General features: G+C 40.2%; 1 protein-coding gene and 1 pseudogene across 3 annotated transcripts; one reads left to right on the top strand and one right to left on the bottom strand.

The window, feature by feature from the left end:
- Positions 1 to 93,709: 93,709 nt before the first annotated feature.
- Positions 93,710 to 100,724, bottom strand: LOC149138704 (calreticulin pseudogene; annotated as a pseudogene).
- A 1,840-nt stretch (positions 100,725 to 102,564) lies between these two features.
- Positions 102,565 to 255,945, top strand: LOC149138703 (uncharacterized). 3 transcript variants are annotated; one of them, XM_089448266.1, is made up of 6 exons: positions 102,565 to 103,174; positions 118,564 to 118,666; positions 118,995 to 119,167; positions 197,348 to 197,375; positions 197,596 to 197,704; positions 255,636 to 255,945. In XM_089448266.1, the coding sequence occupies exons 1-6, from the start codon at positions 103,019 to 103,021 to the stop codon at positions 255,721 to 255,723; spliced, it is 657 nt and encodes a 218-aa protein (XP_089304392.1). In that variant the 5' UTR covers positions 102,565 to 103,018; the 3' UTR covers positions 255,724 to 255,945. The 3 variants fall into 3 exon arrangements, with proteins under 3 accessions (XP_089304392.1, XP_089304391.1, XP_089304393.1); XM_089448265.1 differs by having other exon boundaries at positions 118,992 to 119,167; XM_089448267.1 differs by lacking the exon at positions 255,636 to 255,945 and adding an exon at positions 197,973 to 198,623 and having other exon boundaries at positions 118,992 to 119,167.
- The last annotated feature ends 32,413 nt before the right edge of the window (positions 255,946 to 288,358 follow it).

Genomic DNA, 288,358 nt, shown 5'->3' with positions numbered 1-288,358 from the left:
TCACTCTAAAAAAGTTACTTGTAGTCATTTCTAGAGCATTCTAGAAGCTTGTTTGACGTGTATGGAGCGCCTCCAGATGGTTCATGTATCCCTATGAAAGAGGAACTTATCCCATCAAGAGGGGAGCTATCCCATCCAAAAAGGGGCTTATCCCATTGATGGTGGACCTGAATAACTTCCTCTAGAGCACTATAAATACAGGCATTGGGCCAGAGGGAGGGGAGGTTGAAAGCTGAACATTCCTAAGGGTAGATGCTGCTGGAATTAGGACTTCCTTGTAGAAGCTTGTGAGGAGAGATTACCATCTTTGCTTGTTTCATTTGGAAGTGGGTGAGCTGATCAGAGTAAAGGAGAACTCTTGTGGACCCTGGGAAGGACCTGCACAACACCAAGGCTCAGGTTGTAATGGTTCCTTTTGTTACCTTTTAATGCAAATGAACTTATTTTTCTCAACAGATTGTTATTCATGGTTTGTTTAATATACTCCTTGGTCTATATGATAGATATGTATTGTTTTATGAGTTTATCAGGTGCTATTTAATCTTTTGGCTTGCTAGTGAATGCAGGTTTCGAAGAGAAGGAGGAGCTCATCCCGATCGGCGAGGCTGGACTACTACAAAGCATTGGACTAGAGGTATGTTAAAGATCCCCTGATTACTTGTATTTGCAATGCATGTTTAGAGAAAAGTAGCTTTATTTGTCTTGTTTGTCACTAGAAAGCTTTTGCTTCTAGGGAGGTCGGTTGTGTCCGCACTAATGACTCTTTCCGCATGACAAAAGGCATCTCTTCCCTCCACGATGGTTTACCTGTTCTTTGGCATACATCACAAGCCTTGAAATGTGCTTTTGAATCCTGATGAAGGGTCAGCCATCTCAACCCTATGCGAAGAATCTTCTGCATGGTCGCTCTCCCTGCGTAATTTCCCCCCACAGCACCACCATGCATGTCCGTGAGGATATGGCTGATATGGGTCTTGGGGGAAGGCCCTCAAGATCTAAAAGATTGAAATGGATCTTGGGGGGAGGCCCCCAAGATTTGAAAATTTGAAATTGCCAGAAGAAAAAGAGGAGAATGCCCAATAAACAAAACCACAAAGAAATTTTTTTATTAAAATGGATAATAATTGTAAGGACTACATTGTGGTGGACAATATGTCCTTTTACAAAATTCCACTTGTTACTTATAGTATTTTTCAGTTACAATACCATGGGTGGATGTCACAATACCATGGGTTAATTCCATGGGTGAATGAATACCATGGGTGGATGTCACAATACCATGGGTCAATTCCATGGGAAAATGAATACCATGGGTGGATGTCACAATACCATGGGAAAATACCATGGGTGAATGAATACCATGGGTGAATGTCACTTAAAATACCATGAGTGTATGCCACTTACAATACCATGGGTAAATTCCATGGGTGGATGAATAACATGGGTGGATGAATACCATGGGTTGATGCCATTTTCCATTCGGATCATTCCTCCCTCCTTAAGAAGCAATGGTCCCCATTACGTGAAGTTCCCTCCTGTGAAGCATTTGTTGAATATGAAGAGCCACTGAAGAGAAGGGTTTTATGTGGTTAATCCATAACCATGATGAACGAAGATCCGAAGATAAAGATACCCTGTAATGCTTGTGACCAACTGTGACACTGATAGTGTGTGGCCTAGCAAATGGACTTCGATGAAGTGTGGATTTGTGGATGACCCATAACCATGATGAACGAAGATCTTAGGATAGAGATACCCTGTAATGCTTGTGACCAACTGTGATATTGACAGTGTGCGGCCTAGAAAATGGACTTTGATGAAGTGTGGGTTTGTGTATGACCCATAACCATGAAAAACGAAGATCCGAGGATAGAGATACCCTGTAATGCTTGTGACCAGCTGTGATACTAACAATGTGCGGCCTAGCAAATGGACTTCGATGACAAGGATTTTGTGCAGTTGACCCATAACCATGATGTTGGTTGTTGATGAAGTAGCAGGTGCCTACATGGCCTGGGGTGAGAGGGTACATCTCCAAGTAACCCAAGCCGAATGCTGCTATGCTAAAACTGATGAATGTGAAGCAAGTGCCTACTAAAGTGGGGTGGGAGGGCATGTCTCCAACGGGAACCCGCTCTGAATGTTGCTCCAGAATTAAAATGGACATAACTTGGTCAATATAACTCAGAATATTTATTATAACCTGTTTTTGGAAGTAGAAGGACCATTTTTCATCTTCCCATGTGTTGGAAATCCTTATCTGGACACCCTAGAATCTCTGATTCGCGCTGCAATTTTTCCGCCGTCACAAAAGTTCTGAAAAAATAGTTGATTTTAAATGAGCAATATCTCCCACATCCGAACTCCGATTCGACCCATTTTTTTTTTAATTGGGTGATTTTTCAAGAGGAGCTCTACAATCCGTTTTTTGAAATTCTGCACAAAATTTCAAAAAATGATAGGAGAGACTTCGTCCACCAGTTGTCGTCAAAAAAAAAATTCTACAACATAATTGATTTTAAATCAACGATATCTCCCTCATCTAGACTCCGATTTGGCCGATTTTTTTTTTTGAATTTTGGTATTTTTTTGCAAGGAATCCAGATATGTTATTTGTTTTTGTAAATATTGTATGAAATGTTTCAAATCTGATCTACAAACTCACCGCCCAAAAAAAAAAATCCTGCAAAAAAATGGAAAAAGAAAAATTCTTCCTGCTTGGCCCAAGAAAGTGCTATGTGGAGGTCGCAGCGCGTGCCTGAAGTTTGTTGAATATTGCTGAAAAAATTTGAAACTGAAATATGCATGAAACCCTCATTCCCATGGAATCATAACCTGCTCTGATACCATTGATCTGGATCTTGGGGGAAGGCCCTCAAGATCTAAAAGATTGAAATGGATCTTGGGGGGAGGCCCCCAAGATCTGAAAATTTGAAATTTCCAGAAGAAAAAGAGGAGAATTCCCAATAAACAAAACCACAAAGAAACTTTTTTATTAAAACAAATAATAATTGTAAGGACTACATTGTGGTGGACAATATGTCATTTTACAAAATTCCACTTGTTACTTATAGTATTTTTCAGTTACAATACCACGGGTCAATTCTGTGGATGAATGAATACCATGGGTGGATGTCACAATACCACGGGTCAATCCCATGGGTGAATGAATACCATGGGTGGATGTCACAATACCATGGGTCAATTCCATGGGTGAATGAATACCATGGGTGGATGTCACAATACCATGGGTCAATTCCATGAGCGAACGAATACCATGGGTGGATGTCACAATACCATGGGAAAATACCATGGGTGAATGAATACCATGGGTGGATGTCACTTACAATACCATGGGTGGATAAATACCATGAGTGGATGCCACTTACAATACCATGGGTAAATTTATGGGTGGATGAATACCATGGCTTGATGCCATTTTCCATTCAGATCAATGGCTTCTTTCAAATTCAGGTACATACCTTCAAAGTATCTCATCATTTCCCATCTTATATAGGTGCCCCACAATGACAGAGAAATTTGTCGCGCGCACCACTAGTTCCTTCTTCTTCTGGACATAGTACTCTTTCGGCACAGTTCCAGTTGTAAGAAAGTGGATTATATCTTCAAAATGTCCATCTGCTATGCACACAGCAAAGAGCTGTGCGTTAGGTAATCCTTCCTCCAGACTAGTAGGTTCCTCTCCTGTCTCAATGCACGACAGGTGATCCTGTCTTGCGTTCAATCATCCAGGTTTCACAAAACATCAAAATCATATTCTTGGAACAATAAAATCCATCTGCATATGCGCCCCCCCAACACAGGCTTATTAACCAAGTATTTCAGCACAGAATGATATGTATACATTTTGAATTGTCCCCCTAGCAAGTAGTGTCAATATTTCTGGAGTACATACACCATAGCCAATCCCTCGTGTTCAGTGGTTGAATAGTTCCTTGCTGCTTTAGACAATCTATGACTTGCGAACGCGACAAGTTGGTCCAAGCCCTCGCCACCATCTTGTGTTAGTACCACTCCCAGCACTATACACAATGCATCAACATGGACATGAAACTCCTTGTCACAGTTCGGGAAGACCAGGATCGGCACAGTGACCATCTTTTCTTTCAATACATCTATGCTTTTCTTACAGTTACATTCCAATAGAATGTGACATCTTTTTTCAACAACTTTTCCATCGGTGCAGTGATCAAGGCATAGCTTTTGATGAACTTCCTGTAGTACCCCATATGTCCCAAGGTAGCGCATAGCTGTTTTACACTTCACGACGCTTCCAAATTCAAAATCACCACGATCTTCACGGGATCTACCATCAGTCCCTATCTGCAAACCACATGTCCCAACAGGTTCCCAAAAGGAACAAGGAACGTACACTTCTTGAGGTTAAGCGCGATTTAGTATCTTCAGCAGGTATCCAACATCAAGCGTAAGCTCGCTACATGGTGCTTAACCAACCCAAATATAGTCCAATCATCAAAATAAACATCCAAGAACTTGTGAATATATTCCTTAAATGCTGCAACAACCACGCACAAAAATATGGTTGGTGCGTTCTTCAACCCAAATGGCATGATAGTGTATTGAAAGCAGCCCCACTCAGTCGCGAAGGTTGTCTTGCTCCTATCTTCCGGTGCAATTTTGATCTAGTGGTACCCTGAGAACCCATTAGTGAAAGAATATGCTTCCTGCCCACCGACATTGTCCAACACCTCATCTATGAACAGAGTTGGGAATGGATCATGAACACAAGCGTCATTCAATTTTTTAAGATCCACGCATATTCTTATCTCGTCCTTCTACTTCTTTTCCTACACCACCATTGGACTTACCCAATCGGATTCTTCCACCGGCTCAATGATTCCTTCTGCGAGCATTTTGTCTAGTTCTATGCGGACCTTCTCCTTGTATTTTGGATTTAAGCAGTAAGGCCTATGCTTAACTGGCTTCACGTCGGGTTTTAATGTGATCTTCATCATTCCTAAATCTTTGATGATTCCCTTTAAATCCATAAACTTGGTCGGGAATAAGTCCTGGTACTCACAGAGTAACTCAGCGACCTTATCCACCATTGCGTCGTCCCAGTAGTCGCCGAGCGTTGCAAACTTAGGTTCGGCCTCCGTACCAATGTTCACCCTCTTTGTTTTTACCGGTGCAGTGATGTCAGGGTTCTCAATCTGTGGTCCTTGAACCTCACAATGGCCTTCTGTTTCTGGAATGTTAATTTTCCATGGATCTTTGTCTTCTTCTTCAGTGCTTACATTATAACATTCCAGCACGCAGCTCAGCTGAGTAGCCCATTCAGGCTGAATTGATTCTACCGGCTCCTGTGGTATCCTAAAGATAGTTTCCTTTACCTCTTGTAGCACTTCATCAACGTTGTCCCACCATCTATCCTCAAAACTAAAGGTCATCATGAACCCCTCGCGCAGGATATCCCATTCACTTGTCCCATGGCAAAGCTCCGTCTCTGTATAACAATTCATGGGTATAACATATAGGGTATGACAGAACAGGTGCACCCACTTAGGTTGTGGCTTTTCTCCAAAAACCTTCGTCCACTTGGCCAGGTGTGCACGCAGATCATCTTGTCCATCATACATGTATGCTAGTCGCATCTTAGGCTTCCCAAACCATGTGCGCATCATTCTCCTGCATTCACGCCAGTCCTCAAAGCTCCCTCTGTGCACACCCCACCACCTCACGGGTGTAATGCGTAGTACCCAATTCAAGGCTTGGAAACATTGATTTTCCAGCACCTCCCTCTCAAACTTATCTAGGAAAGTATCTACCTCACTTAATCCATCATAAGTATGGAGATCTCTCACTTATGTTGTTACACAGTGCAGTGACCTTGTCATCATGTTACAATTAATTGTGGTTACCCTGTGTAATCGATTCTACCATCATTCTATCTCTTCATCCGAATCTGAAGTGCAGGAGCTTTTGTGCTCCCATGATATTCATCCATCCATGGTGGGATTTACCCAGTCTTGCTCTCGCACTGTTATCTTGTAGATGCAGTCCAAATCGTAGTCGCTTTCATAGTCGTGCACCAGCTCGGTGTAGCGCGATCCCTCATCAGGGTCTAAGGGTATAACTACACACAGAGACTTCTTCTCAAAAACCATCTTGCGCTTCTTCATATTAATCACCTCTTTCATGTCAGTGGCCCAATCAATTCCTAAGAGCGCGGGGAATGGATTGTTTTCATCAACAATCTCTATCTCCTCAAAGTCTGCTAGCGCGCTCACTCCCTCAATATCCACAGTGATTTCCTGCAATCGCCCCAGGGGTATTATCTTCTGTTGGTTTGCCATTCGCAATTGAATAGGAGACCACTATAGTGCAGGCCTCTCCATGCGCTCCCATGTTTGCTTCGGTAGAATGTTCGCGTCCGATCCTAAGTCTAGAATTACTTGGTCCATCTCATATTCTCCAATCTGCGTGGTTAGCCTCATTTCTCTCCCTGTCCTTATCTTATGCTTTCCAATCTTTTGGACTACACACGGTTCTCCTAACACGGTCCCAACGCATCTATTAATGAGTTCCTGCAATCCTTTTACGGCCTTATTGTCGCACAGTGTCTTCATGCATGTTTCCAGGAACGTCATAAGCATAGATGGGTCCATTTCCAGCTTCATTCTATCTTTTCTTTCTGAAGTGGAGACATCAACGAAGCTCTTCGGAGCTTCCATGAAGGTTTCCTTAGCACATTCCAATTCAAACTCTGATTCTTTCGTCGGCTCCTTACGAACCCAAGTACTATCTTCGGGTTGTTTGCCTTTATCATTCCCATTGTGATTCCACTTCGGAGCACAATGTTCACATTTGGATCTTTCTCACGCAGCTCAAACATCATCATCTGCAGGTTCTAAGTCAAGGGAGGTGGTAGCGCTCCCTTGTCGTGTATCCTAGTTATTAGCGTAGGACAATCCTCCATCTCATGATCAAACAAGGTACAGTATAGACATGATGGGCGCGTTGGATTCATACAATCGCGAGCATAATGTCCTGGCCCTCTGTAATTGTAGCATGTCAGTTGTCTGCGACCTCTTCTAGGTCCCCCTCCACCTCGGCCTCATCTGCGCCCCTGAAATATGGTTCGCGCCACTCCTGCATTCTGGTCTAGGGGCCGTGTTTCGGCTAAACTCTATAGGTGGGAGTTCTATCCATCATCAGCTCATAGCTTCTACAAGTGCGCTCATCGTGTCCAACCAATCTACAAAAATTACAGAACAATTGTTGCGAATTCTGCATGTACTTTTGGAACAAATGGCAGTTGTCCGTAGCATGCTTTCCTCCAATTTGAAAAATCACGCACCACAAAGTAGGTGTCGTGCTAGGTCCTGCTTGCGCTTCCAGCCTTAACGGCAAGGTCCTGCTAGGTCCTGCTAGGTCCTCCTCCCGCAAGGTAATTCGCGAACACCGGGCAATGGTCCTTGTCATGATCCTAACCCTTACATTTAATGCACCATACCTCTTCACGCACTTCTGGTCGAGCTGTCCTATCCTATTTTAGACTCTGTATTTCAAGGCATAAGTTTTTCAATTGCGCGTGGATCTGCTAAACTCTCAAGTTAGGATCCCATATTGGGGTCTCATGTAGCCTCATCGCGATCTCCAAGGCCTTTGCCTAAGTCATCAACCTTTGTTGCGATAGCACGTTCCTCAAATGCAACGTTAGCGATGCTACAAACCATTCGCAGTGTTGTCCATCCGTCAAAGTCATATTGGCTTAGTGAATTGTGCACTTCAGCCTCTGGTCTAACTCCCAAGGAGTCTTGCTTGGTAGCATTATGATCTCTTTGAACCCAATGATCGACTGTGCTTCTGACTTCAACCTGCTAAATTCCATATTTAGCGCAATTTGGATATCCACGATCCCCGCATTCAGATTGTTATTAGAATGCTTAATATACCAGGTCACCTACAGGGCGATAACCAGTGTCGCTTTCTTTATATTGTTATCTGTAACTCCCTGTGCTTCCCATATGGCTATTATCATGAACCAAAACTAGTCTGGATCTTCATTTCCTACTCCCTTGAACACAGGAAACTTTATCGCGCTTGCCATGTTGAATCGCGGCGGTGGCGGAGGTGGTACAGGTGAAGATGGAGGTGAAGTTGGTGGTGGTGTGGGTGGGGGTGGTATGCGCAGAATCCTTTGCCTTATCAAATGGATCACACTTCGCGGAGAGACCTTCGCGAGCTCTTCCTCGTCCCCTCGTGGAGGTGAAATCAAAGGGCTATTCTCTAGTCCCTTACTTCCTTCATTTTTGTAGGTTTTTCCACTTCGCGTAGCTCCGAACATCAAGGTAATTGCATAACCCTCTTTTCACACAATAGCATTTTAATCCAAGTATTCAGAGACTTTACGTACTTACCTCATGGTCCTTTGAGGAAGCGTCGCTCTGCCTCGCTATAGCTTACTAGAGTATCTACCACGAACTCAATAATGAATCCTCCTATAATCTGATCGAGCTAGTGATCAACAATGCGCGCGATATTATCTTCCGATGCTTCCAAACTACACACCAACTCTAGGGTCCACACAATAGGACCGTCAAGCTTCCACCTCCCTTGGCTATCTACTAGCTTCGTGATCCACTCGTACATCTCAGTAGGGAAAGATGAGAAGAAGATTTTGTGGATATATGTGTACAGGTAGTAGTCTAACCACTCTTCCTTTGATAGCCGCGGATTCCTATTCTCCTACACCACGAATTCATGAATTCTCCTATCCAACTAACCTTCAATTTCCTTCTTAGTTGGATTCTAATGATACAATATTAGACATCTCTATGCAAATTCTGGTCCCGACAACGGAACCATTTGTTGGCATGAGGGGGCCTGACGTAGGTTCAGAGTTAATTAGCCAAACAAATCCCTTTACTACTGGCCTTTTCGGCAACAGCCCGTGGAGTGCAAACTGAGGTCTCACCCGAAGCAGTATGGGGGATGCTTGAACCAAGTTTCTGCACCCTTGAGATGTCTAAGGGGTCAGTTTAGTCCAACTGTGAATAGCTTTGTGCACCGCCCTGACCTGTGAGGCCTTCGCGATCTATTATAATCGCCTTCGCGCAGCCCTAACTAGGGGTTGGGATGCTTTCACGCTACTAAGGCAGCGATCTGCGCTAATTCCCCAAGTTACACTGCAAATCTTACTTATCTTCTTATAACTGTTAGTTAACTTTGCGTAAACAGATACTTTGTCTTATATTCTCTTAGTCAACATAATCATATAAGTTCGCACATATAAACAGTAAAAATGCAATTCATACCCAATATACTCAATGCATAAAACAGGAAAAGATACACATAAATGATATGAAACTTCTCTTTATTACTTCTCCAAAGGTTACAGACTCGACTCACCCTGCGCACTCAGCTGCAGGGGTCCGCACACTCAGTTGTGGACTACTAGGCCTCTGCGCATTTAACTGCAGAGCCTTCTCCTACTCTACGACCCAAAGGCTCGACTCTACACTTAGGTAAGACTTAATTCTTCATCCTTCATTCATGTCTATCATTGGTTATTTACAACTTAGAGTCGCGCTCTATTTATACAATCCCATGGTCCATGGACCATGGGTAGATTTCTAAAGCTAACATTACATTACAAAAATGAGGGCGGACAACCCTATGACTCATTTACAAGTTCGTGCTCCGCGCCCACAAAACGCGGAGTATTTACATTGGATTTAGTCAAAATATGGGCTTTAAGCCCCAAAACTTCCCTTGGGAGATCCTGCACCCAACATCATTCAAGCACCCAATATCCTTATCATAGCAATCTACCTTAGTCCTGTGAATGTACAACAAATCCATACCCAACAACATATTGTATGATCCCAACAAAAGGGCATTTAAGTGTGTTGATGTAGACATATTGTTCATCTCAAAAGATGAACTCTTTTCTTAGTACCTATAACCAATTGCACTAACCAAGACTTTGCATGCACTTCTTTATTCAAACCACACTTATCCAGTAGGTCAGGACTAATGTAACTATATTTAGATCCAAGGTCAATCAAAATAGCAATAAATTGATCACAAAACTTACCTTCCATATAGATAATAGATGCCTGATGATCATCCTACCTATTATCCAAAGCTGCATAAATATGAGGAATACTTTTTCCAACATCCCTGACTATTTGTGCCTCCTAAGAACTGTAAATTTGTGGTATGCCACCCTGGTTTTGTGGACAATCTCTCATGTGATGATCCTTGCCACAAGTCCAACATTGTAAATGCTTCTTGGCATCACCCTTGTTCTACTCCTCGGACTGAAATCCCTGTCCTATGTCAACTGCATTGAACTTCTGTGCGGTGTTGCATTCTCCTTGTCATATTTATCTTGTGTTTGTACTCTCTTCTTAAACCACTTTCCTTTACTCTTCTCATTACCTTTCCAATATTGCGCTTCGATTGCTCAAAACAATGCTTCAATTTTCTAATGGCTTCCTCCAGCGATCTAGGCTCGTCAAAATCAATTTTGTCTTTGAATGATATTGGCAACCCACTGATGAATCTTTGAATCTTTGCTTTCTCCTCCTTAACATGAGGTACATATCTCAACAACTCCAAGAATCTACTAGTGCACTCCTCATCAGTCATAGATCCCATCTTCAACTCATAGAAATCCTTTGCCCCGTCATCATAGTACATTTATGATAGATACCTCTTCCTGAAAAGTCTCTCGAACTCTCTCCAAGTCAGCTCCTCTTCTCGAATGCCTATGACATTCCTTACACCTTCTCACCAAATGTCTCACTTTCTTTTAAGACTGAAAGTAGCTATCATGGATTTGATATTCTCTGAATAATCATGCAATCTGAAAAACTTATTCATCCCAAGCAACCAAGCTTCTGCATCTTATGACTTCTTAATTTCTCCATCAAATGAAGGAGGCTTTTCTTTATTGAAATCCTCTGGCAAGTATTTCTTCTCACTCATCCTATACATATGGTGATGGTGATGGTGAAGTTGTCTCTCTGAACTAGAACTAAAATGGAACCCACAGTCATTACCCCTCCAGTCAGGTGTATCCAAAAAACAACCATCTCTAATTGTGTCATCCCCGTCAAAACTATATCCTAATTGAGACCTACTGACATGTACCTCATTGGTCATTTCCTCCTATACATTCCTTATCCTAAGTGGTCCCTGTCTCTGCGAATTTAATATTGTTATACAACTAGCTCACAAAAAGATAAATCAACGACTTAAAAATTATCCTCTTCGAGGGGGGAACCTCCTTTACATTACATAAATTAAAAATTATTGTATGATACAAATGACAAGACCTCCTTTCTATATATAGGAGTCTAAGGGGTTACAATATAATCAAAGCCTATATAACAATAATAATGTAACAGAACAACAATAACAATAGTGGGCTTCTATGTGGCACAATAATAATAATATGGGGACTACATGGACACAACAATAACAATAAGGGGGCTACACTAACAATAACAATAAGGGGCTACACTAGTATTATAGGGACCTAACATGCCCCTCTCCTTCAAAAAAGTGGTGTCCTCAATGCTTGAGTAGTTATGGATGCTTATGTATAAAATTCTCATCCTCCCATGTGGAATCTTCAGTGGGTAAGTTCCTCCACTTGATAAGATACTCTGAAATTGATCGATTTCGTAGTTGTCGAGTTCTTGTTTCCCTGACTATTTCAGGTTCCAATATGGTTTTTCCTTCCTCGTTAAGTTTTGGAAATATTGTTTGGCTTGGGAGCTTGTCACCTATAACCTTCCTTAAGCATGAAACATGGAAAACTGGGTGCACTTGGGAAGATGCATGAAGCTCCAATTTGTATACCATAGTACCAATATTTTGCAACACCTTGTAAGGACCATAGTACTTCGGTGGTAATTTATTATCCTTCTTAGCTTTCTTGAGAGACCTCTGTTTGTATGGTTGTAGCCTTAAAAATACCCAGTCGCCTACATCAAAACTTCTTTTGCTGTGATGTTGATCTTCTTATTAGTTCATCAAATTTTGCACCAAAGTGAGGTTATCCTTTAAGAGTTGGAGAACTTGTTGTTGATGCTCAATGTCATTTTCCACTGCTTGAACCTTAGAATTTACTCTTAAATATGATTGGATGGATGGTGGATGATATCCATAGAGTGCCATAAATGGGTCATTTTTTCTGCAGTATGGAAGGAAGTGTTATACCACCATTCATCCAGAGGTAACCATTTGACCCATTATGTTTGTTTATAAGATACAAAGCAACGAAGATATCCTTACAAATATTTGTTCACTAGCTCAGTGTTCCCATCAGATTGAGGATGAGAAGATGAGTTGTGAGCTAATTGAGCACCCAGACAAGAAAATAATTTCGTCCAAAAATTCCATTGAAATTGGATCTTGGTTGCTTACAATAATCTTTGGGTTTCCATGTAGCTTTTTAATTGTTTCCATAAATGCAGTAGCAATTATATTGGCTTTAAATGGATGAGATAATGCACAAAAATGTGCATATTTGGTAATTCTAGCAATTACCACCATGGTGACACTCTTTCCTTTGGACTTGGTTAAACCTTTGATAAATTCCATTGAAACCTCCTCCCAATGTTGAATTGGAATGGTTAAAGGTTGTAATATACCCGGGGGCTTAACTGTCTCAACTTTACTTTATTGGCAAACCAAACATTCCGCCACAAACTTTTGAATATCATATTTAAGGTCCTCCCAAAAAAAATCCTTCTTGACCATGTGGTAAGTTTTTCAAAATCCTGAGTGCCCTCCTAAGAGAGAGGTGTGCAATTCCAAAATAATCTTTTATTTGACTTGGGAATTATTACAAAGATATAAGTGATCTTTGTACCCTAATGAATCATTTTTCCATCTAAATGTATCAAATATAGTGGGATCTTGCTGCAACTTTTGAATGAGATTCCACACTTCTTCGTCATTCTTCCATTCATCCCTTCCTTCAATTATCCAATCTGGTTGGATAATATAAATGGCACAAAGTAATACTTCCACATCCTCGTCCTTTCTTGATAATGCATCTGCAACAACATTTTTCTTCCCTTTTTTGTAGATGATTTCAAAGTCACAACCAAACATCTTTGTGACCCATTTTTGCTGCTCTTCTGAAGATAATCTTTGTAACTCCAAAAATTATTTAACACTATCATGATCTATTTTTACCTTGAAGTGTCTTCCCGTTCGGTAAGGTCACCATTGCTTCAGTGCATGTAGTATTGCCAACGTTTATTTCTCATAAATAGATTTGTGTAAATATTTTCATTTGATTGGACGACTTTCAAAAGAAATGGGTCTTCCTTCTTGCATTAAAATAACACCAATTCCATTTCCTGAGGCATCGCATTCCACCATAAAGTTTTTTGTGAAGTTTGGCGTAGCTAAGACCAGTGCTTGGCACATTGACTATTTAAGATGTTCAAAAGCCTTAGTTGCTTCCGGATTCCAAGAAAATGCATCTTTCTTCAGTAATGTCATTAGAGGTGTTGCTATTCTCCCATAATTCTTAACAAACTTACGATAATACCCTGTCAACCCGAGAAATCCTCGAATATGCTTTATGGTTGTGGGGATTTTCCATTCCTTAATGGATTTAATTTTGTTAGGGTCTACCTTAACACCCTCATGAGATACAATATGACCCAGATATTCCACTTCCTGTACTCCAAAGAAACATTTAGAGGTTTTTGCATATAATTGTTTATCCTCCAATAGTTTGAGCACCCTATCAACATGTTGAACATGATCCTTCCAAGACTTGTTTTAGATTAGTATGTCATCAAAAAATACTAACACAAATTTTCTAAGGGTTTGAAAATGGAATTCATCAAACTTTAAAATGTATAAGATACATTAGTAAGGCCAAAAGGCATTACCAAAAATTTATAATGACCCTCATGAGTTCTAAATCTTATTTTTGGAATGTCTTCAGTCTTAATTCTAATTTGATGATATCCTAAACGAAGATCCAACTTGGTAAAGTAAATTTCTCCATGTAATTCATCCAACAATTCATCAATACTAAGAATGGGAAATTTATCTTTAATAGTGAGCTTGTTGAGCTCCCTATAATTTGGACACATGCGCCATGATCCATCATTCTTATGCACCAATACTACTGGAGCAGAGAAAGAACTTTGACTAAGTTGAATTATATCGACCTCTAACATTTCTGCAACCATACATTTAATTTCACTCTTTTGGGCATAGGGATATCTGTAAGGCCTAATGTTTGGAGGAACACTTCCTGGAATAAAATTAATAGCATGATCATGATCATGAATAGGTGGGAGGCATTTAGGAGTCTCAAATACCTTGCAATGATTATACAAGACTTTTTGTAGATCTGGAGAAATACGTGATTTCGATGTTTGAATATCTAGTGAGAAGAATTGTGCAATCACACGCCATTGTTCTTTATTTATAAGCTTTGTCATGCCATTACAACTGATTATCTTTTATGGTTTCCCTGCGATACCCCTTAATTCAACGTCCTTTCCTTCCACAAAAAAAAAAATCGATAAAATTTCTTGAAAATTAAAATCTATTGTACCCAAAGATTGTAAGCATTAGACTCCTAGTACAACATCAACACCACCCATTGGAATGGAAAGCATTCGACTATTGAACACATATTCCCCCATGGTTAGCTTGATATTATGGCACTTTCCAGGGTGATTTATAGTTCCTCCATTTGCAACCATCACTTGACACTCTAGTGTTGGATATAGGAAGCAATTCAATTCCTTGGTTATCTTACAATGAATAAAATTATGCGTACTACCTGAATTAATTAGTATCATTACCTTTTTCTTCTTGATATGTCCTTCTATCTTGAGAGTTTGAGGAGTGGTAATTCTTGTCAATGCATTACAAGACATGGTCGGCTTCATTTCTTCTTTCTCTAGGGTTGGTTCTTGGTGTATATCCTCTTATTTTGACGTTTATTGATTTTTTTCTTCCTCCTCTTCACAATCTATGTAAAATAATTTCTTCTCGGTACAGTTATGACATTTAGTGTATTATCTATCACAACTATAACAAATCCTTTTTTTCTCCTTTTTCATCCAATTTTTGTGGTGTTAACCTTGTAGGTTGTGGAAGGTAAGGAGCAATAATGCTTCCATCTTTATAGTTGTGAGTGGTAGACTTCCTTGTTGCCATAATTTTGCTTTCAAATTTTCTTGCCAACCTGTATGCCTTCTCCAATGAATCAAGTTCCCAAACGTGAACCTCATGTCAGATGTTATCCTTTAAAGTCCCTATGAAGACATCAATCCTATGTTCCTCGGGAATATCATTTACCCTTATATTCACTTTTTGGAAGTTCTGAATGTGCTTCGCCATTGAACCCTTTTGTTTGAGATTTATCAATTGGATAAAGAAGGTGTTGCTCTTTGTATACTCATAATGTGCTATCATTTCCTCCATAAAAATTGAATAATGGCAAGTGGTTTACGAGAACAAATCCATCAATACCATACAAACTGATTGGGTTCTAAATATAAAGTTGCAATGCGTACCTTTTGTGTGTTGCACATTATGGAGATCAAAATATTGCTCCATCTGTAGTATCCATGTTACCGGATCCTTGCCATCAAACTTCCTCATATCGATCTTTGGAATATGGTGGGTCTTCAATCCAATGTTAGATTCTATGAAATCATGATTAACATTTCTTTTGTTCTCATCATAAGTTTCATCTAATATCTTTTCGCCATTAGGAAGCATTTCTTGTAGAAACTTTGTCAAACCTTCTTTCAAACCTTCCATGTCTGCTTTTAAACCATCCTTCAAACCTTCCACATCTACCTTTAAACCTTCCATGTCTTATTTTAAACCATTCTTCAAACCATCCATCTTAGCTTCCATTTCATTTTTGGTTACTCTTTGCAAGAGTGAAATTTGTTGCACTTGGTCTTGTAATTTTGATATATCATGTTGCATTAGAGATTTCTGGTTGCTTACTAGTTGTTTCCATTTTCTTGCTTTTAGTCATTTTGGAATCAAACAAGGATATGCATGCTTCAATATGCCCCTCAAATCACTTCAAACTGATATTTCAAACAAAACTTATGCAAATTTTAAATAAATACACACATTTTTCATGCTTTATAAGAGATCAGTATTGAATCTGTTGTATATATATAAATTCAAATCTCCAAGGTCTGAAACTTTGTCCTATGGTATCCCTCTAAGACTTATTTCCAATGTCGTAAGTCAAACCAAATTTGGATTCTTCAAGATAAATTTATATCCAATCTCCCACGATGACTTGATTATGGATTGGTTCAGTAGAGCTAAATTGTATGGAGTTCCATGTGTCACTGTTTTGACCTTCGGCCCTGAAAATGATACACAATATACTACAATTCGTTCACTTTCGATCACATTTTATGAAATTCAAATCCGATTCTCGTAGAGGAAGATATGACGATTTTCCCGAGGTCACCTATTTGAGACGAAATTCTGGAGCATGCAAAAAACCCTAACTTCTTTGGATCATATCTCTACAAATATAGAGAACCAAGATCTGAAATTTTTATACAAAATCATGAGGTTTTTGGATCCTTGTGGTAAAAAATTCAGCTTTTGAACCTTTGTAGAAAAAAATTTATAGTGTAAATTACACGATGACCTATTTGCAACAGCGAAACCCTAGAATCCAAAGCTCTAATACCAAATGTTATACAACCAGCTCACAAAAAGATAGATCAACGGCTTAAAAATTATCCTCTTCGAGGGGGAAACCTCATTTACATTACATAAATGAACAATTCTTATATGATGCAAATGACAATACCTCCTTTCTATATATAGAAGTCTAAGGGGTCACGATATAATCAAAGCCTACATAACAATAATAATGTAAGGGCACAACAATAACAATAGTGGGCTTCTATGGGGCACAGTAATAACAATATGGGGACTACATGGGCACAACAATAAGAATAAGGGGGCTACATTAACAATAACAATAAGGGGCTACACTTGTAGTATAGGGACCTAACAGCTACTCTGAAGGATGATTGTATTAACTTTTGCTTTCTTTTCTTTTGTCCTAGCAAGTATTTCCTGCAACTAAATGATCTTGTCATTATCTGACTTAAAACTCCTTATATCTACTTTCAAGCTTGTCAGTGTATTTGTTATGTCAAGGGAGTACTCATCACCATGTTGTTAATTTGATCTGTAGGGAGAATCACGTGAATTGTAGTCCATCATTTCGCTTGTCATCTTGATCTTCTACTTCATGCAAACATACCATGTCAGATAACCAAATATAAACATACTCAACATATCTTAGTGAAGTTCAAGGGACATTATCTCATATGCACAAATCAATCCATATTAGCACAACATATTTATATATAATAAAATCAACATGTTAATTATCTCAACAACAACATCATTAACTTCTACATGATAATACTACTGCAACAATGACTATCACAATGCATGCATAATGAACACATATACCAATAACATAAATGTATGACCAACACATTCTGCCCACCTAGTCCAATTGTTGAACTTGGGAGCTTTGATACCAATTTGTAACCACCCCTCCCACATTTACCCAATTTCACCAGCCTACCGAGATAAATATGAGAGGAAGAGTTATTGTGACCTGACCTGACCTCCTAGATCCACTTAAGGAAGTGGGGCTAACTACTAACAACAAACTCATAACTCAACACATCCTACATGGGCTACAGGTCGCTTAGAGGTTAAAGAACCACCCCAGGTGGCCAAACCCTAAGATATACTTATTTTTCTCAACTTTGGTCCCACAATCACACCCACAGCGAGGCATACATGTGGTTGGGAACCTCCAACCACATGAAAACCACTACATCCATCTGGTTGCAACCTAATTTCTCCAGTTCAGAGGTGAATATATATATATCTACATATTTGCCACCTTCACCTTTGGATATTTCATATGGGCAACAAGGAGGAGTGAGAGAAGGTCTTACAGGAGATGCTTTGAGGACTGAAAAATTTATAGAGAAGATCAAACAGATCCATTTATAGGTACAAGAAACACTACAAAATTCACAATAGAAGTATAAGGTTAGTCATGATCAACATAGAATCGAGAAATCGTTCAAGGTGGGAGACAAAGTGTGGCTACGATTGAACAAGGAGAGGTTGTAGGGGCCTGGTAAGAAAATCAAGGCTTTGAGGTATGGTCCCTTCGAGATACTGGAAAAGGTGGGTGATAATTCCTATCGACTTAGTTTACCACCATATATGTGCATTTACTCAGTTGTGAATGTAGATAATTTGAAACTCTATGAGCCTTCCATACTAGATCAGGAAGAGGAACATGTCCTACCTTCTATGGAGGATTTGGCACTAGATGCTCAGATAGAGTTGAAAGAATATATATTTTTGTAGAAGAGGTCTAGAACTACAAGAAAGGGGCAGTATGACCTTTGGAAGATTGGGTTGAAGGGACAACTTCCAGACAAAGCTAAATGGTACATCAGAGAGAAGGTGGAAGAAATTTTTCCTCACCTCATTCAGTAAAATCTTTTTGGGACCAAAATCCTCCCAAAATGGGGAGGTGTGATCAGGATTGGATCATTATATTGTTTTTCATCCATCTCAATGAATTTAGAGTGGAAAAAATGGAGGAATCAACTTATGGGACCGTTTTTATCGATGGGACCCAGTTTGGCAAAACGGGGTCCGAAACCTTCCGGGAACATTTTGAGGCATCAAACGATGTTTTTTGGGGGTAAACATTTTCCACTCTATTTTTAACCCATTACATGTTGTTCTACACACAAAAACCTTTCCAACAATGTAAGAAGTGTGTCAATCAGATTCCGTATGCAAAAGTTATGCCACTTCGAAGTTGAACTTCATGTTTTCACACCTATAATTTGGGAGGATGTCACGTCAGCCCCCATTATTCATGGAAATGGGGATAGCCATATGTTTTTGATGTAAAAGACTCTATAATAGTCTATATTGTAACTCTAGTTAAGATTTGATGTAGTCAAAATTGACCACTAGTAGGTTATCGGGTTGTATGATAACCGGGCCACTACCAGGAAGAGGCATTCCATTCTTTCGAGAGAAATTTGTTTCATAGTTGAGTAAAGATAGCCAAGAGAGGTAGGAGGTAGAGCACATAGAGAGGATATGTGCACTATAGCAACCCACAGGCCATAAACATTACTTCTTTGTACCTACATCCATATTTTCCAGACAGAGAAAGAGAGCGAAGCGGCCTCACCTTCCAGCTAGGTTTTCTACTGAAAGGGTTTCCCAGAGTATATTTTGTGTATTACGTGTGTGTGTGAGTTTATTTTTCCGTTCTCTATTTTTCTGCATGCATGCACTAATTACAGTTAAATCTATAGATCTTAAAGTTTAATAAAACTTTAATAGTGTAGAATCTCATAATTTTAATATAATATTATCAGATATGTTGTGACGAACTGTCTAGTGGAATATCCATGACAGTTTACAGATCAATTGCACTTTTTCCTCCATGAGGCCCACATCCTCCACCTTCTTGGATTTTGGGATTTTCACCCATATGTGAGTTCTGCCTCTTTCCCTTTCTAGCTCAAAGAAGAGTGGTATTGAAAATTTGGTGTGTATAATTCTCCCATCCTCAATGAATTTGTAGTAGGATCCAAGGTCAAGTTATGGATCAGGCTCCTAGAGTTCTTGGAGGTCTTCTTCTCTCCCTTTTTATGTGGTTACTCCTTCCTGTAGCATTTCCTATTGTTCCTGCAATATTTCTTTTTCTTCCTATAGCAGTTTTGTTCTGGTCCTATAACATCTCTATTTTGGTCCTGTAACACACAACCTGAATCCCGTAGCAACTAATCGTTGCATGCCAAGAGGTGGTGGGTCCACCTTTTGTTTTTATTATTTTTTATTATTTTTTCATTTTTTTTTCTCTTTTTCATTGCATGCAAAATAAACTCAAAGTTCTTTGAGTTAACTGAGTTGACCCCCAACTACTTTTTGAACTCCATGATGACACCCCACTTTCTTAATTATTTTTTCACTTTTGCCTCATTCGTCTCCCACATGTGTTGTTTTCCTTTGGAAAAAATTTAAGTGACTTGCTAGATAATACTGAGGCTTCCTACTATTAAGTTTGGCTATAAAAGACCTTTCCTTCTCACACTTTAATGTTTTCTCAAGCTAGAATAGGTTCAAAGGGCGAGGTTAGAGAGTTGAATACATGTACCTTACCATGAGTGTTTTTTTTTTGTGCAACATGTTGTTCTAGTTATGGAGGATGCCTTTGATGATCATGAAGCTGCATGTGATAATCTACTAGAGATCTTATTGCTGATAGTCTGGAGGTCTTCTAGTTTTTTTTTTTTTTGCTTCACATCCCTCGCTAAAATACTACTGCTAAGATGCTCATTATGTGAGTGATGTAGCTGATAATTGACTTGTTGATGGTTGTGTGAGGTTGTTGGAACATTGATGAAGTTGTTGGAATTCTCTCTGAGGTACAAAATGTCACTTTCATCAATTGTTTTTCATTAGATGGAATCTTTTTATTGTTGATTGAAGTTTTGTGATTCATGTGATAAAAATATAGGTGCCACCATGGATCAAAAGATATTGTTGGAGATGAAAAGTGATCCTATAACAGCTTTGCAAAGGTTTTTTAGCTGCCTAAAATTGAGGAAATGACTCTCCAATGTCTTCATGATGATCTATTCTTCATTCTAGTGCTCTCAATTGTGGTCTGGAAGTGTTACCGGGAAAAGTGTCTATTTAGAACTGCTCTATCCCACTAAGGTGTAACAGCTGCCTTAGAAACAAACAGAGAAAAACTACTTTTGTATTTCCTTTATGAACTATAGATAGAGAGGAAAAGAAAGAACCAACCTGTGTCTTGCGCTAATCCTTTGATCCAATCCCTCTCTTCTTCGACAGTCTCCAGCTACCTGCTCCCTTACTTGCCCAGCTTCACCAAGTACCTGTAAGATCACAGAAGAAGAACACTATACAAAGACATGGATCTATATTCATAAACAACTTAGGATCAGATTTAAGTTAACCATACAAATGTAACAAGCATCAATGATACAAAAGCATGGAGGAAAAACTCAAATAGTTTTTATTGATAAACAAGAAAAGATCCAGGAGGAGTTACAACCGATGGTTCCTGACCCAGCATCAACCTCCCAGCAAAGAAGCCCCTCTTCACCTCCAACAAAGCATAGATCACCCAATACTCTGATGTTTGTCTCAAAACCAACAGCAATTCCTTACAATATGCAAAATTCCAGCCTTTGGATCTCTGGGATGAGGGATCCATATATAGATATGTGTAAGGAGGATGAGTCAGCTTGTGATTTGATTAGTGTCCTCTCTCTGTCAGTTCTTGCTTCCACTTGGAGACTGAAGGCCTCTTACTCATCCTTGGTTGAATTCAGTGAGGCAAGTGTCACAGGAGAAGATTCTGGAAGCTTCCATTGTCTCTCCACCTCGCGGAATGACACTACCATTTGTCATTTCTCGCCCAACGCACCCTCACAGTGTATTTAGCTGCATTGCAACGCACCTAGCCAGTGTATTTAGGTGCAATGCAACGCACCTAGCCAGTGGAGCAGCTGAAATGATCCCGTTTTGACTTATTCTGAGCAGTTTCAGGTGGAGAACTTCTGGGAGAAGCTGTAATCTGTTGACCTTGTTCCTTTAGGGGTTAGAACAACACTTTTAGGGACTTAGGAGCCCTTGGTTTATGGACATTTCATGCTTGGAGTTGTAAGGCACAAAAATGTCTATAACAGGAAGGGGATGTGCAGACTGATACAGGACTGTGTGTCTTCATGTAGCAGTCACACAGACCCTGCTAAGGTCACAATTTCCTTCAGGTTCCACCTCTAAAATCTCTGATAATTCATGAGTAACCAATTGACAGTGGTCAAAGGTATTTTATGTGCTAGAAGAGATGGAAGAAGGGGTGAAAAGTGGGAATTTTCATGGAAAAAGATGAATTTTTGGATGGAGATGTGCCTAAATGGTGTGGAGGGTGGATGATGGAGGTGTGGTAGACTTTTTTTCTCATTCCCCTAGGGAAAACATAGTATATGACCCCTATCTATATGTCGATCACAATATTTTTGCAATTCTGGTCACCCCTGTAGCAATTTGGAACACTATTGTAGCATGATTGTTTTATCCATATCTCTCAAATGGTAGATTGGATTCACCTAAATAATTTTGAGCATGTTGCCATCATACTTATGCACCTCCCCATAAAAAATCTTGGTCAATGGATGCATGAATCTTAAGAAAAAATAAAAATGGTTGTAGGTGATGGAGCACAATTTCTCGAAAAGTGTGCAATGTAATTTTCTGAAATTCCTTGAAAATGTTACAATCATCCTTATACGTCTCCCCATGAAACAACTCATCAAAATGATGCATTGCTTTTGAGATATAGTCAAAACGATTTCTTTCTTGTGTATTTTGTCAGTCTTGTAGCATTTCAGGACAACGAGGAAAATTAATGGGAAAGGCTTGGGAATGATGGGTGGATGTTGGAAATGGATGAGGGTGACGGATTCACATGGAATTGATCCTAATGGAGCATTTGAGCAAAGGAGGAGAAATCTCAAGTTTGACTTTATTTTACTAGGTTTTTGATCAACTTTTTTCTTTCGGTGCTAACTTGTTCTTGTTGCTTGCAAAGGTTGGAGAGCACCTGCATTCATCAGAGAGAGATACATGGAACAAATAATTATTTTCTTTTTATCGTTTCCATTTTTTCTCTTCTCTTAGGCCTACTAGATTCCTCAATGAGGTTTTTAACTAGTAGGTTTGCTTAGGCATCTCAAAGGAGGTTTTCACCTAGGATATTTTCCTTTTTTTCTCTTTTTCCGAACCCACTAACTACCCCAAGGAGCTTTTCAATTAGTGAGCCAACCTCAGGCGCCTCAAAGGAGGTTTTCACCTAAGATTTTATTTTTTCTTATTTCCTGTTCCTCTTTTTCCTTCTTTCTTTTATTCATCTATCCTACCCAACTTGAAAAAAAAAAAATATATATATATATATATATATATATATATATATATCTTTCAATTATAGGAATAATTACAATGGAGCCATGTACATAACAAGATGAAAGATAAACTCATGTGTAGGCTCGAAACATATGCTTTGACATGTACGTGAATATTAGAGATCAACTGATTTGACTTTGATGATATCAATCACTGTTGAAAAAGAGAGTGATGCTCCATCTTACTGATTTTCTAAAACCAAACCTCAATATAACTTTGATGCCCTTGGTTCATTTGTTGATTTAGCTCATCCTATATGTCTTATTCTTCCATGAAATTCATATCTTCTTCTTTTTGTTGATTACTTTCTTGAACACATGGAGGATCTGATGGTGAACTTGGTAGAAATTTTTCAATATTTGATTTTTTTGTCTGTTCTCCATCAAGTGCTGGCCATTATTCTTTGGTCTCCGCATTTGAATATTCTTTTTTTAAATGTTGTCCTTTAATGGCATCAAGAGAATCTCTTTTTTTCAATACACTTCTTGATATAAGGTGAATACCATTCAGATCAAGAGTAGTTGTTTCAAAGTATTGTACCTCAACATTGTAAGTGGGTTGAGTTACTAGATTGGTCCGGTTTGGAAATGGTTGTATAGGTAGTTGAGTGGGAGTGGATATTTGAGATGGATGTGGTTGAGGTTGTGGTTGTGGTGGAGGTGGATGGTATGGATAGCATGGAGTTGGGTATGGAGGATATTGAGGAGAATATTGAGGATATTGTGGATTTCTCCCATAAGGTTCTTGCCAACCTTGTTTCCAAGATTGGTTTTGGGGTTGAGATGACCAAGGTTGCCAAGGAAATGGTGTGTTCCAGTTACTTTGAGATGGTTGTGCATATCCTTGAAATTATAAATTGGGCTCTTGCATCATACCAAGTTGAATAGGATGCCATGGTCTTCTTGGAGCTACATAACAAAGCTGCTTTGGTTATTGACTTTCTCTACTATCCTCCTGGAAAACTTCTTTCAACCATGGTAATGATGGGAAATATTTAGTAGCATTTGATTCTACATGGATAACATAAATATCAACATCTTCTTTTTTCTCATTTTTCATTCTTCGCATTTCTACTTGTTCACTTAAATTACTAAGAATTTATGTTTTAAAGTTATTAAGCAAATTTCCAATATCATCTTGACTTACTGATCTTGATGTTGATTTAATCACTCTTATCCTTCCTCTTAATATGCGCTTGCATGTTTCACAAATTTCTTCAAATGATAACTGGTATACATCACCTCTACTCATGATATCAAGGAGATCAATCCACTCACCTCTAATTGTTCTAAGTAAGAGGGTTTTTAGTGTGTCAAATCCTAAATGATGTAATTTTGACCTCTTAACATTACACATAAATCTCTCTATTAATTCCTCAAGGCTCTCATCTTATTTTTGAGTCATTCTAAAAATTTATTCTTCAAGATTATGATCTTTATGTTTTTATCGAAATAAATTTTGCATATCATTCCATGATCTTATTGAATTAGTCCCTAAACTCATGAACCACTTAAGAGATCTATCCTTCAATGTTGTTGGAAACAATCTGAAATTTTGGGTGTAAGTAACCATAAGATCTACAAAGTGTTTCAAATTCAAAGAGAAAGGTTTCTGGATCCTCTGACCTCATACCATGGAAATTGGGAAGGAAAGATGGGGGGATGTTCTTCATATGAACACCAATATCAATATCTTGAATGGGAAATCCAAAAGGATCTTCCTCATTGTCATCATCTCCATCCATTTCTCCTACCTTCTCTGCCACCTCTTCTTATTCTACCTGCAAAAGTGGATGGTGATGTGGTTTTTACTGCACCACGTGATCAAATGGGGGGGTTGGTGTTGGAGGAGTTTAATTATTTTTTAATAAGAATGCTAATGCAATGCAATTTTCTATTTTTGGAATGAAATTTTCCTGATGCAAATTTTTTTATGTTTTTGCATAAAGTAAAATAAATGAATCAACTAGGGAAGAAAACAATTCATACTTTGACACCTCCCTAGCAACAGTGCCAAAAAGTGATGAGCCTTAGTATTGCAACAATAATGTTGCAACTCCCAAGGCTACCAACTTAAAATATTAACCCATTGTTCGTACAAACTTAAGAGGTGTCGACACTATATGTGCAACATGCAATGTGTCCTTATTTCGTCGATATGATGCAATGAGGTGAATATCATGAAATTAAACACTAGCCTAATTACAAAATGTAAAAGTTGCATTTGAAAAGGAAACCTAGTATATTGAATGGAAATAATAGTGCTTGAAATAGAAACCCAAGAATAAGAATAAAGGATGTAAAATAATCTAACATGCATGAAGGAAAGAGAATGTAATCAATCACTGCATTCCATATAGGTTAGATCAATTGACAAATTTCATTAGATATTTCATGTGGCAATCAAGGAAATCATTATCATGTTATCCAATTCATAAATTTGTCCATTAACCCAAATTGTTGAGATGTGTTGCAGGGGTAAAAAGGAAAGTCCTAAGTGGTCTTTGGTCTTCCTAAATCATGGATTTAGAGCCTAGGGGTCATTATTCAAGCCTAAGAGACAAAAACCAAGCTTTTGGAGCAGATCTGGTCAAGTTTACATGTGCTACATGAGTGCTACATGAGTGGCATGATTGCTACAGGAGTGAGATAACTTGTCGAATTCCCAAGAAAATGAAATGAAAATGTATTGGGATATTTTTTTTAAAGTAGGATGTCCTAGGACTCCATTCCAAGTGTAATCACTCAAAAATACCCTTGTTAACATGTACTAAACGTAGCATAAAAGTACTACTTTAAAAACCAGAAATTCAAGAATTAGTGAGCTAGTTAACCTACCAAATTCCTAACCTAATCAAGTGAAAATGCTATGGGGTAAATTTTGTTATTAACTTGAATGTTTTTATGACCCAATACAAGTGGAATCAACTCAAATGAAGCTCATTAACACATTCTAAAAAATAGCAGAAAATTACTACTATTTTGCTACAAGGGACTTCCAGAAATTCTAGATTTGTGAACTAGTAAACCAATCCAAGTAGCTCAATGATGAATATGACTTTTCAAAGTTGTTCTAAGCATCATGCTTTTGACTCTGTAAATAACCTTCAAAACAACTCACTTCAATCATTTAACCAATATGACCTACAACAAAAGAAGCATGAATAATAAATGCATAAATAAGAGATGCAAGTGAAAAAAGCATTCAAAGGAAATAAATAAATTGTACAAGAGGGATCTGAGGCTCCTGGGATGGCCAAGCCCAAGGAAAATCAGAGTTCTATGAAGGAAACCAAGCTTTAGAAGCTAAAAATGGCACCAAACTTCATTATTTGAATCAATCCAAGTACATCCCTGCTAGAAATGAAAGTGGAGTTGCTAAATAACAAGTTTTCTCCACAAGAAGACTAAGAAATACATGCCCCTAGAGGAAAATTCGAATTGGTACTTATACAAAGTGATGAGGAAGCATTCTCCTTGAAAGGAGGCAACTTTCCCCTCCAAAATCCCTCAAAAAGTGGATATGGTTCCCAACACTAGGAATCCTCATTTAATGACAATGAACACAATCCTAGACTTTCTTAGTCAGTGGAGCTCTAGAATTTGTCAATAATTTCATGATATTTTTTCATTTATTATCCAATATTGGTCCATCATGTAGTAGGGAGCAAGTCCCTATATTATCTCATTCATAATTTACTCAATATTATGAAAAACTAAATAATATTAGGCAAATAATATGTGATTATCTCTAAAACTTCCTAAGAACATATTAAAGCCAAAAAAACATTATTAAGTGTAGAATGAGAGATTTAATATAGCCTTTATGTGCCTAGGAAAGGTTAAATGGGCCTTAATTTGTGTCTAATTTGGAGGCTCGTCACTAGCCCTAATATAGATTCAAATTATCTCCAGTACCAACTTCAAGAAGCTAAAATAATACAAGTCTTCAACAATGTGTATCTGTCTGCAGTAACCTTTGGAACTAATCTTTCAAAAAGGAGCCGAAAAGCCTTAAGATTTGCCTTAATCCAAAACAACGAAATCCTCATAAATTTTCAGATTATAGCCTAGAATGAAACCCTTAGATTGATCGACAAAGGAGGCTAAAATGTCTTCACTATGAACCCTTTCCCAAACCGTAAAAAAAAAAACAACAACAACAACAAATAACTTCATATTTGTCTTGACCTTCCTTAATATTAACTCGTGATTGCTTCATATTTGAAATTTCAGAGAAAGAAAATGTGGAATACACCATCTTTTGGAGGATTCATGTGCCAATTTATAGAGAATATGGGAGGCTTCTTAAGGGAAACCAACTTGATCTATTTATGGAGGGAAGACAACTTGGAGGGAGAATTAAATTTGAATTTCAAATTTTATTATAGGAACCAAAACCCCTCTAATGTTTAATCTTAACTTTGTAATTTATTTTCAAAGGCATCTTTCCTTTATTTTGACTTTGGCTAGAGTATGAAATTTACTTGTAACACCTCTTCAAAAACTTCCTTCTTATCTTTATGGAATGTGTCATAATAAATTGTTGCCACATCATGTATTTGTTGGGGATTTTAACCACAAGGTGGGGGAATTGAACTTCTGAGAGACATATCTTGCAAACTGTGAGGAACCACAAAGCATACCATATATAGTTGGAATCAGCATGACGAGGACAATCAACTAGTAATGATCACAAAGGTAGATTCATTGATATTCACTCTCTGAATCTTCAACAAGTGCCAAACTTTCTAGATTTTTCCAGGGAATCTCGACCATTGTAGCTTTAATTAATGCAATCCAGACAAATATTAAGAGTGTTCAAGAACTTACATTGACATCAATGACAACAACATTCAACAAACAATACATTAGGTCTGTCAGCCCAGAAAGGAGCCAAGGTTGGGAATCTTGTTCTCTTTTTGAAGGTGTGCACATTATAGGGTTTCCTGATTTCCCTTGTCCTATGGATAACTGAGACCCCAAAAAGTTGCTAAGATTAGTGAGGAGCCAAAGTTAAGAAACCTGAGTGAGTAATAACTAGGGTTTTGTTTTCTGAATGATAGCATTAAGATTTTGGGTTTGAATTGTTTGTAGAAGTATGGAAGTGTTAGGTCGAGAGAGATTTTACAGATTTCTGAGGTCTCATTCTGGCATATAATTTCATACGTCACAAAGCTTATGAAACCCCAAATTTACATATCAAATGTTGATGTATTAACCTACCATATATCACACCCAACAGTGCAAGGGGATGGAGTCCACCTAGTTGGCTACATGGATTCAAATTGAGTAGGCAATGCAGTGGGCTAGAAGAGCACTTCTAAATGTTGCTTCAGTTTGGGCTCGACAGTTATGTCATGGCTTAGCCAGAAACAATAGTTAGTGTCACTGAATTCTGCAAAGGGGAAATACATGACATCTAGTCAATCAAGTTGTGAGGCCATATGGATTCGCAAGTTGTTGGTGAGTTTGTCTGGACATTAGTTGGAGCCTACTATGATATATCATGATAATCATAGTTGCATCAAACTCTCAAATAATTTGTTGGTGAGTTTTCTTGGACAATAGTTGGAGCTTATTATGATATACTGCAATAATCAGAGTTGCATCTAACTCTTAAATAATCCAGTATTTCATGATATGTCCAAACATATTGACATTAGATATCATTTCATTTGAGATCATGTCAAAAGAGGAGCAATGAAGTTCATATACTTCCACTAATGAGGAAGTTGTGGATATTCTCACGAAGTACATTATGAAGGGAAATTTTGCATTTTTCAGGGGAAGATGGGAGTCATAAAGAACACTTCCTATCTAAGAGGGAGTGTTAGAAGTTATCTAGGAAAAAGTTTTCCACATAGGCTTGGAGCTAGCATGTGGGAAATTTTCCTAAAGTGACTTGGGGTTTAATTAAACTCTATGAGATATAAAGTTAATGAAAAGGTGCAATTTATTAATGTTAATGAGAGACTAAAACTCAATCATTGGATCAAGAGAGCCCAAGATTAAATCTTAACCCTTGATCTTGTAGGTTAGGTGGAAGGCCAAAGGACACCCTCTCTTGGATTTATAGTGGCATGAATCCTAAGAAAAAGCGCCATTCTAATTGTTGAGTGAGAGACTCATGAGAAGGGAGAATCATTGGGTCGAAGGAAGGAGGAAGAATTACTGAGTATCAGAGTCAAGTGGCACAATTTTAAGGATAGGAGTGCTGGTGCAAATCCCAAGGTTGTATGAGAATTAATTGCAGACCGCACAACTAATAATATGTCGTCCATAGAACAGCAAATGGGGCAAGGAAATCAAGGTAGAGAAGGGGCACAAATTTTTGAGGGATTGTTTTACATAAAACATTTGTTTGCATACATTTCAAGGCAGTTTTGGTGTTGATTTAGTGGTTGTACAATCCTTATAGGCTATACAATTTGTACATAAGAGGGCATGCACATCGAGGCATACCATATAACTGAATTGGGGGCTATTTTGTGGCTCAGAAATTGAGATAAGTCTGTAATTGATTTTTGGGTTAATTCTGTTGTTTAAATTTTATTGTTGAAGGATAAAAATATAATCCCCCCATCCCAAACTGGTTTTCCCTCCGGGATTTTTCTAAGGACTTTTGTCTAAAAAATTGTGACTAAAATTCCATGGTTCGCTGAGTTATTTGTTAATTTAAAAGTCATAAATTTTCATCTGCATTGATGTTCGTAAAAACCATAATTGAATTTGTTGCCTGAATGCAATTTTATGGTTGTATTTTTTATTGGAATTGCAACCTAAGTGTTGACAAATTGTTTGATGAAAGTTCTACATGAGAAATTTGAATTCTAGTGAATTTTCTAAGCGATTTTCTTACACATACTCATAATATTTTTTATTTTCTTCATCTTCTTCTTTATCATTATTATTTTCTAAAATTACATGTGGACATCTAAAAGCAAGATGACCTATTCTTCTACAATTATGATATAATAGTAGCTTACCATTGTGTATTTTCTAGATCTTATTTTCATGGATTGCACTTCTTCTGAATCTACTTCACCTTAAAATTCTTCCTCTAAGTTTGAATCCTCATTTTGATGATCAACAAAACTTGAGCATTCATGGCTTTCCCTTTGCTAGTTCCTCTTGAGATAGATTGAACTTATTCTAAATCCGATACATTGATGGACTAATCATAAGCTTTAAACTCTCATGTTTTATTTAAATCTTTGGAGGCTAGTTCCTTTTCAGCTGACTTTTCTTTCTTCATTTCATATGTAGTGTGAATGTCATCTCCCTCATAGATGATTTGTAACTTATCCAACATTTCTTTTGTTGTTTCATAATAAATCACCTTACCAAAATTTGATTTTGATAGGCCACTCAAGATGACACTCGTGACTTCAGTGTTATGTTTATCATCCTTCCTTCCATCTAGTAAAAATTTCTAAGCATCAAGACCAAAAGGCATCATATGTGCCCTTAGTCTTATCTTCTAAAAAGCATAATTTGATCCATCCAACAATGGAGCTCTATTTGTGTAAGAGCCATCCTGACTAGCCATGGTCCCTTTTAGATCTTCCTTCTAGTGGTTATATTTCTTTTAAAGGAACCTGCTATAATACCAATTGTTGGATTCACAATTATATTGGGGTGGGGGGTGAATCAATATAATGACAAATTTTACTTATTTAAACATATGAACATCATAAAACATCAATCTCATAAATGAACAAGTAACACAAGATATATGTGGAAACCCTTATGAGAGAATACCACAAAACTTCTTTATATGAAATATCTTGTAGGAACTAACCTACATGAGACACCAAACCCTGCTATAATTTTTTAGGAACCAAGCTACAAGAGATATCTATCCCCTTTGCTACTTTGTAGGCACCAACCTACAAGAGAGACCAATCCCCTTTACTACTTTGTACACACCAACTTACAAGAGACACCAATCCCCTCTGCAACTTTGTAGGCACTAACCTACATGATGCACCAACATTGTATACTTATTTTAAGGAACCAACCTATGGGATACACCAATCTCCTCTGCTTCTTTGTAGGTACCAACTACAGGAGACACCAATCCCCATTATTGCAAATATTCATAGGCGCCAACCTACTTCACTAAGTTTGCTTACTTCTTCACAATGTCTATTAGTTACTTCCTCTTTCACCAAGTCTTATTGATGCTTTTATATTCACTAGCTCTATTAGTTGCTTCTACATTCACCGAGTCTACCTGCTTCTTCTTCCTTCACCAAGTCTACTTCTCTCAAAACTTGTTGCTTTTGGCTTATTCTAAAGAACAACTTTGTAGAAGATGCCACATATTCCAATTTTTCAAATCTCATTCTTAAATTTCTACCACATGTACTTAGAGATATCTTCTTTGTCTCCTCCAAATTTCACAGCCTGAAACATATTAGAAAGAAAGTTATAGCAAAAATGCCAAGCTGACCTATTTGAAAAATATTTCGAGAGAATTTAGGAAGCCTAACTTCCTTAGACCATATCTTTGAAATTATAGTAAATCGAGATATTAAATTTGAACAATAGGGCATGAGGATCTTCTATGTGTATCGACCAAGTCTTACATTCCGAAACATCTTGGAAGAAAAGTTGTAGCAAAAATTCTAAGATGACTCATTCACCCCATAAATCACATTTTTGCTTCTGCCTTAAAACCCTAAGAATCACCCCACAAATCACGTTTTTTCTTCTGCCTTAAAACTCTGAGAATCACCCCATAAATTATTCCTCAGCTCCTCCTGCAACTTCAAATATCTTCATACTTGGATTATGTACAAATTAACTCATATTCCCTTTATTTATAGTGTTTGTATGTTCACGTATGGGGCTCACTTGTAAATTTGGTTGGATCGGCCTGCTTGTACTTTGGTTGGGTCATCCTAACGAAACATTTCATATCTCCTCATTCCTATGGAATTAGAGGGAGTTCCATATACCGTTAAAAAGGTAGCATAATAAGGCGTTTAACCATATATCATATGCTCCCATTTAACCTAGATAATTGGAGAAAAAAATCCTTCAAAGATAGGGTATCTGAATGGGGCATCAAAAGTCCAAAAACAATATTTCCATCAATCTTCATTTTCCAATCTTTATCTTGGAAATAAGTAGTCTCCCCTTGTGTTTGACATCAATGAGAACAATATTTCCAACAAAATGCAATTTGTATTTGTATACAAATTATTCTAAAGAAAAAAAAAATGGGCTAGGTCTGCTATGTGCCACACCCATTTGGTTTTTGTCTCACTTTGCAAAAGAATTATTACATTGGGTTTTTGGTTCTGCTATACACTTTTACCTTTTATATAACAACATTGCACAAGCTTCATAAAAATGTTGAATTAAAGAAAAATGGGTTATGCTTGGCTTCATTATAAAAGCAAAAAAGATATGTGATCAACAATATGTTCATATCATCACTTTCCATACATATATACATATGAAGATGTAAAAAGTAGGCTTGTATTCTTTGTTGTCTATATACAATATGAAGTCCATGTTACAAAAAAAAAAAGTAATGTGTTCTGAAAAGAAGAATTGTAATTGAAATTTTGTTATTTCTAGGTGTTGTCCTTCATACTTGTCATTTTTCATTTTTTTCCTATAAAGATAATTCTTGTTACTTGTTAAAGATGATTGAAGTACGCTATTTTGGAAATTGAAAACTATAAATCATTGGCATATTATTTTTAAAAGAAGGGTGTTTAAGTTAGAAATGTGAAAAGGTTCATATACATGGAAAGAAGAATTAATTCCATTTTGAGTATAAAAGAAAAGTGTATTTGAGTTTTCCCTACATCCAAAATTATTTCATTGTTATCTCTTCTTTTACATTCTTAGTCTTTTCTATGTTTTAACTTGGGCCTTGCTAAAACATATTTAATAGAGTTTTTTTGAAAGTATGTTTCTTACTACATATTGTATTTCATTTGAGAATATTTAACTAATTTAATGGTACTAATATAGATAAGTTTCTTTAGGAGAGGATTGGAAGGAGGCCTAATGTTATTTGTTGCAAAGGCAAGAACAAAAATATTGTTTTTCCATTCACTTTGATGCTAATTCAAATTACTTTAACTACTTAATTCAAATGTGACACTTAAACCTTGGTGGGCAACCAACCTTGCCTCAACCACTTGCCACTCCATGTGTGCCTTTGCAACCTCAACCAAGCATTATCGGTGTCTTTGAACAACAACCTTAGCCTATGAAATATGGTTGGGAAAATAATCTTGTTAGGCCACCCTCTATTTCCCTACTACCCCAAGAGATCTACCCTTTCCTTCTATTATTGCACTTATTTTTCCCATTCTCCTCCTAATATGACAAGAAACCTCTTCCCAAGACTCCCGGAGATAAAGGGAAGAAGTCATGAGAAGAGTGTTACACAGTAACTTGTCACTGTCCTCATCTCAGTCCCTCTGTTGTGTCAAGTGTCAAATAAACATGTTCATATCTTCCCACTCATGTAATAAGATTAAGCAAATGCTCTCTGATGCTGAAGATTGACCCTTTTTTACTAAGTTCCTGCATCGTCGCTAGTAAACCTCTAAAATCCACGACGGTTCTATGTCATGCACTGTATCATTGTGACGTCGTTGCTAGTCCCCAATTCATGACCCGCGACGATCCAGATTTGGCGAATTAGTTCAAATAGTTGGCCTTCTGGATGTTTCTGAAGTTGTTTGTTGGGTCAGTTTGGGTCACCTTTTCGCCTCTGGGACGGTGGTTCCGCTTCTTGTGCTTCTTGCCCTGAGGATAAGCTCCCTCTCCCTCATTTCATGGAGGCTCCTCCTCCTATAAAATCACTCACCATTGTTATCGTCTGCTAGTTCTTTTGGTTGTACAGTGTTGCTGCTGCTTTTGAGTTTGGTAGATAGTTGGTGTGAGTGTGACAAGTGTGGGATTGCTTTGTAGTTTGCAAGAAGGTGTGGAGTGCCCTTAACCTTATGTAAAGCTTGTGAATGAGAGAGAGAGATATATTGCTATTTGGGAGACCCATCTTTGAGAGTGAATGCTTGAAGAAACACACTGGTTGGACCCTCTGAGAAGGCTTGCGACGTCAAGACTTGGTTGTAAGCTTTAATCTTAATTTATTATTCATAAAATCAATGATGATTTCCTATGTCTTAATAGCTCATGACTTCTTGACTTTATGAGTAAATAGATCATTGTTGTTTCTCGGTTACATGCTCTGTTGTTTCTTTGTGGTGTTTCAGGTTGATTGCTCATTAAGGAGAAGGAAACGGAAGCTGGAGCAGCGCAACGGAACTTCATCAACCACCGGTTTGAGGTAGGCCTCCAACGATGACTATAAAACGGAATTAATTGTTGTCTTTTCTTTGTTGTGACTAGACCCACTCTAGGGGCTAGAGGGGTTGCCTCTGTTCGCAGAGGGAACACTTTCCTGCATCACAAGTTGGCGACTTCGCTGGGGAGTCCTTTGTAGTTTTCTTCTTTTGTTTGATCTTGTTTTGGTTTTGATTTGGTGTCTTTTGGATTTTGGGAATTAACTGTCAGTCTTTTGGGTTACCTGGGTTGATTTGGGAAATCCCTCTATTGTTTGAAGGATTGACTGGTTTTTGTTGGGAGTTTCTTGTTCTCTTGTCATTGTTTTTAAGATCGTCGCTGAAAATAGCTTAACAGTCGCGCCGACGTCGCCTTTACTCTTTTGTAGAGTCCTGTGTGTCGCTAAATCCCATCATACAGTCGCAACGACTCCTGAAATCGGCCCGTCGCGAAAGAGACGTGTACTTTCACGACGACGTCGCTATGTTTCTACAGCAAGTGGCTGATCGTCCCTAGTTGCTTGTGTAAAGCCCATGACGATTTCTATAGAATTGTTTTTTCAATTCTACCTCCTCAAATTAACTAGTCCTGTTGATCCCTTGCTTTCTTTCTCTTGCTCAATGGCTTGTTTTTGACTGATTATGGTTAAGGCACTCTTTCTTTGGCTTTATTGAAAGAATCTTGCATTTTTGGCTGTGTGACCTAGTTTGTTCTTTCAAATTCTTGAATTAATTGGCTTGGTTGCTGGTTTGCCTAAGGTTCATTTGAAACTTTCTTGTTTGTTTGTTTGAGCCTTCTCCATTGCTTGTTTCTGGTTGATTTTTAGTGACGATTATTGAACCAATCTTTGGTATTGATTTGATTTCTTTTCACTACCAAACATAGATCACAATTGTTTGGATCGACCAATTTTTTCATGCTTGCTTGTTTGTTTCTTTTGAATTTAAAACAATCAAAATCAAAAGTTTGCATTCATTTAGCATACGAAAGTGAAAGTACATTTGCATTACGAATTTTCATGTTTGAGAAATTGGAAAGCGAATTTTAAATATTTCATTAGTAGTATCGATGCATCGTGAGATTAGTGTATTGATGCATTGTGTTTCTTAGTGTTTGCATTCGCTTGTCTTGGTTTTCTTGGTTTGGGAATGATCTCTCTACCCTCCTGTAGGTAGGTGTTCATTGAAGTGAAAGATTTTTTACTCATTCTAGCTGCATCCTAGGTTTTTGATATACATATGGTAAGGCCTGGAAACTGAAACATAATTCAAGATCAACTCTAAGATGAACTGAATGAACTTCCTAGTCACTATTGTTTTCTCTCAAGGTTGGGTGATTCCTCCTTCTGTGACTCAATAGCAGTCTAGTACGGAATTGTGCTCCTAGTACCATTAAGTATATGTTGGGAGACCCCACTAGGTTATCATCCTATATCCCTAGGAAGTCGTGTATGCCGCCTTGCAAACCGTAACGCATCGAACACAACATTCGGGAAGATTGACTGTCGTACAGAAAGTCCTTGGTTTTCAAATGATCGCCAAGGTGTATATGCAGTTTTACGGAATGTTTGGTAAACCTTTTGCCTAGTTTCTCCAGAGCAGTCACTTTTGTTCCTTTTCAGACTCCTTAAAATAAAAGGTCCATTTGAGCACTTGTCCTTTCACGCTCATTAAACCTCGAAAGAGATAGAGTCACCTTTTCGTCCTTTTCTCGACTCTTGAAACATGAAAAGTTCAAGTTTTTTTCCTATGTCATAAAATTTATTGCCCACGAAATATTCCTGGTAACAATTAGAGTTCTTCATTACAGTTCAATTGTTTTTTTAGGCTCATTCCCATTGGCAACATTCCCTGAGTCTACCAGCCAAGGTCTTCCCCCAGATGGGAACCCTGGTCTGTTTCCTTCTTTTGAAAATGTCGGTGCTCCATATATGGCAACATTGTCCTTGCTCGGGTTAACCATCGGTCTGCCCGTTTGGTTGTTTTCGACCTCTGTGGTCCCGAGCGTCATGACTCTTGTTCCACCTTCTCCTTCGTTTGAATCACGATTCCAAGGTTGAGCCTGTGCCTTCTTCCCCTGTTTCTTCACCTTCATCTCCTCCTTCACCTGGTGAAAGTTTCACATCTAGTAATCAGGAGACTAAGAAGAAGAAGAAGAAGAAGCTGAAGAAGAAGAAGAAGTCCAATAAATGCGAGGCCACCTGTGCAGCTATTTTTTTGATTACCTCTCATGTCGTACCACCTTCTTTTCCTTTACGGAAGGTTAAGTTTCCTTGTAAATTGTGCAAGGGTGACCATCTTCTTCGTGATTTTCCTGGCATTCCTAGGATCTTAGAAGTATGGTCTCACAATCTGGCTCGTCCCTCGTCTTCCTCTGAAGCTCATGATGATGCTACCCTATCAACTGGCAGCGGTAAGAAGAAAGGGAAGATTCGATTCCCTGTAGACTATGTGAAGGCAACCATCCCCTTAACCTTTGTCCATTCATGGATAAAGCTTCCGCTGTTTTGGAAAGTCTTACGACTTCTTCGCCTCCACTTCTAGTTGGTTATCAGAGGCTCTCTTTAGACCCTCTCCACATTGACAAAGAGATTGACTTAGATTCTTCTCTTGTCCACCCTTCTCTTCCCGAACCTAGCTGTACTCAGCCTGTTCTGGACTAACCATTGGTTGGAGAGAGTGTCAAATTGGGTTCACCACCTGTTGATCACTCTGTTTCGGAAGAGCGTCATGCTCATGTTCTTCTCGTCTCGTCAGGTTCTCCAGAGTCCGAGAACGACCCTCCTATCCCTACTGATCAAGAGAGTCCTTCTTTTGTTCCTGTAGAACATGGGGGTAATCATATGATACCCCCACCAAGTAGCTCAGTCGTTTCCTTCGAATGGAGTCATTTTACTACATTCCTCCTTCCATCCTATGTGCCTTTCCAGATTACAATACATGCCTATGACAAGGTAGTACCTGGCACTGTCTTGGATGAGGGTGCGTCAGTTAGTCTTATGCATTCCACTACTTGGCAAGCTTTGGGCTCCCCATAGCTTGTGCCAATCACACAGAATCTGTTGGCATTTGACAGAGGAACTTGTCAACCTTTAGGGATCCTCCCAAAGCTTCCTGTTATTTTGGGGGGCAAAACCGTCTATATAGATGTCATGGTTGTCCAAGGTGCTTTAGATTTCAGTCTTCTCCTTGGCCGTGACTATGTTTATGCCATGGGGGCCTTTGTCTCTTCACTTTTCCACGTGGTTTGTTTTCCACATGATGTACAAATGGTTACCATAGATCAATTGTCGTTCTTTAGTCACCCGGTGCCTCCTGTACCACCATCATCTCCCATCGGTTCTTATCCACAAGCAGTGCCTTCCTTGCCACAGGTCAATTATGTGGCTACCCATTCCGTCTCCACCTCTGCTGATGGTTATGTGGATGGTCTTGTACATCATGTACTAGGGGCATTGGAACTTGATCTATCTTTGGTGCCTAATGACATGTGTTCCTCCAAGAGCGTGGTTCTTCCATCTAGTGAAGATCTCTTGGGCGTCATGTTTTCGTATGGCCCATGAACAAGAGTTTTGAGGAAAGTTCTTAATCTTGTGTCAACCTCGTTAAAAAATGAAGCAAGGAGTCCCGAGGATAGTTTGTCCCTATGTCAACCTCGTTAAAAAATGAAACAAGGGGTGTGGAGCATAGTTCCTTGTCTTATGTCAAGCTCGCTAACAAATGAAATAAGGGTTATGAGGATAGTTCGTTTACTGTGTCAACCTCATTAAAAAATGAAAAACCTCCCTTTCCAAATCGAGTCTTTGATTAAGATCTCGTAAAATCCAAGTCGAGTCTTTCCAAGATCTCGAAAGTGAACCTTCATTCCATCCACCTCGTTGAATGCAATGAAGCTTGGGGGGCATGTACCTCGATTTGTGTCATTATGCCTGGGGGCACGCGAACTCATAACAACCATAGTTTTTCGTTTCAAGCTTGTGTAAACATGAAACCGGATCCAAGCAGAGTTCTCCATGGTTCAAGCTTGTGTGAAAATGAACCCATACCTGATTTACATCTCGTGATTGTCATTTATCAGCTAAATTCTGCTAGATAAGCCTTGGTTGTTTCATTTCATCACCATCATCTCTTTGGCTGATCATATGCTTTCACTTGGTTGTTTTTCCTTTCCTAAGGAACCACAATGATGAGTGGTTTTATTAGCCAGCCTCTTGACCATTACATGTTTTGAGAAGTTCCACCATTGTCGGAACTAGTTGCTACCCTTTATACCACTCATTCATCTAAGACGAGTCACCTTTAAGCTCTTTTCTGACTCATAAAATATGAAAAGGTTGTTGAGTTTTTCCTTTTTGACTCGTTAAACAGAATTAAAAAGGCGGTCCGCTTTCAGCTCTTTTTCCGACCATATAAACACGAAAAGATTGTCGGGCTTTTGTCATTTCAAGTTCGATATTGGTTACGAAATGACGTGTCTTCAATCACTTTTTTACTTTTTCGGATCGAGGCCACTAATTACGAAAAGTACTCCTTGATCGTAATGGTCAAACGGTTCTCTCGAGAATTATTTTATACTTTTTCGGGCTCGAGAGACATAAATCTACAAAAAAGGACCCCCTAGAGTTTTCTTTTCTGTGTCTTTTTCAAACTCTCTAAACATGAAAAAGAGTCCGAAATTTACCTATGTTGGACTCGTTAAACCCTGACGACATCTGACTCGTCACCATGACGAGACTCGAGCTTCTACTCCCTAGGGCTCGTTAAACTATTACTAGGTTGGATTCGACCGAAGGTTGAACTTCTATTACAAGCATATGCTATCCCCTTCAAGCTTGTTTTCAAAAATAATTGGGGTACTCACCAGCAATGGTGGCGAGAAAATTTGGAAGTTGTCTTTGGTTACCTGTGGCAGCTAGTCACTCTTGAACATCGACACTTTTGCTTCTTGTCGGGTTGGGATGTCCATACATCATCATTTGGCCTTCCGGGGTTTTGGGTTGCCATTTAGCCTCATTCCACCTGATCTCTGTTGTCTCCATCAAGCCTCTGATCCCTTGGTACCTAAATGCTGCCACCCTCCGGAGTCGTGTCGCTGACATGTTCAAGAGTATAATCCTTCTGTAGTTCACATCCTTACCTCCTCCTCTGATACTTTGTTTCACCATCTCCCACTTGTTCCTTATCTCATGTCATTGATGGGGGGAACATTATGGCCCTCCTACGACGAATCGTCTCTTATCGACATCAGCTAATTATCCAGGAGACTGATCTAGAGATCCCCTTTGGTACCTTGGAGCTTGCATGCCTTAATGGAAAGTTCTTCGCGCCTGACGGTCGACTTTCATCATTGGTCGTCGATTGGGTGATTCCACGAGTGTTCGACTTCAGCTCATTCTTCACACTTCGTGGATTGTACTAGGTAGTACCTTGAGAGCCATTGGCATTATTGGTGGTTTCTCTCGCGCTTGTTAACGGTTTTCCTCATTGACCGGTAATCAAGCGACTTTCTATCATGCTCGACCTCAGCACATTTATTCGCATGCTAGAATTTGTACTATGATCGGTTGGGTTTCAAGACCTTGAACTAAGATTACATATGTTCGGGCTGCATGGATTTGTTCATGATCACATACATGACTCTTTGATGGATGGCTGTGCCCATACCTGAGTCTTTATGGATGGTTGCGCCCATGCCTAGACTATATGTATTTCACTATTAGAGATATCAGTTGTACTTGCGCCTGTAGGTTCTTCAAGGTGGTGTTCCAATTCAGACAGTTTCGTAAAGCATTTCACCCCTCCCACTCTATCGGGCTTCATGCTTTAGGGGGCATCTGTTACACAGTAACTTGTCACTGCCCTCATCTCAGTCCCTCTATTGTGTCATGTGTCAAATAAACATGTTCATATCTTCCCACTCATGTAAGAATATTAAGCAAATGCTCTTTGATGTTGAAGATTGACCCTTTTTTACTAAGTTCCTGCATCGTCGCTAGTAAACCCTTAAAATCCGTGACGGTTCTCTGTCATGCACTGTATCATTGCGACATCATCGCTAGTCCCCAGTTCATGACCCGCGACAATCCAGATTTGGCGAATTAGTTCAAATAGTCGGCCTTCTAGATGTTTCTGGAGCTAGTTGTTGGGTCAGTTTGGGTCGCCTTTCCGCCTCTGGGATGGTGGTTCCGCTTCTTGTGCTACTTGCCCTGAGGATAAGCTCCCTCTCCCTGGTTTCATGGAGGCTCCTCCTCCTATAAAATCACTCACCATTGCTATCATCTGCGAGTTCTTTTGGTTGTACAGTGCTACTACTGCTTTTGAGTTTGATAGATAGTTGGTGTGAGTGTGACAAGTGTGGGATTGCTTTGTAGTTTGCAAGAAGGTGTGGAGTGCCCTTAACCTTGTGTAAAGCTTGTGAATGATAGAGAGATATATATTGCTATTTAGGAGACCCATCTTTGAGAGTGAATTCTTGAAGAAACACACTTGTTGGACCCTCTGAGAAGGCTTGTGACATCAAGACTTGGTTTTAAGCTTTACTCTTGATTTATTATTAATACAGTCAATGATGATTTCCTATGTCTTGCATGTAATTTACTTGATAGCTCATGACTTCTTCACTTTATGAGTAAATAGATCATTGTTGTTTCTCGGTTACATGCTTTGTTGTTTCTTTGTGGTGTTTTAGGTTGATTTCTCATTAAGAAGAAGGAAACGGAAGCTGGAGCAGCGCAACGGAACTTCATCAACCACTGGTTTGAGGGAGGCCTCCAACGATGACTATTTAAGCGAATTAATTGTTGTTTTGTCTTTGCTGTGACTAGACCCACTCTAGGGCTAAAGGGGTTGCCTCTGTCCCCAGAGGGAACACTTCCTGCATCACCAAGAGATTCCAAGAATCAAAGTTTCTTAGTCAATTTCAATGCACTCTAAGTCATAGAACCTCTAATGGTCCCATTTTAATATAATTGTACCCTTTGCCTCCTATATATACTAAGGAGACCCAATTTTAGAACCATCAAATACTATCTTGTATAATGTATTCATTGTAAAAGGAGTCTCCCCCCTCAAAGAGGATTATAATTATTGGTTTATTATTATAAATAAGGTGCAAGGTTCATAACATTTGGTATTAGAGCTCATGATCCTAAGGTTTTGTTGCTTCAAAAAGGTCATTGTGTCATTTTTACTAGGTTTTAGATGGTGACACTTGGAGAATATTGATGATAAATATTAAGTAATATATGGTTCAAATTTCAAATCTTAGTTCACTATATTTTTCAGAGATATACTCCAAGGAAGTTAGGGTTCATGAATACTCCTAAAATCAATCTCAAATAGGTTAGTTCAATATTTTTTCTATAACATTTTTTCCTGGGAGGTTTCAGACTATGAAACTTGGATCATGTTGAGTTGGAATATTAATGAAAATTTCATTCAAATTTTAGATCTCTATTCACTATAATTTTGGATATATGCTCTAAAGAATTTTGGGTTCGTGAATGTTCTTGAAATCAATTTCAAACATGTCCATTTGGAATTTTTGCAATAACTTTTTTTGTGAGGTTTAAAATAGTGAAACTTGGACCAAATTAAGAAAAAATATTTGGGAACATCGAGCTCAAATTTTAGAATTTGGTTTGCTATACTTTTGGTTTTACACCCTGTGGAAGTTAGGGTATGTGAACATACCTGCAATAAATTTTAAACAAGTCAGCTTGGAATTTTTGATATATCTTCTTTTTTGGGAATTTTTAGTCTGTGAAATCTTCATGGATTTTAGGAGACATATAGAAGTACCTTAGGTACAAATTTCAAAATTATATTTGAATAATTTGACATGTGGCATGCTATACAAGTTTTCTCGTGGGAAGAGGCCAAAAATCAACAAGTTTTGGGAAAGTTAACATAATTTCACTTGGCACATCAAATTATATTCGCACATGTGGAATTGTAGAAAATACATGTCAAAGTATTACATGCTAAAGTTTTAGATCCAGAAGGACTCAAATCTTAGAGATATATCAAGTAAAACTTCAATCATTTAAATATTATTCAAATTAAGGTATGTGACTTACAAGTGACCTAACTTTTGATTAGAAGAGACCATTTTTTTCTTTTTTGGTGACTAAAAGTTGTGATAAAGAGGAGTACTATTATTATTTTCAAACAAGCCTCTAGTGAAAGCTACTATGCCAATTAAATCTATAGAAGGCTCATCCTTGACTAATGAAGAAAGTGAAGACTTAGAATTTAGGTTATCTCAACTAGAGATGAAAGTTAATGAAATGGATGATAGTATGTTGAAAAGGGTGGATTTTAAAAGAGAAATGGAAAAGAAGACGCATAAAAATAAGAAAATGATAGAAAGAAGATGAATGAAAATAAGTAAGAAATGAAAAAATCCATCAGGGAAGAAATAAATAATTACAAAACATTGTATTGAAATTACTCCCTAAAAGGGAAGTGGATATACAAGGAAATCATGAACATAAGGAGAATCAGAGTGTTGAGAATCAATATCATATGGGGAGTATGTTATCACAATTAGAGAGCAAAAATATTGAATCACATAACCATAATCATGAATTTTCAATCCAAGATCCACATCATTAAGAATTCAAGTCAGCATCAAGGAACTACTATAATCCAAGGATCTTGAATATGAGGAAGTTTGATGGTAAGGATCCTCTAACATGGATATTTTAGATAGAGCGGTACTTTGATCTACACCAAGAGGAATCCTTACAAAAGGTAAATATTGCATCCATGTTTTTAGAACAAGACCAACATGTATGGTATCAATGACTTTGTGAAAGGAAAAAGAATTTTGTTATTATCTTGGTCCATTTTTATAGAGGAATTGATAGCACATTATGGGGATATTAAGAGCAATACATTCTTTAGTCAATTGGTAAATATTCGACAAAAAGGTCAATTTAGAAAGCACATTCAACAATTCCAAAAGTGGAGTGTCAAGACTCAAAGTAAAGAATATTTCAGAGGACAATTTGTTAGACCTGTTTATGGGAACTTTAAGCGAAAACATCCAACATGAAGTGTCTCACTTTGAACCTAAACCTATAAAGCATTCTTTCAGTCTGGTAGGGAAAGTTGAAAGTAAAAGAATGACCACTAGAAAATTGGTTACTAACAACTATAGAGAAAATCATGGTCCCTCTCCTAAATCGACAGGGCTGACTCCTTGACAAATGGATGAAACAGGAGAAAAGGGACAACGTCTCAACTGTGACAACAAGTATAATAAGGGGCATACATGTAGTGAGAAGAGATTATTATACATAGAATATGAAGATCAAGATCAAGAAATGGAAACTTCATAAGATTTAGAGCTACAAGAGACTACTCCAACAATATCTTGTCATGGATGGGCTGACATCAATACTCCACAAACCATTAATATAGAATAATATATCTAAAAGAAAAAGGTAATTATATTGATTAATTTTGGCAATACCCATAGCTTCATAAAATACAAATTGACATTACTTCTTAATTTTTTTGTATATCAAATACCAAAATTTCAAGTAATGATTATAAATGGAGGTACCATAAATTGTTTGGGGAAGTGCCATGATATTAAGTTGAATATGGGGGAGTATTTGTGTGAAATTTTCGGCACTATGAAATTATTCAGTGGCTCAGACAATTTCGCTATGAAATTTTATTACAGCAACTCGAAATTATTTTTCTAATTGTTAATTAATTTAACAGTTTATCTGCTACGACAAATATCAAATAATTCACATTGCAACCTTCAGAAATAAAATTGCGGAAAATAATAACGCTAGAAACTAATAAATGTTATCACACACACATAAAAAAATTAACACAATTATTTTTGGAAAAAATGTCCATAGAAAAACCCAACTTGGGAAAATCGATGCAGCAACTGAGGACTTTTATTAGAATGCAGCATTGAAATTCTTAGTACAATATGGATGCCTGAAAAACGACAATCCACAGCAAGAAAATTTAACAGAAATTATCTAAGGGAATTTCCCTTCCTCCACAAGCAACCCTGACACAACTTATCCTCAGAAAACTCACCCTCCTAGACCCTATTCACAGGATTTTGCATAGTGCTTGCACATACCCTTTAACGTCTAGTCTAGAATTGCCTCTGATCAAGTCGTTTTGCTTGTCTCTACTGAGGAAAATGATTCTTCGACGTCCTGGAAGACTTTCCAAGCCTTTGGAAGCTGAATAGATTTTTCCCTCAACTAAAATCGAATTGCCTTCTGAAGCTGGTTGCCAGGTCCTCTGTGTTGCCTCACTAGGAATAACTCTGCCTCTTTCTACTGCCTCTCCAAATCTGGGAAACTTCCTCTGGATCATTGTCCATTCCTCTCTCTATCTCTACTTCCTTACTGAAGTTCGAACTCTTCCAACACTGCTCGCTCTCTAGAAAAACAAAATCTCCAAGGAAATCGAACTCTTTGTGGTTCTCACAAGTGTGTAAAGTGTGTTCTCCATCTACCCATCAAATTCTTCTTACAATATTTTGTTAGACCTCCAACGACCAAGATTAAAACTTAATCAAGGTACCATATTAATTCCCAGTCGATCTGTGTGAGTTTCTAGATGATTCTCACCTTATCTCAATTAACTCTAATTAATTAGCCACTTTTCCTAAGTTTAGACTTAGGACATAATTAAAAATATGTTAATAATCTAATTGAGACACTTCTAGGTGGAATTTCAAGAAATGGCTTTTAGGTTATAAAGAACTCTTATATTTTAGCCTCTCCATAAATTTTTGAGATTAGAACACAATCAATGCTATAGAAACTAACACTCCCTCTTAGTGAGGAAAGTGCTCTCTCTAGTACTTCACATTTCCATTTCTGTGTGTCACCCTTTCTCATCTTGATGATATATGACAAGAAACTCTGCTGGAAATAACTGGGCTACTCCCTCATTCACAATTTTTCTCCCTTATTCATAGTCCTTCTCCCTCAATCACAGTGTTGCTTCCTCAGTCACCACATTATTTCCTGAGTCATTGTGTTGTTCCCTTAGTCAATGTGTTATTCCCTCAATCACTATCCATCAACCACTATGCAACTCTAATATTTCATTTGTGATGCTACTGACACTGCTGTAATGTTGTCAACTCTGCATCTGCACTGCAACTCCCTCTAATTTGTTGTCGCTGCAACTAAGAAGCATCCTAAATACTGAATCAATTGTGTTCAGTATGATTCATTTGTCTCTCGAGTCCTCACTGCTACTAGCTACTGTGATCCACTGAATAATCTGCGTTGTTGCTTACTTTACACTATGCCACTTTGCACTGTTACTAACACTACATTGCGCTCCTCAACACCTGAATACTACTAGTCTGTAACTGTCACCCTTTAATTTGACTGCACAATTACACTAATCCATCATGCTACTGAATACGGTGGGATCCCATAGCAAGGTAATGATCCATGAGGACACCTCAATGGACCGAGCCCAATCTTTGCAGTTCTAGACTATAGATCCATGTCGTCCCACCTCACTCTTGGAGGTATGATTTCCATCATAGAAATTCTTCCTCCAACCTACAGGACAACTTGTTTATCTTAGTTGATGTTGCTTCCTGGTCTTGCTTCTCTTACTTCTCCTTCTTCCTGAGAGGATACTACGTACTATAGTGGCCAAGCTCACCATATATGAAGCACTTGACCTTTGACATGTCCTTCTTCTTCTTCTTTTTCTCCCCATGTCCCTAACTGAGACCTTTAGATGCTAGGGCCACATTCTCCTCTTCCTTATCACTCTTCACAATCTTGCTGCTACTGCCATTGATGGTGCTCTTTACTAGAGCTCACCTGAATTCCTCTTACTGCAAATCAGCCCACACCTTGTCCCAACCAGGAAAAGTGTCTCTACCCAATATTCTTTGGAAAAACACTTACCAGCCCTCTAAGACACTATTTAGTGCCAATCTTACAAGCCCTATGGGTTGGGGTGCCTCCCCAACAGCTGACAGATGATATAGGACCTCCTGAATCCGAGCATGGAAGGGATCTATGCCTCCACCCTTCTGCATCCTGACACTTCTCAGTTCCTCCTAGAGAAACACCTTCCATTGCTCGGAAGAACTCTGATATACCTGGGAAAGACCATCCCACATTTCCTTGGATGTGTTTTTGCCATATATATGTGAGACTATATGATCTTGGACTCCATCCAAGACCAATCGCTTTGCCTTCACCATTTCTCTTTTGTACTCCTTCAGTTGATCAAGGTCCTGGGGTACTACCACTACGTTCTCTGCATAGGTCTTTAAACCATGCTCGTGAAGAAGAAATGACATTATGGCCTTCCAAATGACATAGTTGGAGGCACCATCCAATCTATCTTGATCTCTAAGCCCAACTATAGCCATCTCTGAAACTGTTGAAAACTCCCTCTTTCCCTTTGCTTGGTTGTGGTTCAACTATTCACACTCCATTATGGAGCGAGGAAATCTACTCTCAGCTACTGCGAATCTGCAACTGGAAAATCGAACTTCTGAAACTCAAAGTCCCCTAAGATAAATTTCCCTCTATGTGTGTTATTTCTCTTCCACCCAATGTTGATTCTACTGTTGCAAAACCCTTTACGTCCCACCAAGGAATATGCACAGTGAAAATCTGAGTTGTTGCTACTTCCTCTTCCTGTTGGAATCACTAATTTGGGCAAATCAAATTTTCTACCACCCTACAACTGAAAATCAAATCCTTGCCCAATAATTCACATTGCCTGGCTAGGCATTGTGCAACCTCTGATAATTTTGGTCTGCTGCTCCCTCTGAGCAGTAAAACTCTCTTCTTCCACTTCTGAGCTTCCCAACTAATTAATCATGTTCTGATACCATGTGAAAAAATTGATGCTACAAAACCTGATTATAGCAATCATAAATTATTTTTCTAATTGTTAATGAATTTAAAAAATTATCTGCTACAACAAATATCAAATAATTCACATTGCAACATTCACAAATAAAACTACATAAAATAATAGTGTTCGAAACTAAGAAATGCTACAACACACAAAAAAAAATAAAAAAAATTAACACATTTATTTTTGGACAAATGTTCCCGAAAAAACCCAACTTGGTAAAAATGGTGCAACAACTCAGGGTTTTTATTATTATACAACAGTGAAATTCTGAGTACAATCTGGATGCCTAAAAATTGGAAATCTACAGCAAGAAAATTTAGCTGAAATTATCTAAAGGAATTTTCCTTCCTCCACAAGCAACCTCAACACAACTTTGCCTCAGAAAACTTGTCCTCCTAGACCCTCTGCATAGGCTTCTGCATAGTTCCTATGCATATCCTTTGACGTCTGGCCCGGAACAACCTCTAATCTAGTCATTCTATCTATCTCTACTGAGGAAAATGATTCTCCGACCTTCTGAAAGTCTTTCTAGGCCTCTAGAAGCTGAATCGATTTTTCCCCTAGCTAAAACCAAATTGTCTTTTGAAGCTGACTGTGCATTCCTCTACACTGCCTCACTAGGAATAACTTGAACTCTTATTGTTGCCTCTTCAGATCTAGAAAACTTCCTCCATATCACTATCCCTGCCCCTCTCTATCTCTGCTTCCTTATTGATGGTTGAACTCTTCCAGCATTGCTGGCTCTCTGGAAAAACGAACTCTCCAAGCAAATCAAACTCTTTGTGGTTCTCATAAGTGTGTCAAGTGCGTTCTCCATCTACCCATCAAATTCTTCCTATAATATTTTGTTGGACCTCCAATGAAAAAGATTAAAACTTAATCAAGGGCCCAGATTAATTCCGAGTCGATCTGTGTGAGTTTCTAGATTATGCTCACCTTATCTCACTTAATTATGATTAATTAGCCACTTTTCCTAAGTTTAGACTTAGGAAATAATTAAAAATATGTTAATAATATAATTGAGACACTTCTAGGTGGAATTTATAGAAATGATTTATGGGTTATGGAGAAATCCTATGTTTTAGCCTCTCCACAGAGTTTCGAGACTATAACACCTCTAATGCTACATAAACTAACAATTTGTTGGTTAAGTCCCATGGTTGCAATCCAAATGGGTGGTGTTGATGTTATATTAGGGGTTCAGTCGTTAAAATCATCGGGAATAGTGGCCCTTAATATTCATGATATTTTCATAATATTTTTCTCATAAGGAAGGAAAATTGAGCTTAGAGGTGTCCAATGGAAACCTAGTAAAGTGATAAGCTCTAATAGCATGACAAAATTGCTAAAAAAAGGGACACCAAGGTGTAATTGCACAATTGTGTTCATTGGATGTTCAAAAATCTATATTCTTTGCTCCAATGGATCCTCAATAAGTTATCAACAATAAATATAAGGTATTTGGAGAGATTTCTAAGGGTCTTCCACCTGTCCAAGATCATGACCATGCTATTCATTTACAACTTGGAAGTGTACCAGCTAACATTAGGCCTTACAAGTATCTACATGCACATAAGAGTGAGATTTAGCGTATGATTCAATAAATGTTAGAGGAAAACATCATTCAACCTAGCTAGAGTGTTTTCTCTTCACCAATGGTGATGATTATCAAAAAATATAATTCATAATGAATGTGTCTAGATTACAAACAACTCAACAAAATGACAAATCAAAGATAAGTTTCCTTTTCCTGTTAGTGATGAATTATTAGATGAATTACATGGAGTAATTTTATTTACTAAGTTGGATCTTTGTTTTGGATATCATCAAATCAGAATGAGGTAAGAAGATATTCCCCAAATAGCCTTTAGAACACATGAAGGTCATTATGAGTTTTTAGTTATGCCATTTGGACTTATAAATGCACCTTCAACATTTTGAAGCTTGTTGAATTTTATTTTAAAACCCTTCCTTGGAAAATTTGTGTTAGTGTTTTTTGATGACATACTAATCTACAACAAATATTCAGAAGAACATGTACAATATGTTGCCGGGGCCTTAACATTATTGGAATAAAAACAACTCTATGCAAAACCTTCCAAGTGTGCCTTTGGGCTTCAAGTAGTGGAATATTTGGGTCATATTGTATCACATGAGGGTGTCAACGTGGATCCTAACAAAATCAAAGCTGTAAGGGAATGGCGAATTCACAATATCTTGAAGAAACTCATAGGATTCTTAGGATTCTTAGGATTGATAGGATATATTGCAAGTTTGTTAAGTATTATGGTCAAATGGTAGCACATCGAGCAAAATTATTGAATAAGGAAACATTTTCTTGGACTAAAGAAGCAAGAAAATCTTTTGAATAAATTAAATAGGCTATGTGTACAACTCTTGTCTTGGTGACACCTAACTTCACAAAACATTCGTTGTGGAGTGTGATGCCTCAAACCATGGCATTGGTGCAGTTTTGATAAGAAGGAAGGCTCCTTGTTTTTTGAAAGTATCTAACTTAAAGGAAATAACTTACTCACATCCATCTATGAAAAAAAATGTTGGCTATACTACATGTAGTTAAGAAATAACGTCCATAACTAATACGAAGACACTTAAAAGTAAAAACATATAATGATAGTCTGAAGTACTTCTTGGAGCAATGACCATCTTCAAAAGAGCAAGAAAATTGGGTCATGTTGATGTTGGGTTATGGCTTTAAAATTAACTACAAAAAGGGAAATGAAATATTGTGGTGGTTGCGCTCTCAAAGAAAGAGGAAGACACAAATGGCTTATTATGCACTATTTCCATTTCATAATTTGATTGGGTGGAAGAAGCAAGGATAGAATGGGAGAAATATGAGAATAAATGCAAGGTCATTCAAAAACTACAAGAAGATCCCAATGCAGTAAACAAATTTATGTTGAAAAATTATTTGTTATGATATCAAGATCACTCATACTTATTTAAGAATTCTCACCTCAAATAGAAGGTCCTTTCTGAATTAAGTGCTTCTCGTTTAGGAGGACATTCATGGTTATTGAAGACAAACCATAAGATCAAGAAATATTTTTTTGGGGAAGGTATTGGAACAAATGTGCCAAATTTTGTGGTGAAATGTGTGTTATGATAACAAAATAAGGGAGAGACAATCAGGACCTCAGGGCTTCTTCAACCATTATCCATACCAAGCCAACATTAGGAAGAAGTTCCAATGTATTTTGTTACATGTTTACCCAAATATGAAGGAAAGAGTGTCATTATGGCAAGGGTAGATCGAATGAAAATTATGCCCAATTTCACTCTCTTCCTCATCCTTTTAGAGCAAGTATAGTGGAAAAAGCATTCAAGGAAACAATCCTAAAGTTACATGGAATACCAAAGATTATTGTAAGTTACAAAAGATCCAATTTTCACTCAAATTTTTTTGAACTGCATTAATTTCTTGTTTGGGTACTTAGTTGGCTCATAACTCATCTTATTATCTTTAATTTGATGGGAAAACTATGATTGTGAATAAATGTTTAGAATGATATCTACATTTCTTTGCATCTAGTAAATAATGACAAAGGGTCAAATGGTTTCCCTTGGTAGAATAGTGGTACAACATATCCTTCCATACCTCATAAAAAAATGTCACCATTTATAGTACTTTGTCAATACCCTCTTCCAATTATCACATCACCCTTGAAAGGGACTATAAAGGTTCAAGCAATAGAGGACTACATATAGCAACAACAATAGGTTCTCAAAATATTGAAGGACAACTTGGTTATGGCACAAAATAAGATGAAACAACAAGTATATTAACATCATAGTGAAAGGGAATTTGAAGTGGGGGATTGAGTATTTGTGAGACTGTAACGATATAAATATATGTCCCTCAAGCAACAAAAGAAGGACAATAAATTAGCACTGAAGTATTATGGCCCCTATAAGGTGTTGTAGAGGATTGAAAGTATGGCTTATAAATTGGATTTGCCTCCATCTAGTCTTTTCTTGCTTAAATAAGGATCAGTGACAATATTCGAGTCCAAACATTCTACCATAGATTAATGAAGCAGGGAAAATAATACTAGAACCATAAAGAATCATGGAAACAAGGACTAAGTAGTTGATAAATTGAGCAATTACTGAGTACCTCATCAAATGGAAGAACTCACTAGTGGAATAAGTGACACGGGAAGATGAATTGTTCATGCAGAAAAACCCACATATAGTAAAGTGTTGAAGACAACACTTATTTTAAGGCGAGGGGCATGTTGACCCCTATATAAGTCCCCTGTTAAGCCTAAAACTTGTTATTAAGCCCTAGATATTGAGTGATTTCATTTCTATTGTTATATTGTTATGTAAGCTAGAACCTTTCATGGTCCCATTTTATTATAATTGTACTCTCTCTATGTGTGTGTGTGTGTGTAGTATACCTAGTGGTGGATAATATGGGGTCCTTAAGGGTGTACCCAAAGGCGTACAGTGATGTAAAAGGGGACCACAATTAGTTAGTTTAGTTAAGGATGATGAATAAATGGGCCATAGCTAATAAATAAAGTGGTTAATCCATATTATGGAAGGGACCACTAGTAGTTAGGGTTTGTTAGGGTTTTGGATCTTAGAAGATTATATATAGTTAAAGATAGGAAGGGAAGAGATGTCAAGTATGTTTTTGCATTGACAAGCATATGGCTTGTGGAGTGTTCTCATTCCTTAAGGAGTGATTGTATGGTGTTACCCTGCCTCAAGGGATTTTATTAATAAGGAATGAAGCGTTTCTATATATTATTGGATTATTCTTGAATTTATATTATCAAGGGTTTCAATATATTAACAAGTTTACTACATGTGGTATCAGAGCTCTTTCCTCGTTAAGTGGGCAATTTTTTTTCTCTCTTTTGTAAGAATTTTTGAGAAAAAATAGTGGGTGGCGACTTTAAAGCCAAAGTTTGAAAATATTGGTGCAAAACTTTCAGAAGCAAATTGCAAATCTTAATTCCTCTTGGAAAAACACCCAAATTCAAAAAAATATTGTTTGAATCAGAGCCCAAACAAAAGATATCTCGTTGATTTAAAATCAACTATTTTTCAAAAAAAAAAAAAACTGATGGAAAGTCATGGGCAACAAATTTCATGTCAATTTCTGAAAATTTGGTGTGGTGTTTTCATAAAATAATTGAAAATTTGAATTCCTCTCAAGAAAATACCCAAATCAAAAATAAAAATTTTTGCCTAAACCAAAGTTCGAATGCAGGTAATCCACAGGTGATCTCGCTGATTTAAAACCAGCTACCTTTTCAAGAATTTTTTGTGACGATAGGAAAGTTGCAACACAATTCAAAGTTCATAGAGTGTCCAATTTGTGATTCTAGTCTCATGGGAAGATGCAAAGTGGTCATTCCATTTCCAAAAATAGGTTATAATAAGAATTCTAAGCTATATTGACTACATTGTGACCATTTCAATTTTTCCACCGCAAAGTAAGTGAATTTTTTTCAAAACCCTCATTCTATTTTAGGGGTTAATGAAATATGCTTTTTTACAAAAAATGATGATGGTCCTACTATTGAACAATACATAATAGCGCAAAAGTCACATTGCCCAACAAATTGGAGATTTTCAACATGGTTCTTTTTCCAAAAGGAGGTTGCCATATGGTGGAAATCACTTGACCGTAATATGATGATGGCACTTTCTGATGAATAATTCAAAAAATTCCTTTTGGAAAAATGGTCTCATGCTAGAAAGAAGGCTAATGAGAAACATAAAAGGTTATTTTCTATTGATATCTCCATATTATAGGTTCATGGATGTATTCAAAAGGAGAAGGTAATTGTTTCTATTAACCCTAGTGTTATAGACATTTTTGTGCCTTACAGCATTGAGCATGAAATGTCCATAATCTAAGGGATCCAAAGTCCCTAAACATGTTGTTCCTACCCCTAGAGGAACAAGGCTAACAAACCACAGCAATTCACAAAAGTTCTCCACCAGAAACTGCTCAAAAACAAGTCAATTCAGGATCATTTCAGTGGCTCCACTAGCTGTTTGCGCTGAATGTCAAAGCCAACACTGGCTACCTGCGCTGAATGTCAAAGGCAACACTGGCTACCTGTGCTGAGCGAGAGTGGACATGTGGCAAGTTCATTTCTCAAGGTGTCAGAACCCAGGAAGCTTCCAAAATGACACTTGCCTCAGGGAATTCGACCGGTGATGAGTAAGAGGTTCCAAATCTCCAAGTGGAAGCAAGAACCTCCAAGTGGAAGCAAGAACCTCCAAGTGGAATCAAGAACTGAAAAAGGGAGAGGACACTAGTCAGATCTCAAGCTGACTCATCCTCTCTCCAAACATCTATATATGGATCTCTCCTCCATGAGATCTGGAGGCTGGAATTTTGTTATTGCAAAGAATTGCTGTTGGTTTGAGATTGGAATCATTGGGTGCTTAATGCTTTGAAGGGGTGAAGATAGGAATTCCATTTGCTGGGAAGGAGATGCTGGATTGGAGCCCTCTGGGTTGTATCTCTTCCTGAACCTTGTTATTCATCAATAAAGCTATCTTGGTTTCTCCTATATACTGATGTATTTTTGATGTATGATTGCATTAGTATGTTTAGTTTATTTCTAATCCTGAACTAGTTATGAATATGAATCCATGTCTTGTGTAGTGTTCTCTTCTTGTGATCTTGCAGAAACCTCTTGAAGCTGGGCGAGTGAGAAGGCAAGTAGCTGGGAACTCTCCAAGAGAAGAGAAACCGGATCGAGGGACAAACGGAAGACACCGGTTAGTCCATCCATCTCTCTTCATTCTTAATTCATAAAGGAAGAATACTAGAATAGTTGTCTCTGTTTGTTGCTAAGGCACTGTCACACATTAGGTGGATAGGATCGTCCTGCATAGGCATTTTTCCCCACAACAAATTGGCGACTCCACTGGGGAGATTTATTTAGTCATTTTATTTGTGTTTCTATCATTGTTTGTTTCATAGACTCGACAGCAACAATCGAACTGCATCTATTATTCCCAGATGCAAAGTAGACAGTTGCTGCTTTGATCCAATCACTGGACTTGTCTATGATCTGAACAATGGACTCACAAATGATTTGATGATCCTTTGTGATAGAGCTTAGTACCCCCTCAAAGCATCCCTTTGATTTCACCTTGCTTGTTGCTTTTATTTGGCCTGAAACAGTAGATTAAATAGCAATCTGTGACCCAGAACCAGTGAGAAACGAGAGTTTCTCCTTCAACGCAGACCCAGTGAAGGGATTCTGCATTTCAACGCAGGTCCCGTGAAGGTTACCTGCGCTGAATGTCAAAACCCCTGTGTTGAGGTTGCGCTGAACCAGTTTGGCCTTGTGCAGCTGGGGTTCTCTGCTCTGTTTTGCCTTGTTTTGATCTCTGATTTTTGCAGCCTGTAACCAGCATAGGTACCAGTCTGATAACTCCTTTTCTTTGCTTAAATTCCGCCTCCTTTTGTACAAAAAGATTGTGAGTGTTTTTATGTGTTTGTGGCGTCATTTGCAGTTTTCCTTTGCATGAGTGAAATAATCATCCTGTAGCCCTTGATTCAGATCTGTTGATTGTGATCTTAGGAGAGAGTTCATTGGTTGTTTACAGTTGATTATACATTTGCTTTTGCTTATTGGTTTGAGTTTGTCTCTTTTAAGTGTTGAAACAAGTATTCATTTCGAAAATCGTTAAGTGTTGTAATCTCTTCTACCCTCTCTGATTTCGAAAAAGCAAACTTGTTTGTATTTGTCATTTAAAAGCAAATTCAAAGTTGTACAAAAAGCTTTCTTTGTAGGCATCAATACTAAGAAAGCGGAAAACAAACACCTGCATTGTGCATTTGCATCCTGATAGTTTGCATGTCTGATTTAGGAAAAGTGCATTAGAGTGTGCTGATTGCTCTTTGAGAAAAGATGGTGTCTTTCTTTTCCCTTAGTAGCTAGGATTTTCAAAGTTGAAAAGATATAAAGCTTGCTTATCATCTTTAGACTGCATTTAGGAATTGTATCATACATCTCGTGGTGAACCTTGAAAGGAAAACTTCTAAAAAGATCAACCTAAAATAAATTGAATGAACTTAACAACGCTTTGCAACATAACGCACAACATAGAGGTCTAGGCTAGAGACGTGTTCCGGCGTCGTAAAGCCTGGTGACTGTCGATCTCGTGGATGGTGGGTGATTCCTCCTGAGGGACGATAGCGCCAGTACGGATTGTGCTCCCACGTACCGTCGCGTATATATTGGGAGACCCCTATAGGCATAAAACCTTTATCCTTAGGAAGCCGTGTCGGCCGCCCTACTGATCGCAATGCACTGAACACAGCATTTAGGAAAATCGACCGCCCGTACCCTAAAAAGTATTCTGCGGTTTTGCGAAAAGTTTGGCACACCCTTTGCCTAGAACTCTAGAGCAGTTCCTTTTGGCCTTTTTCAGACTCTATAACAGAAAAAGTCCATGCGAGCATTTGTCACTTCGGGCTCGTTAAAACATCGAAGGAGACTAGAGTTATCTTTAGCTTTTTCTCGACTCTTTAAAATTGAAAAAGCAAGTTGTGTCTAAAGCGTCGTTAAAATTTATTTTAAACGGAACAATCACCCCTATTCCTGCGTTGATCTTTAGGTTGAGAAAATGGAGCACACCAACCAAGGAATTCCCCTTGGTGGAAATCCTAGTCCCTTCTCCTCTTGGGGAGATGTTGGTGCGCCCCATATGGCCACATTGTCGCTTCCAGGACTGACAATTGGCCTGCCGATCTGGCTCTTTTCAACCAATGTCGTTCAGAACACCACTGTTCCTGAACAGTCGAGTCAACAGTTAGACCAGACCAGAGTTGCCCACCAGCCTTCGACTTAATTCTTCCTCTCCTCCTTCCTCTTCGCTTGACGGAACTGGTAAAACAAAAAACCAAGTTCCTAAGGAGAAGAAGGAAAAGAAGAAGAAAGAGAAGAAGAAGAAAGAGCCAAAAGCGACTGGGGGCAAACAAGTGTCGTCTGAAAAAAATCCACACACAGCACTGACTAGGCCTAAATCGCCATGTGTCATATGCAAGGGAGACCACTTCCACAGAGATTGTCCCTGCATCCCTCGGATACTAAGGGACTGGTCTCCCCGTTTGCACAATTCGGTAGCGTCAACCTCTGATAGTCATGTTGACAGCTCACCGTCAACTAGTGAAAGTGAAGTCCCAGGACAGAGAGGGAAAGCTAGATTTCCCTGCAAACTGTGTGAAGGCGACCATGCCATCCACCGTTGTCCCTTCTTAGACGAGGCCAAAAGAGTTTTGGAAGATCGCCCGATTTTACGAGCGCAACTTCCTCCTGGATATCAAAAACTCCTGCCAAGTCCTTCACTAGTTGAGAACCCGGCTGGCCCGCTCAGGTGGTCAGCCGAACCACCTATCATTGAAGATGAACCGTCTGGATCCATGCCTGACGAAAGTCAAAAGGTTGAGACGATAGTTGACCCGGTTTTGCCTTTAGAGGCTCTATCTTTGAATGATACCATCACAGAGGAGAATAAAGACGACACCATCCAAATTCTCTTCATCAACACAGACTCCGACGAACAAGGGGGAAATTTGCCCATTCCTTTATCGCAGGAAGGAACTTCGTCAGAGTCGTACCTGACCGTCTATTCGGTCCCACCACCAAGCAACCTAGTTGTCTCGTTCGACTGGAACCAACTAGGCAGACCCCGTTTGCCAGCAAGCATACCATTCAGAATTATCGTTCAAATATACAGAATGGTAATGGCTGGCACTATCATTGATGAGGGGGCATCTGTGAGTATCCTTTCCTCTATTGCTTGGAAAGCGCTTGGTTCGCCAGCGCTTTTGCCTGAAATGAGAAATCTATCAGGCTTTGATAAAGGAACCAGTCGACCTTTAGGGATCCTCCCCGATGTGCCTATCACATTGAAAGGGAAGACCGTTCAAATGAACGTGATGGTCGTTCAAGGACCCTTGGATTATAACCTACTCCTTGGACGAGACTATATATATTGCATGGGGGCCCTCGTCTCCTCACTCTTTAGAGTAATGTGTTTTTCGCATGAAGGAAGAATGGTCAAGCTCGTGGACCAAATTTCATTTCCCGGATCACGCATCGCAAATAGTCATGTACCATCCCTAAATGGTCTATTCACGCGAGAAGTGTCTCAACCCACGGTCCGTCCTCCTGATGAGCGCGAGTAATCTGGGAGGATACGACTGGAACCCAGGGGGCATGCGTCCTGGTCTGCTCCGGCAGGAAAACTTTGGGTATAGAGTAGGTTTCCGCGGGAGAATATGACTAGTCTGTACCCCGTCCGTCTAGGAAGAGGGTTATTCTAGAATAAGATTCTTTTGTCAAAGTTATGTGAGTTGGCGGGCTGCGTCGCTCAGCTTTGTCTACTTCGGTAGACATTGCCGAGGAAGTGTTTTGTTTGAAAGATTAAGGAGACAATCTTTGGGTAACCTGAAAGAGGTAGGCCTCTCTCGGTGAAACGAATGTTTTGACGGAAATGAAGTAGAGGTAACCTTGAAACTCTGTTTTATACCTGGGGGCATGCCAACCTTTCGGAGTGCAAGCAAGGGGCGGCTATTTATTTTTTAAATTTTTAGGTCCTCCCTTTAAACCTGTAGGTCTAACCCTTTAAACTCGTAGGATTAGTCGTTTCTGAACTTGCATAACGAAAGGATCCGGGGCAAAGCTTCGTGAGATGAAGCTCCATAAAAAATAGAATCTCAATGAGACACTCTTATCACATGACTGGTATATTCGAGCAGTTTTAGCACACAGTTCATGCTCGTTAAAAAATAAACGCAAGATCCGAGCAGTTTTAACGCGGACTTCATGCTCGTTAAAAAATAAACATAAGCAATGAGCAAGTGTTTCCACCAGCGTTTAAGCTCATTTTAAAATAAAAAATGAACCTACCCGGTAAATAACCACTGTGAATGTAACCTTATCAGCCATTAAAGCCTTGGTCGTGTTTGCACCATCACCTCCACTTTTCATTTGGCCGATCGTTCACCTCCATATGATTGTTTACCCATTTTGAGGAACAGCTGCGAAGAGTGATTTCACCTAGCCATCCTTGTGACACTGCCGTGATTGGAAAATTCCAACCTGTACCTAGAATCAGCTGCTAACCCTGTTTATCACTCGTTCCTCAAAAGACGAGTCTGCTTTAAGCTCTTTTCAACTGACTCGTAAAATATGAAAAGATTGCCGAGTCCTTGGCCTTCCAGCTCGTTAAAGGGACAGGAAGTGCTATCCCTCCTCTAGATTTTAATCTTTTTGGACCTGAGGGATTATTGCACAAAAAGATCGAGCGCTTGTTTTATTCGGCTCGTTAAAACTATAGAAAACTCATCCCTTCTGTATTGTTTTATACTTTTTCGGACTTAAGGGATTAGATGACGAAAAAGGACTTTTGGAGTTAACTTTATGTATCTTTTCAGGCTCTCTAAAAATGAAAAGAACCGAGTTATCTTTGTCGTTAGACTCGTTAAAATCACTAAATAGCGACAAACTTGTCTTTAGACGAGAACGAGTTTCACTATCGCTAGGCTCGTTAAAACATAGCAATGGGCTTGCCCGAAGGGCAGGTTATAGAACAAGCATATGTTATCCTCCTCAAGCTTGACAAAAATAAAGAGGTACTGGTCAGCAATGACTGGGGAAAAATTGGGAGAAACTAAAGAAAACTTTGATGGTAACAAGTCGCTCTTGAACATGACACTTTTCCTCCGTACCACAATCGGGTTGGGTTGTTTCATTCACCGGTCACATCCATGGTCTCGCCATACCATCCATATTTGGGGTAATGCTACCGATCCATCGCATCAGTGTCGCCATATGTTCAAGAGAAGTCGTTCAGAAAAGTCAACCGTGTCCCATCCACTGCCATACATTATCCTTCATCCTTTCATGACCGCCACCCTGAATCATATGTCACAGATCGTTTTCACCTCCATCAAAATCATTAGCTCCGTTCCGTGTCACTGATGTGGGATTCATTAAGGCCCTCCTTTGACGGATCGCTTCTTGTCGACATCAACTCATTATCCAAGAACTTGATCTAGGAACAACCCCTTCAGTACTTTGAAACTTGCATGCCTCAATGGCAAGTTTCTCACTTCCGGCGACAGGTATACATCAATGGCCTTCGACCGAAAGATTTTGCGTGGTGTTCGACGCCAAGTCCTTTTTTCACACCACGTGAATTGTACTGCAGTACCTTGAGGGTCATTATCATTATCGGTGATTCCTCTCGCGCTTGTTAACGGTTTACATCATTGACCGGTAATCAAGCGATGTCTTTCCATGTTCGACTTCAGAACATTTCTCACATGGATCGACTTGTACTTAGAGTGAAGATCGAACGAGTTTGAAGACCTCGGATCTAGTTTCATCCATCCGGGCTGCGATATATATTCAGGAAAAATAAAGACATTGACATGTACATCATTGCAGCAGATAATCATCCTACTCAAAAGGATGATAATTTCATCAAAATTATCAGTCTACCATCAGACGATTGTCTGTTCTATGTACAGAAAAATGAATTTATAAAGCTGAGCATGGGAATGCCCGCCTCAGCTAGATCATGAAAGCAGTATGAAAAATAATGTATTGTATTGTATCTTATTACAGGTCTCCTCCCAGCATTGGATGAACTTCGGATCCCCCTGATAAAGCATTTCACCCGATAAACAACCTCATACTTTAGGGGGCAACTGTTATAGAAATTTTTGTGCCTTACAGCATTGAGCATGAAATGTCCATAATCTAAGGGATCCAAAGTCCCTAAACATGTTGTTCCTACCCCTAGAGGAACAAGGCTAACAAACCACAGCAATTCACAAAAGTTCTCCACCAGAAACTGCTCAAAAACAAGTCAATTCAAGATCATTTCAGTTGCTCCACTAGCTGTTTGCGCTGAATGTCCAAGCCAACACTGGCTACCTGCGCTGAATGTCAAAGGCAACACTGGCTACCTGCGCTGAGTGAGAGTGGACATGTGGCAAGTTCATTTCTCAAGGTATCAGAACCCAGGAAGCTTCCAAAATGACACTTGCCTCAGGGAATTCGACTGGTGATGAGTAAGAGGTTCCAAATCTCCAAGTGGAAGCAAGAACCTCCAAGTGGAATCAAGAACTGAGAGAGGGAGAGGACACTAGTCAGATCTCAAGCTGACTCATCCTCTCTCCAAACATCTATATATGGATCTCTCCTCCATGAGATCTGGAGGCTGGAATTTTGTTATTGCAAAGAATTGCTATTGGTTTGAGATTGGAATCATTGGGTGCTTAATGCTTTGAAGGGGGTGAAGATAGGAATTCCATTTGCTAGGAAGGAGATGTTGGATTGGAGCCCTCTGGGTTGTATCTCTTCCTGAACCTTGTTATTCATCAATAAAGCTATCTTGGTTTCTCCTATATACTGATGTATTTTTGATGTATGATTGCATTAGTATGTTTAGTTTATTTCTAATCTTGAACTAGTTATTAATATGAATCCATGTCTTGTGTAGTGTTCTCTTCTTGTGATCTTGCAGAAACCTCTTGAAGTTGGGCGAGCAAGAAGGCAAGTAGTTGGGAACTCTCCAAGAGAAGAGAAACTGGATCGAGGGACAAACGGAAGACACCGGTTAGTCCATCCATCTCTCTTCATTCTTAATTCATAAAGGAAGAATACTAGAATAACTGTCTCTGTTTGTTGCTAAGGCACTGTCACACCTTAGGTGGATAGGATCGTCCTGCATAGGCATTTTTCCCCACAACACCTAGTTGCAAGCATAATCTCATCAATATCAAATTGGCCAAAATATTGCAAGTTCCTCTGTAATGTATTGAAAAAATACAAGTTGATGGTACACATATTCAAATATTTAAGGACTTGAAGGTTATCATGGATAAATATGTGTTACATTCATACTTTTATGCTTTAGATATGGATGGGTAGGATGTTGTTTTGGGATATCCTTGGATGGACTCAGTTGGTACAATCAATGTTAATGTACAAAAGAAATTTCTGAAGCTATGGTACAAAAAGAAGAAAATTACCTTGCAGGATATTTCCATTAGTAAACAAGTAGAGACTGAGGAGGCACAAGTAGAAATATCTATAGGCACTGACACATCAGATGATGAGTCCTTGGTGGAAGCAATAATGGAAGACAAACTAACACCACGAAAGGCATCAGATACCACTCAGGTGCCAATAATTGAAGAATTGAATAAGGAAACACCATCAGTTAAGGCTTCAACATATGACCACCCACATCACCCAATCAAACTCCAATCAGCAAGGCAACAACCAAAAGGATGGCACTGAATTAGCGACAAGGATGGGGGAACCTGGAGGACACACAAAGAGGTATGGAATTCCATCCACAACACTTCAACACATGGAAACACAAGAACCAGCTTCCATCTCAAGCAAGTGAGGTAGCTGTTAGACTTAATGTTCACCTTTTCCTTGGATGGATGGATGCACATGCATGGTACCACTGGACTATTGTTTTGAGTAGATCTTATTATTTGTGTTCTTCTCATGTTTTAGGGATGAAACATGATTTAAGGGGGGTGGAATGTGGTATACCTAGGGGTGGATAATATGGGGTACCTAGGGTGTGTGATGAGCCCCAATTTTTGGTAACAAATTGGGCTCATTTGGCCTACTTACCTTGCTCAACCCTTCATCTTTTATCACTTATGCATTCATTTCTTGGTATATTCGTGTTATTTGTAGGAAGAAGGGCAGGCATTATATCTATGTGGCTAATACATGATGATTTCAGGTTTTTTGGCATTAAAGGGAGCAAAGACCACGTAAAAGGAGACAAGGAGACAGCAAAGGTGGCATTGCAGGTTTATAGGGAGGTTGTCTACAACCTTAAATGACCTCCCTCTTGATCTCCACCCTAACTCCGAGCTCCAACAGCTCTCCCCATCGAGCTTAAAGGCAGCCAACGGGTTCTACAGGAACAACAGTTTAACTTTCAGTTGGACAACCAAGCTCCACGTATTGAGGAAGCCAGCTTAATCCTCATCTTGTATAAATATTAAGGCCGTGGCCTTTGATAGGAGCTTTTTGAACTTTTGAACTACTGTTGCAATTTCTAAGCACGAGCTACAGCTCGGTTTTTGCTCTTTGTAAGCCAGTTTTGGCATGTCATTAGACTCATGATTATTCAATAAAGACAGGCAGCTTTTGATTCAATTCTGAGTTTTTAAGGGAGCTATAGCTCTCAGGTTAGGGCCCAACCTGAGAGCAATAGACCTCCTCTTCCTTGTATTGTTACTTGTCTTTCTTTTCAGCACTTTATTCCTCTGTTTTGACATGCATTTAGAAATTACAGTCTGCTGATTTGATTTATTTTATGTGATTGAGTAGGATTAGTTTACAGTTCAAGTGCTTTTAGTTGCTTAGATTAGAGTAAGAGGATCATCATTCATTAGAGCTCCAAGAAAAGGCTGACAGTGCACTCACTGCCATCTCTGTTTAGAGATTAGGGGTGTAGACCGTACCAGCCACCAAAAACGCAGTCATACACTCTCATTCAAGCTGCAACACAGTCATTTCAATTGTAGATCCATCCATGCATTCTGATCTTGAGCAGTATTTCCTCATTCCAACTCCATGCACGATTTTTCTCTGAAGTATACATTGATGTTCGTTGATTTAATAACACAGTTAGGATAAGTTGATGAATTCTCGGTTTTGTGCAGATTTGTTTCCTTTACACTGCGTTGCATCACTCTGTTATCTTCTTCTTCTTCTCAACCGCGTCTAAAGCCACCTACCCAACCTCTGTTCAGATCGTTTGCCTTCCAACACTTCTACTGTCCACGTAACTTCATCTTTTTGGACTTTTCATTGCTTCCACCCTTCCATTCACCAACCAACTGCAAGCACTCTTTCCCCATCTCATATCTCTGTCCCTGAGCCATCATAGGCTCCGTTTCCATCCTACCTATCCACCCATACAACTCCTCCACTCCTCCATCACCCAAAACTCCAACCACAGAACATCCTGTAGAAGTTAGCAGACTTCCTGTAGAAATCCCAAGCTTCCTGTAGGATCCCCTGCAGACATCCTGTAGAAACCTGTAACCTCGGTTGCCGAGCACCTGAACGTTGTGGACTTCTGTGGAATGATGTTTTGGATCCTCTGGAACCTCTCCTAGCCCTCCTAACCTTTCCCAAGCTTTCTTTCCCTTCGAACTACCCCTGCGCAGTCAAACCCTAATAAGAAACAAAATCATAATAACTCCAACCCACTTAAGCAAAAATACAAAAACAATGTTCTTTTCAGTAGAAGTAGCTTAAATTCATGCATCTCATATCACTAGAAGTAATGGCATCATTTCTAGAAGTTTGCACTCCCACCATTGCATCATAGAGATTAGACTAGTCAGATTAGGATTTACTAGGGTTTCCCTGTTTTGTTGGCTTTCAGTTCATTATTGCAAAGTAGGTCAATTTCCTTTGAGATAGCCTTCATCCATCATTTAGAAAGCTTCTTCTGAGAACATATAGAAGTTGGCTTGAGCCCTAGCGGACTTGTGCCAGCTGACCAAGTGACAGTTGCGACAAGAGCTAGTACTTGTGCATACAGCACCGTCGCTTCCAAGTTTGTTACGAACTACCGGGTTGATAAAATTAGAGATAGGAAGCTCCAGGAGTTGTAGCATTATTGCTACAATACTGGAGCCCACCATCTTTTTGGCGCCGTTGCCGGGGAAGCGTCAGAGTATTAGTAATTGTTGCTTTTCTTCTATTTTCTTACTCTTGCCTTCTGCTAAGTAGTTTATTTCATTTCCATTCTGCAAAAGTAGCATAGACATTTCCTGCTTTCATAGATTAGCATTTCCTGCTTTCATAGATTAGCATTTCAATTCTGCAATTTCATTTCTGCAAGCGTAGATTAGCATTTCATTTCTGCAAGCGTAGATTAGTGTTTCAATTCTGCAAGCGTAGACTAGCATTTCCATTCCTGCAATTTCATTTGAGCAAAGTAGATTAGTTCTTTCCTGCTTTCAGTTTAATTCTGCATCTTTATAGTTAGTTGTAGATCAATCTGTTTCAGTTTTGCAGGTACCACAGAAAAAACAAAAGCAATCAAAAAAAGTCTTTCCATTTCATGCCTCGTAGGAATCGAGATAAAACAGGCAAATTCTTACCCAACACCCCCACCACATCACTGAGTCACCCTTCTCTCTTCTTTGGTGACAGTGATCCAGAAGAACCTATAGGTGAACCTCCTGAGATATACGAAGATCCTATAGCAGAAGAAGAATTAGAGACCATCCCATCTGAAGCTATGGCTGACAATAGAAGAGAAGAAGAGAGAATAGAAGGTGCCTTCCCCATCCGAGAGACCAATGGAGAGATGAAAATGAAGAACATTAGCCCCTACGCTTTACCTCATTTCCATGGACTGACTACTGAAGATCCTGATACCTTCCTGTTTGAGTTTGTTGTCCTTTGTAGAACCTATGACTATACTGAAGATGAGCAGAAGCTGAAACTCTTCCCTTCAACTCTTAAGGATGCAGCATTGCGCTGGTTCATGGGCTTACCTAGGAATAGTATCACCACTTGGGCTCAGATGCAGCAAGCTTTCAATACCAAGTACAGGGATTACTGTAGGTCCAAGGAAACCAAGGGAGAAATCTTTCGGATGACCATGGGAAATGATGAGTCCTTAGAGGATTATGAGGAGAGGTTCCAACTTAGCTATAAGCGGGCCAGGTGCACACTTGACCCTGAATCCCTCAAGTTGGTCCTGCTCCGAGGAGTCCCTGAAGACCTCTTAGATACCCTTCACATGTTAGCTGGGGGGGACATTTACCAACTGCCTTATGAGGACATCAAGACTATGTTTAGAAACCACTCCAGGGTAGCTCAGAAACGAGGTAGAGGAAACCTCCTCTCAACTGGTGTCCCTTTCTCCAAACATGAGTTTGTGAATCAATTGGAAGATCTTAAGAGTAAGGTGAGACAGGCCATTGCCATGCAGCTAGACTCATTCAGGATCCAGCAGAAGAAGGAAGAAGCTGAGAGAGCCTTGGCTATCTTCTGTCCTAGATGTACCAGGAGACACCCTAAGAACGAATGTCCATTGCATTCGGTTGAAGTGTGTTTCGTTTGTGAGGAGGACCATCCCACAAACCAATGTCCAACCTTACCTGGATTTAAAGCCATGTACCAAGGGACAGAAGCTCCCACTGAACCTCTCTATTACCTCAACCAAAGGAGGCCACAAGGACCTAGAACTTACCAGCAGGGGATGCAAGAGGCACCTCAAGCTTATTACAGCCCCAACCAATCGACTCCTATGCCTTCCTGGGGTCCCCCTGCTCATCCTTCTTGGTCTATGCCTCCTCCATGGTCTTATCCACCTCAGTACCCTACTCAACCCACTACTCATTCTTATCACTCACATGCCCAGCCACAGCCTCAGTGGGAATGCACCTCAGTCGGGGTGGAGGCCCCAATACAACACTCCTCCTGCCATTTTGCCTCCACCACCAGTTCAACCTCAACCATTGCCTCCTGCTCCTCCAAGGCAACCTCAAATACCTGCTCAACCGAACCCGAACCCCAACAATAGACAGGCCCAGCAGGTATACACTGGGGAAACATCATGCCCTACTTATGCTGTGGAGATCCAGGAGATCAATCTTCGATCTGGCAAGACTCTTCCAGATCGCCAACCTCCTCCCCCAGAGGATGAGGAAGATAAACAGGAAAGTGAACCAAAGGCTATTCCACCCTTTCCTGAGAGACTAACAGCCACCACACAACCCAACCCAGAGGAGGATGAGCTTCTGGGTGAGCTCAAGCAGTTGTGTGTAAAAATACCACTTCTCCAAGCCATCAAGGATGTGCCAATATACAACAAACTGGTTAAGGAAAAGTGTTTCAAACACCCAGGCAGGCGAAAGAGAGATGCTTCAACCATCAATGTCTTAGGACAACTGTCTGACCTTATGTTAGGACAAGTCATCTGCCCAAAGTATCTAGATCCTGGGAGTCCTGTAGTAGATGTCCACATCAATGGCATCATCATACCTCACACTTTGATTGATTTGGGGGCTGCCATTAATGTGATGACCAGGGATACCATGCTCAAACTCAATCTTCAGGGTTCCTTGAGGAAGACCTCGACAGTTCTGCAACTTGCAGATCGCTCCACTGTGACTCCCGAAGGGATTGTGGAGGATGTCTTGGTCTCTGTCGACTCTTGGGAATACCCTGCAGATTTCTTGGTTCTGCAACCCAAGGCAAAGCTTACTGGATATCCTCTTATTTTGGGAAGGCCTTGGTTAGCCACTGCAGATGCTTACATAAGTTGTCGTGCAGGAAATATGACCATAAAAAATGGTCCTATGTCCAAGCAGCTAGTCCTATACCCTCCTGCCCAACCTTCCTTAGAGCATGACTTACCACTTTGGTTGGAGGAAGGAGAAGAGGATGAAGTATACTCAGCACCTTTGTGCACCCTAGATACCACCAGAAGAGACCCCCCAACCGAGGATGACTTGATTGAGACCTTGATCCAGAATCCACCTTCCAGTGCACTATCCTTAGAGAAATTGGTGGAGGATGCCCAAGCCAGCACCTTAGTGGATCTTTGTACGACCAACCCTGTCACTCCCAGAGTCAAGAATGTGGAGTTCGGCCCTGAGATAACGTTAAAGATCAGCTCCTCCCTATCTCCTTCCCAGGAAAAGGAGCTGTGTAGCCTGTTGGCCAGTCACCTAGATGCTTTTGCTTGGAGCTATAAGGAGATGAAAGGAGTCCATCCCTCGGTCTGTACCCATCACATATACATCAAAGAGGGTTGTAAACCGGTTAGGCAACCTCAGAGGAGAATGAATCCAGCCCTTAAGGACATTGTCAAGGAAGAATTGCAAAAACTGTTGGATGTCGGATTCATTTACCCCATCTCAGATAGTGAATGGGTGTCCCCTCTGGTATTGGTTCCCAAGAAGAATGGGAAGTGGAGAATCTGTGTGGACTACCGAGAACTGAACAAAGCTACCAAGAAAGACCATTTCCCTCTACCTTTCATAGATCAAGTGTTGGATGGACTGGCAGGAAAGAAGTTCTTCTCTTTCCTGGATGGGTTTAGCGGGTACAACCAGATCCAAATCAGCCCGGAAGACCAAGATAAGACCACCTTCACTTGTCCTTGGGGTACCTTTGCCTACCGAGTTCTTCCCTTTGGGCTATGCAATGCTCCTGCTACCTTCCAGAGAGCTGTCTTGAGCATCTTCTCGGAGCTGGTCCATGATGCAGTGGAAATCTATATGGATGACTTCACTCCTTATGGGGCCAACTTCCAGGAAGCATTGTCCAATCTGGGAAAAGTCCTAACCAAATGCATTGAGATGAACCTGTCCCTTAGTCCTGAAAAATGTGAATTCCTGATGACTGAAGGTACCGTGTTAGGCCATACCATTTCTTACCAAGGGTTACAGGTGGATCCTAACAAAATTGCTCTCATCAAGAAGGTTCCACCTCCTCAAAAGGTAAGGGATGTTCGGAGTTTCTTAGGATTAGCAGGGTATTACAGGAGATTCATTAAGGACTTTAGCAAGCTAGCCTCGCCATTGTTTGGCCTGTTGGCAAAAGATGTGGAGTTTAAGTGGACTGATGATTGTCAGAGGGCTTTGAATGAATTAAAGGACAAGTTGGTGTCAGCCCCAATCTTGAGAGGTCCAAACTGGGCCCTACCTTTCCACATCCACACTGATGCCTCGAACAAAGCCATAGGTGCAGCTTTAGGACAAGTCGAACAAAAACTTCCATATGCCATTTACTTTGTTAGTAAAAACTTGTCCAAAGCTAAGCTGAATTACACTGTAACTGAGAAAGAGTTTTTGGCTGTGGTCCATGCACTGAACAAGTTCCGACACTATATCACTGGCTATCAAACATTTGTACATACAGACCATGCTGCAATTAGATATTTAATGAATAAACCAGATGTGAATGCTCGTATTATTAGATGGTTACTTTTGTTGCAGCAGTTTGATTTGACCATTGTTGACAAACCAGGTAAAGAAAATGTTGTTGCTGACTTTTTATCTAGATTGGATTTGTCTGCAGATGAGGATGGAATAGTGGACGACCAGATGCCTGATGAACATCTGTTTGCTATCTCAGCACTCTCTCCTTGGTTTTCTGATATAGCAAACTACCTTGTTTCAACACAGTTCCCTCCGCACCTATCTTCAAGAGAGAAGAGCAGAATCATCAGAAAAAGTGCCTCATTTACTTGGATCGGGGGCAATCTGTTCAAGCTTGGCCCCGATCAGATCTTAAGGCGTTGTGTAAGGGAGGAGGAAGTCCTTGATATCCTCCTCACCTGTCATGATGGGCCTTGTGGAGGACATTTTGCAGCAAAGAGGACTGCCTTCAAGATCCTGCAGGCAGGCTACTATTGGCCCACACTTCATCAAGATGTCAGAAGATATATCAGCCAATGTGACCAATGCCAAAGAATGGGGAAACCGACTCAAAGGGATGAGATGCCTCTCCAACCTCAAGTGACTCTTGAGCCATTTGAGAAGTGGGGCATGGACTTTGTGGGTCCAATCAACCCTCCTTCGAGGCAAAGGTCTTACATCATTGTGTGTACTGACTACCTGACAAAGTGGGCAGAGACTAAAGCAATCAAAGCAGCAACAGAAGAAAAGGTGGCCGAGTTCTTAAGAGAAAACATCTTCTACAAGTTTGGCTACCCAAGAGAGCTGGTCACCGATCAAGGGAGCCAGTTCACATCCAACCTGGTTGAAGACTTACTAGCTCATCACAAGATCAAGCATAGGACTTCCACCCCCTATCACCCTCAAGCAAATGGGCAGGTGGAAGTCACCAATAGAGCATTAGAGGGGATCTTGACTAAGGTGGTGAGCAGCAGCAGAAAGGACTGGGCAGATCGCCTGGTTGAGGCCACATGGGCTTACAACACCACCTGGAAGACCACCACCGGCTTCACACCTTATGAGCTGGTCTATGGGAAGAAAGCTTTGCTGTCCATTGAGTTTGAATACAACACTTTGAGGATGGCAGCTCAGCTGGATCTAGATCTCAGCCATGCACAACAAGAAAGGTTATTGCAGCTGAATGGACTGGATGAGCACCGAATGCAGGCCCTCCTTCACTCAGAAGTGGTTCAACTTCAGAGAAAGGTGTGGCATGACCAACATCTCCATGACAAGCAATTCCAGCCGGGAGATTGGGCTTTGTTGTATGACTCTAGATACAAAGATTTCAAGGGAAAGCTGAGAACCAGATGGCTAGGACCATATGCAGTGGAAAAATGTCATGACAATGGATCTGTTCTTATTCGGACCATTGATGAGGAAGCCATCCCCATGCTTGTCAATGGGCATCGATTGAAGATCTACAGGAAGCCTCTCTCAAGACAAGAGTTCATCAAAGTTATGGAGAAATCAGTATTGGTCATAGAGAAGGGTTCTGCCTCTCCTTTGGGCATACCCTGAAAGATCTAAAAAAAAAATAATAATAATAATAAAGATCCTTGGGTGAAAACCTCTCTGAGGCGCCCAAGGCAGGTGGTAGGGGTGAAAACCTCATTGAGGCGCCCCTATTGTCTTTCAAAAAAAAAAAAAGAGATTGGAAAAAGATCCTTGAGTGAAAACCTCTTTGAGGCGCTCAGGGCAGATGGCAAGGGTGAAAACCTCATTGAGGCGCCCGTATTATCTTTTAAAAAAAAAAAAAAAAAAAAAAAAAAAAAAGAAAAAAAAAAAAGAAAAAAAGGAAAAAAAAAACAAGGTTAGCAAATTCATAATGTAAAATTGCATGCAAGTTGCAGGTGTTCTATGGAGGAGAGGAAGCCTCTCAACTCAAAGCCAAGGATCCTTATCATGCAGTCAGGAGACCTCACCAGCACCTCCTCCAAGAATACTCATTTTCTCCAAGGTATGTGCAATTTTATTACAGCTTGAGTCTTCTACAGGAAGACACAGATTTTCTACAGGAAGACGCAGATCTTCTACAGGAAGACGCAGATTTTCTACAGGAAGATGCAGATTTTCTACAGGAAGGTGCAGACTCTCTACAGGAAACGCAACCTTTCTACAGGAAGCTCTGTATTTCTACAGGAAACTTCCTGTAGAAGTTCAGGACGGCCCAGAATCCATCTTATGAGGAGATCTAACGACTAAGGATCGGTTTGGACGCATGCAAGCTATTGTTATCTCCCTTGCACATTGTTGTCACCTCGTCCTGCCCTCCTTGTCGACATGCAACGAAGTTACCTGCACCAGCAAAGCAGATCGATGAGTTCTCAAGAAAAAACAATTTTTAAATGAAAAAAACTCTGAGATCTCATACCATATCCAGCCCAGTCATCCAGAAGCCCTGGGAGCGTGATCGGGAGGCCAGATCCTTCGTCGTGCAGCATGCACCCAAGGAGGAAGAACTGTTACAAGACATCCCGCGGGAGTCCTGTAACAGTTGAGCCCGCTAGAGTGTATACTATTCACAGCGCTGGCCATATGCAATGAACGCGGACGCATGCAGCCAAGCATCAACTCCATCGTCAGCAGCCTGTAAACGTGAACCTTCGGGCCTGTGCAAATTCACCAGCAGCAGATAGATCCATTCATCATCGTCCAAAACCTAAAAAATTGTGTTGCAGCCGCGCAGGTAAGTGTCTCGACCCTCTCTTCCGTCAGATCGCATGAATTTTACTTTGAATTGTTTGCAAAGTGTAAAGTGAATGGGTTGAGCGGCTGTATGGCCAGTTGACTGGCCACGTCGACCGGTTAATGGTCCAGTCAGATGTTTGGGTGGCGGCCGTGACAAAAGGAATGATCAGCACACACGTGAGAACAATCCCCGTCGGAAAAAACAGATTTAGCAGAAGAAACGGCGGCGGATCTGCTGGAGGGATGATGCGGTAGTAAGTGAACGCGCAGTCAAATGATGGAACGACGTCATCCAACGGTCCGGCGGGGACAGCTCACCCCCGCGCCACGGATTCCGCCGATTCAAATCTAATCGGCTAGATTGGCCGCATGCATTTATCATTCGCCGTTTGAACCTCGAGTGAACATTCAGATCCCTCTGCAGTTCGAAACTCCGAGCCTTTGGCTATCAGAACGGCTGAGAAGCACCACCGAGAGCGCAGACCAACTGCAGTCTTCCCCAGGAATCACGCGCTGCTCCTACAGGAAAGTTGCTCCTACAGGAAAGCTGTTTCTACAGGAAGGCGGGTTCCTCACGTAAAAAGGTGGCAGATAAAAAGGTAACCCTGAACTCTCCATGCAATTGGTTTTTAAAGGTGGCAGAATCGTCGTCTACAGTCTGGTTGTAGGAAATGGTTGAAATTGTTGTCTGCTATGCATAGACTGTCGCTCTACAGGATGTCAGTGAATTAAACTATGTTAAGGTCCTCAGGGATAAGTTGTGGATTATTTGCACAACAGAAGCGTAATTCTACGCTCTGTCTCAGTAGGCTAAATTTCCTCCGCATTCGCCACCTCTAGCAACAGTTTTTATCATGGCGGGTGGGTTTATTAGACGGGAACCCACTGATTCATCAAAATTAAGAGAAAACCAGGAGGTGGTGGAGCTCTTCACACGGGCACAATGGATATCCTTTTGTGACAAGTTGCAGGGTCATGACGACGAAGTGGCAGAAGAATTTTTACAAGCCTTGAGGCCGAAATCCAAAACACTGGCCACCGTGAACTTCAGGGGCCTAAGCCTCAAGCTCACCCCGCAATATATCAGTCGAATTACTGAACTTCCAATGGGTTTGCCATGGGATAAGGAAGAAAGGAAGTTGAGCCAGCAGGCAAAGAAAGAATTCTTTCCACCTGAGGAAGAATTCACGGAGGACAAAAATGGGGTGCGAAGAACCAGCTTGCTGCCACCATGGAATGAAGTTAGCCTGCAAATCATGAAGTATATAACCTGTGAAGGCCGTTTTAGCATCGTATACGCGTATCACTTCAGGTTGCTCACTGAATTGAGACACTAGATTGATCTTCCTGTAGAAAACAAACTGAGCATTCCTTATTTCTTGCTACAGTCTCTAATTGAGTGTGCCACAAAGCTAAAAGAAGGCATACCAGATCAGGTAGCCCACCATGGATTGATCAAACTTCTTGTGGAGGATGCGCTTCATTCATATAAGGTTCCCCTCTCATGGGAATCATTCAGAAATTTGACAAGAGATGGAGACATAAGGATGCTGACCGAGGAAAGTGGTTCCTCCAGCAGTGAGGAAAAAGAAGCAGTGGCCGCGGGAAAGAAGGAAACAGGCCAGAAGACCCCGACCACAGTGCAGAAGAAAGAACAAAGGAGGAAGCAAGAGAAAAAGGATGCTGAGGAAAAAGGTGACACACCCATCTTGTCAGCAAGAGAGAGAAGGTTGCAGAGCAGAACAGACAAGGCTGAGAAGGTCCACATCAGCACAAGTACCTCATCAACACCCGCAACCAAACCAAAAAGCAAAACCCATGCAGCAAAGCAAGCCAAGGTGGCGACACCTGTGTCTACAGGAAAGCAGAAACAGGCTTCTACAGGAAGCCCGAAAATTACCAAAACAGGGTCTTCTACAGGAAGCCCTGGAAAGGAGAAACCCAAGGAGAAGAAGGCGGACATTCTAGCAAGGGAGGCAGCAGCTGTACTGGCTGGCCTCAGCACGCCACCTAAGCCAAAAGAAAAGAGAAAGAGGGAGACCCCTCTATACTTTAAAGCTCGAAGAAGTGTTAGGATAAAGACGGGCAAGCCACAGCCTTCGTCCAGCAGCCCGATTGTCATTGAAGATACCCCTACTTCTCCCAAGGAAAAGTCCCCCTCAAGGATAACAGTCACCTATGAGAAGGGGAGCCCAAAGAAAAATACGTGGCAAGAAAGGTTAGACCTGTTGACTGAAAAAGCTCGGCTACAGGAGGCTGAAAATGTTCTACAGGACACTCTGGCCCGGCTACAGGAAACAGAGAAGAGGGAAGGAGAAGGACCCTCATCACCACCAAGGGAGGGTGAGGTAGAGCCACCTAAAGAGGCAGAAAAAGAACATATACCAGAGCCCAGCCCTCAGCCTAGTCTGAGTTCATACTACACCTTTTTAGAAGCGGGCAAAATCATACCGCAGAAATTTACTGTACCCCTGTTTTTTGCATTAGAGGAAGAAAGAGTCTGTACCCACACATGGATGAAGATCGCCAAGTCAAAGGGTGTGGCGGACATAGGTCCCTTACAAGAGCAACTCAAGGAGGTCAGGAGTGAATTCGCCATGGCTAAACATGTGGCTAAATGCCAAAGAGTGTACCTACAGGAAGAAAACCAAAAGCTAAGATTGCAGCTACAGGAGCTGAGGGCAGGGGCAGGTACATCCTCCAAAGACACCACAGAAGAACAACAAGGCAAAAAGGAGCTGACCACCGGTCTTGAGGAGCCAATGACACTTCTACAGGAAGCAGAACAGCAAGCACAAATTGAAGTGCAAGCTCTAAAAGAACAGCTGCAGCAAAAGGAAGCACAACTGGCCTGTATGGCCAGTTGGGCCATGGAGGCAATACAGTGCAGACAACCTGCAAAATCCTATGGTTTGTATTTGAAAGACCAATGGCTATAGTTCCAAATAAATACCTTGGCACAAAGAGGTATTTCTCAGATCCAAGACCCACAGCAATTTTCTGAGTTGTGCAGTACTAGTTCGTCAGAAGATAAAGCCAAATTAGCAGAGTTCTACCTCCACAATTTGGCCTTGCCTAATGAAGTTTCCTGGGATCCCAATACTGCCTTGGGTGATATGCAATTGATGGCGTTCGCTTCATGGTTGAACCATGAGGATCAAAGAGCAGCTGAAGCAAAATCGGTCATGAACCGAGAATTGAACGAGCCATTGTTCATTCGAGCAGAACCAGAGGATCCAGTTGCACTCATCTCAGCACAACAACACTTGTCTACTGATCCCACAGCTTCCTTGAGATTTATGGACCAACAGGCCCAAGCCATAGCTCATTTTGAAGACATGGAAAGCCTGTTAGGAGAAAATGCCGCCCAAGCATGCACACGCAGATGGAATACCTTGGCACACAGTTTGAAAATCCGAGAGTACCATACCCCAACTCGGATGAGGGAAGCTTTGGTAAGGGTAGACCTTTACAAGAAATCCATGCAAAGCCTCCAGGCCAGCTGGATTGGCCTTAAACTCAGCCCACCACTGCTGCTAGGATTGACTGAAGGCAGCACAGAGGAGGATAAAAGTGAACAATGGGAAGAGGTGAACAGGAAAGCTGGGTTTCATATCAGCAAGGAGGACACTACCACAGAGGCTTGGGATGTAAGGGAAGCAGTAAAAGCAATGAAGGATGAAGATTTGGACTAAGTTGCTCAAGGATGAACAAATATTTTAGCTGGGGGGTGATGATGAGCCCCAATTTTTGGTAACAAATTGGGCTCATTTGGCCTACTTACCTTGCTCAACCCTTCATCTTTTATCACTTATGCATTCATTTCTTGGTATATTCGTGTTATTTGTAGGAAGAAGGGCAGACATTATATCTATGTGGCTAATACATGATGATTTCAGGTTTTTTGGCATTAAAGGGAGCAAAGACCACGCAGAAGGAGACAAGGAGACAGCAAAGGTGGCATTGCAGGTTTATAGGGAGGTTGTCTACAGCCTTAAATGACCTCCCTCGTGATCTCCACCCTAACTCCGAGCTCCAACAGCTCTCCCCACCAAGCTTAAAGGCAGCCAACGGATTCTACAGGAACAGCAGTTTAACTTTCAGTTGGACAGCCAAGCTCCACGTATTGAGGAAGCCAGCTTAATCCTCATCATGTATAGATATTAAGGCCGTGGCCTTTGATAGGAGCTTTTTGAACTTTTGAACTACTGTTGCAATTTCTAAGCACGAGCTACAGCTCGGTTTTTGCTCTTTGTAAGCCAGTTTTGGCATGTCATTAGACTCATGATTATTCAATAAAGACAGGCAGCTTTTGATTCAATTCTGAGTTTTTAAGGGAGCTATAGCTCTCAGGTTAGGGCCCAACCTGAGAGCAATAGACCTCCTCTTCCTTGTATTGTTACTTGTCTTTCTTTTCAGCACTTTATTCCTCTGTTTTGACATGCATTTAGAAATAATAGTCTGCTGATTTGATTTCTTTTATGTGATTGAGTAGGATTAGTTTACAGTTCAAGTGCTTTTAGTTGCTTAGATTAGAGTAAGAGGATCATCATTCATTAGAGCTCCAAGAAAAGGCTGACAGTGCACTCACTGCCATCTCTGTTTAGAGATTGGGGGTGTAGACCGTACCAGCCACCAAAAACACAGTCATACACTCTCATTCAAGTTGCAACATAGTCATTTCAATTGTAGATCCATCCATGCATTCTGATCTTGAGCAGTATTTCCTCATTCCAACTCCATGCACGATTTTTCTCTGAAGTATACATTGTTGTTCGTTGATTTAATAACACAGTTAGGATAAGTTGATGAATTCTCGGTTTTGTGCAGATTTGTTTCCTTTACACTGCGTTGCATCACTCTGTTATCTTCTTCTTCTTCTCAACCGCGTCTAAAGCCACCTACCCAACCTCTGTTCAGATCATTTGCCTTCCAACACTTCTACTGTCCACGTAACTTCATCTTTTTGGACTTTTCATTGCTTCCACCCTTCCATTCACCAACCAGCTGCAAGCACTCTTTCCCCATCTCATATCTTTGTCCCTGAGCCATCATAGGCTCCCTTTCCATCCTACCTATCCACCCATACAACTCCTCCACTCCTCCATCACCCAAAACTCCAACCACAGAACATCCTGTAGAAGTTAGCAGACTTCCTGTAGAAATCCCAAGCTTCCTGTAGGATCCCCTGCAGACATCCTGTAGAAACCTGTAACCTCGGTTGCCGAGCACCTGAACATTGTGGACTTCTGTGGAATGATGTTTTGGATCCTCTGGAACCTCTCCTAGCCCTCCTGACCTTTCCCAAGCTTTCTTTCCCTTCGAACTACCCCTGCGCAGTCAAACCCTAATAAGAAACAAAATCATAATAACTCCAACCCACTTAAGCAAAAATACAAAAACAATGTTCTTTTCAGTAGAAGTAGCTTAAATTCATGCATCTCATATCACTAGAAGTAATGGCATCATTTCTAGAAGTTTGCACTCCCACCATTGCATCATAGAGATTAGACTAGTCAGATTAGGATTTACTAGGGTTTCCCTGTTTTGTTGGCTTTCAGTTCATTATTGCAAAGTAGGTCAATTTCCTTTGAGATAGCCTTCGTCCATCATTTAGAAAGCTTCTTCTGAGAACATTTAGAAGTTGGCTTGAGCCCTAGCGGACTTGTGCCAACTGACCCAGTGACAGCTGCGACAAGAGCTAGTACTTGTCCATACAACACCGTCGCTTCCAAGTTTGTTACGAACTACCGGGTTGATAAAATTAGAGATAGGAATCTCCAGGAGTTGTAGCATTATTGCTACAATACTGGACCCCACCAGTGTGCCCAAGGGCATATTGTGATGTAACATGGACCACAACTAGTTAATTTAGTAAAGAAAGCTCGTAAGTGGTTACCCACATTAATGATGATTGTAAGTAGTTGAACCTCATTATAAAAAGAGGCCACAATTAGTTAGTTTAATTAAGGATGATGAATAAACATGCCATAGCTAATAAATAACATGGTTAACCTACATTATGGAAGGGACCACAAGTAGTTAGGGTTTTGGATCTTAGAAGATTATATGTAGTTAAAGATAGGAAGGGAAGAGATGTTGAGTATTTTTTTGCATTGACAAGCATATGCCTTGAGGATTGTTCTCCTTCCTTAAGGAGTGATTATATGGTGTTACCCTACCTCAAGGGTTTTTATTAATAAAGAGTTAAACATTTCTATAGATTCTTGGATTATTCTTGAATTTATATTATCAAGGGTTTCCATCTATCTATAAGTTTACTATTTTTATATATATATATATATATATATATATATATAAGTAGACTTAGTCTTAGAATCATCAAATATTGTCGTGTATATTGTATTCATTTTAAATGAGGTTTCCCCCTTGAAGAGAACTATAATTGTTGGTTTCTTATAAGTTTTAAGGCGCAAGGTTCGTAAGGTAATTGATCATGAGGATGAAATTTTACAATATTTGTTCCTAAGTATTAATGAATGCATTATTGCCATGGATTGAATTTATACTTCCATTAGTGTAAACAAAATGATAATGATTTTGAACTCATTAGTTCCAACCATAAAACTGAATATAACTTTTGTTGAATGATCAAAATCACTTGAATGTGTATTAGTTTGGTTTGATATTTATAAAGTTTCTCAAATTTTGTAAGAAATCATGCATGGAATGAAATTTTGTGTGTGCGTGTGATAACCTTATTTGTATTGAAAAATGCAGCAAGAAATTCTCAATTTGATTTTGCCTTGATTAAATTCAGAAAATTCGAATTTCCACATCAACATACAACTTGGATGATGTTAACTTGTGTGACATGGCTTGCGTCACCTAATTTACTCAGAAAATTCGAGTTGGAGGAGTTAGAGTTCAATTCAACACGTGTGATTACCATTTTGTAGCAATCAAAGTCAGTTATCTCAGGTTATCTTTAGTTAAACAAGTTCCAACTTTTGGAGGAACTAGTGGAAGGTCAATTAAGCAGTGAGCCTTCAGTCAAACTCAGTGATCATTCAATTAACTAATCAATCAACCCAAAATAGCTAGTGCATATAGAGAATTAGAGTTACGCAGTTGAGGTGGAGATTCCAAGGCAGTGTAACATTAGCTGTAGACTAGTCTTAAGTGTACAAGGGTTGCATGCAGTTAGATGATAAACCTAAGGAATTGCGCAATTCAATTAGAGGAATTTCCAAAATAATAGGGGCTAATTGCACAAGGAAAAACACAAGGAAATAAGAGCTCAAGTCGAGGCAAAATTTGACTAAGACTAGGTCAGAGGCCTTCAATGAGCAGAGAGATAGGCTTTGCACTTGCAAGGTGAGCTCAGTTGAGAAAAGCAATTGTAATACATCTCTATTCATTTGATTAATGTAAGAATGCATTGGGGTTTTTAGCAGATTGCTTTCCCCAACTAAAAATACTTGTTGCATGTGTGTTATTTATTCTTGCATGTTTTAAATTTTTGTTCTAAATTGTGAATTAATGTCGGCAAAGCAATAGAGTAGGTTTGTGTCTTGTGATTTTGACTAAAACTTCATGAGAAATTGCAAATCTACAACCTAATTTCTACAATCTGTAATTGATTGGATGTATTAATGTGACTAGATTTGGTTTTAAGTGTAATTATTCATATCTAATAATAACAACAACAAAAACTATCAATAAGGTTTATCTCGGGTGGTTGGGAGGAATGATTGTTATCCTCCCACCTAGGTTCAATTTCTACAAGTGACATGATGAGCTTTGTTGTAATGGCTTTGACCCTTGTTATTGAGTTCGAATAGTTCCTCGAGGATTGAAACATGTACATGAACCTGATGGAAATAACAACAAGAAATGTTAAAATAGAATCCAGAAATTCCAATTTAATTTGTCCTTGAATTAAATTGTGAATTAAAATTGTAATTCTTTTCTCATAGCAACCTGTAATAGCTAACTAGGTTAAGTTAACTTAGTTAACTTAGGAATTTTGAGTTGGAAGTCTATCTGAAGTCATGTAAGTGAGATGCCTAAGTTTTAGGGGTCTAAGATGAGTTTATTTATGATTTTTAATTAGATAACTCAGTTTACTAAGTTATGGTCAGTTAAATTAGTTCAAACTATTTGTGGAGCTAATAGAGAGTTAACAATCAGTTGGTGCACTAGTGCATCCATAAGTGCCACTCTAGTTAATTAATGATTCCCTCATAAGAAAATCATGCATGTCAATTCTGAGAAAGACCCAGTTGAGACTAGAGTGCAGGGACAATGTACTATCAGTTATATGATTTACTGAGTTGTAAATATCATGCATGCAATCAGAGAAGGACCTGATTTTGGATTCCACAATTATGGATGAGGAATTTCCCTTTAAATACAGGTTAATTCTCTTAGGAATTATGCAAAGAATTAGAAGCTTGGAGGCTTGGAAATTTGGCTAAGTATTGGCCAAAGGAAGTCATCAGGCGGAAGATAGGAAATAATTGTGTAGGTTAAGCTCAAGGTTGAGCAAAGCATATTATATTCATCCAAATTCTTGGACCAAGGGTACAAGAAATCAGGGGCATGGAGAATAGCAGAAGAGGCTAGATATTGGATTGAGTTTTCTTATGAGCAGGGAGATTGGTCATACTGAGTGCTCGGATTTTTCTTGTGAGAACATGCATTGTATTATCATCTTGGATTTATGATCTAATCCAATACAGATAGTAGGGAGTTTTTAGCTGAGGCTTTCCTCAGATACTCATTGTGTTATGTGCCATTGATTTATCTTCTTCTTGTTCATATTATTTTCATCAATCTATTGGCTTCCGCTAGTTGAAAGTAGAAGTAGATTCTTGTCATGTGCTTTAGTAAATTGCATGAGCTTGGGAATCTACAGGAAATTCTACATTGTAGCGGAGCTTAAGACAATATACTAGAGGAGATTTTGAAGTTTTTGAGTTTAGGGTTACAGGTGAAATTTGAATTTGCATTACATACTTCAGGATCGACAAATGGCATTCTAGAGTTTGCGGCTTGAGTATGCCTTGATGGAAGCTCGAATTACATAACATGGAAGGGCATGATGGAGGCCATGTTGGAGGATAATGGATCCAAGGAATTCATTGATGAATACATTCTTAAGCCACCAATATCAAATGCAAAATATATAGCTGAATGGAAGAAGTGTGTGGCAAGGGCAAGGCGGATAATCCTTAAGGGAGTTCAAGACCACATTGTCTCTAATCTTCATGGGAACGAGACTTTGTATGCTATTTGGAAAGCATTGAAAGACCTTTTCTAAAACAACAGTAACCATAGGAAGTTGGCACTGAAAGATAAACTTCAAAAAATCAAGATGGAGGCAGGCAACTCAATTCCAAATTACTTGACCAAGTTCACTCATTGTCGAGATGAGCTTGGAAGTGTTGGAATCATTGTTTCCAAGGATGATATGGTGAGCCTAGCTCTTCTAGGACTTCCCAAGAGTTAGCATAGTTATAAGAACTTTGTCAATGGGAGGGATAAACTACCAGATTAGGAACGATTGTGGTTGGATTTGGTACAAGAGGAGTTTCGACGGAACACTAGAGATGGGACCTCTTCCAAGGAAGTGGAAGAGGATTTTGCCTTAGCGAGTAAGGCAAAGAAGGCCAAGGGAAAGAAGTCCCAAGGCGAGGCGGGTGGAAAGAAGATGGACTTGTCGAAAGTCAAGTGTTTTCATTGTCATGAGCATAGGCACTATGCCATGAATTGCCCACAGAAGAAAACAAGCAAGAAGGAACCCGCAGTAGTTGCAACAGGTGAAGAGCTAGCTTCACAATTTGAACTTGATTTCACTCTCATTGCATGCATGGCTAACACTGCCATGGGTGGCGCGTGTTATCTTGACACCAGTGCCTCATTCCATATGACGAGGAACATAGATCTCTTTAATGATTTTGAGGAGAAAGACCTCAAGCAGAGTATAGAGTTGGGAGATGACGGGAGGTGTAGAGCTACCAGTATTGGTACGGTTACTTTTCAGAGGGAGTATGGCTCCCCTCTTAGGATCACAGATGTGATGTATGTTCCAGGACTAAAGAAGAATCTTATTTTAGTCATGATATTGGAAGACCATGGCTATGATGTGATTTTTAGTAAGGGAAATGTTTTCCTTAGACACATCGCCATGGGATAGGTGAAACAAATTGGTGCACTGGTCAAGAACCTGTATACACTTGAGGTACAAGATGCTTGCAAAGCCTTGAGGAGCAAGGCAAAGGTTATAGACTTGGTGGTTGAGGGAGAATGAATTGCCTCTCAACATACAACCCCAAAAGAAGCCTCAGAAGCAGTCTCAAAAGTTATGGAGCAGCTAGAATTGGAGACACAGAGAGGAGACCGAGTGGAGGCATCCACTCATGTAGATACCTTCAGTAGGGGGGAATTTGGAGCCAAGTGAGAAGAGGGAGCACATGTAGCCATACCTCCAGGTGAGGTGGAGTGATGTGAAGCGATAGTCCCAAGAGGGATCAAATTCGGCAGGGTCCATTGAGAGGTTTTATCTCATGGATCGTACCTTGCTACGGGAGCCCAAAGTAAATAGTAGCAGAGGAATCAGTGGTGATTGATACAGTCAGAGATCAAAGTGACAGTGGCTAGAGCAGTCAGATACTGAAGAGCGAAGAGAAGGGTTGACAACAATGCAAAAAGGCAGATTCAACAAAAGCATAAAGTTTTCTGTTGACAGAGGTAATAACAGTCAGATACTTTGATGACAGATGCATCAAACTGATTCAGGTTGGAAGTTTTTGTTTTGTTTTTGGAGTTGTTGTAGCAACAACACTAGAGATAAGTGTTTCATGCAGAACATTCCAAAGGTTCAGGATAAGGATCGAGTTGAATTCCTTTCTTGTTGAGAGGGAGTGTTGAAAATATCAACAAAAAATGTTAAAAATAGAATCCAGAAATTCCAATTTAATTTGTCCTTGAATTAAATTGTGAATTTTATTTTCTCATAACAACTTGTAATAGTTATCTAAGTTAAGTTGACTTAGTTAACTTAGGAATTTCGAGTTGGAAGTCTATTTGAAGTCATGTGAGTGTGATCCCTAAGTTTTAGGGGTCCAAGATGAGTTTATTTATGATTTGTAATTAGATAACTTAGTTTACTGAGTGATGGCCAGTTAAATTAGTTCAAACTGTTTGTGGAACTAATAGAGAGTTAACAATCAGTTGGTGCACTAGTGCATCCACAAGTGTCACTCTAGTTAACTGAAGATTCCCTCATAAGAAACTCATGCATGTCGATTTTGAGAAAGACCCAGTTGAAACTAGAGTGCAGGGACAATGTACTATCAGTTATATGATTTACTGAGTTGTAAATATCATGCATGTAATCAGAGAAGGACCTAATTTTGGATTGCGGAGTTATGTATGAGGAATTTCCCTTTAAATATGGGTTAATTCTCCCAAGAATTGTGCAAAGAATTAGAGGCTTGGAGGCTTGGAAATTTGGCTAAGTATTGGCCAAAGGAAGTCATCAGGTAGAGGATAGGAAATACTAGTGCAGGTTAAGCTCAAGGTTGAGAAAAGCATATTGTTTTCATCCAAATTCTTGGACCAAGGATGCAAGGAATTAGGGGCTTGGAGAGAAGTAGAAGAGGCTGGAGATTGGTTGAGCTTGCTTGTGAGCGGGGAGATTGATCATACTGAGTGCTGGGATTGGTCTTGTGAGAACAAGCATTTTATTATCATCTTGGATTTCTGATTTAATGCAATACAGATAGTAGATGGTTTTCTGTTGAGCCTTTCCCCGGATACTCATTGTGTTATGTGCCATTGATTTATCTTCTTCTTGTTCATATTATTTTCATCGATCTATTGGCTTCCACTCGTTGAAAGTAGAAGTAGATTCTTGTCCTGTGCTTTAGTAAATTGCATGAGCTTGTTAATCTACGGGAAATTCTAAAGAACCTCATGTGGAATATAATGATATTTATCATGGAAGATAAAACACACAACAATAACAACCAAATCAAATTATTGTCTCATAAGGACATAATAATGACGCGTGTCTTCATTTATTAGAGATAAATAAAATTGATAGATAAGTTGCACCTTTATCATAAAACAATGAACCTAAATGAAAGAATTAGCATATAACAAAATATGCCCATCTAATTGTAATCATCTACATATGCCAACCATACCTCAAGCAAGATGTGCCTTGACCTCTACACATGTTCATGATTTAATACATTGAAATTGATTGCATTATTTACACCATTCCTCCATACAATGATCATTCCTCAATTGTGGTTGAGTAACTATTAGTGCATGCATTATTTAATACTTCATTAATTAACAAATCATGTAAACATAAATACACACTTTATAAAATAGTTGAGCCATGTGTCTTAAACTATGCAAATAATAATGTTGGAAGTTATAATTACATATAATGGTCATACTTAGTGAAAGAGGAAAGTTACATACAACAGTTGACATACTTATTCAAATATGGAAGTGACAATATCACATTTTTACTTCTCAACAATTATTACTGGTGAATTTGTAGAATATGAGGACCTATTGATACACACCAACCTCTTGATAAAACTTGTTTAGAATCTCATTAACATTCTTTGACATTTTCTATCATGGACTATCAACCACCATCTTCATCTTCGCATGCACCCTACTAGGTTTCTCTTTACTATAAGCAATAACATGTAGAAATTTTGAATAATATGACACTTATTCACAGATATTATCCTGATTATACACTATTGCGGAATGCATGCATAATACATAACCTCCTCTACGTTGATCATCAATTTTGCGGAATTAAAAACAATGAAACATCAATCGCATGTGCACATTAACACAGTATGTAACTCGGGGAAAGCATACAGCTGAAAACCCCACACTATCTATATATTATAATGATAGAGAACATGTAACAATACATAGTACAATACTCCTCACAAGTACTCAGTACTATCTCCACCTGTTACACACAAACTAGCTCAGATCTGAATCAAGTCACAGGTTCAAATCTCCTCTGCTGTCTGCCTGCCTCTACTGCGCAATCCAAAGCAAGAATAGGAATGATCCAAGCTTGTTTTCCTTGGCTTGTACTGCGCAATCCTCATTGGCAATCTCCATCAATGCATGTGCAAATCTCATGCACAACTATAGTCACAACTGATAGCAGTCTCAACCTCTAACACCTGTCTCCACTAAACTGTCCATGCACTGAGTTAACTGATGTATTCTTTAGTTGCTTTATGAGTTAATAATTAGTGAATTAATTAACAATTAATTCACATCACTCATCACTAGTGTATTCTGCAGTTAGACTAAATACAACTAGTTCAACCAAGTCAAACTGAACACAACTCCATCAACTCCTCAATCAACTCCACCAAACTCAATCTTTTGAGTTCTAATTGAAGTCCATCATGCAATAGCTCAATTGACTCATAATAAAAGCATATTTCCTTCTGACAACTGCATGTGCCACATCTGTAGCTCGAACTGAAGTGCTCCAAGAGGATAAGATAATGTTTATAGTCCAAATATTATTATGAGCTAATAATATTCGACTGTTCTATATGTAGACTAGCAGTCTAAAAATAGACTCCGCCCATATGTCTAAAAATAGAAATACATCTATTTTTACCAACATGACTAATCATCCACAAATAGCATCCTGCAACTCATAGACCATGATCCATATGTCTAAAAATAGACATAGTCTAAAAATAGACTTTGCGCCAAAAATAGCTTGCGGGCCCACTTAGTGAAGGTGCCTCCTTTCCACTAAGCTCCATCATCTTGTTGCATTTTCAACACTCCTTCTCAACAAGATATGGATTATCATCAACCCCTATCCTGCCTCGGTGGTATTCGAATTTGCTCCTGGTGAGCGCCTTCGTCAAGATATCAACATCCTGATCCTCCGTTGGAATGTATGAAAGTAACATGATTCTCCGCTGCACACAATCTCTGATATGATGGTACCTGATGTCAATGTGCTTAGATCTATCATGAAATACTGGATTAGCCGAGATTTTAATGCAACTTTGGTTATCACAATAAATCACAGTAGGCTCCAAGCATGAACCGAACAACTCGACCAGGATCTTCCTCATCCATATAGCCTCGCATGCATCCAAACTTGCTGCCATATACTCGGCCTTTACTGAACCGAGTGCCACGGATCTCTGCTTCCTGTTGTACCAAGAAACTGTTGTCGACTCGATACTGAAAATCCCTCCAGATGTGCTCTTTCTGTCCGTTGGGCTCCCTACCCAATCTGCATCCATGAAGCCACATAGCTTCACCTCATCCTCCTGTCTGTACCACAATCCATATCCCGATGTGTCTATGAGACAACGCAATACATGCTTGCCTGCCTTCCAGAAGAGCTTGGTTGGCCTAACCATAGCTTGTGAAATATGGTTAACAGCATAGCATATATCGGGTCGTGTATTGACCAGATACATAAGCGACCCCACCAACTGTCGATAAACAGTGGCATCCACTACCTCCACTGAAGTAGCATCCTCCTTCCTCCAACCTCCAGGAAGAGGAGTATCAACAGGTTTGCAGCCATGCATGTTGAACTTCTCTAGTATCTCCCGAGCATACTTACCCTGAGAAACAAATAGTCCATCACTGTGCTGCCAAATTTCCAATCCCAGGAAATAATGAAGGAGGCCCAAGTCCTTCATCTCAAACTCCCTAGCAAGATCCTCCTTGCATGAAAGTATCAACAGCTCATCACCTGTCAAAATCAAATCATCTACATAAAGTACAATGATAAGCAACTTACCCTCCACCACAATCTGGTATAGGTTAGGATCCACCTCACTCTTGGAGAATCCAAGTCCGGTGAAATAACTGTCTATCTGTGTGTACCAAGCACGTGGTGCTTGTTTCAACCCATACAGCGCTCTCTTGAGCCTGCACACATGCGACTCGCTGCTGAAGATCTCGAAACCTTCGGGTTGCTCTATGTACACCTCCTCCTCAATGAATCCATTGAGGAACGCAGTCTTCACATCCATCTAATGAATGTGCCACCTCATCTGCACTGAGATAGCAAGAATTGTCCATATGGAAGAATACCTTGTGACGGGTGCAAAGGTCTCCTCATAATCGATCCCCTCTATCTGTGAAAAGCCTCGGGCAACAAATCTTGCCTTGTACTTCTCCACACTCCCGTCAGCTGCCTGCTTCACTTTATAGATCCATCTCGAACCCACCACTGATTTCCCCTCCGGTCTTGGGACAATCTCCCATGCACTATTTCTAACAATCGAATCATACTCTTCCACCATGGCATCTACCCATGTGGGATCCTCCACAGCTTCCTCGAAAGATGATGGCTCAGTCACAACACATTTTCTCACAAGAGCCATGTATCGAGTGTACCGATCAGGTGACTGTCTCTGTCTGCGTGGTCCTGTAGGTGGTCCTACAACCTACTCTGCATCTTGAGCCAGTCGCTCAGCTTCTGTAGTGCGCTTTCGCCCTCTGATGGTTGGTGTTGCATGAGTGGTATCTTCCACTCCATGAACTTCATCTTGTGGTTGATCCACGTCCTGAAGCTCATCCTTAGGAACTAATAGCTCCTCATCTGCATGCAAGTGTGGCTCCCTCTCAAGCGAACACTTCATGGCTTTCTCCTCCTAAAATTTGATATCCCGTCGCACAACAGTCTTGCGACTGTCTGGCAAATACACACGATAGTTGTGGGGCGTATCAGTGTACCCCACAAATATCCCAACCTCTGCAGTCGGCTCCAGCTTCTTCCTGGCATCCTTCGTCACATGCATGTAAATGTTAGAACCAAAAATCCTCAAATGAGAAATATCAGGCCTCTTACCAGAATAAGCCTCCTCGGGTGTACTCATGCCAAGTATCCTATGAGGACAACGGTTCTGCACATATACTACAGTATTGCATGCTTCCGCCCACAAGTGAAGGGGTAGGCCCTGATCATGCAACATCTCCCATGCAGCACCCATGATCATTCTGTTCTTCCGCTCAGCAACCCCGTTCTGCTGTGGGTTATGGGGAGTTATGAGCTCTCTTTGAATCCCTTTTGCGCTACAGAAGTCCTTGAACTCGCCAGAGATGAATTCACCACCATTGTTGCTCCTAAGAGCCTTCACATTCTTCCCCGATTCCTTCTCGACTAGTGCTTTGAACTCACAGAACTTTGAGTATGTCTCGCTCTTCTTCTGCATGAAGAAAATCCAACACTTTCGAGAGAAATCATCAACAAAGATCACATAGTACCTGTGCTTTGCTGTCGAAGCTACTGAAAAAGGTCCACACACGTCTGTGTGAATTCTCTCTAGGATCGTCGTGGCGCGACTATCCTTCCGTGAAAGGTGGCTTTCACAAATTTTCCCAAAGTACACCCCTTGCACTGATCTGACTGCATAAGAGTGCCTTTAGGAAGCCCAATAGTAATCTGCTGCAGTATCTTCAAGGCTCCATGGTGAAGGTGGCCCAATCTCCTGCGCCACAGCTCGCCATCATCCCGACTCACCAATCCTTCTGCCTTGCATGCCATTGCTGCGCAGCCATCTACATGCAACTGATAAAGGTTCCTGACTTGAACCCCTATCTTCCGGGTTTCTCCAGTTGTCTTACTGCGCAGGAAAGCCTTTCCCTCGCTGAAAACAACATCATATCCCTTGTCTTCTAACATCACCACAGAGATATGATTCTTCTTCAATCCTGGAACATGCATCACTTCCTTCAATACGAAGGGTTTACCAGACTCCCTCTCAAAGGAAATGGTAACGATACCGGTCACTGTATCTACCATCATTTCCCATCTCGATGTGCACTCCAAGATCTTTCTCCTCCAGATTAGAAAACAAATCTCAATCTCCTGTCATGTGAAAAGACGCACCACTGTCCAAGAACCATACCTATCCCATCACACTCGATACCAAGCATGCGATCAACGAAAAATCCAGCTCAAACTGCGAGGCTAAGGCCTCTCCCGCTGCAGATCTAGCCGCTTGCTTATTTTTCTTCTTCTATGGACAATTTGTGGCATAATGTCTGTGCCGGTGACAGTGAAAGCACTTCACCTTGGACATGTCCTACTTCTTGCCTTTCACACCAGAATGAGAAGCTTTCTTGTTCTTCCCCTTCTTTTCTTTGGCAGCCAAAGCGCAATTTTCTTCATCAGTTGCCTTTGATGAAGATTCGTCCCTGGTATTCCTCCTAATCTCCTCTTGCACAAGATCTGACCAAAGTCTCTCCCATCCTGGAAATTTCTATCGACCATTGATAGAGTCCTGATAGGAATGCCAACTCTTCGGAAGACCAAGGAGAGCCAAGCTCACCAAGTCCTCATCATCGACAGTCACCCCCACACTTCCCAGCTCATCCCTGCATTGAGTGAACTTCGTGAGATACTTGGGCATATTGTCTCCTTTCTCACACTTAATGTTTATGAGTTTATCCTTGAGCGCCAACTTCCTCTGGTCGCTCTTGCTTTGGAATAATGCTTTCCACATCAAGTATGGAGAAGCCTTTCCATGCAGGCTGGACACAATGTGATCCTTCACGCCCTCCAACAGAATCCTTCGACACTTTGTTGTCTTCTTTTGCCAAACCTCAACGTGAGCAGCATCAGTAGGCTTTGGGACCTCAGCCTCTATGAACTCCTTCAGCCCATTGTCATCTAACACCGCCTCCATCCTATCTTTCCATGCAATATAATTCAAGCTGCCCTCAAGAGCATACTCCAATCGCAATCCGTTGAAAGACATTTCAACTTTGACACCAAGAAAACACTGCTGCAAATTCGAATTCCACCAGCTCAAAACTCAACCGCTTCTGATCTAAAATTCGTGAGAACAAAGTATTTCTCGTACAGAGATTGACTGTATGGGCTTTTACCGGATATCTCACCTTCCAAAGGAAGGATGAATCCAGAGGCTACCTAGCCCAATTACAGACTCTGCCTAAAGAAATAAAATGTAATCACTTTCTGAATAATAGATCTGATGATCAACTCTACTCTGATACCATGTAGAAATTTTGAATAATATGACACTTATTCATAGAGATTATCCTGATTATACACTATTGCGGAATGCATGCATAATACATAACCTCCTCTACGTTGATCATCAATTTTGCGAAATTAAAAATAATGAAACATCAATCGCATGCGCACATTAACACAGTATGTAACTCAGGGAAAGCATACAGTTGAAAACCCCACACTATCTGTATATTATAATGATAGAGAACATGTAACAATACATAGTACAATACTCCTCACAAGTACTCAGTACTAACTCCACCTCTTACACACAAACTAGCTCAGATCTGAATCAAGTCACATGTTCAAATCTCCTCCGCTATCTGCCTGCCTCTACTGCGTAATCCAAAGAAAGAATAGGAATGATCCAAGCTCGTTTTCCTTGGCTAGTATTTCGCAATCCTCACTGGCAATCTCCATCAATGCATGTGCAAATTTCATGCACAACTATAGTCACAACTGATAGCAGTCTCAACCTCTAGCACCTGTCTCCACTAAACTGTCCATGCACTGAGTTAACTGATGTATTCTTTAGTTGCTTTATGAGTTAATAATTAGTGAATTAATTAACAATTAATTCACATCACTCATCACTAGTGTATTCTGCAGTTAGACTAAATACAACTAGTTCAACCAAGTCAAACTGAACACAACTCCATCAACTCCTCAATCAACTCCACCAAACTCAATCTTTTGAGTTCTAATTGAAGTCCATCATGCAATAGCTCAACTGACTCATAAGAAAAGAGTATTTCCTTCTGACAGCTGCATGTGCCACATCTGTAGCTTGAACTGAAGTGCTCCAAGAGGATAAGATAATGTTTATAGTCCAAATATTATTATGAGCTAATAATATTCGACTGTTCTATATTTAGACTGGCAGTCTAAAAATAGACTCCGCCCATATGTCTAAAAATAGAAGTCCATCTATTTTTACCAACATGACCAATCATCCATAAATAGCATCCTGCAACTCATAGACCATGATCCATATGTCTAAAAATAGACTTTGCGCCAAAAATGGCTTGCGGGCCCACTTAGTGAAGGCGACTCCTTTCCACTAAGCTCCATCATCTTGTTGCATTTTCAACATAACAAACACATTAGCACCACTAAGATAAATTGATTACTCAAACCATTTCCTAGACATACAAGTAATATGGGACCTTTTCCCAAATAGACAAGTAATATGAAACACAAACTACAATGTGAAAAAAGATGCTTAGTAGGTCATTTCCACACAACGACAACATACACATTTTAATTGACAATTGACTATGAAAATAGTTTGATAGTCATAGATTACATCTAGTAAATTGACAACTTCAACCATTTCTACCTCTCCTGGGCCTTTAATAAATAAATAGGTAGAGTAATAAGTGGGCAAGAAGAAGAACAAGTAGTCACCCATGAAGAACTTTTTTCTCTTGCAAATTTGACTAGATGAGGGCCATTGCTTGATAAGCAATGGAGACACCAAGAGGATAAGTGAGCATATCAATCATATACAAACACCTCACAAGTTCATTTTAATTCACTTTTCACTTCATCTTGATTCGGCCTTGCAAATTTGAGTAGGTAGATGTCCTTATTGAATGCATCACAAGGTATTTGAGGGTGTTCATCCTTACTTTTCACATTGCTTGTAAAAAGAACTTCTAACCAATTTTTTCCTAGTTAATTTTATCCCTTTATAGTGTATTAAGCATCATAGTACCACAAGGGCTTTCAACTAACAATTGACATGAATTGATGAACAATCGTATAGAGGTTGATTTTCATGATAGGTTCTTAGATTTTCAAATAGACATGTGGTTTAATGCATGAACTCTTTTACTCCATGAAGAAATATCTTTCTCAACTATGACATACCATATCTTACATGACGTTGCTTCCTATCCTCTAGCTTGTATAGCACTGAGGTTTCTTAAAAAAAAGTGGGGTAGGGATGATTGTTGTGATGTTAAGTTATATAGTATGCATAGATGAAAAAGAGACACAAATATTTTGAAATCTGTAATTTGGATGTCACAGTTCTTAGTTCAAACCAAAAGCCCTGTAATACGTTTTCTAAATCAAATTATTATCCAATCACTATATTTAGATGTCACAAATAACACCATACCTAGTTTCATAAATGTTGTATAAATTTGTGTGCCATTATTGATGAGTATGTGTAGAAGGGAACTAAACTTAGTTCTATAAATGCCATGCAAATATGTATTGAAGGCACTTAAACCTAGTTCCATAAATGTTAAGTAATTTTGTGTATCATTATTAATGAGTATTTATAATAGGTTTTTTAAATTTTATTTGAATATCACAACTTATCATTTACTTCATAGTTTATGACTAGCACTATATCCATAAATATATAGTATTTTAAGAAAACTAATTAAAATTTTAACATTTATCCTATTTCCATAAAGACTCTATTCCACATAACTACTCCGTCACATATACATGCTTTTATTATGTTTTTCAATGCAATGCAATCATTAATTAGAAAATAATAAAAATACTATGTGATATTGGATTGTATATGTCTTCAATCCACCCAATGGGAAGAAAGTCCTTCCTTCCTTGGATAATTTTAAGACACATACCCATGATTATTTTTGTTATGTTAATCTGATATTTTATTAGATCATCTTTATTCATTTTTTTAAACAATATATTAAGTTATTTAAGAAAACTTTAATAACTTTAAAATTTAATTACATCGAAGGTGTTCTCACATAACTACTCCATCGCATATACCTGCTTTTATTATGTTTTTCAATGCAATGCAATCATTAATTAGAAAAAAAATAAAATATTATGTGATATTGGATTGTATACGGCTTTAATCCACCAAATGGGAAAAAAGTCCTTCTTCTTTCCTCGGATAATTTTAAGACACACACCCATGATTATTTTTGTAATGTTAATATAATATTTTATTAGATCATTTTTATTCATTTTTAAAAAATATATGAAGTTATTTAAGAAGACTTTAATAATTTTAAAATTTAATTACATCGAAGGTGTTCCCTCTATGGAGTTGGCTAGAGAAACACTGTTCAACCCAGCCAATCTTCACACTCCATTTTCGTCTTCCTTCGTGGAATAAAAACTTGACAGGTGAAAATGAAAAAGATTTTGTATGAGCCACTTTTCCACTTTTCTCGACTATCTACAAACTATATGTTTTTGTTACGCGATGTAGTGATTCTAGTGAGCCACTGCACGGAAAACTCAGCCTTGTCATTGATTGGAATACTCGATTTATAAATGTCCCGACTCCTTCCTAATCCCTATTGATGTGTCTAAACAAAGGCAACAAATGAACCTTATCTTCATACCATAAGCACAACTCCTAAACTACATTTTGGCATGTTATCAGCTGAGCTACATAAGCAAAAGTACCTTATCTTAAGACTGCTTCACATCCAAGGCCTAGCCTGTTATCAACTCCATAGGAACAACTCTAGAACCACATTATAGCCTGTTATCAGTTCAGCTCCATAGGCACAACTCAAAACTGTAAACATCTGATTTTGTAGTTACAATCGACTGGACGTAATATTCAGGAGAAATAGAAATGGATATTTTATAATTGACATCAAGGAAAATCAAGTTTGTCTAATAAAACAGAATAACAAAAAAAAAACATCCACAATTTGCCTTAAAAAAAGACATTCAATGATGTACTACGATCAAAACTCGCCTGCATAATCTCGAGCAAGATATCCAAATGTGTTGGCCAATCTTGTTTCCACTCATGTTTTATCCTCAGAAGCCAGCTTTGCAAGACCAAACGTGTTGGCTAAGCATTCCCTAAGGCATGAATTCATGAATTCGAGCAACCTTTCATTGTTCTTAGTGCAATACCCAAGGATTGCAACAAGATTTAGATGACGGACCTTGCCCAACATACTGATCTCTGCCTAAAATTCTTGAGCCCCATTCTCTTCACTAGAACCGTCGAACCATCTTCGATTTTGGATTTATTAACCAAATGACTGCAAATTCAAGTCAAGGGAGGCACAAATTCATATTCACATTCATACTCACTCTCAATATCACAGTAATCATCATCAAATTATTCAACTATTTGTTTACCCCGCCTCTTTCCTTATTTTCTCTTCTGCTGAAATAAATAGCCCAGTTACTTACATGCACTTAAAGAAATTATCTAACATACCTTTACCTTAACTTGTTCTTCCCATGACTTGAACACAGTATCTGCCAAAACTTTGTAGCTTTCGGCCTCTATGAGAGGCCACTCATTGTCATTTACCTGTACCAGAGCACACAAAATCAAAATGCAATATACATGAGACATGGATTTTTTTTTTAACAAATATCAAATAGCTTTCCAATTTTTTTTATAACAAATATCAAATAGCTTTCCAAATTTATTTCTATTGAAAATTTCTCAGAAGATACGAGTTTTCTATGCAGGTTAATAGATTCATTTGAACTTAATCCTTGAAAAATTGATGCGCCCCTCTCAGAAAATACCTGATATAAATGAACTCAAGTTTGTTCTAAAACATTTTGGAACATTAAATATGATTGAGTAGCATGTTATAATTTCTCGCTAAGCTAACAACATTTGAATTATTGTTAGAATCTCTACCACAACTAACTTCCAGCTAATGTGTCTCACCTACAACTCATCATGCTCAATATGCTCCTCATCTATTGTCTCCTCATCATTAGAATCCTTATAATCCTCCTCCTCATCGTTCTTTTCCTCTTCTGCTTCAAAAGCTTCCTTTTCAACATCCTTGTGTATTCCCCATGTCTCCTTTGCCAACTTCTTCGCATATTCAGGATTATCACATACAAAAATGTTATTAAATAATGTTCCTAATTTTACCTTCCATGGCTCAATTCCTAAGTACTTTAGATTTTTGAAAACATACAGTTGGAGATCATCCTTAAAATTTGGATTGTCAGTCATTGGTGTAACCGATTTTCCCTTGTACTTTGGATTCTTGATTTTCTTTGGCTTATAGGGTCCTTTATACTCTGGATTCATAATGGTTGGAGCTTTCCACTCACCATCCTCCTCATCATCCCAGTCCTATGGCTTTGTGGCATCTAGATCTGGAATTTCTTGCAAAATATCATCATATCCCTCAATCTTTTTGTGTTAGGTCCCTATAATACTAATGATTCCCCCATTACTATTGTCATTGTAGCCCTTATTGTTATTATTGTGCCCCTATTGTCCCCATATTGCTATTAGTGTGCCTCATAAAAGCCCGCTATTGTTATTGTTGTGCCCTTACATTATTATTGTTATGTCGGCTTTGATTATATTGTGACCCCTTAAACTCCTATATATAGAAAGGAGGTTTAGTCATTTGTATCATCCAAGAATTGTTCATTTGTGTAATGTAAAGGAGGTTTCCCCCTCGAAGAGGCTGATTTTGAAATCGTTGATCTATCTTTTCTATCTTTTTGTGAGCTGGTTCATAACATTTGGTATTAGAGGTTTGGATTCTAGGGTTTCACTGCTCCAAACAGGTCATCGTGGAATTTTCACTATAATTTTTTTTGCAATGTTTTAGAAGCGAAAAAAAATCATTTGAGTTGAAATCTCAATGATCCTCGGGTCTGAATTTCAGACCTTTTCTCGCTACTTTTTCGGAGATATGATCTAAGGAAGTTAAGGTTTTTTCAGGCTCCCGAATTACATCCCAAAAAGGTGACCTTGGGGGAAAATTGTCCAAACTTTCTCTCTGAGTATCAGATTGAAATTTCGTAAGAAGCCACAAAAAGAGGACGGACTGTAGTTTTATGTGCATCATTTTCAGGCCTGAAGGTTGAAACAGTGACAAGTGGCACTTTGTACAAGTTCGCTCTACTGAAAAAGTGTATAATCAGGTCATCTTGGGAGATTGGGCATAATGCTTTCTTGGAGAATCAAATTTCGATCATATGGAAAGAGGACTCATAGGGCTACCACAGTTCACAAGTTCAGACCTTGGAGATCCTAAATTTCAGAGATAAATCAGATTCAATATCGAGCTCCTACCAAAAAAAAAATGTGTAGTTTTTAAAATTTTTGCATAAGTTTGGTTTGAAAAATTAGTTTGAAGGAATTCAAAGGGCATAGTGAAGCATAATTATCATTAATTGATGCCTCGAAGAAAGAAAATGGAAACACCTAGTAAGCAACCTGAAAGATCTAGCATGACTCATGAAGAAGAGGAAGAAATGCAACATGATATATCAAAATTATGAGACCAAGTGCAACAAAATTCACTCTCACAAAAAGTAACAGAAGCTAAGATGGATGGTTTAAAGAAAGGCATGGAAGCTAAGATGGATGACATGGAAGATAATATGGATGGTTTAAAGAAAGGCATGGAAGCTAAGATGAATGATGTGGAAGCTAAAATGGAAGATTTGAAGACAGATTTGACAAAGTTGCTAAAAGAAATGTTTACTAATGGTGAAAGGGTAGTAAAGGAAACTCATGATGAGAACAAAAGAAATGTTAATCATGATTTCATAGACTCTAACATTGGATTGAAGACCCACCATGTTCCAAAGATCGATATGAGGAAGTTTGATGGCAAGGATCTCGTAACATGGATACTACAGATGGAGCAATATTTCGATCTCCATAATGTGCAAAACGCACAAAAGGTACACATTGCAACTTTGTATTTGGAACCAAATCAGTTTGTATGGTATCGATGGCTTTGCTCTCGTAAACAAATTGTTACTTGGGCAATTTTTATGGAATAAATGATAGCACATTATGAGGATACAAAAAGCAACACTTATTTTAGCCAATTGATAAATCTCAAACAAAAGGGTTCAATGATGGAGCACATTGAGGACTTCCAAAAATTGAATATATGGGTAAAAGATATTCCAAAGGAGCATAGGATTGATGTGTTCATAGGGACTTTAAAAGATAACATCCAACATGAGGTTCGCCTTTGGGAACCTAATTCGTTGGAGATGGCATTCAGGTTGGCAAGAAAAATTATGGCAACAAGGAAGCCTACCACTCACAACTATAAAGATGGAAGTGTTGTTTCCCCTAGCCTTCCACAACCTACAAGGTTGAAACCACAACGATTGTAAGAAAGAAGAGCAAAATGGCTTTGTTAAAGTTGTGATAGCAAATACACTAAAGGTCATAAGTGTGCTGAGAAGAAACTATTTTACATAGATTGTGAAGAGGAGGAAGAAAAGGAACAAGAAACGTCAAAAGAATAGGATATACACCAGGAACAAACCCTATATAAAGAAGAAACGAATTCGACAATATCTTGAAATGCATTGGATGGAATTACCACTCCTCAAACTATCAAGATAGAAGGACATATCAAGAAGAAAAAGGTAATAGTGTTGATTGATTCGAGAAGTACCCATAATTTTATTCATTGTAAGATAGCCAAGGAATTGAATTGCTTCATATATCCATCACCAGAGTGTCAAGTGATGATTACAAGTGGAGGAACCATAAATTGCTATGGAAAGTGCCATAATATCAAGCTATCCATGGGAGAATATGTATTGAATAGCCCAATGCTTTCCATTCCAATGGGTGGTGATGATTTTGTACTAGAAGTCCAATGACTACAATCCTTGGGTACAAGAGATCTTAATTTTCAGGAACTTTTCATGAATTTTGTTCAGAAGGAAAGGAAGTTGAATTAAGGGGCATTGTAGGGAAACCGAGAAAGATAATCGGCTCTAACAGAATGACAAAGCTTCTAAAGAAAGAACAACGAGGCGTAATTGCACAATTATGTTCGCTAGAGGTTCCCACATCGAAATCATCTATTTCTCCGGATCTCCGAATAGCCTTGGACAATCATTCCAAGGTATTTGAGACTCCCAAAGGCCTCCCACCTATTCGTGATCATGATCATGCTATTCATTTGATTCTAGGAAGTGTTCCTCCAAACATCAAGCCTTACAAATATCCCTATGCCCAAAAGAGTGAAATTGAACTCATGGTTGCAGAAATGTTAGAGGCTGGCATAATTCAACCTAATCAAAGTTCTTTCTCTGCTCCAGTAGTATTGGTGCACAAGAAGGATGGATAATGGCGCATGTGTCTGGATTATAGGGAGCTCAACAAGCTCACTATTAAAGATAAATTTCCCATTCCTGTCATTGATGAATTATTGGATGAATTGCATGGTTCATTTTACTTCACCAAGTTGGATCTTCGTTCAGGATATCATCAAATTAGAATGAATACTGAAGACATTCCGAAAACAACATTTAGAACTCACGAGGGTCATTATGAATTTTTGGTGATGCCTTTTGGCCTTACCAATGCACCTTCTACATTTCAAGGTTGATGAATTCCATTTTCAAACCCTTAGAAAATTTGTGTTAGTATTTTTTGATGATATACTAATCTACACCAAGTCTTGGAAGGATCATGTTCAACATGTTGACATGGTGCTCAACTATTGGAAGAGAAACAATTATATGCAAAAATCTCCAAATGTTTCTTTGTAGTACCAGAGGTGGAATATCTGGGTCATATTGTATCTCATGAAGGTATTAAGGTAGACCCTAGGAATGGAAAATCCCCACATCCATAAAGCATCTACGAGGATTTCTTGAGTTGACAGGGTATTATCGCAAGTTTGTTAAGAATTATGGGAGAATAGTAACACCTCTAACAACATCATTGAAGAAACATGCATTTTCATGGACTCCAAAAGCAACAAAGGCCTTTGAACATATTAAAGAGACAATGCGCCAAGCACCAGTCTTAGCTACGTTGGAATTCACAAAAACCTTTATTGTGGAATGTGATGCCTCATGAAATGGAATTGGTGTTGTTTTAATGCAAGAAGAAAGACCCATTGCTTTCGAAAGTCGTCCAATCAAAGGAAAGTATTTACACAAAACTATTTATGAGAGGGAAATGTTGGCAATACTACATGCACTTAAGAAATGACAACCCTACCTAATGGGAAGACACTTCAAGGTAAAAATGGATCATGATAGTCTTAAATATTTTTTAGAACAAAGATTATCTTCAGAAGAGCAGCAAAAATGGGTCACAAAGATGTTGGGTTATGACTTTGAAATCATCTACAAAAAAGGGAAGCAAAATGTTGTGGCAGATGCACTCTCAAGAAAGGATGAGGACGTGGAAGCATTGATTTGCGCCATTTCAATTATCCAACCAGATTGGATAAATGAATCAAGGGATGAATGGAAGAATGGTGAATAAGTATGGGCATTCATTCAAAGTTACAACAAGATCCAAGTACATTTGATACATTTAGTTGGAAAAATGATTCGTTATGGTACAAAGATCACTTATACCTATGTAATAATTCCCAACTCATACAAAAGATTCTTATGGAATTGCACACTTCTCCCTTAGGAGGGCACTCAGGATTTTTAAAAACTTACCACAGGGTTAAAAAAGATTTTTTTTGGGATGACCTTAAATCGGATACTCAAAAGTTTGTGGCGGAATGTTTGGTTTGCCAACAAAATAAAGTTGAAACAATTAAGACCCCAAGTATGTTACAACCCTTATCCATTCCAAGCCAATGTTGGGAGGAGGTTTCAATGGATTTTATCACAGATTTACCCAAGTCCGAAGGAAAGAGTGTCATCATGGTGGTAGTTGACAGACTTACCAAGTATGCACACTTTTATGTATTATCTCATCCATTTAAAGCCAGTACAATTTCTACTGCATTTATGGAAACAATTCAAAAGCTACATGGAAACCCAAAGATTATTGTAAGCAATAGAGGTCCCATTTTCACTGGAAATTTTTGGACAGAATTATTTTCTTGTCTCGGTACTCAGTTAGCTCATAGCTCATCTTATTATCCTCAATTTGATGGTCAAACTGAGATAGTAAACAAATGTTTGGAATGATATCTTCGTTGCTTTGTCTTTGATAAACAGATATAATGGGTCAAATGGTTGCCTCTGGCTGAATGGTGGTATAACACTTCCTTCCATACTGCAGTGAAAATGACCCCATTTATGGCACTTTATGGATATCATCCACCATCCATCACATCATATTTAAGAGAAAATTCTAAGGTTCAAGCAGTGGAAGATCACATCGAGCATCAACAACAAGTTCTCCAACTCTTAAAGGATAACCCCACTTTGGCGCAAAATAGAATGAAACAACAGGCATATCAACATCGTAGCGAAAGAAGTTTTGATGTAGATGACTGGGTATTCCTACGGCTACAACCATATAAACAAATGTCCCTCAAGTAAGCTAAGAAGGATAATAAACTATCACCAAAGTATTATGGTCCATACAAGGTGTTACAAAAGATTGGTATTATGGCATACAAATTGGAGCTTCGTGCAGCTTCCCGAGTGCACCCAGTTTTCCATGTTTCATGTTTAAAGAAGGTTATAGGTGACAAGCTCCTAGTTCAAACAATATTGATAGAACTTCACGAGGAAGGAAAAATCATATTGGAACTTGAAGCAGTCACAAAAACAAGAACTCAACAACTATGAAATCGATCAATTTTGGAGTATCCCATCAAGTGGAAGAACTTACCCACTGTAGATTCCACATGGAAGGATGAGAATTTTATACAGAAGCATCTAGAACTACTCAAGCATTGAGGACACCACTTTTTTGAATGAGAGGGGCATGTTAGGTCCCTATAATACTAGTGATTCCCCCATTACTATTGTCATTGTAGCCCTTATTGTTATTATTTTTCCCCTATTGTCCCCATATTGTTATTAGTGTGCCCCATAGAAGCCCACTATTGTTATTGTTGTGCCCTTATATTATTATTGTTATGTCGGCTTTGATTATATTGTGACCCCTTAGACTCCTATATATAGAAAGGAGGTTTAGTCATTTGTATCATCCAAGAATTGTTCATTTGTGTAATGTAAAGGAGGTTTCCCCCTCGAAGAGGTTGATTTTGAAGTCGTTGATCTATCTTTTCTATATTTTTGTGAGCCAGTTCATAACATTTTGTCTTCTGTATCAGGAATGTATTCTTTGTCTTTCCAGCCTTCCGCTTTTTTTGGCATCAGTATCCTTAATTTGTTTTGGTGGAAAAATATCCCAATTAGTGTATAAACTTCAAGAATCTTTCTCCTTGTTATTAATGAGAATGAGAATGCTATAAGCAACATGAGGGCAAAGAATAAAAATATAAACATGAGTAAGTTGATCTATTTCACATGATACATCCTTCTCAATAGGATGGTTCTTTCCACCATAAGCAAGAATTGCATGAACCTTCTTTACATTGTAACCACATATGCCTCCACCAAACCTCTTTTGGTCAACATCACCACTCAATAGCTTCACATATCCACCATCGCAGTTAAGTTTCTGCTCATGCTTAATAGAAAATTGAAGAACAAGTGTCTTATCCTTGTTGTTAAACTCTGGAAACTCAGACAAAATGGTGAAGAAATGTGCATCTGGATGAGTTTGAATCCCTTTGTCATCAAGGTCCCCATTCATTTTCCAACAGTGTGAAGCGACTCGCTTGTTGTACCCTCATCCTTCTTCCAATCAGATATCACTCACGATTTTCCCATCCATTGTTGAATCACTCTTCGAGATAAACAACATGAGTGAAGGATATCAAAGCACAACACATGAGCAGGAGGACCAGCTTGACCAAATCCTTCTTCCAATCAGATATCACCCATGATTTTCCCATCCATCGTTGAATCACTTTTCAAGATAAATGACACGAGCGAAGGATATCGAAGCACAACACATGAGCAAGAGGTCTAGCTTGACCAATCCTCTAGATGCCATTGTCAAGCTTCAAACATGGATCTATACAACTGAAATGCAAGTAAACCTTTAGCAAATGGATATATACAATTGAAATGCAAGTAAACCTTTAGCAAATGGATATATACAACTAAAATGCAAGTATACCCATGTCAAACTTTCTCAAGCTCTACGCAGACAGGTAAAATTTGAAGCAAAAAAACAGACAAACACATGCCACTCTCTCACTGGATCTCTTTGCATGAAGAATGCAACGTGGAAGAGCAAGAGGCAATAAGTGTTTGTTGTGTGACAAGGTAGCCTTGAAAATAAATCATAATATAAATAATCATTTTTCCATGTGTGTCTCTCTCACCAGTGTTTATTATTAGGTCCCATGCCAACTTACAACTTACCAATACACCTACCCATTTGTATGCGACAATTTCAATTGTTAGTGATTTTCTGGGGATGCTTATTTTCTCCCAGTGAGTGCCCTAGCAGGGATGCTCAGAACATGTTACCTTGATTTGATTTTAGGCAAACTATTTGAATTAAATAAACCATTAATTGCACAACTAGACATAACATAGATATATCAAAAGCTAGGCATAACTAACATATTGGCTTTGAGGGGAAGAAAGTGTTGGCTTTAAGGTATCTAGACCATACACACTATACACATTTAACTAATCACTTGCACTGTGATCACGAACAAAGCACTAGATATTATTGTAGGGGAATCATGCATCATGGTGAACAAACACTACACGATTCTTTTTAACCTCTTGAATTTATAGGGAGATCCTTTTTAAATCGATTTGTTTCCTGTTTGATTAGTTTGTTTCCCCTCCAACAATTTGTTTATGATCTCAAAAAGTTCGATGATTTGGATCCGTAAAAATAGAGTTTTTATATAAGCCCAATATGCAAATTGCCTATGAATCAACTTATGTTTTTTTATCCCTTTCGGTTGTTGGTTGTGTTTATCTAATTGGTGTCTACTAATTAGTAGTAATATCTTGTTTTCTTTTCCCCTTTCAAATTGGACTACAAACAAATTGTGATGTTAAGTAATTGCACAATCATTGAGTGTTGTGCTTTGTCATATATAAATCATTTTTTTAGTTTTCTTCCAAGTCGTTAGTGATAACATTATGTTATTATGTCTTACCCAACCACCAAGCCACATGTAGGTGGTCCATTGAAGCACTAATTGCATTTAACCTAGACCCCCTTAGTTTGAGGCAAAATAATAAATCTAAGCACTTGTATTTCCATATCATTCTACATAGAACGTCAACACCATGGTGAGTAGTCTTGTGCATAAGTTGTGAGTAGTGGGCTCGTCTCGTGGTGTTTGCATTGGAGAGTTTGGAAAATCTTATGTGCATGTATTCAACATTGGGCTCTATTAGTGGCGATATAAACTTCCCCAATCCATTATTCCTTCGGTGTACCTTTAAAGGCAATTGTTAGTAATAAAAAATAGAACAAACCATATATACTTGTTTTTTTAAATACAAATTATTTAAAATAATTTCAAACACAATTTTGATTTTTTTTTCAATTTTCAATTTATTTAGGTTGAGTTTAGCTTCAAACTTGTTATTTAAATGTGAAACGTTATTACTAAAATTACATAAAGCTCAATCACTTCCTAAAAACCAACTATTATACATCTTAACGGTTATGTTAGTTTGAAAAAATCATCAACAATGTCAAAAGCACAATTCACTTGACTGAACTCTTGTATCCTTCACGTCATTTATAACATTTTTTGTTTTGTTTCATAGATGTGAACCATATGAAAAACATCCGTATTTGCAGGCGGGCGCGAAACTGATTCGCGACATGCCATGTCAAACCCACAGCGGTGGGATTTGCATTTGTTTTATTGATATCGTTATACTCATCACGCCTTTTGTTGTCCTTTACAGGCCAACGGCACTGTAAAATCCTCATGCCCTGATTGAGATTCTAGCGAATCAAAAAAGTATGGAGGTAGAGCAATGCTCGCACCTTTCCAGCGCACAAAACCCACAAAAGAATTACAACTCATGTTTTTCAAATATATCAAATCCCTTCCCTAAACACAATACAGGGTATGATGGTTTGATTGTGCTCTATTTTCTTCCATTAATTCCCAGAACAAAGTGGGTTTATCAGATCATGTGAAAATATCGATTCAACCAAATATATTGGTTGCTTGGGAGTTGTTCTTGAGAGACAGATATGGAGGGTGAACAAGATCAGACGCTTGCACAAAGACAAGCTCTGGAAGCAGCCATAGAGCAGTGTCAAAAGGCCCTCAAATTGTTGAAACCCAATGCCTCCCAAGGTGATTCAGATAGTCAATATTCCGGGAGCCATGACTCTGAAATTGACGAGGTACGTGTGAATCGTGATTACATTTTTGAAAGTTTTATCGATGTAGTTCACTGAGTTCCTGTATTGTATTACAAGAAATCATTGATTGATGGTGATCATAACATTCTATGTAAGTTTAGTCCATTGCTTCTTTGGTTCTGACATGATATGATTAGCAAGATGTTCCATGTTGGAATTGAAGGGAATCCCGTTGAATCTAAGCCACAAATACCATGAAAACACTTGGTGTTAATCTTATAAAAGTCTGACTTATCTGGTAGAAAGCTTTGTGTTTATGACTGACATTTCTAACTGTTCCAATCCTCTCCCTGTTCTTAAATCCCTTGTCTACCCTTGCTTTTGATCGAGTATAAGTGATGTGTTGGTTTGATTTGTCTCCAGTTCGGGTGCCTCTCAAGTAATGTTCCAATTGCGATGGATATCACGATATGATGCGATCATTCACTCTGTGTTGGTATGTTGATAATAACATCTAAGTGATACATGCGTTTTATTGGTAGGAAAAAAAGCGCTTGACTTACATTTGTCACTAACATAAAGTACTGCATTTGTAGCACAAAAGGTTTGTGACCTCAGTCTCAGTTTCAAGGACGACAAGATGCAACCATGTGACTGGCAAATATAAAAGAGTGGATGATACAAAATGGATTGTAGCTTATGAAAATTTCATACATGTATTGAAAGTCTTTTGAAGCAAAGCTGGTGCAAAATCTTAAGCAATGCAAACAAGGCTATCACAATCAACAAGTTATTGCTTTTCTATATAAAGTTAGACCTAAGATAATATCATCACTGTAGAGAAAGATAGTTGAAAAACAGCACTTCAATGGACATTGAGAACCAGTGTTTATTAGAATCTAGCCCTCATGGCTTCCCATTGATGGCCACAGATGAACTTGATTCTGCTACCAAGATTTGGGGCCCTTGGTGGTAAATGATCTATTTCATTGAGGGGGTCCACGGAGTATCTTATCCGACCAACTTAAAATAGTAGAGGTTCTGTGAAAAATAACACCACAGTCCAAGTGATTGAAAGCCAAAATAAGTGTGACTTGAGTTCTGTATTTACTATTTATTGTGTCCCCAAGAGTCAATGTCACTACAAGGGCATCACTTTTATTTTTTTGAGTTGCAATTTTTCTTTGGTAGTCCATAATATTCCTGCCAAAATCCATGTCCTTTCTGTAAATTTTACTGATCTTGCCTTTGAAATCAAGTTAATTATAACAACCAACTTCTAGACAATCTTGGAGCTCTATCTTTCTTCATGGACTGCAATCTGTCATTTACCATACTCTCTATATCTTTTTGAAAGATATCAATTGATATCATAACAAAGGAAAAAGGCATCACTTTTATGTCGTGGGGTTTCTATTTTCTTTCGCAATCCATAATATTCCTGCCAAAATCTATGTCCTTTCTGTTAATTTGGCCGAACTTGGCTTTGAAATCAAGTTAATTATAACCACAAGCTTTTATCAATCTTTCAGCTTAATCTTTCTTCATGGCCTGCAATCTGTCATTTAACATCCTTTGTGTTATACCTCATATTATGTGAGGTTCCACATTGTGATTTTCATCACATTTGGTGTGGTTTGCTGGTGGTTCCTTGGGTTTTTGATGGACTTGGGGGATATGCACCTTCACTAAGCTTCTTCTATTGGCATTGGAGATCCTTTAGTTGAGAAGCTTTGTTTCTCTACTTGGTGGATGGTCATGGTTTTGGTGCTACTTGCATGCCCTACTTGATGGATCACTCTCTCTTGACATGTGGATGCTTCCTTCTTTATTTGTTATCTTCTTCACGGAGCATCTTAGCAACTAGGGATGATGGTGTTATTATTATTGGATTGCCACTAAGAGGGCGTTTTCGATATGGTCCTTATGTTGGATGCATGATGGGGGGCATACTTGATGATTGGATGGGGTTAACACTTTCTTATGTTTCTTTATCTTATGATATTGCTATGGTGGGGCGATGCATGTTGCCCTGGTGGGATTTCCTTGGGTGATAACATCGTAACATTTGCTAGACATCACCTGGGTGGAATGTGCTTGATGATGTTAGTACCCTTGGTGTAATTTCTCCTAAAGAAAAAAGTGCTGGGGGGGGAGGGACTGCTTATATCTTGGTGAGCTAGCTTTTTTATAAGATCTGATTATGTAGTTTGATGTAATGATCCCTTTGTGGTGGTCTGCCTTACGTTGGGCTTTATGATTTGTTGTTATCATGGTGGGATTTCGCTAGGGAGAACATCTTTTATTTGCATTGTGCAACACTTTAGTAGAGTGCGTCCATCATTGGCACACTTGTTCATGGTGATTTTATCATTCGGTGACTATTTGGAGGTGAACTATGGTTAGACCAGTAGCCTTTGTGCATGATTTGATCATTCTACTATCTACTTGACTCTATTGGTGAGTGCCCTACTTCATTTCACATACTTTCACACTTGGAGGGGTTATTTAGAGGTTACTTGAGGCTTTTATATGGAGCACTCCTCTCTTTGGCACTAATTCCAAGGCACAACACACTTTTCTAGGGTGCACCACCTTTGCTTGGTTGAGCATTATCATGAGGTGATTATGGAAGAGTATTTTATTGTTTATTGATATCAGATAACTACTTCTATACACTTCTCTAGGGTGCCATTCCGTTGTGCACATGGTTTGGGGAACTAATTAATAGATTTGCAAAACACCTCATGGTTTAGGCCCATGTATTGATAGAGTGTAATATTGCAAGGATATTTTTGCCCTAGGTTTCCTTAAATAGCTAGGGTTTCAACATTTTTTTATTTTTATTTTTTAATTCCCGTGTACAACAATATAATTTAGATACAAAGCATATAACATCAATAACAATGATGGCTTTAAATAATATAATAACCCCAACAATAGGATTCAATAGTCCATCAACCAGTGGAATCCAAATGCAGTCCAAACAGCGCTTAACAAGTTCAGTAGCATAACAATACCCTAGATCTGAATTTATCTACAGACTGATAATTATTACACAAATTCTATCTACTTAAATACCTGAGTTTGCCTCAGGCCTGTGCTTGTTCTCTACCTTGGCCCACCTCAACAGTCTCAATTTTGGAAAAGTCTAGACCCTCTCACTTCCTTAGGAACCCGTTAGTTCTATATCGGATCTACACTTGCTTTTGGGACTTTGAACCTGTAGGACAAACCTCAGAAATCCTTGGGGTTGTGACTGGTGCTCCAAATGACCTTGCTCAGCCTCAAGAACTTGGATTTACCCACAACAACACTTTAAAAACCCTCAGATTGTCACAAGACCACTTCTGGACTTCGGTTTGTCATGGGATGACTACAGGAATTGCGATCTGTCACAAAATTGGTTGCTTGGCCTCAAGATATGCGGTCTGCTTCAGACAATTCTCCTATTTGCCATAAAGCAGGTTTGTATGGCCTCAGTCTTAGTCTGTCTAGAATTCTGCTGTGATTTGACCCCAAAACAAACTCGCAGGATGTTGGAAAGAGATTCAAATTAGCTTGCCTCAGGTGGATTCTACCTCAAAAGAGATTTGATTGTCTTGTTAATCTTCCTCAGATCCGTTATTCTAGCCTCTGCAGTTGTGGCTTGCTTCAGGATGCCTTGATTTTGCCACTGATAGAGAAACCCGTGATAACTAAACTCAAGAAGATTTTGATCTGTCCAATAACTGAACGTTAAAGAACTCGTCCAACTTTAGTAGGGTTAGGTATTACCTTGCCATAGATATTCCCAAAATTAATTTGCTGCTATTTCCAATAAAAACCTTGTTGCCAGAACAAAGTAACCTATAGGAAAATAAAGGAGAGTGACTAGGTAGGGTGGGATCACCTCCACCAAAACTAGTCCAAGAAGAAAGACGGGGCCTTAAAATTCTCAGATCCTCAGGCTCAAAGACGAACAGAGACAAATGATCCAATTCAATGATGCCTCAAGTGCTTCTAAGCCTCTTGTATTTATAGATTTTCATGAGGGGGTTTTCTCTTTAATTAATTGAGTGATGTTCACACCAAGCCCCCACTTTGGGCTTTTTTCCCTAGCTGCCCCAAAACTTGCCCAACATTGGGTATTTTGGGGTTTTCCCCTTTATCGAGGACTATAGCCTACGAGGATCAATAGGCTACTTCATCCCTTGTGCCAATTAATCCCTCGGGACCTTACAGTCCCCCCTCCCCAACATTGCCTGTCCCCAAGCAATGACAAATCTGAGTGCTGCCACTTCTTCTCATCAACCCTTGAACATGAAAAATTTCCTTCAAACTTCACGATTACTATTCCAAACATACCGACACTGCGAGATGTTATTTCGTCTGTTATAGGTTGCGCTCTACTGCCTCCACCGATGTCTTCATTAGTTACTAGATGATGGTGACCCTTGTATGCTTCAAATTCTATACTTCCATGAGGCACAAACTTCACAGGTTCCAATATGCTAAGTTTATGCTGCCAATGTATAATCCAGTCGATTCGTCCATCAGAGTTTTCAACAATGTCCAGGCTGCACCATTCTCCCTGTTTTGTAGCAGTCAATTGACCCATTAGACTTCCACCTTGCTCCACAATTTTCCAAGAACGTCCTCCAACAAAATTTCTCTGAAATTTGTGCCCAATCATCTCCCAAAGTGGTTCAGGGACAAGAAAAATTGGTTCAGAATATAGACAACAGCCAATATCTTCGGCCCTTGCATTATATTCTTCTTTGTGCCCTCAAGTCTGCTATGCTTCAAACCAATATATACTTTGTAGGTAATAGGTTTTCTTTGGTTCAAAATCATGCCTGATAAAGATGTTGCAGTCTTGTTTGACCCCACTTGTTCAACAATAGGCTAGTCAGCGTATGAATCAATGGTGTCGTCTGGGTACAGTGTCTGCATGCCAGTTTGACTTGCGGTCCTTTCTTCCCTTGCTGCTGTAATTAAATTCTCAGTGACTTCAACTAGTTTGCTATGTGTAGCTCTAATGAGATTTTCCTTAAGCGTAGATTCAAGGACAAAATATATCTCATCTTTGTAGAAGATGATTTCGTCTTCCACCTTATACCTGTCATCATGAATGAGTCCATCCAATATTTCGCAAGCAAATTTATTCTTGGAGTACTCTACTAAGAGATGGGCTCTCCAATCTCTCAAGAATGTGTCATGTTTTGCATGTCTGACCTCATTGGATTGTAGGTTGTGATGTGTAGTTCTACAAGCTAACATGCAAGTGACTTCTTGTTTGGGTATAACCTCCATTTGCTGGGCTGTGACAATGTGGGGACCACCATTGGTCATGCCTCTTAGAACTACCTTGCTGCCCTTTGGGTCTCAAAATTCCATTTCCATCATTTGGTAGTTCATCACAATTCTCCCTAGTGAGTACAACCACTAAACTCCCAGCACCATGTTAGTATCTGCTAATTCTATCACATAAAAATCATTGGTGAACGTATGCTTACCAAGAATAACGCTCAATTTTGGAACTACCTAGGTGCATGTCATATGATATCCATCAACTGCCCTCACTTTGAAGCCCTCAAATTCTTGGACGAGGATGCCTCTCCTTACCACTATGGCTGCATCGATAAAGTTGTATGTTGCTCCACCATCTATCAATGCTATGACACATTGCCCTTGTATAATGCCCTTGATTTTGAATGTGTGATATTTAGGAACTCCTAAGAGAGTGGTGATAGTACCTCCTTCAATTCTTGGAAGTGGCTTCCTCACTGCTTTTGGGGGTGGTGCTTCTTCATAGATGCTAAGCTCCTTGCTTGGTGGTTGCGTTGTATCACTCTCACTGTCGCTATTGGGCAGTACTTCAATGTAGTGAATCTTACCTTTTCCCAAACATCGATGACTTGGTTCCCATGGCTCTTTGTAAGTGAAACAAAGCTTCTTCTAAGTTCATTTCGTATCTCTTCATCTAGCCGATATTTCTTAGTTTCGTTGTCTAGAGATATCTTCTTACCCTTGTCCTTAGGAATGACTGGTGGTGTGGGTGTGGCCTTCACTTTTGGTGCTGCACCTCCCATATCTCGAGTCTACTTGGTGACTTCCTGAAGGGTTGCAGGATTGAATGCCTTGACCCAGCCTTGTAGGGGTTTGACTAATGCTTCTGTGAATATCATGACTAATTGTTCTTCAGATATGTCTGTCACCATGATTGCGATTCGCTGGATTGGTTCATTGGGATATGGCACCCTCATATCCACATCCTTGACTGAGGGCCATAAAACTTTGCCTTGGAGGTTGATGCATGTAAAGACTGAGCTGATGTAAAGGACTGTAAAGGACCATTTTTGATTCTATAACGATTTACTGAATTGTAAATATTGTAAAATGTTTCTGTAGAGCTATCTATCCTAAACAGAGTATGAGACTTTAAGAAAATTTTCTATTCTAAATTTATGCAAAAACTTCATATGACTAATCGCTGGCTTGGATGATAAGTACTTACTTGGTCTGCTGTGGATGTCTGTTGCAGATGAAAAATGTTCAGGACTCCTCCAGTTTGCTTCTGTTTACCAAACGACCGAAACCACCCAGCCAAACTGAGCAGAACCTCGCTACTCAGTCCAGTAAACTCCTCAGTTGGAGCACACTATTCAGCGTGCCCAGAAACCTCAGAACAAGCAAGGCCCAGTTGTTCCTGATGATTAACCAACTGTGTATAAGCTTTTCTCCCGTTTTTTTCTCCCCCCTTGCCTCCCACTGTCCCTTCCTTCTTATAAGTTTCTATTTGCCGACATCCCCCATCACCGTGTCAAAATTATGATACGTGTCGATTTTTATAAACAAAAATCTGATTTGATTTTATTTGCATATCTTAATTTGAAATAAAGTTTATTTATTTATTTTAATAATTTAATTTTAATTTATTTAATTTATAATTTAATTAATTTTATTTAATTTCTTAAATATTAATTTATTATAAGTGGGTCATTACAATGCAACTAAAAGAAAGGTAAAAGCATAAGATGGCCACAACAAAAGAAAAAGAAAAGTTTAAAATGCAAAAGATGGTTGGGACATTGATTAGCATGTGGGAAAAATCCTAGCATGAGCTCTATCCTCCTCGTTAGACATCACTCGGTTCTTGAGCACTAGATGCTCCATCGTATAATAAAGGAACCCTTGCATGTCCCAACCCTGTTGAGCGAGACGCTGATTCATCCTTAAATGGTGAAAATTGATACATCATTGAAAGCAATCTTGGAAACCTAAGCTATGTTCCTTATCAAAACATGATCAAAAAGAAGTAAAAGGCACACCAGATGGGTTGAAAAAGCAGGTCGAGGAAAGGGGCAGCTCATGCCACCATGATTGCTCCCTCCATACATTTATACACTCAAGATGGTGGACCTCCATTAGCTGGTTCCATGGCCATGGGATCAATCCATGAAGCCTTTCCCATCCATTGTCACTACTATTATAAACACTTATGAATTGAAGGGTTGACCTTGGACATGTCACCTCCCCTTAGGGGTTGGAAACACCCAATAGGGTTGATCATCTAGCCACCCCTAACAAGGTAAGCAACACTTTATGGGACTTGGACTAGTTAGATAGTTGAAGGTGATCTCAGTTTGAAGTCTTACTATGTCCTTAATAATTAAGTATGGTCCACTATGATGCATCTATGGTCATTATCTCTAATGAATGGTGACTTTCACTTGAATTTGAGATGATTTTTCTAGGTGGTCCTTCACAGAGCAACAAAAGCCTTGAGGGCACACACTCCATGCCTTTACCACATGATGCCCAAGTTGTACTACACGTCTAGAGACCAATGACGACCTTGCAAATGTAGCATTGCCCCTCCACAGCAGAGCGTTAGGCACTTTGATGATTCCAATAGTTGATTGACACCTTAGAGCACCCATAGATACTGAAACGTTGAGCTCACTTTGCTTAGTATTGGAGATTCTTGATGATGTAACTAGTGGACCCAACATGGCCCTAGGTTGGCCTTTACATTGTTTGATGGCATGGCTTGATTCAAAGTCAGATGAAGATGGTCATCCCAAGGATTACTAAGGAGGGCTTGTAACACCTCATAGAGCCCCATGCTTGAGAGAGATTGCACCATGTTGTCTTGATGGTCCCCTTGGAGACGACGCAGAGCGCCCATAGCTGGCTTTTGACATATGGAGACATTTGAGGCTTGACTTTAGGGCTTCCCCTCAATCACTTGGTTGACTATGATGATTGGAGATGCATCTTGTCAATTCCATGCATTTTTGGAGCTTTATTTGCCCGAAAAGGGCATGACATCATGCTAGAGAGAGTTTCGACCCACATGTGTGGGCTTTTAGTTGCTTATTGTGTTGTATCGAGCTATTGGGTTGGCTTGTAACCCATTTTCTTCATGTACACTTAAAATTGAACTTGTGATAGGGCTTCTAGGCTAATAATTAAGAGTGATTGACCTCATATAAGTAGAAGATCAATCTTGTCTTATTTTTCGTTATCACTCATGGATTTTGGTCTCCTTTAGAGAGCTCAATTTAGCCTTGTGTAACTTGCTACTTGTGGAGATGTGATATTTTTGGAGCTATTGCTATTGGAGATTGATTTTTGTCTTGGAGATGTCTTTTTCTGATTGAAAGAAGGCTATTTCATGGAAGAATTATAAGTTTGATTGTAGGCTTCTATTGATTTTCATGTGATTAATTAATGCTAGGGTTTTTCTTGTTCCATGTCTAAATGCATATTATTTATAGAAAATCTTGGTTGATTGTTGCATGTTAAATTTCCTTGAAATCCATAGGAGATCTCCTAGAGAGTTTCCACTATTTAATTTTTCCCCTCACAAAGAAAAGATAACTAGGGTTTATTAAGTGAAAACTAGGGTTTCCCCCTTACTCCAAGCATTAATTCACTTTCTCTTAATTTAGCCATAAAGACTCCATCACCCAAGTAGGAATAGGCACTGGGAATCATTTTGTAGATAAAAAAATTCAAAAACTTAAGAATTTTCTCCTTTCCTTATTTTCTAAGTCATTCAAGGCAAGCCACTAGGGTTATTTTGTAGGGTCGAATTCAATTAGGGCTTTCTTGGATAAACGTTGGAGCTAGGGCTTTGTTGATCATTTTCACTCAAAATCTAGCATTTTACATGATTAAATTTTCCCTAGAAGGGTTGATGTCATCCTCCCTAAGTAATTTGTGCCCTAGAAAAACCCTAACCCTAGCTAGGGCTTCAACTTAGGGCTTAATTTGAGGGTTTGCCTTCTCCTTTGTTAATTACATCATTTGCAAACCCTTTCCTTGGTGTTTGTATGCCTAGATTTTCCTTTATTGATTTATATCTTTAAACCCTATGTCACATGTGCCTCTTTTAGGGCTTGGTATATGATACATTGCTTCTATACAAAAAGAATTGTGTCTTTCTCCATTGAAGAGTATCCTTACCTTGTCCACATTTACATCACCTTGAGCCACATAACTTAGAATATCCTTTAGGTGATCACTGGGAAGCCTCTCGTGTGGTGCAATTCCACCAAAGAGGAGGAGAAACATTGCTGAGGTGACAACGCCAATCTCCCTTATTGTTGCAACAAGGTTTGGCCTTTTCCTTGTGAGGCTTCTCACAAGGCCTGCTAGATTTTGAGGCAATATGCGCCTTAGACCATGTTGCCGCAAAATCTAGCAAGCCTTGGAGAGGGCTACCCTACAAGGCTATCACTAGACCAAGTGACAATAATAAGGTAGTAGCCCACTGTCACCACAACTACTATCCCCTGTTCTTTATGGACTTTCACCAATAAGAGTCCTAGTATAAGGTCACCTACAATGGATATTCTAGGTTTTCAAGGTATAAGGTGACTATGAGGCTTCTAAGGGAAAGACACAACTTAGGTACAAGGCTCTAATAATGAAGAAGCAACAATGCACTTTCCTTAGAGTGGCCAAGTTGAGGCAATGCAAGAATTAGGGTTTAATTGCTAGGTTGAGTTGGGATGACCTAAGGTTAGGGAGCCAAGAAAAGGTTTCCATTAGTGAGTGTTAGCAAGGGAAAGTCACATGAAACCATCAATGAGCCCTCAAGTTGAAGCTATAACCAAACTAGTGTTTATCTTAGGGAACACAACTAGGGTTGGAGAATTTATGGATGAACATAGAAGGAATGGCCACCAAAAGGGAATGCTTTTGAGGCAACCACTCAACCCTAGATGTTGAGACCTTCCAAGACCAAAACTTGCTCTTCCTAGCCAATTCTCACTATGCCCTAGCTAGGCTACTTGGCCTTAAGAGGGCCGAATTATAGAAGAGAGAATTTGGTTTTATGGATAAGAATTGACTTGATCATTGACATTGGATAGCCAATGCCTAGTCCTAGGGTTGGAGTCTATGGATTCTTAAGGTTGGCTAGAACTTACAAAGGAGTAAGGATATTTTGATGCCCTAGCATCAAAACCATAACTATTACCTTTGTGAGGGTTCAAAATTTACTTGGGAGAGCTAATATAATATCACCAAGGGGATTGTCATTCACATATCATACAATGAGTAATGCGTGCAATAATATGACCTATTTTTAATACATTTAATATTCAACAAAATTAGGGCACAATATTTAACCTAGATCATCAATTTATTCCATACATGATCTAATATTCACCCTATGAGTGACATCAGTTAAAGATTTATTAAACTAAGGTATTACAGACTCATGTGCTGGTGTGTGGTCTGTGTTATTGAAGCAACGGATCGATCAGATTGCCAACATAGACAATAAAATGGAAGGACAACAGAGAAATACAGTAAGCAAACATAAAGACACAAGCAATTTTAATGAGTTCACCCTATTCTCCAGGCTACATCTCCGGTCCAGCTTTCAGTGGTGGCCTTGTTTTATTGTGTCTTTAAGTAGAGAAATTACAATACAGGGACTCAATGTGAGTTCTCCTGAAGCAGGTTTTTGCCTGGCAGGGTGGTTCTTGGATTCCCCAAGCCACTTGAGTACACATACTTCTTCCTACCAGCTCTGTGACCTTCTGGTCTACGGTGGAAAGAGCCAAATGTGATGCTCAGTCCGGACAGATGCCTCTATGGGATGGCTTGAATCTTCAAGCTCTCTGGTGCTCGATGCTGTCGCTGGTCAGCTCGGCCCTCTGTCCCTTCTGCTTTGCTTTACTATTCTCTGTGTTCCGTCCTCCTCTCGGGATTCTGGTTCCTTTCTCTGTCTCTCGGGGTTCTCTGTCCCTCTCGACAACTCAACTAACTGTCTTCTTCCTCTGTTCATGGCTTTTAGCCATTCATCCAATGCCTGTTCGGTTCTTCTTCTGCCTCTGTCGATTCACCTTCTGCAGCTGCGCTTGGAGTTCCCTGTTCGGCGTCATCATGAACGCTCAGGGAGTGGCCACTTGTCCTCCTCTAAACGGCGCCAACCTGCTTCGTCGGTTCGTTTCTTCAGTTACATCGTGGATGCGTTCTTCCTCCACCGTGGCGGTCAAACGGATTCCAAATCCTTCTAAAACGCGGCTTAATTCCCTATCGATTCCGCTTCCTCCATCGGGCGCGATCTCAGTCGTCTGATCTGAGTCCCCCATATCCGACGCCATACGCACGTTTCGTGCGGTTGACTTGCTCAACCGATAGCACGCGATCAACGACGGTTTTCTCTCACCTCTGCCTGCCACGCGTCGATCGATGTATGGAATCGCTCCGCTCTCGTCCAAAACCTCTTACCGTTTAAGGGCGCCCCGATCAAAACTGCCAGTTTCCAAAGCGCGGGTCCCGCCTTGTACTTTCAATGCTTTTTCCTTTTTCGCTCACGGTTCTTCGGTTCCCCACGCGACCGAGTGCTCGGGCTTTTCCTTCACGGCCCTGCGCTAATCGCGCATCAAATTCCACCTCCTTTTCCTGATCCAGGGTTCCCAAGGGCTACTTTGACCTCCTGCGCAGTCTCCATGGGCCTCGGTTAGTGCGCTTTGACCAAGGTCCTCGTCGTTCCACGGTGGTTGCCATTGCCACTGGTTCAGGGTGTCTTTGATCGCTGTTTTGGATTTCCTTAGAGATTTGTTCGACCTAATACAGTCATGGTTCTTTGATAGTCTTCTATGGATCCAATTCGGATCAATACATTAGACATGAGATATAAAATTTTCAATAAAAAGGCACTTACAAGATAATATGCATGTACAATCCAATCATTGATCCAAGGCAACTTCGCCAAAGACTTGAAGAAAGCTCTGAAACACAATATGCTTCATAGATCACATCTTTCCAATAGGTACAAGAGGCCAAAATTCTCATAAGAGGGGCTGAATTCACAAGTGATGATGATGAAAATGAAATAATCCTCTCCTCTATTTATATGAGGAGGATGAATTCTAATTTTGCCTAAAATTCCCTAAATGACAAGTAAAATCACAATTATGCATTGGGTTACAAGCCAACCCACTAGCTTTCAACATAAATGCTAGAAAGAACCCACACGTGTGAGCAAAATGGGCTGACATATTCATAAAACTGCCGGCTGATGATAAAGTCTGAATAGCACGAACACTCGAACATGATGGATCCCTTTTGCGAAATAAGGGGTGTAGTGCTATGGGGTCGTTGACACAGAGTAGTCAACATAATGGTTTCAGGTCATATTCATCTAGAAGGAAGGACATCCTTGCCTTCCAGATGACATAGTTGGAAGCACAATCCAATATGTCCTGATCTCGAAGTCCAGCAGTGGCCATCTCAAACAATTTCGAAAATATCCTCTTCCCTTTTGCTCAGCTGCTGCTCAACTATTCGCACTCCCTTTTGGAGTGAGAAACTCTGCACACAACGATTGCTGATCTGCAAGGGAAATTGAACTTCTTGAGACTAAAAGTTCCCTGAGGAAAATTTCCCTTAGTGTGTGCTTTTCTCTTCCACCCTACTCTAGCTTTGCTCTAGCAAACTGCTGCAAAACTACCGCGTCCAGCTAGAGATATGCTCTGCGAAAAATACTGGCTGCTCCCTCTGCCTCTAGAATCCCTCGATCTAGAGAGATCGATTTTCTCCGTCCCTCTCTCAGAAAAATCGATTCTCCTCAAGAAATTCGACCTCTTGGCCAAGGTGATTGTGCTGCCTCTGGGGTTTCGATTTGATGCCCTTCAATGAACAACGAAACTTCCTCTTCCTTCACCATTGAGCTCTCCGGTTGATCATCTGCGCTTTGATACCATGTGAAAATTTGGAAACCCGAATCCTATTGCAGTAATTGGAAATAATTCTCCTAATTGCTAAAGTAATTTTAACAATTTATTTACTGATTGCTACAACAAATATTGAATCAATCACACTGTAACCTACACAAATAAACTGCAGAAGAAATAAACGCTGGAGGAAATACTAGCACACACACATAAAATGACAGTTATTTTTGAACCAATGTCCTTGGAAAAACCCAACTTGGGAAAACCGGTGCAACAACTAAGGGTTTTATTATTTAGCAGCAATGAAATAATCTAAGTACAACTGGATGCTGAAATTGGCAATCCTACAGAGGAAAACTAGCAAGAAAAATCTAGTGAGGAATTTCCTCACTCCACAGGCAAATACAGGCTCTAATCTCAACTCAAATTGAGCTGTTGAAACTGGCTTTGCGCAGTCACTTCTGCACTCAGCTCAGAACAATTTCTCCTCAAGCTGTCTGGTCTGCTGCTGTCTGGGAAAATGTCTTTCTTGGCCTCTGGAACCTCTACCCAGCTTCTGGCATTGAAACTCTGCTTCTCCCCAACAATTTTGAAATTGCCTCTAGAGGCTACTGCGCTGCTCTGCGTGAGCCTCACTGTGGCTACTCTGCCTCTCTTAAAATACACTCATCGAAACTGGAATCCTTCCTCCAGCTTCATTGTCTCTGCCCCTCTCTCACTGCTTCAATTTCTCTGGCTCTCTCTTCGGCAACTGAATGCTGCTACTTAGGAAATTGATCTGCTCATGAAATCGAATTGCCCAAGAGATTTCTCCAAGCCTCATCGACATCTTCTTATAATCCTCTGTTGAGACTTCAACGACCAAGATTAGATCTTAATCGATGGCTAGGATTAACATCGATTAATTGAAGTCGATCCGTGTGAGTTTCTAGAACATTCACACCTTAACTTAATTAATTCTGATTAATTAGTCATATTCCCTAAGTTTAGACTTAGGAAATATTTCAAAACTGACTAATAATCTAAGTAAGTCATTTCTAGGCTGAATTTCCAGAAACGATTTCTGGGTTTTGGAGATCTCATGCATTCTAGCCTCTCCACAAAATTTAAAGGCTAGAACACGTTCGATGCTACAAAACTAATAATATTTTTCCTATAACTATTGCAAATATTGTCATTATTGCAAAGAACTGAATTCTTGATACTGTTAGAAAGAGAGATTAGAGGGAGGAACTAAGGAATTGCATGGGAACCACAAGTTTCTCAAGGCTGAGGGAAACCTAATCCTTGGCCAGACCTTCTTAGTGCATTATTATTATAAGATTATCGTTATAGTATCTAGATGCCTCATGATGATCATCTCATGAGATACATTTATTTTTGCTTTAATGTGATTTTGTATTATCTTGTCAGAAATTATGACTGAGGACAGATATCATATTTCAGTATCTACTATCAATGATTGATTTACCACTTGACATCTTATAAATTTTATATTATTTCTGATATTTTCCATGATATTGACGATAATTTAAATTTTGGACCCCTGACGATAAATTCCCTGTAAAGATAATTGTAACATTGCAAAAAACTAGCCCCTTGATGCTTAGGACTTCACATCATCTGGTGGTTCTTGATTTTGTTGTAACACTCTGCATAACACTCTGCATTGGAGAAAGCCTAGACCATGGTATGTGGTAAAGAAAAAAGATTGTGGAGGAACACCTTCATTGAAATAGTGTCATATGGAACTAGAAAGTGGTTACTATGGTCAAAGAAGGTCCACTGGGGGCATACACCTGGTCACAAAAGGAGGCAATGAATGACCTTAATGGAGGAGTGCTTAAGTGAAAAGAAGGCCAAAATCACTTGGAAGGATACATTTTGATGTTGTACTTGATGATGACAAGGTCAGCCCTAGTAGGAAGGATTTCAAATAAAAGAAAAATTCAATTAACAAAAATAATTTTAAGTTAATTGTCCATAACCCACAGTTCCTAGATTTGTCCATAATCCACAATTCTGAAATTTCCGGATTTAATTTTGCAAAGATTCATACCTAGCTGCAGGTTCTAGTTTATTTCTAAGTGTAGGTCTGCTTACCATGTACTGAATATTTCAACATGAATGCTATGGATGCTACCCATGTTCATATAGTTTTTTGATTTATAATAGTGCAAACCAAAGTCTTCTTTTGAACACACTAAATCTAGATAATGAAAGTGTATTTTTGCCTGGTTTTTGCAGATGTACCATCTTCTCAAGATTAAAGTAATGTCTCCAGCATTTGTCAACAAGTTAAGGAGTGTTTTCCTGTCCAACATACTAGAAATTGCTGAGAGGCCAGTGGGTATGCTTCAAGTTGGCATTATTCTCACCTGATTTCTGATCTGCATAATATTTAAATAATTTAATGTAGGTAGCTTCAAAATAGTCATTCATGTTGTGTTTTATTAAATTTTTGCTGTTACTATGTTGTCTCTGAGATATACAGTGCATGCGTGTTCATTCTTTACTGTCATGTATCCATGGAGCTACTTTTGGCTGGCAATAACATTTGATTATAAGCTAAACATGGGGGGGAGATTTCACACATTTGCGGTTAAGCTCATTTGCATGCATTTTTCTGTCACATCGCTGTTAACTGAGGTGTAAATACTGTTATGATGGTAAAGCAGATGAATTCAGTTCATGGGATTTAGTAACAGAGGCAGACTTGCTAAGAGGCAAACAAAATCAGTCATGCAGCTGTATAAACCAGGAAAGCTATGTTGTTGTCAATCAAGAAGATATTGTGGAGGGAATTGCATTCTATATGGCTAGATATCTTTTAACTTTGAACGACATGAAGGTATGCCTTTTTCTTTCTTTAATAACTTAGTGAAGATTGGTTTTTCCTGCTTTAGTGTTGAATATATTTAGTGGACAGTATACTTTATGTTCCATTGTAAATGCTATTTTTGGACAAGGTCTGTTTTTCCTTTTCAACTTGTGCCATTGAAGATCCATTTAGATATTAACAATCTGCTGATGACTTGGATAACAATTCATTGATGCTACTTCTATAGTATTTTTTTCCTTGGAAATAACTCCCAGGAAACTCCCATGCACTTCCCCTCATTGTGAGGATGGTACCCGGTGTAAAACAGGCAGTGTCTGCTCCTGTCGGAATCAAACTGGGGACCTGCATAGTGTTCTAAATTACTGGAAAAAGCATGGCAACAGTAGCACTGACTGATTGAGATAACCCTCAGGGCTACCTCTATAGTAGTTTTACTGTGCACTTGTATTTTAATTCTGAATGGTTGTTGAGTGGCAGGAACCCCGTTGCATCATCCTCTCATATTTATAATATAATGACTAACAATAATAAGTTAAGCTGAATTGTTATAAAGTTATTAGAAGTATTTAGCAACTACCATTTGACCTGTGATAGAACCGTATTAGCCTCATGCATTATACAAAAACCACAGTGTACCCTGTATATCATCATGCAGCCTTGCCAGACTATACTAGTCCATTATAATTTACTTTTTTCACCAACTTTCCCAACTTTCCTCAAGCATATCTAGATAGAAAAATCAAATTTAATAAAATTTGATCATAAATAGATAACAGCTTTCATGCTTCATTGATTAAAATTAATTGACTGGATAGGAGTAACTGTTAGTTTCCCTGCAAACTTACACCCAACACCTAATTCCTAGCAGATTACAGATCTACTGATTGATTGCACAGCTAGGTTCCTAACAAAATTCAGGATAAGCAAAATATACCAATCTCAATCACAAAAAGATGACAACAGATTTTACACAATCAAAGTTTTTCATTAAAATTCGGAACTTACTTGGGCTCCCATTTGGGAAAATGGCCCTGTTACCCACCAATATGGGTAACTCCAGTGGAGAAAACTTTTCTCCTATATTGGACAGTCAGTCGGACAGCCAGCCAGCCAACAGCCCGTAATATTCACTTCTTGATGTTGATATGCCATGTGCCTCCTCATCTACATCAGCCACGTAACTCTCACCATTCGATATTTCCACTTGGATGAAGGTGGGCTGCTATTCAAAATGGGACTTCGATCATTTTGCAATCGAGTTCTTATACTTGTTTGTTTTGAGCATTTAGTATGGATGAAGGGGTGATTTGGAAGATCAACCGATCTTGATTGTAAATCTGTTCTCTCACCTTACCAGGAGGGTCAATCTTTAGCCATTTTCTAGTGGGACCTCCCTTGAGGCCTTAGGGTTATAGGAGGGGCACTACGTGGCAAACCTGGATTGAGATAGCATGTTCATTCTCCCCTACAACATACTTGCCACTTTCCATTTCACATTATGAGCCCTTTATACCACCTCCATTCTTCGGATCTAACTTGTCATTGGTTCATTGGGATTTGACACCCTCTCGTCCACACTCCTTGAGTAGGGTTGGGAAACAAGCCTTGAGGTTGATGTAGCTAAAAAAATGAAAAAGCATAATATGGCCACAATGAAAGAAAAAGAAGAAAACCAAAATGCAAAGGATGGTTGGGACATAAGATAGCGCGTGTGCAAAACCCTACCATGATCTCTACTCTCCTTATTAGCCATCACTCAGTTCCCGAACACATGATGCTCCATTACATCAAAAGGAACCCTTGCATGTCCCAATCTTGATGAGCGATGAATTGTCTTGTCCTAAAGGGTAATATTAACTGCTACATCATAAGGAGCAAGCTCTAACCCTTGAGCTATGCACTGTAATACAAAACATTATCAAGAAAAAGTAAAAGACACACTAGAGGGGTGGAAAAAGCAGGTCGAGCAACGTAATTCATGCCTCCCCGATTGCTCCCTCCATTTACATATCTATACACTCAGGATGTGGACTCCCTATCTGTTGGTCCCCTTGACCATGGCACTTGGCCATGGAGCCTTTTCCCATCCATTGCTACTCATTGACACTAATAGATATTGATTGAGGAGTTGACCTTGGAAGTGCCACCTCCTCTTGGGGGTTGGAAGCACCTATTAGGGTTGACTGTTAGCCACCTCTATCAAGGTAGGGAACACCTTTTGGGACTTTGTTTAGTTAGATATCAAAAGATGATCCAAGTTTGAAGTATTAATATGCCCTTAACATACAAGTTTGGTCCACTTAGATGCTTATATGATCTTAGTCTTTAATGAATGGTTACTTTCACTGGAGTTTAAGTTGGTTTGTCAGGTGGTCCATAATAGCCCAGGCCTTGAGGGCACTCACTCCACAAGTACCTAGGCCTTTCAGAGAGGTTGATGACTTAGTAGATACAACGCTGTCCATTTGCATCAGAGCATTGGGCCTTGTGATGTCTTGAGCAAATGATATATGTCCCAAAGCACTTCGAGAACTCAGGACATTTATCTTCGTTGACCCAACATAGAAATTTTTTTATGATTGCACCACTAGACTCAGTATGCCCCCAGTTTGGCCTTGACATTGCCTAATGGGCAGACCATGATTCAAAGCCCAAATGAGGACGGTCTTCCATGAAATGACTAGGGAGGTCTTGTTGCACTTGATGGAGCCCTAGCGCTGGAGAGAGGAGGTCCTGCATTGACCATTGGAGACCCATGGAGATGACATGGTGACACCCTAGCTGGATTTGGGTCCCTTGAGGATGATTTGAGGGATGCTCCTTAAATGATGGATGATTTTGGCACAGACATTTTAACCATTCATCTAACCATGACGTGAAATTTGTAGCCCAAAAAGGGCATGATGTCAGCATTGTTGAGGCTTACGACTCACACGTGTGTGCATTTATGGCATGTTTTAGCATTGGGTTGGTTTGCAACCCAAGGTTTACTTCTTGTCAAACTTGTTTTTGGGGGATTTTTAGGTTAATATTAGTTGAAACTTGAGGTAGACCTTTATGGCATGTTTTAGCATTGAGCTAGTGGGTTGGCTTGCAACCCAAGGTTTACTTCTTGTCAAACTTGTTTTAGGGGGATTTTTAGGCTAATATTAGTTGAGGTAGACCTCATATAAGTAGAGGTCACCTCATAGTTGATTCTCATCATCACTAGTGGACTATTTTGGCCTCGTTAGAGGATTTCGGCCCAACTGTTGTAGCTCGTGTTCTTGTGGAGATGGGATCTTTGTGGATAACTTTTCTTTTGGAGACTAGCTCTTATTGTGGAGACATCAATTTGGGATAATGAAGGACTTGTTCATGCATATCTTGTGAGTATCTTTATTGTTGGTTATCTTTTTGATAGTTATTGCATGGAATAATTGTTGCTAGGGTTTTAATGTGTTAGAAAATCAGAAAGGTAGAAAGATTCTCTTATGTTGATAATTACTTGTGATTCTTGTAGTCTTATTAACTTTCTTTATGTTCTTTTCATCAAGCGATCATCAAATCGAAACATGAAGATCAATGACACTAGGTGTAGGCACTCAACCAGGACTAAAACCCCTCTATAGGGGAAGACCCAGTAAAAATTTTCCACTAATAGATTCAAATCAAGGCGAGACAAACAAAGACCTTAGACCTAATCAAAAGACCTTCCTCCTCCATCAAGTCAGCGTTCCAAGATGATTTTGCAAACTTCAATAGTCTCCTCTTGCCTCCCAGCTTCAACCCAACAACAAAATTTTCAGCCCCCAGCTTCCAGAATTTTGACCCTACTGCAGATTTGAAATTTTAGCCTCCCCAACAGCCTAGAAACTTCGCACGTGTGGTAGTAGAGAGAGAAAATTCGACTACTTTTGTTTGACGAAGATTTCCTTCTCCTTCTAGGTTTTCCTTCTTCTTAGGGATTTCGCTCTCTTTTCTTCCTCCAGCTACTGCAGATCGAACTTGCTTATGAGTGTGCTCCAAATGAGGTCGAGTTGCTTCCTTTATATAGTGGTTTCTGCCTCTTAATTAGGCCGACTTGTCCAGGTTGAGGCCAACTTGGTGGAGGAGGCCTAAATGACCTAATTTACATCAAAAGAAATTCATTTCTTGATTGATAAAATCCCAAGAAGGGTCTTTTACATAATGCCAAGGACAAGGACTCTTGACACAAATCCTAGAAGCTTACAATGGAGGCTTTGACCTAAAAATTATTGACCCAAGCATGAAACCCATGCTTTAATAAAACAATTTCTTTTATAATAATTTTTTTCTTTCTTTCTTTTGATAAGTACATTACATCATGACTCAATTACACTTATGAAGAATGATACTAGTTACATTTTTCAACCCTCCCTGTTAACTAGGGAGGTATTCATAATTAATTAGGCCGACTTGTCCAGGTTGAGGCCAATTTGGTGGAGGAGGCCTAAATGACCTAATTTACATTAAAAGAAATTCATTTCTTGATTGATAAAATCCCAAGAAGGGTCTTTTACATAATGCCAAGGACAAGGACTCTTGACACAAATCCTAGAAGCTTACAATGGAGGCTTTGACCTAAAAATTATTGACCCAAGCATGAAACCCATGCTTTTGCTTTAATAAAACAATTCCTTTTATAATAATTTTTTTCTTTCTTTCTTTTGATAAGTACATTACATCATGACTCAATTACACTTATGAAGAATGATACTAGTTACATTTTTCAACCCTCCCTGTTAACTAGGGAGGTATTCATAATTACATATATATAGGGGTACATGGGAGATCTCCAAATGATATGCTCTATGAAGAATCACAATACACACAATGCTATAAATTAGATACCTGACCAAGGTACTCTAATCGGGTGGGACTAAGGTGTACTCAAGCTTTAGCCACTCTTGGTACTGTTACCGCTCAAACTAGTAGGGGGTCCTAGAGGGGCACTTGCTAGGTCAAGAGCAATAATGAAACTAAAGCCCACTATCACCACAGCTAAAGCTTCCTACTCTTTACAAACTTTCACCGATGGGAGGAGACCTGGTATATAGAGAATCACTTATAAAGGATAGATCAACTAAGATGGGTGTGAATTGATCTCGGGGACCCTTTCCTAGGGAGGCTCAAGAATGGGACTTGCTTGCTTCTTAAGCAAGGTACAAAGCTTTCTAGGAGAAGGGGATGAGGATTTAAGGGCTAGGTTTAAGGAGTGTGAATTGTAAAGGAGCTTCCAAAACCCTAAAATCCTTGTTGAGCTTGGTTCCCAAATGGTTTTTGAAGAGTTGACTTTTCTAAGGTATGGGACCAAACAGGACCAAGTGGACCCAGTAGGTCAAGAGGAGTTTAGTAACCAATGATAGACTTGACCTAAACAAGGAGGAGAAAAGGACCAACGAATTGATTTTCAGTTAAAGGAGCAAAATGACCCCTATGAGGAACTAATCTAGGGAAACTTAGGGCAACAACCAATCTCGAGGCTAGGGCTTGTGATATCTCACAACCCCATTGTCGGAATTTCCTCACATTTGGAGGAGGCTCAAGAATGGGACTTGCTTGCTTCTTAAGCAAGGTACAAAGCTTTCTAGGAGAAGGGGATGAGGATGTAAGGGCTAGGTTTAAGGAGTGTGAATTGTAAAGGAGCTTCCAAAACCCTAAAATCCTTGTTGAGCTTGGTTTCCCAAATGGTTTTTGAAGAGTTGACTTTTCTAAGGTATGGGACCAAACAGGACCAAGTGGACCCAGTAGGTCAAGAGGAGTTTAGTAACCAATGATAGACTTGACCTAAACAAGGAGGAGAAAAGGACCAACGAATTGATTTTCAGTTAAAGGAGCAAAATGATCCCTATGAGGAACTAATCTAGGGAAACTTAGGGCAAAAACCAATCTCGAGGCTAGGGCTTGGGATATCTCACAACCCCACTGTCGGAATTTCCTCAAATTTGGAGGAGGCCTAGGAGACACACCAACGCAGTAGAGGCCAAGAGATCAATTTTTTTTATGGGTGGTTTGTCGGGAAAATGATGCCCTAGGAGCCCTAATGTGGCTAGACCTAGAATAAAGAAGGAGAGGTGAAGAAAAATGTTTCTTTGAGTGATCACCTTATGGTAGACCAGTGCCTAATCCTTTGGGGAGATTGGAGTCAAGAAGAATATGAAGATAGACTTCGTTTCTAGGTCAAGGAGGCCTTAAGATCAACTTCGCTTGTCACTAGGGCAAAGAGAGTGACCTTACAAGCTTTTATACTTTGTTTTGCAAGGTGAAGTGGCTTATCAAGATAAATTCAACCATTGAATTATCTGTAGGAGAATTCGTTCAACATACATGGCGCATACATAGAGATATGCTATATAGAAACATAATTCCACAATTTCGTAGCAAATGCATGCAACAACTAGCCCTAGTATAGCGAAAATCTCATTATTAATGCATGTGACAAAGTAAAAGAATAATAGCATTAAATTTGCACTTGCATGTAAGAGAATATATCCAGCCACCAATAGACAATGCCAATCATGAAGCTCCAAGATAAGAAAAGACAATCGATACATCAAAATTCATCCATGCTCCAAAATTTCGTCCACCAAGAAGGAATAACGAAAATCTCAAGAGGCATACAAGTCTAAACCAAGTGATGATGAGAAATGAACTCTCATCATTTGTATTTATCCATGCTCCTAAATTTCGTCCACCAAGAAGGAATGATGAAAATCTCAAGAGACATACAAGTCCAAACCAAGTGATGATGAGAAATGAACTCTCATCATTTGTATTTATACTCTCCTAATGAGTTTGATTTACCTATTAGAGCCTACATTAGCCCTTAAAATAAAAATAATATGCAAATAACTAACTTTTGGTGACAAGCCCACCAAACTAGCTCATAAACAAAATAACAAGCCTTTCAAGAGGTCGAATGATCAATAATGCATGTCATTGGGCTCTCTAAGAAGCCTGATGAAGTCCATAAGTTCCAAAATGATGAATTGGACTTCCAAAAGTAATGGGCAAGGGGTTGGCCCCTTGTTCTCCACATAATAAACTTGTGGTGCTCCCAATGGCTGTGAGGGCACACAAGTGACCTCATGGGTCTCCAAGTAAGTCGAAGATGCCTGTAGACCATCTGTAAGGGCTCAGATGATGGTGTAAGTGATGCCACATCAACATACAAGTCCTGGGTCATCTGCCAAGTGCATGGTACAACTGTGGGGCTGGCTGGGCAAAGGTGAACTGGACGCATCTTCCTCATCTAATAGGTGAATCTTGAGCAATATTTGAACATCTCTGGGGATCCATGGAGTGTTGTCTACTGCTGTGGAGGCCCATGGCTCTCAACACACACCCTACATGTGCCAATGTAGCCCTCTGGAGGGTTAGGACCCCGTATAGGGAGACCAAACCCAAGATGGAGACCACCTGCAATCCTGCATAAGATCCAATGTGTCCCCTAGCCTTCCAGTAAAACAAGTCATCAAGAAAATAGAGTAAAATTGCTTACAAACCACAAACAATAGGTGGGGATTTCATAATGGCTTGCCCTTTCATAATGGGCTTTGGCATGTGCTAATGTCTCCAAGCTCTAAATGGGGTTAACCAAGTATCCTTTTAGGTGGTTTCTACTTCTAAAGGGGATAGTATGTCGAAAGTACATCCTTCAAAATGTGGTGGTATGTGATAAAGAGATGAATGGAGTAGGGGATGAAAGGGGCAGCCCTAGGCCACATGAGTGACGACAAGAATGTTGTGTCTATCTTGTGTCTATATTTCGATTCATGGCCTTCATCTAAACTTACAACTTTTAGTCCTGGTCTAGTGCATGACCCATGAGATGGAAAAACACAAATGTCACTCCTTTGTAATCAGGGGTGATCCAAAACTCCCTCTTCATTAGGGACTTGTTAGAGCTCCCTCTTAACTAGGGACTCTTTCATTCATCAACAACTTCTTCTTCGTGGGTCCTTCAACTTCTTGATCTCCTTTCTTGCTTGATGTCATTAAGTCCTTGATCGAACTTCTTCTAGGTAGGGCACCATGCATTGATCACTTTCTTTCCTAGTTTGTCATGTCATTGCTTCCTTCATGGAAAGTGTCTTTCTTGCCATACATCAGGTTTTCTTGTCATCTAGCTACTCCTTTGTCATCTATCCATGCTTTGGAATACTCTTCTCATGGATGCTTTGTTGTACTTGCTTGTTTACATGCTTTGACCTAGTAGCCCATCATGACTTCATCCTGATATTGCTTCAACATTGCTTTTTCTTTTGCTAGATGGCTTCTTCCCACAACATCTTTGTAGAGTAGAATCAATTCTCTGCATCTTTCATATCTCCGAGGCCTTCATAAGTGTCAAGGGTCCTTCCTTCCTTTGTCAGAGTTGTCCTGCCTTCTTTCGGGAGATATCTTCAAAGTATCTTGTTAGATAGTGATTCTTGGTGATCATGGTGTTCTTCACATGCTTGATCTCTTTCTTCATTTGCTTCTTCTTAGATAGATAGGTCAACCATCTTATGCTTCTTGTGAGAGTATTTCTTCCTTGCTTGTTTCCTAGACTAGTCAACATTTCTTCTTGCTTCATAGTCAACAACCTTATGTGAACATATTCTTTTGTTGACCTTCATTGCATTGCAGTACATGCCTTCAAGCATGTCCTTGGTGAAAGAGATTCTTTCATACTTGATGATGTTATAAAACTATTCCCATAACTCAATAATATACAAATGATAACATGACTAAACTTTGATGCATACATACTTCATATTGATTCTCCTTTGATCATCTTAGCTTCATTTGGTTGTCCTAAGTGTGGCGGATGGCCCTTCTTGCTTCATCTTAGCTTGCTTGCATATCATCCTTTTCTTGAATCCCATGAATGGGATTCCCAATGAGACATCTGCTTTGGTTTATGAACCTTCATTTGAAGATTCCATCATAGGATCTTAAAGACCCTTGCCTTGCAAATGTTTCTTTTCTTTTGATGATGGAGGTCTTCTAAGATTTTTTTTCATGATCAATTTTCTTTCATAGTGGATGAGGTCCTATTCTAGGTATGCTCCTTCTATATGAATATCTTGAGCTATGTTCATCATGCTCCTATATTCTAGAAGATATTTCTAACCATGCATTTTTGTTCTCATTTATAAATGCTCTTTCTACATGAGTATCTAGAACTCTATGTACTTCATGTTTCTAGATTCTAAAAGATGTTTCTAGCCATGCAATTTTATTTTATTCCTACATGCTCCTATCCTACTCAAAACTTTGAAAGAAGACTTAAAGTAAAGAGTTTGACCTAGTCATAGTAGAGATTCGGAGGATCTTCCTTCTTTTGCTTCTTTTCTTCTTCTTTCATCTCTTGAGTCATGTGAGATTCTTCCCTCTTTCTTTTGTTGTTGTTGTCCTTCTTAAGCTTAGGTCAATTCCTTTTGTAGTGTCCATATTCTTGGCATCCAAAACATTGGATTTTGGACATGTCTTTGTTGTTTGTTCTTCGTGGACCAAATTTGCCAAATTTTCCCTTTCTCTTGGCCATGGTAGTAAATGCTTTCTCCTTTGATCCCACATCGTCCTTTTCTTTAAGTCTGATTTCCTCTGTCCTGCATAAAGACCACATTTCATTGAGTGTGATTGCTTCCTTCTTGGCATATATGCTTGATGTGAAGTTGCCCTAATCCTCAGGTAGAGCATTGAGTACTATAGTTGTCATCTTTCTGTTAGACATGACTTCCCCAAGCTCTTGAAGTTGATCTCTCATTTCAGAGATTTTCATGAAGTAGGGAGCTATTCCTTCCTTTGTTATCTTCATCTTGTACAATTCATTTCTTAGAGATATTACTTCTCCGGTTGTGGATATCGAGAATAGCTCTACTAGCTTATCATAAATTTCTTTTGATGTTTCAAATTTGGAGACATAAGGAATGAGAGAGTCTTTGATTGATTCTATTAGAATCCTTTGTGCTCTTGTCTCATCCTTATTGTACTTAGCTAAGGCTTGAGTTTGTTCCTTAGCAGGGATAGTGATATTCCCTTTGATATGTTCTAGAAGTTCATTCTCCTTGAGAAGTAGATCAGTCCTCTTCTTCCATGCAAGAAAGTTATTGGTACCTACCAATTTGTTGCTTTCCTTGCAAAAAGACATTGATGTATATTCAGAAGGGGACATATACTTGATAGATTTTTGAGATGTAATGGATTTGCTTTCTCCTTGAAGACTTGATGGCTTGTCTTCCTAGGATCTTGATGTTCTTCGAGTTGCCTTCTCCAAGTGGACTTGCTTGATGATGAGATTTGCTCGATGATTTGTAGCTTGATGTAGGTCCTGCTTCAATCTGCTCTTCTTTGTAGGTGCCTTTATGTAAAGCTCTTCTTCTTGCCATGTAGACTTCCTTGATGAATGATGGTTGGAGACCTTCTTGTCCTTGAAGTGATTGAGACTTCTAGGCTTGATGCTTCAACCTTGTAGATGTCCTTCCTTGATAAGTTTTCTTGAGATGCCCTTTCCTTGATGTGTCATCTTAGCTCTAATACCATGTTGAAGAATCTAGGTCAAATAAGTGTAGTGTGATTCTTCATTACTTGATAACAATTTGTGGAGTCGTTTCACATTTTCGTGTTAGCTTAATCTTCTTCTTCTTCTTATTAATGCATATGTGTGTGCTTCATCAAACTGCTACCAAAACATAAGAACAAGAACACAAGATGTTGGCTCTCTGCCAGGGCCAAAACCTCTCTTCTCTTGGGAGGAAAACCCTTCAGTAAGTTCTCTTATTGAAGCTTCTTTCTTGATCAATGCTAAACCCTAGACCCTTGACTAGAGGAACCTCCGAGCACAAGTCAAGTCCTTCCTTTTCTTTGCACTATGTTTCCCCGACACTTTGTCTACCTCCTTTCGGCACTTCATTCCTCGACACTTCATCCTTCTTTCGACACTTCGTTCTTCCTTCCACTGTAATTAGATCTTCTAGAAGAGATACTTTTCCTTAGCGATATCCTTCACCTAAGGATACTCATTCCCTCTCTTGATCACCCGAGTTCCTTCTTGGTGTATTGTGGAAGGCTTAGTGTGACAACACTGCAGCCCTAATTCTTGTACATGTGGGAGGTACCCTAGAGAATTAGGGTCCTTTTTCCTTTGCTAGAGAGATAGGCTTCTTCGCTTGACTTGGGAGGCCTTGTAGGCCTAATTTCAAACCCAACCAACACTAATTCATGAATTGTTTGATCCTGCTATTATACTCGCAAACTTACCCACCTCTTCTTCGCAAATGTGACTGTTTCTAGCCCTAGAAATAGTCCTCTTCGCTTGGTCTTCTTCCTCCTTCCTTCGCTTGTCTTGGAAACCCTTTAGGCTTATGTTCTTATCCCAAATAATGAAGTTTGTGTGACTGTAATAGAGGGCTGCTATGATAGCAGAGAGACCCTCTCCTTCTTCGCACGTGTGACTGTCTTTTAGCCCTAGAACAAACTTCCAAGGCTTCGGTATTTCTTCCTCCTTTTTCGCTATACTTGTAGACCCTTTCTTCATCCCTTCTTCACCCTTTTTCTCGGCTACCTTCACTGATTTCAGAGAGATGGATGATGTTATAGTGGAGTGGAAAACCTCTATATATAGAGGACTGTCCCTCCCTTTAGGCCGACTAGAAGGCCGACTAAAAGACAGTTTGTAGGCCGACTTGTTGTCTTACTTCGGATGGCTTCTTTGGTGGTGCCTTTGCATAGGAGGAGACTTGACTTTGCTTGGAGGCATTTTCTTGACTTTAATACATATTCATACATGGTGTAACATGCCCTTAAGGCCTTCAACATTTCCTTTTGACTATTTGACTCACCTATAGCACTTAAGATGTGCTAGACCTACTTCAATGAGCAAGAAACTCATTGACATATATTATAAAAACAATATTTCTTTTCTTGAATAAGTACAAATATCAAAAGTACATTTATGAAGACCGAACCTAGTTACATTTTCTTCAACACTCTCCACCATTGTCAGACCTGAATATCTTGATTTTCTTCCTTATTTGATTTTTGACCAAACCTTTGAACTCCTTGAACATTTCGAAGGCTTCATCCTTGTGCTTCAAATAATATATCCATGTCTTTCTTGAGAAGTCATCAATGAAAGTGATGTAATAAAGATGGCCACCAATAAAATGTATGAGCATCGGACCACATATATCAGAATGAATAAGTTGGAGGATGTCATTCGTCTTGTTCTTGCTAGAGGGGAATGGTCGCCTTGCCTTCTTTCCACTAGCACAACCTGGACACACTCCATCATATTGGGCTTGAACATTGGGAATACCAGAGACCAATTTCTTCAATTTCGGAAGAGCATCATAATGTAGATGGGCCAATCTTTGGTACCATAGCTCACTTAGATGATTAGTATCATTGACCAATGCTAGAAGAGGTCTTCTATTGACTCTGTAGAGTCCTTAAAATCTCGATTACAATGTGAATGCATCTCTGATATGTGATCCAATAGGCCAAGTAAGAACCTTTCGCTTGATGAAGGAAACCCTCATCCCTTCGTCTTCCAAAGCAGATATTGATACCAAATTCATCTTCAATCCTGGAGTATCTTGACTTCTTTTGAGGACGATGATCTTCTTCTTGTTCACTTGGAGCATCTCTTCTTCTTTCATCTCTTCCATTGCGATCATTCCTTTGATCATCAAACCTATTGTTGTTGCTTCTGGTGTTCTAGCATGAACCATTGTTCTTCTCGGGGCAATATCAAGCATAATGACCTTTCTTGTGACAATTGTAACATTCAATGTGAGATGATGCTCTATCATTCCTTCTCTTTGTATTTCGAGGAGGTGACTTTCTTGAATTTGATGGACCTCCTTTTTCTTTCTTCTTCTTGTTTTGAGTGACGAATGCAGCGGGCTGTCCTTCTTCATGCTTTTGTATCCTGTCTCTTAATATTGTTGAAGAAAGTGTAACTGGGTTCGGTCTTTATAAATGTAATTTTGATATTTGTAATTATTCAAGAAAAAAGATATTATTTTTGTTATATTTATCAATGAGTTTCTTGTTCATTGAAATAGGTCTAGCACATGTTAAAGTGCTATTGGTAAGTTAGAAAGTCAAAAGAAAGTTTGAAGACCCTTAAGGGCATGTTACACCATGTACATATTTGTATAAGAGTCAAAGAATATCCCTCCAAGCAAAGACAAGTCCTCTCCATGCAACGACATCATCAAAGGAGCAAAAATGATGAAGGAAACTCAAGTCGGCCTACAGTCATCATGTTGGCCTCAAGTTGGCCTAAAGGAGGGACAATCCTCTATATATAGAGGCTATCCACTCCCTCAAACAACAAGCAATCCACCTTTGAAATCAGCGAGCAAGGAAGACCGAGAAAAGGGTGAAAAAGGACGAGTATAAGGAGCCTCTAGTGCAGTAAAGAAGGAGAAGTCATCACCAAAGGTTGGAGGACTGTTTCTAGGGTAAAACACAGTCACACGTGCGAGAAAAGGAGGCATCTCTGTGGTCATAACAACAAAAACGTAACAGTCTCATACTTCTTATTGTTTGGGCTTGAAACTTAGATCTATAAGGCCTCCCACTAGAGCAAAGAAGAGACTCTCTCAATCGAAGAAGAAAGGAACCAAATACTCAAGGAAACCTCCCACACGTGCAAGAATTTAGGGCTGCAGGACAGTCATATCAAGTCTGCAACTACACCTTGAAGGAGGAGCTCGGTTGGTCAAGAGGAAGGAAGGTGTTAGCGCTTGAAATTTCACCTCAGGCTGAGAAAGGTAAACTCCAAGGCAACATCAAACCACTTAGCCTCGTAGCTAGCCCTACGGGGCAGGAGAGGGCTCTCTCCGGTCTATCTCGGTAGGGATCTTCAACGGGCGAGATAACCAATGAGGAAACACTGATTTTAGGCTAGTAAACTGATAAAAGTTTTGATTTGGGATTTTTAGGGTTTTGGTGGAAAGTTGGGGAAAGGCAATTTTGGGTGTGGGGATTGGACACAGTTTTTGCAGGGGGTTCTTTGGGGCAAGGTAGGAGACTGTACTGATGCCTTTGAATTAAGTGAATGGATAGGAATGACCGGTGAGGAGCTAAAGAGAGCAAGAAACCTTCAAGGGTTCTCTTTAGACAGATGAAAACATAAATATTAAGTAAATTTAAAAGCAGAGCATGGCAATCATGAATTCTACTTTAACACTTCATTTGCCTAATTTGCAGAAGGAAAAGTGAGAAGATGAATCACATAACAAACTTACAAGTACAAAGAGAAACACACCATCAATACATGTAACCACAGGAATCCCAAAAAGGACTGCAAAACCCTGGTCTTTCTTCCTTCGCCAAAATTGCAGAGATACAATGAGTAATACAATAGAGCTTTCTCCCTCAAGAGTCCAACCTCTCCAACCTCTCCAACCTCTGAAAATGACTAAAAAAATACATAATATAGGCAAGCTAACACCTTTCCTTGCCTCTAGGGGTCGAGCTCATCCTTCTAGGAGCTGTTTCAACCAATTCTAAACTGAGCACTAAAATTTAGGCAGTCAAAACAACTTGCCTCTATAAGCTAGGAAACCAATTCATTCATTAAATTTTTGCTATTTCATGAATGAATCTTCTAGAATAGGTAAATAAGTGTCATGTCAACATGAAAATACATAAATTACATCAAAGAGGGTGAAAAATCCCATCACAAGTCAAAACTGGTCAAAGCTGGGCGAATTCCTGAGCTGTAGATGAATTCCTGTGAAAACTGCCCAACGGGTCGCGCTACTTTGGAGCTGATTTTGAGGTACTTCCAGGTGTCCAAATGAGGCAAAAGTGGGCTTGTTGGAAAGGTCTGGATGTCTACTTTCCAACCCAAGTGGAATCTCTGAATTTGGTGATCATTTGCCCCTCCAAAATTGCAATCTCCCAAGACTGCTTTCTGTGTGTCAAAAATGTGGCAGAAAGTCATTTTTTGCTTGTTTTTTGACTTTCTGGAGGCCCAAAACTTGGTGAAATTTCTTGGCAATGGCTGAGCAAGTGTATCTTTGCATGACAAATCCAAAAATGCTGAGTTTTCCCAAAAAGGAGTTGCCCAATGAAAGGGTCGCGCGCGGCGCGACCCGTTGGTGGAGAAAACCTGTTTTTGGCACAAAAAATTCACAATTGACAAAATTTTCTCCAAATTTCTTGAAATTTGGGCTGGGAGTCCCCAATAAAGTACCATGCTCAGTCAAAGAGGCTTTGGCCAAAATTTGGAGTGGATCGGGCCTTTTCCGTCGTTTTAGTGCCTTGGCCAACCTCCTTGGATCTAGCGATTGCAATTTTGACATTTATCTAAAACCATGACACCTGTGCAAAAAGTGAAGGAGGTTTTTCTTCTTTGGCATGTTATGGACAAAAACCTCTCTCAGTTTTCCAAAATTCATCTTTTATTGCTCTGGAACATCATTTGAGTGCGACTTGTCCCGATGTGTGAAACAAGGAATTTTGTCGAAATGGAGCGAAATGAAGGGGATAGGGGGCTTCTAAATTCTTGGGGAAATTTTTGGAAGTGGGGAGGGATGTTAGGAAGCAGGGGAAAGTGGAATCTCAGAGATTGAGCGAGGGGAAGGGGTCCAAAAGGGCAAAACACAGGCCAAACCTAGAAAATTGCCAGGTTGTAGCTAGAAACTAGGGTTTGTGCGAAAATGAGGAATTTGGCGGATCTAAGGGATGGGAAGCATTTAATAAGGTACTTTAAGGATAGGGGAAGGTGTATGAACATCTGGATACAAGTTTTGCTAATGATTTGGCCGTCCAAGAGAAATTAGCTTTCAAAACCCTAGGAGAGGGAAATGACCTTACCTAGGCGCAACTGAAGCATGAACAAGGTGTAAAATGACGCAATGAAACTTGACATGATGATGACATCCCTCTGAATGATGATAGGCTCAGCTGAATAATGACATGGACCGACATTTTGACAACTTTAGAAGGAGTTAAAGCAAACCCTAGACCTAATGCCTAGTGACCAAATTTTGTTTGAAAACTCTTTGAAATGACAAAATTTGACCTTGACACTCTGAGACCACTTTGTAAGAGCATATTTGATCACTGGAGGAAGGCTTGAAATTCTGACACTAACAGAAGGGATCATCACAAGTAAAGGGTCTCACTAAAGATCAAGGATAAGTGTCTCTTCTAGAGCAAGTGCAACAAGGACTATCAACAGTTGTAAGAAGAACGAAGTGCCAAAAGAAGGAGGACGAAGTGCCGAGGAACGAAGTGCAGGAAGGAGGAAGGACTTGACTTGTGCTTGGAGGATATTCTTGTCAAGGGTCTAGGGTTTGGCACTAATCAATAGAAGCTTCAATAAGAGAAATTTATGAAAGAATTTTCCTCTCTAGAGAGAGAGGTTTTGCCCTGGCAGAGAGCCAACATCTTGTGTTCTTGTTTCTTGTGTTTTGATAGTAGTTTGATGAAGTTAACACTCACACTAATAAAAAGAGAAGAAGGTCAAGCTAACAAAGATAAATTGTAAAAATGCTTTACAAATTGTTATCAAATCTAGAAGAATCCTACTATACATAATTGCCCTTGATTCTTCAACATGGTATTAGAGCTAAGGTGACAAATCAAGGAAAGGGCATCTCAAGAACACTCATAAGGAGACTCATCAAGGAAGGACATCTCAAGAGCACCTACAAGGTTGAAGCATCAAGCCAAGAAATCTCAAACACATCAAGGAAAAGGAAAGTCTACCATCTACAAAGCAAGAGGAGAAGCCTTTTGTATAGAGGCACCTACAATAAGAGCAAGACAAAAAGGACCTACATCAAGCTACACCATCTTCAAGGAGAGAAGCACTACAAGTCAAGTCATCAAGCAAATCTCATCACCAAACAAGTCGATTTGAAGAAAGCAACTTGAAGAGCATCTAAGAAGGCATGCTATCAAGTCTTCTAGAATAAGCAAGTCCATTACATCTCAAAGACTCTCTCATTCCATATGTCTCCAAATTTGAAACATCAAAAGAAATCTATGATAAACTAATTGAGCTATTCTCGGTAAGCACAACTCGAGAAGTGATATCTTTACGAAATGATTTGTACAAAATGAAGATATCAAAGGAAGGAATAACTCCATACTTCATGAAGATCTCTAAGATGAGGGATCAACTTCAAGAGCTAGGAGAAGTCATGTCTGACAGAGAAATGACAATTGTAGTACTTAATGCTCTACCTGAGGATTGGGGAAACTTCACATCAAGCATATATGCCAAGAAGGAAGCTAGCCCACTAAGTGAACTATGGTCTCTATGCAAGATAGAGGAAACTAGACTCAAAGCAAAAGATGATGTGGTATCAAAGGAGAAAGCATTTGCTACCATGGCCAAGAGAAAGGGAAAATTTGGCAAATTTGGTCCACGAAGAACAAGCAATAGAGATATGTCCAAAGTCCAATGCTTTGGATGCCAAGAATATGGACACTACAAAAGGGATTGTCCTAAACTTAAGAATGACAACAATGACAAAAGAAAAAGGGAAGAAACTCATGCAACTCAAGAAGTGAAAGAAGAAGACAAGAAGCAGAAGAAGGAAGATCCTCCAGATGTTTATTGTGACTAAGTCAACCTCTTTACTTAAAGTCTTCTTTCAAAGTTTTGAGTAGTATAGGAGCATGTAGAAATAGAATAGAATGCATGGTTAAAGATATCTTCTAGAATATAGGAGCATGGTAGATATAGCTCAAGATATTCATATAGAAGGAGCATACCTATTATAGGACCTCATCCACAATGAAAGAATAATTGATCATGATTGAGAATCTTAGAAGGCCTCTATCATCAAAAGGAAGAAACATTTGCAGGATAAGGGTCTTCAAGATCCTCTAATAGAATCTTCAAAAGAAGGTTGATAAATAAGAGCAGATGTCTCATTGGGAGTCCCATTCATGGGATTCAAGAAAGGATGATATGCAGGCAAGAAAAGATGAAGCAAGAAAGGCTACACCAATCAAGAAGAACCATCAAATGAAGCCAAGATGATCAAAGCAGAATCAAGATGAGGTATGTATGCATCAAAGTTTAAGTCATGTCATCATATATATTGGGTCATGAGAAAAGTTCTAGAAGCATGATCAAGAATAAAGGATCTCTTTCACCAATGATATGCTCGAAGGCATGTACTACAATGCAATAAAGGTCAACATGAAGAAATGCTCTCATAAGGAGTATAAGGTGGTTGACTAATCAATCCAAGAAGAAGCAAATGAAGAAAGAGATCATGAAGGAGCAAATGAAGAAAGAGATCAAGCATGAGAAGAACATCGTGGTCACAAAGAATCACTATCTGACAAGATTCATTAACATCTCTTGAAATAAGGCATGACAACTCTGACAAAGGAAGAAAAAGGTCAAAGGACCCTTGACACCTATGAAGGCCTTAGAGATAGTAAGGTGTAGATAACTGATTCAACTCTACAAAGATGTCATGATGAAGAAGCCATCCAACAAAAGCACCATTTGATGTTGAAGCAATATCAGGATGAAGTCATGAAGGGCTACTAAATCAAAGTATGGGAACAAGCAAGTACAACTAAGCATCCATGTGATAAGTATTCTGAAGCATAAACAAGATGACAAAGGAGTAGCCAGATGACAAAAGGACCTGATATATATCAAGAAGGCCACTTTCCACGAAGGGAGCAATGACATGACAAATCAGGAAGGAAAGTGATCGATGGCCGATGCCCTACCAAGAAGAAGTTCAAACAAAGACTTCATGACATCGAAGGAAAGAAGGAGATCAAGCAGCTAAAGGACCCACAAAGAAGAAGTTGCTGATGAATGGACAAGTCCCTAGCTAAGAGGGAGTTCTAACAAGTTCCCAACTACAAAGGAGCTTGGGCAAGTTCCTTGTCAGAGGAAACTTGGGCATGTCTTCCTCAATCAAGAGGAAGAGATAGACACAACATTCTTGTCTTCACTTGGGAAGAAAGAATGGGAGGATTGGGTAATCATCTGGCATCCGATGCTCTTTGAGGATGTGTAGGGCATCCAAGACAAGAGTAGGCAAGAGGATCGATATTCTTTGAGGGTGGGAACCCAAGACAAGAATAGTCCTAGAAGGTCATACTCAATGAAAACCTAGGTGGGTATGTACCTTGAGAGACAATGACTAAGGTGTCTATAAGTCATTGGTCTCGCCAACATTGTGCTCTGATCTTATGAGAGATAGAGCTGTTAGTCAAGGCCTTGCTATGAACAATGTTGGTTACTATGATGCTATAACAGATGGATTTCCAATCTAGTTTCTCTTATGTGAATTCTTCAAGATTGAAAAATAGCCAAACACCTTGTAATGATTTATGAATACCTCCCTAGTTAAGAGGGAGTGTTGAAGAAAGTGTAACTAGGTTCAGTCTTCATAAATGTACTTTTGATGTTTGTATTTATTCAAGGAAAGAAATATTATTTTTGTTATATTTATCAATGTGTTTCCCTCTCATTGAAATAGGTCTAGCACATGTTAAAGTGCTATAGGTAAGTCGAAAAGTCAAAAGAAAGTTTGAAGACCCTTAAGGGCATGCTACACCATGTACATATTTATATAAGAGTCAAAGAATATCCCTCCAAGCAAAGACAAGTCCTCTCCATGCAATGACATCATCAAAGGAGCAAAAATGATGAAGGAAACTGAAGTCGGCCTAAAGGAGGGACAATCCTCTATATATAAAGGCTGTCCACTCCCTCAAACGACAAGCAATCCACCTCTGAAATAAGCGAGCAAGGAGGACTAATAAAATGGTGAAAAAGGTTGAGTATAAGGAGCCTCTAGTGAAACAAAGAAGGAGAAGTCATCACCGAAGGTTGGAGGACTGCTTCTAGGGCAAAACACAGTCACATGTGCGAGAAAAGGAAGCATCTCTGCGGTCATAATAGCAACAACGTAACAATCTCATACTTCTCGTTGTTTGGGCTTGAAACTTAGGCCTATAAGGCCTCCCATTAGAGCGAAGAAGAAACTCTCTCAATCGAAGAATAAAGGAACCAAATACTCAAGGAAACCTCCCACACGTGCGAGAATTTAGGGCTGCAGGACAGTCATATCAAGTCTGCAACTACACCTTGAAGAAGGAGCTTGGTTGGTCAAGAGGAAGGAAGGGATCATCACAAGTAAAGGGTCTCACTAAAGATCAATGATAAGTGTCTCTTCTAGAGCAAGTACAACAAGGACTATCAACAATTTTAAGAAGAACGAAGTGCCGAAAGAAGGAGGACGAAGTGCCGGGGAATGAAGTGCAGGAAGGAGGAAGGACTTGACTTGTGCTTGGAGGATATTCTTGTCAAGGGTCTAGGGTTTGGCACTGATCAATAGAAGCTTCAATAAGAGAAATTTACGAAAGGGTTTTCCTCTTTAAGAGAAAGAGGTTTTTCCCTAGCAGAGAGACAACATCTTGTGTTCTTGTTTCTTGTGTTTTGATAGCAGTTTGATGAAGTAAACACTCACACTAATAATAAGAGAAGAAGATCAAGCTAACAAAGATAAATTGTAAAAGTGCTTCACAAATTGTTATCAAATCTAGAAGAATCCTACTATACATAATTGCCCTTGATTCTTCAACAAATACCATCTTTGATTCTTCTTGAGTGAGCTTTCCAACAATCTCATCAAATGACGAGAATATATTGTTGTTGCTTATAGTGATGAAGGTTTCCCAGATGTGAGAGAGACCTCTAAGAGTTACAATCACCAATTTTTGTCAAACACAGTTTCCCCAACTCTTTGCAATTGATCTCTAAGACGAGATATCCTCATAATGTAGGATTGTACAGACTCTCTTTTGTTCGTCTTCATGTCTTTGAGTTGATCTTTCAAGGAGATGTTTTCATTCAAATTGTTGACTTCATATATGCCAACTATCTTATCATACATGTCCTTAGACTTCCTTAAATATCCAACATATGCAAGTAAACTATCTTGTAAGCCATCAACTATAATTTGCTTTGCTTTTAACTCACCTTTCTTGTACTTATTCTTGGCTCATATACTTTTCCTTGAATGTATTCCAAAACATCATTGTTATCAGCTATGATCTCCAAACTGATCTTCCATGCAACAAAGTTAGATGAGTCACCCAATTTCTCATGCTCCTTAAAGAAAGAGGAGGACATCTTGATTTGATTAGATAGTCTCCTTCAACTTTCCTAAGATGATTGCTTCAATGCTTGTCTCCTTTTGGGCTTGACCTTCACCTTAGCTTTGATACCATGTTGAATTTCACACTGCTCTATGTCGTTTCAATTACTTTTAACCCAATTAAATTATTCAATTAGCAATCTTTTCAATAACAATTAATATTTTCAATCATCAACAGTAATTGAAAATAGAACAGTAAATGCAAAGACAAAAGATACAATCAACACATCAACAAGAGACACTAGATTTGGTCAAAGACTAGGGAAAAACCCACTATGAGGAAAACCCTTTGAAATGCTTCTTCTTATTAGATTGTCATAAAATGTTCAGCAGAGAGTACAATTGTTGAGAAATCTAGGGCTAGGTAGATTAGGTGATTTCTCTTCTTGATAACTGCTTGTAATGTATTTTTACTTAACTTGATTATTTTCTTCTTTCACTTGATTATTATTAATATTCTCTTCATCAAACAACTACCAAACCATAAAGAACAATGAGAAAAATGACACGAGATATAGGCGATCAACCAGGGCTAAAACGGTAAACCTCTCCAACTGAAAGGAAAACCCTCAAGAATTCTTCTCTTCTTATATAATCTTCAATTGATGAATTCCAAGACCTATGACTCTTGACCAAGACCCTCCATGACCAAGTCAAACCTTTCTTCCTTAACGAGCTTTCCTTCTAGCAACTTCTGCAATTTCGACCTCCCAGCAGATTCTTCTGCAACTTCGACCTGCCTAGCAGATTCTTCTACAACTTCGACCTGCTCAGCTGATGCTTTTGCAACTTCGACCTACCTAACAAATTCTTTTGCAACTTCGACCTGCCCAACAGATTGATCTGGAACTTCGACCCAATAGTTTCTTCCTAGCATTTTGACTTGCTCAATAACACTTCGACTTGCCCAACAACTTTCTAGTACTTCAACTTGCCCAGTAGCTTTCCAGTACTTCGACTTGCACAATAGCTTTCCAACACTTCAATTTTCCCAGCAACTGTAGAAACCCTAGCACGAGAGAGAGAGAGAGGCCCAAAACTTTGATCTTGCTTTTTTTTTCATTTCTTGAGAAGATCGAACATGCTTGAGTGAGTGTCCAAATGAGGTCGAGTTTCTTCTTATTTATAGGCTTTTGATGGGTATGAATTTCTATCCTTAGGCCGACATGTCCCTTCATGTAGGCCGACTTGATCTTTGCACCATGACGAGGTCTTGGAGGGTCTTTTGACTCAAATAATTTTTTTTTACAATATGTAACATGCCCAAAAGGGTCTTTCATACATGACAATGACTCAATTGATTTGTAGACTCAATGGCAAGCCCTAGAAGCACTCAATTGGTGCTTGACGTAAAAATAAATTTCCCTTGAGCATGAAACCCATGCCTCAAGAATAACATTAATAAATTTATTTTTCTCATTACATCAAATACATAAAATCATGATTACATATGTCATTATTAGTTACATATTTCAACACTCACTCTTAACTAGGGAGGTATTCATGATCCATACAAGTTACTTGGACATTCTCAATTTGAAGAATTCCCGTAGAATTCTCATAAGAAGAGTCGAATTGGTAACCCATCTGTTTAGCATCATATCATCCAACATTGTCACATAGCAAGGCCTTGACTAACAACTCTATTTCTCCACAAGATCAAAGCACGATGCTGGCGAGACCTATGACTTATAAACACCATCATCATTGTCTCTCAATGCACAATACCCCACCTGTGTGTTCAGAGGTTATGTCCTTCCAGGACTATTCTTATCTCGGATTCCTAGTCCTCAAAGAGTATCGATCCTTTTCAACTACTCTTATCTTGGATGCCCTACCTCATCCTCAAAGAGTATTGGATGTGAGATGCTTACTCAATCCTCCATTCTTTCTTCCCAAAGTGAAGACAAGAATGATGTGTCTATCTCTCCTGCTCAACTAGTGAGGATATACCCATTCCTATAAAGGAATGTACCCAAGCTCCCTCTTATTTAGGGACTCGTCCAAGCTCCCTCTTAACCAGGGACTTGCCTCTAGCAACTTTTTGATCTAGGTGGAGACCATGGGACAATCAGCTGCTTGTGGGGTGTGAAAAATTTTATCGCTGCAACCACTATTACTTTTACTACTTGTTTCATCATAAGTTATTCATGAAATTACTTTAACAAACATTAAAATAAATACTACTGCAGATGCCACACCGTAATATAGAGACAAACATATGCACACATTGACACAGTTATTTTGTACTAATGTCCCTGGAAAAACCCAATGTGGGAAAACCGTTGCAGCAAGGGAGGATTTTATTATTCAGCAATTTCCTAGTACAATGGGGTGCTAAACTGGCTTACCCACAGATAGACAAAATTTCCAGCACTTCTTCTGAACCCAGCGTAGGCCCAACTGACCTCTGCGTGAGCCTAAAACCCTTTGCGTCAGCCTACTGAGGCTCTGCGCAGCCTCTCTGGCCTTCTGCGTCACTCCTGCAGCCTCTGCGTGGATGACACAGGCCTTGCTGGCTCTGCACAGTCTCTGCTACCTCTGTGTGGCTTCCTCTGGCCCTGCGTCTGCCTCTTTTGCCTCTGCACTGATCTCCCGTCTCTCTGTTCTGTACTTGCTGCCTCCTGACTGCTCTCCAGAACACTGGTTCAATTTCTCAGCAAACCCCGCTCCAGAAATTGAACTGATTGGTCTCCCTCAGTGTGTTCTCCAAGTGACCCTTAAGCCTCCTCTTATACTTTTCTCATTGACAATTCAACGGCCGAGATTAAGTCCCTAATCAACGGCGAATATTAGATCTGGCTTGATCCATGTCTTTTGGACATAGTTTCATATTAATACACATTAATATTTTATTTTCCCTAAGTTTTGACTTAGGGACTCCATTAAAAATATTTATTATTTTAATATATCCTGAACTGTTTAGAATCTGCCCAAGCCCTTTCTGGGTATTGGAGATCTCATGTGCCCAAACCTCTCCACCAAATTTCGTGGCTAGAGCACATTCGATGCTACCCAAAATCAACACTCCCTCTTAGCGAGGACTGTGCTCTAGTAATACTCCTCACTAAGTATCATCCTGATCATCCGGTATCGATCCCTGTGCTGATGTTAAGCCTCCTTGCCCAACATCCTCTGCATTGCTGCATCCTGTACTGCTACCCATGACTCTGCTACTGCCACTGCTGCATTTGTACGACAACTTCCTCTGCATCCGTGCTGCTGCTGGTCTTTTCTCCCAACACTGCATCCGCACTGCAACTCCTTCTGCATCTGTGCTGCTGCTAGTCCTTTCTCCCAACACTGCATCTGCACTGCAATTCCCTCTTCATTCATGATGCTAACACACTACTTCTGAAAGGGGTTCTTTACCATCCCCATCTTTTCCCTGAAGTAGTCAAATTTTGACTTTCGAAGGGCCTTGGTGAGGATATCTGCCACTTGTTCTCCTGTAGGAGTGTAGCTCAACTGTACAGCTCCTTGTTGGACACAGTCTCTGACAAAGTGACACCGTATATCAATATGCTTCAACCTATCTTAGAATACTGGATTCTGAGAGAGTTTGATGCAGCTCTGATTATCACACATGATCCTGGTTGCCTCCATGTTTCTTTTGAATAGGTTTACCAGCAGTTTTCTAAGCCATATGGCCTCACACAAAGCTGTGCTTGCTGCCATATATTCTGCCTCAGACGAGCTTAGAGCCACGGACTTCTGTTTCCTACTGCACCAGGAGGTCATTCTTGTTCCAATGTTGAAACAGTACCCAAAGGTACTTTTCCGATCCACTGAACTTCCTGCCCAATTTGCATCAGTAAATCCATTCAACCTGACATCCTTACCCTTGGTGTATAAGAGCCCATAATCAACTGTTCCCTGTAAATACCTGAGAATGTGTTTGGCTGCTGCCCAGTGTGCCCTCTTTGGTTCCACCATGAATTGACTGAGGGTGTTGACAGTGTAGCAAATATCTGGCCTGGTATTGACCAAATACATCAGGGATCCTATGAGTTGTCAGTATAGGGTGGGATCGACATCCTTGTCTTCTGATGCATCAATCTTCTTCCAGTTGGTGATCATTGGTGTAGCCATAGGTCTACAGTCTCCTATCCCGAACCTTTTCAGGATTTCTGTAGCATACCTCCCTTGCCTAAGGAAGTTTTCTCCTTTCTGCTGCCAAACTTCCAACCCTAGGAAGTAGTGCATTCGTCCCAGATCCTTCATATCGAACTTTGTGGCTAGATTCTTCTTGCAGTCCTCAATGAGTCTAGATGATTCTGTCATGAAGAGATCATCCACATATAATACTAAGATAAGTGCCTCCTTCTCTACGACCAAATAGTAGAGATTCGGATCCGCGTCACTCTTGACAAACCCCATCTTCTGCAAGTAGTCATCTATTCGACCATACCATGCTCTCGGTGCCTGCTTCAACCCATACAAGGCTTTCTTCAGTTTGCATACATGAGACTTCTTCTCATGAGTTTCAAAGCCCTCTGGTTGTTCAATGTATACCTCTTCTTCTATTACCCTGTTCAGAAATACCGTCTTGACATCCATCTGATGGATCTCCCATCCCATTTGGGCTGCAAGAGATATCACGGTCCTAATAGATGTATACCTGGCTACTGGGGCGAAGGTTTCCTCATAGTCAATCCCTTCCTTTTGAGCATACCCCTTAGCCACAAACTTGGCCTTATATTTTTCAACACTGCTGTCCGCAACATATTTGATCTTGTAGATCCATCTTGAACCTACCACAGATCTGTCTTGAGGCCTTGACACCACCTCCCAGACATCGTTCACCATTATGGAGTTATACTCCTCCACCATCGCATCTAGCCAGAGTTGATGCTGAGCTACCTCCTTGAAACTGGCAGGCTCCCCATCCTGAGCTATTAACGCCTGATACCTGTCTCGTTGTTTTCGCTCCCTCTTACTGTTCCTTGGCTCTTCGATGAAGTTCTCTGCATCACGCAGAATTTGACGAAGTTGCCTGTTGGTTCTTCCTCTGTCATCAGGTGCTTTTGTTCGCTCCTCCTCCTCATCTTGAGAATCTTCTTGACCTGAGGAAGAATTCTTCACTTCTGTTGGTTGAAGAGGCATGACCAACGAATCCTCTTTCGACTGCTCCTCAGAAGGCCTTTCGCGAGATCTTCTGAAAACTCTGTCCTCCATGAACTTTACGTCTCGTCGTACTACTACCTTCCTACTCCCTGGAAGATAGATTCTGTATGCCTTAGCGTTCTCGCTATATCCCACCAGATACCCCTTTTCTGCATACTGATCCAACTTCTTCCTCTTTTCTTCGGGTATGCGACAATATGCTAAACTCCCAAATATCCTGAAATGACTGACTTCAGATGTCTTCCTAGTGAAGACTTTCTCTGGAGTAATCTTGCCCAATGCCCAATGAGGAGTCCTGTTCTGAACGTAGACAGCTGTGTTGTATGCTTCTGCCCACAAGAATTTTGGCATATTCTGATCATACAACATGGCCCTAGCTGCTTCTACAATAGTACTGTTTTTTCTTTCTGCCACCCCATTCTGCTCTGGATTGTAGGGAGCTGTCCACTCTCTTCTGATGCCCTCCTTAGCGCAATAATTTGTGAAGTCCTTATCGACATACTCTCCACCATTACCTGAGCGCAAGACTTTTATTTTCTTACCTGCCAGATTCTCCACTAGAGCCTTGAACTCCTTGAATCGACAGAAAACCTCATCCTTGGTTTTCAGAAAATAAATCCAAGTTTTCCTCGAGTGGTCATCAATGAAGGTAAGAAAATACTCGGCACCGTTGAGAACTTTGACGGACATAGGTCCACAGATATCTGAGTGTATCAATCCTAGTACACTTTTGGCCCTGTGTTTGCTCCTAGGAAATGCCGCCTTGGCATACTTTCCTAGAGCACATCCCCTGCATACAACATCTCGTTCTGTACTCAGATCCGGAACTCCTGTTACAGTGCTCTTGAGAATTCTCAGAGCTCCATGGTGCAAGTGACCCATCCTTCTGTGCCATAGTTCGTTCAAGTCCTTGTCCCCATGACTGCCTATTAGTGCCATTGGGGATTCTAGTTGTAATCTTGATCCAGGTGGATATTGGTGGCCACTCCCAAGTCCACTTGGATCCTGACCATTGTTTCTTTCAGCTTTTCAGTTTCCTTAATTGTATCACAGTTTACTATTTTTAGCAATTTTTCAGGTCCTGAAATTCTGGAGCCTTTTTGAGGCCCTAAACGACGTTTTTTTGGGAATACTGGGAGCAACATGGGTCCATGGACCGATGTTGCTCTTCCCAAAGTTGTAGTTCTCAGATAGATCTTTCTAACAAGATATTGTGCGCGTCAAACGAGATCGTATGCCAAAGTTACGACCCCAGGAAATTGATGTACCAATTTACCCAAACGGGGCCCACAGTTTGGTGTTTCGTCTTCTAGGGTTAGGTTTTTGGATGTTTAGGGTTTTCCATTGTTTCTCTACAATAAATAGGCCTTTGAGCCTCATTGTAACACAGTTCGAAGGCATGTAGCCGCCACATCTCTTCTCAGAGATAAGCCACCATCGCCCTAGCTGGTTTATTTCCATTTATGTTTGTAAGCATATTTCAGTATTTTACATTAATGAAATGAAGTATTATTTCCGCTGTATCTTTGTGTATATGGTTATCTCTGTATTTTGTTGCATTCCTGTCTAAATCCGGATCAGTGGTATCAGAGCGGTTTGCTTTTTCTCTGTTTTTCTTTGCATGTCTCCAACGAGGTCGGGATATAAGGAGTTAGGGCTTGAACTGATCGAACCTTTGCAAGACCAGCCTCGCAAATCCCAACGGCCTCCCATGGCGGATGAAAAGAAAGACGAGGGGGCAAGAGATCCTATCAAAATCTTGCTCGAAGAAGCCCTTGAGCAACAAAGGAACGCGATGATGGACAACTTTGCCCAAATCCTTCAGTGGCTACCCAGGGGCGACGCATCGGCTTCCAATAGCTACTCTGGAAACACCACACCGTTTAAGGTACAAGTTAATTTTGAAATCCCCATATTCGAGGGTTAGATAGATGCAGATGCTGTTGATAAATGGTTAAATCTGCTAGAGGGTTATTTTTCTGTTCATGATTTTTCCAGTCGGGAAAAGATTATTTTCGCTCTTCTCAAAGCAGCCCCCCACGTCAAGGATTGGTGGGAAACCTACTGTGAGCAGAAGGATGAAAGTATAGGCTCACTATTTTTAGCTGCACCCACTTGGAATTCATTCCGGGATGCCATCAAGGAGCAGTACTACCCTGTCGGAAGCTATGAGGATCAATACATAAAATGGACCACGCTGCGGCAGGGAAGGGACCAAGATGTGCCAAAGTTTACCAATATTTTCCATACCCTTCGCACAAAGTTGGGTATCAAGGATTCAGAGCAGCATTTGGTACTCAAATACCGCGGCTGCCTGCACAAGTACATCCAGGAAGAAATAGAATTCCTGAACATCTCCTCGCTCGGCACTGCATACCGATATGCCATCAGGGTCGAGCAAAAGTTTAAACACAAGAACCGAGACTTTGGATCTGCGAATCCGAAGCAAGGGAAAGGTGCCCTCAAACTGCATAACAAAGGACAAAGCTAAGGTGGGGCGGCCCAAGACAACCCGCCAAAGATGCAAGCAAAGAACAACGCCGCGAAGCCGAAAAAGGACACGGGAAAGTGGCGTGAGTTCCATAAGAGCTCCACTCACAACACAAGTGAGTGTCGGGCCAAGCAGTCACTGGTGGCTGAGCTAAAGGTTTCAGAATTAGATGCAGGTTCCAACTCTGAGTCAGAACCCGACAAGGGGAATGACAAAGGGAAGCAGATTATCGATGCGGAGCCCAATGTCATCGTTGCCACCACGAAGATCCATAAGGAGGAACCTGAAGATCCAGAGGAGGAGGAGCGTCTCTTCCACTCCCAGATGTGGGTGAAGGGCTCCCCGCTATAGTTCATTGTTGACAGTGCGAGCCAAAAGAACCTCATTTCGGCAGAGGTCGTGAAGCGGCTGGGCTTACCGACCACAACACATCCACAACCGTACACCATCAGGTGGCTTCACCAAGGACGGGATCTTCGCGTGAGCCAGCAGTGTCGCCTTCCATACAACATCAAACCCTTCACGGATGAGGTATTGTGTGACATTACTCCCCTTGAAGTTTGTGATGTATTACTAGGACAACCATACTTGTGGAAGAGACATGCTGTGTATGAATCAAGGCCTCGTGCTGTTATTGTTACTTTGGGAAATAAGTTGTACAGGATACCGGAGGTAGCACCGCCTACCGCCATCTCTTTGGTTACTGCAAAACAATGCAGTAAGCTCATTTCCAAAACCGGGAAATTTGTTTTCCTGATGATACACCCTCAAGGAAAGAAGAAGACGGTGGCCACGACCTCCAGATAGGGCTCCTCCGCACGACAACTACAGATGGACAAGGTCGTGGAGGAGTACGAGGACATCTTCACCTCCCCCGCAGGGGTTCCTCTGCACTGTCAAGTTAAGCACTCCATCGATCTGACCCCAGGTGCGCCACTACTCAATGGGCCAATCTATCGGTGCTCCATGCTGGAGAACGATGAAATCAAGAGGCAGATTCAGGAGCTGCTACAGAAAGGTCACATCCGTCTGAGTTCATCGCCTTGTGGGAACTCGATCGTGTTGGTACAGAAGAAGGATGGGAGTTGGAGACTGTATTGACTATCGGGCGCTAGACAAGATTATTGTCCGTAATAGGTACCCGATCCCACAGATTGATGACCTCCTAGACCAACTGAAGGGGGCGAAATATTTCAGCAAGATCAATTTGAAGTCAGGATATCACCAGGTACCAATCGAACCCTCTGATGTCTGGAAGACTGCCTTCAAAGTCAAGGAGGGCTTTTTCGAATGGTTGGTTATGCCTTTTGGATTGACAAATGCTCCTGCAACCTTCATGAGGCTAATGGATGTCATCTTGCGGCCATTCACCAACTCATTTGTAGTGGTATACTTGGATGACATCCTGATCTTTAGCCAGAGTTGGGAAGAGCACCTCCACCACATCCGACAGGTTCTCCAAACACTGCGGCAACACAAGTTATGTGCCAATTTGGAGAAATGCACTTTTGGCATGACCCAGGTTCAATATCTGGGATACATTATTGATGAACAAGGGGTGCATGTGGATCCAACCAAGATCCAAGTCATTCGGGATTGGCCATCTCCAACCACTCTGACAGAGCTCCGCAGCTTTCTAGGTCTTGCCAACTTCTACCGCAGGTTCGTGTTGGGATTTTCTCATATCACTTGGCCCTTGAGTCAAGTCACTAAGGGAGGAGCGAAAGCAAAATTCTTTTGGTCTGAGTCTCAACAGAAAGCATTCACAGAGTTGAAAGATCGCCTCTGCTCGGCACCAGTGCTCGCATTACCAGACTTGCAACAACCATTTGAGGTCGAGACAAATGCCTCTGACTATGCTATTGGGGCAGTCCTTACTCAACACGAGCATCCAGTGGCATATCACAATGAAACACTTTTAGACACAGTTCGGAAGTATCCCACTTATGACAAAGAGATGTATTCCATTGTGTAGGCCTGCCGACAATGGAAGCATTACATTTTGGGGAAAGAAACGGTCATCCACACAGACCATCGACCCCTGCAGTTCATACAGACCCACGGGAAATTGTAGAATGATCACCATCAGAAGTGGTCCACATACCTGCAACAGTACCATTTGAATATCAAGTATAAGAAGGGCATCACCAATAATGTTGTAGATTGCCTCAGTCGACCACCGATCATGGCATTAACCACTGTGCTCAACTCTTGTGGGTTCGAGACTTCTGATTGGCCACTTCTCTACAAAAGCGACCCAAAATTCGGCCACACATACCAGACACTCTTGGAGGGTCAGCATGTTCCAGATTTTCGCCTCCAGGATGCCTTGTTATGCCACCTGGGTCACCTTTGTGTTCTTTCAAGTGAGCGTGCTAAGATGATTTGGGAAGCACACTACAGTTGGGCTGCTGGGCATTTCGGGGTCGAGAAAACGGTTGCAGTATTGCAGAAGTATTTCTATTGGCCGAATCTTCGACAGGATGTCGGGAATTACATCAGATCATGCATTGCCTGCGCAATTTTCAAACCGATCATCAAGAAGCAAGGCCTCTATACCCTGCTGCCTACTCCGAGTCAACCTTGGGAATCCATCTCTATGGATTACATGTCAAGCCTTCCTTCCACTAAGCATGGAAATGACTGTGTTTTTGTGGTCGTCGACAGGTTCTCGAAGATGGCCATTATGGCGGCCTGCAAGAAGAATATCACAGCAGAAGCCACTGCTAAACTCTTCTTTGAACGAGTGTGGGTATACTTTGGGATCCCACAATCTATCATCTCAGATCGGGACAACAGGTTCCTCAATACATTTTGGTCCAGTCTCTGGTCGATGCTGGACACCAAACTCACTAAATCCATAGCCTTCCATCCTCAAACTGATGGCCAGATAGAGGTTGTCAACAAGATGATCGTACACATTCTATGCATGTACAACTCAAAGCATCCACGCACATGGGATGAGAGCCTCCCCTATGTTTAGCACAACTACAACCGGGCTCTCCACAGCTCGACTAGCCACAACCCTTTTCAAGTGGGCTTAGGATTCCAGCCACTATGTCCCATTGATGTGGCGATGCCATTTGCAGCTACTCACGCAGATTCGGCTCATGTCCAGTTCGAAACAGATAAGGCAAACCGCTTCATTGAGCACATCCAACATATTCGCCAGCATGTCCATGGCATTCTGGAGAAAGCAAATGCCAAGTACAGGCAACGACATGTTCAACATCGGGTGCCACACAAGTTTTTGGTGGGCGACAAAGTCTGGTTGCATTTGCAAAAGGAACGCCTTATCGGAAACTCAAACCACTCCGATATGGTCCTTACACTGTTACCAAGGCTGTGGGAGACAATGCATTTGAGCTCAACATTCCCCCATTCCTTGGCATGCACCTAGTGTTCAATGTGGACCGCCTTCGGCTATACTTTCCACCATTACTAGACACATCCGACATTGCAGAACAACTCACACCCACAGAGTTAAATCCAGATTGCATGGAACAAGCTGCAACTGATCGGATCATGGACACATAGATCAAGCACACTCGCCAGTAGAATATCCAACTGTATCGAGTTGTCAAAGCAGGCCAACTCCTTCACCAGGGCAAGTGGCTCACCAGGGACCAAGTTCAGCAGAAGTTTCCTCATCTCATGGAGGAACTCAACGCAATGGGGACCATTGCTTTCTAAGGGGGGAGGAATGATCCAGGTGGATATTGGTGGCCACCCGCCAAGTCCACTTGGACCCCCACCATTGTTTCTTTCAGCTTTTCAGTTTCCTTAATTGTATCACAATTTACTATTTTTAGTAGTTTTTTAGGTCCTGAACTTCCGGAGCCGTTTTGAGGCCCTAAACGATGTTTTATTGGGAAAACTGGGAGCAACATCGGTCCATGTTCTTGGATGGATCTTTCTAACGAGATATTGTGCGTGTCAAACGGAGATCGTATGCCAAAGTTACGACCTCGGGAAATTGATGTACCAATTTACCCAAACAGGGCCCACAGTTTGGCGTTTCATCTTCTAGGGTTAGGTTTTTGGATGTTTAGGGTTTTCCATTGTTTCTCAACAATAAATAGGCCTTTGAGCCTCATTGTAACATAGTTCAGAGGCATGTAGCCGCCACATCTCTTCTCAGAGATAAGCTACCATTGCCCTAGTTGGTTTATTTCCATTTCTGTTTGTAAGCATATTTCAGTGTTTTACATTAATGAAATGAAGTATTATTTTCCGTTGCATCTTTGTGTATGTGGTTATCTCTGTATTTTGTTGCGTTCTTGTCTAAATCCGGATCAAATCTATACAACCGATTACTTTTGATCCCGATCTGCACTTTCTTAATCTATACAACCGATTACTTTTGAACCCGATCTACACTTTCTTTTTCCAGCTTGGGTGTTTGACGTATACCTTTTCCTTGATGAAGCAGACGTCATAGCCCTTGCCTTGTAGTTGTGATACAGAAAGTAAGTTCATCCCCAATCCTGGTACATGTAGCACATTTGTGGCACGGAACCGCTCTCTCGATTCTGTCTGAAAAACTATGGTACCCTTTCCTACTGGAGTACACTTTGCCTTGTTACCCATGGTGATCTGAAAGTTCATATTCTCTTCTCGATATTCTGAGAAACACTCCTTGATTCTCGTCATATGCCACGAGGCTCCACTGTTTATATACCATACTTCTGATGATGCAACACTAGTCATGCACGCCACTTCTTTTTCCAACCTGGAAGCCAACGTAGAGAAATCGAAATCTCTTTCTCTTGTGCAATTTTTTGAAAATCTGCGTGAGTTCCCTGAGGTGGATGCCTCTGCATCGTGGTCTCGACCCATAACTGATTTTCTCTTTCTGTCTCTGATTACTTCCTCTGGTACCATGTGAAAAAGTTCTATCACTGCAACAACTGATTTACTTTTCCTACTTATTTCATCATAAGTTATTCATGAAATTACTTTAACAAACATTAAAATAAATACTGCTGCAAATGTCACACCGAAATATAGAAACAAACATATGCACACATTGACATAGTTATTTTGGACTAATGTCCCTGGAAAAACCCAATGTTGCAAACCGGTGCAGCAAGGGAGGATTTTATTATTCAACAATTTCCTAGTACAATAGGGTGCCAAACTGGCTTACCCATAGATAGACAAATTTTCCAGCACTTCTTCTGAACCTAGCGTAGGCCCAACTGACCTTTGCGTGAGCCTGAAACTCTCTGTGTCAGCCTACTGAGGCTTTGCGTAGCCTCTCTGGCCTTCTGTGTCACTCCTGCAGCCTCTGCGTGGATGACGCAGGCCTTGCTGGCTCTGCTGCCTCTGTGTGGATTCCTCTGGCCCTGCGTCTGCCTCTTCTGCCTCTACACTGATCTCTCATCTCTCTGTTCCATACTTGCTGCCTCTTGACTGCTCTCCAGACCACTGGTTCAATTTCTCAGCAAACCCCGCTCCAGAAATTGAACTGACTGGTCTCCCTCAGTGTGTTTTCCAAGTGACCCTCAAGCCTCCTCTTATACTTTTCTCGTTGACAATTCAACGGTCGAGATTAAGTCCCTAATCAATGGCGAAGATTAGATCTGGTTTGATCCATGTCTTTTGGACCATTCTAACACAATTTCATATTAATACACGTTAATATTTTATTTTCCCTAAGTTTAGACTTAGGGAAAATATTAATTATTTTAATATCTTCTGAACTGTTTAAAATCTACCCAAACCCTTTCTGGGTATTGGAAATCTCATGTGCCCCAACCTCTCCACCAAATTTCGTGGCTAGAGCACATCCGATGCTACCGCAAATCAACATGGGGTTCCTACTTTCGATGTCATGAAGTTCATCTCCAACATTATGGAGCTTTCATCTTTTGTAGGGGATCGACCATCCATCACTTTGCTTCACGAGCCACATTGGTCATGTCATCCTTCTCTTTGTCGGAAAGTGATCCTCTAGTTCCCATCTTGGTTTTTCTTCATACAACTACCTCTTTGAAGTCATGTTTTCTCTAGGATCTTTCATCCAACCACATGAGTGCTAGTTGTAGGTGACAACTACAACTCTTTTTTTCTAGTAGCCCTGTGTTGACCAGTGAAGTGTACCTAATTTTTTTTTTGAAAACTTCATGCCCAAGGATGTATCATAGACTTCATGTACCATCAAAGTTCACCATATCATCAAAGTTTTTCAGCTCTATTTCTTCCTCTCATCTTCTACTGTTGTACTCAGATTCCACAGGTCCTACGGGGATGATGTAAAGTGATACTAGTGTGATGAATTGAATCATTGTAACAGGCCTATGTAACTTGGGATCTTGTCATCAAGTGAGTTTACTCTAAGAGGTTTTTTTCACTTCATTAATTAATAGGTGATTACGGAGACTTAATAATTAATTGAGTTTTTTCCTCTAAGCATAACCCCAAAGCCGGAGTGCGGCTTGATGGTGAAGCCTTGGGTGAGTCCTAGTGTCTAGAGTCATTGTATATTACCATACTAGATCACTCGTAAAATTTCATGGAATTTGATTAGGTCGAGGGGTCAATTTCTTAATTTTTTAAATTTCCCACATCACGAAAATTTGAATAAAATCTGAGTGTAAAATGTAACAAGTGATGTTTAGAGAAGTTGTATGGGGCATGTGTGCTCAAAATTACATCTCTCACCCTCAACTTTCTCCTATGACACACTTTGACGGGTAAAAAATAAGTTCTAGACCATAAAAACCCACTTTTTCTAAGTTTGGTGGAAAATGTGGGAATAAATTAGCCCAAAAATTAAATAAATGGAGAAAAATAAATATCCACACATGCTCAAATGATGTGGAAATTCATCTAAACGTCGAAGTTGAGTTTCCAAGTGATGTGGATTCCACATAAGCCACAAATCAAGCAAATCAAAATTTTTGTGGAGAAGACAACAAATTCCAGTGACAAAATCCACGATTTGAAGAAGTTAACTCGAGCTTCAAGGAGATATAATGAGCTGACTTGAGATTGGATTAGTGTTTACTTGAGTGAGGTGGATAGTGGTGTCCTACCACTCCACTTCACTCTCCCACATGTCCTCTCATCTAATTTGAGCTCCCTCATCAAGGATTATGTGTGCCTCATAGGGAGAAATCGAGTTTCCACTTGGGAAATTCGAATTTGCATGAAGGAGCATTGGGATTGTCACCTAATTGTCTTGGGATTGTCACCATTTGCCTTGGGATTGGCTCCCAAACTTCGATATAATAGTCTATAGAGATATGGGTTCTCGCTATGTAATATTGATACGAGCTATTGGGCTTGAGGATACTCTGTTGGATTGTACACTCTTTTGCAAATTAATACAAAAGACTTTGGGGTTACATTTGATGTGTTCTTGTCCTTGTGTATGGTAATATCTTGATATTCTTGCTTTTGTCTTTCTACTTATTTCATTATGCTATTATTTTCATTATGCTTTTCAAGTTGTGTTGATATATAACTATCTTACATTAGCATAAGGATTATTTACTTGCTCTAGATAGAGAATGCTTTAGTTAATGTTCAATATATCTCTAAAATTTTCTCATCATTGCATGTGATTAAGCCCATATGGATCCAATTTGTCTATGTGAAGTTGTGTAGAAAAACTTTCTTTGGATCAAACTTCAAGCGTGAGGGGAAGTTCTTGAAGGAACCAACACATTCTTGAAATACTCAAGGATAATTCACATTTGTTAATTTCTAAAGCCTCATCTTTCAAATTTGTCTTGCAGGGATTTCTTTGGGGTTTTGGGCTCATATCTCAAGCTATCCATTTAATATTTATTTCTCAAAATACTGTGCGTCATTTGCTATAATCTTGCTATTTTAGAGCCAAATTATTGCTAAGCAAAGAAGAGAGTTTACTTGTGAAAATTCTATCACTGCGGCCTCTGATTTACTTTTCCTACTTATTTCATCATAATTTATTCATGAAATTACTTCAACAAACATTAAAATAAATACTGTTGTAGATATCACACCATAATACAGAAACAAACATATGCAAACATTGACACAGTTATTTTGGACTAATGTCCCCAGAAAAACCCAATGTGGGAAAACGGCTGCAGCAAGGGAGGATTTTATTGTTCAACAATTTTCTAGTACAACAGGGTGCCAAACTAGCTTACCCACAGATATACAAATTTCCAGCACTTCTTCTGAAACCCTCTGCGTCAGCCTATTGAGGCTCTGCGTCACTCCTGTAGCCTTTGGGTGGATGTGTTAAAATTGGCAACCAGGGAAAAACTTCATGTGGGTCACCTTATTCATGGCTAATAATATTTTTATTAGATTCCTCTTGTCGAGAGGTGTAGGATTGATATAAAGATCATCCAATTCCGATAAGTATTCATGGAGATATGAATTTATTTTGATTATGGAATTATTATCAAGCCGACCTACAACTCATGTAGGCTCAGAAGCCCAACAGTCGCATCTATTCACCCACCAACGTTGTGTATAAATATAAGAGGACTTTTCTTCATTTGGACTCACTCATCTCATCACATCTCTCTCTCTCTCTACTGCGCAGATATGAGTCTCTTCTCTACTGCGCTGAAATGGGTCTCTCTCTCTCTCACATGTGAAGCCGGAAGCTGTTGAATTTGAAGATGCAATTGCAGAAGTAAAGATTGACTTGCGTGGCCTAGAAGATCTCCTCTTTGGAACTGCGCTGTAGGTTCATCTGAACCTCCTTTGAAAGCCGCAACTTTTGGTGGTGGAATGAATTCAATCCGACGAACGGTTTGCAAGATATCGACTGCCTTAGTTTGAAGCCGGAAACTGCTGAAACTGAATCTGCAACTGCAGAAGTAAAGATTGACTTACGTGGCCTAGAAGATCTCCTCATCTGAACTGCGCTGTAGGTTCATATGAACCTCCTCTGGAAGCCGAAACTTTTGGTGGTGGAATGAAGTCAATCCGACGGTCGGTTTGTGAGATATCGTCTGCCCTAGTTTGATAATGAAGCCGCTAATGCTGATGCTGCTGATCTAGGGTTTGCTACTGCTGATATGAATCAGATTTATTGTACTATTTCTCTCTGCTGAATTATTGAAGATAAAAGAAGATTTGATCAAAGGGTTTCCCCACACATTGTGGGGTTTGTCCATGGCTAGCCGCCACATCTTGTGTCTTTTGTCTTGGCTTGTTTTCTGTTGATCGTTTAATGTTCTATCTGCACTTTATTTTATGTACATGTGATTGCTAATCGGTGGAATATAATAAGAAAAAGAAGTACACTGTTATAAGCATAGAACATACCATAACTTAACAAGATGACACTGGCCCTTCTAGCTCTGCATAGTCTCTGTTGCCTCTGTGTGGCTTCCTCTGGCTTTGCGTCTGCCTCTTCTGCCTCTGTGCTGATCTCCCGTTTCTCTGTTCCGTACTTGTTGCATCCTGACTACTCTCCAGACCACTGGTTCAATTTCTTAGCAAACCCCACTCCAGAAATTGAACTGATTGGTCTCCCTTAGTGTATCCTCCAAGTGACCCTCAAGCCTCCTCATATACTTTTCTCGTTGATAAATCAACGACCGAGATTAAGTCCCTAATCAACGACTAAGATTAGATCTGGCTTGATCCATGTCTTTTGGACCATTCTAACACAGATTCATATTAATACACATTAATATTTTATTTTCCCTAAGTTTAGACTTAGGGACTCCATTAAAATATTAATTATTTTAATATCTCTTGATCTGTTTAGAATCTGCCCAAACTCTTTCTGGGTATTGGAGATCTCATGTGCCCCAACCTTTCCACCAAATTTTGTGGCTAGGGCATATTCGATGCTACCCCAAATCAACACTCCCTCTTAGCGAGGACTGTGCTCTAGAAATACTCCTTACTAAGTATTACTCTGATCATCCGGCATCGGTCCCTGTGTTGATGTTAAGCCTCCTTGCCCAACATCCTCTGCACTGCTGCATCCTGTACTGCTGCCCATGACTCTGCTACTGCCACTGCTGCATCTGTATGACAACTCCCTCTGCATCCGTGCTTCTGCTGGTCCTTTCTCCCAACACTGCATCCGCACTGCAACTCCCTCTGCATCTTCGCTGCTGCTGGTCCTTTCTCCTAGCACTGCATCTACACTGCAACTCCCTCTTCATTCGTGCTGCTAACACACTACTTCTGAAAGGGGTTCTTTACCATCCCCATCTTTTCCCTGAAGTAGTCAAATTTTGACTTTCGAAGGGCCTTGGTGAGGATATCTGCCACTTGTTCCCCTGTAGGAGTGTAGCTCAACTGTACAGCTCCTCGTTGGACACAATCTCTGACAAAATGACACTGATATCAATATGCTTCGACTTATCATGGAATACTGGATTCTCAGAGAGTTTGATGCAACTCAGAGTATCACACATGATCTTGGTCACCTCCATATTTCTTTTGAATAGGTTTACAAACAGTTTTCTAAGCCATATGGCCTCACATGAAGTTGTGCTTGCTGTCATATATTCTGCCTTAGACGAGCTCAGCGCCACGAATTTCTGTTTTCTACTGCACGAAGAGGTCATTCTTGACCCAATGTTGAAACAGTACCTAGAGGTACTTTTCCGATCCACTGAACTTCCTGCCCAATTTGCATCAGTAAATCCACTCAACCTGATATCCTTCCCCTTGGTGTATAAGAGCCCATAATCAACTGTTCCCTGTAAATACCTGAGAACGTGTTTGGCTGCTGCCCAGTGTGCCCTCTTTGGTTCCACCATGAACTGACTGAGGGTGTTGACAGCGTAGCAAATGTCTGGCCTGGTATTGACTAGATACATTAGGGACCCTATGAGCTGTCGGTATAGGGTGGGATCAACATCCTTGTCTTCTGATGCATTAATCTTCTTCCAGTTGGTGATCATTGGCGTAGCCATAGGTCTACAGTCTCCCATCCCGAACCTTTTCAGGATTTCTGTAGCATACCTCCCTTGCCCAAGGAAGATTTCTCCTTTCTGCTGCCAAACTTTCAACCCTAGGAAATAGTGCATTCATCCCAGATCCTTCATATCGAACTTTGTGGCTAGATTCTTCTTGCAGTCCTCAATGAGTCTGGATGATCTTGTCAGGAAGAGATCATCCACATATAATACTAAGATAAGTGGCTCGTTCTCTACAACTAGATAGTAGAGATTTGGATCCGCGTCACTCTTGAGAAACCCCATCTTCTGCAAGTAGCCATCTATTTGACCATACCACGCTCTTGGTGCCTGCTTCAACCCATACTAGGCTTTCTTCAGTCTGCATACATGAGACTTCTTCTCATGAGTCTCAAAGCCCTCTGGTTGTTGAATGTATACCTCTTCTTCTATTACCATGTTTAGAAATGCCGTCTTGACATCCATCTGACGGATCTCCCATCCCATTTGGGCTGCAAGAGATATCACGGTCCTAATAGATGCATGTATACCAGAGCGAAGGTCTCCTCATAGTCAATCCCTTCCTTTTGAGCATACCCCTTAGCCACAAATCTGGCCTTGTATTTTTCAACATTGCCGTCCGCAACATATTTGATCTTGTAGATCCATCTTAAACCTACCACAGATCTGTCTTGAGGCCTTGACACCACTTTCCAGACATTGTTTATCATTATGGAGTTATACTCCACCATCGCATCTAGCCAGACCTGATGCTGAGCTGCCTCTTTGAAGTTGGCAGGCTCCCCATCCTAAGCTACTAACGCCTGATACCTGTCTGGTTGTTTTCGCTCTCTCTTACTATTCCTTGGCTCTCCGATGAAGTTCTCTGCATCACGCAGAATTTGACGAAGTTCCCTGCTGGTTCTTTCTCTGGCAACAGGTGTTTCTATTTGCTCCTCCTCCTCATCCTGAGAATCTTCCTGATCTGAGGAAGAATTCTTTACTTTTGTTGGTTGAAGAGGCATGACCAACGGATCCTCTTTCGACTGCTCCTCGGAAGGCATTTCGCGAGATCTTCTGAAAGCTCTGTCTTCCATGAACTTTACATCTCGTTGTACTACTACCTTCCTGCTTCCTGGAAGATAGATTTTGTATGCCTTAGCGTTCTCGCTATATCCTACCAGATACCCCTTTTCTGCAGTCTGATCCAACTTCTTCCTCTTTTCTTCAAGTATGCGACAATATGCTAAACTCCCAAATATCCTGAAATGACTGACTTCAGGCGTCTTCCCAGTGAAGACTTTCTCTGGAGTAATCTTGCCCAATGCCCGATGAGGAGTCCTGTTTTGAACGTAGACAATTGTGTTGCATGCTTCTGCCCACAGGAATTTTGGCATATCCTGATCATACAGCATGGCCCTAGCTGCTTCTACAATAGTCCTGTTTTTCCTTTCTGCCACCCCATTCTGCTCTGGATTGTAGGGAGCTGTCCACTCTCTTTTGATGCCCTCCTTAGCGCAATAATCAGTGAAGTCCTTATCGACATACTCTCCACCATTATCTGAGCGCAAGACTTTTATTTTCTTACTTGTCAGATTCTCCACTAGAGCCTTGAACTCCTTGAATCGATAGAAAACCTCATCCTTGGTTTCTAGAAAATAGATCCAAGTTTTCCTCGAGTGGTCATCAATGAAGGTAAGGAAATACTCGGCACCACTGAGAGCTTTGACGGACATAGGTCCACAATTATATGAGTGTATCAATCCTAGTACACTCTTGGCCCTGTGGTTGCTCCTAGGAAATGCCGCCTTGGCATAATTTCCTAGAGCGCATCCCCTTCATACATCATCTCGTTCCATACTCAGATCTGGAACTCCTGTTACAGTGCTCCTAAGAATTCTCAGAGTTCCATGGTGCAAGTGACCCATCCTTCTATGCCATAGTTCGTTCAAGTCTTTGCCCCCATGACTGCCTATTAGTGCCATTGGAGATTCTAGTTGTAACCTATACAACCGATTACTTTTGATCCCGATCTGCACTTTCTTTTTCCAGCTCGGGTGTTTGACGTATACCTTTTCCTTGATGAAGTAAACGTCATAGCCCTTGCCTTGTAGTTGTGACACGGAAAGTAAGTTCATCCCCAATCCTGGTACATGCAGCACATTTGTGGCACGGAACTGTTCTCCTGATTCTGTCTGAAAAACTATGGTACCCTTTCCTACTGGAGTACACTTTGCCTTGTTCCCCATGGTGATCTGAAAATTCATCTTCTCTTCTCGATATTCCGAGAAACACTCCCTGATTCCTATCATATGCCATGAGGCTCCACTATCTATATACCATACTTCTGATGATGCAGCATTAGTCATGCACGCCACTTCTTCTTCCAACCTGGAAGCCAACATAGAGAAATCGAAATCTCTCTCTCTTGTGCAATCTTCTGAAAATCTGCGTGAGTCCCCTAAGGTGGATGCCTCTGCATTGTGGTCTCGACCCATAACTGATTTTCCCTTTCTATCTCTGATTACTTCCTCTGATACCATGTGAAAATTCTATCACTGCAGCAACTGATTTACTTTTCCTACTTATTTCATCATAAGTTATTCATGAAATTAATTCAACAAACATTAAAATAAATGCTGTTGCAGATATCACACCATAATACAGAAACAAACATATGCACACATTGACACAGTTATTTTGGACTAATGTCCACGGAAAAACCCAATGTGGGAAAACCGGTGCAACAAGGGAGGATTTTGTTATTCAACAATTTTCTAGTACAACAGGGTGCCAAACTAGCTTACCCACAGATAGACAAATTTCCAGCACTTCTTCTGAAACCCTCTGCGTTAGCCTACTGAGGCTTTGCGCAGCCTCTCTAGCCTTCTGCGTCACTCCTGCAGCCTTTGCGTGGATGACGCTAGCCCTTCTAGCTCTGCATAGTCTCTGCTGCCTCTGCATGGCTTCCTCTAGCTTTGCGTCTGCCTCTTTGACTCTGTGCTAATATCCTGTTTCTCTATTCCATACATGCTGCGTCCTGACTGCTCTCCAGACTACTGGTTCAATTTCTCAGTAAACCCCACTCCAAAAATTGAACTGACTGGTCTCCCTCAGTGTGTCCTCCAAGTGACCCTCAAGCCTCAAGCCTCCTCTTATACTTTTCTCGTTGATAAATCAACGGCTGAGATTAAGTCCCTAATCAGCAGCTAAGATTAGATCTGACTTGATCCATGTCCTTTGGACCATTTTAACACAGATTCATATTAATATACATTAATATTTTATTTTCCCTAAGTTGACTTAGGGACTCCATTAAAAATATTAATTATTTTAATATCTCCTGATCTGTTTAGAATCTGCCCAAACCTTTTCTGGGTATTGGAGATCTCATGTGCCCCAACCTCTCCACCAAATTTCGTGGCTAGGGCACATCCGATGTTACCCCAAATCAACATTACTCATACTCTTTTAGCTTAACTTTTGTAGACTATTGTACATATACATTTGTAGTTTCCTTGATTAATTTCATAGCTAACACTTGGTTTGTTTTGTAGCCCTCTCCAACTTGTTCTTGTGGCAGCTTGCAGGATTCATTGTTTGAAACTTTTAACAAGTTGTGTGCAAGACCTTGGGCTCGCACTTCAAGACTAGTTTTCAAGGAAGGCCATGGGCTATTGTGAGGACTGCTAATTTTTTGTTCAAGGATTGAGAGCTAGAGGAGGCCGAGCCTTTCTCCTTTTGCATGCATTGTGATTGTAAAGTGGCTGATTTGTGAATTCCAAAACAATTCACACATTGGGCAGATTTGGGGAGTTTCACAATTTGATTTTTTTTATGTAAACATTTCTCCAAGTTTGCAGACTTTAGAGGCCTTCTTTTTATGCCTTTCATTTGCCAATTACTTTGGGCATTTAAGGAGGAAGTCTAGTGTATCACAAGCACAAAGTTTGTAAAGGTTTCCTTTCTTTTTGAAGTCCCTAGAGAGGTATCTTTTCTTTGTAACTATTCACTAGTAAAAAACGCTAAATTTTCTTGTGAGGGAGCTTGGGATTTTTCCCATGGTATCCCTTCTCCCCATTTGGAAAGAGGATCTTTGCTTGTGGGTGAACTAATCATTTTGGTTTAGTTACTCTAGTTCTCATTTGCTAATTTCATTTCACTCATGCATGATTAGTTTTTGACATAGTTTTCACATCCATTTTCATTATAGCACAAGTTTGACATTTGTTTATTTCAATTTCTTGAGTAATTGCATTGAACTTCTATTACAACACATGCAATATCCTTTTTTCTAAAAGCAAGCGAGTATTTTACACAATTGGCAAGCTTAAACTGGTTTAATTTAGCCATGTTGGTTTCACAAGTCTCTTAAGCACTTTGCTTTATCATTGTCAATTTAATTTATGTGGCATTTTGGTTATTATTGAACATTCTTGTGTTGAAGCAATTTGGCATTGACTCTATTTCTTGCAAAGCAATTGTGAACTTGCGAAGTTTTCTTTCATTCCATTGAACATATTGATATTTTTATTTAAGCATTGTTCATTATACTCAAGCACCAATACTTAATTTTGGAAGCAACAACATTTACTCAAGCATCTCACTTAGGCACATTTTATTACTAATTGGCATTTCGAAAAAAATAATTAACCTCCAACCTAAGTTGGTTGTATAGTCTTTAGGGACCCTCCATCATTATTGACTCCTCATTGTTAGATCCAGATTTCTGGGTGAGGATGAGGTCTGGGAACCTGAGTTCTATTGAAACTTTCTTTTATAATACAACTAATAAAATAAACCAAGAGCATCTCTACATCACAACTTAACTTTACTTGCAAATGCGATTCTCCTATATATGTTATCTTGAATTTATTTGAGTCATATTTGCAAATATCATCATTTTCTCAAGAAGCATTTGCTTTATATTGCAAGTATTTGGATCTTTTACTTTTGCAACAATTAGCTTTCTTGTACTTGGAATATCCTTCATTGGTGCCACTCTATTTCTTGTTATTTCATATATTTGTTGCTTTGATGATCATTTAGCTCATGAGTAATTGATGTCACTATCTAGTCATTTTTGCATTTACTTTCAACTACTATCTCCTTTATTGTTGCAATTGATGTGTACATGCTCATCTTGGTCTAACATTTAATTTTGTGGGTTGAAACATTATATTTTTGAGCAAGTGTTTATTATTTTGAAGCAATATTGAAGCCACTGGTTTACATGCTTATCTTTTATTATTTCTGGATGATTATTGAGTAAACCTTTTATTTTATATCTTGTATTGCTTATCATACTTGTTGAACTTGCTCATAATCTTGAAGTAATCCATTTAACCTTAGTATCTCCTAGAAACCTCACACCATTTTTTCATCTAACTTTTCATTAGGGACCACCCCCCTTAGCTTACCTAGGAGAGAGCTTTAATGGAGAGAGTTGGGAATAGGTGACAACCCCATCTCTTAGTTTTGCCACCAACCACACCTTGTGGGGTTAAGGGCTTTTCTCACTAACTTAGGTGTGTGTGCAAGGCGACAACAACATCTTTTGGCGCCATTGCCGGGGACAAGTCCTCTTGTTCTTGGAAATCGACTAACTTTTGGTTTTTGCATTTTGGGTTGTTAGAGTTAGATTCCTGCTCAAGTGGCGACTCCACTTGAATCAAATTTTGCAAGAATTTCTACTAAGAGAATTCCAAGTAGTCTAGTTGGCCCCATTCTTGAGACTGAAAGGGTTTTTAGAGTGAGGTTAAATAGACTTTCTCATAATAGACTTCTTGCTAGTCTTGGGCAAGAGGCTATTTCTAATATTCATTTGCTTTTTCAAGAACAAGTAAAGCCTAACATCATGAATGATCTTTTTGCTCCTTGTAACTTTACTAACATTAATGGCTATCCACACAATATCCCTGACAAGGCTATTGAAATGTTACCTTCTTTTCAAGGTAACAATGGCATTAGTGCTGCATCACATGTTAAGAGCTTCAATGTTTGCATTTTCAAATGGTATAACACTGCTAACCAAGAGGATGTAAAGATGAGATTCCTTGTCCTTTCCTTAGGAGAGGATGTTCTTGATTGGTTCACTGAGCAACCTGCTAACTCTTATGATTCATTGCAAGCCGTCATTGTTGCTTTTATGAATAAGTTTGGAGAGAAGAAAGAAAATAGGGCACTTGATCAATAGCTTTATGAAGAAAAATGAGAATGAAACCATGGAGGAATTTAATAAGAGATTTAATGATTTGGTGAAAAGCATGCCTACTGAAGTTAAGCCTCCTAAACAATTTCTTTTGTGCTCATATTTGGATGCTTTTGGTGTTGACACTGCTTATGAGCTAAGAAGGAAGGAACCTGCAAATCTAGGTGCAGCTCAAATTGAAGCCTTGAAGATGGAAAAGGCTAGACATGAATCATGAAAGTCTGAAATTCCTGGTTTTAATAGAGGGCCATCAAAGCCTCATGACTCCAAAGGGAAGGCCAAGGAAGAAAATGCACATGATCCTATCAAGAAATTAACTCAACTCATTAAAACTATGGAATCAAATCACATTACTCAAATGAATGCCATCCAAAATAGATTGGTAGCCATGGAAAGGAATCAAGCTGGGAGATTCGAAATAGAGGAACTGATAAATGGCAAAAGATGGGACCTCCCAATGAGCATAGGCCACAATCACTTGAGTCTACTAATTTAGTTGATCATTCAATTCCCTATTGTAGACCTTGTGATGAAATGCATGATGAAGCCACTTGTCCTCATGTGAGAAGGATTTTAGGAGGGGGAATGTTTGGGACAAGTGAGCAAATAAATGTGGTTGTCAAGGAGCATCATTTGTCCATGGAGAATTGGATGAGGGTTGTGGAAAATAGGCATAAGATCAATAAAAAATTTCCATCATCCCATAGTGTGAATAATTTTGGGGAGTTGGATAGGATCACTGAATTGTATGGAGAAAAGCCTTCATAAAATCAAATTGTAGAGATAGCCAATGATAGAGGTCTTACTTATCAAAGAAAGGGGAAAGGACAAGAGAAAAATCAGAGTGCCTCTAAAACATTCACTCCTACATCTGGGTTAAATATAGACTTGGGAGGTCGGATAAATAATGCAAAGATTTTGGTACCTGTGATTGAAATCCTAAATATTCCCTCCCAAAAGTCAGTCTAGGTTGTTGAAAGCCATTGATGCACCTCATGGGAAGGAAATATCGATTTTTTCTAAGGATAGATATGAGGATGCCCCTATCACTTTGCAAAGTAGTGATGTGTAGAGATAACAAAGACCATTAACCCTCTTTCATTACTATGTTGGTCAATGGTATTCTTTTGCACAATTGTATGTTTGACTTTGGGCATCATATTGTGTTATGACCAAGAAGGTCATGAATCAGTTAACTTGAGGATTTCTAGACCTTACCACAACATTTGTGCTATGGATTCAAAAATTATTGAAGTTTGTGGTTTGATAAAGGATCTTCAAGTCCACTTGGCAGTACATCCTGATATTATGATCACCATGGATATTGTGGTGATTGATGTGCTTGATGCTTGGGGGATGTTGTTGTCTAGAAAGTGGGGAGCTGATATAGGGGGTAGTTTGCAAATGGATCTAAGTTATGCTACCATCCCTAATAGTGAGGGCATCATGGTTAGATTGGATAGGGAGTTGGAGAGAAAGTATCATGTGGAGAATCCCAAGAAGCCTTATAATGAAATTGTGTGTGAATCTGATGATTTGGGAAATTATGCTATCTTGGCTAACTCTATTGCTCCTTTGGAGAAGGAAGTGGAAAGTAAGAAAGATTGGATTTGGCATATGAATTTTGATGGTGCCCATTCAAAGTTTGGTAAGGGTGCTGGAATTGTCCTTACCTCCCCCCTTGGTCATATATTCAAGTTTGCCTATAGATTGGAATTTGATGCAACTAACAATGTAGCGAAATATGAAGCTTTGTTGTTAGGTCTAGAGTTGGCAAAAGACTTGAAAATTAAAATGCTTAGTATCAAGGGGGACTCTGATTTAGTCATTCTTCAAGTAAAGAATCAATTTGCTTGTAAGAATGATAGATTGAAGAAGTATCACAATGTTGTTTGGGATGATATAGAATATTTTGATGCATTGGATCTTCAAACAATTCCAAGAGAAGAAAATAAATGAGCTGATGAGCTAGACATTGCTGCATCTACTCTATAGCTTGGAGAGGACTTGATGGATGATAAGATTAAGATGGAAGTTATTTTTAGACCATCAGTTCCTGACAATATTGAGCATTGACAAATCTTCAATGATGAAAGCCAAGTGATTAGATTTTTGAATAATATGGAGGAATTTTCTGATTTCAAAGTTGGCTACAAAGAAGAGGGTTGCAACTATGTGGAGTGTAACGAAGTGTCAAATCCCACTTCTAGGGATCATGTAGCCATGGAGCAAATGTTTGATAGGCATGATGCTGTGAAGAGAAAAGAGGATAAGAAAATTGACCCAGGGGAATTCATTGAAGTAAACATTGGTACCCCTCAAGATCCAAAGATTATTAAGATAGGGAAGGGTACCACTGAGGAGGAAAGAAGAAAATTAGTAAATTTACTTCAAAAATATAGGGATGTTTTGGCCTTCTCATATGATGAGTTAAAATGATATAGGGAAGATGTTATGGAACATATGATTCCTCTAAAGGATGAGAATGCCAAGCCCTTTAGGCAAAAACTTAGGTAAATCCTAAGTTAGCCCCCTTGGTGCAAAATGAGTTGCAAAAGATGCTCTAAGCTGGAATCATAGCTCACACTAGGCATTTCACATGGTGTTCAAACTTGGTTATTGTGAGAAAGAAGAATGGATCAATTGAGCTATGTGTAGACTTTCGAAATCTCAATTTAGATTGTAAAAAGGACAATTACCATTTACCTAACAAGGAGACCTTATTACAAAGGGTGACAAGATCAAGGATGTTGTCCTTATTAAATGGGTTTTTAGGTTATAACCAAGTCATGGTGAAGAAGGAGGATAGGCATAAGACAACATTCACCACACCATGGGGTACTTTTGAGTATTTGAGGATGCCTTTTGTATTAACTAATGCTAGAGCAACTTTTCAAAGGGTTATGGATTATGCTTTTAAGGGCCTAACTGGGATTTGTCAAGATGACTTGACTGTTTTTTCTAAAGATGGAGTTTCCCATGTGGGTCATCTAAGGTGAATTTTTGATAGGTGTAGAGAGTATGGAATATCATTGAAACCTACTAAGTCTGTTTTTGGAGTAACTGAAGGGAAGTTGCTTGGTCACATCATCTCCAAGGATGGGATCAAGATTGACCTTGAGAGAGTTGAGGTAATTTAAAAGATCCATTTGCCTCATAATATCAAGACCCTTCAATCCTTCTTAGGAAATATCAAATTTCTTAGAAGGTTTATTCCAAACTATGCGAAAATAGCTAAGCTTGTTCAATCACTTCTAATGAAGAATGCTAAGTTTGTTTGGGGAAAAGAAGGAAGAAAGACTTTTTAGGAGATTAAATATTCCATTACTAGAGCACCTGTTCTTGTGAGCCCTGATTATTCAAAGGAGTTCTTGATTTTCTCTTTTGCATCTGAAGATACTATTGCTGGAGTGTTGCTTCAAAAGAACAAAGAGGGGTATGAGCAACCTATTGCTTTTATGAGTAGATCCCTTCAAGGGTTTGAGCTGAAATATAGCACCATGGAAAAGCAGGCTTATGCCTTAGTCAAGTCCCTAAAGCAATTTAGAGTTTATGTGGGATATTCTAGAGTAATTGCATTTGTTCCCCACTTTGCTGTAAAAGACATTTTAACTCAAATTGATTGCGTAGGAACCAGGACTAGGTGGGTCTCCAAGATTCAAGAATATGATTTAGATATTAGACCTACCAAGCTGGTAAAGGGCCAAGGGTTGGCCAAAATCTTGATTGAGGGGAATGAGAGGGTGTTAGGATTGATTTGTCAAAATGATTTGGAATCAACTTCATCAGAACTTCAAAAGTTAAACCAACTTGAATGGTATAAAGACATTATTTATTATTTGCAAAATTTGTCATGTCCTAGCCATCTAGTTGACCATAAAAGAAGAGCATTAAGGCTAAAAGCAACTAAGTATTGCATTATGAAGGATGGTTTGGGTTGGAGAAATCCAGAGGGGGTGATACTTAGATGTGTTGATGAAGCTTAAAAGTTTCTCACTAAGTTTCACTCAGGATTTTGTGGAGGGCATTACGCCACTAAGACTACTACCCATAAAATCTTGAGAGCTGGTTATTATTATTGGCCTTCTATTTTTTCTGATGTGCACAAGTATGTGAGAGGGTGCCAAGCTTGTCAGCTATTCACTGAGAAGCAAAAGTTAGCTTCTTTGCCTCTTCAGCCTATGGTCGTGGAAGCTCCCTTTCAACATTGGGGGCTTGGCTTTATAGGGAATATTAATGAAAATTCAAGTAATGGCTACTCATGGATTATAACATCCACTGATTATTTTACTAAATGGGTAGAGTCATCCTTACAAAACATGCCACTGACAAAGTAGTGATGGATTTTCTTGTAGACAAAATCATCACTTGTTTTGGTGTCCCTGCCAAGATCACAACTAATAATGCCAAGGCTTTTAGCTCTGCTAAATTCTCACCATTTTGCTTTAAGTACGACATTGTCTTATCCCACTCATCAAATAATTATCCTCAGGGTAATCGCTTAGCCAAGTTTAGCATAAAAATTTGGTCATCCTCATCAAGAAGATAGTAGGGGATAACAAAAGGGCATGGGATAACAAAATTAAATATGCTTTGTAGGCTGATAGGATTACAAAGAAGAGTTCAATAGGAAAGAGTCCTTTTGAGTTAGTTTATGTCTTGGATGTCACCCTTCCTGTGCACTTGAGGCTACCAACTTACCAACTTCTACAAAGTTTTACATGTGAGAACACTGTTGTGCAAAATAGGATTGACCAAATTATAGAATTGGATGAAACTAGGAGAAGAGCCTTTGAACATTGTTGTAAAAACCAATCGAAGGTTAAAAGAAATTTTGACAAATCATCTAGGAATATAAATTTTTCTAACGGTGATATGGTTTTATTATGGGACCGCAGCGTTGAGAAATCTAGGGCATAGCAATTAAGTGATTTCTTTTCTATTAGTAACTGCTTGTGAGTGCTTTTTACTTCTTTAGATTAGGATCTTCTTTTACTTAGGTTATTAGTGTTCTTTGAAACAACTACCAATGCATAAATCATAAAGAGACAAGAGACACAAAATATAGGCTATTAGCTGGGGCCAAAAGCTCTCCCACTTGAGAGGAAAACTCGAACAAATTCTTCTTCTTATAAAGATTCCAATTGACGAATACCAAGACCAAAACCCTTGACCTATTTGCCATTCCAAGACCAAGACACAAGTTTCCTTGATGAGATCCTTAGACAACGATACTCAACTTTCTGCTGCACTCCTCTTCCACTTCAACCTCCTTTTGTTTCACACCTTTAGCCTCCTTGAATTAGGTCTGCAATCTTATTTCAGAAACCCTAGCTTATGCACAAGACCTTATCTTATGCCTTCACTTTCTTTGCTTTGAATAGGGTCTTCTTCTTGCTTGACTCGACTCCCTTCTTGATCTAGGTGGATATTGGTGGCCACCCGCCAATTCCACTTGGACCCCCACCATTGTTTATTTTAGTTTTTTAGTTTCCTTAATTGTAGCACAGTTTACTATTTTTAGCAGTTTTTCGGGTCCTAAACTTTCAGAGCCGTTTTGAGGCCTTAAACGACATTTTTTTGGCAATCTTGTACCAACAATTTTTTGTCTAAAATCGTTTTTTCTGTCGTTGTCCTCGGAGAGATCTTTCCAACGGGGTATCATGCGTTTCAAACGGAGATAATATGACCAAGTTGCGACCCTAGGAAGTTGATTGTCCAACTAACTCCAACGTGGCCCATAAACTCTTGGTGTTACATCTCCTCGAGTTAGGGTTTTGGTTGTTTAGGGTTTGCTCTCATTGTTCAATAATAAAAAAGGCCCTTGAGCCTCATTGTAACGCAGTTCATAAGCATGTATCCACCACATCTCTTCTCAGAGATAAGCTACCATTGCCCGAGCTAGTCTTATTTCCATTCTGTTTGTAAGCATATTTCAGTATTTGATATTATGAAATGAAGTGTTATTTCTACTGCATCTTTGTATTTATGGTTGTATCTGTAATTTGTTGCATTCCTGTTTAAATCTGGATGAGTGGTATCAAAGTGGTCTGCTCTTTCTTTGTTTTTCTTTGCATGTCCCCAACGAGGTCGAGATATAAGGAGTTAGGGCTTGAAATGGTTGAACCTTTGCAAGACCAGCCTTGCAAATCCCGATGGCCTCCCATGGCGGATGAAAAGAAAGACGAGGGAGCAGGGGATCCTATCAAGATCTTGCTCGAAGAAGCCCTTGAGTGACGAAGGAATGCGATGATGGACAACTTTGCCCAGATCCTTCAGCGGCTACCCAAGGGCCATGCATCTACATCTGGCAGCTACTCTGGAAGCGCCACACCCTTTAAGGTACAATTTAACTTTGACATTCCCATATTTGAGGGTCAGATAGATGTAGACGTTGTAGATAAATGGTTAAATCTGCTAGAAGGATATTTTTCTGTTCATGATTTTTCCAGTCGGGAAAAGATCACTTTTGCACTTCTCAAAGCAACCCTCCACGTCAAGGACTAGTGGGAAACTTACTGTGAGTAGAAGGATGAAAGTACGAACTCACTGTTTTCAGCTGCACTCACTTGGAACTCGTTCCAGGATGCCATCAAGGAGCAGTACTACCTTTTCGGGAGCTATGAGGATAAATACATAAAGTGGACAATGCTACGACAGGGAAGGGACCAAGATGTGCCAAAGTTTACCAATTTTTTTCATACCCTTCGCACGAAGTTGGGTATCAAGGATTCTGGGAAGCATTTGGTTCTCAAATACCGTGACTGCTTGCACAGGTATATCCAGGACGAGATGGAATTCCTGGACATCTCCTCGCTCGACACGACATACCGATATGCCGTCAAGATCGATGTGCCAGAGACTTTGGATCTGCGAATCCGAAGCAAGGGAAAGGTGCCCCCAAACCACAGTATAAAGGACAAAGCCAAGGCAGGGCGGCGTAGGACAACTCGCCAAAGCCGCAAGCAAAGAACAAAACCGCGAAGCCGAAGAAGGACACGGGAAAGTGGTGTGAGTTCCATAAGAGCTCCACTCACAACACAAGTGAGTGTCAGGTCAAGCAGTCACTGGTGGCCGAGCTAAAGGCTTCGGAATCAAATGCATGTTCTGACTCCAAGTCAGAATCCGATAAGGGGAATGACAAAGGGAAGCAGATTATTGATGCGGAGCCCAACACCACCGTTACCACCACGAAGATCCAGAAGGAGGAACCCAAAGATCCAGAGGAGGAGGAGCGCCTCTTCCACTCCTAGATGTGGGTAAAGGGTTCCCTTCTATAGTTCATTGTCTACAATGGGAGCCAAAAGAACCTCATTTCGGCAGAGGTCGTGAAGTGGCTGGGCTTACCGACCACAGCACATCCACAACTGTACACCATCAGGTGGCTTCACCAAGGATGGGATCTTCGCGTGACCCAACAGTGCCGCCTTCCATACAACATCAAGCCCTTCATGGATGAGGTATTATGTGATGTTGCTCCCCTTGATGTTTGTGATGTATTATTAGGCCAACCATACTTATGGAAGCGACATGTTGTGTATGAGTCAAGGCCTCATGCTATTATTGTTACTTTGGGAAATAAGTTGTACAAGATATCGAAGGTAGCACCGCCTACCTCCATCTCTTTGGTTACTGCAAAACAATGCAGTAAGCTCATTTCGAAAACCAGGAAATTTGTTTTCTTGATGATACGTCCTCAGGGAAAGAAGAAGACGGTGGCCACGACCTCCAGACAGGGCCCTTCCGCACGACAACAACAGATGGACAAGGTTGTGGAGGAGTACGAGGACATCTCCACCTCCTCTGCAGGGGTGCCTCTGCACTGTTAGGTCAAGCACTCCGTCGATCTGACCCTAGGTGCGCCGCTGCCCAATGGACTAATCTATCGGTGCTCTATTATGGAGAATGACGAAATCAAGAGGCAGATTCAGGGGTTGCTGCAGAAAGGTCACATCCATTCGAGTTCATCACCCTGTGGGAGCCCGATCGTGTTGGTAGAGAAGAAGGATGGGACTTGGAGACTTTGTATTGACTATCGGGCGCTGAACAAGATTACTGTCCAGAGTAGGTACCTGATCCCACGGATTGATGATCTTCTGGACCAAATGAAGGGGGAAAAATATTTTAGCAAGATCGACTTGAAATCAGGATATCACCAGGTACCAATCGAACTCTCCGATGTGTGGAAGACTGCCTTCAAAGCCAAGGAGGGCCTTTTCGAATGGTTGGTTATGCCTTTCGGGTTAATGAATGCTCCTGCAACCTTCATGAGGCTGATGGATGACATCTTGCGGCCATTCACCAACTCATTTGTAGTGGTATACTTGGATGACATCCTGATCTTTAGCCAAAGTTGGGAAGAGCACCTCCACCACATCTGTCAGGTTCTCCAAACACTGCGACAACACAAGCTATGTGCCAATTTGGAGAAATGCACTTTTGGCATGACCCAGGTTCAGTATTTGGGATACATTATTGATGAACGGGGGGTGCATGTGGATCCAGCCAAGATCCAAGTCATTCAGGATTGGCCAGCTCCAACCACTCTGACAGAGCTTCGCAACTTTCTGGGCCTTGCCAATTTCTATCGCAAGTTCGTTTTGGGATTCTCTCATATCACTTGGCCCTTGAGTGAAGTCACCAAGGGAGGAGCGAAAGCAAAACTCTTTTGGTCTGAATCTCAACAGAAGGCATTCACAAAGTTGAAACATTGCCTCTGCTTTGCACCAGTGCTCACATTTCCAGACTTGCAACAACCATTTGAGATCGAGACAGATGCCTCTGACTATGCTATTGGGGCAGTCCTTACTCAACAGGGGCATCAAGTCGCATATCACAGTGAGACACTTTCGGACACAGTCTGGAAGTATCCCACTTATGATAAAGAGATGTATTCCATAGTGTAGGCTTGCCGACAATGAAAGCATTACATTTTGGGGAAGGAAATGGTCATCCATACAGACCACCGACCCCTGCAATTCATACAGACGCAAGGGAAGTTGCAGAATGATCGCCGTCAGAAGTGGTCCACATACTTGCAATAGTTCCATTTGAATATCTAGTATAAGAAGGGCATCACTAATAATGTTGCAGATTGCCTCAGCCGACCATCGATCATGGCGTTAACCACCGTGCTCAACTCTTGTGGGCATGAGACTTCTGATTGGCCACTTCTCTACAAAAGCGACTTAGAATTAGGCCACACATACCAGACGTTCTTGGAGGGTCAGCAAGTTCCAGATTTTCACCTCCAGGATGCCCTATTATGCCACCTGGGACAACTTTGTGTTCCTTCAAGCAAGCGTGCCAAGATGATTTGGGAAGCACACTAGAGTTGGGCTGCTGGGCATTTCGGGGTCGACAGGATGTCAGGAAGTACATCAGATCCTACACTACCTGCGCCATTGCCAAACCGACCATCAAGAAGCAAGGCCTCTATACTCCGCTACCTACCCCTAGTCGACCTTGGGAATCCATCTCCATGGATTAGATGTCGGGCCTTCCTTCTACTAAGCATGGCAACGACTGTGCTTTTGTGGTCGTCGACAGATTCTCAAAGATGGCCATTATGGCGGCCTGCAAGAAGAATATCACAGTGGAAGCCACTGCTAAACTCTTCTTTGAACGAGTGTGGGTACACTTTGGGATCCCACAGTCTATCATCTCAGATCGGGACAACAGGTTCCTCAGTACATTTTGGTCCAATCTTTGGTCGATGTTGGACAGCAAGCTCACCAAGTTCGCAACTTTTCATCCCCAAACTGATGGCCAGACAGAGGTCGTCAACAGGATGATCGTACATTCTGCGCATGCACAACTCTAAGCATCCACGCACATGGGATGAGAGCCTCCCCTATTTCCACCATAGCTATAACTGGGCACTCCACAGCTCGACTAGCCACAACCCTTTTCAGGTGGGCTTGGGATTCCAGCCACTATGTCCCATTGATGTGGCCATGCTATTTGCAGTTACTCAGGTAGATTCGGCTCATGTCAAGTTCGAAACCGATAAGGCAAATAGCTTCATTGAGCACATCCAACATATCCGTTAGCACGCCCATGACATTATAGAGAAATCAAATGCCAAGTACAGGCAATGACATGATCAACATCGGGTGCCACACAAGTTTCAGGTGGGCAACAAAGTCTGGTTGCATTTGCAAAAGGAACGCCTTACCGGAGCCTATCGGAAACTCAAACCACTCCGATATGGTCCTTACACCATTACCAAGGCTGTGGGAGACAATGCATTTGAGCTGAGCATTCCCCCATTCCTTGGCCTGCACCCAGTGTTGAATGTGGACTGCCTTCGACCATACTTCCTACCATTGCTAGACACATTAGACCTTGCAGAACAACTCACACCTACAAAGTTAAATCCAGATTGCATGGAACAAGCCACAACTGATCGGATCATGGACACGCAGATCAAGCACACTTGCTAGTAGAAGATCCAACTGTATCGAGTTGTCAAAGCAGGCCAACTCCTTCACCAGGGCAAGTGGCTCACCAGGGACCAAGTTCAGCAGAAGTTTCCCCATCTCATGGAGAAACTCAACGCAATGGGGACCATTGCTTCCTAAGGGGGGAGGAATGATCGAGGTGGATATTGGTGGCCACCTGCCAATTCCACTTGGACTCCCACCATTGTTTCTTTCAGTTTTTCAATTTCCTTAATTGTAGCACAATTTACTATTTGTAGCAATTTTTTGGGTCCTAAACTTCCGGAGCCGTTTTGAGGTGCTAAACGACGTTTTTTGGCAATCTTGTACCAACAATTTTCTGTCTAAAATTGTCTTTTCCATCGTATTCCTCGGAGAGATCTTTCCAACGGGGTATCATGCGTGTCAAACAGAGATAATATGACCAAGTCGCGACCCCAGGAAGTTGACTCTTCAACTAACCCCAACGGGGCCCATAAACTTTTGGTGTTACATCTCCTCGGGTTAGGGTTTTGGTTGTTTATGGTTTTCTCTTATTTTTCAATAATAAAAAAGGACCTTGAGCCCCATTTTAACATAGTTCATAGTGATGTAGTCGCCACATCTCTTCTTAGAGATAAGCTACCATCGCCCGAGCTAGTCTTATTTCCATTATGTTTGTAAGCATATTTCAGTGTTTGATATTAATGAAATGAAGTGTTATTTCTACTGGATCTTTGTATTTATGGTTGTATCTGTAATTTGTTGCTTTCCTGTTTAAATCTGGATCACTTCTTGTCTTGAGTTTCTTCCAACTCAGCTGCCGTTTTAGAACTGTTATCCTTCTCGGTTCTTTCTGCAGCAAGTATCCTCTACCTTCTTTGCATGTGTCCTAAAACAAAACCCAAAAAGATCCAAGAGATACCCAAGAAAACTTTGCTCTTCTTTCTATCTTCACGCTGGCGAGGAGGCTTCCTTTTGCTGACCTTCACACTTCTTGCTAACTTTAGACCTGCACCGGAATTCCTTGCTCTAAAATGAGGCTGAGTGGCCTATTTATAGTTGTTTGTCATCATAATAAGCCGACATGACTGCAAGTTGGGCTGACGTGTCATTTGGTGAAGATATAATTATCCTTCTTGAAGCCGAATTGAGGAGGAGACTTTGATTGGTCTTGGATGGCCTTCCTATACATTTAATGACTCATACAAAAGTGTAACATGCCCAAGAAGGGTCCTTTATACATGACATAGACTCAAATTGACTTTTATGACTAGATGACAAATCCTAAAGGCTCACAATAGGAGCCATCATTAAAATAAAATTCCTTGCTCATGAAACCCATGCGACAAGCATTACAATAATTTTAGTTTTTCTTGTTTTCATCAATTTTATAAAATCACAATTACACGTCATTATGAAGACTGAACGTAGTTACACTTTTCAGCACGCAGGAATGAAAATCTAGGTAACCATGGTAAGTTTGACAGTTTATGGCTTGGACCATATATTATTAGAGAAGTAGTTGGACAAAATTCCTACCATTTGAGCACCTTGGATGGAGAATCACTTGAGCTACCTATCAATGGCAAATTGCTCAAACTGTTCTACAAAGAGAATATCTAATGCCATGGGGCATCTCTGTATTGTATTTCTAACTTTATTCTTTGTCATTTTTGTTAAGTAGTTGCATTTTTTGAATAAATTGTCTTAGAATAAATTTCCATTTTATGTATTTGATTTTATATGATGATATTTTGAACGGACGCTACTGATATATGTCTTTTGTTGGTGGATGCAAATTCCAGGTTCTTGCATACTATCACTTCCTATCTAGCATGCATTCCCATGTAGAGTTAGATGTTGACCACTGAAGTGTATCCATTTTTTTTGAAGACTCCATGCCCAAGGATGTACCAGAGGCTTCATGTATCATCAGATTTCACCATATCATCATAGTTTTTCAACTCTATTTCTTCTTCTCATCTTTTTCTATTGTACTTAGATTCCACAGGCCCTATGGGGATGATGTAAAGTGATGCTAGTGTAATGAGTTAGAGTCATGTAATAGGCCTAGGTAACTTGGGACCTTTTCATCAAGTGAATTTACTCTGGGAGGTTTTTTTCACTTCGTTAATTATTAGGTGCTTACGGGAACTTAATAATTAATTGAGCTTTTTCCTCCAAGCATAACCCCATGTTGGAGAAAGTAACTATGTTCGGTCTTCAATAATGTACTTGAGTCATCATGTAATGTACTTGTCAAAAGAATAAAAAAACGAGATTTTATTATTGTAACAATGAGTTATTAAAGCATGGGCTTCATGCTTGGGTCATCATTATATTAGTCAAAGTCTCCATTGTGGATTCTTGGGATTAATATTGAGTTTATAGAGTAATTGTATATTCGAAGAAACCCTTCTTGGGCTTTCAAATCATGTAAAAATGTTTTGTATCAAGTCAAATATGAATTATGTGTCCTCCACATCATGTCGGCCTAAGGAAGATCAAGTTGGCCTAAGGACCCCCATTCGACCCACTAGAAGCCTATATATTGAAGGAGGTCGAAGTCATTTGAAGCACTCACTCTCAAGCAAGTTTGATATCTCAAGAAGAGCTGGAGAAGTGCAAAGTCTGTTGCCGAGAGGACGAAAGAAGTGCGAGTTTGGGGGAGTCTCTAGAGAAGAAGAAAATCGAACTTTTGGTGCCTCTCTCTTTGTTTCGTGGTCTGGGTTGGGAGATCGAAGTCTCCTAAGATTTCGTTGTTGCCGTAAGCTGCATGTTGCCGGAAGCTATTGCCTAGTCGAAGTTGCTAGAAGGGGTCGAAGATCTTGGAGGTTGACATGGTGTGGAGGGAAAGTCTGGTCTTGGTCTAGGGTAAAGAGTCTCAAAGAATACTATTGAAAGGAAGAATTATCTTGACTGGGTTTTCCCCTCGAGGGGGGTTTTTCCCTGGCATGTGCCTATATCTTGTGTCTCTTGTTTTGTGATCTTCATATTTGTATACTTGCTTAATGAAAAGATACAATAATAAAGAAGTAAAAGAAGCCACCACACTCACAAGTAATTATCAAGAAAGGAGAATCAAACCCTAATATAATTACTTTGATTTTCCAACACCCCAAAGCGGGAGTGCCGCTTGATGGTGAGGCCTTGGGTGATCCTTAGTGTTTACAATCATTGTATATTACCATACTAGATCACTCGTAAAATTTCGTGGAATTTGATTAGGTTTAAGGTCAATTTTTTAATTTTTTAAATTTCTAGCGGGGCAGAAATTTGAATAAAATTTAAATGTAAAATGTAATAAGTGATGTATAGAGAAGTTGTATGGGGTATGTGTGCTCAAAATTACACTTTTCACCCTCAAATTTCTACTATGACACACTTTGAGGGGTACAAAAGAAGTTCTAGACCCTCAAAACTCACTTTTCCCAAGTATAGTGGAAAATGTAAGAATAAATTATCCTAGATATTAAATAAATGGAGAAAAATAAATATCCACACATGCTCAATGATGTGGAAATGAGGTGTAAATTCATCTAAAGGTCAAAGTTGAGTTGCCAAGTGATGTGGACTATAAGCCACAAATCAAGCAAATCAAATTTTTTGTAGAGAAGACAACGAGTTCCAGTGACAAGATCCAAGATTTGAGGAAGTTAACTCGAGCTTCAAGGAGATATCACGAGTTGACTTGAGATTGGATTAGAGTTTACTTGAGCGAGGTGGATAGTGGTTTCCTACCACTCCACTTCACTCTCCCACATGTCCTCTCATCTAATTCGAGCTCCCTCATCAAGGATTGCATGGGCCTCATAGGGAGAAATCGAGTTGCCACATGGGAAATTTGAATTTGCATGAAGAAGCATTGGGTTGCCACCTAATTGTCTTGGGATTGGCTCCCAAACTTCTATATAATAGAGCTATTTTCTCTCACTATGTAATATTGATACGAGCCATTGGGCTTGAGGATACTCTGTTGGATTGTACACTCTTTTGCCAATTAATACAAAAGACTTTGGGGTTACACTTGAGGTGTTTTTGTCCTTGTGTATAGTAATATCTTGATATTATTGCTCTTGTTTTTCAACTTATTTCATTATGCTATTATTTCCATTATGCTTTTCAAATTGTGTTGATGTATAGCTATCTTACATTAGCATATGGATTATTTACTTGCTCTAGATTGTTGGAATTTCTAAGTCTGACACGTTAGAAACCTTTCATGCACTTTACTGATTTATTCCTACCTACTTGTTCTGTTAATTAACAAGTTATTTACCATGTAAATATTGGAAATAAATATAAGTACATGCTCAACACATTACAAATCATCAACTGAAGGAAATAGAAACAAGCACACAAGTGACACCGTTGCTTTTGGACTAATGTCCCTGAAAAAACCCAATGCGGGAAAACCGGTACAACTATATGAGGGTTTGATTTATTATGCAGTTTCAGAATACAATCTGAGTGCCAAATCCGGCTCACCCAACAGAGAAAAATCTTGGCAGTAGTACCTCTCTACTCGGAAGCAGATATTTCGGCTGAAACCCTGGATAAACACTCTGGCAGCTCTACAACTCCAATTTGCCCCACGAAACCCCAACGTCAGCCTCTAGGGACTGCATCAGCCTCTCTTTGGCCCAACGTTAGCCCAACGTCACCCTGGCTTGGCCTGCGTCAGCCTCTGGAGGCACTACGTCAGTCCTCTGGGCCTCTGAGGCACTGCGCAGCTCCTGGATGGCTCTGCGTGAGCCCTGGCTGGCTTTGCGTGAACCCTTGGCTGCTTTTGCGTTCCTCTCTCCGGCTACTGCGCTGATCCTCCCAGTGCTATCTTTGCCTCTCTGTTTCTGTATTCACTGCCCCTCAGCTGCAACTTTGATCACTTTCTCAACTTTCTCAGCAAACCCAGCCCCAGAAAGTTGAAATCTTGATCTCTTGGTGTGTTCTCCAAGTGACCCTCAAGCGTCTTCTTATACATTTCTCGTTGACAAATCAACGACCGAGATTAAGTCCCTAATCAGCGACTAAGATTAGATCTAGCTTGATCCATGACCTTTGGACCATTCTAACACAATTTTATATTAATACACATTAATATTTTATTTTCCCAAAGTTTAGACTTAGGGACTCCATTAAAAATATTAATTATTTTAATATCTATCAAACTATTTAGAATCTGCCCAAATCCTTTCTGGGTATTGGAGATCTCATGTGCCTTAGCCTCTCCACCAATTTTCGTGGCTAGAGCACATCCAATGCTACCCCAAATCAACACTCCCTCTTAGCGAGGACTATGCTCTAGCAATACTCATTGAATATCACCCTGATCATCTGACATCGTTCCCTGTGCTGATGCTAGGCCTGCTGTCCAACATCCTCTGCACTGCTGCATCCTATACTACTACCCATGGCCTTGCCACTGCCACTGCTGCATTCTTTGCATTCGTTCTGCCCATGGCTCTGCCACTGCCACTGCTGCATCTGCATTGCAACCCCTCTCATCATGTTGCATCGTGCTACCACTGCTAACTGTTGCACTGCAACCTAGTTACTGAGAATAAAGTAACTGATCTCCCAACTCTGACATCTCCATCAGGCTAGAAACACTCCTAATGCTGAAGCTCCCTTTATCACTGATAAGTGCTCCCTCTCTGACCTCTGCGCTGCTGCAACAACTTTGTGCATCTCGCACCGTTGCACACCTTTCTGTGCCATCCTGAACTGGTGCAACACTCCCGTGCCTCTCGTATTGTTGCAGCCTGCTAACCTCGCGCTGTCCTGGGAATCCTGCACTATAGCTCCCTGTGTCGCTCCATCCGCATCCGTCTCTACTGACATCGCCAGTACTGCTACTCCTCTTCAGGGCTCTCGTAGCAAGGTCTAATCCAAGAGGCTGGGTACGTCGAGGATCTTGCCTCTCATCGCATGTAGTCTGCTTGACTACAGTTCGATGTCTCCCCACTTCTTCTGAAGTGGCACATGAGCACTCATGGCACAATCATCGTCTGTCTCCACTTCCTTCTTTGCCCTTGCTGGCGCTGCCTTGGTCTCGGAGGCCTCTCCCTTACTCTTCTTCCTTGGACACTAGGTCGCATAATGACTTAGCTCCCCACAGTTGAAGCATTTGACCTTGGAGAGGTCTTTCTTCTTCCGTTTTTCCTGCTTTCCCTCAGATGCTAGGGCATCCTCCTCCTCCTCCTCCTTGATTCTGATCCCCTTGTCGCTGCTTCCCGCCTTGCTCAGCGTTCTGATCTCTTCTTGGCGAAGAGCAGCCCACATTTCCTCCCAATCTAGAAGGGTCGTCCTGCCCAATATGCTCTGGACATACCCCTCCCAGTCTTCTGAGATTGCGTTTAGGGTTGTTCTCACCATCAATTATGGATCAGGCGTTGCCCATATGGAAGTCAGTTGATCCCGGATCTCCTTCAATTGACTGAAGAATGGGTCCATCTGTTCTCCCTTCTGCATGTGGTATTATCGTAGCTGATTTTCTAGTAGCATCTTCCTCTGCACGGAAGTATGCTGATACAACTTGGTCAGGGCCTCCCACATCTCCTGTGCCGTGTTCTTCTCGGCAATATGTGGTACTATATGATCCTTGACCCCGTCAAGGATGATACACTTAGCCCTCACCATTGCATCCTCGTACCTGCCGTTATCAGCCAGATCAACTGGGGTAGTTATCGTCCTTAAGGCGAAGTGCTTGACATGATTCCTGTCTAGTACGAATAAGATTATGGCCTTCCAGACTACGAAGTTTGAGGCTTCGTCTAGTCTGTCTTGGTCTCTTACTCCATGTGGTGCCATTTCACTGCTCCTCTACTTCCCTCTTGGAAGTTCTTGGTATGACTTCGCCTGAGCCTCGATTTCCCTCCTGGAAACCCTTTTTGCCAATGTCGAGATGCCCCTCTCCAATCGTCTGTGCAACTGCAACACTGATATGGATTCCTTGGCTAGAAATCCACCTCGGTAGCAACTCCCTCTACCTTAGCCTTGCCTTTTTAGGTACTATTCTGACTACAGTACCCCACCAGCTTCACTCTGCAACTTACCCACAACCTCCTAAACCCCAGCAACCTGAAGGTTAGAGCTCCTAGGCTCTGCGCAATCCCGACACCGGCAAATCAGCCTCCTCAGCCAACTGTGTTAGCCCTCCTGGCCTCTGCGTGAGCCTGCCTTTGCCTCCCTCAGCCTCTGCACTACCTCTTCCTGGCTCAATCTTGATGACGCAGGCACTGCGTCATTCCTTCCTTGCTGCTATTCTACTGGGAACAACTTTTGTCATTTGAGACAACTGTTTTCTGCTACTGCTGTTGCTTTGTTCGTCTGATGTCCTCAGTTCTCCTGTGATTTGCAACCACGTTTTGATACCATGTTGGAATTTCTAAGTCTGACACGTTAGAAACCTTTCATGCACTTTACTAATTTATTCCTACCTACTTGTTCTGTTAATTAACAAGTTATTTACCATGTAAATACTGGAAATAAATACAAGTACATGCTCAACACATTATAGATTGTCAACTGAATGAAATAGAGACAAGCACACAAGTGACACCGTTGTCTTTGGACTAATGTCCCTCGAAAAATCCAATGCGGGAAACTGGTGCAGCTATCTGAGGGTTTGATTTATTAAGCAGTTTCAGAATACAATCTGGGTGCCAAATCCGGCTCACCCAACAGAGAAAAATCTTGGCAGTAGTACCTCTTTACTCGGAACTAGATATTTTGGCTAAAACCCCTGATAAACGCTCCGGCAGCTCTACAACTCCAATCTGCCCCACGAAACCCCAACATCAGCCTCTCTCTGGCCCAGCGTTAGCCCAACGTCACCTTGGCTTGGCCTGCGTCAGCCTCTGGAGGCACTGCGTCAGCCTCTAGAGGCTCTGCGTTAGCCTCTGGAGGCACTGCATCAATCCTCTTGCCCTCTGCGTTACCCACGCTAGCCCTCTGAGGTACTGCGCAGCTCCTAGCTGCCTTTGTGTGAGCCCTGGTTGGCTCTGCGTGAACCATTGGTTGCTTCTGCGTCCTCTCTCTGGCTACTGCGCTGATCCTCCCGATGCTATCTCTGCGTCTCTGCTATATTCACTGCCCCTCAGCTGCAACTCTGATCACTCTCTCAACTTTCTCAGCAAACCTAGCCTCAGAAAGTTGAAATCTTGATCTTTTGGTGTGTTCTCCAAGTGACCCTCAAGCCTCCTCTTATACTTTTCTTGTTGACAAATCAATGGCCGAGATTAAGGCCCTAATCAACGGCTAAGATTAGATCTGGCTTGATCCATGACTTTTGGACCATTCTAACACAATTTTATATTAATACACATTAATATTGTATTTCCCTAAGTTTAGACTTAGGGACTCCATTAAAGATATTATTTATTTTAATATCTCTCAAACTGTTTAGACTCTGCCCAAACCCTTTCTGGGCATTGGAGATCTCATGTGCCTTAGCCTCTCCACCAATTTTCGTGGCTAGAGCACATCCGATGCTACCCCAAATCAACATAGATTGATCCAAATTGGATCATTATATTGTTTGTCATCCATCTTGATGCATTTAGAGTGGAGAAAGTGGAGGAATCAACTCACGGGACTGTTTTTACCGGTGGAACCCAGTTTGGCAAAACCGGGTTTAAAACATTCCGGGAGCATTTTGAGGCATCAAACGATGTTTTTTGGGGGTAAAACTTTACCACTTTAGCACGCACCTTTTCATGTTATTCTACACTCAGAGACCTTTCTAACGACGCAAGAAGCGCGTCAATTAGAGTCCGTATGCAAAAGTTATGCCACTCAAAAGTTTACCTTCTTGTTTTCACACCTATAGTTCGGGAGGATGTTGCGTCAACCCCCATTATTCATGGAAAAGGGGCTAGCCACGTGTTTGTGATGTAAAAGATTCTAGAAGAGTCTATATTGTAACTCTAGTTAAGAGTTGATTTAGTCAAAATTAACCCCTAGTAGGGTATCAGGCTGTGTTATAACCGGGCCACTAGGAGAAAGAGGCATTCCGTTCTTTCCAGAGCATTTTGTTCCATAGTTGAGCAAAGATAGCAAGGAGAGATAGGAGGTAGAGCACACAGAGAGGATTTGTGCATTGTAGCAGCCCATAGGCCACAAACATTACTTCTTTGTACTTACGGCCATATTTCCAGACAGAGAAAGAGAGCGAAGCGACCTCACCTTCCTGTTGGGTTTTCTCCTGAAAGGGTTTCCCAGAGAGCATATCTTGTGTCTTATGTGTGTGTGAACTTATTTTGTCGTTCTCTATTTTTCTGCATAATTTCCATTTGCATGCATGCACTAATTACAGTAAAATCTACAGATCTAGAAATTTAATAAAACTGTAATAGTGTACATTTTTTTAGAGTTTTAATATAATATTATTAGATTTGTTTTGACGAATTGACCATTGGAATATCCACGACAATTTACGGATCATTTGGTATCATAGTGGGTTTCTTTGGGTATTTTGTGGAGATTACGGGGATCTAGATCAGCGGGGCCAAAAATTGTAAAACCCTAATCATGGGCGACGATTCTGTAAATGAACTTCATGATCCTTGCAGAGGTGAGGTTTTCGCGGCTCGAACAACAAGTCATAGATATAAACCACAATGGGGGTTTGAATGCAGAGGACAAATCAGAAGGGGGATCAGGAGATCGGGAAGACACCGAAAACTAGATGAAAAAAGAACTTGGAAAAGATCAACCTAGTTTGAGTGTTGTGAATCAATCCCTGTTCAAAACGGAAGCAAAAGTTGATATCAAGCGATACCATGGCAAGATCGACGCTCTGAAGTTGAATCACTAGTTGTAGCAACTAGAAGTTTATTTCAGCATCTATGAGATCGAGGAAGGACAAAAGATCTCATCCGCGCGACTGAAATTAGAGGGACATGCACTGACTTGGTCGAAGAGCCACACGGAAACACTGAGGTTGGAGGGAGAACCTCTAGTGACTAAGTGGGAGGATTTCAAAACCCTCATTAAGTCGCAATTTTATCCCATTGGGTACGTGGAGGACCAATGGATTCAATGGCATTACTTTAGGCAAAAGATGGGCCAATGCGTGCAGGAGTACACCGCAAATTCAGAAAGATGGCTATAATGCTGGGTATCTCTCCAAAGAATCCAGATGTACTCCTCAAGTATTTGAGGGGTTTGCACCGCCATCTGCGTGAGTAAGTGATGTTGTTCAAGCCCAAATCGGTGGACAAGGCTTGTGTACATGCACAGTACTTGGAGAACATACGCCCGAAAAGAGTGCAATCAAGTGGATCGAAGCAGAAGGAGCAACATGAAGCTTCTAAGGAGGGGAAGAAGAAGCAAAATGGGGGAAAAGATAAAAAGACAACAGCCACAACACACCAGTGCAAAGATCCTAGCAACCATTGCAACCATTGCAACATTGATGGCCATATAGAGGAGAAGTGCTGGAAGTTGCATCCAGAGCTAAACCCAAAGAACAAGAAGAAAGATAATAAGAAGAATCTCATGGCCACTAATTCGAGCAACTAAGTTGAAAGCAACTCGGACGTGGATGAGAAGATCGTCTGTACATCAGTGCAGAAGGAGGTGAATTTGAGTAGCCTTCAACAACAGGAAGAGAAAGAAATGACCAAACTCTTCCATATAAAGATATAGGTCAAGAAGACAAAGATTGATGCTTTGTTTGACTCAGGATCACAGGCGAATCTCATTGCAACAGAGCTGGTCAAGAAGTTGGGGCTGGAAGTTCGTGATCATCCAAGTCCATATCCACTGGGATGGGTAAATAAGGATGCAAAACTGAAGGTAACAAAACAATGCAAAATTAGATTTGATATCAGTGTTGATTTTATTGATGAAATAGATCTAGATGTGGTTCCCTTTGATGTATGTGGAGTTGTGTTTGGGAGTCCATACATGTACATGCGTGATGCAATATTCATGAGGAGAGCTAACCAGTACTGGCTCATCAAGGATGGAAAATCGTTCATCATCAACGTGCACAAAGGCAAGTCGAAAATTTCACTGGTAAGTGCCAATCAGGCCAAGAAATTGATCAGTTCCAGCAAGAAGTATGTTTTATTGTTTTTAAGAGAAAGTCAGTCTGAAGAGAAGTCAATAAGAGGCAAGGCATCCCTGGAGGGGTGTACTAAGAAACAAAAACAACAATTGGAGGATTTGTTACAGGCATACAAGGATGTGTTCCGAGAACCTAAAGGGTTACCACCTAAGAGAGAAGTGGAGCATGAGATCCAGCTATTGCCAAATATTGGGTTGTATAGGGAGTCCATTATAGAAGCAGGTGAGGTGAAAAAACAGTTGCAACAACTGCTAGAACAGGGTGTCATTCGACTGAGTACATCACCATGTGGGTCACCCATCATCATTGTGCTGAAGAAGGATGGGACTTGGTGGATGTGTATAGGTTCCAGGGTGTTGAATAAAATCACGCTCAAGAACAGATACCCCTTGCCTAGGATAAACGATCTGCTAGATTAGTTGTAGCAAGCAAAGTATTTCACCAAGCTGGAATTGAAGTCTGGATATCACCAGGTTCGAGTCAAAGAAGAAGATACATGGAAGACCACCTTCAAAACCAAGCAAGGTTTGTATGAGTGGTTAGTTATGCCATTTGGCCTATGTAATGCACCAGTTACGTTTATGAGATTAATGAATGATATACTGCACCCTTTTATAAATTCATTTGTTATTGTCTATGTGGATGATATACTAGTATATAGAGCTTACCTGGGAGGAGCATATTTCACATTTGACGCAGGTGCTGGAAACATTGAAGAAGCACCAACTGCTATCAAATCTCAAGAAGTGCGAGTTTGCATAGCATTTTTTGGTGTATCTGGGAGGAGAGTTGAAGATAGATCCTTCCAAGATGGAGGCCATCAAGAAATGGCCGATGCTTACTAATGTTTCTGAGGTCAGGAGTTTCATTGGGGCAGCACAGTACCCGAGTAAATTCATAGCCTTGTTTTCAGTGGTAGCAGCACCGCTCCATGCCATAACAACAAGTGGCAAGAGTTTCCAGTGGGGAAAAGGTCAGCAAAGGGCTTTCGAAGAGCTAAAGAAGAACAGCCAAGCACTAGTTTTGGCATTACCAAACTTGCAACGACCCTTTGAAGTGGAGACAGATGCGAGTGGGTATGCTATGGGAGTTGTCTTGATGCAGGGAGGAAGGCCTGTTTGCTACCATTCTGAAATATTTCATGGGGTAGTTCTTAACTACCCTACCTACAATAAGGAGCTCTATGCCATGGTGCAAGCTGTGAAGAAGTGGAAGCACTATCTGATGGGAAAGGAGATAGTAATCCACACAGATCACCAGCCGTTACAGTACTTGCAGGCCCAGAGTAAGCTACAACAGACTAGGCATTACAAGTGGATGGGGTTTTTACAGCAATTTCATTTGGTGATCAAGTATAAGAAGGGCAACACAAACAAGTTGGTCGATATGCTTTCAAGGCCACCCACATCAAAGATTACAGCTTTGGGGACTCTTATGCACATGGAGCCATTCACCCATGATGCATACAGAGAGGCATATTCAGAAGATGAGGACTTCAAGGAGGTGTATCAACAGTTGTAGAGTCAGAGTCATGTGCACGATGGCGACAACATCGTTGACTACCATCTCTAGGATGGGTTACTCTATAGGCTGGATAAGCTATGTGTTCCTAAAGGTGAGCGTTTGCAGCTGATTAGAGAGGCTCACACCTCCAAGGTTGCAAGGCACTTTGGTGTAGGGAAGACCGTGGCTAACTTGCAGAGGTATGTGTATTGGACCAAGATGCAAGAGTAGGTAGCTAGGTTCATAAGAGGATGCATGATTTGTTCTACCAGCAAGCCTAGCAACAGGAAACATGGTCTGTATCATCCCTTACCTGTCCATACTTGTCCTTGGGAAAACATTTCCATGGACTTTGTGGGAGGGTTACTGACAACCAGGAAAGGACATGACTACCTGTTCGTGGAAGTTGACAGGTTCAGCAAGATGTGTGTTCTGGTGCCCTGTAAAAATACAATCAATGGACAAAAAACAACAAACTTGTTCTTTGGACAAGTTTGGGTGCACTTTGTGATACCAAGGAGCATCATTTCAGACAGGGACACAAGATTTCTCAGTGCATTTTGGACTACATTGTGGGAGAAGATGGACACAAATTTGAAGAGATCTACAACATTCCATCCATAGACAGATGGGCAGACAGAAGTAGTCAACAAGACTTTGGTGCAACTTTTGAGGGGATACAACCAGAAGCATCCGAAGACCTGGGATGAAAATATGGTATATATACAACATTCTTACAACAGAGCAGTCCACACTTCTACATGAAAGTCCCCATTTGAGATTTATTTTGGATATTTGCCACCTTCACCTTTGGATATTGCATATGGGCAGCAAGGAGGAGTGAGGGAAGATCTTATAGGAGATACTTTGAGGGCTGAAAAATTTATAGAGAAGATCAGGCATATCCATCTACAGGTACAGGAAACATTGCAGAAGTCGCAGGAGAAGTATAAGGTCATGCATGATTAACACAGAACAGAGAAATCATTCAAAGTGGGAGACAAAGTATGGCTACAATTGAACAAGGAGAGGCTGTATGGGCTTGGTAAGAAAATCAAGGCTCTAAGGTATGGTCCCTTTGAGATACTGGAAAAGGTGGGTGATAATGCCTATCGACTTAGTTTACCACCATATATGCGCATTTACTCAGTTGTGAATGTAGAGAATTTGAAACTCTATTAGCCTTCCATGCTAGATCAGGAAGAGGAATAGGTCCTACCTTGTGTGGAGGATTTGGTGCCAAACACTCAGGTAGAGTTGACAAAGGATACAGTTTTGCAAAAGAGGTCCAAAACTACAAGACAGGGGCAACATGACCTTTGGCAGATTGGGTTAAAGGGACAACTTCCAGGCAAAGCTAAATGGTACACCAGAGAGAAGGTGGAGGAAAAATTTCCTCACATCATTCTATAAAAGCTTTTGGGGACCAAAAGCCTCCCAAAATGGGGATGTGTGATACGAATTGGATCGTTATATTGTTTGTCATCCATCTCGATGCATTTGGAGTGGAAAAAGTGGAGAAATCAACTCACGGGACCATTTTTACCGGCGGACCCAGTTTGGTGAAACGGGGTCTGAAGCATTCCGGGAGCATTTTGAGGCATCAAACAACCTTTTTATGGGGTAAAACTTTGCCGCTTTAGCGTGCACCTTTTCTTGCTATTCTACACATAGAGACCTTTCTAACAGTCCAAGAAGCACACCAATTGGAGTCCGTATGCAAAAGTTATGTAACATAAAGTTGACCTTCTTGTTTTCACACCTATAGTTTGATAGAATGTTGCGTCAGCCCCCATTATTCATGGAAGAGGGGCTAGCGACGTGTTTGTGATGTAAAAGACTCTAGAAGAGTCTATATTGTAACTCTAGTTAAGAGTTGATGTAGTCAAAATTAATCACTAGTAGGCTATTAGGCTGTGTTATAACCAAGCCACTAGGAAGAAGAGGCATTCCATTCTTTCGAGAGCATGTTGTTCCATAGCCAAACAAAGATAGCAAGGAGAGAATAGGAGGTAGAACACATAGAGAGTATCTGTGCACTGTAGTAGCCCACGGGCCACATGCATTACTTCTTTGTACCTGCAGCCATATTTCCAGACAGAGAAAGAGAGCGAAGCAACCTCACCTTCCAGCTGGGTTTTCTCCCGAAAGGGTTTTGTCGTTCTCTATTCTTTTGCATAATTTCCATTTGCATGCATGCACTAATTACAGTAAAATCTAGAGATCTAGTGTAGGACTTTGGCCTCTCACTTAAAGACTAGTTTTCAAGGACAGTCGTGGGTTGTTGTGAGGACTGCTAAGTTTATGTTCAAGGAACAAGAGCTATAGGAGGCTTAGCCTTTCTCCTTTTGCATGCATTGTGATTGTAAAGTGGCTGATTTGTGAATACCAAAACAATTCACACATTGGGCAAATTTGGGGAGTTTCACAATCTGATTTTTTTCATGTAAATATTTCTCGAAGTTTGCAGACTTTAGAGGCCTTCTCTTTATGATTTTCTTTTGCCAATTACTTTGGGCATTTGAGGAAGTCTAGTGCATCACAAGCACAAATTTTGTAAAGATTTAATTTCTTTTCGAAGTCCCTAGAGAGGTCTCTTTTCATTGTTACTATTCACTATTAAAAAACGCGAGGTTTTTTTGTGAGGGAGCTTGGGATTTTTCCCATGGTATCCCTTCTCCTTTGGAGGGAGGATCTTTGCTTTTGGGTGAACTAATTATCTTAGTTTAGTTACTCTAGTTCTCATTTGCTAATTTCATTTCACTCATGCATGATTAGTTTCTGACATAGTTTTCACATCCATTTTCATTAGAGCACAAGTTTGACATTTGTTTATTTCAATTTCTCGAGTAATTGCATTCAGCTGCTATGACAACACACAAAATATCCTTTTTTCTAAAAGCAAGCGAGTATTTTACACAATTGGCAAGCTTAAATTGGTTTAATTTAACCATCTTGGTTTCACAAGTCTCTTGAGTACTTTGCTTTATCATTGTCAATTTTATTTATGTGGCATTTTGATTATTATTGAACATTCTTTTGTTGAAGCAATTTGGCATTGACTCTATTTCTTGCAAAGCAATTGTGGAGCATTTTTACTTAAGCATTGTCCATTATACTTGAGCACCAATACTTAATTTTGGAAAGAGCAACATTTCATTAGAGGAAATATCATCTTAAAATTGCCCATGAAATTTTCATGTATATAATATGTAAACCAATTAAAATCCTTTAAATTTAAAAAGTGGTACATGTAAATATTTTGGAGGGAAAATAAAAAAAACTATTTTTTCTAACTGTATTTTTGACTATCTCCTTATAGATGTACTTAAATTTCAAGTGTAGGCAGCATTTGTTGGATTCGAAATTAAATTTCACATCCAACGAGTACCCATTATGCATACTTCTGAGAAGGCCCACATTGATAAAAATTGAAGATACATTGAAAAATGTGTTGAACATGCTTTTTCAATGTATTTCCAATGTTTATCAATGTGGGCCTTCTCAGAATTATGCATAATGGGTACTCATTGGATGTGGAATTTTATTCTGTGTTCAATGAGTGTCCACACATGAAATTTGAATAAATCAGTAAGGAGATAAGCTAAAAATACAATAAAATATGTAGTTTTATTTTTTCCCTCCAAAATTCATAACTATTATTTTATTATTTTTCCTTAGGGGGCCACTTTTAGGCTGAAATTTCCTCTAATGACTCAAGCATCTCACTTGGGCACACTTTATTACTAATTGGCATTTCCAAAAAACAAATTAACCTCCAACTTATGTTGGCTGTATAGACTTTAGGGACCCTCCACCCCTACTGACTCCTCATTGTGAGATTTGGATTTCCGGGCAAGGATGAGGTCTCGGGACCATAGTTCAATTGAAACTTTGTTTTAGAATACAAATAATAAAATAAACCAATAACATCTCTACATCACAACTTTACTTTACTTGCAAATGCAATTCTCCTATATATATTATCTTGAATTTATTTGAGTCATATTTGAAAATATCATCATTTTGTCAAGAAGCATTTGCTTTATATTGCAAGTATTTGGATCTTTTACTTTTGCAACAATTAACTTTCTTGTACTTGGAATATCCTTCATTGGTGCAACACTATTTGAAGTTATTTCATATATTTGTTGCTTTGATGATCATTTAGCTCATGAGTAATTTGGTGTCACTATCTTGTCATTTGATCATTTACTTTCAAGTACTATCTCCTTTATTGTTGCAATTGATGTGTATATGCTCATCTTGGTCTAATTTTGCGAGATTACTTGATGTTTCATTTTGAAACATTTTATTTTTGAGCAAGTGTTTATTATTTTGAAGCATTATTGAAGGCACTGGTTTACATGCTTATCTTTTATTATGTGTCGATGATTATTGAGAGCACCTTTTATTTCATATCTTGTATTGCTTATCATACCTGTTGAACTTGCTCATAATCTTGAAGTAATCCATTTAACCTTAGTATCTCTTAAAAACCTCACACCATTTTTTGATCTAACTTTTCATTAGGGACAACCCCCCTTAGCTTACCTAAGAGAGAGCTTTTACGGAGAGAGCTGGGAATAGGTGATAACCCCATCTTTTAGTTTTGCCATAGGGCACACCTTGTGGGGTTAAGGGCTTTAACCACTAACTTAGGTGTGTGTGCAAGGTGACAACAACACCCTGTATCAACCCATCTAGATGTTGTTCAACAATAGAAAATGAACATCAAATCAAAGTTACCTTTTGTGATGGCCTTTCATCATGACATCTTGCTTGCCTGCAACATCCTACACATTCATAAACACATCTCCAAGACTTCATGTGTCAAGGGTCTTCTTTCTTTTATAGACCTTATCAAGGTCTTCATACCTTCTATGGATATGTCATGTCTAATTCTTTTAGTCATTGGATGTTGATTTCCTTCCCTTATGAGACCATAGTTGCAACTTTTACGATCTCTTCTTCCTTCCTTCACATATTGCTTCCCCAGGAACTTCTTGACAAAGTTCCTTCATCATGATTGTCAACCACCTCATATTCCATATGAGGACATATTATGTTGATTTCATCTTGTCAATATGTGAACCTTGCTTTCATGAATTTTTCAAAGGAAGAGATCCTTGATCATGCTCACAAGGTGGAGCATTTACCCATGCTATCAACAACTATATGATGACATGACTTAAACTATCAAATAGATACCTCTTTTCTCCTTTTGGTCATATTGACTTCCTTCGACAACTTCCTTTCCTTGATTGAAAGTACTTCAATCAACTTGACCTGCTGCACTCCTTTGTCACCATACCATCATCCTTCTAAACAATGTATCCCACACAAGGTGGAATGATTAGCGAGACACTTGCTTCTTCCAAGTAGAGGTGAACCTTCTAATGAAGATTCCAATGAAGGATTTAGATTATCCTCATCCGGAAGAAGCTCCTTTCTCATGATGATGATGTATGATGAATTCCTTCTATCATGTTAGATGACTTTCTTTCAACCATATGCACTACACATGCTTTAAATGAGGTTACCACAAGCTACTTCCTTTATGTGATGATTGCTACATCCATGTAGACTTCTACTTCAGCTCTCCTTTTCAAGCTACTATAATGAGCTCTTGCTTCAATTGTATGCTTCTACCATGATGCCATCTCCTAATATGATGCATCCTATCATACTTACAATGCTTCCTACCATGATAGCTATTATTTACAAAACTAAAAAGAACTTAGTGGAGGAGATTATCTCAGTCATAGTAGAGATCTCTCACTTCCTCCTTTGATTTCTTCTTCTCAGGTTCTTCCACTTCTTCAGTGATATGGGCTTCTTCCCTTCCTCTTTTGTTGTTTTCCTTCTTGAGTTTAGGACAATCTCTCTTGTAGTGCCCATATTCATGACAACCATAGCTTTGGATTTTCGACATATTCTTCTTGTTCTTTTTCTAAAGGCCAAATGTTCCTTTCTTCCTAGCCATGGCAGAAAATGCTTGGACTTGCTCGTTTGATCTTACATCGCTTTTTGCCTTCAACCTAGTTTCTTCAATTTTACACAATGACCAAAGTTCACTGAATGGGGTGGCTTCCTTCTTTCCAAAGATACTAGATGTGAATTCCTTTGGGAGTGCATTGAGCACTATGGTGTTCATTTCTTTATCGGACAATATTTCTCCCAACTCTTGTAGTTGGTCCCTTGTTTCTAATACCTTCATAAAATATGAGGCTATTCCATCTTCCTTTGAGATCTTCATTTTGTACAACTCATTCCTGAAAGATATCACTTCTCTTGCAACTTATAGAGAACAATTATATTAACTTGTCATATATTTCTTTTGATGTCTCCAACTTTGATACATAGGGTATGAGGGGATCCTTGATGGATTCAATAAGAATCCTTTGAGCCCTTACTTCCCCTTTCATATACTTTGCAAGAGCTTGAGCTTCTTCCTTTGGAGGTTTAGTGATTGTACCTTAACATGTTCAATGACTTCATTTTCTATGAGGATCAAATCTGTCCTCTTCTTCCATGCAATAAAGTTTGATGACCCAACCAATTTGTTGCATTCCTTGCAAAATGAAGTCATTTTGATAGCAGATTCAGTCATAAATATAGAGGTACTTACTTGTCAAGTGAAGATGCCTTCTTGATTTAGATGATGATGTTGATAATAGAAGATGTCTTCTTCCTTCAAAAGTGCTCCTTCCAAGAGAGGGAGATCACTTGATTCCTTGATGATGATGACAACGCCTCTTGTTGCTTCCCTTGGATGTAGATACTTCAAGATGCTTCAATGAGTAGTCCTTCTTCAAGTGGAGGTAGAGTCCTGTAGATCTTACCTTTGTGAAGACAATGTGAGCTTCTCAAGAATGCTTCAAGTATATAACCCTTCTTTGGATGAGCTAGGGTTTTGAGGTCTTTTTTCTTTCGGATGTGATGATCCTTGAGATGAATAGTTCTTCTTGATGATTGATACTCTTGATGATCTTCTAGTGCTTTGGCCCTCGAATGTCCTTCTTTAAGTTGCCTTTCCTTGATGTAGTCACCTTAGCTCTAATACCATGTTGAGAAATCTAGGGGCAGCTAGATTAGGTGATTTCTCTTCTTGATAATTGCTTGTGATGTAATTTTACTTAACTTGATTATCTTCTTCTTTCACTTGATTATTATTAGTATTCTCTTCATCAAACAACTACCAAACCATAAAGAACAATGAGACAAAGGACACAAGATATAGGCGATCAGCCAGGGCCAAAACCTCTCCAACTGAGAGGAAAACCCACAAGAATTCTTCTCTTCTTATAGAATCTTCAATTGACGAATTCCAAGACCTATGACCCTTGACCAAGACCCTCCAAGACCAAGTCAAACCTTTCTTCCTTAATGAGCTTTCCTTCTAACAACTTCTGCAATTTCGACCTCCTAGCAGATTCTTCTGCAACTTCGACCTGCCCAGCAGATTCTTCTGCAACTTCGACCTGCCCAACAAATTCTTCTGTAGCTTCGACCTGCCCAACGAATTCCTCTAGAACTTTGACCTGCCCAACAAATTCTTCTGGAACTTCGACCCAACAGTTTCTTCCTAGCACTTCGACTTGCCCAACAACACTTCGACTTGCCCAATAGCTATCTAGTACTTCGACTTGCCGAGTAGCTTTCCAACACTTCGATTTGCCCAAAAACTGTAGAAACCCTAGCACAAGACAGAGAGAGGCCCATAACTTTGATCTTACTCTTTTTCGTCCTTTTCCAGCAACTTTTTTGAGAAGATCGAACTTGCTTGAGTGAGTGTCCAATTGACGTCGAGTTCCTTCTTATTTATAGGCTTTTTAAGGGTATGAATTGCTATCTTTAGGTCGACTTGATCTTTGCACCATGACAAGGTCTTGGAGGGTCTTTTGACTTTCTTTTGACTCAAATAAAATTTCTTTACAATATGTAACGTGCCCAAAAGGGTCTTTCATACATGACAATGACTCTATTGGCTTGTAGACTCAATGACAAGCCCTAGAAGCACTCATTGGGTGCTTGACCTAAAAATAAATTTCCCTTGAGCATGAAACTCATGCCTCAAGAATAACATAATAAATTTATTTTTCTCATTACATCAAATACATAAAATCATGATTACTCATTACATCAAATACAATCATGATTGCATATGTCATTATGAAGACCGAACCTAGTTACATATTTCAACAACAATGAGCCCAATACAAAATCATCCAGCGAAATTATCCCAACAACATTAATAAATATGTTCCCAGCATCAATATAGATCAGACACAACTTTTCCTGTCTGTGGTCAACTATAGTCAAATGTCAAATTTCAGCCCTAGAGCCCAATCACACAAAGGAAGAAGGATGTGTGCGGTTGAGACCTTCCAACTGCACTGTTGAGCCTACAAGCCTACGGTTATAGCCAAAATCTAGCTGTGACAAGCCTGCGTTTGTGACCCAAAACCCTAGAGCATGTGCGAGCTTCGAACCCTGTAATCTTGGACCTGTACGAACCAAATTTCTGCGGTTATAGCCGAAATCTAGCTGTGACAAGCCTACAGTTGTGACCCAAAACACATGCAAGCTTCAAACCCTGTAATCTCGGACCTGTACAAACCAACTTTCTTGACCCAGCCTCAAACTTGTGATGACCAATCAATGAAGAAGAGAAGAAGAAGAGGCTTGGTGATGTCCAAATGAGCTTGAGATCACTTGTATTTATAAGCTTTCAAGGGTGTCCATTTTCCTATTAGGGCCGACCTGATCAAATGTGACATTGTGGGCTTCAATTCGAAAGTACACTTTCCCTTCTCCAAATTGAGTGCTTCAATAGTCAAAATTGGTCCTTTCGTAAAGAGGAATCTAGTCCCATGGTTGGAGTTTGTCTCTGAACTGCCAAATTAACACTCCCTCTGAGCTAGGGAGAAATTCCTCTGCATGCTAGACACCGAGCCTATGCACAAGCACCTGTCTGAGCTTATAACATCAACATACAATACATGTGACTTTAATGTGTTGCATACACACTTGCATCAGCTTTTGGCTTGGAAAAATATTCTCAAGAAAAGAATATATTTTTTTACCATGTAGTAGCGTTCTAAATTTTAACTGAAACCTATATTTAACAGCTAACAGCTAGTAATAAACCTAAAAGGATATCCTCATTGCCTGAAGTTAATTGTCTGCTATATTTATGTGATAATTTAACAGCATAAAGTCTATTTAGTATTAATGTGTAGGTTTTTCTCAATATTTGAGAAAGAATGATATGAATCTTATGGTTTCTCTTTTGCTATTTTCTATGGAATTATCTTGCAGGAAATGACTCCTGAGCAACTTCAGGAAGGTATTACCCTACGTTATTAGAGATTATTCCTTGTACTTAAAGTTTTACATGTTGAAATATTTTATAGCATGAGTTTATTCCATGTAAATACTAAAATGATGTAGCATCATGCTTATCATCTTCGAGAACCAGACATTTGCATGCTTTTTCAAATTAAATGTTTTTCAGTAGTAACTAATAAGTCCAAGACATGCATATTTATTAGTTATGTACTGTCCAGCTTTGAAGAAAACATTTGCTGTTACAAAAAATAAAGGAAAACTCCGCAAGATATGGGATAGCGGGAAAACTATTTACAACATGGCTTCTTGGGGTGCTACAGCTGTTGGGTGAGGCTATTTTTCATCTTTCCTAAATAAATTTTTGCCTTTTTACAATTTTCTGATTTCCAAAGTACAATAAACTGTATTTAAAATTCTAGCTTTGCAACTTCTAATTGAAATTATTTTCAACTTAGGTAATCTTGCTGCTTAAAATTTAAATGTAGGGAAATGCAATTTTTATGATCTATGGTGCGTTCTGTGGTAGGCTTCCCTTTGCCATGCAGATTCTGAACTTAAATAAATTTTGAACACAAACTCTGGTATATCCTTTCAGGTTGTATAAAATGGATCTTTTCATGCATCAAGTAACAGGCAATCTCATTCCAATAACTAGCGCAAGTCCATAATCATTGCTTATGTCAAGCAGGCAGGCAGGTGGGAAGAGTGCAATGATTGTTTCACCAAGATCTCTTCTCTTTGTTTGGGGTCTCCCTAAAATAGAAGAATTCTGGGTGGAGTTTTTGTGAGAGAAAGTGTAGAACTAGGGAGACATCTCTTCTTGATCCAAAAAGGATCTGCAATAAACATCAAATTGTTTAATGGCCCAAATCAATGCAAATCACTCGGAAAAATTACAACTTTTGGCTACGAAAGTGAAGCTTGTGGCTATGGAATTTGATTATGAGATTAGAGGATATAGTTGACAGTGTGAAGGGCCCCATGCTAGTTCAACCAGCTACCACTTACCTACAAAGTGCTGCACTGCCATTTTAAGAACTAAAAATTAAAAATTAAAGAAAAACACGAATAAAAGGAACTCCAATTGGAATGCTGCCAACAAAAGACTAAGGGAGAGGAAAAGTGTTGCAGTTGGGGAGCTGAAGAGATGGGGACACTTGGCCTGCATTCCAGATGCTCCTAGCAAGCCAGCACTTCCTATGAACTCTTCCACAGTGATGCAAAAGGGTTTCTTTGGCAGAGAATAGAGGGAATGCTAAATAAAATTGCTGTGATTGTAATCTGTAAGACTCCAAAGAGTCAAACACCATTGTAATTCTATAATTGCTGAGAAATAAATACCGAGCATAGCGATTTGATGTCAGAGATTTTTCCAAGGTTTTTTACAGGGTAATATCTGTGTCTATTGTGTTTAAAAACTAATTGCTTAGTGATTCTGGTTTTCTGTCTGATTCCTTCATTCCGGTGGTAATTAATCCCAACACCCGTGAAGTTGATACACATTCGAACCCTCACAGCACTTTAATTAATTTGCTTTGAATGCTGATGGGTATCCACAGCGCAATTGTTGGTTTGCTGCATTGCTAGATTAAAATAATAACTTGAGCAGTGTGTAAATCACAAGAAACAACCCAGAATAGTATAGTTCCTTTGCTCTGTTCACTGGAATGCTTATTTGTTGTGTAAACCACATGAATATGATGACTAGACAAATGGGTTGATAATAAAGTGGTGGGTGTACAGAGTGTGTTATTCAGATGGCATAGCAAACTGTAGGGTGGACTTGTTTTCCATTGTTGGCATTGGTCTTGGAATTACAAGCAAATAAACCAAGTCTTGAAACTAAATCTGAACAGAATCATTCACGCCTGTTGCTGAATAGCATCTTGAGAAGCTTGATCTCGGATTGACAATGACTGCAGAGATATACAATTTTAATTCTGCAAAGAAGGATCAGTGTTGGCGAAGCCATAGGCCCAGTGTTTACAGATAACTTCTTCATGCTGGCGGCTTTCTTACCAGAGCTTAGTAAAGGGCCAAGGCGAGGAATAATTTTTCACTGTGGGAAGGGATTGGCCTTATTTGAGCTTATGATGGCCTTTTGTTTGTATATGGAAACTATTTCTAATAAATAATTGACACCCACATTGACCCAGAGAAGATGTTGGGAGCTTTTCCTGTAGATTTCCTACAAGGTTTTAAATGTTATGATTCCTAATGAATTTGTTGGTAGTCAACCTTTTTCCTTCATAGGATGTGTGTATTAAGATAGGGTCTTCAATTTGAGCTCTCCAAACATGTGGTGGATTACTAGGCAAATCCATCGTAAGGTTGTATGGCTTGAGAATATAGGATGAGATTTATTTATGTCACTTGCATTAATGTCATAGGGTTAGCTATAGTTGGTTTGGATATTATTGAAGAGATAAAACTAGGATGGATCAGTGTAAATTCTTTGTGAGTTGTTATGGAAGTACCCTAGAATGATTATAGTTGTGTTACGTGTAGTCTTATTCCACTTTTTAGGTGATTATTCGAAATGAATTTGTGAAGTTATTTTGACCAAAATTTAGATGTTTTAGAGCATTTAGGACTTGAACTCCTATATCTGTTTACAAGTCTTTGTTTGAGCAATTTTAATCTCAGGGTTCTTGCTTTGAGTCAAATATGTGGTGATGATTTTCCATGATACTGGAGTCTAGGTTAGAATCTTACAATCACTGACGCTTCCAATCCAAGTATCACAACAAACTACTTTGCACAACGGAACAATAAATAGCAGTAAATCAACACGTGCACAAAGATAGACAACTTTTTACAAATTTTAACTGCCCAACTTTGTTATATTAACAAACATCAACAACCTAGGCCTCCCATACTAGGGATAATGGGCCTCATAAATCCATTGATACAAGACTACAATTGGGACTTGGCGTCAACAACTATGAGAAGCAAATTTCCCGAACAAGATACACTGACCATCTGGCTAATGCAGCGCACTCTCTTAGCTCCTCTTGGTTATACCTTGAACACACCTGCTCGGTCCTTTGACTCTTGCTCTGCAACAACACCAACCTGCCTCTATCAATGAACTAGCTCGATTAGGTCACTGAACGCGACTCCAACTGCTCTCTAGCTGATCATTAGTCCTTCAACGCATCAACACATCGAGACTCTTGTCGAGTTGTTCACAACTTCGTTTGTTCACAACTCTCAACTGTCCACTGCTACTCCTTAGCTCCTTTGGGACTTCTTGCTCACTAGATGCTCCTTAGTCCTTCAAGGACACAACTCTTAGGGACTTTCTTCCCACTAGTGTCTTCCTGTGCTGCCCGATGAAAACCCACTTAGGGCACGAAGGGCTGCGACCTATCACTCAATGTTATCAAAACAGGACCGGAACCGATGGAATTGGCCGGTTTGACCGTTTTTGGCCCAAAAGCGGTCTGAACCGGAATAGGTTGGTTCGGTACCAAACCGGCCTATTGCACAAAACCGATCGGTTCAAGGCCAATTTTGTGTAGTTTGTACCTTTCCAAGGCAACGTAAAAAAATTGCCTTTTCGTTTGGTTGGCCCACTTTTAATTCTCCCCTGGGCCAACCTAATTTTCAAGCCTATGGTCCTTAGCCTAATATTCAAGCCTATGGTCCTATTATTGCTATCCATTTCAGGGTAATGTTAAATTTTTAAAGTAAAAGTGACATTCTCCTTAATCTTTCATTTCTATCCTTTTACTTAAATTTTTAACATTACCATGAAATGACTAAGGATGTTTGAGAGTGGTTCCAACCTCATTGGATTTCATACGGAGAAAGTAGAATTTTAGATTTCACTCAAAATCCAACAGACTTAACGATTTTTCAGGATATCAGGATTGCGGGGATTACAACGTTTCCATTGGATTTTGTCATGTATGAGGGTAAGAAACGAGTATTTAATAAAGAGCACCAATTCCTCTATGTACTTTGATGTTAGTGGCATTGGTTGTCGAACTCCTCTATCATGACTCTACTAAAAATGTACCCATCACAAGGTTACTTGGGAGCGGGAGTGTGGAGCGACATTTTCAAAACCTCCCGGTTCCGGAACAAATTTTTATATAATATATATTTCTATATATTTTGATGCATATATGTCAACAAAAGCATGTAGAATGATGAATTAGATTTTAAAAAACATAAAAACATGGATTGCACCATATAACATCAATAATATAGAAGTTATAATCTTCATCAAGCACGTCCACAAGTTAGTACCATACAACATATCGAGTCTCATGATTCATCAATCTTAAAGTTTCAAGCTTTCAAAATTCAATATATAACATTTGTCATCATTTATCACTAAAGTTGTACTTGTAACCATTACCATTATGAAGTAACCAAACTATAACAAAGAATATCTAACATGAAATGAAATGTTTCAACTTTCAACTTTCACGAAGCATCATATTCATAATTCATTACCAATGAGTTATAAATGCCAACTTCAAACTTCAAACTTAAATTGTCATATATTGTTTACAAAAAATACCATAATAAATACGAAAGAGTCAATAGTTATAAAAAGTACTAGAAACTAGAAAAGGCAAGTAAATCTATTATCTATTGCTTGACCCTCTTGCCATGAGAAATTTCTAATTTCTTGTCTTGTGGTTTATTGGGAGTCTCCTCTTGCATAGTCGAATGGCCTTAGTGCTCTTGATCATTGGGAGTCTCCCCCGCAAAGAGGGCTTGGTGGTCTTGATTAAATACAAGTCCTATACCCTAGTACATGACAAAATTCAATGGAAACATTACAATCCCCCACAATCTTGAAATCCTGAAAAAAAGGTAGAAACCACTCTCAAACACCCCGAGTCATTTCATGGTAATGTTAAAAATTTAAGTAAAAGGATGAAAATGAAAGATAAAGGAGAATGTCACTTTTAAGAATTTAACATTACCATGAACTGCATATCAACACTAGGGCCATAGGATTGAACATTAGGTTGCCACACACAATTTTTTTTGTAATAGCTCCCTTTATCACTCCTTAAAAGGCAGGGAGCGATTTTTTTTTAGAGAGCGCGCTCTCGAATTTGCTCCCTGAGCGAATTCGGAAGAATGCTCCTGGGGTCGCTCCCAATGCGCTCCTTCCCGGAGCGCGCTTTGGGAGCAGATTCGACAGGGGGGCCGCTCCCCTGTAACCATGACCCATCACTCAAACAAAATCTTGACTTAACATGCTATGCTTCATCTATCTTATTTTAATGCTTAGAGGGTTATATTGATGACAAAGATCCCAATATAGGCAATGATTGCAGACTTGGATGCTACTCATTCTTCAAATGAGGATGAGGAGGATGATCAGGATGATGATTTTGATGATGACATTGACAATTAGCACTTGTAGGCTATAGCTATAGTATTGTAGATTGTAGTATCATACTATCATGTTATTTTGGACTATAAAGGCCTTTTAGAGCCTGCTTCTTGATGTTTTTTGGTTCAACGATGTTTTGCACTAATTGTTATTTTGGTTATATGCACTATACTTGCTATATAAATGAAAACTTTCATGGCTTCGATTCATATGGATGCACATGAATATATATGTTTTTTCTTTAAAATATGAATATTTTATGTGTTTTTGGTAAACCAGTTTTTTCCGGTTTTTTATCGGTTCTGGTTCAGTTCCAACCGGTTCTCGGTCCATAGGGTTTTTCAGTTCATTCACCGATTCATTTATGATAACATTGGTTTTGGCCCCACACCTTTGGGTACAAAACCCCATGCCTGGGTTCTAAACCCACAAGCCATATTTGTGTGCCCATTCCTCCAAAACCCTCTAGCCTACGGTTTGCAATACCTCTGTTGTATTTGTTTCTAAAAGGCAGTTCTTGGCTGCGAAACTGCGCCAAGAAACTAACTCGACCAATCTTTGGGTTCACGCTGGCCCTCGAACTAGAGGGGGATCCCTCAAGTGTTATGAGGCCTTTTAATGTTGTTCACTATCATTGGACAACAATCTATGAAGCATAATGGTCAGATCTAGGGTTTGTTGTATGGGTGGTTGTTGATGAGTTACAAATCCTTGCTCACAAACAAAGCCCTCTCTTACAGAGAACTTATCAAAGTGCCAATGTTCAACTATGGCAGAAAAACATATCTTGAAAGGATTTGACGGAAGAATGGAGGAGAAATTAAATGATTAAATATCCTTCCTGAATATCTAATCATCTAATCAAGAGCGGAAGTGTGGACAGACCCTCTCTAGTGGTTAAAACAATGACCTTACAGTCGTCAAAGCCACAATCTCTGCAGCGCTGGAGGCATCAGGTACATTAGATTTCAAGGAGGGGCATCGTTAACCAAGCCTTTGCTTGCTTCACCTTGACTTCTTTCTACCACTTACTTTTGAGACTAGCCTCAAAACAACAAGGGATTAAGGGATCCACTTAGCTAGGCATATAATTAAAATCAATTAAGATTCTTGCATTACACCTAGGTCATAAGATTTGCATAGCATATAAGATAGTTGAGCATTTAAGCAACGGTTGTTCATCTGGTCACCTAGTTTATAATTGATCTAAAGCAAGTAGTTGATTCCATAAGGCACTGGTCTCATATATAGATCTAATCGAATCTTTAAAACTTTGCTAAAGTCAACCAAGTGGCTAAGCCATTCTATTGTGTCTCCCGAACGAGTCTTGCATTTTCACATTCCATAGGGACTACCCCCCATAACCTGCTGTTTGGAGACAACTGGAATGGAGAGGTCGGGGATTAGAGTGAAATCCCCTGACCTCAGTCATTGTCATACCGTGCCTATAAAATCTGAGCGACAACAGGAGGTACTCCAAATCCTAGGCTAGAGGGTTTTGAAGGAATGGGTACACAAATATGGTTTGTGGGCTTAGAACCCAAGCTTGGGGTTTTTGTACCCAAAGGTGTGGGGCTAAAACCATGATGAGATGTGATGAATTGGCTCATGGAGGACGTAGGACATCTTTAAAGGAGCAAGGAGCCATTTCAAGCACCATGAGATGCCTTGTAAAAATGGAGAAAATAATTTTTTGAAGTTTTGTGTGGGATTCCGCAACAAAGTTAAAGTTGGCTTTGACTTAGTAATGCCCCAAGGGCTAGTTGTTGCACAATCTAATGATTTGTATAAATAGAAGTGAGGAGGAGCCTCATTTCTTGAGTGCAATCATCATAAGTAAAGAGCATCTTAGGCAGCCACAACAAGGAAATGACAGGGCCGAGTGATTTTTTGGTATATTCTTGTGTTTTGGACAAGTCAGAATTGCAAGAGGCTTACTGTGATAGTGGAGGGCTTCTCTAAGAGTTTTGTGCATACATTGAGGGTTGTCTCTCCTTTGAACAAACCTGAAATCTTTAGAGTAGCTACAAGCAGGACCAAGACCTAGAATAGGGTTGGTTGGCAGTCAAAAGAGGACTATAACAACGTCCTAGAATGGCTTGTGTAACAACGAAGGAGGGTGGGATTATTGTCAAGGGACAACAAAGTGTTTGGGGTCATTTGTGGGTTGGTTAAGGGTTGGTTTGGTGCCCTAACTAGACCAAATACTTCAGGACTACTATGGCACAGGAGCCAATCTTGGAGGCAGCAGAAGGGGTCTTCAAATCTGAGGTAAGTGCTCTTTTAGTTGATAATTTCCTAGGAAATTCGATAGTCCTAGTTTGGATAGTGGTCTGAACATCTTAAGAGAAGATTCATCATCAACATTTGCACATATGCCAATGTCAAGAGGAGCAGCAGAGGGTTGCAGGACAAGGTATGCCATCTTCTTGAGTTGATGCGATTTGCTAGTGGATGTTGTCCTAGTGCAGGACAATTATTGGAGCAAGCAAAAGAACAGGAGTTAGGAGGGTTGTAGTGGCTTGCTCCAAGCCCTAAGTACATCCTCTTGAAGGACTAACTTAGAAGAGGCAGAATTGGGTGAGCTCAAGATTGATTCTTGAAGGACAAAGAAAGGAGGTCAAGGGAGCAGATCACATCAACCTAAGTTCATTATTGGAGAAGGACATCTTGCAGTGATAGTTGGCAGCCCTCCGTGCCCTAAGTACGTCTTCATCGGGCAACACAGGAAGACACTAGTGGGAAGAAAGTCCCTAAGAGTTGTGTCCTTGAAGGACTAAGGAGCAACTAGTGGGCAAGAAGTCCCAAAGGAGTTGAGGAGCAGCAGTGGGCAGTTGAGAGTTGTTCACAAACAAAGTTGTGAACAATGCAACAAGAGTCTCGATGTGTTGATGCATTGAAGGACTAATGATTAGCTAAAGAGCAGTTGGAGTCGTGTTCAGTGACCTAATGAAGCTAGTTCATTGATAGAGGCATGTTGGTGTTGTTGCATATCGAGAGCCGAAGGGTTGGGCAAGTGTGTTCAACATACGATCGAGAGGAGCTGAGTGAGCGCACTACACCAGCTAGATGGTCAGTGTATCTTGTTCGGGCAGTTTGGTTGCCATAGTTGTTGACACCAAGTCCTAGTTGTAGTCTTGTATCAGTGGATGTATGAGGGCCATTATCCCTGGTACGGGAGCCCTAGACTGTTGTATTATCAGTTTCTTAATATGATGAAGTTGGGTAGTTAAAATTTGTAAAAGGTTGTCTATATTTGTGCACGTGTTGATTTACTGCTATTTATTGTTTCATTGTGCAAGTAGTTTGTTGTGATACTTGGATTGGTAGCATCAGTGATTGTAAGATTCTAACCTAGACTCCAATATCATGGAAAATCAACATGGTATCAGAGGTACTTTGAAGGGCTAGTGAATTAGAGTGCGCACAGCTGATGCAGGAGCATTAGAGCTTCCAATCCATCAAGATTTTTGAAAAAAAGCTCCAAAAGGGGTTTCAATATTGTAAAGGAATTATAATTCCTTAATTGTAAATATTCTTAGTTTCATTTAATTATTATAGAATAGTTTTAGAAAAGCTATGGATAGGAGAGATTTTTCCATAAGGCAAAAGCAAAGTTGCCTTGAAGAGCATGATAGGTTTATGGAATAAATCATGATAGGTTTATGGAATAAATCATGAGAGCTTTAGTGAATAAATTATGAGAGCTTTAGGGAATAAATCAGAGAGTGATTTTAGGATTTAGGAAAAGTTGATTTATGGAGTGCTTTTAGGATTTAGAAAAGATATTGTATTTCTTAATTGTATTTATTGTAAGCCTACGAGCAATGGAAAGCTAATGGCCAAAATGAATGTGAGATCAGAGCAATGGAAAGCTAAAGGCCAAAATGAATATGAGATCTGGGCAAAGAGAGGAATGAATACTTCTGTAATTGTTATGTAATTGTATGGACATGGTTTTATTAATGAAAGAAATTTTCATTATGTTTACAAATTGTCTTTGTGTATATGTGTGAATGAAGAATTCCAATTTTATGCGTAATCTGGAATTAAGCAAAGTTTCAAATCTTGTATATGGATTTGAAATTAAATGATATGAGATTTAAATATCACAAGTGAGGGTGCATAGATTTTTGTGTGTTTGTTTTATTGTAGGAACAAAAAGCCGAGATCAAAAAGTGGTTAAAGGTGTATGGGAACCTTGATGTCAATATTGCATTGACATCCTAGAAGTAGAAAATTAGAACTTGCAGGAAGAAGTAAATTTTCCTGCATCAACAACAAAGTAACTCAGAAGGAGATGGGATTGTCTAGATCATGGAGCAGAGGGTTCAGCTGAAGACATGGAGATGTGGTTTTCACTGGCTTGCAACGAGATTGGCTAGGAGTTTTGGTGGATTGGTGGTGATCCTGGTGAACAACAATTTGTTGTAGGGCGGGTTGTTGATTTGAAGATGGTTGATATGCTTAAGAAAAACTATACTTGCAATTATATAAATTAAACTGATTGATGAACTGTATATAAACTTTTGCTTAATGAAGGGAAAAAACATTGAAAAAGGTAGAACCATGAAGAAGAATTTAAGGGAATTTACAATTCATGGAACTTCAATGGAAAAATTGGAATGCATCTATAAACATCTTCATCTACTTTATTTAAATTTAAATAAGTACACACTACTAGATTTTATTTTTTTAAATGAGTAACAATACATAGTCGCACAACCTGAAAATCTAGTCGTAGAAAACTGCTTTATTGCTGATCTCATAGAAGTAGACAGTTTGGACAACTTATTCTACAGTTCTTTGCAGATTGGTTTATTCCAGTTGAACTTCATTTGATTGTAAATTTTGAAAATATTTAGGAATTTGATAAAATTATTTATTTTCAATATTGTCCTTCAGATTTTCAAATATTTTATAAAAATGTGAAATCTAATATAAAATCTAGATAAAGATTATCTATGATCTTTAAATTTAGTATCACTACATAATCCCCGTTTCCGATTGAATAGAGATTTATTCTTCTGTAATAGTCGTCTTTGTATTTTTTTCCTGTAGGTTGTGTCTACAATAGATTCTTTGCCTATGTTTGGAATGATCTCTTTTTATCAGTCTGATTTACCCGAGTCTGACTTATTGAATGTAAAAATGCCCCTACCAGAGAACAACCCATGATTGTAAACTTTACTATGTCGTCCAGCTTAGGTATATACAACCACAATGTCTATAGAAGGAATGATTCGCTCTAGTTCAATGTCAAGGCTTTCTGCGTGTTCAGCTGTTGACCAAAGCTACTTTGTCTAAATATTGGCCTTTTTATTGTCTTCCCACTTAAGCCTCTCAGCGATCTCATGGTGTACCTGTCTTGTTCCTCTTAACTTCATCAACAATTTATATACAATTTTTTTATTAATTTCCTAATGACTCATCCCCTTCCTGCTTGTTGCTTGCCCAACACCCGAATAATTGTCCATATCCATAAATATTTTTATTATTATTTTATGTCTCATATATATAAAATAATAAAACCCTCTGCTGCTGCACCGATATTTCCAAGTTGGGTTTTTCTAGGGACATTGGTCCAAAAATAACTGTCATTTTATGTGTGTGTGCTAGTATTTCTTCCAACGTTTATTTCTTTCGCAGTTTATTTGTGTAGGTTGTAGTGTGATTGATTCAGTGTTGCTGTTGCAAACAGTAAATAAATTGTTAAAAATTAATTTAACAATTAGGAGAATTATTTCCAATTGTTGCAATAAGATTCGGATTTTTGAATTTTCACTTGGTATCAGAGCGCAGATGATCAACTGGAGAGCTTAGTAGCGAAGGAAGAGGGAATTTCACTATTCATTGAGGGGCAGCAGGTCAAAACCCTAGAGGCAACGCAGTCACCTTGGCCAAGAGGTCAAATTTCTTGAGGAGAATCGATTTTTCTGAGAGGGACAAAAAAATTTGATCTCTCTAGATCGAGAGGTTCCAGTGGCAGAGGGAGCAACCAATATTTTTCGCAGAGTAGATCTCTAGCTGGACGTAGTAGTTTTGCAGCAGTTTGCTAGAGCAGAACTAGCGTCGGGTGGAAGAAGAGCACACACTGAGGGAAAATTTTCCTCAGGGAACTTCTAGTCTCAAGAAGTTTGATTTCCCTTGCAGATCAACAGTTGCTGTGAGCAAAGTTTCTCATTCTAGAAGGGAGCGCGAATAGCCTAGTAGCAGCTGAGCAGAAGGGATGAGGAGATTTTCGACATTGTTTGAAATGGCCACTGCTGGACTTCAAGATCAAGACAAGTTGGATGGTGCTTCTAACTATGTCATCTGGAAGGCAAGGATGTCCTTCCTTCTGTATGAATATGGCCTGAAATCATTCATAGATGCAGTGGTAGCTATCCCGATTCCCCACAGATGCAGATCAGCTGAAAGAGTACATAAAAGAGATGGCTTGGGTGAAGAGATTGATCCTTGATGGTGTTCAGGATCACATTGTTTCTCACATAGCTAGCAAAGGTACTGCCAAGGAGATGCGGGATACACTTTCCACGCTGTACCAGTGCACTTCGAAGCAGTGGAAGATGTACTTATAGGAGAAGCTGAGATACACCAAGATGCAGAAAGGGGAATGCATAGACCCCTTCCTCACCAGGATTCAGGAGATTCGAGACCAACTTGCAGCTGTTGGGGCAGTGCCTCAACCCATAGAGCTAGTGCGATTGGCACTCAACAGTGTCTCAGAGGAGTGGCAGGTATTTATCCAAAGTATCTTGGGCAGAGACACCTTGCCAAGGTGGGGCAGGAGGCATTTAGACGAGACCTAGTGAAGAGCTCCATCAGTGACAACAACAACGGATCAAAGCAGGTGAAGGAGGAAGAGAATGTGGACCTCGCATCGAAGGGTACCAGTCAGGGACAGGGGGAGCAACGAAAGAAGAAGAAGAACCTGTCAAAGGTCGAGTGCTTCAGATGTGGTGAGCTTGGTCACTACAACACCTAGTGTCCTCTCAGGAAGAGGGACAAAGAGGAGAAGCAGGATCAACAAGCAACATCAGCAGAGATTGATAGGCTATCCTCCAAGCTGGAGGAAGACTTTGCCATGTTTGTTGACATACCTCTAGGAGTGAGGTGGAGTGACTTGGTTTTGTAGCCCCAGAGTGCTACAGATGGGTAAGATTCTTGAGGAGGTCCACCTCTTGAATCAGTACCTTGCTACGGGAGCCACAATATTCAGTAGCAGGATGGATTAGTGATAGTAGATGCAGTCAAATGCTAGAGTGACAAATGCAGAGTCTAGTTGCAGTCAAATGCTTGGGAGCGCAATGTAGAGTTGGCAGCACTGAAGGTAGCATAGTGCAGAGTCAGCAGCAGTGCAAATGCCTCAGTGACAACACATATACTAGCAGCAGTCAGAGACTTGGGAGACATGCATTATACTGATCATATTTGATTCAGTATTTAGGATGCTTTTTAGTTGCAAATGTTGCAGTTGTAGTAGCAACAGATGGAGAGGGAGTTGCAGTGCATATGCAGAGTTGGTAGCAGTTCAACAGAGTCAGCAACAACACATATAAGAGTTGCACAGTGGTTGGTGGGCAATAGCAGCTAGAGATCAACAACGTGACAGGAGATGATGCAGAGACAGGGTGTTGCTATAGGGGGCAACAACTCTAGAACACTTTCCTCGCTAAGAGGGAGTGTTAGTTTTTGTAGCATCGGATATGTTCTAGCCTTGAAATTTTGTGGAGAGGCTAGAATGCATGAGATCTCCAAAACCAATAAATTGTTTCTGGAAATTCTGCCTAGAAATAACTTAATTGGATTGTTCATCAGTTTTTAAATATTTCCTAAGTCTAAACTTAGGAAATATGACTAATTAGTCAGAATTAATTAAGTTAAGGTTTGAATGTTCTAGAACTTACACGGATTGACTTCAAGTTAATCCTAGCCATCAATTAAGATCTAATCTTGGCCGTTGAAGTCTCAACAAGGGATTATAAGAAGAAGTCGATGGGGCTTGGAGAAATGACTTGGAGAGTTCGATTTCATGAGCAAATTGATTTCTAGAGTAACAACAATTAGTTGCTAGAGAGAGAGCTAGTGAGATCGAAGCAGTGAGAGAGGGGTAGGGACAGTGAAGCTGGAGGAAGGATTCCAGATCTGGTGAGTGCATTTTGCAGAGAGGTAGAGGAGCCACAGTGAGGCTGACACAAAGCAACGCAGTAGCCTCTAGAGGCAATTTCGTATCTGTTGGGAAAAAGCAAGTTTCAGTACTAGAAGCTAGGCGGAGGTTTCGGAGGCTAGGAGAGACATTTTCCCAGACGACAACAGACCAGACGGCTTGAGGAGAAGCTGGTTTAACATGAGTGCATAAGTGACTGTGCTAGGGTGACGCAGTAGTTGCGTAGAGCTAGTTTGGATAGCTCAACTTGATCTAAGGTTAGAGCTCAGATTTTCTTGTGGAGTGAGGAAATTCCTCACTAGATTATTCTTGCTAGTTTTTCTCTGTAGGATTACCAGTTTCAGCATCCAGTTGTACTCAGATTATTTCATCGCTGCATAATAATAAAACCCTCAGCTGCTGCACCGGTTTTCCCAAGTTGGGTTTTTCTGGGGACATTGGTCCAAAAATAGCTGTCATTTTATATGTGTGCTAGTATTTCTTCCGTAGTTTATTTGTGTAGGTTGCAGTGTGATTGATTTAGTATTTGTTGTAGCAAACAATTAATAAACTGTTAAAAATTAATTTAACAATTAGGATAATTATTTCCAGTTGCTGCAATAGGATTCGGGTTTCCAAATTTTCACACTCCTTAGTCTTTGAAGGTGAGACTGTTGATTTGGGGTAGCATCGGATGTGCTCTAGCCATGAAAATTGGTGGAGAGGTTAAAGCACATGAGATCTCCAAGACTTAGAAATGGTTTGGACAGATTGTACCCGGTTTGGGAGATATTAAAATAATTAATATTTTTAATGGAGTTCATAAGTCTAAACTTAGGAAAAATAAAATATTAATGGGTATTAATATAAAACTGGGTTAGAAGGTTCCAAAAGTCATGGATCAAGCCAAATCTAATCTTAGTCGTTGATTAGAGATTTAATCTCGGCCGTTGAAGGACCAACAAGAAAAGTATAAGAGGAGGCTTGAGGGTCAGTTGGAGAATACACCAGAGTGATCAGTCATTCGATTTGCTAGAGCGGGGTTGCTAAGCAAAGTCGAATCAGTGATCAACAACAAGGGGCAGTGAGTACTAGATAGAGAGGCAGAGATAGTGCTGAGAGACCAGCGTAGAGGCAAAGAGTGAGAAGCAGCAACAAGAGTAGGCCACGCAGAGCCCAGAAGAGACAACACAGAGGCCAGAGGGCTTGTGTCATACACACAGAGGGCAACTAGAGTGACCAGGAGGGTCCCAGAGGCTGCGCAGTGCCTCAGAGGGCTGACACAGAGGGTTCTGAGGTTGACGCAGAGTAGCAAGAGGCTGGCGCAGTGCTTCAGAGTTGCTGGAGAGGGTTTCGTGGGATAGGTTTTCTGAATGCCTGTTTCCGGATAGAGAGGTATTACTGCTGGTTGTTTTTCTCTGTCGGGTGAGCTAGTTTGGCACCTAGTTGTATTCAAGGAAACACTGCATAATAATAAACCCTCAAAATAACTGCACTGGTTTTCCCACATTGGGTTTTTCCAGGGACATTTTGTACAAAAATAACGGTGTCACTTGTGTGTTTGTTTTCTTTCAGCTGATGATCTGTAGATGTTGAGACTGTATTATGTTTATTTCGTTATTTTTATGCCTTAAATAACTTGTTCGAATTTAACAAGTAGAAATAAACCAGAAGAATACATGTTAAATTTCTAATGGATAGACTTAGAAATTTCAACATGGTATTAGAGTGTGGTTGTAGATCACATGAGAGCTGAAGGCATCAACGAAGCAGAGCATTTGCAACAGAATCAGCTGTCCCGAGTGACAGAAGCTGATCCTTGCAGAAAGTGATAAAAGGGTTGACGCAGAGGGATTGTGTCATCAGTCTGGGCCAGAGAAAGGCCAACGTAGAGGTTGGGGAGGGCAAAAAGAGGCTCACGCAGAGCCACGCAGAGACCAAGAGGGTTGACGCAGTTGGCTGAGGGAGCTGTTTTGCCACTGTCGGGATTGCGCAGAGCCTAGAGGCTCAGTCCTTCTGTTGATGTGGCATAGGAAGTTGTGGGTAGTTTGCAGGAGCGAAGCTGGTGGGGTACTGTGGGCAGAACAATACTTAACAGGGCAAAACCAAGGTAGAGGGAGTTACTACCGAGGCAAATTTCTAGCTAAGGAATCCGGATCAGTGTTGTAGGTGCACAAAAGATCGGAGAGGTGCAACTTGACATTTGGCAGGAGGATTTCCAGAAGGGAAATCGTGACTCAGAGGGAGTCCAGCAGAGAACTTCCAAGCGGGAAGTAGAGAGACTCAGCAGGAGTTGAAGAGATTCTGGAGGGAAGTAGAGACTCGGAGGAGTCGATAGAAGAGCAGATTGATGACCATGAATGGGCTGAGGGATCAAGACATGCTGGACGGGGCATCCAACTTTGTGGTCTGAAAGGCTAGTATCCTATCCATTCTAGATAGACATCGCATCAAGGCCTTTGCCTTGAGAACTATGGCGATCCCAGTTGACCCGGCTGAAAATGAAAAGTTCGAGGAGGCAATGGCCAGGGCGAAGTGTATCATCCTTGATGGGGTCAAGGATCATGTGGTCCAACATATTGTCGAGAAGGAGACGACAAAGGAAATGTGGGACGCCCTGAAGAAATTGTACCAGCATACTTTCATGCAGAGGAATATGTTACTTGAAAATCAGCTGCAGTCATACCAGATGCAGAAGGGGGAGCAGATAGATCACTTCCTCGGTCGGTTGAAGGAGATTTGGGACCAATTGACTTCCATAGGGGCCACACCATATGAAGAGACATTTGTCTAGAGCATACTGGGCAGGGCGATTCTTCCAGATTGGGAAGAATTGTGGGCGGCGCTTCGCCAAGAGGAGATTAGGCGGTTGAGCAAGATGGGAAGTAGCAACAAAGGAGTCCGGATCAAGAAGGAAGAGGAAGAGGATGCAGCTCTAGCATCTGTGGGAAAGCAAGAGAAGAGGAAGAAGAAGGACCTCTCCAAGGTCAAGTGCTTCCACTATGGGGAAGTGGGTCATTATGCGAACCGGTGTCTGAGGAAGAAGAGTAAGGGAGAGGCGTCTGTCTCTAAGGTAGCGCCAACGAAGGTAGAGAAGGAGGTCGAGGAGGATGATGATTGTGCCATGAGTGCTCATGTACCTCTAGAGAAGAGGTGGGGAGACATCGAGCTGTAGTCAGGAGGACTACAGGCGATGAGGGGCAGGATCCTTGAGGTACCCAACCTCTTGGATTATACCTTGCTACGAGAGCCCCGAAGAGAGAGTAGCAGGATTGGCGGATGTTAGTAGAGATGAATGCGGATGGAGCGGCGAAGAGGACTACAATGCAAGAGTCCTCGGGCAATGCGAGGCTAGCAGGTTGCAACAATGCGAGAGGCACGGAGAGTGTTGTACCACTGCAGGATGGCACAGAGAGGTGTGCAAAAGTACGAGATGCAGGGAGTTGTTGCAGCAGCGTAGAGGTTAGTAGAGAGAGCTCTTGTTAGCGGCAGAGGGAGCTTCAACATCGGGAGTGTTTCTAGCCTTACAGGGATGTCAGTAGTTGGGTGGATTAGTTACTTCTCAGTAACTGAGTTGCAATGCAGTAGCAGTTAGTAGTAGCATGATGCAACATGATGAGAGGGGGTGGCAGTGCAGATGCAGTGTTGGGAGAAAGGACCAGCGGCAATACGAATGCAGAGGGAGCTACCGTACAGATGCAACAGTGGCAGTGGCAGGGCCATGGGCAGCAGTACAGGATGCAACAGTGTAGAGGATGTTGGGCAAGGAGGCCTAGAATCAGCATAGGTACCGGTGCCGGATAATCAGAGTGATGTTAAGTGAGGAGTATTACTAGAGCACAACCCTCGCTAAGAGAGAGTGTTGATTTGGGGTAGCATCGGATGTGCTCTAGCCATGAAAATTGGTGGAGAGGCTAAAGCACGTTAGATCTCCAAGACCCATAAATGGTTTGGACAGATTGTACCCGGTTTGGGAGATATTAAAATAATTAATATTTTTAATGAAGTTCCTAAGTGTAAACTTAGGAAAAATAAAATATTAGTGGGTATTAATATAAAACTGCGTTAGAAGGTTCCAAAAGTCATGAATCAAGCCAAATCTAATCTTAGTCGTTGATTAGAGATTTAATTTCGGTCGTTGAAGCACCAATAGGAAAAGTATAAGAGGAGGCTTGAGGGTCAGTTGGAGAATACACCAGAGTGATCAGTTATTTGATTTGCTAGAGCGGGGTTGCTAAGCAAATTCGAATCAATGATCAACAACGAGGGGCAGTGAGTACTGTATAGAGAGGCAGAGATAGTGCTGAGAGACCAGCGTAGAGGTAGAGAGCGAGAAGCAGCAGCCAGAGCAGGCCACGCAGAGCCCAACAGAGACAACGTAGAGGCCAGAGGGCCTGTGTCATCCACGCAGAGGGCAGTTGGAGTGACGTAGAGCATGCGCAGTGCCTTAGAGGGCTGACGTAGAGCAGCAGGAGGCTGACGTAGTGCTTCAGAGTTGCGGAGAGAGTTTTGTGGGACATGTTTTTTGAATACCTATTTCCGAATAGAGAGGTGTTATTGCCGGTTGTTTTTCTCTGTCGGGTGAGCTAGTTTCATACCCAGTTTGTACTCAAGGAAATACGACATAGTAATAAACCCTCAGAATAGCTGCACCAGTTTTCCCGCATTGGGTTTTTCTGGGGACATTTGTCCAAAAATAACGGTGTCACTTGTGTGTTTGTTTTCTTTCAGCTGATGATCTGTAGATGTTGAGACTGCATTGTGTTTATTTTGTTATTTATATGCTTTAAATAAGTTGTTCGAATTTAACAAGTAGAAGAAATAAATCAGAAGAATACAAATTAAATTTCTAACGGATAGACTTAGAAATTTCAACAGAGACCGTCCTCATCTTGACCCTGAATCAACTGTTAGTGCTAAGGCTAGCTTGGGGGTATGTTGGGTCCAGGTGTGTCATCCTGAAGAATCATCAAATCCAGTGCAAAGTGGTACAACGTCCTAGGTGCAAGGGGGTGCCCTGGTACATGTGTCAAATGTTGATGTAGCTAGGAGGCCCAAGAGTCTCAACGCTTCCCCTGTTTGTACCAATATATTTCTCTGATGGCCTTGTACCTGTGGGTAAGGCACCTAAGAGTTGGGCTGCTGGAACCAACTAGTCATTAGGGACAAAAATCATTATTGCATCTAAGTGAACCAAGCTTGAGTGTCATGGGCTATTTAATACTTCATTCAAGGACCCCCTTCCAAAATCAGGGCCTTGAACTTGCAATGGTGTTTTATCCTTACGTAGGAGTGGCTAAAGGACAACTTATTAGGTGTTTCCAACCCCTAAGGGGAAGTAACATTTCTTCAGTCCACCCTTAAGTTGATAGGTGTTAGTGGATAATAATAATGGTAACAAAGGGGATAAGTGTGAAAATTTCAAGTATGAAATCCTATTGCAGAGACTAGAACTAATTCTTCTAATTGTTAATAAATTTAACAATTTATTTGCTACAACAAACATCGAAGAAATCAAACTACAACCTTCACAAATAAAACTGCGGAAAATAATAACACTAGAAACTGAGAAATATGCTATCACACACATAAAATTGACACACTTATTTTTGGACAAATGTCCCCGGAAAAACCCAACTTGGGAAAACCGGTGCAACAGTTGAGGGTTTTTATTATTAAGCAACAATGAAATAATCTTACAATCTAGATGCCGAAAACTGGCAATCCATTGCAAGAAAAATCTGGCCGAAATTATCTAAGTGAATTTCCCTTCCTCCATAAGCAAACCTGACACAACTTTGCTTCAGGAAACTCGTCCTCCTGGACCCTCTGCACAGTGCTTGCGCAAACCCTTTGACGTCTGGCTTGAAACTGCCTTTGATCAAGTCGTTCTTCCTATCTCTGCTGCTGGAAAGTATTCTCTGGCCTTCTGGAAGACTTTCTTAGCCTTTGGAAGCTGAATCGAATTTTCCCACCGCTAAATCGAATTTCCCTCAGAAGCTGCCTGTGCAACCCTTTATGCTGCCTCACTGGTAATAACTCGACCTCTTGCTGTTGCCTCTCCGACACTAGAAAACGTCCTCTGGATCACTGTCCCTGTCCCTCTTTGTCTCTACTTTCCTTCTGGCTCGAACTCCTCCGGTTGTTGCCTTTGGAAAATCGAATTGCCCAGGGAAATCGATCTCTTGCTTGTGTGTGTTCTCCATCTACCCATCGACTTCTTCTTATAATCTTCTGTTGAGACTCCAACGACCAATATTAAAACTTAATCAAGGGCTAAGATCATATCTGAGTCGATCCGTGTGAGTTTCTAGATGATTCACACCTTATCTCAATTAATTTTGATTAATTAACCCTTTTTCCTAAGTTTAGACTTAGGAAATAATTAAAAATAGACTAATAATCTAATTGAGACACTTCTAGGTGGAATTTCCATAAACGATTTCTGGGTTATGGAGAACTCCTGCGTTTTAGTCTCGCTACAAAGTTTCGAGACTAGAACACCTCCGATGCTACAAAAACTAACACTCCTTGGCGAGGAAGGTGTTCTAGTGCTGCACTGTTGCTAGAACACCCTGTCTATATATCACCTTCTGTCACTTTGCTGATGTCTGACCACAGCGACTTACTGCACTGCCCACCAACCACTGCACAACTCCGACGTTGCATCTGTGCTGCTGATGACACTGCTGTACTACTGCCAACTTTGCATTTGCACTGCAACTCCCTCTCATCTGTTGCTGCTGCAATTGCAAATAAGAAGCATCCTAAACACTGAATCATCTGTGTCTTTGCTGTATATGTCTCTTGTGTCTTGACTGCTACTAGCCCCTGCACTGTCCACTAAGGATTCTGCGCTGCTGTTGACTTTGGTACTGAGCCACTTGCTCTGCTGTCAACACTGCACTGCGCTCCTCATCACTTGAATGTAGCTAGTCTGCAACTGTCACTCCAGAATATGACTGCATCACTGACACTGATCCATCCTGCTACTGAATATTATGGTCCCTTGTAGCAAAGTAATGACCCATGAGGAGGACACCTCAATGGACCTTGCCTAAATCCTGCAACTCTAGGACTATAGCTCCATATTGCCCCACCTCACTCTTGGAGGTATAGCTGCAAACATGCTAAACTCTTCCTCCAGCGTGGAGAACAACTTGTCTATCTTTGCGGATGCTGCCGCCTAGTCTTGCTTCTCCTGCTTGTCCTTCTCCTTGAGAGGACACTGTGTACTATAGTGGCTGAAATCACCACATCTGAAGCACTTGACCTTTGACAAGTCCTTCTTCTTCTTTTACCCCTTTCCTTGACTGAGACCCTTTGATGCCAGGGCCACATTCTCCTCTTCACCCTCCGGTTCCTTGCTGCTACTACCGCTGATGGTGCTATTTACTAGAGCCCGCCTCAACTCCTGTTGTAGGTCGGACCACATCCTGTCACATTTTGACAATGTGTCTCTGCTTAAGATGCTTTGGACAAACACCTACAATTCCTCTGAGACACTATTCAATGTCAACTGTACAAGCTTTATGGGTTGGGGTGCCTCCCCAACGGCTGCTAGTTGATCTCGGACTTCCTGAATCCTAGTGAGGAAGGCATCTATGTTCTCGCCCTTTTACATCCTGATGCCCCTCAGTTTCTCCTGTAGGAACATCTTCCTCTGCTTGACTGCTAAATTTGTTATTTGCACTCCCTGCTTGAGTGAAAATCTGCTCACAACGACTGCCAACCTTCAACTAGAAAATTTGGATTTCCTGTCTAGAAACCCTTCTGAGAGAAATTTCCCTTAGTGTGTGCTATTTCTCTTCCACTTGACGCTGATTCTGCCACTGCAAATTGTTGCAAAACCCTCTGCACCCAAACAAGAAATCTGCTTAGCAAAAAATCTGAGCTACTGTTGCTCCCTCTACCTGCTGGAATCACTATTCTGGACAATTCGGATTTTCTGCCACCCTGTAACTAAAAATCGTACCCTTTCCCAGCCAGTGGTATTGCCTGGCTAGGCACTGTGCATCCCTAGAAAATTTCAACCTGCTGCTCTCTATGAACAACGAAATTCTCTTCTCGTGCCTCTAAGCTTCCTGTAAACTCGCTCTGATACCATGTGAAAATTTCAAGTCTGAAATCCTAATGCAACAACTGGAATTAATTCTTCTATTTGTTAATTAATATAACAATTTATTTTCTACGAAAAATATCGAGTAAATCACACTACAACCTTCACAAATAAAACTGTGGAAAATAATAATGTTGGAAACTAAGAAATACGCTAGCACACACATAAAATTGACACTTATTTTTGTACAAATGTCCTGAGAAAACCCAACTTGGGAAAATGGTGTAGTAACTGAGGGTTTTTATTATTAAGCAATAGTGAAATCATCTGAGTACAATCTGGATGCCGAAAATTGGCAATCCACAGCAAGAAAATCTAGCCGAAATTATCTAAGGGAATTTCCCTTCCTCCACAAGCAACCCCGACACAGCTCTGCTTCAAAAAACTCGTCCTCTTGGACCCTCTACGCAGACCCTTTGACGTCTGGCCTGGAACTGCCTCTGATCAAGTCGTTCTTCTTGTCTCTGCTAGTGGAAATGATTATCTGGCCTTCTGGAAGACTTTCCTGGCCTCTGGAAGCTGAATCGAATTTTCCCATAGCTAAATTGAATTGCCCTCTGATGCTCCCTGCGCAGTCCTCTGTGCTACCTCACTGGGAATAACTCGGCCTCTTATTGCTACCTTTCTGGAACTGGAAAACTTCTTTCGGATTATTGTCCCTGCCCCTCTGTGTCTATGCTTCCCTTCTAGCTTGAACTCTTTCGGCTGCTGTCTCTGGAAAATTGAACTGCCCAAGGAAATCAATCTCTCCGTCTATGCATCGACTTCTTCTTATAATCTTCTGTTGAGACTCCAACAACCAAGATTAAAACTTAATCAAGGGCTAAGATCATATCTGAGTCGATCCGTGTGAGTTTCTAGATGATTCACGCCTTATCTCAATTAATTATGATTAATTAACCCCTTTTACTAAGTTTAAACTTAGGAAATAATTAAAAATAGACTAATAATCTAATTGAGACACTTCTAGGTGGAATTTCTAGAAACGATTTCTGGGTTATGGAGAAATCTTGTGTTTTGGCCTCTCCACAAAGTTTTGAGACTAGAACACCTTCGATGCTACAAAAACTAACAATAAGGCTTCATGGCCAAGTGCCATGGTCAGAGGGACCAGCTGATGGGAGTGTCCACATCTTGAGTGTATAGATGTGAGGAGGGAGCATTTGTGGATGCATGAGGTACCAACTCGGCCTTTGGTTTTCCACCCCTCTCGTGTGCCTTTTACTTTTTCTTGATTTTTCTTTGTGTTACTTCCCCTAGCTCAAGTGTTAGAGCTTTCTTTGATTGATGTGATAGTTGTATGACCCCTTAATGATGAGTCAGTTCATTGCTTGTCGGGGTTGGGACATATAAGGGTTTCTTCTTTTGATGTGATAGAGCAACATGTGCTCAGGAACCAGGTGATGGCCATGAGTGAGGTTGAGCTCATGCCAGGCTTTTGCCCACATGCTAATTCTTTTGGCCCTGGCCATCTTTTGCATTTTGATATTCTTTCTTTAATTTTGCTGTGGCCATGATATGCTCTTTCTGTTTCTTTTAACTATGTCAACCTCCTAGGGAAAAGTTTTTGGGCCCTACCTAGGTATGTGGACGTATGGGTGCCAAATTGAATCCGAAGAATGGAGGTGAGATAAGGGCTGTAATGTATGATGGAAACTGTTAAGTATGACATAGGGATAGATGGAACTATGTTATCTCAATCAGGGCTTCCCAAGTAGTGCCCCTCTTACACCCATTGGGCCATTAGGGGAGGTCCCACTGGACTAGGATCGAAGATTAAGCCCCCTTTTAAGGTGAGAGAACAAGATCACGGTCAAAGCCCATCCTTCTTCTAAATCATTCCATAATCCATGTCAAATTCCTAACAACAAACAATCATAAGTACCCGATTGCAAAATGGTTAAAGTACCTTTTATGAGGAAGCCCACCTTCGTCCATGTGCTCATGCGGGATGGGTGAGAAACATATGGTTGATGTAAGTGGCAGAGACATAATGGCATGTCTTCAACTAGTGGTGGCTGTCAGGGGTTGTTGGCTATGTGGCTGACTGACTGGCTGTCAAGAATAGGAGAAAAAGTAAAATTTTCTCCTATAGGGTTACCCATTTTGGTGGGTAACTTCTAGCTCCAACTCCGGGACATGAGCTCACCATAGAGCGCATGATCCATTTGTTCAAACGGGGAGTTCGTGAGAACTCCAACAATCCCTGGCCCCACAAACCTGTAACTTGCACATTGTAATCAACTTGTTTGCGATCATGTGCACGAGGTCTAGGGTGTCACCCATATTTTATATGTAAATGATAAATCCATACAGAAAATAAAATCTATTCTATGTGCAATCTATTCTAGCGTGAAACATGATATGAATGATGTTATAATGGTCACAAAATATGCAATGCATCTAACTACTCAATGCTAGCATACAAGTCATGACCTATGTATAGTCATATAAGCAATGCAAATAACATATCATTAGATCAATGTCACACCTCTTGCCCTCATGGTTAATCATGGAATAAAACCAAGAATGATCACAACAATTATAATACACACATGTCAGATTAGAAGGGTGGGAGGTGGGAAAATAGGTAGACCATGGATTATGAAGAGGAGCAATGAATGAAGAGGGAAAAGAAGAATCCAACTTGCGCCATTGGATCCTTTCTTGGAGCGTAAAAATGGAGAAATCAATGATCAAGGTCAAGAAGTTTCGCTCAAGAGCTTTCTTAGGCATACAATTGTCCCTGATGTACTTAGAAACACACTGGGAGTGAAATGATGAGGGAGAGGGTTGGTAGGCAAGACCTTGACAACTAGGCTGCCCATCATGACAATCAAATTCAAAAGGGTCAACAAATGCCAATTCATTATGTTCAAAATTTATACGACTAGAATATGATTGAGAGATGATAACAGGAGGATCCAATGATGGCTCAAATACCTCAATGACCATATCTTCTTGATCATATGGAGTATTGTTAAATTTCTAATACCAGCCAGATTTATTTTCTCATGGCAATATCATTTATGCCCAACAATTTATTTATTTACCCAAATAATTACCGAATCACTAAAAAATAAAATCATTGGTATTTTAACTTCTAGAATTAAATATATGCAGTGGAACTAAACCAAAGAGATCAATCACACATTGCAAAATAAATTCACCCACAACAATTCTTTGCCATTTCATTATCTTGAAAATTTGGGTTTTTGTCCAATAGAGATACAAGGAAAAATACAAAACCCCAGAACCTGTAACACGGCTCCCTCAGAATGAATTTGGCCCAAGATAACTTGATCTCTTGGATAACATAGTCTTCCTATTGTTGAAGGCTACTCAGTTTCACCTCCTTATGCACTGAGGTACAGACGATCTTCTCATCCACGTCTGAGCTGCTTTCAACTTGGTTGCTTATATTAGTGGCCATGAGATTGTTCTTCTTATTGTCTTTCTTCTTGTTCTTTGGGTTTAGCTCTGGATGCAACTTCCAACACTTCTCCTCTGTATGGTCGTCAATGTTGCAGTGGTTGCTGGGGTCTTTGCACTGGTGTGCTATGGATGTCATCTTTTTATGTTTTCCCCCTTTTTGCTTCTTCTTCCCCTCCTTAGAAGCGTCTTGTTGCTCCTTCTGCTTCGATCCACTTGATTGCGCTCTCTTCAGGCCTATGTTCTTCAGGTACTGTGCTTGTACACAAGCCTCGTCCACTGATTTGGGCTTGAACAACATCACTTGCTCCTGCAGATGGCGATGTAGACCCCCCAAATACTTGAGGAGTACATTTGAGTTCTTTGGGGAGATACCCAACATTGTAGTGATCTTTCTGAACTCTGTGCAGTACTCTTGCACACTTTGCCCCAACTTTTGCTTGAAGTAGTACCACTGGATCCACTGGTCTGACTATGTACCCAATAAGGTAAAACTGAGACTTAATGAGGGTTTTAAACTCCTTCCACTTAGTCACTGGAGGCTCTCCCTCCAACCTCAAGGTCTCCATGTGGCTCTCCCACCAAGTCAGGGCACGACCCTCTAATTTCAATCACGCAAATAAGATCTTTTGTTCTTCGTCGATTTGGTGGACGCTGAACTACACTTCCAATTGCTGCAACCATTGATTCAACTTCAGAGCATCGATCTTGCCATGGTACGACTTGATATCGACGTTTGCTTCCATTTTAAACAGGGGCTGTGATTGATTAACGACTGATCTGGACTTATGTAAACAAGGACAAGGAAGCAAACGCCCAAAACAAAATACATATATAAACATAAACACAGACATGCAACCAAAATAAATCTTCATTTCATTAATATCAAAGAATTGAAAGATGCTTACATATAGAATGGAAATAAATTAGCTCGGGCGATGGTAGCTTATCTCTGAGAAGAGATGTGGCGACTACATGCCTCTGAACTGTGTTACAATGAGGCTCAAGGGCCTTTTTATTATTGAACAACAAAGGGAAACCCTAAACAACCAAAACCCTAACCCTAAGAGATGGAATGCCAAGAGTTTGTGGGCCCTGTTGGGGTTAGTTGGGCAACCAACTTTCCGGGGTCATAACTTGGTCATATGATCTCCGTTTGGCATGTACGATACCTCATTAGAAAGGTCTCTCCGAGTACTACAGGATTTGCAGGATGCCTATTGCGGGCTTCAAAAAAACGTTGTTGAGAGGGTCAAAACAGCTTCGAAAGTTCATGACTTGAAAAACTGTTAAAATAATAAATGCTGCTATAATAAAGGAAACTGATGAAACCAACTAGAGGTCTAGGTGGAATAAGTAGGTGGCCACCAATATCCACCTGGATTAGTCCTCCTCCCTTAGGAAGAAATGATCCCCATTGCATGTAGAGCCTCCATGAGGTGAGGAAATTTCTATTGAAACTGGTCCCCGGTGAACCACTTGCCCTGGTGAAGGAGTTGACCTGCTTTGACAACTCGATATAGCTGGATCCTCTGTTGGCAAGTGTTCTTGACCTGTGTGTCCATGATCCTATCTGTTGTGACTTGTTCGATACAACTTGGGTTGAGCTTTGTTGGTGTCAGTGGCTCAACAACGTCGGATGTGTCCAACAATGTGGGAAAGTATGGCCGCAACCGATCCACAGTGAATACTGGGTGCAGGCCAAGGAACGGTGGAATGCTTAGCTCGAAAGCATTGTCCCCTATAGCCTTAGTGATGGTGTAAGGTCCATATTAGAGCGGGCGAAGCTTGCGGTGGGCCCTAGTGAGGCGCTCCTTCTGCAAATGTAACCAAACTTTGTCGCCCACCTAGAACTTGTGTGGCACTCGATGTTGATCATGATGTTGTTTGTACTTAGCATTTGCTCTATCCAATATGTCATGGACCTACTGGTGGATGTGCTAGATGCACTCAGTGAAGCTGTTAGCCCTGTCAACTTTGGACTGGATATGAGCCAAATCTCCTTGAGTAGCTGCAAATGGTGTGGTAACATTAATGGGACATAGTGGTTGGAATCCCAATCCCACCTGAAAGGGGCTGTGGCCAGTTGAGCTATGGAGACCCTTGTTGTAGCTATGTTGGACATAGGGGAGGCTATCATCCCATGAGCATGGGTGTTTCGAGTTGCATATGCGCAGGATGTGCACAGTGATCCTGATGACGACCTCTGTTTTGCCATCAGTTTTGGGGTGGAAGGCCGTGGACTTGGTGAGCTTGGTATCCAACAACAACTAGAAGCTTGACTAGAAGAACCAACTGTCTCGATTTGAGAGAATGGATTGTGGGATCCCAAAGTGTACCCATACTCATTCAAAGAAGAGTTTGGCAGTGGCTTCTGCTGTGATACTCTTCTTGCAGCCCACTAGAATGGCCATCTTGGAGAATCAGTCGATGGCCATGAAAACACAGTCGTTGCCATGCTTGGTAGAAGGAAGGCCCGACATGTAATCCATGGAGATGGATCCCTAGGGCCGGCTAGGAGTCGATAGAGGAGTATACATGCCTTACTTCTTGATTGTAGGTTTGGCAGTGGCATAGGCAGTAATATCTGATGTACTTCCCAACATCCTGTCGAAGGTTCAACCAATAAAAGTACTTCTGCAACATTGCCACTGTCTTTTCTACCCGAAAATGTCCAATGAATTGATTGTAGTGCGCCTCCCAAATCATCTTGGCACGCTCGCTTGAAGGAACACAGAGGTGTCCTAGGTGGCATAACAATGTGTCTGGAGGTGAAAATTTGGGACTTGCTTACCTTCCAGGAGCATCTGGTATGTGGTGTCGTATTTCGGATCACTCTTGTAAAGTTGCGGTCGTCCCGAAGTCTTGTGTCCACAAGAGTCGAGCACAGTGGTCAGCGCCATAACCGGCGGTCGGCTGAGGTAGTATGCAACATTATTGGTGCCGCTATTCTTGTACTTAATGTTCAAATGAAACTGTTGCAGATATGTGGACCAGTTTTGATGGCAATCGTTTTGCAACTTTCCTTGTGTTTGTATGAACTTCAAGGGTCGGTTGTCTGTGTGGATAACCATTTCCTTCCCCAAAATGTAATGCTTCCATTGTCGGTAGGCCTGCACAATGGAATACATCTCCTTGTCATAGGTGGGATACTTTCAGACTGTATCTAATAGTGTCTCACTGTGATATGCCACTGGATACCCCTGCTGGGTAAGCACTGCACCAATAGCATAGTCGAAGGCATTCGTCTCAATTTCAAATGGTTGCTGCAAGTCTAGTAATGTGAGCACTAGTGGAGAGCAGAGGCGATGCTTCAACACGACAAACGCCTTCTGTTGGGATTCAAACCAAAAGAACTTTGCTTTCGCTCCTCCCTTTGTAACTTGACTTAAAGGCTAAGTGATACGAGAGAATCCCAACACGAACCTACGGTAGAAATCTCTTAGGAAGAAATGGTCCCTATTGCGTGTAGAGCCTCCATGAGGTGAGGAAATTTCTGTTGAAACTGGTCCCTTGTGAACCACTTGCCCTGGTGAAGGAGTTGGCCTGCTTTGACGACGTGATATAGCTGGATCCTCTGCTGGCGAGTGTTCTTGACCTATGTGTCCATGATCCTATCTGTTGTGGCTTGTTCGATACAACTTGGGTTGAGCTTTGTTGGTGTCAGTTGCTCAACAACGTCGGATGTGTCCAACAATGGGGAAAGTATGGCCGCAACCGATCCACATTGAATATTGGGTGCAGGCCAAGGAACGATGGAATGCTTAGCTCGAAAGCATTGTCCCCTATAACCTTAGTGATGGTGTAAGGCCCATATCAGAGTGGGCGAAGCTTGTGGTGGGCCCTAGTGAGGCGCTCCTTCTACAAATGTAACCAAATTTTGTCGCCCACCTGAAACTTGTGTGGCACCCGATGTTGGTCATGATGTTATTTGTACTTAGCATTTGCTTTGTCCAATATGTCATGGACCTGTTGGCGGATGTGTTGAATGCCCTTAATGAAGCTGTTAGCTTTGTCGGCTTTTGACTTGATGAGACGAATCTGCCTAAGTAGCTGCAAGTGGTATGGAACATCAATGGGACATAGTGGCTGGAACCCCAATCCCACCTAAAAGGGGTTGTGGCCAGTTGAGCTGTGGAGAACTCTGTTGTAGTTGTGCTGGACATAGGGGATGCTTTCATCCCATGTGTGTGGATGCTTCGAGTTGTACATGCACAGGATGTGCACGATCATCCTGTTGACGACCTTTGTTTGGCCATTAGTTTTGGGGTGGAAGGTTGTGGACTTTACGAGCTTGGTATTCAAAAACAACTAGAGGCTTGACCAAAATGTACTTAGGAACCTGTTATCCCGATATGAGATAATGGATTGTGGGAACCCAAAGTGTACCTATGCTCGTTCAAAGAAGAGTTTGCAGTGGCTTTTGCTGTGATACTCTTCTTGTAGGTCGCCAGAATGACGATCTTAGAGAATCTGGCAACGACCACGAAAACATAGTCGTTGCCATGTTTGGAAGAAGGAAGGCCCTTCATGTAATCCATGGAGATGGATTCCCAGGGCCGACTAGGGGTAGGCAAAGGAGTATACAGGCCTTGCTTATTGATTGTGTGTTTGGCAATGGCGCAGGCAATGCATGATTTGATGTACTTGCCAACATCTTATCGAAGGTTTGGCCAATAAAAATACTTCTTGCAACACTACCACTGTCTTTTCTACACCAAAATGTTCAGTGACCCGACCATAGTGTGCCTCCCAAATCATCTTGGCACGCTCGCTTGAAGGAACACAGAGGTATCCCAGGTGGCATAACAGTGCATCCTGTAGGTGAAAGTTTGGAACATGCTTGCCTTCTAGGAGCATCTGGTATGTGGTGTCGAATTTTGGATCACTCTTGTAAAGATGCGGCCATTCCCAAGTCTCATGTGCACAAGTATCGAGCACAGTGGTTAGAGCCATAACCAACGGTCAACTGAGGCAGTCGGCAACATTACTGGTGCTGCCCTTCTTGTACTTAATGTTCAAATGGAACTGTTGCAGATATGTGGACCCTTTATGATGGCAATGCATTGCAGGGGTCAGTGGTCTGTGTGGATGACCATTTCCTTCCCCCTAATGTAATGCTTCCATTGTCGGCATGCCTGCATAGTGGAATACGTCTCTTTGTCATAGGTGGGATACGTTCAGACTGTGTTTGAAAGTGTCTCACTGTGATATGCCACCGGATGCCCCTGATGAGTAAGAACTGCACCAATAGCATAGTCGAAGGCATCTGTCTCAATCTCAAATGGTTACTGCAGGGCTGGTAATGTGAGCATTGATGTAGAGCAGAGGCGATGCTTCAACTCGGTAAACGTCTTCGTTGGGATTCATACCAAAAGAAATTTGCTTTCGCTCCGCCCTTGGTGACTTGACTCAAAGGCCAAGTGATATGAAAGAAACCCAACACGAACCTACGATAGAAATTGGAAATACCCAGAAAGCTGTGGAACTTTGTTAGAGTGGTTGGGGCTGGCCAATCCTGAATAACTTGTATCTTGGTTGGGTCCACATGCACACCCCTCTCATCAATGATGTACCCCAGATATTGAACCTGGGTCATACCAAAAGTGCATTTCTCCAAATTGGCACACAATTTGTGTTGTCACAGTGTTTTGAGGACCTGTCGGTATGGTGTATGTGCTTTTCCCAACTTTGGCTGAAGATCAAGATGTCGTCCATCAGCTGCATGAAGCTTACAGGGGCATTCATAAACCCGAATGGCATGACCAACCATTTGAAAAGGCCCTACTTGGATTTGAAGGCAGTGTTCCACACATCAGAGGGTTTGATCGATACCTGGTGATAACCGGACTTCAAGTCATTCTTGTTGAAATATTTGACCCCCTTGAGCTGGTCAAGAAGGTTATCAATCCGTGGGATTGGATACCTGTTGTTAATAGTGATCTTATTCAACGTCCGGTAGTCAATACAGAGCCTCCAGGTTTCTTCCTCCTTCTGTACCAACATGATTGGGCTCCCACATGGTGATGAACCTGCCCTGATGTGCCCTTTCTGCAATAACTCCTGAATCTGCCTCTTGATCTCATCATTCTCTAGAATCAAGCTTCGGTAGATTGGTCCATTAAGTAGCGCTGCACCCGGGGTCAGATCGATGGAGTGCTTGACCTGACAGTGTAGTACCCTTGTGGGTGAGGTGAAGATGTCCCTGTACTCCTCCACGACCTTGTCCATCTTCTGTTGCTGTGCAGAGGAGCTTTGTTTGGAGGCTGTGGTTGTGGTCACAATCTTCCTCTTGTTCTGAGTGTGAATCATAAGGAAGACAAATTTCCCAGTTTGGGAAATGATCTTACTGCATTGTTTAATAGAGATCAAAGAAAGGGCAGTAGGTGGTGCTACCTCTGGTATCTTGTACAATTTCTGACCCAAAGTAATAATAACAGAATGAGGTCTAGATTCATATACAACATGATGCTTCCATAGGTATGGTTGACCTAATAAAACATCACAGACTTCCAGAGGGGAAACATCGCATAATACCTCATTTGCAAAGGGCTTGATGTTATAAGGCAGGTGACACTGTTGGCTGACACGAAGATCTCGCCCTTGGTGGAGCCACCTGATGGTGTACGATTGTGGGTGCGATGTTGTTGGCAAATTTAATCTCTTAATGACCTCAACTGAGATCAGGTTCTTCTGGTTCCCGCTGTCAACAATGAACTGCACCGACGAACCCTTTACCCACATTTGCGAGTGGAAGAGGCGCTCCCCCTCCTTTGGATCCTCAGGTTCCACCTTTTGGAGCTTTGTGGTGGCTACCGTTGCAGTGGGTTCAACGTCAATGATCTATTTTCCCTTATCGGTTCCCTTGTCGAGTTTCGACGCAGAGTCGGAGCATGCATCTATCTCTGAGTCTTTCAACTTGGCCACCAACGCTTGCTTCGTGCGATATTCATTCGGGTTGTGAGTGGGAGCTTTATGGAACTCACACCACTTGCTAGTGTCTTTCTTCGCCTTCCCATTATTCTTTCCTTGCGGCTTCGAGGAGTTGTCTTAGGGGGTCGTGGCCTGACTTTGCTCTTTGCTCTGTGGCTTGGGGGCACCTTTGCTCTGCTTTGGGTTCACAGATCCAAAGTCTCACTTCTTTTGCTTGAATTTTTGCTCAATCTTGGCAGCATATCGGTATGCTGCACCAAGTGAGGAGATGTTTAGGAACTCCATTTCCTCCTGAATGTATTTGTGCAAACAACTGCGGTTCTTGAGCACTAGATGTTTTTGAGAATCTTTGATACGTAATTTTGTGCGCAGGGTATGGAAACGATTTGTCAACTCATGCACATCTTGATCCCTTTGCTGCCACAATGTAGTCCATTGTATATACTTGTCCTCATAGCTCACCACGGTGTAATATTGTTCCTTGATGGCGTCTTGGAAAGAATTCCAAGTGGGTGTGTCGAAAAACAGTGAGGGTTCTCTCTCGTCCCTTTGTTCACAGTAGGTTTCCCACCAGTCCTTGACATGGGTGGTGGCTTTGAGGAGTGCAAAAGTAATCTCTTCCTTATTGGAAAAATCATGAACCGAAAAATATCCTTCTAATAGATTTAACCATCTATTTTTAGTGTCTGCATCTATTTGGCCTTCAAATATGGGATTGTCAAAGTTGACTTGTACCTTAAAGGGAGTGGCGCCTCTAGAGTGGCCGCTGGATGAAGATGCGTCGCCTATGGGCATCTGCTGAAGGATCTGGGCAAAGTTATCCATCATCGCGTTCTTTTGTTGCTCGAGGGCTTCTTTGAACAATATTTTGAAGGGATCTCCTGCTCCTTCGTCTTTCTTTTCTTCCGCCATGGGAGGTCGTCGGGGTTTGCGAGGTTGGTCTTGTAAAGGTTCACCCAATTCGAGTCCTAACTCCTTATACCTCGAGCTTGTTGGGGACATGCAAAGAAAAACAAAGAAAGAGCATACGCTCTAATACCACTGATCTAGACTTATGCAGGAACACAACAGAATATCGATGTAAACATAAACACAAAGTGCAACAGAAATAAATCTTCATTTCATTAATATCAAAGAACTGAAAGATGCTTACATATAGAATGGAAATAAATTAGCTCGGGCGATGGTAGCTTATCTCTGAGAAGAGATGTGGCGGCTACATGCCTTTGCCCTGTGTTACAATGAGGCTTAAGGGCCTTTTTATTATTGAACAACAAAGGGAAACAATAAACAACAAAAACCCTAACCCTAGGAGATGGAACGCCAAGAGTTTTTGTGGGCCCTGTTGGGGTAGTTGGTTAGCCAACTTCCTGGGGTCGTAACTTGGTCATATGATCTCCGTTTGGTGCGTACGATACCTCATTAGAAAGGTATCTCCAAGTACTACAGGATTTGCGACAGTTAAAAAAAACTGTTTAGGGGGTCAAAACAGCTCTGGAAGTTCACGACCTAAAAAACTGCTAAAAATAGTAAATGCTGCTATAATCGAGGAAATTGATGAAACCGATTGGAGGTCTAGGTGGAATAGGCAGGTGGTCACCAATATCCACCTGGATCAACGACACTCAAACTTGGTTGATCTTTTCTGGGTTCTTTCTTCAATTGATTCTTCGTCTTCTCGATCTCTTGATCCCCCTTCTGATTTGCCCTCTGCATTTGAACTCCCATCTTCTCCAAATATCCCAAGCTCATTGCCAAGGGCCACCATGAGGAGATTTACATTAAGATTTATATCAGTGACTTGTTGTTCCAGCTATGAAAACACCTCCTCTACAGGATTGCGAACGTTATTCAAAAATTCGTCGACCATGATTAGGGTTTTACGACTTTTGGCCCAACCGATCTAAATCCCCTGCAAATCTCCACAATACACCCAAAGAAACCTGCTCTAATACCAATATGATCCATAAACTGCTATGGATATTCCACTGGATAGTTCGTTATAACAAATATGATAATATTATATTTAAAAATTGAAATTCTACACTATTTCAAATTTTTAAATCTCTGTATCTATAGATTCATTGTTAATAGTGCATGCATGTGAATGAAAATTATGCAAAAAATAGAGAACGACAAAATAAAAGCTCTCACACACATTTGATACAAGATATGCTTTAGGAAACCCTTTCGGGAGATAAACCCAGCTAGAAGGTGAGGCCACTCCTCTCTCTTTCTCTAAATGGAAATATGGCTGCAGACACAAAGAAGTATGCCTGTGGCCCGTGGGTTGCTACAATGCACAATTCCTCTCTTTGTGCTCTACCTCCTATCCCTCTTGGCTATTTTTGCTCAACTATGAACAAATGCACTCGAAAGAATGGCCTCTTTTTCCTCCTAGTGGTTAAGTTTGAATACCTCAACTCTTAACCAGAGTTATAATATAGACTCTTCTAGAGTCCTTTACATCATAATCTCATGGCTAGCCCCTTTTTCATGAATAATGGGTGCTGACATGGCATACTCTCGAATTATGGTGGTGAAAATAGGAGGGTCAACTTTTGAGTGACATAACTTTTGCATATAGACTCTGATTGACACGATTCTTGCATTGTTGTAAAGATCTATGTGTAGAATAACATGAAAAGGTGTTGCACTAAAGTGGTAGGGTTCTACCCCCATAAAATGTTATTTGACGCCTCAAAACGCTCCTGGAATGTTTCAGACCCTGTTTTGCCAAATTGGGTCCCATTGAAAAAAAGAAAGTAAACCACACAAGATATCCTTCCATCAACAGATTCAGCATCAAGTACAGTAACAGTTCCATCAACAAGTTCAACACCAGGCATCAATAGATTCAACATCAAGTACAGTAACAGTTCCATCAACGAGTTCAACACCAGGTTTAAGCTTCAACATATCAACAAGAGACATGCGAGCTTCAAGAAAGATCAAACTTCAGCCTCTTCTTTTTCTCTCCTTAGTTCGCTCTTTTTTTGTTCTGCCACAGAAGAATAGAGAATCAAAGTGCTACGAATTGGTCTCCAAATGAGCTCAACTTGCCTTTTATTTATACTTGTCCAAAGGGGATCAAATAACTGTGTCTTCTTGGGCAGGGCCAACTTGACAGGTATGGCCGACTGGCTTCTTGAGGTGAATTTGACTCGAATTACATATTTTGAAAAACAAATTATAATGATCATCCTAGTAAAGATAATCGATTTATTAATTATGAAAATTTACATTATGAAGACTGACATTAGTTACATTTTCAACAAAAAGGAAGGTCCTTGCGATGCTAAACATGAAGCTTGCTTTGATGCCTTTGAAGCAAGGCTGCCTGGAAGCGAGAGCAAGAACGACAATTTTCAGAAGCTTCCGAGTCAGGAGCGTTTTTTATATAATATATATTTTTATATATTTTGATGCATATATGTCAACAAAAGCATTTAGAATGATGAATTAGTTATAAAAAGCATAAAAACATGGATTAAACCATATAACATCAATCATCTAGTAGTTGTAGTCTTCATCAACTACAGGTCCACAAGTTACAACATCTTGATTTTCGTAAATCTTAAAGTTTCAAAATTCAATATATAACATTTGTCATCACTAAAGTTGTACTTGTAACCATTATCAAACTATAACAAAGGATATCAAACATGAAATGAAATGTTTTACAAAGCATCATGTTCATAATTCATTACCAATGAGTTATAATTGCCAACTCTAAACTTCAAACTTAAATTGTCATATATTCTTTACAAAAAATACCATAATAATCATGAAAGAGTCAATAGTTATAAAAAGTACTAGAAACTAGAAAAGACAAGTAAATCTACTATCTACTAAAATTTCTTCTTGCCATGAGAAACTTCTAATTTCTTTTCTCATGATCTATCAATAATGGGAGTCTCCTCCCGCATAGTTTGATGATCACGCCTAGAACCAAAAGGCACATAACTTCCACGCAATTTTGCAGATGGAGGTGGCGACAAAGCTGGTGCAACTTGAGCATTGCTAGTGGATGGGCGTGGCATTGCTGTTGATGTTGTTGTTGCTGCTTCATCCTCATTGTCCAAACGTTTTGCTTCCAAGGATGCATTGCATAGAGGCACACTTAAGGATGAATGTTGATCTTCAACCTTGCATTTTCTCCACATTGTAAATCCTAATCCCATAGGTGATTAACTATTTTTTTCCATGGTGCAAAAAATTGTTGAGCTACATAATTACACTAATGTAACTATTGAATTCTATAAGCTCTAATTTATCAATCTGGGCGCATTAGCTTTGAAGTGTTGCACATTGTATATGCAAGTACAAGGATTCCAACTAAGTTAACCACTGCCGAATCTTGTAATCTAATACACAACACTTTAAAACGACATAGAATTCCTTAGCATTAAGAACAAACACGATTGTCCTTTATACAATAGCTAAAGAATTAATTTGAGAGCAAACCATTCAAAGTGAACCACAATTAAACCCTAACTATTCTTTCAACTTCGTTGAAATTGAAGTGTTGGGGAAATAGAAATGATATCAAGACTAGAAAGAAAATATGTGTTGTTGACTAGAAAGAAAATATGTGTTGTTGAAAGCAGAGTTGATAATATTGCCAAAATTTCACAAAATATTAGAAATATTGCGATATTTTCGACAAAGCGATATATCACCAGGTAAATATCTCGATATTTTCCATTTTGAAAATATCGTGATATTTACGAAATACGTTGATATTTCAGCGAAATATCATGCGACGACCGAAACTATCATAGGGTGCGCGGGGCCGTAGCTACAAAACCATTTTTTTGACTTTTAATTGGTCATTTTGCTTTGTTGGTCTTGGAGAAGGAAGGGGAAGAGCTTTGTGGTGGTTTTCAAGGAGGGATTGAGGATCAAACAACCATTATCATCACCAACCAATTTTTTTTGTGGATCAAAGATTCAAGATCAGTGAGACAAACTTCATTTCTTCCATTAATAGGAATGTCCTTTTTTTTTGGTGGTAAGTAAGCACCCACAAGGGATTTGAACCAGTGACCTTTCGCAAGGAGTGCCTTAACAGTGCACCCATTCACTGTCAATCCAAAGCCCCATGGGCTACCATTAACAGGTATGTCCTTAAAAACCCTTATGTTAATGATTTGTTTCATAGATTTAGGGTTATGCTTGCTTGCCTCTTTGCCTACCAACATTTTTTTTTGTTTGTCATTTGCTATGATTTTCATGCCCATGAACCAATGCAAGGGTTTTCTCCATATTTGGACAACAAGCTTCATTTTTTAAAAACTTTCTTATGTACCTTCTTATTGCCATTTTTCATTGCAAATAATGTAGTAATTTTATTTATTTATTTTTATTTTTTATTTTTTTTAAATGAGGTGGCTGTTATTTTTTTATGTATGGGGTTTAATGCAACTTTTTGTATCTTTTCAGTGCCCTAGGTTTGAATTTTGATGCTATCCATTAATCCACTGCAAATATGCCAAAGCCCTTGGATCCATTTTGGGAGTATGGGGAACCTAATGGTGGGACAAATCGAGTATATCTGTCATGCAAATTGTGTGGGACCTGTTATCGCACAGAATGTCTAGGCATCGTGACAACGACTCAGATCAGGGGTTGTCACCCTGATCCCCAATCTCTCCGTTTAAGCTGTCTCCCTACAACAGGCTAAAGGGGGTAGACCCTTTGAAAATGGAATGATGGAGAACTAGTTGGAAACTAGCCAGTTCAGGAGACACCGTGAAGCGACCAAGTACTTGATTTAGCTTTAGCAAGATTTATAGGATTTGATTAGATTTTAAGTAATTGATGCCAGTGCCTTATGGAGTCAACTATCTTGCTAGGAAATTTAGGACCAAGTAATTGATTTGCCACTACTGCTTGGATGAATGACTATCTTATATGAAGCGCAGATCCTAAAGCTAATATGAGATGCAAGAATCTTGGTTAATTTTAGTTAAATGCCTATCTAAGTTGTAACCCTTCGATCCTTCCTATATTGAGCCTGATTTCGTAGTAATTGGCAAAAAGAAGATAAGGTGAAGCACACTAAGGTGTGATTAACGATACCTCTCCTGAAAATCTAACATACCTGGTGCCTCCGGCGCTGCAGAGAGATGTGGCTCTTATGACTGCAAGGTCATCGTTTTAAGTACTATTAAAAGCAAGCTTTTCAAGCAAAGATGGATGGATACCTATCTCTCTATCGACCAAGCTTATGCTTGGAAGTAAATTTTAGTTATGCAGAACTAACTTAATATGCAAACGCATGAGATGATTAGAAGATGAGATGAAGTTAGATTCAAGGATGAAAAGTGCTTATGCTACGATATGATTCAGAGTTATATTTCAAAGCCCTTAATTGTCAAAATGAATGTTCACTTCACTAGACAAAGATTGAAAGATAAACTTCTTAGCAATATCATAATTAGATCACAAGCTTACTTCAAATCTTCTAGATTCTTTCAAATGCAATTATAACTCAAAGAGAACAAAAACGTCTTCACAAATTAATATCAGATGCTCGAAAAATACTCAGTTTATGAAACAAAAGATATGCATTTTGTCACAATTCCATGACAAAGTATTTAATTTTCAGAAATTTGTTTTTAGGACAGCAGTAAGAAAAACTTTATGACAACAACAATATGACAATGAAAACAGTGAGCTATCAATGATATCTTTATGCCAAAAAATTACCGAAAAGTTCCAAACTTGCCCACTGAATTATAAAAAATTTTCAGCCTGTTATGATGTGATTTCTAGAATTATATCAGATCTGATATACTTATTACAGCCAGCAATTCAAACATGAAATAAGCCTAATGATGAATGCCCAACTCAAGAAATTAATTCCTTAATGTATTAGACAACTTAGGAACTGATTTTAGGCTAACCCACATGAAATTTTGCTATTATTATATTTCAGACTTCAGAAACAAAAATATTCAGAGATAACAGTCACCCAAAATGTAGATCTAGGCCAAATTTTTGATACACATCAAACATAAATGACTTATTAATGTATTTAGCAATTTTTTTTAGTTAATTTCAGACCACTTAAATGCGTTTTTCACCACTATTAGAAAGGTATATGACTATTGTAGCAAACAATGAGGAAAAAGATGGTTTAGAGATCAAACCCTTAGGCCCTAGGCCTTGAAGATCATTTGCCCAAGTTGCCAAAAAAATTTCAATACTTGAAACACAAATTTTCGCCAAATTTTCTGCAAAAACCCATCAATGAGTAGCTTTAGAAAATCAAATATTCAAATTAGAAATGAGAGCTAGCACTAGGCCCAATAGAACTAGCGTTGGGCTAGGAGAAGGCAAATCTGGGCTTAGGATCCCCAATACTTGAAACCCTTATTATGAAAAAAATTATTTTGTTTCAGATCTTCAGATTTATTGCAAATTCTTTAATGGTTGGCCATGCAAAAATATTTGGGACAAGATATTGCTCTCCAGGGCCTAGATTTGTCTCAAAATCTCCAGATCTGCTTGAAAAAATCTCAGATTTGAAGATTTACTTGCCTGATTTCCCAGATCTATTCCTGCAAACAATCTTTGAGCCCAGATCTTGCCCTCCAGGGTCTAGATCTAGCTCAGATCTGAAGATTTTGTTGGCTAATTTCTCAAATCTATTCTTGCAAACAATCTTTGAGCCGAGATCTTGCCCTCCAGGGTCTAGATCTAGCTCAAATCTGAAGATTTTTTTAGCTGATTTCTCAGATCTATTCTTGCAAACAATCTTTGAGCCCAGATCTTGCCCTTAAGGGTCTAGATCTAGCTCAGATCTAAAGATTTTCTTAGCTGATTTCTCAGATCTATTCTTGCATAAGTGAAAATAGAAAAACCCAATACCCAATATGTACAAAAATAGAGAAAATCCAAAAACCCAAGTGTTAAAATTCAAAATTATGTTACAAAATTTCAGATCTACACAAGTAAATAACAGATTTATACAAATAATTTAATCTATGCAAATAATTTACAAATCTATCAGATCTGAGGAGTATGAGTCCAACTCCGCTCCCATATCTGATAATCTAAGGCTCTTAATAGTCAGATCTATCAAAATTTCCATAAACTATTTAAAAGATTTTGAAATTTTAGAGAGGTACTAGCCCATAAACACCCTGCAGAAAACAGATTATCGTTAGATAAACCCTGAGGCTTATATGAAGTAGGCTCTTCAGAAAATATGTGTTGAGAGTTGGCTAGTCCAACTGAAGACTATCCTCAAACGCTCAATGAGAACTTGATAGATTTTCTGCAAACACTAGATCAACCATCAAATCAAGTAGAAAAATAGAACAACAATAAAATTATGAAAAAATAGAGATACCTGCTACTTCAATCAAAATTAAAAATGTTACCCTAGATCCAACAAACTGAATAAGATATATTCAGATTATTCTAATCGAGCTATTGATTGACAGTTTTCACATAATATTAAGCAGAAATTAAAACAATGTTACCATAAATTCATGAAGAGGAACACTATAGCACGTTGAAACCCCAAAGACTTGCATTAAAAAAAAGTATACAAGAGAGCTTGAGAGCTTAGTACACGATCTAGAGTTCGGATGAATTGACTGACAAATGAATTCCTATTTAAAGATAAATCTTCCAACGACTAGTTCGAGTGATCCTCGTCAAAGCAATCTCGATTGTTCATGAGAATCAAAACTTCTTTTAATCTCATCTATCGAAATTTTAAATTCTTGAGGAAATTCGAATTTTTCAATTAAATGCATTTTAATTAATTCAAAAATTAAAATTTTGATATAATTTCCTCAAAATTTTGACTTTGACTTAATGCCAGGTACCAAAGGCTTAAAATTTAGCAAAATAATTAATTTACCTTAGTCTCCGGGACCTTAAAAAATTTGATTTTTTAAGGACCGATGAATTTTGTTTTTGGAGAATTTAAATTTATCTAGGATCTAGAAATAATTAAATTTCTGGCTTAGGATTTCAATTAAATTTTGGCAAGAAAATTTAATTAATTAACCTATGAGGAGATAAATTATTTTTCCAACCCTCAAGACACTTTACATGATGATTTTTATATTTTTTTACATCTCAAGGGGGAAAACCCATTTGTAAAAGACCCTCACAGACTACCCATTTCTGCGACACAAATATAATTCAACAGACCAAGCAATTTGTAATAAAATAACCTAACCAAATAGTCAGGATTATTCCCAAATCACTTTTACATAGACTCGATCTAGAACACTAGGACTCGCCTAAGATCCCAGTGACAAAATCCATTCCGGCTTTGGGGTAAGGTTGAAGGAAAACTTTGCTGACCATTCGAGAATGGATCGGTGAGACAAAAAACCTCCCGGAATGTAGATCATCACCAGAAAAGTAGGTTTACCTAGGCAATTACATACACGACACAGATCTGCTGAGATTATTTACATTATACACATGTAGAATGGGTTTACATTATAACATGATAATCAGGTTGATGATGATAGTTGAATGACACAGACACGTCGATCAGGCGCTATCCCTTTTGCGAAAAAAGGGGGTGTACTGCTATGGGTCATTGACACGTAGTGGTCAACAGGACCAAGATGACAAGAGGGGCTACATGATTGAAATACCTTCTGGCTAGATTCCTTGGACATGATGTTGGGCTTTCTATGGTTTCTAGTGCGAAGCTTATACAAAAAGCTCTTGAAACAATTAATGGAAAAGACAAAAAGAAAGAAGAGGCAGAAAGAAACAAGGCTGAACATGCAGACAGATCTTCAGGGATATTTCTAAGTTTGAGGCTGAGGGTAGTGGGAGCGGCTCCACAGTGTTACCTTCTGATGTTACTGAGAGTGGGAGGTCATCATTTTTTGTTCCACGAACTAGATATGGAGCACAACCTTCCATAAAGTCAGTTGTTAAAAAAAAAGAAATAAGAAGCAAATAGAGTTATAGGGAGGTGTCTTTTCTGGAGTGACTTACCTCTCACCATCACCAAAAACAATCCATTTTGACAAACAATGTGCGATGCTATTGCTATTGTGGGCCCAAGGTACGAAAGCGCTACACATGAGGAGTTGCAGGGGCCAATCCTTCAAGTAGAAAAGTAAGACATCAACTCTAGATTGGGAGAGTTGAAGCAAACATGGGAGGTGTCTGGATGCACAATGATGTTTGATGGTTGGACAGATAGGAAGGGTAGGACCAATGTTGCAGGAAACGTTCCCCCCCCCCCCCACGGATCAAAAGTCCGATCTGCGAACCGTACGGATCCGTGGGGGGTTGGCCCTCCGAAACGCGTTTCGGAAAAACCGAAACACGGATCGGGCTGAAAAATGCGGTTCCTGCCATTTCGGAACCTTTCGGCCCGATCCGTGTTTCGGTTTTTTCCGAAACACGTTTCGTACGGAGATAATTGAGCAACTATATGCTTAGCACTGGTCCATTTGGGAGCATGCATGCAATTAGCGATTCCAGGATGATGATGATTGAGTTGAGATGCCACGCCCATCTGGTCCCTTGGTTCCTAGGTTCCATGGTTCAACACCAACAGCAGGGGGTTTGTCTTCATCAGTTTTAGTGCCACAACTTCCACATGCACCATCTTCTTCATTGCCACCACATGGAGGCCTGCCGCCACGTTCTCTTCGTGGTGGAAGGAGGAGAGATTAGTATATATATTCACAATTTACTACTTTTGTCATAGATTAATCATTAGACTTGTAGGCTTGTGAATTTGAACCTTTTTGTCTTGGCGGTGACCAAGTGACCTATTTTGTAAACATTATTATTTTTTAATTTTGGACATGACAAATGTTGACAGTGGCTCACTTACTAGATAAATCATAATATGCTCTATGTTTTATAATATGCTTAAATGTTTTATGTTTTATAATATGCTTAAAAATTTGATGTATGTTTGTAATTGCTAGAATATAGATGGTTGATGCTCGAATAATTAATCATTGATGTACATACTAGTAACTACAATGGAATCATGGATGCCATATCTATCTTGATTTATGCAAAAATATGCATGTTTTCATGTCTTCTACAACTAATTTGGTATTTGGGATGTTTATTTTGAATATAAATGCAAATATATATATATATATATATATATAGCAGACGCTTCGCTTCCTAGATTTTTGGAAAATGATGCTTCCGCGTCCCCGCTTCCAAAAAACGTCCCCGTTTTTTCCCCACTTTGTGCAACATTGGGTAGGACCCTTCTAAATTTCTCGGTACATTGCCCTAAAAGTACCATGTTTATTAAATCAGTGTATGCATCAACACAAAATATGCAACATTGATATGTGAGTTGTTAGATGGGTTTCATTCAGGAGATTGGTGTGCAAAATGTTGTGGAAGTCATAACAGATAATGCAACAAATTATATGGCTGTCGGCAGGATGCTTATGAAGAGGCACCACACATTGTGATGGACTCCATGTGCAACACATTGTATCAATTTGCTGCTTGAGGATATGGTGAAGCTCTCCTTCATCAAGGAGGTGATTGATATGGCTAGGAGCATCCCCAAGTTTATATATAACCATGATTTTGTTCTTAGACTCATGAGGAGATACACTAGAAATAGGGAGTTGCAACATCCTGCAGTCACACATTTTGCCACCAACTTGATTACTCTCTAGTCTTTGCTTCGATGCTAGTTTGAGTTGAAGCAAATGTTTGTTTCTGATGAGTGGCGTGATTGTTGATACAACAGGAGACAGAATTGGAGAGCCATTGCAAAAATGGTGTACACTAACACATTTTCACAAGGAGGAGATGTTGAAAAATGTAACTAGGTTCGGTCTTCATAAATGTATTTGAGTCATTATGTAATGTACTTATCAAAAGAATGAAAAATAAATTTTTTATTATTGCTACAATGACTTATTAAAGCATGAGTTTCATGCTTGGGTCATATTTTATCTGTCAAAGTCCCCATTGTGGACTCATAGGATTTATATTGAGTCATTAGAGTCATTATACATTTTATGAGACCCTTCTTGGGCTTTTGAATCATGTAAAAAGGTTTATTATTGAGTCAAATAAGGTATTTGACACCTCCACACCAAGTCGGCCTCAAACTAGGCAATTCGACCTCACCTAAAGCTTATATATACAAGTAGTTCGAATTCATTTGGAGGCATCTCTCTCACAAGTTCGATATCCAAGTGAAGGAGGTAGAAAAAGTGCGAAATTCCAAGAAGAGAAGAAGAAGTGTTGGAAGGATCAAGGTCAAAGGTTTTGGGCTATCTCTTTCTCTCTCTTATGCGAAGTTACTAGGCCATTTGTTGGATTGAAGTTTCACTGCTTGAAGAGTCTTGGATTATCTCAAGAAAACTATCGAAGGAAGAGATTTTGACTGGGCTTTCCCCTAGATAGGGTTTTTACCCTGGTAGAGTGCATACATCTTGTGTCTTTTGTTTTTGTGATCTTCATACACACATAGTTTGGTAATTGATTGATGATAGATAATATAACAAAGAAGTAAAAGAAGCAAAATTTATTCACAAGTAATTATCAAGAAAGAGAAATCTAACCCTAACTCTACTAGCATTGATTTCTCAACATGGTATTAGAGCTAAGGTCAAGGAAGATTGAAGATCACTCTGTTGGCTCGAAGGAAATGGTTACTCCCTCTATGATAAGTTATATGAGAATGGGATTCAATACTGCAGGAAGTTGGATCAAGAAGATCTTCTACTATTTATTCAACAAGGTCAAAAGTCAAGGGTTCTTAGTTGCACTTACAGGTTCACTTAATGATGATAATGCATGGATTATTGACAGTGGAACATCAAGGCATATGACAGGGGAGAGTAAACAACTTCACACTCTATCAAAGGAACCATCTTCTCATGTAGTGGAATTGGGAGACAACAAAATCTATGCTGTTAGAGGCTTGGGATCAACATATTTGAAGCTGGAGAATGGAGCTAAGCTACATCTCAACAATATACTTTATGTTCCAAGTTTGAAAAAGAAATTGCTTTCAATTTCTTGCTTAGAAGATAAAGGGGATAGAGTTGCTTTTGTTGATGGAAAGGTTTTGGTTTGGGGAAAAGATTCAAGTATTGATAAAGCTAGGGTTATTGGAGTTCGTGAAGGAAGCTTATATAGAGTCATAACACCATCTCCTCAAGCTCTAGTTCATATGGAAATCAATCACATTGAGCTATGGCATAGAAGATATGGTCATCTACACTACAAGGTCATTCCCACTCTTAATCAACTGGTTCATGGCATCCCCAATATCAAAGAAGATCGTGAAGGAGTTTGCAAGGGATGTTCTTGGGTAAACATATAAGAAAACCATTTACAAATAGTGAAACAAGGTCTAAAGAAATATTAGACCTCATTCATTCTGATGTGTGTGGGCCTATGTCTGACAAATCACTCTAGAAATACATGGCTCTACCTTCTCAAGAAAAATGATGAAGTATTTGAGAAATTCAAGGAGTTTAGATCTCAAGTGTAAACTTAACTGAAAGAAAAATAAAGACTTTGAGATTCGACAATGGGAGGAATACATTTCTAAAGAATTGATTGCATATTGTAAAGAAGCAGGAATTAAGAGGGAGCTCATTGTTCCCTACTATCCCGAACAAAATGGAGTGGCCGAAAGAAAGAATAGGACAATTGAAGAAGGTATACAAACAATGCTCCTTAATCAAGACTTACCAAAATTTCTATGGGGAGAAGCAACAATGACAACAATATATATTCAAAATAGAAGTCCTCATAGAATTCTTGAGAATATGACACCTAAGGAAGCATTCACAGGGAAGAAGCCAAGTGTGGACCATCTTCGAATCTTTGGGAGTCCTGCCTATATCCACGTTCCAAAGGAAAAACAAAAGAAGTTAGATTCTACAAGCATCAAAGGGATCTTCGTTGGCTATAGTCTCTCCTCAAAAGCATATAGAATCTACATCAAGGAAGGAAGACATATTGAAGTAAGCAGGGATGTTATATTTGATGAAAATCATGCCTACAAAAGATCCAAAGATATCCCTATTGATTCCGATGAAGAAGATATACCAATATTCGAAGAAGAAGAAGTACACCACGACAATCCCTCTACAATTCAAGAAGAAGAAGAAGGACCAAGTGAAGTTGAACCATCTACATTTGAAGAATCTGCTCATCAAGAAGTATGCAAGAAGACAAAGCAGGAAGAATATCAATCCATCATGAAGAATGGGGTTTGGGAAATCGTTCCTAGACCTAGTGACAAATCAGTTGCCAGCTCCAAATGGATCTATAAAATCAAGCACGCTGTTGATGGAAGTATAGACAAATACAAAGCTAGATTTGTTGCAAGGAGTTTCTCTCAAAAGGAAGGAATAGATTATGAAGAAACCTATGCAACCATCGCCAAGTATACTACCATTAGATCTTTGTTTTCATTGGCTGCTACAATGGGATGGAATATCCATCAAAATCAAATGGCTGTAAAGACAACATTTTTGAATGGGACCATCGATGAGGAAGTATACATTTAACAACCTGAAGGATTTGAAGTAAATAGCAAAGACACTCATATCTGTAGACTCAAGAAGGCCCTATATCATTTGAAGCAAGTTCCTAGGGCATGGTATGCAAGAATGGATGCATACCTTCTAAGAATTGGGTTTGTGAAAAGTATTGTTGATCCAAAACTCTACATCAAGGTTGTGGATAATGAGGCAATGATTATTCTACTATATGCGGATGATCTATTCATTATAGGTGTGGAGTGAAGGATTCAAGAATACAAGAAGATGTTGGCAGCCGAATTTGAGATGAAGGATCTGGGATTGGTGCACTATTACCTAGGTCTGGAAGTATGGCAGAAGCCTAGGGATATATATTTGGGGCAACGAAAGTATATCGTCAAGTTGTTGCAGAAATTTGGAATGATGGATTCCAAGCCCATGACTACTCCTATGATCACCAATCTCAAGAAGTTGAGGAGCTCTGACTCAAGTCTCGTAGATCCTACCTCGTATCGTAAGTTGGTGGGTTCTCTGATGTATTTGGTAAATACTAGGCTGGATATATGTTTTGTTGTGAGCATTCTTAGTCAGTTTCAGTTGGAGCCTCGTGATGATCACTGGATAGCTGCTAAGCATATATTGAGATAGCTTCCTGGGACTATACATCACTGCCTAATGTACGATAGCAAGGAAATCAAGCTATCTGGCTTCACAAATTCTGATTGGGGTGCTAATGGGACTGATGGAAGAAGCACTACAAGTGGATGCTTTAGTTTGGGATCTGCCATGATCTCATGGATTAGTAGAAAGCAAGATCCCGTTGCTTTGAGTAGTGTTGAAGCAGAGTGCAGCTGCATGTGAAGTAGGAAAGGAGGCTGTATGGTTGAGGAAGCTTCTGACAAATTTGTTCGAGAAGCCTCTGGGTCCTACTGTGATAAACTGTGATAATCAAAGCTGCATCAATATGTTTGAAGATCCCGTGTTTCATGCTAGGATGAAGCATATCAACAATAAGTTCCACTACATTAGGAACTTGGTGCAGGATGGGATCGTGAAGCTACAATATGTCTCGACCGATGATCAGGTAGTTGATATACTAATAAAGTCTCTTCCTAATAAGAAATTTGAATATCTTAGAAACATGCTTGGTTTAGTAGATATTGCTGATCTTGTTAATGATGATAAAAGTTTGGAAGAGATTTGTTGAGGCTTTGTGTGTGAGACACATTTCCTGGGAGGACATCAGGTCGACACTATGTGTTGATGTCTAGATCCCGAAGTAGGGAGGGTGGCGTTGGTCATAGAGCTTTGACCTCGAATACGCACCTGGATCCCTGGGTTGATGGTTAGCAAGTAAGCTTGATGGTACCTAGAGAGGCTAAAAGCTTTAGTCCATCTTAGTCCCACTTGGATAGATTGCCCTGGTCAGGAATCTAGTCCATGGCATTGCGATGCCTAAACTCTTCATAGTTCATATGTTTTGAGATCTTCCTTGTACTTGTATATGTTATTATGAATACCTCCCTAGTTAAGAGGGAGTGTTGAAGAATGTAACTAGGTTCGGTCTTCATAAATGTATTTGAGTCATTATGTAATGTACTTATCAAAAGAATGAAAAAGATTTTTTTTATTATTGCTACAATTTCTTATTAAAGCATGGGTTTCATGCTTGGATCATATTTTATTAGTCAAAGTCTCCATTGTGGACTCCTAGGATTTATATTGAGTCATTAGAGTCATTGTACATTTTATGAGACCCTTCTTGGGCTTTTGAATCATGTAAAAAGGTTTATTATTGAGTCAAATAAGGAATTTGACACCATCATCACACCAAGTCAGTCTTATAGAGATAAAGTCGGCTTCAAACTGGGCAATTCGATCTCACCTAAAGCCTATATATACAAGTAGTTCAAATTCAGTTGGAGGCATTTCTCTCACGTGTTCGATATCCAAGTGAAGGAGGCAGAAAAAGTGCAAAATTCCAAGAAGAGAAGAAGAAGTGCTGGAAGGATCAAGGTTGAAGGTTTCAAGCTCTCTTTCTCTCTCTTATGCGAAGTTACTGGCCGAGTTGCTGGATCGAAGTTTTACTGCTGGAAGGGTCAAAATTCTGAAAGTGCTGGGTCGAAGATTTTGCTGCTGGAAGGTCGAAATTCTGGATTTTCTGGGTCGAAGTGCTATTGCTGCAAGGTCGAAGTTGCTGGAAGGAGAGGTTGACTTGGTGGTTGGAGGAGGTCTGTGTCTAGGTTGAAGAGTCTTGGATTATCTCAAGAAAACTATTGAAGGAAGATATTTTGACTGGGTTTTCCCCTAGATAGGGGTTTTGCCCTGGCAGAGTGCCTACATCTTGTGTCTCGTGTTTTTGTGATCTTCATACACATAATTTGGTAATTGCTTGATGAAAGATAATATAACAAAGAAGTAAAACAAACCAACTTAATTCACAAGTAATTATCAAGAAAGAGAAATCTAACCCTAACTCTACTAGCATTGATTTCTCAACAGAAGAAGTGTGCTCAGTTAGTGAACCTATAGTAAAGGTTCTGAGATTGGTAGATGGGGAGAAGCCTGCAATGGCTTATTTGTATGAGGCCAAGGAGACCATTCATGCTTATTATGCAAACAAGGGTTCTATTGGGCTTAATAGACAGATGATATTATGCGATGTGATTGATTGTGGGTGGACATGGATGCTTCATCGACCCATTCATGCAACAACACTCTTCCTCAACCCCACATTTTCATACAAATGCGGCTTTGATTTGATAACGAGGTGATGGAAGGGCTCCATTCCTATATTCATAGGATGGTACCTGCTCTCAAGCTTCACAACAAAATCAATTGCAAGATACAATTTTATTGGGATTGTGTTGGCCTATTTGGCTTTGAGGATGCTATTCGAGAAATGACCCTCTTCATGCCACATAAGTGACAAGTCATGGCTCATTAGAATTTTCAAATTACTAATAATTCTAGATTTTTTAAATTCAATTATGTTTTATTTGAAAGTTTAATTATGTTTTAAGTTTTTAACAATTTTTTTTCTTTATTTTGTTATAGATGTTTGGCAGCGAAGCTATGGTGCAAGGGCACCAAATTTGCAGAAATTGGCCATAAGAATCTTGAGTCAAACCTGTAGTTCTTCAAGGTGTGAGCGCAATTGGAGTGTATTTGAGAAAATACACTCAAAGAAGTGCAATCGGCATAACTTTTAGCTTCAACCTTTGACTGAGCAATTACATTTATTGTAATTTTAATTTATAACCCTCAAGTGTCAAGACTCATTAGTTTTTTTGACACTCTTACAGGTTGGAGTTCTCATGCCTCAATGATTTAGTGTATGTGCATTACAATCTCCGACTTAGAGTGAAGCAAATAGAGAAACCAATGGGTCTGGATGCCATTTCCTTACACAATATGGATGTATTTTCTATAAATGGAGGGTGGCGTTTGATGTGCCCATTATGGAGGAGTCACCTACATGGTTAGAGGAGGAACCATTAGTACAGGGGCAGCAAGAGGAGGACTCGGGGGAGGAGGAGGAGACTGTGGGAGCGTCAACGTCAGCACCATCCGCTACGAATTTAGGAGAGCACAATTCCATACCCAATAGTCATTATTTGACATTAGGTGCAAGGTCAGGGCCTTCTACTGCTAGGGGTAGGCTTGACAAACAACCCATCATGTTTTCCTATAAAAGGGGGAGAGGGCACTAATCTTAGATAGCTAGCTGCTAATTTTATTTGTTTTGCTACATATAACTCATGATGATGAGATACTTTATATATGTGATGTTATTTTGTATTGGTTCTCCACATTGGAGTCCTTGATTGGACAATTATCAGGGATCAACAAGATTTGATGTATCATTTTTATTTTACATCCACTACGTCATATATATCAATGCTTTCTTCATATTTATGTGCCGATGTGTTTATTTCATGTTGTTGCTTTATATGCTTAAAAAACTGAAAAAACTGAATTATATTATGCATTTTTTTTGTTTGCCGATATTTTCGTTGATATTGCCAAAAATATATTTTCATGACCCTCACCGATATTTTTCCGATACCGATATTATCAACACTAGTTGAAAGTAAACAGTAGAAGAAAGCATGGTGCTGGAAAACGTAATCAGACAACACATTGTAATATGGAACACATATGCTGTCGGTACATTCATCAGCGCACCTCCCTGAGTGCGACCTTGCTCATCCTTGAAGCGAACCACCAACTCAAATATATTATAACAATCGCTTCATTAATTAAAACACTAGAATTACAAATATTTTGTGACTTATAGCTTGAACACTATTGATCTAGGTGGATGTTGGTGGCCACCCGCCTATCCCACTTGGACCCCCACCACTGTCTCTTTCAGTTTTTCAGTTTCCTTAATTGTAGGACAATTTACTATTTTTGGCAGTTTTTCGGGGCCTGAACTTCTAGACCTGTTTTGAGGAACGACGTTTTTTTGGCAAAATGGATTCAGCGATTCCTATGGAAATCGCGTCAGCAACTGTATTCCTTGGAGAGATCTTTCCAACGAGGTATCATATGCGTCAAACATAGGTATTATGACCATGTTACAACCCCAGGAAGTTGGCTGCCCAACTAACCCCAACAGGGCCTATAAACTCTTGGTGTTACATCTATTCAGGTTAGGGTTTTGGTTGTTTAGGGTTTTCTCTTATTGTTCAATAATAAAAAGGCCTTTGAGCCTCATTGTAACTCTGTTCAGAGGCATGTAGGCGCCACATCTCTTCTCAGAGTAAGCTACCATCACGCGAGCTATCTTATTTCCATTATGTTTGTCAGCATAGTTCAATATTTTTCTATTAATGAAATGAAGTGTTTTTCTGTTGCATCTCCATGTTTATGATTATATCTGTAAGTTGTTGCGTTCCTGTTTAAGTTCGGATCAGTGATATCAGATGGGTTTGCTCTTTCTCTGTTTTTCTTTGCATGTCCCCATTGAGGTCAAGGTATAAGGAGTTAGGGCTCGATCTGGTTGAAGCATTGCAGGATCAGCCTTGCAAAACCCGACGACCTCCCATGGCAGAAGAAAAGAAAGATGAGGGGGCAGGAGATCCTTTCAAAATCTTGCTCGAAGAAGCCCTCGAGCGACAAAGGAACGCGATGATGGACAACTTTGCCCAGATCCTTCAGCGGCTACCTTGGGGCGACACATCTACTTCTAGTAGGTACTCTGGAAGCGCCACACCCTTTAAGGTACATGTTAAGTTTGACATTCCCATATTTGAGGGTCAGATAGATGCAGATGCTGTAGATAAATGGTTAAATCTGCTAGAAGAATATTTTTCTGTTCATGATTTTTCGAGCCAAGAAAAGATCACTTTTGTACTTCTCAAAGCCGCCCCCCATGTCAAGGACTGGTGGAAAACCTACTGCGAGAAGAAGGATGAAATTACGGCCTCATTGTTTTCAGTGGCACTCACTTGGAATTCATTCCGGGATGCCATCAAGGCGCAGTACTACCTTGTCGGAAGCTATGAGGATAAATACCTAAAGTGGACCACGATGCTGTAGGGAAGGGACCAAGACATGCCAAATTTTACCAATATTTTTTATATCCTTCGCACAAAGTTGGGTATCAAGGATTCTGAGCAGCGTTTGGTACTCAATTATCGTGGCTGCCTACACAGATACATCCAGGACGAGATGGAGTTCCTGAACATCTCCTCGCTTGGCACAACGTATAGATACGTTGTTAAGATCGAGCAAAAGTTTAAACAAAAGAAGCGAGACTTTGGATCTACGAATCCGAAGAACATAGGACAAAGCCAAGGCAGGGTGACCCAAGACAACTCGTCGAAGTTGCAAGAAAAGAACACCACAACGAAGTCAAAGGACACAAGAAAGTGGTGTGAGTTCCATAAGAGCCCCACTCACAACACAAGTGAATGTCGGGCCAAGCAGTCGCTGGTGGCCAAGTTGAAGGCTTTAGAATCAGATGCATGTTCCGACCCTGAGTCAGAACTCGACAAGAGGAATGACAAAGGGAAGCAAATTATTGATGCAGAGTCCAGCGCCACTATTGCCACCACCAAGATCCAGAAGAATGAGCCTGAATATCCAAAGGAAGGGGAGCGTCTTTTCCACTCACAAATGTGGGTGAAGGGTTTGCTGTTGCAATTCATTGTCGACAGTGGCAGCCAAAAGAACCTCATTTCAGCAGAGGTTGTGAAGTGACTGGGCCTACTGACCATACCACACCCACAACTGTACAACATCGGGCCGCTTCAGGAAGGATGAGATCTCCGAGTCAGCCAGCAGTGTCAGCTTCCCTACAGCATCAAGCCCTTCACAGATGAGGTATTGTGTGATGTTGCTCCTCTCAATGTTTGTGATGTATTATTAGGACAACCATACTTGTGGAAGCGACATGCTGTATATGAGTCTAGACCTCGCTTTGTGATTATTTCTTTGGGTAATACATTATACAGGATACTGGAGGTAGCCCCACCTACCGCCACCTCTTTGATCTTTGCTAAGAAATGTAGTAAGATCATCTCCCAGACTAGGAAATTTATTTTCTTTCTGGTTCGCTCTCAAAGTAAGGGGAAGATCATAGCCACATCCATGGCCCCCGGGAAGGGTTCCTCCACGCAGCAGAAGCAGGTGGATACGGTCATGAAAGAATACAGGGACATCTTCTCCTCACCCACAGGGGTACCGTTGCATTGTCAGGTCAAGCATTCGTTCGATTTGACTCCCGGAGCACCTCTACCCAACGGGTCGATATATCGCCGCTCCATTGTGGAAAATGCCAAGTACAAGCAGCAACATGATCAACAAGTTTCAAGTGGGCTACAAAATCTGGTTGCATTTGTAGAAAGAACACCTTACAAGAGCCCATCGGAAGTTCAGACCACTCCGATATGGTCCTTACACCATTACCAAGGTTGTGGGAAACAATGCTTTGGAGCACAACATTCCCCCATTCCTTGGCTTGCACCGAGTGTTCAATGTGGACCACCCTCGACCATGCTTCCCACCATTACTGGACACATCAGAGATTGCAGAACATCTCATCAAGGACCAAGTTCAGTGGAAGTTTCCCCATCTCATGGAGGCACTCAATGCAATGTGGGCCATTGCTTCCTAAGGGGGGAGGAAAGATCCAGGTTGATGTTGGTGGCCACCCACCTATCCCAATTGGACCCCTACCACTGTCTCTTACAGTTTTTCAGTTTCCTTAAATTGTAGCACAATTTACCAATGTTACCAGACTCGGAATCGGCAATAAATCGGCGAGGCAAAAGAGCGAAGAGTTTTAATCGGATCGGGAAAAAATCGGCAAAAAATCGAGAATACTTATGAAAAATAGTTCCAGCAATTTTTCTGAGATCTTATGAAAAATACTTATGATAAAGTGGGAGTGAATTTTTTTGATAAAAAATCTTGAGCTTTTTGTTTGAAACATGTGATATTAATAAGTCATAGTATTGGCCTATAGTATTGTAACAAAATATATTTACACATTAAAAATCTCTATAATAAAGTAAAACTGAAACTCCATGATTAAAAATTTTGTTGTAATTTTTTAATTTTAACCCATATAGATATATAATAAAATAAGTTAGAGTTATCCTAGATTAATGGTTATCTTTACTAACTATTTCATTTGATTTGTATGATTGACGCTAGTGATTTGACCTTAAAAACATTAAATTAAATAAAGTAAAAGCTGGTATCTTCTATGAGACAAAAGCTCACACAAGTTGCTGTTAAGACGACAATTTGAGTGGTTTACAAAGACGACACAGATAACGCTGACGAGAACCCGACAAAGCAACTCAGTCACACAATGCCTTCCGTTCACCCCTAAATAAATATACGTTAAATGTGTAACAATACAACCAGAGATATCTAGCAGAACTGGGTGTAGCTATAGCAATGCAATTTCATCATCGTCAATCAAAATATCTAGCGTGGAGCGTGATCATCGATCGAATATTTAGCGGAATCTCGCGGCTTCTACGATGGTTGATTCTATAACCTAGGGTTTCCAATTTCGTTACAATTATACAGATGATGAGCAATGGTAAAGAGCAGCCGCTAACTCAATCTGCTCCTGCTGCTTTCCACGACCATTGCAACCTGGAGAAAAAAGAAAACGCGGAATCGGCAAAATCAAAATAATCGCCGTACTCGCGAGTACGCGGATTTGACTCGCCGAGATTCGACTCGGATCTTTTCACCGCCGACCCGAGTATGACTCGCGATTAATCGCCAAAATCGGCGATTCCTGTTTCATTGCAATTTACTATTTTTGGCTACTTTTCAGGTCTTGAACTTCCAGCGCTGTTTCGAATTCCTAAATGATGTTTCCAATGAGGTATCATATGCGTCAAACGGAGATAATACGACCAAGTTACAACCCCAGGAAGTTGATTGCCCAACTAATCCCAACGGGGCCCATAAACTGTTGGTGGTACATCTCCTCGGGTTAGGATTTTGGTTGTTTAGGGTTTTCTCTTATTGTTCAATAATAAAAAGGCCCTTGAGCCTCATTGTAACTCAATTTGGAGGCATGTAGCCGCCACATCTCTTCTCAGAGATAAGCTACCATCGCCCGAGCTATCTTATTTCCATTCTATTTGTAAGCATAGTTTAGTATTTTTCTATTAATGAAATGAAGTATTTTTCTGCTGCATCTCTGTGTTTATGATTATATCTGTAAGTTGTTGCATTCTGTTGAAGTTCAAATCAACTATCGGATTGAAAACATAGTTAAGATAAATCAAGCTATGGAGATATATTTAAATACTGGAATGTTCTTGAATACTTCCAAATCCCAGTGAATTCAGAGGTTTCCCTTACCTATCTTTCCCTTGGGAACAACAGAATGTCTCTCAGTAGTTACAAGTGTTGGGTAGTTGTTGATTAACCGATTCTTGAACTCCATTATAAGTCTTCCTCGACTCTTTCTACAAATGCATTTTACTTAATGATTTGTTAAATGCCTTTACACTGCATTACCCAGTTTGACATAACTTTTACACTTTGCTTCTTGGGCAGTAGAGTTCAGGAGAACGCTGCAGTCTAGACTCTATACTGATTAAGGCGAGTGCTGTTTCAATGAGGTTTCAATCATTTTGTGTTGATGAGTAAAGACAACTCTGCAATAGTGACGAGGAGAAGACTCTACAACAAAACACAAGTTCTCAAAAAGGCAATGAACAACATTCGTAAGTCATTCTGTAACATATCCTCTTAACACAGTCATATCAAATAACACATGCAACCCAAATATTCCATCACAATTCCTCATAAATCTACCAAATATGTCAATTCACAAGTAAGAACTGGATAAATTAAAAGGTCTATAATTATGATATATTCACAATGGATAAGGTACAAAAATGGAATGCTTGGGCTTATGTAGGTAATTGAAGAGAGAAAAGATGAGCAAAAGAGGATAATTTCAGGGCTCATCAAGTACCTTTTGTGCTCATATTCCCTGCAACACCTTTCGGGAAGAGGCCTTTTCCTTGGTTGCACTCATGCTGTCCTGGGATTGGGCTCAATGACCATCTCACTTTCTATGGCCAATTTTTTATTCTCTCCTTCATTCACCTCCTGCCCAGTGGAGAGATGCCATTTGTTTGGCTCAATTATTTCCACACACGAACAAACTCTCCTCGATGTGAGCATTTCCAGAATAAATTATTGCCAAGGAGTTATATATGGACTTTTTCAGACAGAATTAAGGCCATATTTCCGACAAGGAGGATACTCCAACTTCTTAACTAGTGCAATTCTATCGAAACCCCGCTTAGCTCATCACCTCATCCACGAATTCTCAACTATGTGCATCGTACTGACCATGATACACATAAATGCTGGTTACAAAATTGGTGATCAGAGATAAAAATAAATCTCAGCTAATTGTAAATTATCCGACAATGAAAAAATAACTCCCCCTCCACGAGGAAGCTAAAAAAATTGCTTTTGAAATTTTTTAAACATATAGTCATCAATTCCCCGACGGATTTTTTTTTTTTTTTTTAATTCCTGATGTAATACCTGAAATTGTTGTTGATTCCCTAACCAATTTTTCTTAGATGTAAGGAAATATGTTAATGGCCCAAGACCCAAAGGCATTTGGCAGGAGTAGAACTAACCCCTTATGGATCACGAGTGGGGAATTCTAAGTAGCACAGTTTTCATTGAACAACTGTGATGAGTCAGCCCACATTTATGGATAACAGACAATGATATCTGTCCTCACTATTGGTTGACAACTAAGTTATGATAGGTTTTATCACCTTTGTGAAAAAAAAGCACAATTCCAAAAAAATACACCATATCCTCTGTCTTATCCAAACACGTATTTTCTTTTCAATAGATGATGTAGGTTACATTTGAGATTTAGGGACGATGATTCTTCAAAACAAACTTTGATTTTTTATATATAAAAAGAGCTATGAATCTGATAACATCATTTTTTTTGTTCTCTGTAGTAGACAATATTTGCATGATTTTAGATAATGCTTGCACAAAGTATTGCTAATATGAGTTCTTTCTAATTGTGTCTATGATTGGACTTTTTCAATTTGAAAAATATATCATCTAAGTTATTAAGTTTTTTTTTTTTTTGAAAAATTCTCTTTTTTTACCTTTTATTCAGCACTTTCGAAAATATAATGTTCCAAGTGAGGATTCTTCCCCTATTTTATGAGGAAGGTAGTAACTGGAAGCTGAAATACCGGCTAGTAAACCCTAAAGATTTCAATGGGGGTTGATCCAGAAACCTCTGTGAACTTTTGTACAAGCAAGTTAACCTTTGGAGCTTTATTTATGAAATTCTTCTTTAATAACTTTCACACTGCTACTTGTTATCAGTATCTTTTATTTTGAAACGTTTCTCTTAAAGTGTCCAACATCTTGCTTTCAAAATCTGTAAATTTCCATATTTTACATTTTGTAAAAAGCAAATGATTTTCAAATTAATAATACGAATTTAAAGTAGTTTTTTGTGATAGCATTCTTTTTTCTTCATTTTTAAAAGAACTTTAAAGAATGTTCCTAGGAGTTCCCATATTTTTTTGCAAAATTCTTGGAAAGTTGAATGTGGTTTAAACTTTTAGCTAATCAGGAGAAATAAGAAGTAAAATCCTTATAAAGTTCAAATTATGGTTCAAGCTCTTAGCTAATAGGAGAAATAAGAAGTTTCGAAAAACATCCAACCTGCATGTAAGCTTAGAGGTTGGAATGTGTAAATGGTCATTTACTTAGATAAGAATGTGTGAGACACATATAATGTCTCACAATAATAAATATGATTGATGAGAAACAAAGAATGCCGAGAGTTGAATGTTGGAACTTTATACACGAATATATTTTTGCAATGAAAATTATTTCTTTCTACCAGCACTTTTCTATATTCTTTCATGTATTTCTTTTCTTCACAATGTTATGGTTGTCTCAGGTTATTTGTGAAGTTGCATGAATTCTTCATCAATATTTTTCCTTTGTGTGTGTGATTATTAACCAATAATTTTTTGTTTTACTGATAATGCTTTAAAAGATAAATTAATGATCAAGCCCTATATTATTAATGACTAGTGGCCATGTTTACTTCATCGTAAGACCATTTTTCCTTTGTACAGTCTATATGGATGCTTTTTCCTCCAACTTTTGCATTTCTCCCTTTCATACATCAATTGAAGGAGATTTCTTAAGAAGGAAGATACTGTATTTTTTGGACATTTTATTCATACTTTTGATTTATTTTGTAGGATATACTGTAATCCAACAACAACCAGAGCAGCGTCTAAAGCCCTTACAACTTCTCGGGGTGTGATTGCAAGGTTTATATCAAAATAAACCATAGATGGAAGTCAATGCCACTGTCCGAGGAATTGAGCATCGTTGAATGGATATATCTCGCAGAATTATTACACAACCTATAAGTCTGCAGGGTTGAGAATTGTTGTACCTGATGCACATTTGCATCTATTTTTGTAGAAGTTAAAATTTACCCATTCTTTAATAGATTTTATCATCACAGGGCATGTAATATATATAATGCATTTGTATTTTTCATGATTTTTCTGGGTATGTAACTACTTTGAGCAGCTTATAGTGTTTTGTGTTAAAGGTTAAGAACAATAAGTTTGTCGCGTTATGTAGTTATGTTGAGCGGTTCTAAGTGTTATTTTGGTTGTTAAAGGTAAAATCAACTTTCTAAGAATAAGAAGTTTCTTGTTATTTGTTGAATTCAGTTGCATTTTATAGAATTTGAAGTTTACATGAGTCACCTATAATTATAATTATCATTACCACGATGTTCAGAGTTGCACAAGGAAATGGTGTTTATCCTATCAATATATTTGAAAGAGCAATACATTACATCAAAAGTTTTGTTTTTGAGTGACAGACATGTTAATGTTGTGTGGAATTAAAGTTTTATTAAAAAAAGTTAATAGTAATAAAAAGGTTTTTTAATTAACCTAATATTATGTAAATAGGTGTTTATTTTGGAGTAGAGCTTCGAGAATTTTAATTTAATTATCAATAATTATTAGGTGGATGACAGAGATTTGGCTTCCATGAAATATTCTAGAATATTTGTAGTTGTATACACAAATAAAAAAATAAGTTGAGATTTATTTCCAAAGTAGATACACTCTTTTTCCCCTTTTATTTGCACTGATTAATTAAAAAAATGTCATATGAACGTGGCATATGAAGTGAGTTATGTTTTTTTGATCATGAATTAAAGTTTTATTAAAAAAAGTTAGTAGTAATAAAAAGGTTTTTTTATTAACCTAATATTATGTAAATAGGTGTTTATTTTGGAGTAGAGCTTCGAGATTTTTAATTTAATTATCAATAATTATTAGGTGGATGACAGAGATTTGGCTTCCATGGAATATTCTAGAATATTTATAGTTGTATACACAAATAAAAAAATAAGTTGAGATTTATTTCCAAAGTAGATACGCTCTTTTTCCCCTTTTATTTGCATGATTAATTAAAAAAATGTCATATGAACGTGGCATATGAAGTGAGTTATGTTTTTTTGATCATGTGATATTGATAAGCCATCGTATTGTAACAATTTTTTTTTTTTTTTACTATTTTAGTATATCAAAAGAATTATAATTGAATTATCATGATGTTGAGTTATTAGTGTTGTTTATCAAGGGTTGTGTTTTTCTTTTTTTGAAGTAATGAAATATTGGAAGGATTTAAGAATATATATATATATATATATATATATTTATTGATTTTCACTTGTTATGCTAGGATATATATTGATTTTCACTTTTAATGCTAGGATATTCGGAAATTTAAAGAGTTAGTTAAGATCGACATCATCTAATGTGTCTTTAGATAAAATGTGTTTTTTTCTTGTGTTTCCTTAGTAAGCATTAATTGCATTAGTAATTATTTCAATAATCATTGTCAAGCCTTGAGGGTTAGCTCAATTGGTTGAGTGCCATTTGTGAAAATCACATTTGCTATTGAGAGGTCACAGGTTCAATTCTCTCGACACTCTCAGGGTCAGGCTCTATGGTTGAGCCAACATAAAGGGATCCCTTCGGGTAGATTTTCCTAGTACAAATACTCTGTGGATGTAGCAGTCATCGATCTTCAGTCCATGAACCACATAGAAAATAAAAATTCTATAATCATGATATGTTCTAAATATAAAGTGATCCGACAATTTATATTCCTCTCAATACTAACAATTATATTGATTCATAATCTTTGTTTAGAGGAGTCATTTATTGATGATTGATTGTGAGAAACTCTTATGTATTTTTTTTTTTTCCTGTTGCATTTATTATATTGCTTCACGTGGTCACAATGTTTAGGATCATGATCATTTTCCCTTTTTAAAGGTTTGAATCATATAATACAATGTTGTACAAATCTTTGATTCATTTGCATGAGCAATTTTTTAAATGTCTTTGTAGAAATACCAAATTTTGTTGAACATGGTATTAAAACCCTTATGAATACATACTATTGTTGATCAAGATCTTGAATTTGTGTCACTACAAGTATACAAATTTTTATGGGTTTTGCTATTTCTCTATACTCATAAGTTAAGCAGGTTGTTCTATTTGGTTTGTTGCTTTCAATTGAAAACACTACATTTCACTCGAAAAGTTCTTCGTTTAACCAAAGTATGATTATTTTTGTTAAATATAAAGGTATACAACTTTATCATGGTTTTAAATTTTTTTATATTGTGTTAATATTTTAGTTTTTATGATTATATTCGTAGTTTGCTATCATTTTCAGACTATGTATGCTCTTTGTTGTGTATTATGGGTGATCTAAGAAAACCAAAAATAGAATAGAAAGTTTTTTTGTTGTTGGTTAAATGTATGATCTTTACTTTGGATTTTATGTAATCCCAACAAATGAAAAATATAGATAAAACTTATATTATCTAGATTTCTTAATCAAGATCTAACACTAATATTGTTAAATCTCATATTTGTTTGTTTGTTTTTTTGCATCATCAAAATTAAAGTTGTTTTTGTTTTGTTTATTTTTATAATATGCTAAACAAAAATAAAGGTTTTTAGGGTAAGCACAATTCTAATTTTTTTTTAAAAAGCCTTCTTTCTCCATTAAATCTACTATATAGTTTGCATTGTTCCATTTGGCTTTGAATTTAAGTCTTACTTTTTATATTAAGTTGTTTTTTGAAAAAATATCATAAAACTTTAACTTATAATATAACATTATTGTAAAATGCAATTCACTTAAATTATAAAAGTAAATCACTATAAAGTAACTTTGAGTTATTTTTTAAAATTACATTTTATATGCAATTTTAATGTATAAAGTGATTGTATGCAATTATTTTTATATATTTTATAAAATGGATCGCTTTATGTAAATGTATTTTATTTATAAAAATAAACTTATAGGAAAAGTTGGAAAATGAAGTGATTTTTTTTTCTTTTTATTTATTTTTATTTGTAATTCAACAACTGCATTGTGCATCCATTACTATGTGGGTCAACCTTCACCTACTACACATCACTTTAGTTATCTTTTATGCATTTCTTAAAGGGTGACTTTTGTTTGGTCAATTTTATCACTTCCACAATCATTAATTATCAACCAAGGTAAGTCTTTTTATTTAAAAAGTATTTGCACTATTTGTTGATACATGTAACAACTAGGTAAAACAAAGAAGAAAAGATGTCGTTGAACATGCTTGCAGAAATAAAAATACTCTTGCAAAATGGAAATACAAACTTGCAGGAATTAAAATACACACTGTAGAAGTGAAACACACTCGGTAAGGAAAGAATCCACACCTCATAAAAATTTCAAAATAAAGATATTCGTGCCATAGGCTATCAGATACTCCTATCGGAAGCTTGGTTGACCAAAAGCCTCTACAATGAGTTATGAGGGACTATATATAGCAAAGGGTGGGGTGGTCCTTGACATTCCCCTTTGTGACTGTTCATCTACCCTCATGACTGTTCATCCACCCTTATGACTCTTCATCTACTCTATGACTGTTACATCCAACTATTGACACTTGAACTTCCACTTGACAAGACGTTACATACAATTTGCATATGTACCCATGTGAGACAAAATAGGCTTGAGCAAGACATGAAAGACATCATATGACTCGGTCAATTGTGGGAAGACCAGCTCTTGGACATCCTCACGATGCTCAACGGTGGTGAACTGATGCCAAGCTTGGTAGTCCGCGATGGTGTTTGTGTACTCTGTGGTGACATCTTTTTGGAAGCAAACTCTTGCGTCCATCGCATCCGGATACACTATTCGGGCTCCTTTGTCCAACTCGTCTGATAACATGCACATCGTTGTCTTGAGTGCGACCGGACCAGTGACATATTGATGCATGGTGTCTGCGTTGATCACCAAGTTTGCGCTGATGGCTATGCGCGTCAACTCATCAAAGTACGAGTCAAGCTTCATTTGGACTTGTACCTTTGTCTTTGCCTCGGTGAGTGTCCCAATAGATGGGATCGTATGTGCGCACACAACGACATCCATACTCCTGAATACCTGTGCATGGGAAGCCTGCAAACTAGTGATGAGTTGTGGAAGATCTTCATAGTTTTGGATTTAACTCCAGATGCGTGCCTCCAACTTGATCGCTCTGAGCAAGTGTAATGGGGCTCCCTTGTATCTCATTGTCCATGTTTGCATGTAGTCAACAACAATATGCACGTTTGACAAGATACGTGCTCTCCTAGGACATCGCTGCTGCCAACCATTGAGATGGACAACTACTTTATCCATGGTACCAAACTTGGAATACAACGCCCGCATGACTGTCGTAAGGGACAATACTTTATCCAGTATCACCTTCTTCAACTCTGCTCGGGCGGATGTTGTAACTAGTTCTCCTCCTTGCTTGGCTTTCTGTAACTCCTCAACCTTTCGCTCACTCTCTGCTATCAGGAAGCAAACACTTGAGTCAGTGGCTTTGGAATATGCTCTGGTAGCATTGGCCAACGGTGTTGAATGCTTGCGCACATCAGACACGATCACTCGTTCCTTAAACTGTGCAGGAGATGTGTTGTCATCTGGAGTAGACACTCTGCGAGATTGCATAACTCTATGCTCGACTTGTCGAATGATATGTTGTGCATCTCTCCTTCTGGATTGTCTCCAAAGATCTCAGTATCTCCTTGGTCGCTTAGGACTTTCTCCGCTTCTGGATCCGGTGAAGCTGGTGTGTTGACGTCTTGGTGGTAAGACATGAGGTCGATGTCTTGCTCTAAATATTGCTTCTCCATATCCGTATCCATCTTCTCAAGTGCTTGTTCAATCTCTTGAGAAAAGTCCTGCTCCTACAACTGCTCACCCTGCCTGCTTGGTGCCAGATGTTTGGATGAGTCTACTACCTGTACGGGCACAGTTTCATCGGTCTGTACATGTTGTGCCCCGTCCTGTACCTGTTCTTGCTGCACTTCCTTCTCCTATCTGCGCAACTTCAGTTCCTTCTGGAGTTGCTCCTTCAACTCATCCAACTCCTTCATTGTTTCCTCAATCCTCTACTTTTCTCTTCATCTTTTCCATTCCTCCTGTCGCGATGTTGCCTCTTTGCCTCTATTGCCAACGATGCTTTCTGCACAAGTGGGTATGCTCTGAACTTGCAGCTTTGTTCTGCCTCTGTGATGTTGACAATCTTTCTCTTGCCTTTGTCGCACGCTGGTATGTTTACCTCTGTTGTTGCTGCTGCTGGTGCTCTCCTGGATGCTACTTCATGCTACTTTGCTAACCATTCCACAAAGATGCTGACCGATTCATTGGGCCTGGAGAAGTTGTGACAGTATCTCCGTGGGTCTTCCTCCACCCAATGACATGCCCTGTGGATCCACTGAAACTGGACTCTTGCGTAGTGGTCTTTTAAAAAACAATGCGGGTCATACGGATTGAATCTTCGGATGTCGAAAGGATATTTCTTGATCTCCTCTGCTTCAACATCTGCGTGCTTAAAATTGCGTATCTCGTATAACTCGATCCGCAATGGAAGAGCAGGCGAAGGTGCCTTCTTCTTCCGGTGCAGCCTAGCGGATAGTCCTGTCGAGATGTGGTATGATACTTCTTGCATGACGAGTTTGTCCATGGAAAACTTCGGCAAAACATGCAGAGGCTTCTTTTCACTATACATCCGTATGAAGGTGTTGGACGGTGAGGCATACCAATCTTATATGTCGATCAATGCCTCTATTGCTGCCTTTCACATGCAAGGTGGATCCTGCTGAAATATCATTTTGTACACCGGGGTGACAAAATGATCTGAGAGCGTGTAATGACTCCTCTAAAGTTGCATTTAGACAACATTCTACAATACATATTCATAGAGGTTTCCGCTGATGTCCATGCCCACTTCAAGCCCAGGAACTCCTGATGGGCACATATTGCATCCAAGATGTAAGCGAACATGTAGATTTATGCTTGCCGACCTTTGGGCGACTACAGAGCTCTTGGTACCTGTTCCTTTAGCCCGTGAGCCAACATGTCAGACCAGTTGCATGCTTTGCCTTCACTGGCCAGTTGGTCCAATGCGATCACCCAACTCTACGGGAAGGTCTTTGTGCTCTCTTGGCCATACAAGTAACATGCAAAGATGACCAAGTATTGATATGCCTTCCGCAATATCTTTGTCTTGTAAACCTGGTTGGGTGTCATCCTGAATTTGGTCGGCTCCTTCACCCAGTTCTTCAAGATATCCCTGGAGTTGGCATTGCTGTTGGGTATGCTGAAGGGTGTCTCCATGGTGATCACTGGCTTCGTCATGTGGTACATCTGTTGATAATCCTGTGCCCTGAAGGTAGCAATCTCCGTCCCGCTGACACTACTCAATGTCATCGTCTCGGGATTAGTGTGCGAGACAATCCAATGTATCATGTTCTGCGCATGGGAATGCGGGGTACCTACATGCAATCCGGTACAAGACAAACTTGTGAATGTTCACATAGACTTGGCGGTCTTTGAGATTTTCCCGAATGTGCCTGAGAATGCGTCATTGACCTCTTGCCATTTTAGCTTGATGTCTTTGTCTACGATCAGTTTGGTGTCTTCATAGATCGGTAAACTTGTAGACACTCACTCAACTGCTACTCCAGTTGCGCTTTCGTCGGTGTCCTTTGATCTTGCTCTCTTGGAGGCTATTGATGTTGAACTGCTGAGAGATGGATGAACATCCGCTATGTCTGGAGACATGGCGACATGAATGGCAAGAGACCTGTCAGCTAAAACCAAAGAAAACTTGAGGAATGACATGCAACATACCTGAGGATTGACTGGAAAGGATTCTGCAATTTTTACTGGGAGGCCGAGAGACTGGCTGATGGAACTGCACAAAAGGTAGTCTGGACTATCGGGAGGCTGGTTGACTGCTGGAATTGCGCAATGCACAATCCAGACTGGCTTGCTGGGTGCTGGGATTGCGCAATGCACAATTTCAGCTAGCAAGTGATGTAGGCCCAAGGATTGCATTGTGCAATTTTCTGGGCTAGCAGTCACTGCCTTTCAAAATTGCGCAAGGCAATATTGGAGGACAGTCACTAGCCATAAACGCACATTTCCTGGGAGAAAGGTAGAGCCTTCCCTCTCAGAATTGTGCAATGCTGTCTTGGTGAAGCAGAGTCCTGGGCCAAGGTTGGCCAGACCCGCCGATGGGAAACTGAAAGAAAATGAAGATGTGAATGCATGATGATAGTGAGTGTAAGTAGGAGCGAATGATTGTGCATGCATACAGTGAATGCCAGATTTAGAAAACAGGACAACATGCATGTGTGTGAAATGAGTCGCCGAATTGGCGACTATTCGTACAAAACAATGTCATGCATGCGACATCAGTCAGATGCTACTGAAAATTGAAACGATGCTTGTACAAGCTAACATGCATGAAAATGATAACAAGCGTTCACAAAAATCATGCATACAACACTCACGCAAGCCAAAACACAAAAAGCGACATAAATGCTGCAAAAGACAAGTAAAGTGGACTTACTCGAAAATGGCTTAGATGGATATGTTGAAGACTCCCGGATGTGCTGTGGGATGTCAGAGCTCCAAGTTCGATGTGAAGAAATGAGCTCTGAAGCGTCAGACAAATAAGTTTGAGTCTCATGACACTCATGCCACAAATCTAGGAAACAGTGACACTCGGAGGAAAGTTTCTAAAACGATATTTCCATGTAACCTCCAACTGCTAAAAATAACTCCCGAAAATCTAGGGATGCTTTTTGCATGTTGCGTTTTTATATTTTGGGAAAAGAAGCCCATGCATGCAAGTCAAGTTTTTTGGGTCCCTGGTCGAACCGGTCAACCTGAGGGAACATGCAACAACTTGCTTGACTGAGGGGACTTTTTTGCGCAATTTTTGGGAGGAAGATGGGCTGGCTGTCCAGAGGGATTGCACAATTTTTGGGAGGAGCAGCTGACTGCTGCCCAGAATTGCGCAATTCTTGGGCTGAGCTGCATTGCTGGGCCAGATTGTGCAGTTTTCACTGGGAAGGCTGTTTGACAGGATTGCAGTTTCTGGGCTCAACAGACTGTCAGTCAGATTTGTACAATTTCTAGAGGGAAGACTGGTTCCCCTCCATAATTGTGCAATTTCCTGAGGGAGTTGCTCAACCAACAGTTGGACCAAGTCCAGAGAAGCAACTTGTGAGGGGAGTGAAACAAGGTATCATGCACAGGCTGTGATGCTACTGGAAAACCAATGAAGCTCATGTAGTTGACAGTGCAAGACATGCTACTGAGGATGGTTGGTAGGGAGGCTACAAAATGAAGCTAAGGCAAAATTTTGGAGGGTGTTTTAGCCACTACAACACTTGGCGACACATTGGTAGAACTCCAGCTTTCTGAATGGACCTTGTTTGTGAAAAGCAAGTCTAACACCTTTGGAAGTATTGTTCAGTTCTTTGTTCATCTTGGTTTCCACACTTTCTTGATTGTAAGATGTAGCATCTGCCAAGCTCTTGGTCAGTCGACACACATTCCAAGCCAAGCCAACACAATTGTTTCGATTGGGGATGTGGGGTATGTTGGTGCACAAGCAGTATAGTCATCAGGGTTTTAGTTTCATCTCTGGTGTTGCTTCGTTGCCAGCAGGCCTGGACAGTACCTCGGTGGAGTCACGTAGGAACACAAGCATCGCTCCACTGCCAGCCACCTCGACGGATTTACTTGCATCACCTCTTTGCGCAGGAAGCCTTTCTCTTCTTTCACTTGATTCATTTTTCATTTTTTCTTTCGAAAATTTTCACTTTTCATTTTCATAACTGTGTGTAGCACTTATTCATTCAGAGGTGAAAGAGGGATCTTGACTTATTGAGAGCAGAAGAGGTTGTTCCTTCAGATAAGTAGTTTATATATACCTCTGATGTGCTTGTTAAGGTTTTCCCCCTCACCTTACTCTACTTGACTGAGCTGCCAAGGGTTAACCCAAAAACAACTGACTAGAGCAGGTGACACTAGTTAGCGTGCAAGGGTTGTGTTTTCACCAAGGTTCATTTAAAAAAATACATATTTTCCATCGACATATCATGGAATAAAGATAACAAGTTCTTCATACAGAGGAAGGACGATAGATAACCAAGTATTGATAACTGCACAAGTCCTCTCGTACTTTACCCATCTTGTTTCAAGAGTCGCACACAGTTTCATGCGAAACTAACCTACCAACGCAAACAAAAAAACAAACACAAACCAAAGGAAAATTAGAAGTAAATGCGAAAGAAAAGCGAGTAAGCAACTAAGCAGGCAACAAAACAAACATGCAAAGTAAGAAGCAAACAAGCATGCAAACAAACCAACCAAAAGAAAACACTACTCCTAATCCTAAGCTAATGGTGTGTTAGGGTCCCACCCTAACCCCCTTATTTATGTAGTTGGATCGAGTCATAGTTATAGTTAAGTAAGGAGTCAATAAAGCCCATATTAATAATTGTAAGTGGTTAACCCGCAATTAATGACGGGACCACAGTTAGTTGCAAATGGGCCATGGTATTAGATAGATGGTATTAATAAGAACCATGGTATTGATCCATGGTATTGCATGTATGAGTCATATATAAAGGATAGAGACTCCCTGCGAGGAGCATCGTGTCTTATTTTGTAATCGAGCTCTGCTCTATTGGAGGTTGCCCCCTCGAAGAGGCAAGTGAACATTTCTTTCTGAATAATAAAATACTTGCTGTTGTTTCTCACTATTCTATGTTCTGGGTATATTTCTTCGCATATTCTGTATTCTGGTATCGTCTTACAGGTTAAAAGCATAACAAGTAGTATTAGAGCTCTTTCCAGGGCCGGTGGGATCTCCATTTCTTAGCAAATTTTTTTTGGCTAGAGACGTGTTCCAGCGTCTTTAAACCACGGGATTTGTCGTTGAGCGCATAAACCTGCGGATTTGGGGAGGCATGCACGTAGGAAATACAAGAGGTGGTCACGCTTATTGGACTCCCTTGTAACCCCTATGGGTACCCCTTCGTAGTAGCGCATTAGATAGAACCGCGCACAGACTGTCTTCCAAGTACCCTCTGGGTATATCGGAAGCCCCCTAGCTCCTTTGAAACCTCGCCATAGATAAACCGTCGGCCGTCTTGCTGCTACAGTACACCGAGAACAGCACTCGGAGAGATTACTCGCCCGTATGATAGGGTAGTCGAGTTGTACGGATAAGGGTACGGTTGATCCTCCTTAGTTAGAGCCCTGAAACATTGGGCCGAGTACTACTGTCAGACCCTTATGTATATTGCGATCTGTAGCACCTGAAACTCCTCGAGACCATAGTTCCCTTTTCTAACTAGGGATCACGCATAATCTCTGCCAGATTAGATCTCGCAAGGGGGTTTGCAGCAGCATCAGACATCAGTCCCGCAGTTCCGAGTTAGCAGACCAGCCATTCCGATCTATTAGATCCATCAGATCTGTAGCAACAATCTGTTCCGCTGATCAGAGCTACCTGATTAGCCATTCAGATCTCTCAGATCCACCAGATCTGAGTAGTTGTGTGGGGTTCCTATACTAGGGTGTGATTTCCGCAGGAATTTTGGCAGCATTGACATTTTGAGGATTCAGCTACTGCAGTATTCCTAAGCAAGGAGTAAAACTCCGTTAGGAGTTTTCAGAAAAAAAAACTGAGACCCTCCGGGGTGCTTATTGGTGATCTAGCCCATAAGAATCAGGACGACGAGCTGATCAAGGTGGTACCATTCAATTGTTAGCGAAAAAAATTTGGGCGGTCCCAAATTTCAAGTACATCGGATCGGTGCATGGTAGAAACTAGAGCTCAAGCTATGGCCAATGAGAAGATCGACAAACTTGAACAATCCTTGCAAGCCATCCAAGCTCAGCTTGACAAACTATCTGATGCACTCTCTAAGGGCAAGGAGGAAGCCCGCGAGGAGGCGTATATTGGAAATGGACATAGTGAGGGTGAGTCTAGCCACTCTCTTCACCTCTGGGGCACCCACCAACAATCCTGTCCGCGACCTCCCAAGTTGGATATGCATAAATTTGATGGTTCTCACCCAGCCGCATGGGTAGCACAGACGGAGCAGTATTTCAATCTGAATAACATCTTAGATAATGAGACTCAGCTTATGGTGGGGAGCATGTACTTGGACAATGAAAGATGGCAATGGTGGGAATGACATCAACGTTGCAATGGAAGTTTTATGACTTGGGCCACCTTCAAAAAAGCTCTTACAGAGCGCTTTGACCAAGAATCTTCTTTTTTGGGTCGTCTCACTAAGCTCCGACAGACTGGCACAGTGGATGAATATGTTACAACCTTTGAAGCCTTAGCTTTCCGCACTAGGGATCTCCCAGATGCGTTCTACACAGAATGTTTTATCAGCGGTCTTAAAGAGGCCATACAAGCCCACGTCCGACTACACCACCCTCCCACATGGTCGGAGGCTTGCAAGGTAGCTCGTAACGTGGAACGTGCGTTAGTAGCCTAGTCCATTCGCCCAAATTTCACCGCCAAGGGTCGCCCCCCATAGGCTCACAGCACGACTCAAACACTTAAGGTTCAAAAGGTGTCACCTGCAGAAATGGCCGAAAGAAGAAAGCAGGGATTATGTTACTACTGTGATGAAAAATACTCCCCAGGTCATAAATGCAAGGAGCCTAAATTTTTTCAAATTGATGCCACTGATTACAGCTCATCGGAGGAAGCCCCACCACTTGAGGAACCGGAGGAGGTAGAAGAGGACAACCAGAAGGACAATGTCCCTGACGAACCAGTTATTTCGCTGCATGCTTTGGCAGGGATTTCTTCACCTCAAACTCTCAAAATCAGAGGTTTTATTAAACATCGCCCAGTAGTAGTCTTGATTGATAGTGGAAGTACACATAATTTCATCCATCAAAAAGTCGTGGAAGCAGTGCATTGTTTTGTATGAGCAGTTTCTAACTTCCAAGTCCAAATTGTGGATGGGGGAACAATGAAATGTGAAGGCCGCTGTGAAAATGTCAAACTTCAAATGGGGGATTATCAGTTGAAAACCCACATGTTTTCCATACACATGGGAGGGTGCGACATTGTCCTCGGTGCTGAATGGCTTCACACTCTTGGGCCAATCACAATGGATTTCCAGGAGTTATATATGAGCTTTAAGCAGAACAACTCCACACATACCCTCCGTGGACTCCAGGCGGGAGCTCCCTCTATCATCAGCTCACATAGGATGGAAAAATTTCTAAAAAAGGGCCATCATGGAGTTATAGCTCAATTTAATGCCATCCAGGCCGTCGAACCCAATTCTCTGCCGATTCATCCTGAGATGCAACAGATTTTAAATAACCATCTGCCAGTCTTTGACAAGCCTCATGAGCTTCCACCCTCGCGAGGGTAACATGATCATAGCATCACCTTGGTTCCAGGGGCCCAACCACCAAATGTGCGCCCATACAGATATCTGTTCACCCAAAAGAATGAAATAGAAAAAATAATCAAGGAACTTTTGGAAGCAGGTGTCATTCGTCCCAGCATTAGTCCTTATTCATCATCGGTGGTCATGGTGCTCAAGAAAGATGGGGAATGGCGGATGTGTCCAGACTTCAGGGCCCTCAATAAGTTGATAGTCAAAGATAAATTTCCCATCCTGGTTGTTGATGATTTGCTGGATGAACTCAATGGGGCTCAATTTTTCACTAAGTTGGATCTTCGCTCAGGCTACCACCAAATTCCCATGAAGGAAGTCGACATTCCAAAGACTGCTTTCAGAACTCATGAAGGCCATTATGAGTTCCTGGTCATGCCATTCGGTCTTTGTAATGCCCCATCTACTTTCTAGAGCCTTATGAACCACCTTCTCAAACCATATCTCAGGAAATTTGTCCTGGTCTTCTTCGATGACATCCTCATCTATAGTTACACTTGGGCCGCACATCTTCAGCATGTAGATCTGCTCTTGAAACTACTCCGCAAGCATAAATTATTTGTTAAGATGACCAAATGTTCTTTTGGCATGGAAGAAGTTGAGTATTTGGGCCACATTGTGGGGCGTGAAGGTGTCAAGGTGGACCCCAAAAATATCCAGGCAATGCAGGATTGGCCTCAACCTAAGACCTTGAAGAGCCTAAGAGGATTTTTGGGTCTCATAGGCTATTATCGCAAATTTGTCTGCAATTATGGTCACATTGCGAAGCCCCTCACTCAACTCCTCAAGAAAAATTCATTCTTCTGGAATGATGATGCACAACAGGCATTTACAACTCTCAAAAATGCCATGTGTTCCACTCCAGTCTTAGCACTACCTGATTTCACCAAATCTTTTGTCATTGAATGTGATGCTTCGGGTACGGGTATTGGGGCGGTCTTAATGTAGGAAGGTCAACCCTTGGCCTTCACAAGCCAACAACTAAGTGGGCGGAATCTGGGACAATCTACCTATGAGAAGGAAATGATGGCCATCTTACATGCAGTAGATACCTGGCGACCTTAGTTACTGGGGCGACGTTTCCAAATCCGCACAGACCATCACAACCTTAAATATTTTTTGGAGCAACGCCTATCCTCCCCACAACAAAATAAATGGCTCGCCAAAATGCTGGGATATGATTATGAGATCATTTACAAGAAAGGGCACGAAAATAGTGTAGCAGATGAATTATCTCGCCAATTTGAGGAGGAAAGTACCCTGCTCGCAATTTCCCTTCCCATTTCAGAATGGATTGAAGAGGCTCGCAGGGAATGGTTTTCACATCCCTGGCTCTCCCAACTCATTACTCAATTGCAAGCGGATCCAAATTCCACCAAGGGCTACTCATGGCAGGATGATATTCTTCGCTACAAGGATAGAGTCGTAATATCACCAACATCCACCCTCAAAAGCCGCATTTTGGCAGAATTGCACTCATCCCCCATTGCAGGACATTCAGGCTTTCAGAAGACATATGCTCGCACTAGAAGATCATTTTTTTGGACATGCATGAAAAAGGACATCCTTACTTTTGTAGCGGAATGCGATGTCTGTCAATGCCACAAAGGGGAGACAATCAAAGCACCAGGCACATTACAACCGTTGCCCATCCTGGCATCTATATGGACAGAGGTTTCTATGGATTTCATTACAGGTCTTCCAAAGTCAGGAAACAAGTTAGTCATCATGGTGGTTGTGGACTGACTTTCCAAGTATGCTCATTTCTGCGCCCTACCCCACCCGTTTACACCGACTTTGGTCGCTCAATCTTTCATGGATCAGATCTTCAAATTGCATGGCATGCCCACTTCTATTGTGTCTGATCGTGACCCGATCTTCACCAGTAATTTTTGGCAGGAACTCTTCAGGCTACAAGGCACCCAACTAAAACTCAGTACTTCCTATCATCCACAAACAGATGGTCAAACTGAAGCCGTCAACAAATGTCTGGAAACCTACCTTAGGTGTTTCACTTCAGAAAAGCAACATCTATGGGTACAGTGGTTGCCTCTAGCTGAATGGTGGTATAACACCAACTATCATGCCACCACCAAAGTGACTCCCTATGAAGCAGTTTATGGTCAACTCCCTCCTTCCCTTACTTCTTATATCAAGAGGTGCTCAAAGGTACAAGCAGTGGATCAACTCCTACAAAACCGCACAACCATGCTTGCCCATCTTAGAGAGAATCTTCATCAAGCTCAAAACCGCATGAAGCAACAGGTAGATCAGCATCGCTCAGAGCGCCAATTTCAAGAAGGGGATTAGGTATTTTTGAGGCTGCAACCATATAAGCAAACTTCACTCAAAGACAAGGGTTTTCATAAACTATCTCCAAAATTCTACGGACCATATCAAGTACTTCAGCGCATTGGAGAAGTGGCCTACAAGCTAGCTTTGCCACCCACTGCAAAAATCCATCCAGTTTTCCATGTCTCATGCCTCAAGAAAGTGATTGGGAACAATTGCAGAATTCAAACCAGTCTACCTGAATTGGATGAAGAAGGGTCAATCTGGCTCCAACTTGAACAGGTCCTAGACACACGAGAACGGCACCTGCGTGGCCGCATGATCAGGGAAGTCCTCGTCAAGTGGAAAGACACCTCTTCGGAAGATGCAACCTGGGAACCAACCACTATTCTTCAGCAGTTTCCGCAGCTTCAGCCTTGAGGACAAGGCTATTCTTAAGGGGGAGGGCATGTTAGGGTCCCACCCTAACCCCCTTATTTATGTAGTTAAGTAAGGAGTCGATAAAGCCCATATTAATAATTGTAAGTGGTTAACCCGCAATTAATGACAGGACCACAATTAGTTGCAAATGGGCCATGGTATTAGATAGATGGTATTAATAAGAACCATGGTATTGATCCATGGTATTGCATGTATGAGTCATATATAAAGGATAGAGACTCCCTGCGAGGAGCATCATGTCTTATTTTGTAATCGAGCTCTGCTCTATTGGAGGTTGCCCCCTCGAAGAGGTAAGTGAACATTTCTTTCTGAATAATAAAATACTTGCTCTTGTTTCTCACTATTCTATGTTCTGGGTATATTTCTTCGCATATTCTGTATTCTGGTATCATCTTGCAGGTTAAGAGCATAACATGGTGTTACAAGGAAAAGTGTCTACACATAACTGCTTATCCCACTAAGGTGTGGTAGCTACCTTAGAAACAAACAAAGTAAAGCTACTTTCATTTTTCCTTTATGAAATATAGATGAGAGAAGAACAAAGAAGGCCAACCTCTGTCTTGCGCTAATCTCCTAGTTCGATTCCTCCCTCTCTTGATAGTCTTTCGCTACTTGCTCCCTTGTACGCCCAGCTTCACAGAGTACCTGTAGGATCACAGTAGCATAACACTATACAAGAACATGGATCTATAATCATAAACAATCTAGGATCAGATGTAAATTGACCATACAAATGCATAAAACATAAATGACACAAGAGTATGGAGGAAAAATTGAATAACTTTTATTGATAACCAAGAAAGAGCCAAGGGAGTTACAACCAGTTGTTCTGACCCAACATCATCCTCTCAGCCAGTAAGCCCTTCTTCACCTCATACAAAGCTTAGATCACCCAACACTATGATGTTGTCTCAAGAAACCAACAACAATTCCTTACAAGATGCAAAATTCCAGCCTCTGGATCTCTGGGATGAGGGATCCATATATAGATATCTGTAAGGGAGATGAGTCAGCTTGTGATTTGATTAGTGTCTTCCCTCTGATAGTTCTTGCTTCCACTTGGAGATTGATGATCTCTTACTCATCCTTGGTCGAATTCAGAGAGGCAAGTGTCACAGGAGAAGTTTCTGGAAGATTCCATGCCTCTCCACCTCGCGGAATGACACTGCCATTTGTCACTTCTCGCCCATCGCACCCCATAGAAGGGCGTTTTGAAATGCAACGCACCCACAGAGTGTACTTAGGTGAGATGCAACACACTTTGCCTATGGAGCAGCTGAAATGATCCTATTTTGACCAGTTTTGAGTAGTTTTTCATGGAGAACTTCTGGGAGAAGCTGTAATTAGTTGACCTTGTTCCTTTAGGGGTTAGAACAACACTTTTAGGGACTTAGGAGCCCTTGGTTTATGAACATTTCATGCTTGGGGTTGCAGTGCCCAAAAATGTCTATAACAGTTGCCCCCTAAAGCATGAGGTCGTTAATCTTTTGATGTCGGGTGAAATGCTTTATTATGAGGATCCGAAGTTCTTTCAAGCTGGGACGAGACCTGTAATAAGATACAATACAACACATTATCTTCATAATATTTTCATGATCTAGTTGAGGCGGGCATTCCCATGCTCAGCTTTATAAATTCATTTTCATGTACATAGGACAGACAATCGTCTGAGTGTAGACTGATGATTCTGGTAGAGTCATCATCCCTTTGATTGGATGATTATCTGTGCAGCAATAATGTACATTTGATGTCTTTATTTCCCTGAATATATATGGCAACCCGGATGGATGAAACTAGATCGGGGTCTTCAATCTCGTTCGATCTTCACTCGAAGTACAAGTCTATCCATGTGAGAGATGTTCTGGAGTCGAACATGGAAAGACATCGCCTGATTACCAACCAATGATGTAAGCTGTTAACAGGCGTGAGAGGAATCACCGATAATGATAATGACCCTCAAGGTACTGCAGTACAATTCACGTGGTGTGAATAAAGGACTTGGCGTCGAACACCACGCAAAATCTTTCGGTCGAAGGCCATTGATGTAAACCTGTCGCCGGAAGTTAGAAACTTGCCATTGAGGCATGCAAGCTTCAAAGTACTGAACGGGGTGTTCCTAGATCGAATTCTTGGATAATGAGCTGATGTCGAAAAGAAGCGATTCGTCACAGGAGGGCCTTAATGAATCCCACATCAATGACACAGAATAGAGAAAATGATTTTAATGGAGGTGAAAACGATCTGATGACATAAGGTTCAGGGTGGCGGTCATGAAAGAATGGAGTGTAAATGTATTGTAGCAGGTGAGACACAGGTGAATTCTCTAAATGACTTCTCTTGAACATATCGGCGACACTGACGTGATGGATTGGTAGCATTAACCCAAAAAGTGGATGGTGTGATGGGACCATGGCGATGTGACCGGTGAATGAAACAACCCAACCCGACTTGGATGCGGAGTGAAAGTGTCATGTTCAAGAGCGACTTGCTACCAACAAAGTTTCTTCAAGTTTTCTTCCCAATTTTTCCCAGTCATTGCTGACCAGTACCTCTTTATTTTTGTCAAGCTTGAGGAGGATAACATATGCTTTTTCTATAATTTGCCCTTCGGTCAAACCCATCGCTATGTTTTAACGAGCCTAGCGATAGTGAAACTCGTTCTTGTCTGCTATGGACAAGTTTGTCGCTATTAAGTTTTAACGAGTTTAACGACAAAGATAACTCGGTCCTTTTCAATTTTAGAGAGTCTGAAAAGGGATGTAAAGGAAACTCCAAAATTCCTTTTTCGTCATCTAATCCCTTAAGTCCAAAAAAGTATAAAACAATACAGAAGGGATGAATTTTCAATACTTTTAACGAGCCAAACAAAACAAGCGCTCGATCTTTTTGTGTAATAATCCCTCGGGTCCAAAAAGATTAAAATATAAAGGAGGGATAGCACTTCCGGTCCCTTTAACGAGCTAGAGAGGCCAATGGCTCGGCAATCTTTTCATATTTTACGAGTCAGTCGAAAAGAGCTTAAAGGAGACTCGTCTTTTGAGGAACGAGTGATAAACTTGGGTAGCAGCTGATTCCAGGTAAGGTTTGGAATTTTCCAATCACGGAAGTGTTACAAGGATGGCTAGTGGGATCACTCTTCGCAGCTGTTCCTCAAAAGGGGTAAACAATCAAATGGAGGTGAATGATCAACCAATACAGAGTGGAGGTGATGATGAGAACACGACCAAGGCTTTAAAGGCTGAAGTAATACATTCACGATGGTTATTTACCATGAAATAGTTCATTTTTTAATGAGCTTAAACGCGGGGAGAAACATTTTCTCATGACTTATGTTTATTTTTTAACGAGCTTTAACTATGTGCTAAGACTGCTCGATTAATCCAGTCGTATAATAAGAATGTCCCATTTATGAAAACGGAAATTTTTAGAGTTTTGCCCCACATCCTTTATTTATGCAAGTTAGGAAACGACCAATCCAAAAAATAGATAAATGATCGCTCTTCGCTTACACGCCAAAAGGTTTGCATGCCCCCAGGTATAAAACAGAGTTTCAAGGTCACTGTTCAAATCACCGACAAAACATTTGTTTTATCAGGAAAGGTCTACCTCTTTCAGGTTACCAAAGATTGTTCTATTCACAGCGCAAACAAAACACTTCTTCGGCGATGTCTACCGAAATAGACAAAGGTGAGACAATCCACTCACATAACTTTAGCGAGAGAATCTTATTCCAGACTAACCCCCTCTTCCAATCACGGACGGGAGTACAGACCAGTCATATATCTCTCGTGGAAACCTACCCTATACCCAAAGTTTTCCTGTCGAAGCAGACCAGGGTGCATGCCCCCTGGGTTTCAGTCATGTCCCCCGAATCACTCGCGCTCATCAGGTGGACGGACTGGGGATTGATGAGACATTCCTTGTGTGAAAAGACCATTCAGGGATGGCATATGACTATTTTCTCTGTGTGATCCGGGAAATGAAAGCTGGTCTACGAGCTTGACCACTCTTCCTTCGTGAGGAAAACACATTACTCTAAAGAGTGATGAGACAATGGCTCCCATGCAATAAATATAGTCTCATCCAAGGAGTAGATTATAATCCAGGTGTCCTTGAACTACCATTACGTTTATGTGAACGGTTTTCCCTCTCAATGTTATGGGCACATTGGGAAGGATCCCTAACTGTCGACTAGTTCCTTTGTCAAAGCCTGTTAGATTTCTCATCTCAGGCAAAAGCGATGGCGAACCAAGCGCTTTCCAAGTAGTCGAGGAAGGGATACTCATAGAAGCCCCTTCATCTATGATGGTACCGGCCATAACCATTCTATATATTTGAGCAATGATTCAGAATGGTACACTAGCCGGTAAGCGGGTTCTGCCTAATTGATTCTAGTCGAAGGAAACAACTAGGTTGCTTGGAGGTGGGACCGAATAGACGGCCGGGTACGACTCTGACGAACTTCCTTCCTGCGGTAAAGGAATGGGTAAATTGCCCCCATGTTCATCGGAGTCTGTGCTTACGAAAATAATTTGGAGGGTGTCATCCTTGTTCTCTCCGGTGACTGTATCATCTGAAGATGGAACCTCTGAAGGCAAGACCGGGTCAACTGCCAGCCTCGACCTTTTGACTTTCGTCTGGTATGGGTTCAGATGGTTTGTCTTCAATGATAGATGCTTTGGCCGACCACCTGGGCGGGTCAGCTGGATTTTCAACTAGTGACGGACTCGGCAAGAGTTTTTTATATCCAGGAGGAAGTCGTAACGGTGAAACCGGACGATCGTCCAAAACTCTTTTAGCCTCGTCTAAGAAGGGACAACGGTGGACGGCATGATCGCCTTCACACAGTTTACAAGGAAATCTATATTTTCCTTTTTGTCCTAGGGCTTCACTTTCACTAGTCGACGGTGTTCTTTCAACATGATCATCAGAGGTTGACGACACTGAGTTGTGCAAATGAGGAGACCAGTCCCTTAAGATCCGAGGGATGCAGGGACAATCTCTATGATAGTGGTCTCCTTTGCAAATGACACATGGCGATTTAGGCCTGGTCGGTGCAGTGTGTGGATTTTCGCTAGACGATGCTTGGTTGCCCCCTTTCGCTTTCGGCTCTGTCTTCTTCTTCTCTTTCTTCTTCTTTTCCTTCTTCTTCTCAGGTACTTGATTTTTGGCTTTACCAGCCCCATCAAGCGAAGAGGAAGGAGGAGAGGAAGAATTGGAGGAAGTAGAAGGTTGGTGGGTAACTCTGGAATCGTCTAGTTGCTGACTCGATTGTTCAGGAATTGCGGTGTTCTGAACGACAGAAGTTGAGAAGAGCCATACGGTCAAGCCGATTGTCAGTCCTGGAAGCAAAAATGTGGCCATATGAGGTGCACCAACATCTCCCCAAGAGGAGAAGGGACTAGGATTTCCTCCAAGAGGAATTCCTTGGTTGGTGGACTCCATTTTCTCAACCTAAGATCAACGTAGGAAAAGGTGATGATTATTCTGTTTAAAATAAATTTTAGACGCTTTGACACAACTTGTTTTTTCAATTTTTAAGAGTTGAGAAAAAACAAAAGATGACTCTAGTCGCCTTCGATTTTTAATGAGCCTGAAGTGACAAGTGCTCAGATGGATCTTTTCCGTTAAGGAGTCTGAAAAGGAACGAAAGGGACTGCTCTGGAAATCTAGGTAGAGGGATTACCAAACCAATCGCAAAACTACAGAATACTTTTTACGGTACGACAGTCAATCTTCCCGAATGCTGTGTTCAGTGCATTGCGATCGATAGGGCGGCATACACGACTTCCTATGGATAAAGGATTAAGCCTATTGTGGTCTCCCAAAATATACTCGACGGTACGTGGGAGCACAAGTCCGTACTGGCACTTATCGTCTCAAAGTGGAGGAATCACCCAACCATCAGTGAGAACAACAGTTACCAGGCTTTACGACGCCGGAATACGTCTCTAGCCTAGACTTCTAGATGTTGTGCGTTAGGTTCCAAAGCGTTGCTAGATTCATTAAATTTATTTTATAGTTGATCTTGCTTAAGAAATTTTCCTTTTAGGTTCACCGCGAGATGTAGATGTACAATTCTTAAAATGAAATCTAAGATGATAAACAATCTTTTATCTTCTTTGTGCAATGAAAATCTTAGCGACTAAGGAAAGAGAGACAATATTCTTTCACAAAAAGCAAAGAGCACACACTAAATGCACTGTCCTAAATCAAACCAATCAAACATTCTAAATGCAAATGCACATGCATGTATTTGTTTTCGGCTTTCTTAGTATGTGAATGATAAAAAGAACGCTAATGCGCAAATCTGAATTACTTTTCAAGCGACAATTACTAACAAGTTTCTTTTTCAAAATAAAAAATGAAGACAATCACAACACTTTACGATTTGGAAATGAATACTTGCTTTCGACACTAGAAAAACTACAAATTCAGACCAAATACAATAGTAACATGGTAATCAACTATCAATAGCAACCAAGCTCTTTCCTATGACTGAAAACGACACTTGCGACACTTTCAAATCAAGGGATGACAGTACAATTACGTTACTTTTTGCAAAGGAGAACTGAAAATGACTCAACAAATACACAAAAACATTTACAGTTCTTTGCACATTGGAGGCGGAATAACAACAAGGAAAAGGGGTTTCAAATAGAGATATACTGATTACAGGCAACAAAATTTATGAATAGAACTGAAAAGAATGAATCACAAAAACCAAAACTGAACAATGCCTAGTCTGATCAACGCACCTGTAACACAATGAACTTGAAATGCAGTGCACCTACTACACTCGGGAAGTGCGCTGAATTTCAGATTCACAGAACAGTACCTGCGCTGGGCTAGAGACGAGACTTTGCTTGGGTTCCGGGTCACAGTTTGCAGTTCAGTTCATGGGTTTTGGCTGAGAAAATGGTAATCAGTAATGCAACAATCAGGGGTAGATCTAAGGAGGTTCTAAGAGCTACCACGAGGGCAATTAGAGAGTTTGTGAATCAGTTGTTTAAGTCATAAACAAATCCCAGAGATTGACTGAAGCGACATTTATCTACTTTGCATTTGCATAGAAAATGCAGTTCGAAAGCTACTTGACTCGACTTCAGGCTCCATCTGTAAGTTTATAAAATAAACAACAAGGAAGATAAACAAACAAACTAATTCGTCCCCAGCGTAATCGCCATTTTGTTACAGGGAAAAGTGTCTACACAGAACTGCTTATCCCACTAAGGTGTGGTAGCTACCTTAGAAACAAACAAAGTAAAGCTACTTTCGTTTTTCCTTTATGAAATATAGATGAGAGAAGAACAAAGAAGGCCAACCTCTGTCTTGCGCTAATCTCCTAGTTCGATTCCTCTCTCTCTTGATAGTCTTTCACTACTTGCTCCCTTGTACGCCCAGCTTCAAAGAGTACCTGTAGGATCACAGTAGCATAACACTATACAAGAACATGGATCTATATTCATAAACAATCTAGGATCAGATGTAAATTGACCATACAAATGCATAAAACATAAATGACACAAGAGTATGGAGGAAAACTTGAATAGCTTTTATTGATAACCAAGAAAGAGCCAAGGGAGTTACAACTAGTTGTTCTGACCCAGCATCATCCTCTGAGCCAGTAAGCCCTTCTTCACCTCATACAAAGCTTAGATCACCCAACACTATGATGTTGTCTCAAGAAACCAACAACAATTCCTTACAAGATGCAAAATTCCAGCCTCTGGATCTCTGGGATGAGGGATCCATATATAGATATCTGTAAGGGAGATGAGTCAGCTTGTGATTTGATTAGTGTCTTCCCTCTGATAGTTCTTGCTTCCACTTGGAGATTGATGATCTCTTACTTGTCCTTGGTCGAATTCAGAGAGGCAAGTGTCACAGGAGAAGTTTCTGGAAGATTCCATGCCTCTCCACCTCGCGGAATGACACTGCCATTTGTCACTTCTCGCCCATCGCACCCCATAGAAGGGCTTTTTGAAATGCAACACACCAACAGAGTGTACTTAGGTGAGATGCAACACACTTTGCCTATGGAGCAGCTGAAATGATCCTGTTTTGACCAGTTTTGAGCAGTTTTTCATGGAGAACTTCTGGGAGAAGCTGTAATCAGTTGACCTTGTTCCTTTAGGGGTTAGAACAACACTTTTAGGGACTTAGGAGCCCTTGGTTTGTGGACATTTCATGCTTGGGGTTGTAGTGCCCAAAAATTTCTATAACACATGGTGCATGGGACTGATCACGTGAAGTGATACTTCCAATGCAGCCACCGGCGCATTGGTCAACCCATGTTGGTGAAGGCATGGTTTGCAAACAACACAATTGTGCAAACCAACAAACATGAAAGATATAACAATGAAGGCAAACACACTCCAAGTTTAAATGTGTCCACATAACATAAGCGAGTGCAAGTGCATGACATGCAACCCGTGGACTTATCACGATGTTGTGCAATACTGTGTGCAATTGTTAAGCATACACATACTCTTGACTGTGACATGCAAGCAAACAAAAGAAATAAATACAACTTGCATCACGCATGTGTGCTTGCTATGTAAGATTCCCCCAATGTATGAGTGATGGGATCGTGTAGTTCGAGTGGAGGAAGCATGATCTGTGTGTGAGATTGATCTTCAATGCATACATATGTGTGATGAGGAGCCTTGGGTGTTTCAAAAATTTCGTGATCAGAAGTGAAACCAACCTCAGGAAAGCGAGGGCCTGACATAACCATCAGTTCGAGCTGAAATGCCTTGATAGTCTGGGGGGTTTCGAATTCGTTGATAGATAGATCATCATAAAAGGGTGACTTCGAAAAATCAACTACGATAGAATCATCATCGTGATCGAATACGGGAGAAAATAGATCACGATAGCTATGATCAACAAAATCAATGATTTCATTGACATCCTCATGATCTAATGAATCAAACAGAGGGGTAGATGAGAAGCGGACCAATTCACCCTCTGTGTTTCCGAAAAAATAAGATGAAAAATCAAGTGGATTTTCAGTGAATAATTTATCCTCTCCGTTGTCAGATGATGGACTGACATCCAGTGTGTTATGTGAATGATCAATAATGGGTGCATCCGTAGATAGAGATACACATGTGAAATCATGGATGGAAGAATCACTAAAGATATCAGGAAAACACAGAGGAGGCTCGGACAGAAGGAAGTCATCCTTCACCGAGTATTGATGCTCAAGTTCCCAGTCATACTCTTCATGAATGATAGTGCATGTTGGTTGTGCAACACCAACTCCACCGATGGCTTGATCCTCGTTCACAACAAGTGTAGAGTCCATAATGGAAGAACACAAGACAATGTCATCTGGAGGTTGAGGTACAAAATCCATGTGATAACCTAATGGATTCACAACCAGGCTGGTGCAAAAATCGGAAGGAGCGATGTTGGGAGAATGTGACGGTTGAACAGATGTATGTGCCTGCTCTCCCACATCACTCTGCGATGGTGGAGCTGTTTGATGAGGGGACAACGGATAGTCACTTGTGACAACGACCGTTTCCATCAGTGATTGTGCAACTCCATTAATGAAGTATGCTAAGCGAGGTTTGGGCTCAAACTTCTTCTTGGGATGGACTGATTTGTTAAGACAATATTCAAATCTATCCCAAGGATATGGAAATTCCATCTGAATTTTCAGAGCTTGAAACTGCAACACACAGAAGTGTTCCCAAAATTTGATAGGTGATTCATACAGGGCTTTCCATTATTGTAACAGTTTTTGGTCAAGAGGGTCTGGATCAAAATGATGGAAAGTAGATATAATGAGATCATAGAACTGGTCAAGTGAGTGCATGCTGACAGGAGGCAAACTGCAGCACCACCGTTGTGGGGATTCGCGAAGTGTGTATGATAACAATAGACTGACCTCTTCTGCATTCTCAAGGATACATAGAAGTATTCTAAAAACTTAGGCCATGCTACTTCGCCTTCACCATCATACGTGAATTTGGACAAGAGATAAAAAAAATCCCTCGTGATGTTGAGAGGTTTGGCATGCGAAAGACATCGTGGAGGGACGAGTGTAATAGAATCCATGATAGATGTGCAAAGGTTCAAAATAGGATGAGAGGACACATATTGTCATCTGACCCTCCTTTTAGCACCATAAATGTTGTCGGTGCTGGACCCGCCAACATGTAAGGGGATATCCTCAGTAAGAAGTCCCAACTAGACCTCAGACTGTTTGGTGTAGGAGTCCCAGCAGTGGGTCGTACAGTATTGCCTTGACTGCAGTTGCGCACAGAGGCAAGTAAGATGTCCCTGTTGGTAGCAAGGGTGTGACATATGCAACAAGTCAAGGAAGGTGCATGAACGGTTCTAACACACAGAGGGTGAGGTGAGTGCGCCCCTTGGAAACCTGTGAAAGCACAGAGTTAAGAAGGGAACACACGAGCAAAGATGCATCACAAACTGGAAGGCAAGTAAGCTAGCAATCCAAAGTGATGGTTAAACCAACAACACATTTCAGTAAGATTCATACATGCTTATATAAGAAAGCCATACATGCATGTGTAAGAAAAAATATACAAATATCATTTAGAGTAAACAAGACAACTGAAATATAATACGACATATGCATGAAATGTGTTAGCTCTGTTATATTATGAAGTGAAAGTTCCAATCATACAATACAACCATGACCAACCACTAGTTCTGATAGTGAAACGTTACAGTCACTGCCGCTTGCTCCTCCAAAGAGATATACTAGCTCTGCACAGTGGAGAGGCCAAGGCTTGTTACAATACTTTCCAAACTTTCTCTGAGATACTCCTATCGGAAGCTTGGCTAACCAAAAGCCTCTACAATGAGTTATGAGGGACTATATATAGCAAAGGGTGGGGTGGCCCTTGACATTTCCCTTTGTGACTGTTCATCTACCCTCATGACTCTTCATCTACTCTATGACTGTTACATCCAACTATCGACACTTGAACTTCCACTTGACAAGACGTTACATACAATCTGCACATGTATCCATGTGAGACAAAATAGGCTTGAGCAAGCCATGCAAGACATCACTATGACTCGGAAAACTGTGGGAAGACCAACTTGTCAACATCCTCACGATGGTCGATGGTGGCAAACTGATGCCAAGCTTGGTAGTTCGTGATGGTGTCCGTGTACTCTGTGGTGATATCTTTCTGGAAGTGAAATCTTGCCTCCATCGCATCCGGGTACACCGCTTTGGCTCTTATGTCCAACTCGTCTGATAACTTGCGCATCATTATCTTGAGTGTGGCTGGACCAACGACATACTGATGCATGGTGTCTGCACTGATCACCAAGTCTGCGTTGGTGGCTATGAACATCAACTTGTGCCTTTGTCTTTGCCTCGGTGAGTGTCCCAATAGATGGGATCGCATGTGCATGCACAAAAACATCCATACTCCTGAATACCTGTGCATGGGAAGCCTACAAACTAGTGATGAGTTGCAGGAGATCTTCATAGTTCCGGATCTGACTCTGGATGCGTGCCTTCAGCTTGACCGCTCTGGGCTTCATCATCTTGGGCAAGTGTAATGGGGCTCCCTTGTATCTCATTTTCCATGTTTGCATGTAGTCAACAACAGTATGCACGTTTGACAAGATACGTGCTCTCCTAGCACATCGCTGCTGCCAACCGTTGAGATGGACAACTTCTTTATGCACAGTACCAAACTTGGAATACAACACCGCATGAATTTCTCAAGGGTAAATACTTCATCCAATATCGCCTTCTTCAACTCTGCTTGGGTGGATGCTGTAACCAGTTCTCCTCCCTACTTGGCTGTCTGTAACTCCTCAGCCATTCGCTCGTTCTCTGCTATCAGGAAGCGAACACTTGAGCTAGTAGCCTTGGCATATGCTCTGGTAGCATTGGCCAATGCTACTGGATGCTTGCACACGTTAGACACGATCACTCATTCCTCAAACTACGTAGGAGATGTGTTTTCATCCGGAGTAGACACTCTGTAAGATTGCACAACTCTATGTTACGACTTGTCGAATGATATGTTGTGCATCTCTCCTTCCAAATTGTCTCCAAGGATCTTAGTATGTCCTTGGTTGCTTGGGACTTGCTCTACTTCCGATCTGGTGAAGCTGGTGGGTCGACCTCTTGGTGGTAAGGCATGAGGTTGATGTCTTGCTCTAACTCTTGCTGCTCCATATCCGTATCCATCTGCTAAAGTGCTTGTTCAATCTCTTGAGAAAAATCCTGCTCCTGCGACTACTCACCTTGTCTTCTTGGTGCCAACTGTTCAGATGAGTCTACTACCTGTACAGGTGCAATTTGATTTTTCTGTACATGTTGTGCCCCCTGCTATACCTGTTCTTGCTGCGCTTCCTTCTCCTGTCTGCGCAGCTCCTGTTCCCTCCGGAGTTTCTCCTTGTACTGATGCAACTCCTTCACTATTTCCTGGATCCTCTATTTTTCTCTCTACCTTTGCGCGTTCATCTTGTCGCTTTGTTTCCTCTTCGCCTTTATTGCTAAAGCTGCTTTTTGCACAAGTGGGTCTACTCCGAACTTGCAGCTTTTTTTCACCTCTAGGCTGTTGACAATCTTTCTCTTGCCTTTGTCATGTGCTGATATGTTTACCCTTGCTGCTGGTGCTCTCCTGGATGCTGCTTCATGTTGCTTCGCTAACCATTCCACAACGATGCTGACCGGTTCATTGGGCCTGGAGAAGTTGTGACAATATCTCCATGGGTCTTCCTCTGCCTAATGACATGCCTCATGGATCCATTGAAACTGTACTCTCGCGCAATGATATTTTGCAAAACAATGCAGGTCATACGGATTGAAGCTTCGATGTCGAAAGGATATTTATTGATCTCCTCTCCTTCGACATCTACGTGCTTGAAATTGTGTACCTCGTATAACTCGATCCACAATGGAAGAGCGAGCCAATGTGCCTTCTTCTTTTGGTGTAGCCTAGCTAATAGTCCTATTGAGATGTGGTATGATACTTCTTGCATGACAAGCTTTTCCATGGCAAACTTCAAAAAAACATGCGGAGGCTTCTCTGCACTATACATCCATATGAAGGTGTCAGATGGTGAGACATACCAATCAACTATGTTGATCAATGCCTCCATTGCTTCCTTTGACATGCAAGGTGGATCCTGCTCAAATATCATCTAGTACACCAGGGTGACAAAATGATCTGACAACTGTGTGATGACTCCTCTGAAACTGCATTTAGACAACATTCTACAATATGTATTCACAGAGGTTTCCACTGATGTCCATGCCCACTTCAAGCCCGGGAACTCCTGATGGGCACAAATTGCATCCAAGATGTAAGCGAACATGTAGATTTATACTTGCTGACCTTTGGGTGGTTGCCGAGCTCTTGTTACTTGTTCCTTCAGCCTATGAGCCAACATGTTGGACCAATTGCATGCTTTTCCTTCACTGGCCAGTTGGTCCAACACGATCACCCAACTCTGCAGGAAGGTCTCCGTGCTCTCTTGGCCATACAAGCGACATGCAAAGATGACCAAGTATTGATACGCCTTCCGCAATATCTCCGTATTATAAATCTTGTTAGGTGTCATCCTGAATTTCGCTGGATCCTTCACCCAGTTCTTCAAGATATCCCTGGAGTTGGCATTACTGCTGGGTATGCTGAAGGGTGTCTCCATCGTGATCATTGGCTTCAACATATGGTACATCTGTTGATAACCCTGTGCCCTGAAGGTAGTGATCTATGTCCCGCTGATACTGCTCAATGTCATTGTCTTGGGATCAGTGTGCAAGACGATCCAATGTATCATGTTCTGCGCATGGGAATGTAGGGTACCTGCATGCAATCCGGTACAAGTCGGACTTATGAATGTTCGCATAGACTTGGCGGTCTTTGAGATCTTTCCCAAATGTGCCTGAGAATGCATCATTGACCTCTTACCATTTCAGCTTGATGTCTTTGTCTATGATCATCTTGGTGTCTTCATAGATCGACAAACTCATAGACACTTGCTCAACTGCTACTCAGTTGCGCCTCCACGATGTCCTTTGATCTTGCTCTCTTGGAGGCCATTGATCCTGAAGTGCTGAGAGATGGAAGAACACCTCCTATATCTGGAGACATGGAAACATGCATGGAAATAAATCTGTCAGCGAAAAGCAAACAAAACTTGAGGAACGACATGCAACATACCTGGGGATTGACTAGCAAGGATTGCGCAATTTTTACTGGGAGGCTAGGAGACTAGCTGCCGGAACTACGCAAAAGGCAGTCTGGACTTTCGGGAGGCTGGTTGATTCCTGGAATTCGCAATGCACAATCCAAAATAGCCTGTTGGGTGCTAGGATTGCGCAATGTGCAATTTTAGCTTGCAAGTGATGCAAGCCTAGGGACCGCATCGTGCAATTTTCTGGGCCAGATGTCACTGCCTCTCAGAATTGCGTAATGCTGTCTTGGTGAGGCAGTGTCTAGGCCAAGGCTGCCTAGACCCACTGACGGGAAAATGAAAGCAAATGAAGATGTGAATGCATGGCGATATTGAGTGTAAGCAGGAGTGAATGATCATGCATGAAAAAAGTGAATGCAATGTTCAGAAAATGAGACAACATGGATGTGTGCGAAACGAGTCACTAAATCAACGACTATTCGTGCAAAATGATGTCATGCATGCGACAATAATCAGATGCTAATGAAAACTGAAACGATGCTTGTACAAGCTAATATGCATGCAAACGACAACAAGAGTTCACATAAATCAAGTAGACAACACTCACACAAGCCATAACACAAAAAGCGACAGAAATGCCGCAAAAGACATGTAAAGCGGACTTACCCGAAAATGGCTGAGCTGGATGTGTCGAAGACTCCTGGATGTGCTATGGGATGTCAGAGCTCCAAGATAGATGTGAAGAAATGAGCTCTGAAGCATTGGATAAATAAGTTTGAGGCTCATGACACGCATGCCACAAATCTAGGAAAAAGCGACACTTGGAGGAAAGTTTCTAAAACGATCTTTGCATGTAACCTCCAACTGCTAAAAATAACTCCCTAAAATCTAGGGATGCTTTTTGCATGTTTCTTTTTTCTATTTTGGGGAAAAGAAGCCCATGCATGCAAGTCAAGTTTTCTGGTTCCCGAGTAGAATTGGTCAACTTGAGGGCACAAGCAACAACCTTCTTGACTGAGGGGAATTTTTTGCGCAAGTTTTGGGAGGAATCTGGGCTATCTGTCTAGAGGGATTGTGCAATTTCTGGGAGAAGCAGCTGATGCTACCCAAAATTAGCAATTCCTGGGTCGAGCTACACTGTTGGGAGAGATTTCGCAGTTTTCACTGGGAAGGCTGTCTGACAGGATTGTGCAGTTTTTCGGCCCAACAGACTGTCAGTTAGATTTGTGAATTTTCTGGAGGGAAGACTGGTTCCCCTCCACAATTGCGCAATTTCTTGAGGGAGCTGCTTAGCGAGGAGCTGGACCAAGTCTGAAGAAGCAGCCTGTGAGGGGAGTGAAACAAGCTATCATGCACAGGATGTCATGCTGCTAGAAAACCAATGAAGCTCATGTAATTGATAGTGCAAGACATGTTGCTGAGGATGGTTGGTAGGGGGGCTCCAAAATGAAGCTAAGGCAAAATTTTGGAGGGTATTGTAGCTGCTACAACAAAACAACTTCATGGTGTAACAACAACTCGAACCATGTACAAATAAAAAGACAAATCTGAGGTGTAACAACAACTTGAATTGTGTAATAGCAAGGAATCAACAACCGTTCATCCATGGCTATCAGTAGCTATGGCAATACCTGAAAGAAAAAACATTCCGAAGAACTATTCCAGAGATACCCTAGTTAGTCATCCCAAAGAAAGCATCGTTTCATTCAATACTTAGCATAAAATAACATAATAATACGTCAAAGAAAAGATTGCTTCTTTATCAGAGGGAGTGACATTGTACTAGGGAGATTGTAGGTTCAAATGAGGGAAAATGGCCAAAAATGGGGGAAAGGATGCCTGAAATATCCTTAAATATTGCACCCAACATCTCCCCCCAACTAAAGCCACTGCATTTCCTCATGCAGTCTCTTCGGAATCTTCAGGGTCCTCAGCTATTGTGACACTGGCATGTTGCTGATGCAATCTTGTGAAATCATAGGCGCCAACAGTGTCTTCGTCATCCTTCTTGTACCCCTGGGTAGACACAAGCTAAGTTTTCCAGGAACGTTCATCATATCTATTCAGGTGGAAGTGAGGCTGGTATTTCTCAATCGGGAGCCAAATCAAAGGAAACTTGAATTCGAGCCCCAACAACAATCACGAAATTGATGTATCCTAAGGGATCCCATGCTTGTAATGCGTCACTGCAACCTTCCCACCGTTTCAGGATCTCGACCAATGCTCTACTTTTCAATTGTTCATGAATATTAAATGAAACCCAACAATCCTTATCCTGTAGAGGGACAATTGGTATATCATGCCAGGGTTACTGAGAAATTTCCTGAATTCTCATCTCATAGTAGTGACCATACTGGGTTCTGATGTTACCATCAAGGTTGCCTTTTCTTCATTCATAACATATGATTTTGTGGCAAGATTCCAATCAATTTGATTTCTCGTAAAAGATATGAAAGCATGTAGCTGCAAATCTCCAACATAGGTGGTGATATTTAAAACCATCTGTAAACTAGAATGTTCAAAAAATATATTATTTAAAAAGAGTTCGCATAACAAACTCTGCTCATCGAAATTGCATGAACGAAATACCTCTAGAATTAGTGCAATTTCTATCGTAGGGCCTGTTCTCATAAATAGCTTTTAATTGGAAAAAATAAATTTTTTACCACAAGAAGATCGAATAGGATGGAGATGGCGACTTGCAACCCAAAAGGTTTAGGTCTAACTCATACATTTTACCTTTCTCTTCGGTCAGCCTCTTGACCTCTTGTTGTAGTTGCCGTCTCTATTTTTCCTTCTCCATCTTAGCTTTCCTCATTTCCCACTTTATCAACTTTTCTATCAGCAATTCCTTAGCCCACTAATCCTTAAGGTTATGAATAAACTTATGATGTTCTTCCACATAAATCATTCCCTTTTTTAGGGAAAATGCCAATTGCTTCCAATTCTACAGTTCCGATACCAAGAAAAGTTTTTTTGAATGCCACCCTGCTTCAGGGTCCTGTGAAATTTCTTGTTTAATAATAGTAGAGGGTGTAACAACATCTCGTGTTTCGAGATGTTCTGCCTTAGCTGCTGGTTCTTGTGTATCAGCAGCTTCATTGACAGGTTCTTGTGGAACAACTCTCACTTCTTCTTCCTTAAAAACCTCTGTCTCAACTACTGGTTCTTGTGTATCAACAACATCATTGACAGGTTCTTGTGTGTCA

This window comes from Pinus tabuliformis, chromosome X (genome assembly GCF_031772625.1).
Source record: "Pinus tabuliformis cultivar Carrire ecotype Pingquan chromosome X, CPIR1, whole genome shotgun sequence".
NCBI lineage: Eukaryota > Viridiplantae > Streptophyta > Pinopsida > Pinales > Pinaceae > Pinus > Pinus tabuliformis.
Note: the sequence above shows the minus strand (reverse complement) of the source record. Positions and strands in the feature narration are given on the sequence as shown.

Excerpts from the sequence above, each read along its gene's own strand:
- LOC149138703 (XM_089448265.1), top strand. The coding sequence starts at position 103,019 with ATGGAGGGTGAACAAGATCAGACGCTTGCACAAAGACAAGCTCTGGAA. Across the intron at positions 103,175-118,563 it reads ATGACTCTGAAATTGACGAG|ATGTACCATCTTCTCAAGAT; the intron begins GTACGTGTGAAT and ends TGGTTTTTGCAG. Across the intron at positions 197,705-255,635 it reads TGGGGTGCTACAGCTGTTGG|GATATACTGTAATCCAACAA; the intron begins GTGAGGCTATTT and ends TTTATTTTGTAG.